This window comes from Schistocerca gregaria, chromosome 2 (genome assembly GCF_023897955.1).
Source record: "Schistocerca gregaria isolate iqSchGreg1 chromosome 2, iqSchGreg1.2, whole genome shotgun sequence".
Taxonomy (NCBI): Eukaryota; Metazoa; Arthropoda; class Insecta; order Orthoptera; family Acrididae; genus Schistocerca; species Schistocerca gregaria.
The window spans coordinates 742,441,413-742,729,770 of NC_064921.1; the positions used below are offsets into that span (position 1 = coordinate 742,441,413).

At 42.7% G+C, this 288,358-nt stretch overlaps 1 protein-coding gene across 3 annotated transcripts; it reads left to right on the forward strand.

The window, feature by feature from the left end:
* Positions 1-32,046: 32,046 nt before the first annotated feature.
* On the forward strand, positions 32,047-143,003 carry LOC126334920 (acyl-CoA Delta-9 desaturase-like). 3 transcript variants are annotated; one of them, XM_049997642.1, is made up of 6 exons: positions 32,047-32,111; positions 122,597-122,894; positions 128,912-129,042; positions 131,383-131,588; positions 137,173-137,358; positions 140,610-143,003. In XM_049997642.1, exons 2-6 carry the CDS (start codon positions 122,615-122,617, stop codon positions 140,962-140,964), a joined length of 1,158 nt encoding a protein of 385 aa, XP_049853599.1. In that variant the 5' UTR covers positions 32,047-32,111; positions 122,597-122,614; the 3' UTR covers positions 140,965-143,003. The 3 variants fall into 3 exon arrangements, with proteins under 3 accessions (XP_049853599.1, XP_049853598.1, XP_049853600.1); XM_049997641.1 differs by lacking the exon at positions 32,047-32,111 and adding an exon at positions 68,384-68,658; XM_049997643.1 differs by lacking the exon at positions 32,047-32,111 and adding an exon at positions 122,334-122,478.
* The last annotated feature ends 145,355 nt before the right edge of the window (positions 143,004-288,358 follow it).

Sequence of the window (288,358 nt, forward strand, 5' to 3'; positions counted from 1 at the left end):
CGAAGTAGACGACAGAGGGATAGAGAAACAATTAAAATCGCTCAAAAGAGGAAAGGCCGCTGGTCCTGATGGGATACCAGTTCGATTTTACACAGAGTACGCGAAGGAACTTGCCCCCCTTCTTGCAGCGGTGTACCGTAGGTCTCTAGAAGAGCGAAGCGTTCCAAAGGATTGGAAAAGGGCACAGGTCATTCCCGTTCTCAAGAAGGGACGTCGAACAGATGTGCAGAACTATAGACCTATATCTCTAACGTCGATCAGTTGTAGAATTTTGGAACACGTATTATGTTCGAGTATAATGTCTTTTCTGGAGACTAGAAATCTACTCTGTAGGAATCAGCATGGGTTTCGAAAAAGACGATCGTGTGAAACCCAGCTCGCGCTATTCGTCCACGAGACTCAGAGGGCCTTAGACACGGGTTCACAAGTGGATGCCGTGTTTCTTGACTTCCGCAAGGCGTTTGACACAGTTCCCCACAGTCGTTTAATGAACAAAGTAAGAGCATACGGACTATCAGATCAATTGTGTGATTGGATTGAGGAGTTCCTAGATAACAGAACGCAGCACGTCATTCTCAAAGGAGAGAAGTCTTCCGAAGTAAGAGTGATTTCAGGTATGCCGCAGGGGAGTGTCATAGGACCGTTGCTGTTCACAATATACATAAATGACCTGGTGGATGACATCGGAAGTTCACTGAGGCTTTTTGCAGATGATGCTGTGGTGTATCGAGAAGTTGCAACAATGGAAAATTGTACTGAAATGCAGGAGGATCTGCAGCGAATTGACGCATGGTGCACGGAATGGCAATTGAATCTCAATGTAGCGAAGTGTAATGTGATGCGAATACATAGAAAGATAGGTCCCTTATCATTTAGCTACAAAATAGCAGGTCAGCAACTGGAAGCAGTTAATTCCATAAATTATCTGGGAGTACGCATTAGGAGTGATTTAAAATGGAATGATCATATAAAGTTGATCGTCGGTAAAGCAGATGCCAGACTGAGATTCATTGGAAGAATCCTAAGGAAATGCAATCCGACAACAAAGGAAGTAGGTTACAGTACACTTGTTCGCCCAATGCTTGAATACTGCTCAGCAGTGTGGGATCCGCACCAGGTAGGGTTGATAGAAGAGATAGAGAAGATCCAACGGAGAGCAGCGCGCTTCGTTACAGGATCATTTAGTAATTGCGAAAGCGTTACGGAGATGATAGATAAACTCCAGTGGAAGACTCTGCAGGAGAGACGCTCAGTAGCTCGGTACGGGCTTTTGTTAAAGTTTCGAGAACATACCTTCACCGAAGAGTCAAGCAGTATATTGCTCCCTCCTACGTATATCTCGCGAAGAGACCATGAGGATAAAATCAGAGAGATTAGAGCCCACACAGAAGCATACCGACAATCCTTCTTTCCACGTACAATACGAGACTGGAATAGAAGGGAGAACCGATAGAGGTACTCAGGGTACCCTCCGCCACACACCGTCAGGTGGCTTGCGGAGTACGGATATAGATATAGATAGATAGATATAGACCTATATCTCTAACGTCGATCAGTTGTAGAATTTTGGAACACGTATTATGTTCGAGCATCATGACTTTTCTGGAGACTAGAAATCTACTCTGTAGGAATCAGCATGGGTTTCGAAAAAGACGATCGTGTGAAACCCAGCTCGCGCTATTCGCCCACGAGACTCAGAGGGCAATAGACACGGGTTCACAGGTAGATGCCGTGTTTCTTGACTTCCGCAAGGCGTTCGATACAGTTCCTCACAGTCGTTTAATGAACAAAGTAAGAGCATATGGACTATCAGACCAATTGTGTGATTGGATTGAGGAGTTCCTAGATAACAGAACGCACCAAGTCATTCTTAATGGAGAGAAGTCTTCCGAAGTAAGTGTGATTTCAGGTGTGCCGCAGGGGTGTGTCATAGGACCGTTGCTATTTATAATATACACAAATGACCTGGTGGATGACATCGGAAGTTCACTGAGGCTTTTTGCAGATGATGCTGTGGTGTATCGAGAAGTTGCAACAATGGAAAATTGTACTGAAATGCAGGAGGATCTGCAGCGCACTGACGCATGGTGCAGGCAATGGCAATTGAATCTCAATGTAGACAAGTGTAATGTGTTGCGAATACATAGAAAGATAGATCCCTCATCATTTAGCTACAAAATAGCAGGTCAGCAACTGGAAGCAGCTAATTCCATAAATTATCTAGGAGTACGCATTAGGAGTGATTTAAAATGGACTAATCATATAAAGTTGATCGTCGGTAAAGCAGATGCCAGACTGAGATTCATTGGAAGAATCCTAAGGAAATGCAATCCGAAAACAAAGGAAGTAGGTTACAGTATGATTGTTCGCCCACTGCTTGAATATGAATACTGCTCAGCAGTGTGGGATCCGTTCCAGATAGGGTTGATAGAAGAGAGAGAGAAGATCCAACGAAGAGCAGCGCGCTTCGTTACAGGATCATTTAGTAATCGCGAAAGCGTTACGGAGATGATAGACAAACTGCAGTGGAGAGACGCTCAGTAGATCGGTACGGGTTTTTGTTAAAGTTTCGAGAACATACCTTCACCGAAGAGTCAAGCAGTATATTGCTCCCTCCTACGTATATCTCGCGAAGAGACCATGAGGATAAAATCAGAGAGATTAGAGCCCACACGGAAGCATACCGACAATCCTTCTTTCCACGAACAATACGAGACTGGAATAGAAGGGAGAACCGATAGAGGTACTCAGGGTACCCTCCGCCACACACCGTCAGGTGGCTTGTGGAGTATGGATGTAGATGTAGATGTAAATGTAGAACACATTGGCCTCTTTGCATCCGAGCTTTGGATCATCACTACCTAGATTTTCGACGATTGAGTCATGAGTTCACAACGAGAGCTGCTTGGGAAACACGAAAAGATTAGTGCCTAGTTTATTTATTATTTCATCAAATGAGTTTATTAACTGTACTCTAATGGCACCTGCCACATAATATAACGTTGTTGTTGCCCGAAAATGCTATATTTAGTAGCTTGAGCAACACTACAATCTTAATTTATTTTTGACATTTGTTGTGGTAGGGTTGTTAGACAACATCGGCACAGGCGAAGAAACATCGGAAACAAAAAGAACATCCATGCAGATGCATAGCGCTACGTTCCCTCCGAAGGAAACGTTCAAGGCCGCATTTTCAGTCGTAAAAATCATGGCGAGGGTTTTCTGGGACTCTGAACGGGTTGTGCTGTTTGATATCATTCCCCATGGTGCAACAATAAAGGTCTGTTGCACTAACCTCAGTAAACTGAAGAAACGACTTCAGGATGTTCGTCGCGACTAAATTATTCTTCTCCATGACAACGCTAGGCCTCACGCAAGCCTGCGCACTTGATCTCACAAAACTTCATTGGACCGATCTTCTTCATCCACTCTACAGGCCAAATCTCGCACCTTCCGACATCCACCTGTATGGCCCAATGAAGGACGTCCCCCGCAGGCCGCAATACGGGGATAATTGGCACGTTATTCATGCAGAGAGACGTTGGCTCCGACGTCGACCAGTAAGGTGGCGTAAGGCCGTCGCACTGAATGGAAATTATATTGAAAAATATCCAAAAGAGTGGGGAATAATATGATGTATTGGAATCATGAATGAAGCCAACCTGTTTTCAGAAAAATATGTGTAGCATTACTTATTAATGGCTGCTCGTATTTGGAATATTGCACCTAGCTTCATGTTGTAGAGTTGATTATCTGATTATCATACTGATGGCCACCAAACGTTCAACACTGGGAACGAAAGCAATTAACGAAATTGTAATTACTGTGCATATTGTAAGATGGCAAGAACTATGCCCCTTACATGAAGTCATTATGGATCACCTAACTCACGTTGAGCGAACAGTAAGGCTGAATAAAAATGTCTGACAAGGCACAATGCATCTTGTAGAGTGTATAGTATCGACGTATTGGAATAATTAATGTCGGGTGATGTAAAGTAATTCACACAATAGGAAAATTTTGTGGAAACGCGTCGATTTAGTGGAGGCCAGTTTATCCCAGGGAAGTATTCAGAGTTGAACGTGGCCAGCTGGGGAGCGGCGAAGGGAAGCGACAACAGGCAGCTTAGGGCGGCTCAAGCTCTGAGAAAGAGGTAACGGGGTGCGGCCTCCAGCTGCCTTAAGTTGAGTGACAGTGAGTGCGTAGTTGACCCATGCAGGTGTACTGGGAAGCAGACGGAGAACTTGTACGCCTGTTGATAAATGTCCATCATCCCGTTTTCAGTGAAACGTGCGAGAAAGCCGTGCAAAGCTATGGTGGAGCGGTCAAAAGAGGCCAAAATATGCGTGTTCGTGACAATAGCAACGTCACGCTGAATTCACGGTCCGCAGAGTCTGAAGTAAATCAGGTGAAGAGCAACAGAATGAAATACGCCGGCCTCCGATGGGAACGTAGGACCAAGTAATTTGAAGTACTCCCTGGGAGTTAGAATTCCGGAAAAATTTGTGTTTTGTGCAGACGTTAACCTTGATGGGTGGCCTGGGAGGAGCTAAATAGCAGAAGTTGAGAGGAAGGCAAATTTCGTGAGAATTTGTTTACTTCCCAGAGCAGGCATTGTTCGGCGCTGGGAAGCGACACATAATTAACACGACTTGCGGTGCAATTGGCGTAAGTGATTTTGCTGGAGGGGAAACAAAGGTGAAGAGTGGACTGGCAGAAGTCTCTGTAGTGGTCTTACGTTCCCAGCTTGACTAGAGTGCGGACGTGGCATTCTTTACTCAGCTTGCCTGAGAAAGAGTGAGTATCTCTGCGGTTTAGGACTAAGCAAATGGAACGATTGAGCTTGGAGATAGGAAGTTTTGGTTCAGCTATGTACTGAGCAAGATAGCTAGGAGTGAACAGACGAGCGCAGCCTTGCAACACCACGAGGCCGGCCTACGTCCTCACAACGACTCCGCCCCGCCACGCTGAATTCGGTGATATTGCACCCACTCCGGCTGGAATTAGGCCACTGATTAATTTGTTGGATCACATCAGCAAAGTTTCCACGAGTTTCATGGGGAGTGTATTGGGGAATTCTTCTCATACTTCGCATTATGCCTGGGTCAGTTGAGAGGAATTAATTTTGATTTATCGCGCTTTACTCCACGTAAACGCAATTTATTACCACTCCCTGATAGGAGAGTCATGTAATGTGATGATTGAAGGTCGGGAGTTAAAATAAATTTGTGCTAATCGACTGCATCTGTTTTCAATCAAGTAGTTGAAATCCCAAGTCACTTTCTTAATTGATTTTATGTTCAACATTTGCATCTGGTGTTCAGTAGCTAAATAAAACATCAATGTGCACCCCTTTTTAATTAAAAGTGATCAATTCTGAATCAATTATTGTAAACACTGCCACCACAGTTCAATCAGGAGTCACAGGGCCTTATTACTTTCTTTGCGTAATCTGATATTGCGGAAATTTTGCACTCTCTGTTGATCTGTTAGCCAATTAGCTGGGGTGAACACACGCCAGAACCAGATAAGTGACGGGTGGGATGTTACAATATACATTATAGTAAGAAAAATAAATTATTAAATGTGTGGTTGATGTGGAGGTGTACAAGGTGAGAAATTTATAACACAGAGCTGTCACATCTGGCGACAACCATGGCACTAATCCAGACGAGCGTCGACTGGAACTGATGCTGAGATATCATTGAAAGCTGCCTCAACTTTCCTTCAGAGGTCATCAGTCACAATGGCTAGTGACTGGTGGCATACCAAAGTCTCAGCCGTACATGACCAGATATTTTCAGTGAGTGAGAGATACGGATGATGTGCTGACCAGGGTAATAGTTGAACATCCTCTGTATTGAGGTATCAAGGACAGCATAGCGGAAAGCAGTCTTGCATTATCTTGTTGAAAGATAATACACTCCTAGAAATGGAAAAAAGAACACATTGACACCGGTGTGTCAGACCCACCATACTTGCTCCGGACACTGCGAGAGGGCTGTACAAGCAATGATCACACGCACGGCACAGCGGACACACCACTAACCGCGGTGTTGGCCGTCGAATGGCGATAGCTGCGCAGCATTTGTGCACCGCCGCCGTCAGTGTCAGCCAGTTTGCCGTGGCATACGGAGCTCCATCGCAGTCTTTAACACTGGTAGTATGCCACGACAGCGTGGACGTGAACCGTATGTGCAGTTGACGGACTTTGAGCGAGGGCGTATAGTGGACATGCGGGAGGCCGGGTGGACGTACCGCCGAATTGCTCAACAAGTGGGGCGTGAGGTCTCCACAGTACATCGATGTTGTCGCCAGTGGTCGGCGGAAGGAGCACGTGCCCGTCGACCTGGGACCGGACCGGACCGCACGCCAAGACCGTAGGATCCTACGCAGTGCCGTAGGGGACCGCACCGCCACTTCCCAGCAAATTAGGGGCCATGTTGCTCCTGGGGTATCGGCGAGGACCATTCGCAACCGTCTCCATGAAGCTGGGCTACGGCCCCGCACACCGTTAGGCAGTCTTCCGCTCACGCCCTAACATCGTGCAGCCCGCCTCCAGTGGTGTCGCGACAGGCGTGAATGGAGGGACGAATGGAGACGTGTCGTCTTGAGCGATGAGAGTCGCTTCTGCCTTGGTGTCAATGATGGTCGTATGCGTGTTTGGCGCCGTGCAGGTGAGCGCTACAATCAGGACTGCATACGACCGAGGCACACAGGGCCAACACCCGGTATCATAGTCTGGGGAGCGATCTCTTACACTGGCCGTACACCTCTGGTGATCGTCGAGGGGACACTGAATAGTGCACGGTACATCCAAACCGTCATCGAACCCATCGTTCTACCATTCCTAGACCGGCAAGGGAACTTGCTGTTCCAACAGGACAATGGACGTCCGCATGTATCCCGTGCCACCCAACGTGCTCTAGAAGGTGTAAGTTAGCTACCCTGGCCAGCAAGATCTCCGGATCTGTTCCCCATTGAGCATGTTTGGGACTGGATGAAGCGTCGTCTCACGCGGTCTGCACGTCCAGCACGAACGCTGGTCCAACTGAGGCGCCAGGTGGAAATTGCATGGCAAGCCGTTCCACAGGACTACATCCAGCATCTCTACGATCGTCTCCATGGGAGAATAGCAGCCTGCATTCTGCGAAAGGTGGATATACACTGTACTAGTGCCGACATTGTGCATGCTCTGTTGCCTGTGTCTATGTGCCTGTGGTTCTGTCAGTGTGATCATGTGATGTATCTGACCCCAGGAATGTGTCAATAAAGTTTCCCCTTCCTGGGACAATGAATTCACGGTGTTCTTATTTCAATTTCCAGGAGTGTATTACTGGGACCTCAAGGACGGTCTGCACCACCAGCTACGAAATGTCATATGCGAACCAGGGGTGACCGTATTGTTTACCCTGTGGCACCCCATAGCATCACACCAGGCACTGGACCCATATGGCGATAAAAAATTAATATGCAAAGATCTGTTCTCCTCGAAGCCTCTGTACATAGATACAGCATTTGTGATGCTGAATGCATAACTGGAAATTCAATTTGTTGTCATGGCTGTGACCAGTGTTGTTGAACAAATAAATGTAATGTTTTTTATATTAAATTTATATCTAAAGAACTTCCGTTTGTTTTAGCCTTTTCCTACTCTCCCTCTGTAAACTACACTACTACACAAAGACAAGTCGTTGGTTATCAAAATCTCAAACAATTTACTTCAAATCTGTAGTCTAATAAATAGTTCAACAGACGAGAATCATTTAATTTTCATATATATATATATATATATATATATATATATATATATATATATATATATATGAATATTTAAATAATAATATATAAAGAGGAAAATTTGTTAGCAAAAATCTCGTAAAGTTCTTAACTGACTTACTTCAAATTTTTGGGTGATACATAGGCTATATATTTTATTAAACAGTTTGTACACCTTTTCTGTTAAAACTACTGTTAGAAAGAAAATGCTGTGCTATACTGCACTATGACAATGTGCAGTTACGTTCACTTCCTCGTGGACTGTTTCAGCTACAACATCAGGGAATTTAAACCGTTAGACAAATTGCATCACCCACATAAATTCTTTCTGCCTCTGTATAATTTTAAATAAAAATGGTGTACATTACTTATTCTATTTTTTCTTCTTCCATGAGGTTTGGGATAAAGAGAGATCTTGCACACTATTGATATCAAATTGATATGGTAATTAATTAAACTGACCAATTAAATCGCTCCTACCTCTACTCTTCATAACCTATTGTTCTGCTAAGTGGTTAACGACCCTCACTAAGGGATGCCGGCCTCTGTCGTCGGGCATTTCTAGGCACTTCATTCCAGAACCACGCGGCTGCTATGGTCGCAGGTTCGAATTCTGCCTCGGGCTTGGATGTGTGTGAAGTCCTTAGGTTAGTTAGGTTTGAGTAGTTCTAAGTCCCATAGTGCTTAGAACCATTTCTTTTAGGGTTGATATATGACCCCCTGGGGATAATCCACCGCTCTTAGAAAGCGCCCACACCTCCCACTCCCGAATGCGAGTCCAGTGTGATAACCACTGCGCCACCTCGTTCTGTCGTCAACTATCGTAAAGAACCGAGGCTGGTATCAGAACTCAAACGGCATGTGTCGTTTGTGCCAACGTGAGCTACCATTTGCTGCAAGTTGTATCCAGTATTTCAATATCCGCCGACAGAGCTTCCTCCACAGCTCAGACGAGACCTCCCGTACTGTGTGCAGACTGACAATCTTGCCCAGACTGCCTCCTGTTTCCCCGAGGATTTCCATTACCAATGACTATCACCTACTACACTTGTACAGACTGGTCACGGGAATTACCGCTGGTCCAACAGGAGAGGCACTGCACTCAGACGCAACGCTGGGCAGGACCTCGTGCCTGTGGCTAAGGCGGCCACTTCCCAGATTTGCCCTCTGCCCAGAGATGGGCGAATGTGCAGTTGCCTCCAAACAGACGATTCACATGTTGCGCGTTGGAGGACTCAGTGACAACAGGGGATGAAGGAGATTCCAACCATACCACATGTGTCACAGCTTTCTCTACTTGTGTCCCATTGTCGTTGGAACTTTGAGCAGTAGCCTGAAATCTGTCGAATAGGCTCAACGCAGCTTACAACTGTTTATGCCCGCACACGACATGCACTGCCCTTTTCATTTCGTACTGTTGTTGTTGTGGTCTTCAGTCCTGAGACTGGTTTGATGCAGCTCTCCATGCTACTCTATCCTGTGCAAGCTTCTCCATTTCCCAGTACCTACTGCAGCCTGCACACTTCTGAACCTGCTTAGTGTATTCATCTCTTGGTCTCTCTCTATGATTTTTACCCTCCACGCTGCCCTGCAGTACTAAATTGGTGATCTCTTGATGCCTCAGAAGATATCCTACCAACAGATACCTTCGTCTGGTCAAGTTATGCCACAAACTCCTCTTCTCCCAAATTCTATTCAATACCTCCTCATTAGTTATGTGATCTACCTATCTAATCTTAAGCATTCTTCTGTAGCACCACATTTCGAAAGCTTCTATTCTCTTCTTGCCCAAACTATTTATCGTCCATGTTTCATTTCCATACATGGCTACACGCCATACAAATACTTTGAGAAACGACTTCCTGACACTTAAATCTATACTCGATGTTAACAAATTTCTCTTCTTCAGAAACGCTTTCCTTGCCATTGCCAGTCTCCATTTTATATCCTCTCTACTTCGACCATCATCAGTTATTTTGCTCCCCAAATAGCAAAACTCCTTTACTACTTTAAGCGTCTCATTTCATAATCTAATACCCTCAATATCACCCGATTTAATTCGACTAGATTCCATTATTCTCGTTTTGCTTTTGTTGATGTTCATCTTATATCCTCCTTTCAAGACACTATCCATTCCGTTCAACTTCTCTTCCAAGGCCTTTGCTGTCTCTGACAGAATTACAATGTCATCGGCGGACCTGAAAGTTTTTATTTCTTCTCCGTGGATTTTAATACCTACTCCGACTTTTCTTTTGTTTCCGTTACTGCTTGCTCAATATACAGATTGAATAACATCGGGGAGAGGCTACAACCCTGTCTCACTCCCTTCCCAACCACTGATTCCCTTTCATGTCCCTCGACTCTTATAACTGCCATCTGCTTTCTGTACAAATTGTAAATAGGCTTTCTCTCCCTGTATTTTGCCCCTGCCACCTTCAGAATTTGAAAGAGAGTATTCCAGTCAACATTGTCAAAAGCTTTCTCTAAGATCTACAAATGCTAGAAACGTAGGTTTGCCTTTCCTTAGTCTTTCTTCTAAGATAAGTCGTAGGGTCAGTATTGCCTCACGTGTTCCAACATTTCTACGGAATCCAAACTGATCTTCCCCAAGGTCGGCTTCTACCAGTTTTTCCATTCGTCTGTAAACTATTCGTGTTAGTATTTTGCAGCTGTGACTTCTTAAAGTGATAGTTCGGTAATTTTCACATCTGTCAACACCTGCTGAAAACAAATAAACCACCTGACAAAAAAATGAATCACACAGAAGACTTGGTTAGATGTCAATGGGAACGGCTAGCATAGTGCATTAACGTTAGTCATGTTTAGTTCTGTTAACGGGTATTGTAGAACATAAAAATGGCGTGAAGAGACTCAGATGTAGAATGACGACAGTGAATGACACGGAGGTGCTGCATAGCTGTGTGACACAGCGTTATCAGCACCTGAGAGTGTTTGAAAAAGGCTTCATTGTGGGACTCCATTTGGACTACTCGAATTGCAGTATCCAGATGTGCTGAGTATTAAGAGGTGAATGGTCTGATGATGGACAGAGTGGGATTGTGAAGTCAAAAATACTCCTTGTCATGGTAACGGTCGACTACGTCTGATCAACACAAGGGAGGATCGCCCCATTGTGCACCAAGTACATTATAACCCCTTCACATATGCGCCTACCTTTCACCTCTTGCATCATTCTGTGTCATTCGTCACTCTTGGCCAGAGACTAGGAGCAGCCAAACTTGGGAATTACAGTCCCATGCATGGTTTGCATTTAACATCACAACATTAAAGGTCGCGTCTGGAGCGGTGCCGTAATCGGGAAGCATGAACAATGACGTCACAGTGTTTTCAGCAATGAACCGTGGTTCTGCACAATCCTGCATATCCGGCGGCGGTGAGCACTGTGACGAGATTGGCTTGGAGGCTCATCACAGTGTGGGGAGCCCTAATCACATCCTGCTTCCTTAGACGTTTCCTCTCGTTATCTATCATGTGACAGTATCGCCGTGCCATTTTTTAACAGGACATTGCTTCTTCACACATGGCATATGTGTTCATTAAGTCTGCCTGGTATGAGGTACTTCTGTGGCCAGCAAGATCCCCGGAACTGTCCCCAAAAGAACATGTATTTGACCAGCTCAGATGTCAACACCTTTCCAGTGCCAGTATCCAGGATATCAAGGACCAGTTACAACAGTTGTGGACCAGTTTGCCTCAGCAGAGGATACAACGGGTTTATGAAACTCTTTCCTAAAGGATAAGAGCATGAATCGAGGCCAGAGAGGGTGAAACATAGTATTCAAGTGTGGGTTCATACCGTCAAGATTTTTGTAAATCTGACTCGAATTTGTAATCATTGGTACATCATACATCCTTTCAGCCAAGAACTTTCATTTCGTCTTCTTCTATACTCCTGATCCCTTCACTTTTTCTGCCAGTCAGTGTGTATAGACAGTTAATTTATAATCCAGGAACAGTGCACACAAAAAATAATATGCGAAAAAAACCGCAACCAGTTAGGCAATGTATTTAAATATTAGTCAACGCAGATAAACACACAGATCTTACTTTCTGACAGAAGCTCATGAGAAAACACTAATTTAATCTATCTGTAGAAGCATAAACAACCGCTACTGCTGCTTCTTCCTCGGTTTCTGGAACTCTTCTATAGCGTTCTGCTATCTCGTAATCACTGGTTTTTCTACGGCTGTTTGCTTTCGATAGCCAGTTACAACAGTAAGTGTGCGTTACATCCATCTCAATTTTTTTTCCAATTGACAGTATCATAAAAATTTTGTAGGCTGTATATCGCTGATGAAAAAAACAAATTACATATAACACCGTCCGTACTTATCCGTCTTCTATGCTTAAAGATAGCGTCGAATATATATATTTACGGTTACCTCTTCTATTACATTACCATACTGACGTTAAGAGTGAAGATTTTCGTCTTCTGATACATAATAAGGCATCATCATACAATCGGTCTCACACATTCACCTCCCATGCCAATGAACAATAGCCATACGATGCACACACTAACACTACTACACTTGTGTACACTGATCAAGCAACTGGAGCACCAAGCACAACAGATGTTGTACTGTAGACTACACATCACACCACTACAACCCATCAGAAGGGCGCATCACCACGCCTATCCTGCTGACTGCTGTCAGGCGCCAGAGCCATCAGCGTCGCGGGAGTTACGACAAGGTTCACTGCTTGCTAAGGGGAACACAGAATAGATTCTACGTGCCACCGTAGCACGACAACTTGCAGGTGATTGTCAGCACGCCCAACTAAAAAACATCGCCAAATACCACCTTCATCATGTTATGGCTGTCTGTCTAAGAAGATGGTGGACATGAACCACTGTTAAAAGGTTTTCTGGGATGCAGAAGGCAGGAAGACCGCATTTCGAAAATGGACGGTCGACATCCGCTGACTGCTGACGACAAACTCCACTCCCTTTTCTTTTACCCTCTGTGACAATGGTATGCCAAGTTGTCTGCCTCCAGTCTGTCTCTTGTGCCAGTGACAAATGACAAGCGGGAGTGCAACATACATGTTACGGTAGTCTATGCAAGCAGAAGGTATATGTGAGCTACTGTGAGGATGTTTTCTGGAACGTCGACTGCAGGAATGCTGCATTTCGCGAATGAACAGTCGACATCCGCTGACAGCTGCGACGATAAGCTTCACTGCCTTTTTTTACCCTCTTTGACAATGGTATACCAAGGTGTCTGTTCCAAGCTGCGTCTTGTGCCAGCGACAAGTGACAAGCTGAAAAGCGACGTATATATGATATTTGAGAGGGTCTTTCAACAGAACTGGATATTAATTTATTTCTTGTATTTATTGTTCCATTTCATTGTCTCATGTTCCTACAGAACTGTTACAGCAGATGAGTTCGTCTGATTTCTTTTTGTTTCAGGCAAATGTTCCAGGAATATTCATACTCTTAGAGGGATCCAAAGAAGTGACTTTTGCATACATCTCTCAAGATTTAAAATCAAGTTATAACTATTAGTCTGTACTGTTTTCTTATTGCTGTTCATTTGGTATCCTTGACTTGCAGGATGTATATAAAGTAATTATACAAAAGCAATCTTTAATTGTGAAAAGTGTAAATAACTTACAAAACTGTTTCATACAGCAATGAGTGAAATATATCTTAATTTTTTATTCGCGCCTAACACTGTTAGTTCCCGAGGAACGTGCGGGTGGGTTATTTCCACACTCATCATAGAGCCATTTAAGGGTGCAGAGCATACGCAGTGTTGTTTGTGGTTTCGTGAATCCAGTCTGCTACTAAAATCCATAATTAATCAACACAAGTCACCACCTCAAAGACAACAAGTTATTCATTGGTACAATCGTTTCACAGAAACTAGCTGGGTATCAAATTCGGCAGTCTTACATTCGTAGTCCGGATAAATCAACGAAATGTGTCAACTGAATACGTCTCTTACAGTGTGGAAGGTATTACGGAAACGCCTGTCATTCAAACCCTACAAATTGGAGCTGTTGCAAGCCTTAGGACAAAGTGACAAAGACAAACGAACTGAGTTTTGTGTAGAAATGTTTGTCAAAATTCAAGCCGAAGATGATTTTCTTACTAAAATCGGATTCAGTTCAAAAATGCTTCAAATGGCTCCAAACACTATGGGACTTAACATCAGAGGTCATCAGTCCCCTCGAACTTATAACTACTTAAACCTAACTAACCTAAGGACATCACACACATGCATGCCCGAGGCAGGATTCGAACCTGCGATCGTAGCAGCCGCGCGGTGCAAAACTGAAGCGCGTAGAACCACTCGACCACAGTGGCCGTCTTGGATTCAGTGGCGAAGCCATTTCCCACACCTGCGGTAAAGTGAATCGGCAGAGTGAGCAGAAACCGCGTCACGTAATCGAATATGTACTTGACTCTTCGAAGGTAAATGTTTTTTTTGCGCTGTAAGCAGTGACAGGATCTACGCTCCTTTTTTTGCCGACTCAACTGAACTGGTGTATCGTACCTGGGCATGCCCCTTTCCCTATGTTACCTAACGCCCCAATTACAACTGGGTATGGGCACAGAATTTATTTGCGACACGGCGGCGCTCCACCGCATTATCGTCGTGATGTTGTCGCGTTTCTCCGTAGGAATATGCCGACCCGGGTTGGACGTGGTGGAACAATATCATGGTCACAACGATCACCCGATTTAACACCAGTGGACTTCTGTGTATGGGGTTACATTAAACACAGAGTGTTCGTTCCCCCGCTTCCGGGAAAAGTCGACGAGCTGCGCCAGCGGATAACACAAGCAGTTGCCACCAGACATCAAGACTTGCTTTATAGCATTAGGTAGATGAGACATCTGTCGTGCTGCAAAAAGTAGACACACTGAACATTTGCAAATAAAACGTGAAGTTGTACTGCACTCAGTGCTGTAACAAACATTTTCGTATGTTATTTACACTTTTCACAACCAAATGTTTGTTTTAAGTAACTATTTAACGCTGTATTCCATTTATGACAACGTGCTTTAACAGTCACATCTTTTGAAGTCGGAGTGTTTGAAAGAAAAGATTCTTGAAAAAGACATTCGAAATTTAATATCCTATTCTTAATTATTTGTATATTTGATGTGATATTTTTTCAGTATATTTGTTCACTGACAACTCTGAGATATTCCTTTTCAAATAAAGTTTATTTTAATAGCTACGTCTTTATAAAAAAAATCAATATTTTTGTAAGAAAAGACTTTTTAAAGTGACATTCTCAAGATAGAAAATATTATTTGAATGTTGAATGTTCTTGTCTATATTCGTGAGAAAACACTGATTTACACGAGCTGTTGCAGCATAAGCAAGCGCTGCTGCTCCTTCCTTGGTGGATCTCAGCTGTACCATTTTGGAATCTCCTAGCCACTGATTGCTCTAGGACTGTTGGCTTTTTATAACCAGTTGTAACAGTGAGCGGAGATTGCCTCCACATCCTTCTTTCGCCTTTTCCAGTTGACAGTATCTACATCTACATCTACATACATACTCCGCAATCCACCATGCGGTGCGTGGCGGAGGGTACCTCGTACCACAACTAGCATCTTCTCTCCCTGTTCCACTCCCAAACAGAACGAGGGGAAATGACTGCCTATATGCCTCTGTACGAGCCCTAATCTCTCTTATCTTTGTGGTCTTTCCGCGAAATGTAAGTTGGCGGCAGTAAAATTGTACTGCAATCAGCCTCAAATACTGGTTCTCTAAATTTCCTCAGTAGCGACAGACGAAAAGAACGCCTCCTTTCCTCTAGAGACTCCCACCCAAGTTCCTGAAGCATTTCCGTAACACTCGCGTGATTATCAAACCTATCAGTAACAAATCTCTGAATTGCTTCTATGCCCTCTCTCAATCCGATCTGATAAGGATCCAAAACGTTCGAGCAGTACTCAAGAATAGGTCGTATTAGTGTTTTATAAGCGGTCTCATTTACAGATGAACCACATCTTCCCAAAATTCTACCAATGAACCGAAGACGACTATCCGCCTTCCCCACAACTGCCATTACATGCTTGTCCCACTTCATATCGCTCTTCAATGTTACGCCCAAATATTTAATCGACGTGACTGTGTCAAGCGCTACACTACTAATGGAGTATTCAGACATTACAGGATTCTTTTTCCTATTCGTCTACATTAATTTACATGTATCTATATTTAGAGTTAGCTGCCATTCTTTACACCAATCACAAATCCCGTCCAAGTCATCTTGTATCCTCCTATAGACACTCAACGACGACGCCTTACTTACACCACAGCATCATGAGCCAACAGCCGCACGTTGCTATCCACCCTATCCAAAAGATCATTTATGTAGATAGAAAACAACAGAGGACCTACCACACTTCCTTGAGGCACTCCAAATGATACTCTCACCTCCGATGAACATAGACATACTCTAGACCACATGTTATCAACGAAAAATGGAAATTACATACATGCGCGTCCATTTTTTATCCTTCCTTTATATTTGAAAGTAGCGTTAAACAAATTTATTTACTTTTACATCTTGTAATATAATGGCACATTCAGATTCCAAGAGAATTTTTTTCTAGTACACTGTAAGGCACCATCACATCACCATCTCATCCTTTTACCTCCGTTACCAATGAGCTGCGGTCATATGACGCACACACTAACATTACCACAGTTATATACACTGATCAAATTCGTGTACTTTTACAGATTGTAAGTAGGCTGTTTAGGTTTTTATATTGGTAACGCCGCCGCCACGTAGCACTCTGTATGAAAATCACTGGCTGTGCTGTGTGCAGTCTGTGGCTGGTTGGCATTGTTGTAATACTCGCAATTGTAGCGTTGGGCAGTTGGCTGTTAACAGCGCGCAGCGTTGCACAGTTGGAGGTGAGCCGCCAGCAGTGGTGGACGTGGGGAGAGAAATGGCGGAGTTTTGAAATTTGTAAGACTGAATGTCATGAACTGCTCTATATATTATGACTTTTGATGATATCAAGGTAAAGACATTGTTTTCTCTATTAAAATCTTTCATTTGCTAACCATCCCTATTAGTAGTTAGTGCCTTCCGTAGTTTGAATCTTTTATTTAGCTGGCAGCAGTGGCGCTCGCTGTATTGCAGTAGTTCGAGTATCCAAGATTTTTGTGAGGTAAGCGAGTCGTGAAACGTATAGGTTAATGTTAGTCAGGGCCATTTTTTTGTATGGATTTTTGAAAGTCAGATTGCGTTGCACTAAAAATATTGTGTGTCAGTTTAAGCACAGTCTTGTATAATTATTCTAAGGGGACGTTTCAAGATGTATGTAATTACTCGTATATTTGCTTAATTTTACTATAAATTTTTCTTCCATGGGTTTAATAAAATTGCATTAAAACTGTGAAAGTGGTCATTTACAACGTAACGATGAAAGTGTATGAAGCATGTTGAATTCGGAGCAAATTTCCTAGCGAAATATTGGTCGGCAGCCAATGAGGGTAAGGTTGAAAGGTAATGAAGAGATAATGGCATGGCGAAAAATTTCTTAGAAACTGGATGGGAGTGTTTAGTTTAGACATACAAAGAAGACCAACTTCAGTAAGAAAATTCCTGTGCGAAGTTGGACATTACTCAACTGGGAATTGTATGGTTCCAGCAGTAGTTTCCCGCAGACCATAATGATGATTCGGTAAAGCCAGAGTGCGGAAGTTTCAGTCCACGTGGAAAAAGACGAAACTCCATAGACTTAAACGGTCTCTGTATGGGTCATTTCATAATGTTTCACAGAAATTGTATTTAATCTCAGTTACCTTTAACACCTAATACTCTAAGTGAATTTAATAAATCATGCCTTAAGAAAGTGTCAGCAGTTGAGTACGGCCATACCAACCACACCTTCATACATTCTCTCAATTCACGTTTGTTCCGTATGCGTTGTACTACTGTGTATGCCAATTTATTAAGTATTTGTGCTCCCCCTACTTTCCCACACTTCGTCACGATATGCTGATGTTGAACTCCTATCCTAGTTTCTCATTCTTGCCCTCTATGAATGATAGATTAGTAAATGCATATGTGTATCGGGCTCCTACAGTGTTTGGTGGCTGGTAAACTTATCATCTGCTACTGTGGCAGTTTAGACATCTCATGTGTGGGATTAGAGCGAGGCAAAGAAATTTGTTTCTTTCTAGTCAAAACGCTATTCTGCTGAAGTCGACAGAGCGCAGAAAGGGGCTTATCTCACCACTTCCGCTACATCTATGGACCCTGAATTGGCTATTGTACTCTTCACTCGTTTCTGCGATTTTGATGAGTGCTATTGCTCGTTGGAGCTCGTCTGCAATAGTTGAGTATGGTAACTGAGTTTGTGTGAGTTTCAGTCTAGCTGAAGTCTTATTCCATAACATTTACAGCTTCAGATCTTGATAATCGTGCAGAAAATGTTATTCGGTATTGCAAGTGGTAGGGTTTGTGTAATTGTTCTATTTTATATGTAGTTACTTTGTGCCGGCCGCGGTGGTCTAACGGTTCAGGCGCTCAGTCCGGAACCGCGCGACTGCTACGACCGCAGGTTCGAATCCTGCCTCGGGCATGGATGTGTGTGATGTCCTTAGGTTCGTTAGGTTTAACTTGTTATAAGTCTTAGGGGACTGATGACCACAGATGTTAAGTCCCATAGTGCTCAGAGCCATTTGAACCATTTTTTTACTTTGTTCAGCAGGAACGTAGGAATATGGGAGCGTGGTGTACGAGCTCCACTTCTACATCTACATCTACATCCATACTCCGCAAGCCACCTGACGGTGTGTGGCGGAGGGTACCTTGAGAACTTCTATCGGTTCTCCCTTCTATTCCAGTCTCGTATTGTTCGTGGAAAGAAGGATTGTGGGTATGCTTCTGTGTGGGCTCTAATCTCTCTGATTTTATCCTCATGGTCTCTTCGCGAGATATACGTAGGAGGGAGCAATATACTGCTTGACTCTTCGGTGAAGGTATTTTCTCGAAACTTTAACAAAAGTCCGTACCGAGCTACTGAGTGTCTCTCCTGCCGAGTCTCCCACTGGAGTTTAACTATCATCTCCGTAACGCTTTCGCGATTACTAAATGATCCTGTAACGAAGCGCGCTGCTCTCCGTTGGATCTGCTCTATCTCTTCTATCAACCCTTTCTGGTACGGATCCCACACTGTTGAGCAGTATTCAAGCAGTGGGCCAACAAGCGTACAGTAACCTACTTCCTTTGTTTTCAGATTGCATTTCCTTAGGATTGTTCCAATGAATCTCAGTCTGGCATCTGCTTTACCGACGATCGACTTCATATTATCATTCAATTTTAAATCACCCCTAATGCGTACTCACAGATAATTTATGGAATTAACTGCTTCCAGTTGCTGACCTGCTATTTTGTAGCTAAACGATAAGGGAACTATCTTTCTATGTATTCGCAGCAAAATACATTTATCTACATTGAGAATGAATTGCCATTCCCTGCACCATGCCTCAATGCGCTGCAGATCCTCTTGCATTTCAGTACGATTTTCCATTGTTACAACCTCTCGATACACCACAGCATCATCTGCAAAAAGTCTCAGTGAACTTCCGATGTCATCCATCAGGTCATTTATGTATATTGTGAACAGCAACGGTCCTATGACACTCCCCTGCGGCACACCTGAAATCACTCTTACTTCGGAAGACTTCTCCCCATTGAGAATGACATGCTGCGTTCTGTTATCTAGGGAGTCTTCTATCCAATCACACAATTGGTCTGATAGTCCATATGCTCTTGCTTTGTTCATTAAACGACTGTGGGGGACTGTATCGAACGCCTTGCGGAAGTCAAGAAACACGGCATCTACGTGTGAACCTGTGTCTATGGCTCTCTGAGTCACTTGGACGAATAACGCGAACTTGGTTTCACACGACCGTCTTTTTTTAAACCCATGCTGATTCCTACAGAGTAGATTTCTAGTCTCCAGAAAAGTCATTATACTCGAGCATAATACTCCAAAATTCTACAATTCTACAATTCTGGACATCTGTTCGATGTCTCTTCTTGACCTGTGCCCTTTTCCAATCCTTTGGAACGCTACGCTCTTCTAGAGACCTACGGTACACCGCTGCAAGAAGGGGGGCAAGTTCCTTCGCGTACTCTGTTTTGATCCACCTACCGCTTTGACATAAGACCAAAATTTCGTAGGGTTTTCTGCCAAGTCAGTACATAGAACTTTACTTTCGACTTCATTGGACGCCTCTCGCATAGCCCTCCTCACACTACATTTCGCTTCGCGTAATTTTGCTTGTCTGCAAGGCTTTGGCTATGTTTATGTTTGCTGTGAAGTTCCCTTTGCTTCCGCAGCAGTTTTCTAACTCGGTTGTTGTACTACGGTGGCTCTTTTCCATCTCTTACGATCTTGCTTGGCACATACTCATCTAACGCATATTGTACAATGGATCTGAACTTTGTCCACTGATCCTCAACACTATCTGTACTTGAGACAAAACTTTTGTCTTGAGCCGTCAGGTACTCTAATCTGTTTTTTGTCACTTTTGCTAAACAGAAAAATCTTTCTACCTTTTTTAATGTTTCTATTTACAGCTGAAATCATCGATGCAGTAACCGCTTTATGATCGCTGATTCCCTGTTCTGCGTTAACTGTTTCAAATACTTCAGGTCTGTTTGTTACCAGAAGGTCTCATATGTCATCGCCACGAATCGGTTCTCTGTTGCGGTAGTTTTCAGACAAAGAACTTAAAAACATTTCATTGGATTCTTTGTCCCTGCCACACGTTATGAACGTTTGAGTCTCCCAGTCTATATCCGGCAATTTAAAATCTCCATCCAGAACTATAACATGGTGGGGAAATCTACTGGACATATTTTCCAAAGTATCCTTCAGGTGCTCAGCCACAACAGCTGCTGAGCCAGGTGGCGTATAGAGACATGCAATTTCCATGTCTGAGCCTGCTTTAACCGTGACCTTCACCCAAATTATTTCACATTTAGGATCTCCGTCAATTGCCTTCGATACTATTGCACTTCTTATCGCTATAAACACGCCTCCGCCTTCACTGTCCAGCCTGTCTCTGCGATATACATTCCAGTTTGAGTTTAGGATTTCATTACTGTTTATGTCTGGTTTCAGCCAACTTTCTGTCCCTAGTACTATATGAGCATTGTGACCGTTTATTAATGAGAGCAGTTCTGGGACCTTTCTATAGACGCTCCTGCAGTTTACTATTAGCACATTAATATTGTTATTCCCTGTTGCATTTTGCCAACTCCTACCTTGCCGCGTCTCAGGAGGCGTCTTGTCGGGCCTAGGGAGGGAATTCTCTAACCTAAAAAACCCACATGTGCACTCCACATGTACTCCGCTACACCTGTAGCCGCTTCTGGCGTGTAGTGCACGCCTGACCTATTCAGGGGGACCCTACATTTCTCCACCGGATAGCGGAGGTTGAGAAATTTGTTCCCCTGATCTCCGCAGAATCGTCAGAGCCTCTGGTTTAAGCCTTCCACTCGGCTCCAACCAGAGGACTGCGATCAGTTCTGGGAACGACACTAGAAATGGTTAGCTCAGGTTCCACATCTCGGATGAGACCCCCGGCAAGCAGACAGAGTGAACACTGGCCTTCTTCCCCGACCTTTCCGCTATTTCCCTAATGGGCTCCACCACCCGCCTAACGTTGGAGCTCGCAATAACTAATAAACCCCTCCCCATGTGTGCCTGCTCGGACCTTGCTGAAGGAGCGGCCACATGTCCACTCACAGGCAGAGCGGGCGATGCCACACGGCCAGCCTCCACATTGACCCTCCGCTGTGAACGCCGCTGAACCCGCCACTCCCCTTGGGGAGAGGGTGGCCCAACCGCGCCCGGTACCCGCGAAGATGTCTCGTCAGCAGAGACAGTGAGTGGGTGAAGGATGTAACACCTGGGGTGCAGCATGCAACGCACCAGACTCCCCACTGCCGCTACACTCCGAGGCAGCAGCCTGAAGACGGCTGACCGCGGCCATCAACACATTCAGCTGTTCGCGAACAGTGGCCAGCTCCTCCTGCATCCGTACACAGCAGTCACACATTCTATCCATCGTAACTCCGTAGCAGTTAGAATTAGTGATCCTCAGTGCGAAGTTGTGTGTTCTTGCCTTCCTTATATTCTTAATTCTTCTGTCTCATTAGTTCAAATTATACTCTGCAATTTCTCTCCGTTAGTAAGTGTCCCTTTATTTCTTCTATTCCAGATGATATTATATACGAAAATGTTTCATTAATGTGTGGTACAAACGTCAAGCTAAGTCGACATACTAGGCGCTCAGTCCGGAACCGCGCGACTGCTACGGTTGCAGGTTCGAATCCTGCCTCGGGCTTGGATGTGTGTGATGTCCTAAGGTTTGTTAGGTTTAAGTAGTTCTAAGTTCTAGGGGACTGATGACCACAGATGTTAAGTCCTATAGTGCTCAGAGCCATTTGAACCATTTTTTAAGTCGACATAAAAGTTTTATGGGTTTGGTACCGCGTCATAATGTAAAAACTACTGTTTCTATAGAAAAGCTTTTCTATAGCAGCAGTAGTTTTTACATTATGATGCGATACCAAACCCAGAAACCTTTTATGTCGACTGACTGATTTTGCCGCGGAAGGCTACGCAATTATATCAAGCTAAGGTCATCAACAAGTGCTGCTTAACCTGTAAGTTATATCAGTAGTATGTGAACCATACATAGTTTTTCACTACTTTAAAGCGATAAAATTACGACAGCTTTTAAGTGTTTGGGTGTGGGATAGACTCTGGCAGTGGTTCCACTTCTGATCTCTGCAATGATGCCTTGTTGTACTCCTGAGGCCCACATACACACAATATTCCAACTGAGCTAGCAGTTTTTGCAATAGAATAAGTCAGTTCCTCGAACGTTATTTCCATCTGTTATGTACATTTTAGTTCTATAGAATATATACGCACATAAAAAAAATGTTTCATCACCCTGGTTCCCAGAACTTCTGAAAATGGATGTTGACTGTGGATATTGTATCACAGACACAGCCCCTCTTTGACGGTTCAGTGATGTCTCTAAACCCACCCAAAGATATCAACAACCATGCATGGGCAGCGCCTATTAGATGGAGAGGTCCGACAGCCGACCAGTCATTCCACCAGGAAGGAGGTGCATGGCTGGTGTTGTCTGTCGTTCAACCGTGCCTAGATGGTCAGTACCGCTGTTCGACCGCGTCAGCATTGTTACTTTGAGTCAGGAGGAGCTCTCAACAAGGGAAGTGTCCAGGCATCTCGGAGTGAACCAAAGCGATGTTGTTCGGAGATAGATGAGATACAGAGAGGCCGACTACTGCAGTGGATGACTGCTACCTACGGATTATGGTTCGAAGGAACCCTGACAGTAACGCCACCATGTTGAATAATGCGTTTCGTGCAGCCGCAGAACGTCGTGTTACGAGTCAAACTGTGATCAATAGGCTGCATGATGCGCAACTTAACTCCCGACGTCCATGGCGAGGTACATCTTTGCAGCCACGACACCATGCTGCGCGGTGCAGATGGGCCCAACAACATGCCGAATGCACCACTCAGGATTGACATCACGTCCTCTTCACTGATGACTGTCGCATATGCCTTCAACCAGACTGTCGTCAGAGACGCGTTTGGAGGCAACCCAGTCAGGCTGAACGCCTTAGACACACTGTCCTGCGAGTGCAGCAAGGTGGAGGTTCTCTGATGTTTTGGGGTGGCATTATGTGGGGCCAATGTACGCCACTGGTGGTCATGGAAGGTGTCCTAATGGCTGTACCGTACGTGAATGCCATCCTCCAACCGATAGTGCTACCATATCGAAAGCACATTGGCGAGGCATTCGTGTTCATGGACGACAATTCGCGCTCCCATCGTCCTCATCTTGCGAATGACTTCCTTCAGCATAACGACATCGCTCGACTAAAGTGGCCAGCATGTTCTCCAGACATGAACCCTATCGAACATGCCTGGGATAGGTTGAAAAGGGCTGTTTATGGACGACGTGACCCACCAATAACTCTGAGGGATCTACTTCGAATCGCCGTTGAGGAGTGGGACAATCTGGACCAACAGTGCCTTGATGCACTTGTGGATGGTATTCCACCACGAATACAGACATGCATCAATGCAAGTGGACGTGCTGTTGGGTATTAGAGGTACCGGTGTGTACACCAATCTGGACCACTACCTTTGAAGGTCTCGCTGTATGGTGGTACGAAATGCAATGTGCGGTTTTCATGAGCAATAAAAATGGCGGAAATGATGTTTATGTTGATCTCTATTTCAATTTTCTGTACACGTTCTGGAACTCTCGGAACCGAGGTGATGCAAACCTTTTTTTGATGTATGTAGAAAGCGTCGACAGCTGCCTTTAATCAGTCACTCAGCGACGACAATCTCCTGTACACTACAACGTCATCAACAAACAGCTGCAGATTTCTGCTCATCCTGTGCGACAGATCATTAATCAACACAGAAAGTAACAGCGGTACTGTCACACTTCCTTCGGGCGCTGCTGACAATACCCGTCTCTGACAACGTCCTGGATTCTGTTATTTAAGAAATCTTCAAGACACTCCCATATCTGGGAATCTATCTCTTATTCTCGTATCCTTTTTAGCAGTCTGCACTGGGGTATGGTGTTACGTGCTTTTCGGAAATCTAGCAATAAGGAGTCTGCCTGCTGCTCTTCATCCATGGTTCGCAGGATATCATGTGAAAAAATGGCAAGCTGACTTTTGCACGTGAGATGTTGTCTAATATATGGCTGCCTCGTGGGCTGAAGATTTTCGTCTCAAGGACATTTATTACATTCTAACTGAGGTTATGTTCAAGAATTCTGCAACAAACCGATGTTAAGGATATTAGTTGGTAACTGTGTGGGCCTTTCTTTTACTCTTCTTACATATAGGAGTCACCTGCGCCTTTTTCCATTCGCTTGGGACCTTGCGGTGGGCTAGAGATTCACGATAAATGATAGCTAAATGTGGGACCAATACCGCAGAGTAATCTTTGTAAAACCGCACTAGGATACTTTTCACACGGTGACGTCTGGTTTCTTATGCTCGTCTATGAGCGATATGATTTTGTCATCCGTCTCTGTTGACCTTGGCGTCAACGAAATGTGAAACCCTATAATCTTCATTTGTTTCTTGGGAAACTCTCTATATTTCTGTATTTTTTAACGTTGCATTGAATAATAACGCAAACATGTTTTGAGTGGTTTGTCGACTGCACCACACAATCTATGTTTGCTTTATTTAAGGTTTAAACTTCTCTATAGAAAGAAAAAACATTTATGAAAAACAAGTTTATAAATATGTTTAGAATTTAGGATGTCTTTTCTGAAGGTATTTGTCCTCAATGTAGTCGTGTACAGTAGTGAAACATGAACAGAAAACAGTTCAGACAAGAAAAGGATAGATGCTTTAGCAATGTGGAGCTACGAAAGAATTCTGAAGATTATGTGAGTAGATCGGATAACTAATGACGAGGTATATAACAAAATCGTGACAAGATGAAATTTATGGCAGAGCCTGACTAAAAAAAAGGGATCGGTTAATGGGATTATACCTTTTGGCATCAAGAAATTGTCAGTTTGGTAATAGAGCGAAGTGTGGGTGGTAAAACCCGTAGAGGGAAGCTAAGTCTTGCCTATAGTCATCACATTCAAAGAGATGTAGGTTGCAGTAGTTATGCAGAGAAGAAGAGGCTTGAACGGTATAGACTAGCGTGGAAGGTGGCACCAGACCAGAATTCGGATTGAGGACCACAATAATATATAACTTTTTTTCTATTTACTCTTTGTCAAAGAAAAATGTCAAATTCTTCAAAACAAACATTAGGCTGTGAAGCTGAACAACCAAAAGTGTCTGAAACACAAGACAATGAAAGACGACCCAGTACAGTAGAGCGTCAATTATCGTAAGTAGCGTTGGGTCATTTGATTTTTTGCATGTCTGTACTCATAACTGTTCCTCTGCGGGATCCGATTGGGGAACTTACTCCGGATGCTAATTCCGCCATGAGCACAGCCATTATGGTTACTACGACATGCCATAATGCCTTTAATGTCATTGTCCATTCATATGCCGTTGACCGTCTTCATGGTTTCTCCACCTTTAGAGCCAGTTTCCCAGCTCTAGTGCAAAAGATAACCCTAACCTCAATCCGCTACTGGCAAGAGAAAGAAGGGACTCCTTATCCCGGAAGTCATTCGGTCGCCAGAGCCTCGTCAGTCTAAAGAAGGGTGCACCAGGTTCAGATGAGGATGGCATTTTAAGGTATCTACCCCTTACACCCCAGTCTACCCCTTAGACTCTAAGGACAAAAATCAGACTTTTGCACTGCTATGTATATTTTGTTCCCCTATATTGGGTAGAGACATGGACTTCAAATAAAAACACGGAGAAGAAGATGGAGGCCTTTGAATTGTGATTTTATAGACGGGTATTGAAAATACATTAGACCCATAGAGTGAAAAACGCAAAAGTTTTTAGAAAATGAACACAAAAACTGTAGTAATCAAGAAAGTGCCGAAAGTTGCAATATCTAGAGCATATCGTGCGTAATACAAATTGATATGATATGCTACAAAAACTCTTTTAAGAGAAAATAAGCAGCAAAAGAGGTCCTGGAAGAAGACCTTGAATCTTTGTTTGACAACTTTAGATGCTGGTTCATTATGTCTTCAACAGAACTGTTGCGTGTTGCTACCAAAACAAGAGATGAACAGTCATCGCGATCGCCAACATCCGAACCGGATAGACACCGAAAGAAGAAGAAGAAACTGTGGGACATGGGTGTTTGGAAAACCGGTTTATTCGGATAATCGAGTTGTATACTTTTATTTACCTATAAAGACTACATTTATTTATGATAATATAAATATCTTTTATAATATGCAAGTACAGTAGGAATGTATGCCCTACAGCTTAATAAACCAAAAACATGTAATACATGTGCATTTTGGATGAACAGTACATATGTGTCGAATTAAGGGTTAAAAGAAACTTAATTTTGGTCTGTCCTAGCAAGCCTACCCGCTTACGAGCATGTACGTCATTCCCTTACTTCGGAACAGGTAATGTGATAACAGTCGCTTTCATCCTGAACTTGAAACCGTCATAGGGCAGTAGCTAAACATGTAAATGCTTCATAAGCAGCAGTAGACCCAGAAGAAGGCCGCTGCAACGTTGGTTTTCTCCAGCAGTACTTTTGTACAATATGACGCAATACCATACCCAGAAGACTTTTATGTCGGCTTCCGAAGCAGCTGGTATATTTTTATCTTCATTTTCTGGAGCACTAGTTGATGAGCTGCTGGTGGCGTCAGCTTTATCAGTGACGAGGTATACAGTTTCACATTTGTGGTGTCAGTTCTTTCAGACATGTCTGAAAGAATAGACTCCATTTTGATCCTGTAACCACTGTGAATCAAAACACAAAGGAACCGGGCACATTGGCTGCCAGTGGCATCGATCGAAATCAATGAGGAAAGCTGAAAATTTGTTCCAGACCGAGATTCGACCCCGTGTCTCCCAGTTACTAAGCAGGTGCGCTGACCACTGCACCACTGGGCGCAGTGGTCATCGCAAGTGCGTGGACTGCCCTGGTACGCCTCCTGCAGACCCAAATTCTCAGTTTATCCGTACACTACCAATACAGTGGGTCTTGCCCATTACCCTCGTTACTCGCGCCATCTCGCTGATTTCCGTAAGAGTTCGAACTCGATGAGCATCCGTCGTGAAGGAATCATTGGCCGTCCTCGCCCGACTTACGTATGTGGGATCTGTTGTTTCGGACATGCGAGATGCTACGAGTAATGAGGCTAATGGGCAAGGGGCATTATATTAGTAGTGCCTGGGTAAGGTGAGAATTTGGACCTTTTGGGTAGAGCTCTAGTGTATTCCGTGCAGTTGTCATGCTCTCTGTGACCGAATGGCGCAGTGGTCAGTGCACCTGCCTAGTAAGTAGCAGACACAGGTTCGAATCCTGGTCTGGCACAAATTTTCAACTTTCCCCATTGACGGGCGAAATACCCTCAGACTTCAAGAAGAATATAATAATTCCAATCCCAAAGAAAGAAGGTGCTGACAGATGTGAAAATTACTGAACTATCAGTTAATAAGTCACGGCTGCAAAACACTAACGAGAATTCTTTACAGACGAATGTAAAAACTAGTAGAAGCCGACCTCGGGGAAGATAAGTTTGGATTCCGTAGAAATGTTGGAACACGTGAGGCAATACTGACCCCATGACTTATCTTGGAAGCTAGATTAAGGAAAGGCAAACCTACGTTTCTAGCATTTGTAGACTTAGAGAAAGCTTTTGACAATATTGACTGGAATACTCTCTTTCAGATTCTGAAGGTGGCAGGGGTAAAATACAGGGAGCGAAAGGCTATTTACAATTTGTACAGAAGCCAAATGGCAGTTATAAGAGTTGAAGGGAATGAAAGGGAAGCAGTGGTTAGGAAGGGAGTGAGACAGGGTTGTAGCCTCTCCCCGATGTCATTCAATCTGTATATTGAGCAAGCAGTGAAGGAAACAAAAGAAAAATTCGGAGTAGGTATTAAAATCCATGGAGAAGAAATAAAAAGTTTGAGGTTCGCCGATGACATTGTAATTCTGTCAGAGACAGCAAAGGACTTGGAAGAGAATTTGAACGGAATGGATAGCGTCTTGAAAGGAGGATATAATATGAACATCAACAAAAGCAAAACGCGAATAATGGAATGTAGACGGATTAAGTCGGGAGATACTGAGGGTATTAGATTAGGAAATAAGGCACTTAATGTAGTAAATGAGTTTTGCTATTTGGGGAGCAAAATAACTGATGATGGTCGAAGTAGAGAGGATATAAAACGTAGACTGGCAATGGCAAGGAAAGTGTTTCTGAAGAAGAGAAATTTGTTAACATCGAGTATAGATCTAAGTGTCAGGAAGTCATTTCTGAAAGTATTTGTATGGAGTGTAGCCATGTATGGAAGTGAAACATGGACGATAAATAGTTTGGACAAGAAGAGAATAGAAGCATTGGAAATGTAGTGCTACAGAAGAATGCTGAAGATTAGATGGGTAAATCACATAACTAATGAGGAGGTATTGAATAGGATTGGGGAGAAGAGAAGTTTGTGGCACAACTTGACTAGAAGAAGGGATCGATTGGTAGGACATGTTCTATCAAGGGATCACCAATTTAGCATTGGAGGGCAGCGTGGAGGGTAAAAGAGATGAATACACTAAGCAGATTCAGAAGTATGTAGGTTGCAGTAGCTACTGGGAGATGAAGAATATTGCACAGGATAGAGTGGCATGGAGAGCTGTATCAAACCAGTGTCAGGACTGAAGACAACAACAACAACCCCATTGATTTAAATCAATGCTCACTGGCATCTAATGTCTTTAATTCCTTTGAGACTAGGTCTACAGTTTCGCTACTCTGCATGATTGGATTCCTTGGATCTGCATCGTCGACACTCATTCATTCTTTAACGTGTTCTTCATCACATTCAAGGCAATTGAGTTTTTTCTGCATATTGAGCTTTTCGGACATTTCACTATGTGAACTTTCCACCATACCCACCATTTTATTCCATGTTTATTTATTTATTCTGTACCTTTACATTATCTCATGCTGCTCCGATTACGTAGGACGCTTCTATTAAATCAATATTTTTTTTATTTGTTAACAGACTTTTGCCACTTCTCTTTTGAACAATAAAGTATATAACAATTCTTTTCTGTAATACCTTGATCTGTGGGCTGTAATAAGGAGGTTACGGTAGGTGGGAGAACTCGTAATTTTCTTGTAGGGTATCACATGATAGTTGAGTTGTGCGTTGTCAAGGAACAATAACGTCTTTATCCCTTTTGCGATTTTTTAAGCGGTGAGCTTTTATAGAGCGTATGACAACATCCATAAAATATACCGTGAAAAGCACAGTATCCATTCAGACGAGCATAGGAAATTGGTGGCTATCAGTACCATCAACGCCAACTAAAGCAGTAATACGACTCTTACTTATTTAAGAACCATGTGCTTCTGATTCAGCACTTGAAACGGGAGTTTCTTGACAAAACGTTTCAACTGAGACCAGTTTCGTCAGCATTATAAACGTTTTCGAGAGTGTGATCTTTTTCCACGATAAGTCCCTTAGTTTTTTTCTCCTGCATTAGAAACTCACGAATGCAGTATTTTGACTTAAAACGCTGTAATCAGCCCGTGACTGCCTTAAAATTTGACGGGCCTCCAAGATTTTCATGAAATTTAACTGCCTTTTCACATAGAATAGGACAAGTGGTTGTGATCTTCTTTGTGTAGGCAACTTTTAAGCACCAGCACCTAGATCCTTGTTTGTGACAAGCTTCATAGTTTCACGAGTTTTCGAGTGATGCACATCTTTTATATACATTCACTTACTAACGTTGTACTCATTAGATAACTTGCACATTCACCTCTTGTATTTATCTCTCACAGATGGTATAGGCTGACCAGATTTCAAAGAGAAAAAACCGGAACACTTTTGTTAACACTTTGTACCTAACTTCATTACTACATTTACGGTTACATTCATTGTCAGTTACAGTGATATTTTGAAATCGTTAATAGGCCTATGACGATGCAGCCGCTGCAAAACCCATGGCAAGATGTGTCTTCAATTTGTGTATTGGAATGGAACATGCAGGTACATTACATACAAAAAAATTCTTTTCTTTAGAAATAAAAAAAGACTGATATATACTTTTAATTGTAATAGCGCAGATATATTTTCTGCCATGTTTATTCACTTGTTAGGTATTTAGGTACAATCTTTTAATCCTAAAAAGTGTACCACATTACTAATGAGTAGTTATATAGGAAATTTCAGATGTAGTTTGACTACCAACCAATATTCGGTAAGCACTGCTAACACACGCCGCATCACTCACATTCTTCACAAGATTAACTTCCATATGGCTGCAGTCCCGTTAGGAGAAATGGTCCTTTATATATCCTTTGGTTTTGCTTTTACTTGTCTCAAGACCATGAAGTGGAACGTAGGCAAGTTAGAGGCGTAGGTAGGTAATACCTGCTTTTCTTTTCAACATATCCCTAACTTTTTCTTTAGGCATGAGATGAGTTGAACCAAATGTGGCCAGCCTATAGTGGGTATTATCAAAATATATATTTCTATTACGTTTTACTTCTAGGATACTTGTTTTTCGCAAACATTTAATTAAATGTGGAGTATTATTACCCGCATTTTGATTGTCGTTTAGAAACTAGGACAATTATGTTGCCCGAATGATTTTCTCGGGACACCAGGACGAAAAATGGTTCAAATGTCTCTGAGCACTATGTGACTTAACTTCTGAGGTCATCAGTCCCCTAGAACTTAGAACTACGTAAACCTAACTAATCTACGGACATCAAACACATCCATGCCCGAGGCAGGATTCGAAACTGCGAACCATAGTGCACAAAGCTGTTTGAACCATTTTTTGTCGTGGTGTCCTGAGAAAATCATTCGGGCAACATAATTGACCTGGTTCAAGAATGAAGCGCCTAGAACCGCTCGGCCACTCCCGCCGGCACACCAGGACATTTGTGTGAAAAACTGGACTGCCCCGACAACACTGGGACGGGCCTTAGAAAGGAGAACACGTTTATGTTTATGCACTTTATATCACAAGTTTACTTTACGCAGAGAAGTTGGCACAATTGATCCTAACAGAGCTCAATCCGCTACTATTGTTGGCATTCCGCATTGGTGCGTAGGAGGGGGAATGGAGAAAGGGGTTAGAGGGAGCAAGGCGATAGTGTGGGGACGACGGTACGCATGTGTGGTTAACACTTCGGTTAAACGGTCATTCGGTTGACCAACATCGGATAATCAACAGTGCACTGCAATTTTATTTTTTTTCAAAGAGAAAATTGTATCAATGTGTAGAATCTCGATTCCATCATTAGCTTAATAGCGTATCGCCAGATGATAAAGCTGATACTCTTCTTTCCCACTGGAGTTCACCGGCAGGAGAAACATCTCCATGCAAACCGAGCTATGCATCGTTAGGTAACTCTGCCCCAGCTCTGACCGGAAGCGTTCTTGATGCGGCCGATAAGCGCGAAAGCGACGGCCTATTATTTGTGCTGGCCGCTGCAGAGGTGTCACTGTGGGAAAGAGGTCTCGCTACTTGCTGATAATCGGCGACCCGCGACGGAGCAGACGACCGCCGCATATAAGGGCGAACGAGCACCAGCCGCCGCCATTGGCTGCGGCATCGGCAACGAGAACGGACTTGGAGCCAGCTGCAGGTGGGTTCGCTCAAAACGCGATCTTTCCTTAAGGCTGGGTTGGCTCTCTCACAGGCGCATCGATACGGCGTTGGCCGCTTTTTTAGCCTGATCTACACGCAACGTTTTGTCGTCAGTTTTGCATTGTCAAGCCTGATTTCTCAAACAGAACGTTACGTGTGGACGGAAGTTTGACAGTTTCGCATTAAATTATTGAAGCTTGACAAAGTCGCAAAACACGCATGTGCTGGAGCTTTGTGCGTATGCAAGATTGCCAAGAAGTCGGTGCATTAAGACGCTCAAATTACAGCTCAGCTACCAGTCTACTCTCACTGACGCTAGAGTGTCCAATCATGAAATATTCATTTCCCTTGCCTCTGACATGTAAAACCTGAAGTTTACCATAACCGAATCACGAAAAGCACGTCATACGCCGCTTTTGTTAATAAATAAGAGGAAGTGGATCCTAAAGAACAAAAGAGGTAGTTACTAAAAAGATCATCTGGTACATTTTATTGCAAAGAGAGTACGAAAATAAAAGCGATCCTTCTTTGTGATAATTTTATTTGCTCTCCTACTTGATTGTCGAAGACCAGCATCAGAGAAAATCTCGGTCAAACATAGATCGCCGTTCGTTCTATTGATGAATTTGATGCTTGCGGGAAATATATAGTGCATAAATTAAGTGATCTTATGGGGAACCAACATATACAGGGTGTTTCAAAAATGACCGGTATATTTAAAACGGCAATAAAAACTAAACGAGCAGCGTTAGAAATACACCGTTTGTTGCAATATGCTTGGGACAACAGTACATTTTCAGGCGTACAAACTTTCGAAATTACAGTAGTTACAATTGTCAACAACAGATGGCGCTGCGGTCTGGGAAACTCTATAGTACGATATTTTCCACATATCCACCATGCGTAGCAATAATATGGAGTAATCTCTGAATGAAATTACCCGAAACCTTTGACAACGTGTCTGGCGGAATGGCTTCACATGCAGATGAGATGTACTGCTTCAGCTGTTCAATTGTTTCTGGATTCTGGCGGTACACCTGGTCTTTCAAGTGTCCCCACAGAAAGAAGTCACAGGGGTTCATGTCTGGCGAATAGGGAGGCCAATCCACGCCACCTCCTGTATGTTTCGGATAGCCCAAAGCAATCACACGATCATCGAAATATTCATTCAGGAAATTAAAGACGTCGGCCGTGCGATGTGGCCGGGCACCATCTTGCATAAACCACGAGGTGTTCGCAGTGTCGTCTAAGGCAGTTTGTACCGCCACAAATTCACGAAGAATGTCCAGATAGCGTGATGCAGTAATCGTTTCGGATCTGAAAAATGGGCCAATGATTCCTTTGGAAGAAATGGCGGCCCAGACCAGTACTTTTTGAGGATGCAGGGACGATGGGACTGCAACATGGGGCTTTTCGGTTCCCAATATGCGCCAGTTCTGTTTATTGACGAAGCCGTCCAGGTAAAAATAAGCTTCGTCAGTAAACCAAATGCTGCCCACATGCATATCGCCGTCATCAATCCTGTGCACTATATCGTTAGCGAATGTCTCTCGTGCAGCAATGGTAGCGGCGCTGAGGGGTTGCCGCGTTTGAATTTTGTATGGATAGAGGTGTAAACTCTGGCGCATGAGACGATACGTGGACGTTGGCGTAATTTGGACCGCAGCTGCAACACGGCGAACGGAAACCCGAGGACGCTGTTGGATCACCTGCTGCAATAGCTGCGCGGTGCCCTCTGTGGTTGCCGTACGCGGTCGCCCTTCCTTTCCAGCACGTTCATCCGTCACGTTCCCAGTCCGTTGAAATTTTTCAAACAGATCCTTTATTGTATCGCTTTTCGGTCCTTTGGTTACATTAAACCTCCGTTGAAAACTTGGTCTTGTTGCAACAACACTGTGTTCTAGGCGTTGGAATTCCACCACCAGAAAAATCCTCTGTTCTAAGGAATAAACCATGTTGCCCACAGCACACTTGCACGTTGTGAACAGCACACGCTTACAGCAGAAAGGCGACGTACAGAATGGCGCACCCACAGACTGCGTTGTCTTCTATATCTTTCACATCACTTGCAGCGCCATCTGTTGTTGAAAATTGTAACTACTGTAATTTCGAAAGTTTGTCCGCCTGAAAATGTACTGTTGTCGCAAGCATATTGCAACAAATGGTGTATTTCTATCGCTGCTCGTTTAGTTTTTATTGCCGTTTGAAATATACCGGTCATTTTTGAAACACCCTGTACTTGCACGAAAGTTCGTTAGTGATGTAATGTTTTTAAGCTGAACAACTGGAAGCATTAAGAAAAGATTGTGTTGGTTGTTCCGGAAGACAGAGTGTAATGCAACAGCTAACAACCAGCAGCGCCATTACAACACTCGGTATTTCCTTGCATGAACACATATCATGATTAATGACCATATTCTGATATCCCGTCTAAAGCCTATTGCTAACGGCTTATTTTTAAAACCGTTCAGTTTTCTTGTGGCACTAGTCTCGGCTGTAACATATCATACATTTGCTGAAGCAAGAGGATGAACGAGACGCTAACCTCTTGAGGTGCATCTTTTTGATTTGTCGCTCAGAATTTCTGTTTGATCTAAGCTATCTAATGGATCTTGTAGACCATGACTTGTCAGACGGTTGTACGTGTACCACTGGCGGTAGGCAGGGCCATTTCAGGTATTCCGTGTACAAGCAAACAAAATACTTACCAATATAATAAAATTGTTCTCTTGCGTTACTGTATTTTCAAACTAACTCAATAGTGCCAAAACCGATTGATAAAAGTAGCATTCGTATATTGTTGTTTATCGCAGAATGATTGGTTTGTACTGTACGGAGGTCATAAGAGGGTCGGATTATATCATCCCCGCCCCTGCCTTCATTAGTCGTCGCTGCAATGGCCGGGAACGATTGATCTCGTTTTGACGTTGGCGATATTTTGATCTAGTCCTGTCGCTGGTTATATAAAATGTTCGTGCTGCTTTGCAACTGGTGTCAACTTATTTGTTGTTCCAATCGGTGGCGATGCAGTAGTCATTCGCAGTGAACAGTTTATTGCTGTTACTGCTACTCTGTTTGGCGTTACATTAAATGGCGTCGTGAACCGAAGAAAGCTTGCTCCTGGAACCGGAGTGAGCGTAGTATAGCGAGATTATTCTTGGTTACAATAATGTGACGCGGAGTTTCACTTGATGCGTGACTTATACGTGATAGTGTTCTAAGTTAACCGTGAAGCGATATTTAAGCCTCATACTTCCAAGTATGCAGTTAAACAACCTAACCCAAAACCAAACCGCAAGTATGATGAAATCTACTACAATTTAGCTTTACAGTAAAGACCGGTACAGAAACCAGTGATACTCAGATCCCCAATGCACTGTATGCTTATAGACGCGCTGAAAGTTGTAACCAATCTGAGGTAGTGGCCTTTTTTCATACGAAATCTGCGTTTTGTAACAAATAATCCAAATGAGTGGTAAATTTTGTTAACGCTGCAATTAACTTGATGAAAATCTCATACGCATACATGGCTATTTTTAGAACTGCAAAGGAACGAAAAATTCACACCCACTCCTCGGGGTTCGTTCAAAATTGAACAAACTGTAGTGGTACGGCCAACTTTCCAAAAATTTCAAGTGGCACGCAGCAACAGAAAGTCGGGGAACCCCTGCTGTAGACCACTTCATTTTCCTTGCAATATAAATGGCACAGCTAGCAAGGTCATCTCGCTTAATTGTTCTTTTAATTGCAGCCAGACATTGTAGCTTCTTTATTTCCAGACACTGCAAGGTCGTCCACATATATCTTCCGAAATTATGTAAGATGTGTTGAAACATTCGGCCATGCTTCATTGTGGAATTCATACCGACGCAGCAGTTATCGTCAAACTCCGTAAAACAGAATTCAGTTATCACATCGTGAAAGCATAATTATATTGGGACAATCAGACAAACGTCTGGTTTCATTTGGAATAAAGTGCAACACAGTCCTGAAAAGTTGGCAATTCGTAATTTTTCCGCTGAGCTTCAACAATCAGTAGTCCGTACTGGAGCCAAATGTCACATTTAAGGACGTGCGTAGCGTATCATGAACAACGCGCCAGACCCATGCGTATTACTCATAAACCAGGGATTAAAAACAATAATTACACTCCTGAACGACAATAACTTCTCTGTGTGTGACCTGTCACACCAATATATTTAGCAGTGAAGTTCTCAAACATCCCCGATCCACGACGTAGTGAACAGCGTACAAACTCTTTTATGATGTTTGAACTTTACTCAGCTTCTTTTACGAGGCGCTGGAAACGTAACAAAACGTTATTTACTACGGAAAGGCCTGCTCGTGCACACACTCACACACGACGTATTGGCCACGTCACGGGCTATGCAAAGTGCTTTTTACTTCTTGGAAGCAAATGTAGACGTTTGGGAGTCGTAAAGCGTTACAATAGCGGACGGGATGTTTGCCTGTCGGAGCCGGTACAGACCGCAGTTTGAAATGTGGGAGGAACTGCGAAGCTCTTTCTGAGTCTTCGCGCGTTGGTTGTAGACAACTGGCAGCAGATATTTACAAAAATATTCTTCGGTAACGAGCCCTTATTGAAATATGCGTCTCTGGTAAATAGGTTTTAAATGCGATGTGGTGCACTAGTGCTCGACAGTGGTAAGATAGCGGATTCTCTGAAGTGAGGACGCTGAGTCTAACATCTTGCCCGCCATCCAAATTTACGTTGTCCGTAAGTTCTCTAAATAACGTAATAGCTTTGTCAATGAAGGCCAGAGAAGTTCGATTAGGAGAAAGAAGTCGTATAGTCGCAAATTTTTGCACATTGATAGGGCGTAGTGCCATGAGTAACATGCTAAAAGTCCTCACCAGTCGGGTGTGAGCGTTGGAGTGGGAAGGGGCCAAGGCGTTTAAAGGTCACAGTGTCATGTTTCTCTTGAATAACTCGATCAACGCGGCTTCTAGTGAAATTGTTTCCTAGCATAAAATTTAACTACATTAAGTACCCTACAGAAACACTCTATTCATTTTTTCTCGAGGAATCAGACAGTGAAGTGCCATAGAAGCTGTTACAGGCAAACGCATCCAAATACGCAGATGTGTAAACAGGCCGAATACGGCGCTGCGGTCGGCAACGCCTATATAAGACAACAAGTATCTGGAGCAGTTGGTAGGTACGTTACTGCTGCTACAATGGGAGCGTATCAAGATTTAAGTGAGTTTGAACGTGGTGTTATAGTCGGCTCACGAGCGGTGGGACACAGCATCTGCTAGGCAGCGATGGAGTGGGGATTTTCTCGTACGACCATTTCACGAGCGTACAGTGAATATCAGGAATCCGGTAAAACATCAAATCTCCAACACCTCTGCGGCAGGAAAAATATCCTGCAAGAACGGAACCAACGACTGCTGAAGAGAATCGTTCTACGTAACAGATGTGCAACCCTTCCCCAAAATTGCTGCAGACTTCAATGCTGGTCCACCAACAAGTGGCAGCGTTCAAACCATTCAACGAAACATCATCGACATGGGCTTTCGGAGCCGAATTCCCAATCGTGTACCATTGATGACTGCACAACACAACGCTTTACGCCTCGCCTGGGCCCGACTACACCGACATGGGACTGTTGGTGACGGGAAACATGTTACCTTGTCAGACGAGTATCGCTCCAAATCCTGTCGAGCAGGTGGAAGTGCACGGGTATGGAGACAACCTCGTGAATACATGGACCCTGTATGTCAGCAGGGAACTGTTGAAGCTCGTGGAAGCTCTGTAATAGCGTGGGACGCGTGCAGTTGGAGTGATGTGGGAGCACTGATGCATCTACATACGACTCTGACAGGTGACACGTACGTAAGTATCCTGTCTGACCATCTGCATCAATTCATGTCCATCGCATTCCGACGGACTTTGGCAATTCCAGCAGGACAATGCGACACTCCACACGTCCAGAGTTGCTACAGAGTGGCTCCAGGAAAATTCTTCTGAGTTTAAACTCTTCCGCTGGCCGCCAGACTCCCCAGACATGTACATTATTTAGCATATCTGGGATGCCTTGCAACGTGCTGTTCAGAAGAGATCTCTGCCCCTCGTACTCTTACGGATTTATGAACAGCCCTGTAGGATTCATGGTTTCAGTTCCCCCCAGGACTATGCAGACATTAGTCGAGTTCATTCCATGTCATTTTGCGTCACTTCTGCGTGGTCGCGTGGGCCCTACGCGTTATTAGGCCGGTGTAATAATTTCTTTGGTTCTTCAGTGTAGTTTCCGCATTGCAAGGGATGGAAAAATCACGGATTATTGAAAGCATTGTTTCAACGTTATTAAATCAATATTTATTTTTAATGAAGTTGATTAAAGAGCCATATTAAAGGCTATGTTGTGTTGTTCCTGTTGTGCAACTGAGTACAGGTTTGTGGGGCGCAGGGCAGTGGATGGTGGAGGAGCGTGGAAATGTAGGTCACAGAACTACGGTCAGCGCTTTTCTCCTCCATACGTGAACATACATACCCCTTCGTCTCATGCGGTCTGCACGTCCAGCACGAACGCTGGTCCAATTGAGGCGCCAGGTGGAAATGGCATGGCAAGCCGTTCCACAGGACTACATCCAGCATCTCTACGATCGTCTCCATGGGAGAATAGCAGCCTGCATTGCTGCGAAAGGTGGATATACACTGTACTAGTGCAGACATTGTGCATGCTCTGCTGCCTGTGTCTATGTGCCTGTGGTTTTACTTTTTTTGTTACGCTGTGTATTTGCCACTTCGTGGCATAGACGGTAACTGACTATAAAAGGAGGGGATCTGTGGTTGATATCTTGCCCCTACTGGGATTTTTTTCCTCTCAGCATTTGCGCCTCTGGGTTAAATTGTAGCTTCATCTCCATTAGGTCCCTTGAGCAGGTTCAGAAATTGGAGGAAGGTTCCAGGTACACCTAATATCATCATTATCATCAAGCATCGTGAAACCATATGATGTTCAAAGCAACCATTGAGTCAATGGTAACATTTTTTCGGTAAAATGTAAGTCGACAAATATTAATTATTACTAGGTGTCGTTGTAATTTATTCCAAAAACATTAAGCTCCAGCGTAAAATTGTTGGGCATCCAACTTACAAAATTAGGCCTTGGAAACAAGAGTAAGTTAGTATAGATTATGAATGCTTGTGCCTAGAGTAAAGATCGTTGGTTTTTAGCAAGTGAGGAAGCCGCACATTCAATCCTAGTTTTCCCATATTCAGGGAAATGGCTTCGCTGAGCAGAGAATTACGTACATTGCCGGCAGCAACTCGTGCAACTGTACCGTTAACCTATTTCTGGCAAGCTGAATGATACATCCGCTACACGCGCTTCCACGTGACGTAGAGCGCGTCATACTAGAGTGGCAATACGCCGAAAGCTGCAACACCGTGGTATCGATATGTTTAAGAAGGATATGAACGCCATTGTTGATCTCCCCGAGGTTATTCTGGAACATTACTTGCCTACTTTTATATAAGGACCCTTGTCTCGTTAAATCGGAGTTTGGTGTTGACGTGTTAAGCACGTAACGTCGCTGAGGCCATGAGAGACGTGTTTGTCCATGAAAAAATGTCAGTCAACGATTCAATTTGTTCTTACAATTTTAATGTCATTTCTATACAAACAGGTGACCAATACTTGCAAAACATATGAGCAATGAAGGATCCCCATTAAAAACCGTTACATTTTTGTTGCGGTACTGTTCAAGATATGTTCTGATACAATTTTGGTTATTCAAAATAGCTGTTCGACATATGGAATAGGTATTCATACGACCTCACCAGACGCAGAATCGTTACAGTAAAATCTGTGCTAGTATCAAATGGAATCTGACATCGACCCACAAGATTAAAAAGTTGTTGTTGAGGCCTTCAGTCAGAAGACTGGTTTTATCTAGCTCTCCACGCTAGACTACCTTATACAAGTCTCCTCATGTTTTCGTAACTACTTTTGGCTACATACTTTTGAACCTGCGTACAGATTCATTCCTTGGAATCCCTTTTCAATTTTAATTCCCCCCCCCCCCCCAACACACACTTTCCTCCATCATCAAATTAACTATTCGTTGAAAAATTACAGTTGGTAGAGAATAAGACTGGATAATAACACAATAAATCGGGGTGGACATGCAGACGATTTAATTATAATACCTCATAGCACAGAGGATTTGTCAGTTTATGATAAGTTTTTATAGAAATATTTCAAGGAAATCAGGATTACAAATTAATGAAGAGAAAACAGTACATGGGTAGTGAGCAACGCACCCTATGGTAGTACCCCACTGACAGCTGATGAAGTCACTTTTAAAAGAATAGACATATATAAATAATAGGGAAGCATTTTTAGCGAACATAATTGAACAGAAATTGAGACTAAGACAAGGATCGCAACGGCAAATATAGCATATTTTGACTTACGGGACGTGCAGCGGAGTGAAGCAGTTTCGCGAAGTTTTAAAATCCGACTGTATCAGAGTAATTCTCCCGATTGCTCCACACGGGACAGGAACATTTACATTGAGGAAAACAGATCAGAAACATGTTACTCTATGAGAGAAAGAAATGTCCGCCCCCGTAGCTGAACCGATCAACGACAAACTTAAACGGGTGTCCTACGACGTCCGCTCCGAGCAGATGCAACGAACGAAAAGCGAACAAAATGAAATTTAAGAAAAAAGAAAGAAAGTGGTCAGCGGGACAGGATGGCAATCCTAAAGGTCCGGGCTCGATTCCTGGCTGGGTCGGAGATTTTCTCCGCTTTGGGACCGGGTATTGTGTTTTCCTAATAATCATCATTTCATCCTCATCGCCGAAGTGGCGTCAAATCGAAAGACTTGCACCCGGCGAACGGTCTACCCGACGAGAGGCCCTAGTCACATGACATTTACATTTAAGAGAAAGAAATTAAGGAAAATATTTGGCCCCAAGAGGAACAACCATAGGAACGGAGAACTGGCAGACTTATTCTTACAAGCTGGTCAAAGGATGAAGAAGAGAACACTGATGTGGGTAAGACATCTAATTAGTATGGGAGAGGAAAGCTTTTTTGAAGTAAACGCATACCATGTGAATGTCAACGTTATGTTGCCATGCTTTCTCAGTTATCTGTTGGAGTGTAAAGAGGTGATCACTAGTTGACCTGTCTCTCCTAAAACCACACTGATAGTCACCTATAATTTATGCATCTAGTGTGGTATCATTCTCTTGACCAGACACTGTGGTTGGATTTTGAAGGTTGCATTAAGGAGTGAAATTCCTACATAATTATGACAATCCAGAGGGTCATTTATCTTTAAAATGGGGCACATTATGGCCGCTTTCCAATCTTCAGGCATTTTCTCATATTCACACACCTTCCTTATCAATTTCGCAATCCCTTTTACCAATTCCGACCCTCCATTCTTAATTAGTTTACCCATAATTTTATCTTCACCTGAAGCGTTATTCTTTTTAAAATTTTTAATTATTCCATGTGTTTCTTCCTCACTGGATGGCTCTACTTTGATGTCTACAGTGTCTGGCATGTCACATACAAGAAGTCCAGTGGGGTCTTCGCAGTTTAGTAAATTAGCGACGTATTCTGTCCAACGCTGTTCTACTTCAGCATCACTTGTGACCATTTTTGCTTGAGGCCTTTAATATATGTTTCTCTCTTTTTATATTTTTGTGTTACTTTCTTTACTTTTTGGTACATCTGTCTTGTCCTGTGATGAATACAATCCTCATCTGCCTGTTTTATTAGTTCCTTGTGATACTTCCGTTTCTCCTTCCTTAGTAGAGTAGCCGTTCCCTTTCTTATTTTGGTGTACGTGTCTCTGAGATTGCGGTCTCTCAGATTTTCTAACAACGCCTTCCTAGCCAACCTTCTTTATTCAAATTTTTGCTGGCGCAGTTGGTTGAACCACACTTTATCGGACATTTTCCGTTTACCCAGTATCTTAGAGGCTGCACTGTTAACTGTCTCCTTGATCTGAGAGCAGTCATTGTTCACATCACTGGCACTTTCCAGCTCATCACAACTCATCAGGCTTTCTGCTGCTATTGACTCATACTTTCTTCTTGCCTCTGTTTCTTTTAACCTATTTGTGTTATAAGGTGCAGTCTTCTTAGATATTCTGCACAATTTCTTATATTTAATGTTCATTTTACTTATCACCAGGAAGTGATCAGAGTCACAGTCTGCTCCTCTGTAGGTTCGAGTATCTTTGATGCTCTTCGCATAACGCTTCTGAATGCATACATGGTCTATCTGGTTTACCGTATGCCCGTCTGGTGCCATCCACGTTCCCTTATGAATGCCCTTACAATGGAACCTTGTACTCACGATGCAGAGACTGTTGCCAATCGCGAAACTGATCAAATGACTGCCATTGTCACTGGTCTCTTGATGCAGGCTTGCATTACAAAATGGTTCAAATGGCTCTGAGCACCATGGGATTTAACTCCTGAGGTCATCAGTCCCCCAGAACGTAGAACTACTTAAACCTAACTAACCTGAGGACATCACACACATCCATACCTGAGGCAGTATTCGAACCTGCGACTGTAGAGATCGCGCGGTTCCAGACTGAATCATGGTGCACGTGCATTAATAAAGGATATGTCACTACTTTGCCCTGCGATGGTGATGTAGGAGATTCTGTTGTTAATAGATTTAAATTCATTCTCTGCTTTCATTATTGAGTCAAGTACATAGAAACCAGTACCTAATTCATGGCGCTCACCATAGTCTCCATACAGTATACTTCCTTCGTTCATCTTGATTGATCCTTTAGCCTTCCATCTAATCTCCTGGGGGGCTACTACTTTCAGCTGATACTTCTCTAATTGTTTGGTCAAATTCTGCAGGCTTCCTGGTCTATATAGGCTCGTGACATTCTATGTTCCAAAAGAGAAATCCATTGTCCGTTGCCGTTTCCGACTCCACTTGAGACATTCCTGATTCAGAGGTTTATGTAGAGTCTCCTGACACAGATAATTTTTTATGTGAGTGGGGAGGTAACTTTCTGCACAACCTCCAATCTGGAAGACCAGTGCATTTTTTTCGGATGTCACTTCTAGAGGCGTTGCCTTCTCTACGGCTCTTGACCTGCCCCTGGCCAGCAAGGAACTAGTTTTGGTCCTTCCCGAGTACTTTATTTCCTAGTTACCTACTATATCTAGTGAGCCGCCACCTGAGGAGGTGCCCGATGGGGTACCAGCAACCCCACACGGGCTGCAGATCAATATATATTTCTGAAATTAAAAGTTAATAGTCTGTGTGTATTAGAGGTTTTTACTTATGGCACTGAGATATGGTCTTTAAATTCGAAGACAGCAACAAAGTACTATCGAGAGAGCAATGGAGAGGCGCATGGTAGAAACTACTTTCAGAGAACAGACTGAAAAGGGAGCAGACTGAAGTGGAAGCTCTATTTACAACCAATAAAAACGAACTGGAGAGGGAACCAAGTGCTTAAGGTAGAATTATGTATTAGTACCTTCAGCTGCTGACGGGCGTCGATATACATCAACGGGAACAGGTGAAAATGTGTGCCCGGACCGGGAATCGAACCCGGGATTTCCTGCTTACATGGCAGACGCTCTATCAATCTGAGCCACCGAGGGCGCAGGGGCTATCTCTCGCACGCTTCTCGCGAAATCCATGTTTTCACCTTATTTGTCCACACACTATATTCGTAGTGTCCCTACCCAAAACACTCATTACTCGTGGAAGACATTCTTACCTCCCGTAAGAGTTCAGGTAATATGTGTGCATCCGCACACAGGAGGAAGGTCATGGGCGGTATCGCCAGAACTGTATGTTTATATGGATATGGTGTCTAGTCTTTCGGACATGTCTGAACGAACAGAAACCATATCCATATAAATATAAGTGCATAAATGGTAGATGAAGCAAGGAACTTCTTTGATGAACCCAACAGATATGACAAACCAAACCACCGAGCTAGATGGGTTGGTGAATTTGGAAAACATACAAGAACAAGTTGGAATCATACAGATGAAGAGCCTAACACGTGGTAGCGTCTAGAGGAGCCGCTTATCCAGCTTTTGGCCCAAAACGTCTGATGATGATGATGTGCTATAGCGAAAGTTTAAATTCCATCGAGCTTCAACACGACTAACACATTTGTTAACAACCACTGGAGACTACTCTTAATGACCCATATCGGAGAAGCAAATGTTGAAGTAGATAGTACAGTCGTATTACAGAACAACTGCTTAAGCAAGTACTTGTGTTTTATTGTGTTCATATTGTTTCTAACACTTTCTTTTACTTTTTCCGGGTGTAGGCTCTTCATTTGAGTGTTTTTGCAAGGACAGGTGCAAGTAACCCGTGCGTGATATTCGGCGAATTCTATTCTGGACGGGCTGTAAAGTTCAGATCACGCACCGTTCTATAGCATTGAATGGTCAGCCTTCCGAGCGGCCAGCCATGTGACATTTAGAGAAATATACAAAACTGTACAAAACACAATCAACAAATGCTGAACTTTTCTTTACGAACTCGCATAGGACAATGAGCTGTGCAACATGCCAGTAACATTATGTCACTGCTTTCATGAACTCTGCTCCTTGGCACAATTCCATTCTCTTACAAGGGAACACGATATATAATTTCGTAGGTTGTTAAACGGTTGCTCTACACTTACCTGATACATATTATAATCGATATGCCGTAAGTATGTCAGTTTACTGTCGGCACAGGTTGCAACAGACTTACCTAGTTCTGCCTGTCGACAGCCGTATCGCTAAATGTCAATGAAAAGGTAACGTATGTAAACAGTTATGAATTCAGACCTGTTCGTTCTGGACATGTTGTGCCAGAAATGTAATTGGTATGAAGAATGTGGACCTGATGGCTTCCATGTCAGTGTTTTCATGATACTGATGTCCCATGACATGACCACCTTCACACAAAGCATCACAGCCTTCTCAGGCTGTCACTATAGCATAATACTGGGAAGACATTACCTTTGGGAAGATAGGCGGACACTCATCTACAAATTAATGTCGTGATTGTAAAGTAGAGGTGAGGCAGTGATTAAGACATTGGGTTTGTAATTGGAGAGAGCAGATTTCAAATACCACTCCGTCACTCAGGTTTAACGTGGTTATCCCAAATGAGACGTATAGAATAACCCCGACCAGAATCCATTTTGAGAAAAATATCATTTGTTTTTGTTCCTCAAAATTCATGAAGTTATTGTAGTTAATGATTTTTAAAGTTATGTCCTGATTATCCTGTAAAAAATACACGTAAGTGAAAAAAATGAGTTATCCTTTGCTAAACATATTACAAAACTAATCCAGAGTCAGAACCAAGGAAGTTAGAGATGTTCGCTATCGTTCATGGATTTATTTATAGGTTTACTGAAGTTTATTGTTACATATTATTTTCAGTGCAACTTCCGTTTGTGTGTTATACATTTAGTTAATTTTTTTACATATTTGTGAGGTTCTATAGTAACGGAAAACTAAGGCGTGTTTCCGTTCCATTGCGAAAAATACAAAAACACGAAGTATTGGAATACGAGGATTTTTCATTGAAAATATTTTCGTAATCACCACAGACGAATTTTTAACGTTGAAAATGAGAAGTTGGCATATCAAAATTTGCCTGATACTTCAGAGTAAGAATGGTAGCTAACGTCATTCTTGAATCTCTGTTTTGAGGTCGGTTGGCATCCGTAGTTTCTATTCTGAGCACCTCAAACCATTTCAGACCATTATCAGGATTTCCACAAGGAAAGGTGAGAAGGATTTCCTGCTCCATCATTATCATGTCCGAGTTAGAGCGTTAACGATTTCTACATCCACAGAGTCTTGGGCCCTTCCTCCTAGCATGAAGGTACTATATAATATATCATTATTATGTAATTGCAAAACTGAATTACTTTTCATAACTACTTTTCCGAGCTGCTTATGAGCGTTAGATGGAGAATGAAGCAGAGGTACCTACAGTCTGGCATACAATCGGAAGGAACAGTCTGAAATATTTCATGTAGAAAAGTAACAACAGAGAGATGGTTTAGCCAACAGAAAATAGTTTAAGAAGAAGCAAACATCGACAGGTAACAAGATATTTAGGTCCATACAAACCGTTTGTCCCAACAAACCTTATATTTTATAAGGGTCAGAAGCAAGGAAGTTAAAGATCTTCGCTAACTGCCCACTGACTTATTTATAGACCTGCTGAAAATTACTGTTACATATTATTTTCAGTTCAACTTCCGCTTGTGTATTACATATTTACTTAATGAAAATGAGACACGATCTATTGATACGTAATCAGCATGGCTTCAGAAAACATCGCTCTTGTGCAACGCAGTTACCTCTTTATTCGCACGAAGTAATGGCCGCTATCGACAGGGGATCTCAAGTTGATTCCGTATTTCTAGATTTCCGGAAAGCTTTTGACACCGTTCCTCACAAGCGACTTCTAATCAAGCTGCGGAGCTATGGGGTATCGTCTCAGTTGTGCGACTGGATTCGTGATTTCCTGTCAGGAAGGTCGCAGTTCGTAGTAATAGACGGCAAATCATCGAGTAAAACTGAAGTGATATCAGGTGTTCCCCAGGGAAGCGTCTTGGGACCTCTACTGTTCCTGATCTATATAAATGACCTGGGTGATAATCTGAGCAGTTCTCTTAGACTGTTCGCAGATGATGCTGTAATTTACCGTCTAGTAAGGTCATCCGAAGACCAGTATCAGCTGCAAAGCGATTTAGAAAAGATTGCTGTATGGTGTGTCAGGTGGCAGTTGACGCTAAATAACGAAAAGTGTGAGATGATCCACATGAATTCCAAAAGAAATCCGTTGGAATTCGATTACTCGATAAATAGTACAATTCTCAAGGCTGTCAATTCAACTAAATACCTGGGTGTTAAAATTACGAACAACTTCAGTTGGAAGGACCACATAGATAATATTGTCGGGAAGGCGAGCCAAAGGTTGCGTTTCATTGGCAGGACACTTAGCAGATGCAACAAGTCCACTAAAGAGACAGCTTACACTACACTCGTTCGTCCTCTGTTAGAATATTGCTGCGCGGTGTGGGATCCTTACCAGGTGGGATTGACGGAGGACATCGAAAGGGTGCAAAAAAGGGCAGCTCGTTTTGTATTATCGCGTTATAGGGGAGAGAGTGTGGCAGATATGATACACGAGTTGGGATGGAAGTCATTACAGCATAGACGTTTTTCGTCGCGGCGAGACCTTTTTACGAAATTTCAGTCACCAACTTTCTCTTCCGAATGCGAAAATATTTTGTTGAGCCAAACCTACATAGGTAGGAATGATCATCAAAATAAAATAAGAGAAATCAGAGCTCGAACAGAAAGGTTTAGGTGTTCGTTTTTTCCCGCTCGCTGTTCGGGAGTGGAATAGTAGAGAGATAGTATGATTGTGGTTCGATGAACCCTCTGCCAAGCACTTAAATGTGAATTGCAGAGTAGTCATGTAGATGTAGATGTAGATGTAGACACATGGGAAGAGGTAAGTGAACTGGTACTTATATCAACAGTAATCGCCATAACTGTTATTACTTTTGTCCCTCTGTGAGACGAGACGGTCAACGCTTCTCATGTATCCGGGAGGGAATCTCTTAATCCGAAGCAAATCAACGGCCCGGAATGCCTTTCTTTAGGGCTCCAGAAGTATGGAAATTGCATGGGGAGAAATTGGGACCGTATGGAGGATGTGTAAGGGATTTCCCGCGAAACTTCCGCTCCGTAGTAGAAACATGTCGCTGGGCGCATTCCTTGCAAGGCTCTCTCGACTACGCTGCACAGGTTTCGCTGGAAAACCCTTACACAGTTCCCATCTTTTCCCAGGCTATTTCTGTATTTTCGCAGTTCTGAAGAAAGGCATTCGAGCAGGCGATTTGCTTCGGACGAAGAGGTGCATGCATAAGTACAATCGTGGTTCAACAGACGACCGCTAAAATTCTGCCATGGAGGCATCGACAGTTTTGTCTCCTGCCTTGTTCTCATTTGATTTCCCTTATAATACCGTGCAGGAATGTTAAAGGTCGCTGGTGGGTACAGATAAACTAGCGTATTCGTACCTACTGTCCATCCATCGTTCTACTAGATGCCTCGAGGAAGTAGTGTCACTCCGGTCCTGTCTGTTACACGCTGCCACTGTGTGCAGAATTGTAACAGTTTATCCCTTTTTCTAGCTTGGTTGCGCCAAAACCTTATCGAGCCGGCGCAGTCCAATGGTATGCGGACGGTGAGCTTCGGAGGAGCTATAGCTACGTGTACTGTCCACCAGATTTCTCACCTGACACCAAATCTGGATATTTGAAAGTAACTACATCTGGAGGGCTCCACTCCAGCCGACAACATGGTCACTCCAGTTTCAAAGAACTAAGACGCCTACCGTTTTATGCAATCGATTCCCAATTTCCAAATTTTGTAATCATCATTGAGAACGACTGCCATAGATTGCGTCTTTGGTGACATTCATGGAATTCGTATTCAGGCAGAGCAGAGTTCAAATACCAATCCGACCAGCCTGAGCCGGCCGCTGTGACCGAGCAGTTCTAGGCGGTTCAGTACGGAACGCGTTGCTACTGCGGTCGTGGGTTCGAATCCTGCCTCGGGCATGGGTGTGTGTGATGTCCTTAGGTTAGTTAGGTTTAAGTAGTTCTGAATGAGTGTAGGGGACTGATGACCTCAGATGTTAAGTCCCATAGTGCTTAGAACCATTTGCACCATTTTGAACCAGCCTGATTCAGTTTGTCTGGATATTTCCTAAGACGTTTAAAGAAAGTTCCGGGAGATTCCTTCCACTTCCATGTCCATTTCGACAATAGAGAACTGGTGATAGAGAGAGAGAGAGAGAGAGAGAGAGAGAGAGAGAGAGAGAGAGAGAGAGAGAGAGATACAGAACACTTGTGCTTCCTTTCAGTTCTGTGTTGGACTGCGATGCAGTCTCTAATCCCTTGGCAAATTACATGCGTGCATTAACGACCACGACGAAAAGGGGCGAATTCAAATCTCGCCTCATGACGGAAATAAAACGCAGTGTAAGACTCTCCACGAAATATTTGTGAAAGAAATTTCCTGTCCCAAGTATAACAGAGATACCATCATGAGAAGCATTCAATAAGTAATGGAACTCATTCCTCGGCCAATTTTGGCTGAAAAAAATGGGGAATCTGTTGCTGCGAGACTTCGTGAAATATTCCCGCTTCAGACCCTGTAGTTTCATTAAGTTCAGATTGGTGGCGATGCTATATGTAGCCCTGAAAATGGCGTCTGTAACGGAGGTGCGTTACAAGCAGAGATCTGTCAGTAAGTTTCTTTTAGCGGAAGAGCAGAGCACCGCAGACATTCATAGGCGCGCAAACGTGTCCGATCTTCCGCGTGCAGGCCAGCCGTACACATCTGTGACTCCTGCAGTGTTGGAACGAGCGGATTCTGACATTTGAGGCGATCGACGAATCAGAATCAGAAAGAATTTAAAGCCATTATGACTATATTTCGACCGTGACTGTATCAAAAATTATGAAAAAGTTTATTTAAATAACCGCTACCAGACACAAAATTTGTTACTACTGTATTATTTATTGAGCAACATGTTTCGGGGAATACCCCATCTTCAGGCTCAAAGGCCTTACAAAAACATATTTTAACATTAAAGTCATATTTGAGCAACATGTTTCGGGGAATACCCCATCTTCAGGCTCAAAGGCCTTACAAAAACATGACTTTAATGTTAAAATATGTTTTTGTAAGGCCTTTGAGCCTGAAGATGGGGTATTCCCCGAAACATGTTGCTCAATAAATAATACAGTAGTAACAAATTTTGTGACTGGTAGCGGTTATTTAAATAAACTTTTTCAGAATCAGAAAGATCCCGCTGCTCAGCTAGAAGTATCTGTTGGCAGTGCTGACATACTCATCCACCACGTGGAGTACTCATAGATGTGTGTCCAATGTGTTCCTCGCCACCTAACAGAAGACCATAAAGGGCAACGTAGGACCATCTGTGCGAAATCACTTGCGCGTTTCGAGACTGTTCGTGACAAGTTTTCGTCGAACGTCGTTACAGTCGACGGAACATGGTGTTATCCCTCTGAACCGGAAACGAAACAGCATTCCATGGGAATTGCATCACAGCACCTATAGTACAAAGAAAAGATCGTTGCTGCACTCTCATCTGCTGAAGTCATGGTAACAGACTTCTGGGACTCTTAAGGACTTATTCTGTTTGAAATATTCCCTCATGGTGCAATGATCAACTCTGAAATATATTGTGCTACCCTCAGAAAATTAAAGAAACTACATCAGCGTGTTCATCGCCACAAAAATGCAAACCAGCTTCTCCTTCTCCAGGACAACGCAAGGCTTCACACAAGTCTACTCACGAGAGAGTAGCTCACTAAACTTCACTGGACCGTTCTTCCTCGTCCCGGATCTCGCGCCTTCGGATTTCCATCTATTTGGCCCAATGAAGGATGCACTTCGCCGTAAGCAGTGCATGGATGACAGGGAGGTTACTGATGCAGCAAGACGTTGGCTCCGACGTCGAGCAGTAGGGTGGCACTGCGCTGGCATACTGGCCGTCTTAGTGAGGTAGCATTGGCTGTCGCATTGGAGGGAGATTATGTTGAAAAATAGAGTGAGGAATGATATGGTGCCAGAATGATATTTTCACTCTGCAGCGGAGTGTGCACTGATATGAAACTTCCTGGCAGATTAAAACCGTGTGCCGGACCGAGATTCGAACTCGCGACCTTTGCCTTTCGCGGGCAAGTCCTCTACCATCTGAGCTACCCAATCACGACTCACGCCCCGTCCTCACAGCTTCATTTCTGCCAGTACCTAGTGTCCTACTTTCCAAACCTTACAGAAGCATTTGCCCGCGAAAGGCAAAGGCTCCGAGTTTGAGTCTCGGTCCACCACACAGTTTTAATCTCCCAGGAAGTTTAATAACATGGTGTATTGGAGTCTTGAAAAAAACAAACTAGCTCTCAGAAAAAAATATGTTTCATTTCTTATTGGACACCTCTCGTATATTTGTAAACACAGTATGTGAATTCTGAAACTATTGTAAAGGCAAGGCACACTGGCAGCCTTGTTACCAGCCGCAAATCACCTACGACTTTTCTACGCAAGTAGATGGCTTCTGGAACGCGCAGCTGTGGCGCACAGACTCCCGTCGAAGTATTACTTTAAGCTTTATAGTGGCTATTTTGGCGAAACAAAGACAGTAAAAGAAATGGAAAACTTAAAAAATATAATCTGTCTTTGCCTTTTCATAGCACTTCTATTACGTCAGCGTACATTTCGAAGCCACAGGGTCTTTATGAAATGATTTTTCTTTACTAGAAATTAGGCAAGAAATGCGTTATTGTGCACACTGAATTGCAGTTTACCAAATTGTGGTGGATTATACAAGCATTTACAAAAAGTATCTATATATTTTGTTAAAATTCGCGAGAATACTATAAATTATTACAACAGTCGACATATATTCTTGTGCAATTCTGCTTATATTCCACCACATTGAAATTCCGCTTAACTGCCACAGATACTGGTTTGTGGCAGGTTGATATCGCAGTGAAGATCCTTACGTAACTGCTAAAGTCCTGATCATGAAGCTGTGACTTCAGAGACGCCCATAGTCATAGTAAAAGCGCTATGAAAAGACAATAAATGAATTCGCAAATAAATTTTCAACTGGTATTCTAATATTTCCCGTTTACCACAACTTACTGTTGCGCAAAACGAATGCTGAAAAAGAACAGAATTCCTATCGGCAAATTACTTTCCGTTCTGGGGACAGAGTGATGTGAGGAGCGCTAAGCGCGACGACAGCTTCCTCAATGGCTCTGCCTTGAAGTCTCGGGGCAGTACAGGAGCAGCTCATTTAGCGCTACTCTCTCCACTAATGTAGCAAACAGTGCCTGTAATTCCCGTTGCGAGCTAATGAGTTTTCCCCTGTGACCCTTCCTCTGTCGCCGCTTGAAATTAACAAAGCAATGTTACATGTATGATTTCTGATTTTTTCCTGGTGTGAATTGTAGACGATATGTTTCCGGTTGTCCATTCGCTGGGTGATGTCATTTTTATACGTAGTATTTCGATGAGCTTTCCAGTCTCTCAGGTAAAAGTTTGCAATAACAGAACTAAATGTGTTTTTTTTTCTTTCCACTATACTAAACATCACCCCAACCACTGTATACGATTGTCAAACAACAATTGCACGTCGTGTACATTTGCAACTTTCATCAAAAAAGTTCCAAATTTCACAATTGCTAACACCGTTAATCACATCTGCGCTTTCAAAGAATTATACATTAATTATCAATATCATGTCGTGTAGAAGGACAACTGTAAACAGAAATACCGGGAGAATCAGCGTGCTATCTAAATATCAAGATCACCGAGTTATAACTCGTTCTTACTTGTAGGTTGCAAGTGTCAATGTTGAGATTTGAGATCACTCCTCACATTCGCGAAATGCAGACGATCGCATTACATGGAAGAGAAGTTGTGAATTGAAAACTCTCAAAATCACGAAGAATAGATGGAGGTAACATAAACTGTAGGGTAGCACTTGACACAGTAGTTTTTATTAGAATAATACTGAGATACGGTGGGTCACCAATAATTATGTAGGTGACAATGGGGTAAGTGGATTAATATCTTCATATTTGTGACTGCCATTGAAACGCACGTGGAGGGCTGCACAGCTGTAACTTAGCTAAATCATTGAATAAAATGTTCTCGGGTTTACAACCGCGTCAATTGCTTAAAACTACACGAGCTTTCGGCCAAGCACTCCTTGGCCATTGTCAAGTGTCATAACACTTGAAGGTTTTATTCATTGTTATCGCTGAGAGAATCTGCGTTCATACATAGCTAAATCATATTCCGAGTGATCCAAAGCTAGTGCATATTTCTTTTGGTTGTAGATTTCTGTGTGTTTCACGCTTGCTCTACCCAAATATCCTTCCTGCAGGGCCCTGTTGGCTTTTATACATCAGACAGTAGGCATTCACCTATTGGATAAAACCTTTTCCTCTATGTTCCTTGTCTTCTTCTTTATTCATATTTTTTTAAGAGCTGCTGAGGCAACCTAAGACTATTAGTTATATTAACGACGTGTTTAGTCCTTTGTCTTTCCTAAGCTAGGTATGCTCAGTTCGTTCCTTATACACTGCTAGCCACCCAAAATGCAACACCCTAAAGGAAGTATACAAATCAGATGAAATTTTTAGCATGCATTTTCGGCAACGAGAGATGTATATGATTAGCATTTCAGTGCATCACGAGTGCCAGGAGCACCACCTGCAAGCGCTATATAAAGGAGAAACAGTAATCTGGAACCATACAACAAGCTCCTAAGTGTCGCTCCCACAGGCACCGTCAAGACCAGGTTACACTAATAACAAAAAAAAAAAAAAGTTCACATGGCTCTGAGCACTATGGGACTTGACATCTGAGGTCATCAGTCCCCTAGAACTTAGAATTACTTAAGACTAACTGACCTAAGGACATCACACACATCCATGCCCGAGGCAGGATTCGAACCTGCGACCGTAGTGGTCGCGCGGTTCCAAACTGCAGTGCCTAGAACCCTCGGCCACCTCGGCCGGCTACACTAATTACAAGCCGCAGGGCACGCACAGAGATATTTAGCTGTCATGACCATACGCAAATGAAAGGAGAAGAAATGTAATAATTAATATGGAAAGTACCTTTTTGTTTGCACTCCCCAGTGAACATTAGGGTATGAATGAACCTGTAGAAACCAAAGTATCATTGGGTGTGTCTCGAAGAAGTATATTAGAAGGACTTGCTTAGTTAACATACATAAACGACTCATTATATAGGGTCAGCAGCACTATATGCGCGTTTCAACAATATGTAAGTATTTCTGCTTGCTTATTGAGTGGCAATGGTCTTCAATAGTGGTTAAGTGGAAAATAATTTCGGTAACTAGATGTCTGTGCGGATGTGGATATCTGCAAATATATCCGCATGAACCATGGACCTTGCCGTTGGTGGGGAGGCTTACGTGCCTCAGCGATACAGATGGCCGTACCGTAGGTGCAACCACAACGGAGGGGTATCTGTTGAGAGGCCAGACAAACGTGTGGTTCCTGAATAGGGGCAGCAGCCCCTTCAGTAGTTGCAGGGGCAACAGTGTGAATGATTGACTGATCTGGCCTTGCAACATTAACCAAAACGGCCTTGCTGTGCTGGTACTGCGAACGGCTGAAAGCAAGGGGAAACTACGGCCGTAATTTTTCCCAAGGGCATGCAGCTTTACTGTATGAATAAATGATGATGGCCTCCTCTCGGGTAAAATATTCCGGAGGTAAAATAGTCCCCCATCCGGATCTCCGGGCGGGGACTACTCAAGAGGACGTCGTTATCAGGAGAAAGAAAACTGACGTTCTACGGATCGGAGCGTGGAATGTCAGATCCCTTAACCGGGCAGGTGGATTAGAAAATTTAAGAAGGGATATGGATAGGTTAAAGTTAGATATAGTGGGAATTAGCGAAGTTCGGAGGCAGGAGGAACAAGACTTTTGGTCAGGTGAATACAGGGTTATAAACACAAAATCAAGTAGGGGTAATGCAGGAGTAGGTTTAATAATGAATAGGAAAATAGGAATGCGGGTAAGCTACTACAAACAACATAACAACATAGTGAACGCATTATTTTGGCCAAGATAGACACGAAGCCCTCACCTACTACAGTAGTACAAGTTTATATGCCAACTAGCTCTGCAGATGACGAACAAATTGAAGAAATGTATGATGAGATAAAAGAAGTTATTCGGGTAGTGAAGGGAGATGAAAATTTAATAGTCATGGGTGATTGGAATTCGAGAGTAGGAAAAAGGAGAGAAGGAAACGTAGTAGGTGAATATGGATTGGGGCTAAGAAATGAAAGAGGATGCCGCCTGGTAAAGTCTTGCACAGAACATAACATCATCATAGCTAACACTTGGTTCAAGAATCATAAAGAAGATTGTATACTTGAAAGAATCCTGGAGATACTAGAAGGTATCAGATAGATTATATAATGGTAAGAAAGAGATTTAGGAACCAGGTTTTAAATTGTAAGACATTTCCAGGGGTATATATTGGTTATGAACTGTAGATTAAAACTGAAGAAACTGCAAATAGGTGGGAATTTAAGGAGATGGGACCTGGATAAACTGGCTAAACCAGAGGTTGTACAGAGTTTCAGGGAGAGCATAAGGGAACAATTGACAGGAATGGGGGAAAGAAGTACAGTAGAAGAAGAATGGGTAGCTCTGAGGGATGAATTAGTGAAGGCAGCAGAGGATCAAGTAGGTAAAAAGACGAGAGCTAGTAGAACTCCTTGGGTAACAGAAGAAATATTGAACTTAATTGATGAAAGGAGAAAATATAAAAATGCAGTAATTGAAGCAGACAAAAAGGAATACAGGCGTCTCAAAAACGAGATCGATATGAAGTGCAAAATGGCTAAGCAGGGATGGCTAGAGGACAAATGTAATGATGTAGAGGCTTATCTCACTAGGGGTTAGATAGATACTGCCTACAGGAAAATTAAAGACACCTTTGGAGAAAAGAGAACCACTTCTATGAATATCAAGAGCTCAGATGGAAACCCAGTTCTAAGCAAAGAAGGGAAAGCAGAAAGGTGGAAGGAGTATATAGAAGGTCTATACAAGGGCGATGTACTTGAGGACAATATTATGGAAATGGAAGAGGATGTAGATAGAGATGAAATGGGAGATACGATAGTGCGTGAAGAGTTTGACTGAGCACTGAAAGATCTGCGTCGAAACAAGGCCCCGTGAGTACATAACATTCCATTAGAACTGCTGACGGCCTTGGGAGAGCCAGTCCTGACAAAACTCTACCATCTGGTGAGCAAGATGTATGAGGCAGGCTAAATACCCTCAGACTTCAAGAAGAATATAATAATTCCAATTCCAAAGGAAGCAGGTGTTGACAGATGTGAAAATTACCGAACTATCAGTTTAATAAGTCACAGCTGCAAAATACTAACGCGATTTCTTTACAGACGAATGAAAAAACTGGTAGAAGCCGATCTCGGGGAAGATCAGTTTGGATTCCGTAGAAATGTTGGAACACCTGAGGCAATACTGACCTTACGACTTATCTTAGAAGAAAGATCAAGGAAAGGCAAACCTACGTTTCTAGCATTTCTAGACTTAGAGAAAGCTTTTGACAATGTTGACTCGAATGCTGTCTTTCAAATTCTGAAGGTGGTAGGGGTAAAATACAGAGAGCGAACGGCTATTTACAATTTGTACAGAAACCAGATGGCAGTTATAATAGTCGAGGGGCATGAAAGAGAAGGGAGGCAATGGTTGGGAAGGTAGTGAGACTGGGTTGTAGCCTGTCCCCGATGTTATTCAATCTGTATATTGAGCAAGCAGTAAAGGAAAGAAAAGAAAAATTCGGAGTAGGTATTAAAATCCATGGAGAAGAAATAAAAACTTTGAGGTTCGCCGATGACATTGTAATTCTGTCAGAGACAGCAAAGGTCTTGGAAGAGCAGTTGAACGGAATGGACAGTGTCTTGAAAGGAGGATATAAGATGAACATTAACAAAAGGAAAACGAGGATAACGGAATGTGGTCGAATTAAGTCGGGTGATGCTGAAGGAATTAGATTAGGAAATGAGACACTTAAAGTAGCAAGGGAGTTTTGCTATTTGGGGAGCAAAATAACTGATGATGGTCGAAGTAGAGAAGATATAAAATGTAAACTGGCAATGGCAAGGAAAGTGTTTCTGAAGAAGAGAAATTCGTTAACATCGAGTATAGATTTAAGTGTCAGGAAGTCGTTTCTGAAAGTATTTGTATGGAGTGTAGCCATGTATGGAAGTGAAACATGGACGATAACTAGTTTGGACAAGAAGAGAATAGAAGCTTTCGAAATGTGGTGCTACAGACGGATGCTGAAGATTAGATGGGTAGATCACATAACTAATAAGGAAGTATTGAATAGAATTGGGGAGAAGAGGAGAATGTGGCACGACGTGACAAGAAGAAGGGACCGGTTAGTAGGATATGTTCTGAGGCATCAAGGGATCACAAATTTAGCATTGGAGGACAGCGTGGAGGGTAAAAATCGTAGAGGGAGACCAAGAGATGAATACACTAAGCAGATTAAGAAGGATTTGGGTTGCAGTAAGTACTGGGAGATGAAGAAGCTTGCACACAATAAGGTAGCATGGAAAGCTGCATCAAACTAGTCTCAGGACTGAAGACCACAACAACAACATCCGCAGTGATACGGATAAAATCCTTCAACGACGTCGACATCTGCAGGTATATGTGCGGACTTCAGGGATAATAACTCTTAATGTGTAACTAAATGTTTGAGAACAGGGCAGCATGTGATTTTCGTCCATTTGGGTTACATGTAATCGATAATAATAATAATAATTACTTCGTTTTAAGTCACTATTATTACACATATGCAGAGTGTACCCCAATGCCATCGACAGAGTTTCTGTGATTGTCCGGGATATTTTTTACGCATTTCTGAATAAGGGCCCGTGGTCTTCGGTGGTCGTTTTATAACCATGATGGGGTACTGATATACTCGTTTGGATAGCCGAGTTACCTTTGTTTCGGTGAAAATGCTTTCATAACAAGTGGGTGTTAATACTGGCGTGTGACGAGGGCCTCTCGTCGGGTAGACCGTTCGCCTGGTGCAAGTCTTTCGATTTGACGCACTTCGGCGGCTTGCGCGTCGATGGGGTTGAAATAATGATGATTAGGACAACACAACACCCAGTCCCTGAGCGGAGAAAATCTCCGACCCAGCTAGGATCGAACCCAGGCCCTGAGGATTGACATTCTGTCGCGCTGACCACTCAGCTACCGGGGGCGGACGTGTTTATAAGTAGTGTGCAGACCAGCTGCTGTGTGATATTAATTTTTATTTCTTTGGCCTTCGCTACAGACCTATTTCGGCTAAATTAGCGTTATCGAATGACGTGTATATTGTTTAGTTGGATTGATATACATATAACATCGTTGTCACCTGTATTTTGACTGTCTTGCCATATTTATTCAATTAAGGTTATAACTTATTTGTTATGACCGTAATTTGAAATAGTAGCTCCAAAACTGTTGAATTACTGTCACAACAAATTAATTAATACCTTAATAGAACAAATACTGAACGACAGTCAAAATACAGTTAGCAACTATGTTAAATGTGTGCCAATCCATGTAGGAAATATATACGGCACCTGATAATGGCAGTTTAGCTGAAACAGATCTGTATTGAAGTGAAAGAAACGGCACAGAATCTGGACGCTTCTTACAAACATGTCACTTGCTGACATCCTACGTTGCAGGCCCTGTGGAGCATAAACTTTCACTGCAGTTAAAAGCCTGTAATATGCTATCACCAAAACGTATAACTCTGTGTTTTACAGAGTTAAGCGGAAACCCCCATATGAATGCAAAAGCAGTGTAACACCTTTTGCACCGCTTATGAAGGCTCCTTTGAAAAAAAAATTGTTTACTACTACTACTACTAGGCTAATTATGTTTAGCTCTACAGGACCTTTATACTGAATTGTTTCCCACACCACCTTGTATTGTCTTTCTATGTGTGTAAGTAACTGTATATTCATTGTTGTGGGTAAATATATACATCGTACACAGGGCGATGTGTGAAACATAGCGATTATACGCTTCCGCTGTTGTAGAAATCTGCTCCAGCTGCTTCAGATACCGTGTTGAACTGAAAGTGGTAACCAAAGTACGGAGAAATATTCTTCGGGGCTCTGTTGCATAGCAATCAGATAGCTTTCAGTTCTGAGAAACGTCTAGGTACAATTGTGGATTTGAATGGTCCATGAAGTGACTTCTTTTCCGAAGAAAACATCGAACTATTTCACTAGAACTGAACGCTCCCGTTCTCAGGCTGGTATTTATTATTAAATCACAATAGAAGTATACGCTGGTTGTAGAATAACACGTACCTTCTTGAAGTGAACAATATTTTATTGTTCTATTAAATGGTTTTCTTCCATATACACATATATTTTACAATGTGGATCAAAATCTCGCAATGGCGTCGATTTTTACATCACAAGAATGGCTCTCTTCTTGTAAAATTACTCTTAACAAGAACAAAAGCTCAAAAGAATAATTATGTGAGCGCTGACCGCCACAGAGTAATAAACAATATCTTTGTCTCTGTCTCTCTCTCTCTCTCTCGCACTGTCACAGCAAGTTGCGCTGCATGATACATCGTACGCTGCGGGAACAGCTGAACATAGGGCTACTGTGCCACTCTGCCATCGCATTCAGTGAATTCCTCACACGAGATGCAAATCGGCCAACTCTTCAGACCTCTTCATACTGCTGTGTATCAATACTGTATCGTAGAACTATTACTGCCAGGAAAACTATCCCGAGGCAGAACGCCACAATACTGAATGCAAGCTTGAGGGCAAAGAGAAAAGTGAGCAAATTTATTTCCAAACAAGATACACAGCGTAGACCAGAGACATTTACAGCGATACATTGATCATTTCAGTGCAATACAGATATAAAGTTGAACGGGGTAAGAAATCAAGCAAAATCTAATGATTCTGCAACGAGACAGCAGAGACCATTCTTCCCGTAGACTCAGAAAATTTCCCTGAAAAACGTCGAAATTTTGTCGGTGGTGTTCAGTTTCTGCTTTCATATTGGCGTCAGTGCAGTGTCCTGGAAAGAGTAGATGCGTTGTTGACATCTGCAGTGACTAAAGTTGATACCATGTTTTTATTCCTGATTTACCGCACTGTATATGGACATCCAGTTTCCGTTCTACCAGGAGCTGCCTTGCGGCTCCGTCATCACTGTTTCGTTTGCGATATCAGAGCTCACTCATGAATTAACCGCAAGCTTTCACAAAGGTACCTGAATGTTTCTCATGAATACTCCAGTCACTCGAACCTTCGCTTCGTGGTTTGTGCCATTCACGACGCAAATGATGTTCGGTATGGAATCAGTGAATATAGCAACGTTCCTCTTAAATATACACTGAAGCGCCAAAGAGACTCCTGTAGGCACGTGTATTCAAATACAGAGATACGTAAACAGGCAGACTAAGGCACTGCGGTCTGCAACAGCTATGTAAGACAACAAATGTCTGGCGCAGTTAGATCGGTTACTGCTGCTCCAATGGCAGTTTATCAAGATTCAAGAGAGTTTGAACGTGGTGTTATAGTCGGCGAACGAGCGATGAGACGCAGCATCTTCGAGGTAGCGATGAAGTGGGGATTTTCCCGTACGATAAGTTCACGAGTTTAATGTGAATATCAGGAATCTGGTAGAATATCAAATCTCTGACATCGCTGCGGCCGGAAAAAGATCGTGCGAGAACGCGACCAACGACGACTGAAGAGAATCATTCAACGTGACAGAAGTGCAAGAAGTAAATCACGAGCTCCGACTTCAGTACACAAAAATTTAGGTCAAGGGCAAAGCTATCGCCATAGCTTTAGTGTAGTGAATAGGTTGAGATGATTCACAAAATTTAAATAGCCGCCGATTCGGATGTGAATCAGTGTTTTGAGGATGCCGAAGCGGGTAAGGGACTCGTGGATTCGGACCTCATTTATCTTAGCTGCGCAGATTTCTTATAATAGGAAGAAACTCAGGCGTAATATTACGAAACGATATGAAGTGGCGCTAGTAATTGAAATCACAACCAGTCAATGCAAGGCTTAAGATTTACTGAGAAGGTTCTGGGAAAACGCGCTCCTTCTCTGGTAGCCTCATAGAGGCAGCGAGTGTGACCTTTTGCGGAGTGTTGCTCCAAAGTGTGTACTCCTCATCGTTTTTACTCGATCACAGGTACGTTCCTAATTCAGAGAAGTGTTGCTAGAACCACAATAGGTTCGTACATTTCATAGGAATGTCTAACATTGAGACTCAAAAAGAAGACTGTGGGCAACGTTGTTCCCACGCTATCCTGTTGCGTAAATTTCTAGAAATTAGGAAGAATACAAGAATTTTATTGCCTCTGTCATATCTATGTAGGGTAGAAATTGCGAAGCTAATATGACAGAGTACCAACGTCGTAACTGACTCTGACTGGTAGGACCTGTGTTCTCTTTTATTATAATAAATAAACAAAAACCGTCTGAATCACTTCTTTTATTTCCGACTACCGATTTCAGTCTACGCTACACAACATCTTCAGGACTATTACTAAATTGACTATTCCTTGAGGCTCCAGTGTGTGTCCGATCAACCTATCCCTTAATTAATCGAGCAATGCTATGCTTTTGTGTTTTCCCCGATTCAGGTCAGTACCTCTCCATAAGTTTTCCGATCTGTCCACTATTTTTCAGTATTCTTCTGATGCATTAACTTTTGAAAACTTCTGTTCTCCTCTCGATAGTGCTGTTCACCATTTCACTTCCGCATAAGGCTACATTCTAGACAAATATATCCTATTATTTAAATTTATATTAGATGTTAACGTATATCCTTTTTCAGTACAAGCCCTACCGGTCTGAATTTTAAATCCTCTTTGCTTCTGGCATCTTCAGTTATTTTGTGTGCATATAGTTAACAACTCTCGTTTTCTACTTTTCATGTCTCACTTCATAATACAATTCCCTACGTATCATCTGGTTGAATTCGAGTACATTCAACTACTGATGCTGCTCAACTGAATTTCCAGGTCCTTCGGCACGTCTGGCAGGATTACACTATCACGATAAATCTTTCATATTCTTCATTCCTTTTCCAATTTCATTAATTAGTCATGGTTTGAAAAGTGTAATCTTCTTACTAGAAAAAAATTTACTTGCACAGACCGCAATAGACACATGTATACACAACTAGCTTCGACAATTTAAATTTTCGTCTTTAGATAGTCCACATACATAAACCATTGTTTACCTCTAGTAAGAAGATTACGTTTTTCATACTCAGAGCCCGCTCTACTGCTGACAATATCAGGAAACAATGGCAGGTTTTCTTAAACTTAACACATGCGAAGAAGCTGTAGCACCCTCCGACAATGTTTCATATCTTGGTGTTTCCCAAATTGGAAACATGTTCCCCACAACCTTCTTGAAACTCACCAAGATGTTCTTAAGTATTCGTTTCTGAAACTCTTTGAAGAAGATCTTGTATGGAGTTTGCAGTAGTGATATGCCTCTATAGTTATCGATATTTTTGTTTTTTGTGTAGTGGGAGATCAGTTATTGTATTTAACCAGTTCTCCAAATTCATGAGGTATTACTGCTTTGGGATGTTTATTTATAGTTCTTCATTAGGGGTAGATAAGCTCATTGAATAATTTAGAGAGTTTAAAAATTCATGCTATGCCCTTCTAGAGGTTGTAGAGGGGACCGAGAAGATCAGGTTTTACATAGGAATCAGTGTCTGTAAACGTCATCCAATAACGCTACAGAGTGTCAAATTTATAGGCGCCGGCGCCTGTAAATGTATGTATATACAGAGTTATTCGGTGGTGATTTTACAAACTTTCTAGGATGATGGAGAAGGATAAATGCATCAATTTGAGGTAAAGGTCTCTGTGCCGGAAACAAACGAGTCTAAAGTTGCAAGCGAAAACCGTTTTGATACCTCTGACAATTGAATATAAGTACCATGGTTGCCATGACTGTAGGGTGGGCAACTTGCAGAGGTAGTACTACGGATCAAAACAAGTAAATATTAAACATGGGTCCCAGCGAACATGAAAAAGTGCTCCTAGCTCCTCATGTATGCATTTTGGCGCCCATGTTTACTGGATATTTTTTCTTGTTTTGGTCCATACCACCACCTATAAACGTTGGCTACCCTACAGTATTAACAACAACAGTACCGGTACGTGTATTCCGCTGTCGGAGGTATCAGAACGATTATTTTTGCTTACAACTTTAGACTCGTTCGTTTCCGGTACAGAGACCTTTACCTCAAGTTGATAAATCATCCATCTCTATCATCCTAGAAAGTTAGTAACATCGTCACGGAATCATATATAAATACACTTACAGGCACCGGCGCCTGTAACTTGGACGCTCTGTAGCGTTGTTGGATGACGTTTCAGCACATGGGTTCCTGTGTAAAACTTGATCTACTAGTTCCCCTCTACAACATGTGGAAATGAGTAACATGAATTGTGAAACACCCTATATATTGGTCAATCCTCTAAAACAGCAGACTAGTCGCTTTGGAGAGCTCTATATGGTTCATAGCTGGTACTAGGTGGTCAGGATACCATGCACCACTGATGTAAGTCTGGGCAGTGAAGTGGTGAGTGCCCAGAGATCGAGGTGCCATACAAGTCAGTACCCGGCCGCTATGACCGAGCGGTTCTAGGCGCTTCAGGCCGGACCCGCGCTGCTACTACGGTCGCAGGTTCGAATCCTTCCTCGGGCATGGATGTGTGTGATGTCCTTAGGTTAGTCAGGTTTAAGTAGTTCTAAGTCTAGGGGGCTGATGACCTCAGATGTTAAGTCACATAGTGCTCAGAGCCAGTTGAACCATTTTGCGCAAGTCGGCAACGCGAACCGATACCACAGACATTAGCGATCCGCAACAACCAATGAGAGGCACTTCAGAAGACCACGCCTGCCTCTGAGCACGGCAGCGCCCTCGCATTGAGGTCAATATAGAGTCGAGCATAGAAGAGCTCTGCCCCAGTTCGAGACCTCACCTGAGGGAGTCAACATAATAGTGTACGGCCAGCGAGTAGTTAAAGTTTCTGATGAACTTCTACTTCAGAAAATGTTGAACATTGCTCCTCAAGAGAACAGTTTGTTAATTAGTGCATCAAGTGAGGATTTGCTGGTAAATTATAAAGTGCTCATGTGGCAAAAAGGTGTGCCAAAGTTAATCAGATCTTTTATTCTTTAAAGCAATAAAGTGAACTAATATTTCATGTCTTCAAGATTGATGAGCCTTCTTCCCGAGAAATCAAAGACTCCACAGTTATGCCCGGATGAAAGTAGTTTCGTCTGGTCACAACAGTGTGTATGGGCCATCCATTTGTGTGAAATCACAGTAAGACGGGTCGACGTGGAGATGCGACGGAATGTTAGAAACGAGCTGTCGCGTAGAGAATAGCAAGTAAGGAACATGTGGCATCGGGTACCTAGCAAAGGCTGTCGCTCACAGCCGCATACAAAGTTGCAAGTCTTCAAGGGGCCAGATGCCACAGTAACTGGACATTAGCTGACTGCTGTAATCTAGTGTATTAAGCCGTGTCGCAGTTGTGCCTCTTATGAAATGACCCAAGTCATCGAAAGCGCTGACAGCCCAGTGAGGGTGTAGATCAGGAAAGAGGTGGTTCTGTGATGTTTTAGCGTTGGTTTTCGTACCAAGTACTGGGCCCGCGAACAAGAGTAAGGATGTTTATATTTACATTTCCGGTGGTCAGATGTTTCCTTGAATGTAGTTTCACTCTGCAACAAAGTGTGCGCTAATATGAAATTACCTGGCAGATTAAAACTGTGTGCCTGACCGAGAATCGAACTCGAGACCTTGGCCTTCCATGGGCAAGTGCTCTATCAGCTGAACTATCCAAGAGCGACTCACAACCCGTCGTCACAGCTTTGCTTCCACCAGTACCTCGAGCCGGCCGCGGTGGTCTCGCGGTTCTAGGCGCGCAGTCCGGCACCGTGGGACTGCTACGGTCGCAGGTTCGAATCCTGCCTCGGGCATGGATGTGTGTGATGTCCTTAGGTTAGTTAGGTTTAAGTAGTTCTAAGTTCTAGGGGACTAATGACCACAGCAGTTGAGTCCCATAGTGCTCAGAGCCATTTGAACCATTTTGAACCAGTACCTCGTCTCCTACTATCTAAACTTCACAGAAGTTCTCCAGCGAAAATAGCTGGACTAGCACTCCTAGAAGATCTCTGCAATATCCTTTCTTGCAGAAGTGCTTATCCTACAAGTTTCGCAAGAGAACATCTGTGAAGTCTGGAAGGTAGGAGACGAGGCACTGGCGGAAGTAAAGCTGTGAGGAGGGGTCGTGCTTGGGTAGCACCTGTCCACGAAAGGCAAAGACCACGAGTTCGAGTCTCGGTCTGGCACACAGTTTTAATCTGCCAGGAAGTTTCAAGTGTTTCCTTTCTTCCACATCTTCTTCATAAGTACGCTGAGGATACTTCTATCTTCGAAGAAAACATTTGTGTTTGTAGGATTACTGGCAAACACCCAATCACCGCGTAACATCTTGTAAATAGTGTGGGGCTATTAGTAACAGTGGATAAAACGCAGCAATAAACATCTCTCCAGTTGGCGTGTATACAGGACCTGGTATTCAGAAAGTGGATTCTGGTGAATATGATATCTCCGAAGAAACCTATAAACCTTCTTCCTCACGGAACTGATACCACTTTTAAGTATATAGGCCGTGTTAGACGGTGTTAGCGTGTTGTCTCTTACGAGCGATTAGTTTTTGTGGGGTTTGCTTGTACAAGTTGTTTCCTAAGAGCGTGTACAACAGGATAGAGAGGCTGCTGCACTGAAAAGTGTGAGGTAGGGAACTTGGGGTCGGAGAAGCCAGCATAAGGAGACATGGAAGTAAACCTGTCTGCCCCTTTATCTACCATTCTTGTTTCCCAGCTTATATGCAGCTAACATTCGTAAAACTTTACACTTACTGTGCTACAATTGAAAGAAAATCAGCCCTCAGTCACTATTTTTAACAAATTAGCCTGGTTTCGACACTGCTAGGAGTGTCTTCCTCAGAATTTAAAACAAAGAATGGTCTATATTCTATAACAAGTCACAGAATTATGACTAAAAATGTATGATAGAGTGTAAGTATGGAATCGTCATGAAAGACTGGAATTCCTTATATGTCATTTATAAAATAATAAATAAGCCAAAATGGTATTAGTCACAAAGATATTTAAGATAAAGAAAACTGTGATGGCGAGCCATTAAGGGCTGCTCGCAACCTGCACCACGCAAGTAACGAGCAGCCCTTAGTGACTTGGCATCACAGTTTTCTTTATCTTAAATATCTTTGTGACTAATACCATTTTGGCTTATTTATTATTTTATAAATGACATATAAGTACTGCCAGACTTTCACGACGATTCCGTACTTACACTCTATGATACATTTTTAGTCATAATTCTGTGACCATGTTATAGAATATAGGCCATTCTTTGTTTTAAATTCTGAGGAAGACACTCCTAGCAGTGTCGAAAGAAGGTTATTTTGTTAAAAATAGTGACCGAGGGCTAATTTTCTTTCAGTTGTAACTATTCACGGTCTCTGAACGTGCAGCCATGTACAAGATTTTGCTTACTGTGCTGTTTATTTACATGTGCGTTCTTTATTTTATGCAAGGAGGACGAGCCTCATTACCAGGAAGTCATGATGCAGGGTTTCTTTACTTTATTTGTCCATAAAGTGGCTCTGTTGTATCGTATTTACATTGTTTCATGACAGAACGTGCTATAATTCAACGACAGACCCAGTCATTACTCAGTGTTATTCAGAGACGTACAGTACTATACGATGGAGCAGTGCCGGTACAGTATTTCCTGGTCGCTAGATTGAAAGGGGAGGTCCTATTCCAAGGCCTGCGAGGTCATCTGACCTTAACCCCCTTGATTATTTCCTATGGGTATAGCTAAAGCCATTTGTGTACGAGGCCCCAGTGGATACAGAGATGGAATTAGTTTTCAGAATTGCAGCTGCCTGTGATGTACACTACTGGCCATTAAAATTGCTACACCGCGAAGATGACGTGCCACAGATGTGAAATTTAACCGACAGGAAGAAAATGCTGTGATATGCAAATGATTAGCTTTTCAGAGCATTCACACAAGGTTGGCGCCGGTGGCGACACCTACAACGTGCTGACATGAGGAAAGTTTCCAACCGATTTCTCACAGACAAACAGCAGTTGACCGGCGTTGCCTGGTGAAACGTTGTTGTGATGCTTCGTGTAAGGAGGAGAAATGCGTACCATCATGATTCCGACTTTGATAAAGGTCGGATTGTAGCGTATCGCGATTGCGGTTTATCGTATCGCGACATTGCTGCTCGCGTTGGTCGAGATCCAATGACTGTTAACAGAATATGGAATCGGTGGGTTCAGGAGGGTAATACGGAAGGCCGTGCTGGATCCCAACGGCCTCGTATCACTAGCAGTCGAGATGACCAGCATCTTATCAGCATGGCTGTAACCGATCGTGCAGCCACGTCTCGATCCCTGAGTCAACAAATGGGGACAACCATCTGCACGAACAGTTCGACGACGTTTGCAGCAGTATGGACTATCAGGTCGGAGACCATGGCTGTGGTTACCCTTGACGCCGCACTACAGACAGAAGCGCCTGCGATGGCGTACTTAGCGACGAACCTGGTTGCACGAATGGCAAAACGTCATTTTTTGGGATGAATCCAGGTTCGGTCTACAGCCTCATGATGGTCGCATCCCTGTTTGGCGACATCGTGATGAACACACGTTGGAACCGTGTATTCGTCATCGCCATACTGGCGTATCACCGGGCATGATGGTATGGGGTGCCATTGGTTACACGTCTCGGTCACCTCTTGTTCGCATTGACGGCACTTTGAACAGTGGACGTTACATTTCAGATGTGTTACGACCCGTGGCTCTACCCTTCATTCGATCCCTGCGAAGCCCTATATTTCAGCAGGATAATGCACGACCGCATTTTGCAGGTCCTGTACGGGCCTTTCTGGATACAGAAAATGTTCAACTGCTGCCCTGGCCAGCACATTCTCCAGATCTCTCACCAACTGAAAACGTCTGGTCAACGGTGGCCGAGCAACTGGCTCGTCACAATACGCCAGTCACTACTCATGATGAACTGTGGCATCGTGTTGAAGCTGCATGGGCAGCTGTACCTGTACACGCCATCCAAGCTCTGTTTGACTCAATGGCCGGGCGTATCAAGGCAGTTATTACGGCCAGAGGTGGTTGTTCTGAGTACTGATTTCTCAGAATCTATACACCCAAACTGCGTGCAAATGTAATCACATGTCAGTTCTAGTATAACATATTTGTCCAATGAATACCCGTTTATCATCTGCATTTCTTCTTGGTGTAGCAATTTTAATGGCCAATAGTGTATTTGAAACACACCAGGGATTTTTTTCATGGTGCGTCAGAATCTTGTTCGCCGATGTCATGCTTGCATTGAGGTCAGTTTCAGCACATTTTGTAAGAGGCAGTACAAATAATTTTATTCCTATTATCATGTTAAGGTTCCCTATCTCAAATTGTTCAGTGGAGCAGCCTCTACGCCGTGTTAAATTTTTGCACGCTCTAACGGAAACAGCCTGTATAAGGCCGGCGGCTCTCCTCCCCGTGAGAGGATGCAACTGTAGGGGCGGCTTCCTGCGGTCAGCTGTAGCGGCCCTGGTGGGGAGTGGAGGTGGAGGGGGCCGCGGCTGCACCTACTGGCCACCCGGCTCGCCGACGGCGCCTGCACTGTCTCTTGCAACTTCCCCGCAAGAGGACGGCTGTCACACCGCAGCTACCCCCGCCAAGGTAAGCAGGACACGCCGAGCCTCGTCTACAGCTGCAATTTGGCATCCATTCATTTGCTCAACAGTTCTAGAGTTCTACTAGGATGGTTTCGTGGACTTTTGCCCAGGCACCCTAAGTAAATTGTTTCTGACTGTTCACGTCGACATGTCATTGCTACTACTGGTACTTAGTGTGTGTTCTTCGTAGCTTTACGATATACTGATGTTGGATTGAACAGTTTTCTTAATAACTAACGTCAGTTGGAACTGTCACATAGATAACTGGAGGGAAAAGCAAAGGAAAAAACTACGTTTCATTGCGAGAACATTTAGACGCAACAGTTCTACTAAAGAGTCTGCCTACACTACGCTTGTTCGTTCTCTGCTAGAATGTTGCTGTGCTGTATGGGATCCTTACCAGACAGGATTGAGAGAAGAAGTCGAAGAAGTTCAAAGAAAGGCAATTCGTTTTGTATTAGTGCGAAATAGGGAAAACAGTGTCACAGACATGATAAGCAAGTTGGCATGCTAATGATTAACACAGTCGTTTCTCGTTGCGACGAGAACTTTTCAATAAATTTGAACCACAAACTCTATTTTCTGAATGTGAAAATGTTTTATCGTTGCCAATCTACATAAGGAGAAATGATCATAATAATAAAATAAGAGAAATCACAGCTCGCACGGAAAGATTTAAGAGCTCATTTTTCCCACGGGCTATTGTGGAGTGAATAGGCAGAGAAATAGTCTGAAGGTGGTTCGAAGAACCTTCTACCAGGCACTTACGTGTGAATTGCAGAATAGTCATCTAGATGCAGATGGATAGAAACAATCTGCTTAAATTGCTAACAATTAATGAAGGACATTTTATTAATTAAAGGACCTTATTGTGCTTCCTGGTGTTCAGAAGACGGGTCGATTTCATTTTTTTGCACGGTACTTCGAAGATCGACCCGACTTGTTCAGGTGCTTGGAGAAGTCCAAACTGTGAAATATTGTTGGTGTCGCACCAGTATCAACAATACTTTACTGTCTGTTTGGAGTGCAGGCAGCGAATGCGTACAGTAACCCAGTTCGCAGCGCATGAAGAAGGCGACTGGATCGGTCATCGAAGAATCGTGCAGAAAAATGCAGTCAACGGCTTGGCCGAACACCCGAAATCTCGTATATTTCTGACGTGGCCAGATCAAGGCCGATTTGCAATGCATGGTAAATGGAGAAATCTCCACAAGCCAAGATCGCTAAAAAAGCATTTCATTGGATGGCTGGTTTCGACAGCGCTATGTTGTCGCCATCATATCTTCTGCTTTTGAATGTTTACAACATATTACCCAACAGTTTTACAATTCGCTTCAGACTGCATCTGTGCACCTCATTACCATGGAGATCGCTATACGTCTGCATGTCAAATGTAGCTATGTTTATGTTTGCACATGCCGATGTGGAATGATCTTCATCGTAGTGACGTGTGTGGATGCAATGTGTAGCGACTTTAGCACTGATGGATAATATATTATGAAAATTCAAGAACACAAGATCTGATTATGACAGCAGTGATTTTGTATCTAGCTTGGCTTGTTAAATTTTCTTCAGTTACCCGAAGTCTCCTCGTTAACTGATCACGCTAGGGGAACTTGCCTGATCGTACAAATGATTACATGTTGAGAGCAGTTCGTAGTCATGTGATAACGTTGTTGACTCTAGGTCACGGGGCCCCGAGATCGTTTCCCGGCAGAGCTGGGGATTTTCTCCGCTCGAGACTGTGTGGGTTGTCCTCATCATTATTTCATTATCATCGACGCGTAAGTCGCCGAAGTGGCGTCAAACAAAAAGACTTACAGCAAGTGGCCGAATCACAGAAGGAGACTCCTGACTTACGCACGTTTGAGGCCGAGCGAGGTGGCGCAGTGGTTAGCACACTGGACTTGCATTCGGGAGGATGACGGATCAAACCCGTCTCCGGCCGTCCCGATTTATGATTTCCGTGATTTCTCTAAACAGCTTCAGGCAAATGCCGCGACGTTTCCTTTGAAAGGATTTCCTTCTCAATACTTTCCTAATCCGGTCTTGTGCTCCGTCTCTAATGACCTCGTTGTCGACGGGACGTTAAACACTAATCTCCTCCTCACCGCAAGTTTCATTTCTGAATTTACATTTTGGGGAAATGTGTGAAGATATCTGTCTTCTAACCCCTGTTCCGCAATCTTGTGTTATACTGCAGGCGAAAATAACTGTTTTAACAAAATTAGATGGACGATAAATAGCATTAAGAAACTACCTTTTACAAAGGCGGTAGAGATAAAAAAGAGCCAGTACCTTTTCTTTATGGTACCTAAACGTGTTGTCGAAAAGTTCTTGTAGAGTGTAAATACTTTAGGGTTAAAGGAGACCACTCACCGAAAAGCACAAACGTTGAACTGTCGATAGACCCACACACAAGAAGGAAACGTTGTTAGCTTTCACAGTTATCATTTGACGACCTAGAGTAAAATACACAAACACACTCGGTGTTGGGGCATAGGCGTCTGTCTGCGTGTGTGTGAGCGTGTATGTGTATGTTTGTGTATTTTACTCTAGGTCGTGAAAGGATAACTCCGAAAGCTAGCAAGTTGTCCTTTTGTGTGTGCCTATCGACAACTCCACACCTCTGCTAGACATCGAAGTCATAGAAATGACAAGGCGATATATTTCGTATGCTTTTTTTCCCTCACACAGTTCACCATCTGCTGACAAGGAAATGTATGACATTCGGTCCATAAAATTTTAAATGTCAGCATTCCAGAACTTCAGCTGCCTTTAAGACACCTGACAGCCATGAGGGCGACGTGTAGGTCACACGTGTAAGCATCTAATCCTCCTCTGAAGAGTGGCGAGGGGATGTCTTGAGGAGGGTCCGTTCCAAATAAGTACTTCGCGTTAATTCAGACACCAAAGAAGAGTTCAAACAATCTGGCGCTCAAACTTAGCACAGGCGTTTGTTGTGTGACTCAACGATTTGTAAGCCTGTTTCATGCGTTAGCGCTTACGTGAAACTTGAAGACAACTTAATAGCCGTTCACATCCAGCTCTCTGGTATTTGCACTCTGTCCGTAGAGTGCTAGGTGTTAGCATACCAGAACTTCAGAACATAAGTACAGTGCATGTCTGCAGTTCAAGTGTCATGTACTGGATAGAAGAAATGAATAATAGTAAAAAAAGGGGTGTGAAATTCTGTTTAGCGGTTCAAGCTGTTTAGCATTTGTAACCAAAAAAATGTGTGCTAACGAGAGCTACTTCAAGAAATTGTTAATGGAAAGGCGTAGGCGACAAAGCACCAGGTCATCTGGACCCAATCATGACAAGAAATCGAACATCGGTTTACTTACGGAATCATTTCAATGTCCATATAACAAGGCTTATGGAAACAATAGAATATCTAAATCAGTGCGACCAGACGGGAATTGAAGATCGCTTCTCCATGTTATATGCACTATGTATAGTCATATACAATATTTCAGTCTATAGTATTTTTATTTACTGAAAGCCTAAAGTCAATTATTGCTTTGGTTTCTTCTTCTTCTTCTTCAGAATGGGTAATGTGAGGCGTTACAACCTACAACTTCTTTGGTTAGAATGACTATGAAATTCGCCCAGTAGTTGCTCACTCTGTGCCACTGTTGTCCGTTTCCTACATGCCACTAGACAGAGTCTAGCTATTTACCAGCATACTTATCGTGGATCACTTACCCCTTATGTCATCCAGTACAATTTTGAGTTGATGTATTTTTGGTACGTGTATTAGGCACAGTTTCAAGAGCCTCGTGCTCTCCCAATAAGTGAGAAGTTATATTTTAAATAATGCGGCATTGTCGTTGAGGTATATACATAAGACATGAAAAATATCGTCCTGATCACGTTTGTTTGTTTTTGCAAATGCAACATGATCTTCTAGCTCGACCATCTCTGAATTTTATTGTATGTAGAAATTTTATTTGGTAAATAACTGCTCGAATTATAAACGCACAGTGAGATGCATGTTCTGCTCGTAGGCGATTTACTGTTGAGGTTAAATTACGTATCATTCCCGCTAGACAGTGTTTGAAAGTTTGTTTCGAGCCACTTCAGCTTTCAGCTGCATGTTTGCACCAATTTTAATTTAAAGACATTTTCGCGTAAGTACGATGACCGTGGAAATAATCTGCAAGGAATCTGAGTATGGATTCCGATACATTCAAGGTCATTCGAAAATTTAACGGGCTGCTTTCTCGCTGTCTATTGGTGAGAAAATACATCAAGGAAAACACTATCTCTTCCAAGTAACGCCAGTTCTAATAAATAAATATATATATATATATATATATATATATATATATATATATATATATATATATACAAACGACGAATGAAAATTTGTACCAAGATCGGGATTCGAACCCGGGTCATTTGCTCAGTAGGTACATGCGCTAATCATACGCCATGTTGGTACAGGGGCTTCTTCACGGACTACCCTAGCATGACTCCCTTCTCATTCCAAATCCCTGTTCATTCCTCAGCCCACTCGAACAGAATTGCAAAGGCTCCCCAACTGTATTGGAATAACACCTCAGCATCGAGCGAAGCGGAGATCTTGCCTGAAAGTTAGGATTAGATATCTGATAAATGAGAAGGTCTCTGGAACCATGTATTTTCATTTGAACAACTCCGAGACTTCATTATCGACAGTTCCAATTTCGTATTTAAAACATTCTAGTATTCTCAACGTTACATTCACTAATATTCTTTCAAATGCGAAACGAGTTAAATGTCAGAACTCCTTAACGCGCAATAATACTTGCAATAGACCCAGGACCTCGTAAGCTAAGACACCAGTTTCAAGAACTATGTCTGTTACTGTAACACGCAATCGGAGTGTAAATAAGAACACAGAACAACTATCTGACTTGGAAAACACGGTCACCTTTCGCTGCTTCATGCGATATGCAGTATTTCGGTCGAGGCAGTCTTGTGATGTAAGACTAATGTCAGGCCTGTCTGCCGTTAAACACAACAGCTTCAAGGGTGTCGGCAGCGGAGTCTTATCTTCGGCAAACTAATCTTTAATTATGCAGCAGACAGTGAAGCACCTACTGACAATTTTGTCCGAAATGACATTGTGACTAGAAGAATACAGCAATGAACTTTGTTTAAACAGCATATTTGTTATCCCTCAGTACCAGAAGTACAGATCTTTACGACGATTTCTGGTTGCAGATTATCTTTAAAAAAATCTTCAGGTCCGCTCTGTATGGACATAGTGGGCCATTGAATCTTGCTCTATTACTGAGCCTTCTAGGTCAGAAAAATAATAAATACCACATGGGCATTCAAACAAAACGTTTCTCACACTTGGCCAATTTATGCGCACCATTGACATGGCGTAGTCTTCTCGTTACGCAGAACGGGAAATCGTGTATGTAAATTACTGATTGAGTCATGTGTGTGTTGTACATGAATAAAAATAGTTGCTGTTTTAACACTTAAACACCTTAATGTAAATCACTACGTTACACGTGTATGACCTGTAAGTTTACCCATTTCGTCTATCGTCTACACGTGGGCTTTGGAGCCCTTGTCCAGCTGAGTTCCACAGAAGAATTGAAGGGAGAGGCAACAAGTAAGAATATTTTTCTTTCCGAGGAATACATACAGTATCCTTTATAGATTACAGAATAAATAGGAAATATTGTAGTCTGTAAAAGCAATGCACTATGCTGGGTACTGTTTAGTAATAACGGAATTTCAAAGTTGTATAATCCAATTTACGAACGCTACATAAATAACATTTTATTTAAAAAACGTTTCTCTGAATGACTGCAAAAGCAACAAAGCAATCGCAGTCACTCTGTAGCAAAAAAAATGTGAAGGAAGTGAGATATGTTCCCATACAACGTCTCGTTGACCTAGAAATCTTGGAGAGTACACCGATCGATCGTGCTTGGTTTCCCCTCGACTTGGTTGGAGATGACGAAGGAAACGCCCATGGATTTGGTGAAGGAACTATCCCGGTGTTTATAAGATACGTAAATCGGGATAATGGATCTGGGATGGATAACTGGATTAGGTCCAGAGGGCTACCATCCGAGAAAACTAATCAAGCGCCATAATAAAGGTTATCATCCTGGACGGAAGTATACACACTGCTACGGTTCTGCATGCTGATAACAGCAGACTGAATACATTCGCTTGATATTTGTGGATATTATCTTCGGAGCGCACTTAACAACAACGAAAGCGTTGGTGATCGGAGCAAACAAGTGACGAGACGATGACAATATTACATTATCTCCTCAGTAAAAAAATGTCCAGGTATCAACTTTCAGTGTCTTGAGTTCCTTAAATACTAGCCCACTACGTGTGCTGTGTGTTCACACACTGAAGATGTAGAAAGGTTTCTCCTCGCTCAAATTACCGCGAAAGTGCAAGGCAAAAGTAATTTTTCTCAATACATAGTTGAAATGCTTTCTCGTCCAGCCTCAGATGAAACGTAAAAAGAATACTTCGTGGTTCATTTCTAGGCTGTAATTAAGTTTCCTTTCGATTGTTACGTAACCAATATTCGAGGCGTCGTAACACACTTCCAACTCCTGCATGAAAACCAGGTGCAACTACCTCTTGAAATGACGAGGTAGCTGACACAAGTCTCTGCCACTGACGCACGACGGACGTGAGAAAACCAGTGTACGAGAGAAGAGATAAGGGCAATTTTTGTAACTGTAGAGACGGCTAGCGTTACGGAACGTTGAACGAGATAGCTAGGAGCACGAGGGAGCATGGGAGACAACTTGTTTTCGTCTTAGACTTCCTTAATTTAGTTTCACTTAATGTTTCAGAATCACTTTGTTAACAGCTGTAAACAAATACAGGGTATAAGAAAACACATGAAATTGTCTCCTTGTAATGGACTCTCAGAGATAAGCACAGAACACGTTACCAGGACGGAGAAGAGCAATAAAATTGAAGGTCGAAATTTACCTTATTAAAAGTCGACTCTACAGAAAAGAATATCAGTAGAGCCCTTCGCAGATAAGACAAATTAGACTTGTGTCTGCAAGTCGTTTATTCGAATCCATATGTCTTTTATCCACATCCTTATCAGAAGGTATCAGAATTGTGTAAACCAGTTAAAACTGTTCAGAGCTCTGATGGTAAGTTTGTGTCTGGCCGGAATTGTTGTCTGCTGAAGTCGGACTTGTAATTTATATCCCATCCACTAAAAACATAAGTGGCAGATAATAACAATATACCAATACAACATAGCGTGTTATATGTTTGATACGCTCCGGTAAGTCGCAGTTTTCTGTCGTGATAAATGAAATGAATTTTGGGAAATATTTTGTGGAACACGCAGGAAACACAGAACTCAAATTACGGCATGTTACCAGTTATCGTCACATATTATATATGTTTCAAAGTTAGTCATATAGTTAATTTATCAACCGCATGTTATGTTTATGTACGACGCTTCTCAGTGTATTAAGCTTTACAGTGAGTACTTTGTAACTGTATTAGACAAGAACGTTGGGCCAGAATGGAATGCACAGGACAAATGAGAAACCGTTATCGTTAGATTGGAAGGGGAAGGCATATCCCATGGCCAGCGTGATCGCCCGATCACACGCCCTGAGACTTTTTCCTCGGGGTTTCGTCAAGACGTTGGTGTGTAAAAGCCTGTAGAAGCGGATGTAGAACTGCTTGCGAGGGTCCAAGCTGCCAGTCTTCTGATACAGCAGACACCAGTGATCTCTGAGAGAGTGCGGCAGACATCATGCGCCGTTGCCACGCATGCATTGAGACTGGCGGTCGTCACTTCCAACAATTACTATGAGGTGCGTTGTTTCGCTGTGTGTGCTGAGCATGCCCACAACTCAATAAATATGCCCATTGGTTCCCTGCCTCAATACAATTTGTTGTCCACCCACTATAGCCTGTTTCAATTAGACCCAAAAGGTTTGAAAGACCTTGTAGAGGTGGCTTCTATCTCGCTAACGAAATTGAGTAAGCCGTTGGCAGCAGGGTGGATGACAACTGGCATTCTCCATATACATATCCTTTGGCGTTTTCTACGGAGCATTGGAAGCAGATTACTTATCGAAACGTTTTTTATTTTTTTCCCTTTATTTCCATTTTGGAAGGCGCTCATATGTTGTTAACGCGCCAGTTGTCCTCACCAATTTGAAGGACATGATGCGATATGTTATTTTAATAACGTCTGTGTTACTGTTGCCGACCGGAAGACATGTCTCATATTTAGTAATCGTACTACCCTGTATTTCACATTATTGTAAGCAACTGAAATACAGCACTGGATTCATTATAAAATTTCCTTTGCCTGTTTGAAAATACGATATTGCATGTAATCAACAAGTCTTTTGCGATGAATTTATTGCATAATACGTTGTCAGTGCACTTGTCACGTAAAGTATCTATGAAAATTCGAGCTCTCGGCAATACCCACTGTTGTCGTCATAAGAAAAGTCACTGACTGTTTAAGAAGTCATACAGATATTACAGAAGTACCAATGTCCACTACTTTCAGAGATTACATTGGCGCCAAGAATGAAACGTCACTCACAGTCTATTTGTATAATACAGTACGTAGCATTATTCAGTCACTCCATGTGAGGTTGCAGAGGTGTATTCCACACTTTTAAAGGGAATACTGGGATCATAATTTCCCCTCAAAAATAAATGGTGTCAAAATAAAACAACTAAATCTGCTGCTATGATTCTCCCTCTTTTGTGGAGTGGAAAAAAGGGCTTGACTTTCTAGCATCCAGGCTCTGCACAGTTACTGATAAACATTCAAATGCTTGAGTCCCTGTTGGTTAAAGTGTGGGCCACACCACATCTGCATGACTCATTTACTTCATCGGCAGTTGCGTTCCTGAGGAAGACAATGTGACTGTTCCCGAAAGCTCGCGTTTTCATACAGAATTAACGCGGCAAGTGCACCGAGAATGGTCTATGCATGTAATACCGCATAACTACTTGCGATAAGGAGATCTGGAGCCACGAATAAATGCCCTCGGATCGCTCTCTGAGCAGTACGGTGCTGAGGCTTTTGTAATAGGTGACGCCGTGGGTTGTGGCTGAGTGTGTTTGCTGACAGTCTGCTTCCAGTGCTCCGTCAGCAACGTGTGACGTACGTTTCAGGGACTCAAGACAGCGGCGCAGTTCCAGCAGGCTTACTCTCCCTCGACACCCGCCACACACGTCGATACTGGAAGTATAGCTTCAGAGCGGAAATTGTTAATTTTATTGCAACAGTCGTCATTCCAGCTTATCTTCTTATTGCACTTCTCCTATTGCTCCCTTCAAGGATGCATGCATGACTTCAGTAGTGATTTCGTTCCCTGTCGGAGGAAACGTTTTCGAAACGTCTAATTAGCTCTATTAAATTCCATTTAATGATGTATTAAAATACATCGCTTAAAATTTTTCTGTATCTGCTTTCTAAGTGTTTTTTTTCTGTAGTCAGCTCTATATATGTCAAATATCTTTTTCTTACATACACTGTTTCATTTAATATCAGTTTTAACTATGTTATGCGTAATAGTGAGTTGTACACTCATGATGCACTACACTTTATGTTCGCAATAGATGGTCCACCATGTTTTGCGTCCAAATAATATGGGACTAGGAATCCAGCACTGACGCTAAATCCACTTGAAAATTTAAGATTTACATGTAGAGTAATTAAGATTTGGTGTGAACAATAAAACAAACACGTAAGTTACCGACGATGTGGTAAAAAGGCTTCGGACACTCATTGTTCATCGTTCTCAGAACGCTAGAAACGCAAATAACACACCACCTTTCAGTACTATTACGGGTTTAAGTTTTAAAGATGTCTGCAACACCGCGCATAGATCATTTTCCCAACATATCCTGACACCTGATGGAAAGTAACACAACAAAAGTTGTACGAATTTGTATGGCATGTTAGCAAAGCTTTATCGTACCAAGAGACTTCGACAGGTTTAGACGGGAGCTTTGTAAAGACCAGTCTACAAAATCCACTTTTTATTATAATACTGAGAAAACGTCTCTCACTTATGTCAGTACCTGATCTCAAACGGAAGTCCCCTACAACATTTCATAACGGCAACTTTCGACTGTTTGGTATATTGTGCCTTGGGGTTTAGGCACTCTCCAAAAGTTCGAAGACTATCAGAACGATATCTAGGCTTAGTATCTCTTTGACGTTCTTCCTTCACAGTTTCATTGTGAACATTGCACCAAGGCACAGTACACTTCTATAAAGTGTCAGCGACGTAATGACCGAACCTACGGTCTCTTCAAACGTTCTATTTCAGTTCACTCATTTCTCTCCTAACAGATAATATAATTATGGTGCTGACTCATTGCGTTAGAGCGTCAGATATAAAGATTGACAAAAACGTGTGTGAGTGAATTTCTTAAGGGACCAACCTGCTGAGGTCATCGGTCCCTAGACTTAAACAATACTTAAACTAACGTAAACTAACTTAATTTAAGAACAACACACACACACACACACACACACACACACACACACACACACATGCCAGAGGGAGGACTCGAACCGCCGGCGAGAGGAGCCTGGCAATCCGTGACATGGCGCCTCAAACATCGCGGGCACTCCGCGCGGCCAAGGATTGGCGTCACCCATTGTACGTCTATTGCTTTATCCGAAAAACGTTTATATACATTCCACCCGTCAAATCATATCTTACTTTCTTATTTATGACTGATCGACAGAAACTAATAGAAAAAAGTTACATACTCTGTGATGATTAATGAAACCTGACTTAAACATTTTAAATGTTCAGATAAGTAAGACATTTAACAATATCGTACATTTTCCGTAATGCTGTTGACATATCACCATTGGGTTCATGTCAAAATGTTACTGTTCAGGTTCACCTGATGTCGCAGAAGCGGGCGTGTAGCTATGTATCGCTTGTGAAGTCAGGAAAAACCGCAGTCAACGTCGTGTTTTCCCCTGCGTTCAACACAACAGCGCCTGCTTCAGCAGAGGGCTACGGAAGAGTAACACATGCACTCGAAGCATTCTCAGAAGCGCCGCTGGCCGTGAAACAGCGCGAGGTGGAAAGCAACCTAAAGGCTGACGCACTCACCACATGTGTCAAGTGTCTCGTAGGTCTAGGAACTAAAGCAAGTGGTAGCGTTGGCAACTATTCCTTCGTAATGTCAGTACTCAATTTTTGGAGCCTGTATTCACCAACACGATGTTGCCAGTATCTACTGACAAGACTCAGTATCTACTGAGAAGACTCAGTATCTACTGACAAGACTCAAGCATCTAACGATGAAAGTCATGCCAGTATTGGAAGATTGAAAAGAAGAAAGTTTAGAGTTTGAAGTTGTTGCATTAGAACAACTGATGGCAAACTATAAACCGTGTTGGCAGAAACTGAGCGTTGCTGATCCTGTCATTATTGTATGGATTGTGCCAATATGACACATTGCAGTTTACAACGGAATGTGAAGTTATTCGAATAATAGAATAAGTAAACACATATTAGTTACTTGTTACACGGGCTGTACAAAGACGATACAGCACTAGAGAGTGGATAGATATGTGGCACGTCTCTATGGATGAACGGTATACGTGCAGTTTAGAAGAACTGACAGTAAAATAACGGAGTAGTCATATAGTAAGCATCACTTTCAGTTTTAAACAGCTCCCTAAGAAAATGTTTCCCTTTTAAAGCAAACTCTGAAAGTGTGTGTTTCTGTTCGCCCCTCGCGAGGAAAAACTGTGGAGCTGTTTGTGGAAGAAAGTTTAACACAGACGCTACGTTAAATTCTATGAGATCGTTCGTACTTGTGTCTTCGCGGTCACTGGTAAACTTAAAGGAGACTACGAAAGTTTGCTAATTAAGGTGGGAGAAAATGGACACTGGCTTTGTTTTAGGAACTATACAGAGATTCGATTCAAATGATAATAGGGAAACCAACCAAAACTTAGCCACTTTAACCATGTCATGCCCTAGTACGAGCCCAGTGGCTCGCTCAAAGCGAAGCTTCGCTTGGCAGGTGGTTGACGACGCTGTTGAAGAAAGAATCGGAATGACGGGCTGATTGGGAGGTGTGTCATTTGGAGGTTCGCAGAGTTTATACAACAGGAGGATTTTAGAGGTCTTTCTTGGTTGAAGCAGTAGGCAGCATATATAATGCTTCTATACTGTGTGACAAGGACTCCTGAGAAGGTCGTGGAACGTTTTTTAGATGGCAGAAAGTGACGTAAGCGAGCTGGATTACGCTCTCCAGAGGGTCTCCTTTCAGCAGGCACGCTTAAATTCAGCTGTTATGCGATGTGCGAGGATCGCGAAAATACATATTCGGTCACATAGAAATGTCGGTAACAGACACGATATCATCAGGCCAGGGTGTGAATATCTTGGGCTTAGATAATAGGGATATAGTTAGTCGGTGAGACGAAGCTGGGCTGGAACTGAACTTTTCCCCTTTTAGGTGGGTTTCAGTAATCCTCTCACGCCTCCACCACTCATCTTCCTCCTGCAACTGGATGAGCCCGTGCATTACAGTACACACCGAGTAAAATTCAAAGCAAACCTGTTTTTACCTTATGGAAATGCTTTTGAGAGACATTTTTATATTTTTGAAAGAGTCACGGTCCATTAACTGCAACATGACTAAATCATCTTTCAATTTACATGTGAACAAAAGGAATGTTCTCATCAAGTTACCTGCTAGTTTTAACTAATGGGGACGAATGTAAAACGTGATCTGAATTTTTGTGTTGTAGCAGGATTGTGACCATCATTTGATTAGGAGGAGATTTTAATGTGTACCTGAATGACTGGCTCGACCTGTGAATTAGTTAGCTACTTAGCTGCATGCTCCACGGATCATTGCGCGACACATCTTAGTGATATGGCACGAGTCATTTTACATTCACATCACAAATTAATCTGTAAATATGGCTACATACCGAAGATTTAAAAGTTTTTAAATTATTGTCATTAAATATGGAGACGTGAGTTGGTAATTCCTGCCCACCACCCTTTAAGACACAACAATTTTTTTTCAAATAAAACAGTCACGCGTGGTACTCGATTGATGTAAACATCTGTCCGCAACCTTGCTCTTAAATGTTTGTAAACAATTTAGACCGTGGTGCCTTTTAGTGCATTGTACATGAGAGGAGAATGTGCGACATGCTTGGATGTGCGAATGGAATCCATTAAAAACAGTGCTAATGTACTGATTGCATACAAGTTATTTTAACCAGACCGATGATACCATTATTGAGCCGGCCGCGGTGGCCGTGCGGTTCTGGCGCTGCAGTCCGGAACCGCGGGGCTGCTACGGTCGCAGGTTCGAATCCTGCCTCGGGCATGGGTGTGTGTGATGTCCTTAGGTTAGTTAGGTTTAAGTAGTTCTAAGTTCTAGGGGACTTCTGACCTAAGATGTTGAGTCCCATAGTGCTCAGAGCCATTTGAACCATTTTGATACCATTATTGAGTCTAGAGATTCGAAACCACTGTCACAATGAGCCAGATATTTATTTCGTTGGATGGAATAATGTGGTGCATGAGTGATTCGGAAATTGTGAACAACATGATACACACGGTCCGCTTTGTCCACTAATGCTATCAACAAGGCGGTTATTCGTTAGCTCTACGTAAACATAATGGCGAATAAGAGTTATTGCTTTTTTTTTCTTTCACTGTCTACTTCAAGGAGTAGAGTGGGCTGTTCGACATCCGGCCCACTTGGGAGAACCAGTTGTTTTCAGCCGACACCCCAGAGGGCTCGGGGTGGGGTTCAGCGATCCATATCAGCAATATTAATGAGTTCCGGTTTCGGCATTCGCTGACAACGAAGGGAAACCTCCGAAAAACCGTTGTCGGAATGGAGGGTTGGATCTATTTTATCTCTGGGAGAATGTTAACCATCGTTACAGACAAAAATGAAAATTAGTTGTATATAAGCGTGTGTGTGTGTGTGTGTGTGTGTGTGTGTGTGTGTGTGTGTGTGACTAAGACATATACAGTCACGCGTATTACATGAATATGAAAATATTGAAGAGCCTGAGAGAATCTGGAGGCTGTGCACGGTGATGTTCTTGTTATTGACACCTTTAAACATATTCAAACTGGAAAATATCGTGTAAAAGTAAGAAAACAAGAATTTTCAGCGGAGACGTATGTATAACAAGGGAATGCGTGATGTACAAAAGAAGTTATTCTTGTGACACATTTGTTGGCTTCGCCAGCTCACAACCAAACCATCACATTTTATAAGCTAGTGATCTCGCAACGTTACAGCCCATCATCACCTCAACCACAGTTTTTGAACCTTTAATGTCGAAACACGTTGTTTGTCCTCGGCAACTCACAGCCAAACCGTCAGCTTCCAATATAACCTCTGTACCATCCGAGCCGTCATTTGTCAAAGCCGAAAGGCAATGTAGCGAACTTCATTTTACCACTTGGTCTTGAAAGATATAAGACTTTATTACATTTTTTTAAGGTCAAATCTTATTGAGATGCACGGAAGTTCATAGCCACTACTGCAGAGAGAGGTAGTGCACGGGTTAACACATTAACTCACATTCAAAATAACAGTGGTTCCAGTCGCATCCAGTTGCACAGATTTTAGTTTTTCATTCTTCACCAAAATACTTTAAGCCCAGTACCAGGATGGTTTCTCGAAAGCTGACGAACTATTTTCTCACCCACACTTCCCTTATCGGAGTTTGCGTTTCATCTTTAATGGCATCAATGTCGACGGGACGTTAACCCGCAGCCTCCCCTTCTTTCTTTCTTTAATACTGATATCTTTCGCGTGTAACGAATTTCTTCTATAGTCTTCGTCGACGGTACACTGTCATTTCGTCGAGATCACTGCTGTCGAAAATACCACCGAGATCCCCTTAATACGAACGAACATTATCCCTCCTGCGGCCGGACAGACGTGGGAGTAAACAACAGCTCGGTAAGTGCCGTCGGGCAGCGCCGCGTTATGTGGGACGCAGCGCGCTCAGCAGTTTGTTCACCGAGACAGCACGTGACAGCTGGCTGTCAGCTGGCGGCGCGGCTGCCGCTGCTGCTGCGGCTGCACGTGGGTGCTTTGGCCTACCCTTCACGCATGCAGGCAGTAGCAAACGAATAGAAATACCTATGAAACCAGAATTCGGGTGTGCAAACAGAATTTTCATTATCGTGTACTGCCGTACTACGGTACGGCGTATGATTGCCCATAAGCACGTTAGAGATTTAGAATCTCATTACGTCGCTACTACAAACCTACCGTTATCAAAGTTCTCATGAATTTTATACTCCCGTTTCATGGGTATAGTAATAATCATCATTTGATATCTCAAATGAATCACGTTTAAGTCTTTGAAGTGATAATCTAAGGCCACATCGCTTGTTTGGGGAAAGGGTCACGGCTCAGATTTCGCTATTTCTTTGTTTAGGTGGAGAAAAGGATATAGCCGCTGCTACGTTTTCAATTTTGTACTTCTTTTGATAGATTTTCCAAGAGTGTGTTAATCCTAGCAATACCGTGGGAGGAGGGGGGGGGGGGCAGGGAGGAAGGGGGATGCGCACACAAAAAATTTAAAAAACTATAAAATTCGTTAGTTGTTATTCATTATATTAACAATATACTTTTTAAAGAGGTACTGATGTGTAAGTAGGGCCCAGAATATGAAAATACCTTTTAGCACACTCTTAGCAATATCACCACACTTTCAATGACGTCCATTACTGACTTTATGAACACCACAAAAAAAAAAAGAATTTGAAATATGCAAATTTCGTTCATTGTCGTTGACTTTTACTCTCAACATGCTTTTAAAGAGATGCTGATGGGTAAGTATGGCTCTGAACCTGGAAATTTTGAATACGATATTCATTGGGAACTTGACAGCTTCTATTGTGACGTAAATACATTGGGTTAAGTTTAAGTGAAAAATTTAAAACGAATGTAAAATGCATTAGAAAATTCATTAAAAACAATAAATATTTTTGAAAAATTTTTAAATATGAAGTAACTAGATAACAATATTATCAAAACGTAAGCATCAGTTACCTGCAACCCTCCCCCCCCCCACTTTCCTTGATATTGCGAGGGTTAATAAATTACTCTGCTGCAGCATTATGATATGGATTCCTAGAGCGTCAGAGCTACAGTGTTCTGAAAAACGTCGAATTTTGTGCTGTTCATGCAGAAAATTACCGATTTATAACACACTTTGAAGTATTTTAGGGACGAAATTCTTTCGTCTTTACTTTTGATACCATATATTCAAGCGCACATACTCATTATCCTGGTCATAAGTGCTAGAGCCATACTTTCGTATTGTAACTACTTTAATTTACGCACATCTGTGTAACTAGGAGCTAATGGCCCATATATATACATTTTATCTGCAGGTGAAAATTACTCGACAGTGTATATACTCAACGGACTAACGTGCAGAATACTCCTACACTACCGAATTAATGTAGCAATCACGTCTTAAATATTTACAGTCAAATAAATTAGCTCTACGATATTAAGTCTTTATTAAACTGTGTCCAGATCATTTTCATCATATAAAATAGCTGTTACTACTATGGTAACTACCTTCGTCTACTTATGAAACCTATACTTTCCTTCTTTTATTACAATCTGCATCCCTAACAGCACCATTGCTGTTACTAGTAACTAAATGTGTTAGAACAGGACAAAAAATTGAACACTAATGTTTGGCTCGTGGTGCAAAATGTAAACAAACAGTGTTATACCGAAGTCGTTTGACAATTGCGGTTTGTTGTTGGCGCATGCACAGTACGGTATGCTTACCATAGGGATATTCGTACTCTGTGGATAGCTGCAGTGTTTCTCGTTACGACAACTTATCTGCTCCATGTCTCGTTTCGTCTTCTTTGGGCTTAAGTTTTCTATGTTATTTACCTCTCGTGTTACTAACGATACTCTCTATTATCAGCAGTGGTTTGTTGATATGCATCTTATAGTTACTAGTTCTGACACATAGCTGAAACATGCTTCATCACGAGCTGTTCAAAATCATCACTCTAACATCCAAATATGGGCTTTCTCTAATATTGAATTCATTCATTCAACAAGCCTAAGCAGTTGAGATGAGATGAAAGAGTGCTAATTTTTAGCTCATCTCAGTGTCATACACTACGGAACAAAAATCACATCCACACTGAAACTTCCTGCCAGATTAAAACTGTGTGTCGGACCCAGACTCGAACTCGGGACCTTTGGCTTTCGCGGGCAAGTCCTCCACCGACTTTTTTCTTTTTTTGTTTTGTTTTTTGACGCTACCCCTTTTTTGTTTTTTATTTATTTTTACTTTTTACCCCTTTTTATGTTTTTTAGAAATCGTAACGCCTTAACCACTTTTTTTTAATTTCCCTTATAAACCCCCTTAGGAAAATGGAACTAAAAAAAACCCTAAGTGCCACCGCCACTTTTCATTCTATAACAAAAAATCTGATCCACTTCAGGCGTTGGCTCCTGAGTAAACCCACCCCAGAGAGATGCCTATATATCAGGGGAAATATGGGAAATCAAGGTTAGGGCTATCCTTCGCCACTTTTTTCTTTTGTTACATGATTACATTTAGGGAACGTGTACAAATGAGAATTCTAGTAACTAAGTGTTACAAGTAAGCATTACAACAACAAAGGTGGCATAAAAGAGTAATCCAGAAATAAAAACATAAATCACTGATGTAAATCCAACTAAAAGGTTCTTCAATAATGTAACTGGTTCCACTTGGAGCCTCGTCATCGTTATCTGATATCTCCAATTGCGCCTTTGAAGGGTATCTGCAACGGAGGCATTCAGCTTCGCTAGTGCCTCAAGGAAAACAGAATCCTTGCAGCAGCTTGTCTCTTCCTTCGCTCATGGCTGACAAGGCAGAACGTTCAGCCGTTTGTGTGATGCGGCACAGAACATTAACCGCAGCTCGGCACTCCCCAGCTGAGTGGGGGGTTAACGAAAACGCTGCGTAAATAATTTGCGAAGAGCGTACGGTATTTCGGTGTGCGTTCGAGGCCATTGTGAGCATTTTGCAGGAACCACCAGTAATCAAGCTGCTCTTTCTCTCCGTCGCTAAAGATGTAGGCGTCGGTAAGTCCTTTGAACCATGTAAGCGCATGATATTTTGCAGTCGGAAAGTAAGTTCCATCGGGACAGAGTAGGGTCTGAGGGTCAATCATATAAGGTGTGACCCGGAGGTAACAATCCAATATCCTCTGTGTTAGTCGCCAAACTCCGGACGATGATGCGCAAGTAAAACGATGTTCATCAGTATCCAAAAGATGACAATCTGGGCAATAAGGGGAGTCTGCCAGTCCAATAGTGTGAAGTCGCTTTAGTGTGGCATATTTTTTTTTGGCGATCTGATACCACATCGAACGCACCGTGGAAGACGGAAAGTTGTGGTGTATCGTTTTCCACACTCTTGGTCAGTGAACCGTAGGGTACTTGTTTTCCACCACGTTATGGGAACAGCACGCAGAAGGTTGGTATAAAAATCTTTCGCCTTTGGTGGACGCGTGGCGGAGAGGTTCGAGCTGACATAGCTGTAATCAAGAATGAAGGTCGACACATGGGAGAGCTGTGGTGCGACCTGCGCAACCGACACCGGCGGGACGTTAGAGACTGGCATCAGAACCTGTAGTAAACGACCCATGAGAGAGGTATATTGACTTTTCCATCGTTTCCTCATGTTGCTCATGTAAAGGCTAGCTGCTCTCGCCCTGACGTTGACCAATCCCAGCCCTCCTTTGTGCATTGGGAGGGTAAGAGTGTCGTATCGTACTTTAAAGATATGACCTGCGGAAACGTAGTAACTGAAGGCCGCCTGAAGCCGGCGACCTATCTGCATCGGTAGTGGGAGGACTTGTGCCATGTGGTTGAGTTTCGATGCCACGTAGAGGTTCAGGTATTCAACACGTTGTAGCTGATTCAAGTCCCGGAGCAGGTTCTGTCGCACCATTGCGCGTATGATCTGTAATAACCGTCGGTAGTTTGCTGCAGCTGTTTTACGTACATCTTTCTTGAACGTGATTCCCAAATATCGCAGACCAGAAACTGGTGGGAGGGGAGCGAGGGCTTCCGGTCCGAGACCACGCCCAATATCCAACGCCGCCGACTTGTTGATGTTCAGAAGACTGCCTGCGGCCTGTCCGTATCGCTCAATCCAGGTTAGTACGCTTTGAACTTCGTCACTGGAACGAACCAGCAGTAGCAGGTCGTCAGCGTATGGCATATAGCGAAATGTGACGTCCCGCAGCGTGATGCCAGATGGGCGGTGGTTAAGGCCCCCTAGGAGTGGCTCGAGTGCGATGGCATAAAGGTAGGTAGAAAGGGGACAACCCTGTCATAAGACCTCTTAATGGGTACTGGTCCTCCCGACCTTCCATTGACCTGGACGTGTGAGCTGGCTGCGGTCCAAAGACGCCGTAGGATGTCGATGAGGACCGGGGGAAATCCCATACAGTGCATCACTCGTAGGAGGAAGTTGTGGTGCACTCTATCAAAGGCGCGGTTGAAATCTATGGAGACGATCGCCGCTCTCATACGGCACGCAGAAGCGATCGCTATTAAGTCCCTGCAGTCACCGGTGGCCATGTGTATGCTGGCTTCTCCCCCCTGCGACGTCTGTTCTGGAGCGAGGATCATCGGCAAAGTCGTCTTAATACGGCTCGCCATAATCCTGGTGAAAATCTTGTAATCGGCGTTCACCATTGTAAGCGGCCGTTAGTCGTTAATCGATAGCCCTCCACCTGGCTTGTATACTGGTATGAGAAGACCTTCTACAAACGCTGGCGGCACAACACAGTCTGGAGACATAAGTTCGCGGAACATTATAACCCAGCGAGGCATCATGATGTCACGGAAGGTCCGGTAGAATTCTATGGGCAATCCATCAGGTCCAGGAGACTTATTGGCCGCACCTTTGTCCACGGCGTCTTCGACTTCTTCGAGTCAGATTTCCTCTGTTAGTGCATTTACGGTAGCCTCGTCGATAAAACGTGTTACCTGCGGTAACACTTCAGTAGCGACCTCGTCATCGACAATTCTTTCCTTGTAAAGATGACGAAAATGATCCTCCACCGCCTTTACTATGGTTGCTTGGGTCGTACATAAGCGACCGTCGTGTGTCCTGAGTTGTGTGATTAAATGTTGGCGTTGTCGGCGCTTATCCGCCACAACGTGGTGCATAGTGGGTTCCTCTGCAAACGTTCGGTCGTGCCGTCGCGAGCGGACGACTGCACCTTCTAGTCGGCGCTTCGTCAATGATAGTATGTGAGCCTTGATTCTGCTTTGATCATGTTGTCTCTCCGGGGAAGGGGTAAGGCGTCGAGGTCCCAGAGTGCCGAGTAGTAAAAATCGAGGGTCTGTCTATGCCACGCAGTCACGTCCTTGCCATATTGCATAAGTGTCCTACGGATTGCTGGTTTGGCACAGAGGAGCCACCACTACAGGGTCGAGGTGTATCGAGGGTGGCGGCGTTCACAGTCAGTCCACGTTGCTGCAACTTGCCGACGGCAATCCAGGTCCTGGAGATGAGTTATGTTGAGCTTCCAAAAGCCATTGCTGCGGCAGACTTGTTGGGGGCGTAGGTGTATAGTGCAGATATAGGCACTGTGATCAGAATAGGCTTGAGGCCATAGTTCGGCGTCCACCACACCTTGTGTGAGATCTTGTGACACATATATGCGGTCGAGTCGGCTGGCCGAATGACTGGTAAGATGAGTGTGGCCAGAGCGGTTACCGTGTCACGAAACTCACCTGGACAATGCGGCGCGACTGTGCTGATGGGGTGAATGAAGTTATCTCTCAACTTTTCCATAGTAAACAATGAGTTATTGGTGATCAATGAAGCATGAGTGTAGTTTACTTAGAGTATATTTCACCGTGAAGTGTAAAATCGTAAAAATGGCTCTGAGCACTATGCGACTCAACTTCTGAGGTCATCAGTCGCCTAGAACTAAGAACTAATTAAACCTAACTAACCTAAGGACATCACACACATCCATGCCTGAGGCAAGATTCGAACCTGCGACCGTAGCTGTCGCTCGGCTCCAGACTGTAGCGCCTAGAACCGCACGGCCACTCCGGCCGGCGTAAAATCGTAGCGAAAAGAGTCGAGAAAATGAGCAATATTCGAATGATGTAAACTGAAAATGAAACTGAGGGAATAGAAAAACGGCATTTGAAGATGTCTTCAGAACAATTCTACTGCTGTCAAGTTACATTTCGCGTAAGGACCACTAAGCTAAGATAAGAGAAATTAGGGCTTGTACGGAGGCACAGATTCAGTCAGGAAAGAAAGTGACTGGTAGTGGTACAAGGTACCCGCCACTACGCACTTCATAGTGGCTTGCGGCGTATGAATTAAAATGCTCTACCTACATCTACATCTACGTGATTCTTCTGCTATTCTCAAGTGCCTGGCAGACGGTTGAATTAACCACCTTCAAGCTGTCTCTCTGCATTTCCACTCTAGAATGGTGCGCGGGGAAAACGAGCACTTATGTGCGAACCCTGATTTCTCTTATTTTATAGTGATGATCATTTCTCCCTATGTAGGTGGGTGTCAACAGAATGTTTTCGCAATTTGAGGAGAAAACTTTTGCTTGAAATTTCATGAGAAAACCCCGTCGCAACGAGGAACTGCTTTGTTTTAATGATTGTCACTCCAATTCTACCCAAAACGTTATCTATGTGATCGTGGCAATTTAGGTTATTTGTAATTGTGATCCCTAAGTGTTTAGTTGAATTTACAGCCTTCAGATTTGTGTGACTTATCGCGTAATCGAAATTTAGCGGATATCATTTAGTACTCATGGGAATAACTTCACTCTTTCCTTTATTCAGGGTCAATTGCCACTTTTCGCACCATTAAGTTATCTTATCTAAATCACTTTGCAATTAGTTTTGATTATCTGTTGACTTTACACGACGGTAAATGACAGTATCATCTGCAAACAATCTAAGACGGCTACTCAGATTGTCTGCTATTCTTTAATATAGACCAGGAACAATAGAGGGCTTATAACACTTTCTTGGTGAACGCCGGATGTTACTTCTGTTTTACTCGATGACTTTCCGTCTGTTTCTATTAACTGTGACCTTTCTGTCAGAAAATCACAAATCCAGTCGCACAACTGAGGCGATATTCCATAGGCATGCAGTTTAGTTAGAAGCTTGTGAGGAACGGCGTCGAAAGCCTTCTGGAAATCTGAAAATATGGAATATGCAATGATAAATCCAGACTCAAATACCTATATTAAAAATTCCAGTAGTTGTACTGATAGTGAAAATGGATCTAGCCGGTAACTGCAGTGGCTTCAGCTGCGTTGACGAAATGGATCGTAGTCTCCTGGCAAGTATTTTCGACGTCGAAAATTAAGTTGAAGGAAGTTAGATCGACTATTCCCTGAAGTAATGCATTATTGAATCCATATCAACCAGGCGAATATTAGTTTCAATAGGGACATTGATGGCATAAAGACATATTTTTATTGGATTGGCTGTGGTTGTAACCATGGCCGGTTAATTTACAGCAGTTAAAGGCGCGCTTTGTAGGTTCTGTGTGGTTTTCTGGCCACGCATAAAGCACAGCAGGGATGGCACATTCATGAGCCGCCTATTCATCTGTTTCAAAAAAAGTCCCAAGATAAGAGGACATGAAAAGTCCCCAAAAAATCATTGTTCACCGAGTCTATAAGTTGTCCTCAATTTCAGAATAATAAAGAGAACTGTTCAATGATCTGAAGATGGTGATTTAATTTCGCTGAAACTAGTAATCATTATGTATTCTTATGCGATCTGGACGAATAAACTTCTGTTGACAGATGTGAAAATTACCGAACTATCAGTTTAATAAGTCACAGCTGCAAAATACTAACGCGAATTCTTTACAGACGAATGGAAAAACTGGTAGATGCGGACCTCGGGGAGGATCAGTTTGGATTCCGTCGAAATGTTGGAACACGTGAGGCAATACTGAACTTATGACTTATCTTAGAAGAAAGATTAAGAAAAGGCAAACCTACGTTTCTAGCATTTGTAAACTTAGAGAAAGCTTTTGACAATGTTGACTGGAATACTCTTTTTCAAATAATAAAGGTGGCAGGGGTAAAATACAGGGAGCGAAAGGCTATTTACAATTTGTACAGAAACCAGATGGCAGTCATAAGAGTCGAGGGGCATGAAAGGGAAGCAGTGGTTGGGAAAGGAGTGAGACAGGGTTGTAGCCTCTCCCCGATGTTATTCAATCTGTATATTGAGCAAGCAGTAAAGGAAACAAAAGAAAAATTTGGAGTAGGTATTAAAATTCATGGAGACGAAGTAAAAACTTTGAGGTTCGCCGATGACATTGTAATTCTGTCAGAGACGGCAAAGGACTTGGAAGAGCAGTTGAACGGAATGGACAGTGTCTTGAAAGGAGGATATAAGATGAACATTAACAAAAGCAAAACGAGGATAATGGAATGTAGTCAAATTAAATCGGGTGATGCTGAGGGAATTAGATTAGGAAATAAGACACTTAAAGTAGGAAAGGAGTTTTGTTATTTAGGAAGTAAAATAACTGATGATGGTCGAAGTAGAGAGGATATAAAATGTAGACTGGCAATGGCAAGGAAAGCGTTTCTGAAGAAGAGAAATTTGTTAACATCGAATATAGATTTAAGTGTCAGGAAGGCATTTCTGAAAATATTTGTTTGGAGTGTAGCCATGTATGGAAGTGAAACATGGACGATAACTAGTTTGGACAAGAAGAGAATAGAAGCTTTCGAAATGTGGTGCTACAGACGGATGCTGAAGATTACATGGGTAGATCACATAACTAATAAGGAAGTATTGAATTGAATTGGGGAGAAGAGGAGAATGTGGCACGACGTGACAAGAAGAAGGGACCGGTTAGTAGGATATGTTCTGAGGCATCAAGGGATCACAAATTTAGCATTGGAGGGCAGTGTGGAGGGTAAAAATCGTAGAGGGAGACCGAGAGATGAGTACACTAAGCAGATTCAGAAGGATGTAGGTTGTAGTAGGTACTGGGAGATGAAGCAGCTTGCACAGGATAGAGTAGCATGGAGAGCTGCATCAAACCAGTCTCAGGACTGAAGACAACAACAACAATAAGAAGAATAACCGCGGTAAGATATTTTTAGCTTCATATGCGTTTTCATACTACGATGCTCAAGTAGCTCAAACAAATCGCGTGAGGGAGAGGGTGGAGTTACACTATGTCATGAGGTAAGAAAGCACGTATGTAGTTTGACAAAACGAATGAGCAGCGATGGTGATAATATATTCTAAACATAATTAAAATATTCATGATACAAAAATATTGTAATTCAGTAGCATTTTCTCTGCCTAATATCTTTAGTTTGTGGGCAACTATGGTGCTGACTTGTGGTAGTATGTAATTACCTTCCCACGGGCTATGTGTTATCTTGTTCTTTTAGGTAAAAAAAGATTTAAAATTAATGAGCCATAGTAACCTCAGAACGAGTTGGGGTTCTATGCTACACAAATATGGCTGCATGACATCGCCCCACAGCACTTTGTCAAGAGCTCACCCTAGCACTGGTTAGGAAGGGGGAAGCGCACAGAGCTACAGACGATTCATAATTTTGCCCTTCAAACGCAGAGAAGACGAAAGACAAAAATGTGTGTCGATGGTGCGCAGCAAGCTGATGTCCAACGTGGGAGCTTGAAAATATCTTGAGGCAATTATTCTCTTTCGGGTCAAATGAATCAGGTGGTGTAACGTGTAGAAGGACCCACATCCGGGAAACCCGAGGGTACCTAAGCTCCTCTCTCAACAGGCCGTTACAGATGAAGCAACTATTTCAATAGTTTACAAACAACGGGTGATCCAGTGTAGCATCTCCTGGCAACACCAGAGAATCTGGTACATCTAAATCTACATCTGCATCCATACTCCGCAAGCCACCTGACGGTGTGTGGCAGAGGGTACCCTGAGTACCTCTATCGGTTCTCCGTTCTATTCCAGTCTCGTATTGTACGTGGAAAGAAGGATTGTCGGTATGCTTCTGTGTGGGCTCTAATCTCTCTGATTTTATCCTCATGGTCTCTTCGCGAGATATACGTAGGAGGGAGCAATATACTGCTTGACCCTTCGGTGAAGGTATGTTCTCGAAACTTCAACAAAAGCCAGTACCGATCTACTGATCGTCTCTCCTGCAGAGTCTTTCACTGGAGTTTGTCTACCATCTCCGTAACGCTTTCGCGATTACTAAATGATCCTGTAACGAAGCGCGCTGCTCTCCGTTGGATCTTCTCTATCTCTTCTATCAACCCTATCTGGTGCGGATCCCACACTGCTGAGCAGTATTCAAGCAGTCGGCGAACAAGCGTACTGTAACCTACTTCCTTTGTTGTCAGATTGCATTTCCTTAGGATTCTTCCAATGAATCTCAGTCTGGCATCTGCTTTACCGACGATCAACTTTATATGATCATTCCATTTTAAATCACTCCTAATGCGTACTGCCAGATAATTTATGGAATTAACTGCTTCCAGTTGCTGACCTGCTATTTTGTAGCAAAATGATAAGGGATCTATCTTTCTATGTATTCGCATCACATTACACTTGTCTACATTGAGATTCAATTGCCATTCCGTGCACCATTGTATATTTGCGCAATAAGACTCTGTCCCACTGAGTATGAGAGAAAGATTAAAAATAATTTTTTTTCCTTTACATATGACATCACACTCGTTATAATTGGCAATGGTTTGTCCCGTGCACAGCTGTGGAGAATAATAAGACCACCACCTAGAAGACACAAACGGCATGTAGCTTGAACAAAAACTGTTTGAATGTCTCAAATATGCAGTAGCTGCCTAAGTGGACAGACATAATCTGACCTGAAGGGAAAAATTATATTCTTACATCTGCAAGAGAAGTGGAATTTTATTTTGTTCAATGTCTTCTTAATACTGCACTGTTATTAGACACTAGCCATTCTCAAGTGACCAAAAATTACTTAAAACAACAAGTTTCTTAGAACGATTCTGTGGGAGCTCGGGATTCACAAAGCTTTGCAACAAGACACCAGTTGTGTTAAGTAATTGGAAATGGCATAGGTTTCGAAACTGGTGATGAGATAAATTGCCTTTAATGCAACTGAAGCTTTGTTTTTCTAAAGTAGTAAAGAAACTGAGTAACTTTTTTCAGCGTCTCATAGAGTAGATAGGAAAAGTATAACTTACGAGATAAGAAGACCTGAAATGTCTCAATTGGAAAAAAAATGCTTCCAAGTAGAGGCTTTGCTTAATGTCTTACAGTGACTAAATGTGCTAGTTTTGGCGTCAGGTGATTGTAGGACGGAAAGAGATAGGTTACAGTTTGTCTCGCCGACACCAGATGTGCAGCGATATTTCATTGTTGAAAGACAGGCAATAAATTTTTTGTGGTGTTTTGAAGGACGTACCGAAGCATTCGTGTGATGTGATTTAGGGAACCCGACGAAAACCAAACTCTCGATTGGTTTGTGTCAATTTTAGCTTATTTCCTCCCGGAGTGAGGTCCACTGCCGTAATTACACGTTCAGCATTTTCGGTCGTGGTACTGTAAGTTACTTTTAAATTTTGCTGACATTGATGAGACTTGTAATTTAACTGATAAAAAGATATAAATCTGTTATCAGTGCTCCGCCTTGGTAACAAAATTGGTAACCGACACCCTAACCGATCATAGGGGCAGGCGTAGCTTAACTAGTGTAAATGACGCCAGGGCAATCTTCAATCCATTTTTCGATTAATTTTTTTGCAGCTTAAGGTGTTTATTCCTTACTGAGATCAATACAGCTTTACGAAGAAATAAAAGGTAAATACTTCAATAATTTTTATTTATAGGATAGAATTCGAAACATGGAACGACACTGTCCAAAGCCGTATTGCTTGTAACAGTTATACTATTTTTGTTTTATTTTTCCCTTACCGGTCAATGCAAAAGTTTAACAAACAGAAACAAAAAAGTATGGTGCAATTTACCGTATCATTGCGTTAGTTCGAGTGGTCTCAACACAAACTAGATAACGAACTGCAGCTGCCTTATCGTGCCGACCCAAGTGTTTCATTTGTTGACTGACTGCTCCATGGCAGTCCCATTCATTAGAAGGCAAAATAAAATACTGTTCTCATCTAAGGACCCTGTTTCAAATAGTGTTACACTTGATGACATAAGGTTCATAATCAGAAATAAGTATTCAAAGGCCTCCAAAGACGATCAAATAATTTGTCAGACTTTATATGTAAGCTCCAAAGACGATCAAACAATTTGTTAGTCTTGACGTGTAAGAATATTATTTGACAGTGTGCAGCTTATGGGGTGCGCAGACCCCTAAGCAGTCAGTTCTTCAGCGCCGCGTTGGAGGCCCTTGCTCAGAGTTCTACATCCAGGTAGGATAGAGATAACTGGTCAACTCGCTCTGCAGAGCTCCAGCGACTCAATCTAGCAAACGAAAGCAAGAAACAACAGTCTCTGTAGTTGGGTCTTATGGAGCTGTTACTCGTCATAGCCCAGTCCGAATGTCCTTATGACTTCCATTCATGCCGGCCGCTGGTGGCCGAGCGGTTCTAGGTGCTTCAGTCTGGAACCGCGCGACCGCTACGGTCGCAGGTTCTAATCCTGCCTCGGGTATGGATGTGTGTGATGTCCTTAGGTTAGTTAGGTTTAAGTAGTTCTAAGTTCTGGGGGACTGATGACCTGAGATGTTAAGTCCCATAGTGCTCAGACCCATTTGAACCATTTTTGAACTTCCGTTCATACATCTCCACACCATTCCCATTCCATTTTAATGCCCTTCATTCTGTCCCTTCTATCGCTCCACCTCCTCCTCCTCCATGTTCTTCTTTTAATTCCTCCTTCACCCCCCCCCCCTTTATAGTTTTTCTAGGCTTATTCTTTTTTGTTCATTTTTTCTTCATCCTTCCTTTCCCTCCTCCTTATTTTTTCTCCCATAGTGAAACAGCTCCCTCTCGAAAACGGCACCCAGAGCACACACCCCAGTGTGTAGTTACGCCATTGGGCTTATGAAACTAATTAATCTGAAGCACAAATTGTAAACGTAATAATATTACACTTTATACGCTAATAACTGTAGTGTTGCGTAGAGAAACACGCAAGTTTTCAAATTAATCATGATATTCTAAGTTATACACACTAATATAACGAACAGCAGCGTCATCTACTCGTCACTTAAAAATAAACAGCTTGCAGGAATACAGTGGCACGAACATTGGATTTGAATTCGAGAGAAAGGATTAAAGTTATTTTTCTGGTATTCTGGGGTTTCATTAGTTTTCTGTAAGTGCACAACTGAACTTTTCGTTAAAGCAAGCTTCGAATATTCGCTTGTTACATTCTTCTCCAGCTGGACTGGTGTTGCGTCTCTTGACGTCTACGAGACGTTAACCATCCTTCATTCAAACGATTCGATATTGCAGTGCCTATGTTATTGCGAATCACGATGCAATATTCCTTTGGACATGCACACATGCCGACACCGGGCCTGCGACTTTCAAGTAAAACGCCTCTACTGTACAGGAATATACACAATGGATGTGCAAGTACAGTATGCCGACACATGGTTGACACCATATGGAATTTTTGGTCTGGCAAAGAGTCATGATAGGATAACGTAATGCTAAGGCGACCGCTTGCGATACTGAGTTAGAGTCCTGTTGTGCTACAAATTTTCATTGTCGTCATTACTTATGCAGCTGATGGCTGTCCATATTCGAAACTGTGAATACATTTCACGTATTCCTTCATTCAGTCCAAAACAAAACCCAACAACGTCAGGTTTATGTGCCAATTTCCTAAACGTAAGCCACAGTAGTGACCAGAGCAGCCCAATGCAGTTCAGGCTTCACGTGATACCAGAGTCCAGTGAAGTCACCCTCTACCGACTGTGGTGCGCGTCGTCTGTGTGGACAGCACGGCGGGCTGTTCTTGTCCCGCGGGAAGCGTACAGCACATTCCTGGCCTGCTGACGCCGCCGCGGGCAATGCAGGACTCACGCAGACCGCTGCCCACGCGTTTCGCGGCCCTTTCGCAACAACACTCCAGGTGTCTCGGCGTGGGCCACTACTGCTGCAACCTTTCGAAGTGTGGCTTTGTTTGGAAAGTACTTATGTCGATGCGAAGCTTAACTTTGCTGCGTCGAACACTCTTTTCAGTACCTGAAATTTGATACAGCAGATAATAATGTGATTAAATGTTTCAAGTGAACTGAGAATGTCAGCCTTTGTCTCACGCAGTTCACAACGAGTACTCTTGTTTTAACGAACCCATAATCGTGTCACATGGCACGAAAGAATAGTGACAAAATATACTTCCTGACAAACGAAGTGGAGCATCCAGCAGACAAGATTAGATCCAATGTAAATGCGTACACGTACACAATCACTGGCAGGTATGTAAGTCATTTGAGGAACAATTCTCTGCGACAGGCAGAGTGGCTACAAGACTGCTTTGGTTCAAATGGCTCTGAGCACTATGGGACTTACCACCTGGGGTCATCAGTCCCCTGGAACTTAGAACTATTTAAACCTAACTAACCTGAGGACGTCACACACATCCATGCCCGAGGCAGGATTCAAACCTGCGACCGTAGCAGTCGCGCAGTTACGGACTGAAGTGCCTAGAACCGGTCGGCCACCGCGGCCGGTCCAGACTGCTTTAGTTTTGTTTATATGTTGTACCCAGGCCTTTCATTGTGTATAAGGGGCATGAACAGCATCTGGCGTTGAGAGATCGCAGTGAAACAGACGGAGATGCCACTTAATTGTATGAGACAGCTTTATCAGCATCTGATAGTCCTTGAAGGGGCGTCGTTGTAGTCTCTATTTGGCCAGCTGGACGAACTGTTTGGTATCCAGATTTGTCGGCCATTCACACGTGACAGTGGCACAACATCATGGGAACGCAAGGGCAGACGTACTCGTTATCAAGGTTATGGTGGATCACGGCTGACCACTGTAACGAGGTTTGCTGTACTGCACTGAGCACATCGTAATCCCTTCACATCTACTCCTGCCATCCGAGAACAAGTAATGGACCCCCGCCAACATTCTGTGTCATCCCGCACCATTGGCCGGAGATTAGCTGCAGCGGGCTGGGGTCTTACCCTCCCATGCGTGTACTGTCAACACCGCAACACATATAGCTTCGTTTGGAGTTGTGCCGCCCCCGTGTAGCAGGGACTGCTGGTGAATTACCTCGCATTGTGTTGAGTTACGAATCACGGTTCTGCACTTTTCCGGACGACCATTTTCGGCGAGAGGGAGAGGTCCTAATCTTCCAATCTTAGCGCGCTAGACTCGAATTTGGATGGACGACGGTTCAAATATCCGTCCATCCGTCCATTTTAGGTAACCGTCCTTCGTTATCAGAGAATGAGGTCCATCTATAACACCGCGCTGCCGGCGGGACGTTAAACTGTAACCTTACCTCTTTCCTTCATTCTTCCATCCTGCCCCCTCATGCATTGCCTCTCATGTGAAAATATCGTGGTACTTTTTGTCAACAGGACAATGCTCGTGTCTCTATAGACTGTCAACGTGATGCTAAGATACTCCAGTGGGCAGCACAGCCTCTGATGTGTCCCCTGTAAAAAGTGTGTGGGACCAATTTGGAGCCGGCCATACAAGTCAGTACCCGGCCGCTATGACCGAGCGGTTCTAGGCGCTTCAGACCGGAACCGCGCTGCTGCTACGGTCGCAGGTTCGAATCGTGCCTCGGGCATGGATGAGTGTGATGTCCTTAGGTTAGTTAGCTTTAAGTAGTTCTAAGTTCTAGGGGACTGATGACCTCAGATTTTAGCATAAATCCCATAGTGCTCAGAGCCACCAATTCGGACGTCAGCTTCCTTCCAGTGCCAGTATCCTCGCTATCAAAGAGTAGTTTGCTTAAGGGAAGAATACAACGTCAAGGAAGAATACAACGTCATTAAAATGGTTCAAATGGCTCTGTGCACTATGGGACTTAACATCTATGGTCATCAGTCCCCTAGAACTTAGAACTACTTAAACCTAACTAACCTAAGGACATCACACACATCCATGCCCGAGGCAGGATTCGAATCTGCGACCGTAGCGGTCACGCGGTTCCAGACTGAAGCACCTAGAACCACACGGCCACACCGGCTGGCCAACGTCATTACGGCATCCTTCCCCACCAAAGCAGTGGACGCATCCAGGGCAGAGGGGGTGCAAAGTCCTACCGATAGGTGGGCTCGCAGTGCCAAGTTCTTTGCAAATTTTAGTCAGTTTTGTAACCACTGAATTATCATTGCATGTCCTCTCAATCGGTGAAGTTTCATGTTGTTCCTGTTTTCCTCTGTGTGCGTCACTTATTCTGTCAGACGGTATATTAGTCACCCGCTTAAAAGAGCCCAATTGCCGCTTTAGAGCGCTGTTCATGGTATATAACTGATACCAGACGGTCACGCGAACCTCCACCTCTGACCTAACGCATAGCAGTGATATGGTAAGTATGTGCTAGGCAGTTTTACGGTATCAGTGCAGCAAGATGGATCGTGATTATGTGAGAGATTGGCAGAAAGAATGATATTGCCCGATTCGTTAGTACATCAACGCGAACTTTCCAATGTGTCTGCAAAGAATACTGTACCATTTGAAGCCATGCAACACGGCGTAAGTACAGTGGGTGCAAAAAAATACAAACCGACAGGCGCCTTGTCAGCAACGATCATTTTCACATACTGCAGGAAATGGTTGCTGCCAGTGAATGCAGGACCACCTGCACCACTTTCTCAGTGAACATCACGAAGACTACCGCACAGAGTGAATATTTAGAGTCGGTCATCTCGGGGAATGCCCTTTCTCACAGAAACGTATAAAGCTGTAAGTCCTCAATGCGGTCCGATGAGTTGCTATTTTGTCTCTTTTCATATCATTCAAGGTTAGAGTGCGCCAACTGCCTACTGGAGCAGACTTCAAATATGAAGCTGCAATTGCTTTGCTAGGTCGTGATGAAGAGCCTGAAGTTAAAAATCCTGATGATGGGGATTCAGCATCCGGAACACGTATCGGAAACAAAAACCTATAAGACCGAAATACAGACAGTATATTCCTATGCTTCCAGTTAATTTACTCTATATATTTATGCCTATTGTTTCGCTACTGACAACAATGAACTTAAAGTTGCACTTTACGCGTTCTACTCTCAGTAGATAAGCGTCTTTAGTGATTTGGTCGAACGGATTTGTTGCTATAAAGCCAATGTTTTGTCTCCGTCTGCAGAGGACGTCTTCAGGCCCCGCGTAGTCTCATTCCTCTGCGCACCGTAGTTCGCTGATGACGAAAATCTGTTAGACTATAGCATAACAGCGAGGAAGATTTCAGTAATTGAATCAGCTTCGAACCTCTGTGGGTAGTGAATCGAAGCAACGACCCACCATGAAGATGTCCTCCGCAGACGAGGAGAAAACACAGTGTATCCAGTTGACCCCAGCATAAACGTCAGGAAAATATTAATATCCGTTACATTTCTGCCAGTGAAAGCTTATACAATTTGTGACGTATGTAAAGCACCTAGTTGTACTGCGACACTTTCAGGTGTATTTTAACAACTCAGACGTTAAACTTAAATTGTAAATGCACCTAAAATGAAAAATTATTCCATTTGTAACTGTTTTCCAGACCAAACGTCTTGATCTGGAATGTGCAACATCACAGACGGAACCACCAGCTGGAGATAGTGCCAAGGAGTGGTAGGAATCTTAATTAATTCCCTGTAATGCCTTGATTTCTGCAGTCACGACGCTGCCAGCGTATCGTGTAGGTACGGGAAATGCACTCCAATACTCTGGGTGGCTTTCCCGCGAGGAGAAAGTACAACTATTTTTGGAAACCAGGAGGCGCACTCTTTCCTCAGGCCTGCAGAAAGTGCGATGTTCAGTTCACCTGCTGCTGCCCTCAGCGCGTCATCCACCGCTAGATTGCCACGAACGTGCCTAATTCTTAATACGCACTTGAGTTTATAGTCGCAAAGGGATACTGGAGGTAACTGCAGGAGGTCATAGACAGCATTTTCTCTGTGTCGGTAGTCTCAGTACTTCGTGAATGAGAACAAAAGATGAAGACGACTGTGTTTTGGTGACGACTCAAGGATAATATTCTGCACTGATTTCCTTAACTGGTCTGTTGATATAATGTTTAGTTGTACGGGAAGTTTCGTTCTTTCGTGGTCATGATCAAATCTCGTCGCTGTTGCCGTTCGATATGTAGTCGTCATAATTTTATCATTGTGCATTTCCAGCGAGATTGTCAGTACTTGCGCTATTCTGAGAAAATTGCCTCCCTTGCTTTTGACTGTTCATTGAGTTTCACATTACTTGCATTTTTTCTACCTTCATTACATTCCATTGGTATGTTGAAACGCCTGATCTGCAATGGGCAGAGTTTCACTCTGCAGTGTCGTCATGACAAAAGAGGACCTCTTCCTTAAACAACTTGCATCAGTGTTTTTTTTTTCTTTCAAAGATTCAGTGTAACCACTGTACACAGTGACCTCAAACGGTAAATAAAATTAAATTTTGAAACTACTTGGTTTCAGAATGTGAGGTGACCTCATCTTTCAATTTAGAAGTTATTAGCTTTGTCGCTACTGCAGACCAATTATACAGATTTTCATTTACGCAGGACAGAGCGAAGTGATGTAGTGGTTATTTGGAAACAGCAAGATTTAAATCCTCGGTCATTATATTATTGAGTCCTTATTTTCGTTTATCTTATTCGGAGAAGAGAATTAATTTTGTGCGATAGGCTGTTTTTGAACTTTGTGTATTATAAGTTCGTTGGATGTATGATATCAGCGTGCAAATTAAATAAGTAAATGAAAATTAGAATAATTCCAGAAGGTCACGACGTATTTCCTTCCCTAATTGCTCTTCAGCTCAACTACGGCTCGGTCCCCAGTGACTTCAATGTCCTGTAGATTATAGTGTATCTTTCCTTCCACTTCTCAGAACTTTGCCTTGTAACTTCTTTTCCTCAAAGAAAGTTTGCCCTTGAGATTTTGAAGAACCTCCAGTGTTCGTTTGCCCCACTCTCTAAAAGCACAGACAGATCCGTAACTGATGGTTTCTCATTTGAAACGAATGAATCGCTGCACTGGCATCCTATTGTGGCTCCGTCTCACATGAATAGAGGGCCATGTCCATTGCAGGCGATCGAACAATCCATTGGTGTAGGCAGCATGAGTTTGCTGTTACGATCTTCGTTATATATATGTCGTAATATTCTCAGGGGGAAACGAGGCCAGACAATTTCAACGGACCTGTTAAATGTACACTTCATATGCATTTCCACTTTCATCGTTGGATTTAAATTACGGTTCATAAATATAGTTTCGATTGCCAGCTGTTTGTGTTATCTGGAATAAATTTTATAATTAACTTACTCTGTTTAGGTAATAACATGGAAAAAAAGTTACGAAAATCTCACTCATGCGAACAACTTCACACTTTGTGGATGTGCAGTGCTTTGCGCACTTCTCTGAAGTTTAAAGTAGGTTACCCCAAATCATGGCTTCCATAACTTGGTTAGATAAATGTGGGAATAGTTCCCTTAAAAAGGACTTGGTGGATTTACCTCTCCTTCCTTCCAGAATATGTGCTTGTACCCGCCTGTAAAGATTTCGTCATCGACGAGACCTTATATCCATTTTCTCATTTCTTTTGTATCAGAGTCAAAGAGGAGTTGGGTTGGGTTGTTTGGGGGAAGAGACCAAACGGCGAGGTTATCGGTCTCGGGAAGAACGGGGAAGGATGCCGGCCGTGCCCTTTCATAGGAACAGTCCCGGCATTTGCCTGGAGCGATTTAGGGAAATCACGGAAAACCTAAAGCAGGAGTAAGAGTAAAAGAATTTGTTACTATCGGAGAAGGTAACAACTCTTTGAAGAGGTGTTTCGTACCAACACAACTTTACTTTCAAGGTCGTTTCTGGCCCGGGAATGTGTTATCATGATGACAGTCAGTTGCAGTATTTACAAACATCCAACGAGTCGCCGAACAAACACTGAGGCGATTAGAGCCAAGGGATGCCATGCTTCTAGCTCCAACTACCATCCCGTATTAGAAGTCTGTTAAAAGAATCACTTGAGCGTACATGACAGCTCCGCCAACGTATTGCCCTTTTATACCGTGTGTTCGCGAAACTATCGCCATTTGTATTTGTGCAATCGCTATCCCGTGACCTCTCTCATCTCAGTGTAAAATTTCTGTATCGCAGTCTCTATGCTTAGAGGATTCTCCATTCCATGTGTATACTCAAACGCATTATTAATGGATAATTAGTTGGCGATTTGGAACACATTTCTTTGGGATACAATCTATGTTAATTCGAATCTGTTATCGCAGTTCTGTGTTTTTCCCACAAATTCTCACGCCTACTTCAGGTAGAAAATTTCTTTCAATTCAGGATAATACAGCACTTTTTTCAAAAAATAAATATACCAAATCAGAAATTGTGCTTTTATAACAGTATCATGGAAATCGTGTGATAGGGTCAACGACTCTGCGCTATTTCGCTTATTCTCTGTACGACTAGGCTTCTAGATTGTTTATGCAAGTATGTTAACTAACTTAGTTGTTCACACCTTGCTCGAATCGGTAATGAGCTCAGTCTATACAGAGAGGATCAAAATATCATGGAATAAATACAAAAGTGGCCAAAAATACACATTAGAGGAAAAATATTATTCCATTTATTATAACTTCCAGTACTCATTTGACACTTCCTTTGGCTTCATTTTTTTAGGGCCTGTTGGTTAGACAACGATGACCATTATTATTACTTCTGACAGTCGTTTATAGATACAACTAGCGATCCCAGAAGTGCTTGCAGAACTATTTTCGTCTACCTCCTCCACCTCCTTGTGTTTATCTACACCTTCTCCTACCCCTCTCTATTGTTCATCTTGTCCTTACACCTCTCTATGTCTATTTGCTCCCCCACCTCTCCCTCTCTGCCCATCTTCTCTTTTCTTCCCTCTGACCTTGGCCTTTTATGATTTACATAGCAAACAACAGACTGTTTGGGAACTGAAGCCGCTTAAAATGTGTAGGTAAAACAGTTGAACCTCTCCAGCAGCTGGGTCTGTGAAGGTAGGAGCTTCAATCACAGTATTTTGCATAGTTTTAACGGGTAGGATTACAAATTATTGGACGCTTCAGATTTTGTTGTAGGGTTCTAATCATTAGCCGATAAACCATAATTATAACTTTCCTGTGTTCTATTAAAACCACCTGCGACGAAGAAAACAAGTCAGCACATTGTTGTGTATACCATTTATGTTTTACATTATATGTAAGTAGAAAGAATATATATCGAGAAACAATTTATTTGCTGGTTTAAATGTCCTCCTATCTTAGCGCAAACAGGCAGCGAGTAACAAAACTTTAAATGCACATATTCACAGCACATCACAGCACTTTCCTTTTCGCAGTCGGTTTTAACAGAATGTTTATTAAAGTATTGCGTAGAAATTTGAAGTAAATCGGCATGCAGTTTGTGTCCGTGGGAACGTTTATTAGAGTATCGTATATAAATCAGAAGTATCTCGAGTAAGAACATTTCCAGACTTTTGCTAACAACGTTTCCCCTTTATATATTTTGTATAAATTTATACAACATATTTACTTGTATTTAAAATACACATAGCTTATGTTTACTAGAACGTTGGGTAAGGGTTTGATGCAAATCAGTCACGATGTTTTCGAGATTTTTGTTAGCGACACTTCCCCTTTATATATATATATATATATATATATATATATATATATATATATATATATATATATATATATATATATTATATGTATTTATATATCATTAGCACTAAAGAATATGTAGCGTATATCCGTCCGAACTATTATTGGAGTGTAGTGCAAAAATCTGAAATAAATCGGTCAAAAACTTATCGAGATTTTTGCAAACGTTTTATCTTTATATATACGGTATACATGTCTGTATTAAAAATATAAAATGTAGCCTATACGCTAGTGTTTATAAAACAACACATAAAAATTTCAAGTAAATCGGTCCAGAACTTTTCGAGATTTTGGTAACAATTGTCGTTGTATGGTAGTATAGTAGTACAGATAAAGCTATTTCCAAAAGCTGTATTTGTTACGAAATCCCATGAAATGGTGTGTTCTGGTGTTCAGAATGCGTACTGTCAACACGGATAAAAAAGAAGGATACTCAGAAATAGTATATTTAAAAAGTGTCATGAACAAATACATACATGTTCGTGAGTGAAGAGCAGGAAACCGACCAGTAAATCACCCAATATTTGACCTTCCACATGCTCCCGCTCCCGCTATTGCTTGCTCACTAGAGTAGAAGAACATTAATATCCATTCAGAATCCATATTATCGATTTCTAACTTCTAGAGCAGTAACTGTCCAAGGTCACCGTCGATAAGCCCTCTATAATCGAAAAGCCACGTGAGAAGGAAGTTCGATAGGATTAGCATCTCTCAACAATGAGATTCTTTCATAGACCACTCTGATTAGTCTGCAGCTGTGACTAATGACTTTCTGATGTACCCGGATCTCTTCTCCTACTGAGACGTTTTTGTTGTCAGACCTTGTTTTTATCTCTCCTCAAACATCCTGCTGCTGTACTCTTCCACCGATGTACAACTATCAAACAAGCTTTTCCTTCTACCTAAAGGAAAAACAGCCTGATAAGATCGAGATCGTCGTCTTTTAGAATTGTAGCAGAGTATGCACGCGTTGCAATATTTGAATAGTTAAATGATGGCAAAGGAGTCATAAGACCGAAACTCGACAGTATAAGATAATAAGCAATGGTTACTCTTAGGTAACAGATAGAGGACTTTGTATGAGAAACGGGTGAGGAAAATAGTTTCTAATTATGTAACGCTTAAAATACCTCAGTCAATGCGCTTGGTTAATAAGGATATTAAAAAATTAGACGTCTAATGGATCGAAGGATCCGCATACAAGTATTACTTCATAAACTCGAAGGTTCATCGTTCAATTCCCGATTCGTTTAAGGACTTTTAATGACTTAAATCGAAATTCCTCCTAATATACTTTGAGGCTGCAGTTTTCAAGACGATTTGGGATCTTCGTTAGACTGTAAGTTACGCTGACTGATTGGGTGTGTCGATTCTCAACTCGGAATAAGAGATCGGTGCATAACTTTCTAGTAGCGCTATTAGGCGAGCATCGTCATTTGTGTAGATATATGTTAATACGTTAGGTTACGCTAATATGTAAACCTGCGTTTAGGCTAACCTGTAAGTTTACCGATTAGGTGATGATATTAATGACAGATAAACTGTTTTACTCTTGTGCGTTGGGATTGGAGCTAGATACCATAAAACGTTTCGCTATGATTATTTGTCGAATATGTATCATTCGTATGGAAGAGCCATGTTAGTTCATTCTCAGCCGTAGCATCTTGCGTCGACAGTGCAGTCATTACAGAATGAATACATTCGGAAACGTATTGCAATAAGAAAGTGGACACTGCCTCGTTGACGAAAGCACCTCAACAATTCGCTTGAAGATGTCTAATATTTTCACAATGTGCCACTTCTTTCTGTTAATTGACTTTGTCTGTAGTACAGGAAAGCTCGCAAAATATGTTACACATATAGTAAATATTTCATGGCCCGCACTTTTTTAATTATAAGATGTATAGTTTTATTCTTTAACGTGTTAGTTGTTACAGTCATTCTGCGTCTGAATTAAATAATCATAAGTTCCTTTCAAGAGGTGCGAAATTCTTAAACCGATTTCCGTCTTATTTCGTAGTTTATTTTACATTATCTGCTAAAGAAGAGCAAAGGTATTCCTTTCACAACATGACATGCGTAAGTGTCGTTAATTGATTTTGTATGTTTTAGACATAACTTTATTAAACACGATAGAGTATTAGAGACGCGGTATGAAGAATTTTGTCACAGGATGACGATGTAAAAACATGGAAACCACCGGTAAGTGAAAAATTAAGGCTCAATATATCAAAGCTTTCGCGTCCACACTGATGAGCATCTACCTTCCGAAGTTACAACCTCTGTCCAGAAAGTTCAATGAATGAGTCTATATATTCCAAAATGGATTGTTGACATACCTGGAACAGCGGCTACTGTCCCTAGACGTAATCCCCGTCGATGGCAATACACTGCTTGGAACGACTGTACAAGTCCTGGAAACTCTTGGCGTAGTCGTGTTTAGGTATAGCCTTCATTTGGGTCGTAACATTACGATGGAAGATCAAAATGTCCGAAAACCTCTGTCTCTTCAGGGCTGTTTTCAATTTGGAGACTAAGAAAAAGTACGGAAGAGACGCACCCGGGGAGTAGGAAGGGAGACTGAGTGGCATAACCCCCCTTTTGACCAGGAACTACTGTACCAGAAAGGTATTGTCGTGGAGTAGGTCCAGTCGCCTTGTTTGGGTTATTGAGGACATACACGGATGATACGTTGCAACAGACATTTCAGCATTTCCAAGTCCATCGCGGCATTTAACGCGATGTCTTCAGGGAAGAATTCTTTAGGGATGACCTTCAGAGTCGAAGAATGCCACGAGCATTGTCTTGATGCGGGATCTCTCTCTGGGCAACTGTCTTGCTTTTCCGTGACCCTTGACCCCGGATCCCGCCACTCCGTACTTCGACGCTTGCTTTCGGGGTCGTACCTCAGGTAGCAGGTCGCACTGCAATTTTTGCGTTTGTCCCGTGTCAAAGTACGAGTCTGAAGAAAAACCTGCGTTTTCCAAAATCCTGAGTCACAATGAGGTGGGCCGTATCACGACCAATTCCCAATTCTTCCCCACATTCGACTGTCACATGACGATCCTGGAACAGAGGTTCTTTCTTCTGTAGGTTGTCAGGGGTGCGGTCCAGTTTGGGGCTAGGCGTCTTCCGTAGTGCCCCGTCCTTCTCGGAAGCGTTTAAGCCACTCATAAACAGACATAAAAGTGAGAGCACGTTCTTCGTAAACTGTTGTCAGCATTTCATGAGTTTCTTTCGCTGCTTTTTCAGGTTTAAGCAGAACGGCATATTCGTTTGTTGATCCAATATACGTTTTGCCCGAGTGTACTACACATTCGCTCTACAGTGTGCTGTTTACTCGGCGACAAGCACACTCCCAGCACTGCCGCTTGTCCATAAACCAGCACAGATTTAGGAAACATCGCTTGCGCGAGACTCAGCTTGCTCTTTTGTCGTAAGATGGCCCACAAACCTTGGGTGTGGGTGGAGGACAAGAGGCACACTCCTTATCCATAGACTTCCGGAGATAGTTCATGTTACTTCAGTGCAGACTGTTGAAGAGGGTTCGAGCATACGGATTAGGTTCCCAGGTATGACCTTTTAAGTAATAGAACCCATTGCGTTGTCCTCGACGGCGATTGTTCATCACAGACAAGTTACAGTCGGTAGTGCCCCAGCGAAGTGTGATAAGAACGTGTTTATTGTTTACTCGAACACATACATGAGCTGACGGACAGTATGAGCAACAATTTACAGTTGTTTGCTGATGACGCTGTGGTTACCGACCGCGAAAACCGAGAGTGACTTCGAATCTTTTCTAACTTTGTCTCTTATTCAGCTGTTCGGTAAAGGAAGATCAGACTGGAGTTAAACGTGCCGCCTATATCGAGCTCATTACAGATGCACTGACAGCTCTTTTGGACAAAAATAGGAAAGCAGTCTTTTCAAGGAGCCACCCCGAGATTCGCTCTATATGATTCACGGAAACTACGGTAGAAATAAATATCAGAAGTGTTGGACGGGAAGTAGAGACTTGTTCCCCGATAACAAATCTTGAGCTCACAGCCACAGTACCAATACTCTGTCAATCGTTAGGTCTTCTTCAGTTTCAGGTAATAATAAGTATAAGAAGACTGCAGGAAAATTAAAACTACTGTTCTCTTGGAACAGTACATGTACTCTACAAGACTCTCAAGCTAATTTCTCTATTGCTTACTTCCTCCTTGCAGTAGCGATTGCAACATCAAGTAGGTAAACCATGAAAATGGTATTCCAACAACATTTATTTTTATAGCTTTCAGTTAGGCTAACAGTTTGGACTCATCAGTACAGTCATTTTGCCTTTTGAGGCCTTGTAGTATGGACCACAAGAAACATCCAGTCGTAAAGGTATAAAACAAGGAAGTAATATTTGCGCCTAGTTTCCATTGAAGATTTGACGAGCAATGTGTGCTCTTCACATACGTAACAACAAGTGTCAAACGAAATGCCCCCAAACATCCAAACGGTTGTTGTTACGTATACGAAGAGCATACATTGCTCTTGAAGTCTTCTGCGGAAACAAGACGTAAATATTGGTCCCCTGTTATATACTTGTACTACTGGATGCTTTCCGTCGTCAGTGCTACAGGACCTAAAAATCACTCTATTGAGGAGACGAAACAGGTAGCTTAAATATAGTAAACAACTATAAAGTCAACAGCTCTTGAATACAATTTTTACAATTCACCGGTCAGCCGCTGTCTCACACTCCACAATCGAGAGATGGAGCTATGTTTGCCAAGTACGTAGATACGCTGACAGCGTAGTGTTGCAATAAGAAGACAGAAGAAATGTTTGAGTGAGCTGAGTGGAGGGATAAGAGGGAGAGGGAGAGAGAGAGAGAGAGAGAGAAAGGTTCGAACAGCGAACCGCGATGTTCTAATTAAATCGTTAACGAGCAAACTACCGCAATAATAATACGCAAAACTTTAGACGTCTACATCCACATCTGCGTGATTACTCTGCTATTCACAATAAAGTGCCTGGCAGAGGTTTCAATGAACCACCTTCAAGCTGTCTCTCTACCGTTCCACTCTCGAAAGGCTCGCGGAAAAAACGAGCACTTAAATTTTTCTGTCCGAGCCTTGATTTCTCTTATTTTATCGTGATGATCATTTCTCCCTATGTAGGTGGGTGCCAACAGAATCGGAGGAGAAAACTGGTGACTGAAATTTCATGAGAAGATCCCGTCGCAAAGGAAAAACGCCTTTGTTTTAATGATTGCCACCCCAGCTCATGTATCAAGTCTGTGGCACTATCTCCTCTATTTCGCGATAGTACAAAACGAGCCGCCCTTACAGTCTTTTGTAGACAAATAAATTTAATAAACGTAATAGCACCCTCAGTGACGCACATACCACGAAGTATCAGTACCGTTCCCAGTATTTATTTTCCACTGTCAGATGAGGAAGGAATGAATGGTTTAAGTTTCCTCATGGATCCTAACCTGCCTACTTACATTACTGTGATACCAACGCCACTTTAAGGCAGCCGAAAGCAGCATATCCCTCGCTTTCACCAAGCGTTGACATCTAGGAAATACTAAATTACTTTCGAATGGAAAGTGCGTCTCCTTTTTTGAATGCTTCCCATCTCTTCGAATGGATACCCTCGTGATTCCGGTGTATGGGTGCCTCAACCTCTTCCGTTATTCTCATTTAGCAGACAACCCGTAGATTCAGAAATGTTTGCAACGTTGAATTTTAACGCAACTTGTCCTATCAGCCGAATCACTTTTCTTTCCATCTAATATTGCTTACTACACTCAGCTGAGAAACTGACAGATAATGTAAGTCAAGATTGCAGACGAAGATTCGAAAGACACCGTCCTTATGAAACAAATTTAGCAGTGATGAGCAAGTATTGTTAGCAGATTTATCAGAGTTACAAGCACTCATATGTGGAGAAACGCTTAGAACAAAAGATAATGAAGCTGAAAATAGTGAGATAATTGAGTGCAATAGGCACTATCGTCTGTAAGAAAGGACCAGACCATCGGAGATGAAATTACACCCGTCGGAAAAAATCGCAACATTAAGAGTCAGTTGTGCAACATAAAAGAAAGTAGGTAGGCGTGTTCCTATAAATGAAAGATGGTATTTATTTAAAATATCATACTGTTCGCATACGTTTGCCGCTAGTAGCGCCGTTAACACACGCTGTAACGGTCGTGAGCGCTAGTTGCCTTTGGGATTGGACGTGGTGAGTTGATATGAGTCAAGAATGCCTTTAAGGCAACAAAGAAGGCATTATCAATACCTTAATGAGTTTGAACTTGGTCGTTTAATAGGGCTATGAGAAGCTGGATGTTCCTTCTGCGATTCTGCAGAAAGATATGGCAGGAACGTAGCCATTGTACATTATTGCTGGCAGCGGTGTTCACGAGAATGGACAGTCGCAAGAAGACCGGGCTACAGACGGCCGTGTGGCACTACCGAGACGTAAGACAATCGTGTTCGGTGTACGGATCTGGCATGTCGTACTGCATCTGCAGCAGTTATCTGCAGCTGACACGACGGACTGTTACAAACTGGTTACTTCAAGGAAATTTCTGAGCCAGACGTCTATTAGTGTGCATTCCACTGACCCCAAAACAACGTCATTTGCGACTTCAGCCGTGTCAAGCCAGAGATCATTGGGGGACGGGGTGGAGGTTTGTTGTATTTTTTGATAAAAGCTGGTTCTGTCTCGGTGCCAGTGACGGTCATGTGTTTGTTAGAAGGAGGCATGTGGACGGTCTGCAGCTAACCTGTCTGCTAGCTAAACGCACTGGACATGCATCAGGAGTTATAGACTGGGGTGTGACTTTGGCAGCAGGAGCACTTTCGTGGTTATCCCACGCATCCTTATTCGACCTGTTGTGCTGCCATTCATGAAGAGCATTCCAGGGGGCGTTTTCCAACAGGATAACGCTCGCCCACATACCGCTGTTTTAACCCAATATCCTCTACAGAGTGTTAACTCGTTGGCTTGACCTGCCCAATCAACGGATCAGTCTCTAGTCGAGCACATATGGGACATCATCGCACGACAACTCCAGGACATCCACAAATAGAATCAACCGTTACTGTATTGACCGTCCCCATGTTGTAGGCATGAAACTGTATCTTACAAATTGACGTCCGGTACCTGTACAACAGAATACATTCACTCACATTTGCAATGGGTTACGTCGTGCTTAAATACTGAAGAAACAAAGTAACTGGTGCACTTGCCTTCTATCGTGTATGGCCCCCGCTAGCACGCAGAAGTGCCGCAGCACGACGTAGCATGGAATCGACTAATGTCTGAAGTAATGCTGGAGGGAACTGACACCATGAATCTTGCAGGGCTGTCAATAAATCCGTAAGAGTACGAGGGGGTGGAGATTTCTTCTGAACAGCACGTTGCAAGGCATCACAGATATGCTAAGTACTGTTCACATTTGGAGAGTTTGGTGGCCAGCGGAAGTGTTTACACTCAGAAGAGTGTTACTGGAGCCACTCTGGACGTGCGTGGTGTTGTCCTGCTGCAATTGTCAAGTCCGTCAGATTGCACAATGGACATGAATGGACGCAGGTGATCAGACAGGACGCTTACGTAAGTGTCAAAGTCGTATCTAGACGTATCAGGGGTCGCATATCACACCAATAACGCATACCTCACACCATTACAGAGACTTCACCAGCTTGAACAGATTCTTGCTGACATGCAGGGTCCATGGATTCATGAGGTTGTCTCCATACCCGTACACGTCCACCGACTCGATACAATCTGAAACGAGATTTGTCCGACCAAGCAACATGTTTCCAGTCATAAAACAATCCAATGCCGATGTTGACGGGCTCAGGCGAGACGTAAAGTTTTGTGTTGTGCTGTCATCAAGAGTACAAGAGTGGGCCTTGTGCTCCGAAAGCCCATATCGATGATTTTTCGTTGAGCGGTTCGCACGCTGGCATTTGTTAATGGCCCATCACTGAAATCTTCATCAGTTTTGGGAAGGGTTGCACTTCTGTCACGTTGAACGATTCTCTTCAGTCGTCCTTGGCCCTGTTCTTGCAGGATCTTTTTCCGGCAGCAGCGATGTCGGAGATTTGATGTTTTATCAATTTCCTGATATCCACAGTAAACTCGTAAAATGGTCGTACGGCTTCATAGCTACCTCGCAGATGCTGTGTTCCATCGCTCTTGTGCCGACTATAGCACGACGTTCATACTCACTTAAATCTTGATAACCTGCTATTGTAGCAGCAGTAACCGATCTAACAACTGCGCCAGACACTTGTGTTGTACTGGCGTTTCAGGCCTCAGCGCCGTGTTCTGCCTGTTTACATATCTTTGTATTAGCATATGTATGCCTATACGAGTTTCTTTGGAGCTTCAATGTATTAACCTATGATCTTGTAATGCTAATCACTAGACAAATGTATTCCCGAATTTTCATTACTCTACATTGATTATTTTTTGATGTTGCGGTTCCGTCAATGTATTTCGCCTGTTTTGCGTGTATGTACTGTTTTTAAATGCTGAAAAACTGTGCTTATTACTGAGCTCCAGCGGTCTTTCATGAGTTTCACCCTAGCGACTAGCACGCCGTCAACCCCTTTCTGAAGGTGCAACTGTTGAGACAGCTAAACGGAAGCCTCTAACGGCAGCCGGCACGGTAGCTCAGCGTGTTCGGTCAGAGGGCTGTGTGCTCTCTGTAATAAAAAAACTGAGTCAAGGATTCAACGATCAACTTGAATAGATGTCTTGTCACGTCCGCCCAGACCACACGCAACGAACTATATCGAGGGGAAAAAAAAAAAACGGCTTGTCTGTACTCGCGGTGGCGAATTTCTCAGTAGTGTACAGCGCGCCGGGTCTTGCTCCTGAGGCATGCACGAAACGGCTCACATATTTTCTCATCTTTCACAGATTTGTAGCAGATACTTCATGTAACAAACGCAGCTCCAGTACGACGCGCTTCGAGGTTCAACATACCGTACGAGAGCGCTAGTCGAGCAGCATCGTTTGCGCATTCGGTTAAGATGCTAGAGTGGGAGTGTTCCGCTACAAAGAAGCGTGTTTCTTCAGAAAGGAGCAATAATAATAACGATATTCGTAGTGGTACCTATAGGGGAGAGTTGGGGAATTTGGCGAGGCGGGTAAAATGAGGCAAGTCAGTGAGTGAGAGCTGGACTTATGTGATCAGTGCTGTCATCTGGTACTCAGTTATGCAAATAAGGTTTACAGAACGCGGGACCTGTTACTTGCCAGATTTCGGCGCAAGAAGCAGGTGTGTGTTTTGTGCCTATTTCTTCTAATAAGTGGTCTCTAGTCACTGAGAGGTAAGCCATTTCCCGTTGTGTTAAACTACAAGTTTTTGTTGTTATGCCTATCTCTGCACGATTGTATAAGTATTATTTATGTAACTATACTTTCGTGTAAGCCATTCGTGTTGGGGTATTTTGACGCACAGGGCCTAGTTTGTCATTTAACCTCACATCAGATTCAGACTAATGAAAGCAGGTAGCTAAATGAGATACGATAACGTATATTTAATCAAAGCAGAAATAACATTGTGCATCATTTATACACGAATGGGCTCGTCTGTTCAGATACCGAGAACATACACTCGTTAAACAGAGAGAGCTTCTTGGACAGCGTTTAAAAAAAAAGTCGTCAGTGCTTTTCATAATGGAACAGCACGGCATAGTAGTGAAACATGCAGCTAAATTTAAAAAACTGAAACATGGACGCCGGTCGCGGTGGCCGAGCGGTTCTAGGCGCTACAGTCTGAAACCGCGTGGCTGCTACGGTCGCAGGTTCGAATCCTGCGTCGGGCACGGATGTTTGTGATGTCCTTAGGTTAGTTAGGTTTAAGTAGTTCTAAGTTCTAGGGGACTGATGACCTCATAAGTTAAGTACCATAGTGCTCAGAGCCATTTTTTTGAAACATGGACCCGAAAATAACAAATGTGCAACTGAGTTTTGTTTAATAAACACAAAATTCAATAAATATATTTGTATTATAAGATGTTCATAATGGAATGTATCATTCCTTACGTTAATTTACCAAAGTTACCCAATATGTCGGTAACGGAGGTAAGCGAACTTACGTGTAAAAGTTTTAAAAAAAATTGTATAAATCTTCTTATTATCTTTATCGCGTTAATACATTACTTTGCAACTTATTAATAGTTTCGGTTGCTAAACAGTCATCTTTAGATCTATAATAGTAACAAAACACAGAAAATTGCCTTTCGGTTGAAATGACTTCTAAAATTTTCAAGAACAACATTATTTCATAAGAAATGAACGTTAAGCAGCGAAAATGTATCACTCCTGTGAAGAATCCGTGTCTACGAGAACAATGTAGGCTAGAATGCCAACGTCTGATAGTGTATCTTGAAACCGTCTAAATAACTGGAAAACTTCTGTCAGATTAATGTAAACAATTATCAGTTTTTAAGACATATTATTTAAATAGGAGTTAGAACATAAATTGAACTGATAAACACATAGCATGCTCCCTAATGAGCCACGTTTTCAATAAACTGTGAGATACGGCAGTGAATTTACAGAGTACAATTCTTATTCTTTATTATTAGGGTTAGTAGTTGAGCCACTCTCTCACACTGTTGTTCCTGAAATTTCGTGCAGAAAGTGCTAACAAGTCAAGAAGGACACCGAGGTAAAGTTTAAATTAGAAACTCGACGAGGAAATCTCATATCTTACATCAACGTTTTCCTTGGTGGAAAACCGCCGTTTCTGGACGACGATGTGAGAAAAAACCTGTATTTCTTTAAGCATTTAGTACATCAGCACATATTTAAATTCGTGACGTAAATTAGTTGCCATTGTTCAGAGAAGGTTAGGTCAACAATTTTAGCGGAAGTCATTTCAAATTCAGCATCGACGTAGAGCTCACCTGAGGAGACGCGTTAGTAATTATGTATAGTTCATTTACATATTTCTTTGATAATATCACCAAATAAAAAGCTACATGTTATCGACAGACTGGTTGAAGTCCAAAGAGTATACAAAGAAGTTTGCTCTCAACATCCGACGAAGACAGCCAGGAAAGATGTCGAAATATCGTGAAAGAGGAAATGATATTTTAGATGCAATCCCCAAAAGCATGTCAACTTAAAAGTGACGTGTTTTACTGATACGTGGTAACGATGGCATTACAGTTGGATTGTCATACCCTATAAGTAGGAGAATTGCGTTCGCGCGAGAGTCGATTTGGTAACTTGCGTACCTACTGTGAACAAAACGAGGAATAAAAGTTTCTGTAATATTGTTTCGTGTCCAGCTTTCTACATCGGGAAACAATGAGAGTTACAGGAGCGTGGGAACTTCTTTACAATAGACGGAATATTATTCTAGGATCGTGTGCTTATCTGATGGAAAAGTGCTGTGCCTGATAATACAGTTTGGGTGCAGCTGTTTATTTCACTGCATACGATTAAAATACAACGCCTTAAAGACTCGATTGTTCTCAACCTTTCAACTTTTTATTCTGTTTCTCCGTAACAGTATTACCAGTAGGCTCTTTCCTGTGACTACAGTGCAGAAGCCATTTGAACATACATGATGTAGAACATTACAAGATTTTAGGTGCACGAATAGACCTCACATAGTCCTGGCAATATTTAATATGTTAAAGGGAGAAAGGAAGAGTAGAGTCTACCGTCTCGCTCATTATATGAGGGAGAGTCAAATGAAAACGCGACAGATGGAAATAAAATTTATTATTTCAAAAGCAATCTCCGTAACTGTTAATACCTTTATTCCGCTGTAAGAAAAGGCGGTCGATGCTTTCATTGGAAAGTGTTTACAGTTGCATACAGAACAATGCTTGTATCCAGGCATGCATATTTACCTCCGAAGCAAATGTCTTTCTTCAGGACTCAAAAACTATGGAAATCGCTTGGGGAGAGATCGAAACTGTATAGAGGATGTATAAGAGCGTCCCAGTGAAACTTCTGCAGCGTACTCGAAACAACCTTGGCAAGTTGTGGGCGGTCAATTATTTCGGACGAAGAGGTGCACGCCTGTCTTTTCTTCCAGTGAGACAGGTGTATTAAAGTTACAGAGACTACTTTAAAAAAAATAAAAAGCTTACTTAATTTTTTGCCATCTGTCTAGGTTGCCCCTAATAGATGGAGCACAAGTTACGATTGCGGAAGAATGAGGAAGGAAATTGGCCGTATTAGTTTTAAGTAGGTGATCCTCCCACATCCCTTAAGCTACTTGGTGAAACTGCAAAGTAAAGTCTGTATGGCAGGACGACGATTCAGACGACAGTCCTTTCCCATGCGAGGCTCGTGTTTCAATCACTGCACCATATTGATCAGTACATACGTCGAAATGCAAGCAAATTATTAATATGAATTTTATGTCAAACTTAACAACAATATCAGCATGTTTTTCGGTAGTGAACGCTCGTATGGCATTATTGGCCGCGAGGTCAGATGATCTTCGGTCTCCAGGTGCAACTCTCTCTCTATTGGACGCCACCTCGGCGACTTACGCGTCCGATGAAAATGATATTGAGGCAGCACAAACACTCAGCTCCCTAGCAGAGAAAATCTTCTCCCTGGCCGAGAATCGAACCCGGGGCCCCATTATCTACAGGCAGCGACGCTAATCACCTTTTCTTCCATTTTTCCTTTATTATTATCGGCATTTTACCTGGGCGGATGTCACATGATTATCCCTTCAAGTTCATCGTTGAATATTTCACTCAGTTTTTTGTTAGAGGGGGCAACCAGCTCTCTGACCACACGCAGTGAGCTATCGTATCAGCACCACTACACACCGCGTTGCTGACTTTTTTATATACGGAAAGCAGTTTAACGGCAAGTTGCTAGGCTGTGCATAAAACTTTTGGCCATAAGTTAGCATACAATTCTTTCTGTCTATCACCTAACGAATATTTATTACTGTGATGCACTACAGGGCACGCATGAAGATCAGCGTAACTCCACACAATGCAGTGCTTATACAAAGTAGTAAAAATGTTACATTAGATAATGGACAGTACGTCTAAAACTAGTAGAATTCACTTTAGTTTGTCCAACGAACTGTGCGATTTTAAGCGTCGCATAAATTATAAAATAATGGAAAATATTCGATCTCGTGAGTTCACGCTTCTTGCGTAATACGCCTACTGCCGAGTTACATGCTTTCTAAAGTTACTTCCAAATTATACAGAATCAAAAAGTCAAAACAAAGGAAGGACAACCGCTCCAAAATAGGGGTGCTCTACGCCCTATGTAGCCGATTATCGACTGGAACAGCTGCGGACACCAGTTACCAGTATAACAAGTTTAAAATCGAGGTCGCGGTATTTCTCTTTTCCGAGTTAGGTACCCAACACTCATATATTTCCTTCTCAAAGCTGATTCTGAAAAAGAGCTGTCAGTTGTTGTACGGTTCGAATCAACAAATTGTGTGTCTCTACTGATTAAACGAAAAGTAGAATAAGATATCCAATCTGCAGCGGAGTATGAGCTGATATGAAACTTCCTGACAGATTAAAACTGTGTGCCGGACCGAGACTTGAACTCGGGTCCTTTGCCCTTCGGGGTGGGGGGGGGGGGGGGGGGGGGGCACGGTGGCCGAGCGGTTCTAGGCGCTCAGTCCGGATCCGCGCGACTGCTACGGGCATGAATGTGTGTGATGTCCTTAGGGTAGTTAGGTTTAAGTAGTTCTAAGTTCTATGTTAAGTCCTCAGATGTTAAGTCCGATAGTGCTCAGAGCCATTTGAACCATTTTTGAACCTTTTGGGGGGCAAGTGCTCTACCGTCTGAGCTACCCAAGCACGACTCCCGACCCGTCCACACAGCTTCACTTCTGCAAGTACCTCGTCTCCTACCTTCCAAACTTCACAGAAGCTCCTTTGCGAAACTTGCAGAACTAGCACTCCTGGTAGAAAGAATATTTCGAAGACATGGCTTAGCCACAGACTGGGGACGTTTCTAGAATGAGATTTTCACTCTGCAGCGGAGTGTGCGCTGATATGAAACTTCCTGGTATATTAAAACTGTGTGCCGGACCGAGACTCGAACTCGGGACCTTTGCCTTTCGCGGGCAATCTGCGATTTAATCTGCCAGGAAGTTTCATATCAGCGCACACTCCGCTGCAGAGTGAAAATCTCATTCTGGAACTTCTGACACTTGACCTACAAATGGATTAACCACTTTTGGAATAACGTCAATTTGGCCACACTTTACGAAAATAATTGATATATCGCCAGTTCGGGAACTGAATGAAAAAAAATGAAATAATGTATTAATGTATTGGTGGGAGTCCATTTCTAATTCCCAGTTTACCGACTCTCTCTTTCCTAGCTTTTATTCCGTTCTTCTTTGTAAATCTTCAACAGAAGGAAGTCCTATAGTGTAAGACTCTCACACATTTAAGTGTTATTCTAAGATGGGACGTGTAAGCGCTTTGCAAACAGTCTCCTTTGTGGACTGACTGCATTTGCCCGCATCCTCGAAATGACACTAAGTCTGCTGCATATATTATCTGTGACTGAGGTTTATGTGATCATTTCATGTCCCCACAAATTATTACACTCAGATTGTTGCATGAGACGACTGATTCATGTCGTAGTCAGAGGATAATACTTTTCTGTCTTTTGTGAAGTGAACAATTTTATATTTCCATACATTTAAAGCAAGCTGCCAATCTTTGCATTATTTTTTTGTGATCATGGTTTCTGGTTTTGGTCGTTAACATTACATATGACAACCAAAGCATTTATGCCATGACTTTAGCACTACTCGGCAAGCTGAAGATGTTCCAAGAACCGGTCATAGCACAGTAAAAGGGTAATAACACAAATCAGTGTCAGCTGTGGTGTTCGAAATGATTAAGATTACTTTGAAGTCTTATCAAGATCTAACTGGATATTTGAGCAGCTTTTCTTTGGATAGAAACTCATTACAGACAACAAAGTCATCCACAAAGTGGCCACTTACTGACGTACCGTACTACCGTTCGCCATGACGAGTGCCTGGTACTAGCAAATACTCACCCTCCAGTGCCAGCCATCGGTGATGGTGAAAGTCATGAAAAACAATTATCATACGTCGGCCGAAGATCCAGAGGTGGAAATCAGCACGAATTTTATCTAAATGTGAATAACTAGTCGGGAGTTTAAACCTCGGTGCTTCTGAAAGCGTGTCACCTGTGCCTCCGCGCTGAGTTGCAAACGGAATGCTTCCTCGTTTCTCCAGCGGGTTTCCCGTATGCCGCAAAACGACGTATTCATATCGGGACGCGCGAGTCACTGGGATGTTACCATTTTGTTGACAGTATCTAAACGTAATAAATGCAAACATATGCTTACACTTTGTTTATACGTGAAACCCGTCCCAATGCTCCACGGGCTAGTAGAAAACCTGGAGAAGGGAAACTTAAACAAAAATACCCGTATGGTTTCGAAACGTGCTGTCAGGAAATAAATCCTTCGACAGTGAGTGAACTGCGAATGCTTTAGTAGCCATCAACAACTGCTGAAGTCATCTGACCTCTGGTAAGGTAATATTTGAAATAGTTCACGAGTGCGTATGCCATGAGATGGCTTGCTGTACCGTTTAGTCTGATTTCCTAGGTGAGTGTTGCAGTTTTATTTATTTATTTATTTATTTATTGCTTATTTAGCCTGACCTCTCTTACATCTCACCAGGAACAACATGCACAAAAAATATTTTATAACAGTCACAGTAATTAATAAATATAATAGTTGGTAGTATAATAACAATAATAATAGTAACAATAATAATGGTGATAAAATAATGGAGGAATTCAGAATGGTATATACTACATATTATATTACAAACTCAGTAATTTGCATTATTAATAAAAAGTAATAATGGCCAATAATAATAATAGAAACTGCAATAATAATAATAGAGGCCAAATTCCAACACTATAGTACACTCGTCAAACCTGAATGTTTATATGCATCTGAGACAATAGCCAAGAAGGGACTTTCAGACTTGGAAAAGAAAGAAAGGAAATTCCTTACAAAGATTCTTGGACCCAGAAAAATATCTAATGAATTTAGGTTCCGCCTAAGTTCAAATCAACAACTTTACCAACGATTTTAAAATATCACCACCACAACAAAGAACAGAAGACTGTCTTTCTATGGACATATTAAAAGAATGGAATCAGAGAGGCTCGCCAACAAGATTCTTCTCTTCCAGGAGAACAGGAAGACACAAGTTCCACGGGTGAAAGAAGTGCACTGGGCTCTAGAAAAATGCGGGATCACGGCAGAAGAAATTGTGAACAGGCAGATCTTTACGAAAAAGGTTGCGGAGGTGAAGGATTTCTTCGAGGAGAAAACGAGGAAGAACAGAGTATTCTCGGCAGAAGAACGTGCACGAGTGAGCCAACGAATGAAGGAGTACTGGCGAAAGAGGAAGGAAGAGTACTTTAGAAAGTGAGGGACTTTGTCATTCGTAGCCCATAGATTGTTGTAACGAAAATAAATAAGTAATAAAGTAGTGTATGCATTAAGATTAATTTTGATAAGTTCAGCACTTTTGAAACCTTTTTTTATTATTAGAAAAAGTGGAAAGGATAAAAAAGAGTAGAAGATTGTAATGAAAGCGACAATGGATGCTCGGAAAGAAAAGAATTTCAATACAGAACTCTGTAGACAAGAGGAGGAAAAGCGTTGGGGGAGGGGGGTGGAAGGGGGGGGGGGGGAAGTTAATGGGAGCGAGCTGCTGAGGAGAAAGCTACTGTGACAGCAGAAGGTCTCTGCCACTTAGCGTCGGACCTCATTTTGCTCGGCGCAGTGCAACAACTCGATATGACATGGACTTCTGAAGTTTGCAAGGATATTCTCAAATATTTTGAGGAATATTATTCCACAGTCAGGTTCCTGATACAGAAAATGATTTAGAGAACGTGACACTGTTGTGCGGCGGTACCCAGCTGTATTCGAACAGGTAAAATTTCGTTCCCTTTCCTATCCTTCCTGGACCTGATACTTTAATGACTAGCAGTTTATTGTTAAGGTTGTTGGGATAGCCAGGTTCGTGACCGGCCGCACTTTGTTGTTGACAGAAAAGCGCTCGCTTCGCGATGGCGCCGAACGTGACGACTCTGACGCTGCTGGGCATGACGGAGACAGATAGTCGGCCGGGACTGCGTACGCTGGAGAAGCGCTCGCCTCCAGAGGCCGAGCCGGAGAAGCTGCCGCCTCCAGAACCAGAGCCGGAGGAGCTGGAGCTGGATCCTGCACCGAGCTACGAGTGGCGCATTGTCTGGCGCAACGTCATCGCCTTCGTCTACCTGCACACCGCATCGCTGTACGGGATCTATCTTGCCATCACCACAGCCAAGCTGCTCACTGTTTTCTGGGGTAAGTGGCGATGCGAGGCGTTACGTTACTTTTGCCCGGATACCTCATCAGCAGCCTACGCGAATGTATACCGTCGCTGACTCAGTGCCAGTCAGAGCGAATATTGTATACCATCACTCGCACAATCTGAAAAAGACTTACGTAGTTGTGGAAATATGGGTTATCAGTAAAACAGGATGCCAAATCTATAAACTATACCAAAACACAAATTGTCGATGGATTTCACACTCTGTATCGTTTGTGTATGTTCATAACAGTTTGTTTCATTGGAGCAAATCTGTTCGCACATCGTCCGTGTATAATGTCCCGAAACTGATTTTATTCCTGGCATATAAGCGACGTCAGCGCTGTAACTACTGTGGCATCTTGAATTAACAATTGTAAACAACGGACGTGCATTGAACCAGTCAGTTATCAGCAGGCAGCGGTAAGCAGTGGACGTTCTGCCGCAGTGTGTCACATTGCAATGGAGCAACATGTCTAACTCAAATAATCAAGATAGTCTTTTGAATAATTGGAAGAAGAGAAAGTGTCTCGCAAACCTTGACTACAGAACAAAACGAGTGGATGCCTGCCGGAACTTGATTGAAATGCAAAACATAGGCAGTTCTTTTCTGGAAAAATCAGCACTGGTGAAGATAATTGGTGTTATCTATAAGAATCTACCATAAAACGACACAAGTGTGTAACACGCCCGGGCGTACTAATGGGTGGGGTACCTTAAACTGTTTCTCGTTTCGACCGTGCGCCCCGTCCACACCACGTACCTGATAATCCCGCGGCGGTCGTACAGTTCTGCTCCACACTGCTGCTGGCTTGCCTGAAATTATCTATCTAAATATGCAAGCGGGTTTAGGGGAGCCACTCAACGTTAAAACAGAACACTGCTGGACCTCTGGTATAAACAACTATATTCTGAGACGATTAAAGAAAATCGCAGGTTGCACTGTTTACATTCTAATCCGTAAGTGTTTATCCCAATTAATGGATGATTCCGCGCGACTGCTACGGTCGCAGGTTCGAATCCTGCCTCGGGCATGGATGTGTGTGATGCCCTTAGGTTAGTTAGGTTTAAGTAGTTCTAAGTTCTAGTGGACTGATGATCACAGATGTTAAGTCCCATAGTGCTCAGAGCTATTTGAACCATTTTTAATGGATGATTAACAGTCCACAAAATCACTCAGAGGAGCATACGCGTAACCGACACGACGTGGGTGATTGTTGATGATGCGGAAGCCGAAAGATCGAACGAAAGTTTTTACGCTCGTCATGCATACACAAATTTCTTTTGGTGCGGTCCTCCTTGACACTAGTAACGATATAACACCGATTATAGAGTTAATTATTCAGTTCTCAGTTCTCAATTGTACGAGCGTGCGCGTAACCGTCGCAAAGCGGCTGATTGTTGATGATGCGGAACGCGATGACCGAACCCACGTTCTCACGCTCGTTACAAGACACTGGCACTTGACTGCACTCTTTTATCGTAACTAATTTCTACTGATTCACATCAGTTCATTCTGGGAGACAGACACGGCGCGGATGATTGATACTGTACGGTACGACACGCAACGAAAGGGTACACAAATACGTTATCAGCAGCACTGCTCATTTTTAAATTACTTCTTGATGCACTTTCCTCTGAATCATTTCCTTATTTTATCATTTTACTGTAATAGCACTCGTAGCAACACTTCAACTTCCATGCTAACAATGCCTCTCGCATGCAGAGTGCCGGCCGGAGTGGCCGACAGGTTCTAGGCGCTACAGTCTGGAACCGCGCGACCGCTATGGTTGCAGGTTCGAATCCTGCCTCGGGCATGGACGTGTGTGATGTCCTTAGGTTAGTTCGGTTTAAGTAGTTCTAAGTTCTAGGAGACTGATAACCTCAGAAGATAAGTCCCATAGTGCTCAGAGCCATTTCTGAGAATGCAGAGCTACACACAACGCAACATAACAGTTCCGTGTCCCGCGCACGTCTCTGCAGACGCGGCTGCCCGCAAAGATACTCCGCAACTAAGCCAGCGATATGACAGTACGCTTACAAGAGCAGATATTAACATTCCAGCCAGTGTAGAACGCTAGTTGAGCAACATTCACCTCTCTGACATCGTCGTATGAACGTTCTTTGCGTTGTACTCAAGTGGGGAAACAGCTGAGGCGTTAAAACTACTGTATTAACTTTTCTCTTATGTTTTTATTAATCCAGTGTCTAAACTTTTGGACTCGCGGAGTATGTCTCCTGAATCGTTGAATGTAAACGAGAATAGCCGATTCAGTCTTACAGATTTTATGTGCAGTCCATCACACAAACGCTAGTCTTATTTAAGTGCAGTCATCATAGGTGGACAAGCAACAGACGGCTACTTCCGGCAGTGAGTCGCCGGTGGGGCGCCGTCGTAAACACGACCCTTGCACAACCAGCTGGGCTGCGCGACGCGTCCGCTCACAGCGATAGCTGGCCGGCCTCGTACGAGCTTTCAGCTGCTGCGCCTTCACGACCAGCCTGCATTCATGAACTGTTGCAAAGAATATCGTCAAGTGGAATGTGACCCTCAACGAGTGAAAGAAAGGATGAATACATTCAGCGTTACTGACAACACTGCTGTAAATTAAAATAGCAACACCAGGATGGACGGCAACTAATAAAATTTTACTTACAGTGCGTACAAAGCATAACAGAAAGAATATTTGTTGAAATTATCTAGTTAATGTGCTGGCAACTGTGTGGTGGCAGCAAGGGTTCTAACCTGGCTGGCCATCGAATCGAAACCGACAAGGGGACTTAGCCTACTCGTCACCACCTGTTTCGTCCTAATTTATGGTATTCACTGAGGTGCCAAAAGTCATGGGATAGCGGTATGTACATATACAGATGGCGGTAGTATCGCGTGCAAAACGTATAAAAGGACAGTGCATTGGTGGAGCTGTCATCTGTGCTGAGGTGATTCACGTGAAAAGGTTTCAAGAAAATGGCTCAAATGGCTCTGAGCACAATGCGACTTAACTTCTGAGGTCATCAGTCCCCTAGAACTTAGAACTACTTAAACCTAACTAACCTAAGACCATCACATAGCCGGCCGGGGTGGCCGAGCGGTTCTAGGCGCTACAGTCTGGAACCGCGCGACCGCTACGGTCGCAGGTTCGAATCCTGCCTCGGGCATGGATGTGTGTGATGTCCATAGGTTAGTTAGGATTAAGTAGTTCTAAGTTCTAGGGGACTGATGACCTTAGAAGTTAAGTCCCATAGTGCTCATTGAACCATTTGACATCACATACATCCATGCCCGAGGCAGGATTTGAACCTGCAACAAACGGAAATTGGTACTCTTGCCACTGTGGTTCGAGATCCTTATGTTAATGTTTCAAATGCCTCTAAGCTCTATGGGACTTAACATCTGAGGTCATCAGTCCTCTAGAACTTAGAACTACTTAAACCTAACTAACCTACGGACACCACACATATCCATGCCCAAGGCAGGATTCCAACCTGCGACCGTAGCAGCAGCGCGGTTCCTGACTGAAGCGCCTAGAACCGCTCGGCCACAGTGGCCGGCTTCCTTGAGTTAGTTCGCGTCAAAACGCAAGGGAATCTGGCATGAGCCAGAGTAGTGTTGTTCGTGTTCTGCATTACCATAAAGATCATCCTTACCATATCAGTCTCCACCAAGAATTAATTGGTACGGGTTGTATACGTCGCATTGAGTTCTGCCGATGGGCTCAACTTCAGATTCAGAGGGATGACACATTTATCAATTTGATTTTATTTACTGACGAGGCTACATTCACGAACCATGGAAGTGTTAATTTGAATAACATGTATTACTGGGCAACTGAACATCCGTGTTGGCTGCGGCAAGTTGAACACCAAAACCCGTGATAGTTGAATCTATGGTGTGGGATTCTGGAGGACAGAATTATAGGCCCCTATTTCATCGAAGGAAATCTTAACGATAGGAAGTACACCACATTCGAGCAAGGAACATTAGGTCTTTTCCTTTAGGAACAAGTAACAGGATGTGGTATCAACACGATGTGTGTCCGGCATTTTTTTCGCTATGGCTAGAAATGAGTTGCAGAGACAATTCCCAAATCGTTGGATTGGACGCGGAGGAGACGTGTCGTGGCCGGCTCGTTCGCCAGACTTGACGCTTCCGGATTTTTCTCTAGTGCGGATTCGTAAAAGACATTGTTTATAAATACGATCCAACCACACCTAAAGATATGCAAGAGAGAATTGTCAGAGCATGTGCTCCGATAAGTGCCGAAGTGATAAGGAATACAACTCAATCCATGATAAGACGATTGTAGCACTGCATTGATACCGATGGTCAACACTTCTGACACCTTCTGTAAATGGACGTTCATACCTTCTTTGTGACCTACGTTGACCTTAAAAGGCCTTACCGTTACACATAATTGGATTCGTCTCGACAGCCAGCCGGTGTGGCCGAGCGGTTCTAGGCAATTCAGTCTGTAACCGCGCAACCGCTACGGTCGCAGGTTCGAATCCTGCCTCGGGCATGGATGTGCGTGCTGTCCTTAGGTTAGTTAGGTTTAACAAACTTTTCAGCTATTGTCATGCTTTCTGAGCTATTCTAAGTGGCAATAGTTAGTGACTCATCCTGTATAAAGATTTTTATTTATGCTTCTCTTCTGAAATACCTTCCCAACGTCTCACTTATGCCACATGGCAAAACTTATCTTCAATGGCTAGGTCATACTATATGTCGTATTTTGATCAGACAGAATGGGCATATTACAAGCCAGACGGAACAGTTAAAGTTCCTAGGCGTTCGGGTAGATAGTAAGCTGTTGTGGAAAGTCCATGTCCAGGATCTTGTTCAGAAACTAAATGCTACTTTATTTACCATTAGAACAGTATCTGAAATAAGTGACACTTCAACACGAAAAGTAGTCTAATTCGCATATTTTCACACTCTTATGTCGTATGGTACTATTTTTTGGGGTAATTCTTCTGATTCAAAACGGGTAGTTTTGGCTCAAAAACGGGCTGTTCGAGCTATATGTGGTGTAAGTTCGAGAACCTCTTGCCGACCCCTATTCAATAGTCTGGAAATTATGACATTGCCTCACAGTATATATTTTCTTTAATGTCATTTGTTGTTAGCAATGTTAGCCTATTCCCAAGAGTTAGCAGCCTTCACTCAGTTAGTACTAGGCAGAAATCCAATCTGCATGTGGATTGCACTTCGTTGACTCTTGTGCAGAAAGAAGTGCAGTATTCTGCTGCATTCATCTTCAATAAGCTACCACAAGAACTCAAAAATCTTGGCAGTAGCCCAAACTCTTTTAAGTCTAAACTGAAGAGTTTCCTCATGGCTCACTCCTTCTATTCTGTCGAGGAGCTCCTGGAAGAGCTAAAAAATTAAGCAAATTCCAGTGTTACATTGTTGATTTTCTTTATTTAATTTTACGACTTGTCACATGAATATGTTTTTTTATATTTCATTTTATCTGTTTCTAATATCGTGTTATAATTTCATGTATTTACTCGTTCCATGACCATGGTGACTTCTCCTTAAAATTGGTCCCACGGAACAATAAATAAATAAATAAAAATAAATAAAGCTGTACCGACCCAGGTGGCCGAGCGGTTCTAGGCACCACAGTCTGGAACCGCGCGACCGCTACGGTCGCAGGTTCGAATCCTGCCTCGGGTATGGATGTGTGTGATGTTCTTAGGTTAGTTAGGTTTAAGTAGTTCTAACTTCTAGGAGACGCAGAGTCATTTGAACCATTTTGAACCCAAGCTATCTGAAGTCTACGACTTAGTCTAGTAATCCATAATCGACATTTGTTTTTGATGTAATGGATTCTTCCCCTCTCAGTGTCAATCTTAAATTTTCACGTGGATACTATGCCATTGAATCACTCAAAAAAGTCGTTTAGCAAGTGAGACGATCGCTGCAGGTCATCGTTTTACTTCATCTGACGATAGAAATAAGTGGCTAAAGGGAGTGACGCAGTGTGCTTACTGACTTGGCTGTTTTCAGTGTACTTCCTGGGCGGGCTGGGGGGCATGGGTGTGACGGCAGGGGCTCACCGGCTGTGGGCCCACCGCTCCTACAAGGCTAAGTGGCCGCTCCGCCTGCTGCTCGTCATCTGCAACACCATCGCCTTCCAGGTACGTCCCTCCCACAGCTCATCTCTTCTCCTACAAATTGGTGTGCCGAATACACTAAGCAGATTCAGAAGGATGTAGGTTGCAGTGGGTACTGGGAGATGAAGAAGCTTGCACAGGACAGAGTAGCATGGAGAGCTGCATCAAACCAGTATCAGGACTGAAGACCACAACAATAACAACAACAAAAACAACAACAACAAGTTCCTATGGGAACAAACTGCTAAGGTCATCGCTCCCTTGGCTTAGACACTACTTAATCTAACTTACGCCAACGATACCACATACACCCATGTCAGAGGGGTGACAAGGGGCCTCACACCACACGGCTACGCCACGCGGCTGTTCTCTTACAGGGTGTTCGGAAAGTTGATACGCAGTCGCAACATGTGTTGGAAACGACGTCCACTGACGGCTATACGAGTCTCGACGCGCTTGATTTTATTGGGAAACAGCTTCTGAAGATCTTGTTGTGATATACTTATTTCACTTTTTAAGTCATGAAGCGTTCGTAGGAATTACGATACACTACTGGTTTTGCTGCTCCCGAAAGAAACGTCTGGTGGAGTAAGATCCATTGACGGGGGCCACAGTTTTTTTTGAGATGACACGACCCCTAGAAATCTATTCCAGAAGACCCATAGTATTGTTAACTGTGTACGCAGTACCGTTATGTTGTTGAAATCTGGAGTAGTTTCTTCCTTTAGGTAGCTGATGAAATCGTGGATCATTGAAAAATACCGTCCACTGTTCACGGTTTATTCAAAAAATTAAGTTCCAATATTGCGCCATCTTGATATTGCTTACCAGCCGGCCGCGGTGGCAGAGCAGTTCTAGGCGCTTCAGTCCGGGACCGCGCAACTGCTACGGTCGCAGGTTCGAATCCTGCCTCGGGCATGGGTGTGTGTGATGTCCTTAGGTTAGTTACATTTAAGTAGTTCTAAGTCTACGGGACTGATGACCTCAGATGTTAAGTCCCATAGTGCTTGGAGCCATTTGAACCATTTTTGAACAAAATTGTACGGTGACAGGGACTAAAAATCTGGGAACTTCGCCAAAATTCCCAAGTTGGAGTCAGATCTGGCACACGTTTTAACTTGTCAGGAAGTTTGAAATTATTCACTAACTGTTCCTGAAAACCGGTGGAACCACCAACAACGAGAAGTTAAAAATTATAGTAGCTAAGTTCTCCCTTAATAAACAAAAGTGTTTCACGTTGATTCAACGGCTTGTAGCAAAAAATAGATGGAAACTACTCACATATTACACGAATCACCATTTACGGCTAAGCAAAATATTCACTATGCAATCTATCTTAATCAATATAGGTCGAATGCTGTAATAAAGACACTATAAATGTGCCAAACGGATTTTCGTAGCAAAAATGAAAGAAAACGAACATTAATTAATATCACGCGAGAATTGTCGTTTGTATAAGCTGATTAGATCTATCGGATTGTGCGTTGTCGTCTGAATGCTGTATCGTCCTCTGACTACGACTGCAGGCGAAATGTAACGGTATTAATTATGGTCAATTTCTCGCACTCCCGATCGTTAATGACAAGATTCGCACACAAGCATTACTTCTTCTTCAATTAGCAATTTATCGGTCTTCACGAAGCAATATGCCCCCTGTTTCTGTAATCCAATCAAGTCAAATTCGTTGTCAATAAACAAAATTGAACCCGCAACCTCTACTTCGCGGTCGCACGTGCTGCCTACCCCTTAGAAAAATTAAGAACGACAATGCTGGTAAACCTCTTACGTTATCTGATTTTCAAACAGCTGAGCAAAACTGAACGTACTCAGACATTTCTCTCTTTACTTATTCTGATAAACAGTAAACTGACACACACGTCCAGATCGTCCGTTCGCAGAACGCTGCCATCTCTCTCCCCACATCCACCACTGCTAGCAGCTCACATCCAACTGCGCAACGCTACGCGCTGTTCACATTCAACTGACCAACACTACAATAGCGAATATTCCAACAATACCAACCAGTCACAGACTGCACACAGGACAGCCAGTGATTTTCATACAGAGCGCTACGTGGCGTTACCAACACAAAAACCTAAACAGCCTACTTACAATGTATGCTCTACGTTATCGAAATTTCAAAATTTATCATATTTAAGTACGTTATTCTTTGCTGTAGGATTAGAAATTATCATTGTACACACAGTAACGTTTTGCATTCAGACGTATTGTTTTGAAAATGTCTTAGAAGGTACTTGCTTTTATTTCCTTTGGGACTACGTTTTTGACTGGGCTGTTTAACTTGGCGTCGATCCCAACTATCTGCATTAGAGCAACATAAGACGCAGCTGCCACCTGTTTCAGAACCACATCTACGAGTGGGTGCGCGACCACCGGGTGCACCACAAGTTCACGGACACGGACGCTGACCCGCACAACTCGAGCCGCGGCTTCTTCTTCTCTCACATCGGCTGGCTGATGGTGCGGAAGCATCCTGACGTGAGCGAGAAGGGCAAAAAAGTGGATATGTCGGACCTGGAACGGGATCCCCTCGTCATGTGGCAGAAGAGGTACGTAACCCCTGAAGAATCCTTACCTACAAGACTGGTGGCCAAACTACAGCGTTTTACCGGTGTAAGTGCAGATATTTCTATTGATGACCGAGGACAGTGTACTGAACAACGTTACACCAGTATTTACCTCATCTGCAGTCTAATTATTTTAGCTAATACCGATAGTTTGTTTTGGGGTTGACGTAAGTACGCAGGGCACATACCAGCCATTAATGTTTATTTCAACCTTGGCAACAAATCAGGTATTGACGTGTGGGCGTGCGGACGCAAAATGGATAGTCTATACTAAAAGGCATAGTCAACTTCTTTGTGCAGTTACGACTGTGCAGAAAACAAAGGTGGTGAATTATTTGACGTGTTTACGGGAAGACTGTTCACGCAGCGAAAAATCAAACAACACACTGAAGTGGGTTCATATTAAGGTGTAACATCTGCACATATGCTCGTAACAGCCTGCATTTCATTAAGAGGAAACGAGCACTTAATGCAGAAAAACCAAACACATTAGCACTATTTGTGGCATTACACTTCTAAGAATTTTTGAACATGGAGTATTGTGCCCTCTGTAGATCGTATCATCAATCAGTGTGGGTGGACGTGATAACAGTGAACCGTATGTCGGTCAAGAGGTAGGCTTCATGCTCAAGAATATAGCGAATACGCGCAGACGTCGCCAGAAGGCAGTGTGTGGCAAAAATAATATCGTCAGTCTTTGACTTCGATGTCAAACCGTCTGAGAGGTCCGAAGTGTTTGAGGCGATTATGATAAGGTTTATAGTAGCATTAAGCTCACGTGTTTCAAGAGAAACACATCGGACAGAAAAATTATTCATCCTCGGGAGACATAGTGCTATTACCAGAAAGAGATTTTCACTCTGCAGCGGAGCGTTCGCTGATAAGAAACCTTCTGCAGATTAAAACTGTGTGCCGGACCGAGACTCGAACTTGGGACCTTTGCCTTTTGCCGGCAAGAGGTCTACCAACTGAGCTACCCAAGCACGACTCACGACCCCTCCTCACAGCTTCAGTTAGAGGTAAGAGACGAGGTACTGGCAGAGCTGAAGCTGTGAGAAAGGGTCGTTAATCGTGTTTGGGTAGCTCAGTTGGTAGAGCACTTGCCCACGAAAGGCAAAGGTCCCGAGTTCGAGTCTCGGTCCGGTACACAGTTTTAATCTGTTGGGAAGTTTCAAGTATCATGCTATTATCTTGTAACACAGCTTCTAACTTTAATAATGGCTTCAGCTAGGTGAGGAAGAAAGTCCACTTTCTTTCAGGTATGCCATATACATCTGAAAACACTCATTGATGATAAGGTACCGTTATGCTGCCAAATTGCAGTTACGTTTATTCACCTGCTCTTCCAAAAAATCGCAGACATTTTCTATGGGATTAAGATTGGAATTTTAGCGTGCCAATCATGTTACGGTAGAGTGTCAGAATGTCCGTCAAGTACATTAACACAGCTGTTATTTTGGAAGACAGAGTGCCCAAAGGGTACTCATCACAGAGGTATAGAGGGAACGGCAGCACTTGGTCACAGAGGCTGCTGAAAGAAACCCCTGTTCAATTTAATCCTTACCCAAAGAAGCCAAAGCCATGGCGCGAGAAACACATCACACAACTACACTCGGCCTCTGATATACCCACCACACATTGCGTTTTGAACACTTCACTGGCATCTTTGCGCGCAGTCCCTTACACCCTTTGAAAAGAGCCGAAAGCGGGGCTTGTCGGACCAAACTACACCCCCCAGTCAGATAAGGTGCAGTTTCTGTGTTGTTTGGCCCATTGAAGTCGTGCAGCTCTATCTCTCGTCATAAGGAATACCATTTACCGTGGTACTCGACTCCAAACGTCCACTCCATGCTGTTCACTTCGAAACATTCGTTCGTAAACTGGCTGAGATTAAGCTGAATTCGCTGACAGCAGCAACTCCTGTCGAGTTTGAAACAGAGTGTCGTTGATAAGGAGTGAAACTCTTCTCCAGTTCCTGTGGGCTGGATTTTTTTACGGCGATTGTTGCTACGCAGTATTACAGGAAGGTTAATTATTTTATTTTAATTATAACCTTCGTTACTTGAGAGGGCCTCCATGAGAAAGGAGTGTTGGTAGGACAACGAAACTTTGTGGAAACATTTGTAAGAACATGTTGGAGAGAAATAATGAATTTATCTCAGCACTTTTCGAACGTTGGGCCACGGAACAGTCAGGTGTCGTGACACAGCTCGTAGAATAGTCTGCTGTCCCGATACAGCTCGTGTACTGCTTGTAGGTTGTACACTGCGTCCAGCATACTCAGCCATGGCAACAGAAACTTCTTCAATAATTTGTGACGCACTTGGCCATCGGCCTCTCCCCAGAGCAATTCCCAAATCCCCAGTAAATTCGATATTCCGAATCATATTCTTCAACCCCACCTTCAACCCTCTCTCTGTTGCTTTAACGCGTAGTTTCTCGCGAAGAGGAGCAGCACTGTTGCTTTTGTTGTGAGAAAACAGCTTTGCAGGTGAAAGCACTGCTCATCTTGTCTCGGCACATGTTGACTGTTGGTAGCTGTGATGCGCCCTGATACTTGTGTTTCAGGCCTACGTCGCCACACCAGTACTGTCGGATAAAGGCAAGTCATGATACTGGCGCTGCTAACAACGCAAGTCCTGCAGCACACAGTCCGAACATCACTGCTGTAACGTTGGGTACTCATGCAGTAAGCAGTTTTCCGTTTGCACTGGCTCAAGTAGCGGAAGTTTAGTTGCGAGTGGTTTAGTATTCCTTGTAGACAGTTTGGGCTGTACCCGTCGACACAGCAACAGATCGAGCAATTTCATTCACTGGATGACCGTAGGCGCGTCGGAACGCTATTTTGATTTTCTGTTATTCTTTGACCTACCTTACTGGGCTGATACCATACAACTGCCTCACACATACACACCACTTCACTAACACAACGTTCGTTATCAGTGGAACGTCGCTTGAACACTTGTTGCCAATTTTACACCACTTACACCGCCCCATAGCGACCATTGCTGTGTTTCAGGGTGGTAACCAATATTCTGTCCGTCGAGATTACGGTGTCTATCGGGAGCTGCACACAGTTGATCTCTTTACGTTCGTAGTACCGTATATCTCCCACTCCCAACGATATGATAGGCGCCATTAAATGGACCAGTGGTGACATTCATCCTTCTTTTCGTCCAGTTTACGAACCAATTCGAGGTATGCATCGACGAGGAGACAATAGAGTTCTTTTTTATATGTATAATATCACGGAATGATAACAATGGTATCAGCGTAATGTTCTGAGCGGGCATAAGCATAGTCATTGGAAGAATACTGTGCCATGTTAAGACCAGTTTAGCCGCTAGCGGGCATCGCGCGCCATACAGATGGTTACCATGTAGAACACGTGTACATATTTATCTGGTTTTCCAAGTTTCGAACACCTTTAGTGATGTCAAGAACGTTTCGTATCTCAAACTGTTATATTTCACCCATAATAACGAACGTGTAGTATCCGTTGACAGATCTTCTCGGGTTGACGGAGACAGAAAGAAGAAAGAAAAGTTACAATTCAGCCTTTCGTCGGCGACGAGTACGTTGGAGAAGGAAATTTGGCGTGTCTTCTTCAAAGGAACCATTACACCCTTTTTCTTAGAGAAAGCACGCCTCAAACCCAGAAACGTCGTCGTCCAGAAGAGAAGTTTCGACAGTTTTTCTCCTTGTGCCGCGCGGGATTAGCCGAGCGGTCTTATGCGCTGCAGTCATGGACTGTGTGGCTGGTCTCGGCGGAGGTTCGAGTCCTGCCTCGGGCATGGGTGTGTGTGTTTGTTCTTAGGATAATTTAGGTTAAGTTGTGTGTAAACTTAGGGACTGATGACCTTAGCGGTTAAGTCCCATAAGATTTCACACACATTTGAACTTTTTTTCTGCTTGTCAGCTACAGGCAAAATGTACATATGATATTACACAGATTGATCAGGACTAATCTGGAAAGCTTGTAACGGTGTTGCAGGGTAGGTTGTGCTATGAAGTAATCGTTAAGAAAAAGTTCTATACATGGCGCCTTGAAGTTAGCAAATCAGGCCGTCACGCGTGCAGATTCAAGCACCCCACCAGAGAAGATGTCACAGAACGTGTTCTTCCTCTGGTTTCTTATAACAAAACAGGAGAACGATACAAAAATTGAACATGGGACTGTAGTAGGGGCCGAAACCAAACCAAAGACCAAGCAATCACGAGCGCCGTGATCTACTCTATGGAAACAACTGAGACTAATTGAATCTGTCAGCAGAGAAATTTACGCTCACAACGTCCTGATTAGCTAACTTCAATAACTAACTCGGAAACGGCGCAACGAAACGAATTTTTTTCTTAACAATTATTTCTCAGCACAACTGACCCTTCAGCACCCTAACAAGCTTTTCAGACTGTTTCTGATCACACTGTATATCACTAAGAGGAAAGTTTTGTTGCCGTCAAATCTAAATCTACATCTACGTCTACATCCATACTCCGCAAGCCACCTGACAGTGTGTGGCGTAGGGTACCTTGGGTACCTCTATCGGTTCTCCCTTCTATTCCAGTCTCATATTGTTCGTGGAAAGAGGGATTGTCGGTATGCCTCTGTGTGGGCTCTAATCTCTCTGATTTTATCCTCATCCTCATGGTCTCTTCGCGTCATATACGTAGGAGGGAGCAATATACTGCTTGACTCTTCGGTGAAGGTATGTTCTCGAAACTTCAACAAAAGCCCGTACCGAACTACTGAGCGTCTCTCCTGCAGAGTCTTCCACTGGAGTTTATCTATAATCTCCGTAACGCTTGCGCGATTACTAAATGATACTGTAACGAAGCGCGCTGCTCTTCGTTGGATCTTCTCTAGCTCTTCAATCAACCCTATCTGGTACGGACCCCACACTGCTGAGCAGTATTCTAGCAGTGGGCGAACAAGTGTACTGTAACCTACTTCCTTTGTTTTCGGATTGCATTTCCTTAGGATTCTTCCAATGAATCTCAGTCTGGCATCTGCTTTACCGACGATCAACTTTATATAATCATCCCATTTTAAATCACTCCTAATGCGTACTCCCAGATAATTTATGGAATTAACTGCTTCCAGTTGCTGACCTGCTATATTCTAGCTAAATGATAAGGGACCGTAGCGGTCGCGCGGTTCCAGACTGTAGCGCCTAGATCCGCTCGGCCAACCCGGCCGGCCCGGAAGACAAGTTTTGACAGTTTTTCTCCTTGTCAACTACAGGCAATATGTAGATCTTGCGTTTCGCCTCATTAATGTAACTATAGAGATCGTTTCTGATAAGAAGTTGTATTCCACAGTGCTTTATGCCAATTTTGAAAACTGTTTATGTATTTCCTTAAGCCACGACCGAAATGCGGCTTTCGTTAAAGATATTCTGAAGATATTTTATTCGCACAGAATCAAACCAAAATCTTTTGCTCCTAAACTTAGCTGTGTACGCAACCTGCACTTGAAATATTAAATATTTTACTGCCTAAGATTTTCCCTAATGAAATTGACTTTTTGTGGTGATGTAATATACGACTGTATATATTGGTGCTGCAGGTGGTACCTCTTCATCATGCCGCTGTTCTGCTTCGTGCTGCCCGCCTGGATCCCGGTGCGTGTGTGGGGGGAGGACCCCTGGGTGTCGTGGCATGTGGCTGCTATCTTTCGCTACACGCTGTCCCTCAACTGCACGTGGCTCGTCAACAGCGCCGCACACATCTGGGGAGTCAAGCCATACGACAGGTAAGGCGGAACAACACTCTAGCTGTTGCGACTGCCCAAATACTTCGCAGTGTCTAGTTCTGTGATATCAGCATGATACACTGTTGCAATACAAATCTGAAGTGGGTACCTTTGTAATGTACATTTCATTTCCACCTAAGATTTTAACTTGGATCTCACATCTTCCTGGATCACAAGCCCCGATCTCCGCATGTATAAAACTTCCAAACCCCTCAAGCTTCCAGATAGATTAAAACTTTCCACCGGAGCTGGAATTCAGCCCCAAACCTAGCCTTTCGCGAGATGTATTCTTATTGAGTGAACTACTAATGCACAACTCCCGACCTATCGTAGCAATTTTACAGTGAAATAGTGAGAGGGCACAAACTGCTTTATGGTGAGAGGCTTACCCCACAAATTTAGTACACCTGCCCACCTATTTAACGTAAAGTATCGCTGAAACATATAACCGACCTATTACAAGACTCATTTTTCCAAGGGCTGTCATATAAACAGCATTTTCTTCAGTTCAGTAAGCCAGGTGCTTGTACTTTTACGGCAGTTGTTTGTTTATCTGATAGTAATTGCTACATCAAATGCTCTGATCCGTCAGGATATGCTTCTACATCTACATCTACATACATACTCCACAATCCACCATACGGTGCGTGGCGGTGGGTACTTCGTACCACAACTAGCATCTTCTCTCCCTGTTCCAGTCCCAAACAGAACGAGGGAAAAATGACTGCCTATATGCCTCTGTACGAGCCCTAATCTCTCTTATCTCATCTTTGTGGTCTTTCCGCTTACTAAATACGCAGTTATTGGATCTGAGCTGCCTCTTTTATCTTAGAATTAAGGCGCAAAAAGAGCAATAATTTCGGGAACAGGTGTACACTATTAGTATGGCATTCGGGCGAACTTTGGACACGCAGCCGACATTTACATCCGAAATCTATAGGATAACATCACTCATTACACAAAGAAGTAATGGAGACACTTGGATAAGTATGGTAGAAGTAAGGTATATCTTGGTCCAAAAATGCCATGGTACTCGTAGCCTATCCTCACTCGTATTTTTTGCAGTGTGATTCCGTTAGCTAACAGTCGCCCAGAGCTCTGAGAGGGAACTTATATCGATGATGTGGCTACCGCCTGTCTGGATACTGTTGCTGATACAAACATAGTGAAGGCTGCATAAAAATAATCGTTAGGAGCAGCTCAATCAGCCGTATACACTGAGGAGCCGAAGAAACTGGTACACCTGCCTAATATCGTCTAGGGCCACCGCGAGCACGCAGAAGTGCCGCAACACGACGTGGCATGGACTCGACTAATGTCTAAAGTAGTGCTGGAGGGAATTGACACCATGAATTCTGCAGGGCAGTCCATAACTCCGTAAGAGTACGAGGGGGTGAAGATCTCTTCTGAACAGCACATTGTAAAGCATCCCAGATATGCTCGATAATTTTCATGTCTGGCGAGTTTGGTGGCCAGCGGAAGTGTTTAAACTCACAAGAGTGTTCCTCGAGCCACTCTGTAGCAATTCTGGACGTGTGCGGTTACGAATGTTCCTGCTGAAATTGTCCAAGTCCGTCAGAATGTACAATGGACGCAGGTGATCAGACAGGATGCTTACGTACGTATCACCTGTTATAGTCGTATTTAGACACATCAGTGGTCTCATATCACTCCAAGTGAACACGCCTCACATCACTATAAAGCCTCCGAATGGTTCAAATGGGACTTAACATCTGAGGTCATCAGTGCCCTAGTGTCAGAACTACTTAATGACCTAAGGACATCAAACACATCCATGCCCGAGGCAGGATTCGAACCTGCGCCCGTCGCAGCAGCGCGGTTCCGGACTGAAGTGCCTAGAACCGCTCGACCACAGCGGCCGGCACAAAAAGTCCCCTGCTGGTATGCAGGGTCTATGGACTCACGACGGTGTCTCCATACCTGTACAGTCCATCCGTTCTATACAATTTGAAACGAGAGTCGTAAGGAACCAGGCAACGTATTTCCAGTCATCAACACTCCATTGACGGGCACAGGCGAGGCGTAAAGCTTTGTGTCGTGCAGTCATCGATGGTTCATGATTGGGCCTTGTGCTCCAAAAGCCCATATCTATGATGTTTCGTTGAACGGTTCGCACGCTGACATTTGTTGATGGCCCAACATTGAAATCTGCAGTAATTTGTGGAAAGCTTCACTTAAAGCTTCACTTGTGTCACAGTGAACGATTCTCTTCAGTCATCGTTGGTCCCGTTCTTCCAGGATCTTTCTCCGGCCGCAGCGATGTCGGAGATTTGATATTTTACCGGATTCCTGATGTTCACGGTACACTCGTGAAACGGTCGTACTGGAAAATCGCTACCTTGGAGATGCCGTGTCCCATCGCTCGTGCACGGACTACAACACCACGTTCAAACTCACTTACATCTTGATCACCTTCCATTGTAGCAGCAGTAACCGATCTAACAATTGCGCCAGACACTTGTTGTCTTACACAGGCGTTGCCATCCACAACGCCTTATTCTGCCTGTTTACATATCTCTGTTTTTGAATACTTATGGTTATACCAGTTCCTTTGGCGCTTCAGTGTATCTGGCGAACACGCTGCCTAAACCAAAAATCAGAATTTTTAGCTGCCGAAGACGATAGCAGTGATAGCTGACGAAGGCTTGGGAAGTTTATCTCAGTAGATGTGTTTTTAAAACTATATATTTTATGAAACTTCCTGGGAGCCAGGAAGTTTCATATGAGCGCACACTCCGCTGCAGAGTGAAAATCTCATTGTGGAAACATCCCCCAAGCTGTAGCTAAGCCATATCTCCGCAATATCCTTTCTTTCAGGAGTGCTAGTTGTGCAAGGTTCTCAGGAGAGCTTCTGTAAAGTTTGGAAGGTAGGAGGCGAGGTACTGGGAGGAGTAAAGCTGTGAGGAGAGGACGTGATTCGTGCTTGGGTAGCTCAGTGGGTAGAGCACTTCCCCGCGAAAGGCAAAAGTCCTGGGTTCGAGTCTCGGTCTGGCACACAGTTTTAATTTGCCAGGAAGTTTCATATCAGAGCACACTCCGCTGCAGGGTGAAAGTCACTTTTTTTTCTGACAGACCGTCACTCAGTAAAACTGCTTCTATTAATTTCTGTCATTAAGGGAACGGGCCAGTGTTGTGATTAATTTAGCTACTGCGTGTGTGGAAACGCGCACCAAGGTAGGACGGCTCATCGTGGTGTCGCAGACGTGCTAACAGTGGCTGCTCTCCCACAGGAACATGAGCCCAGTAGAGAGCGTCCCGGTGGCAGTGGCGGCGTTCGGCGAGGGCTGGCACAACTACCACCACGTCTTCCCGTGGGACTACAAGGCGGCCGAGCTGGGCAACTACCGGCTCAACTTCACGACGGCGTTCATCGACTTCTTCGCGTGGCTCGGCTGGGCGTACGACCTGAAGACGGTGCCGGAGCGCATGGCCCTGAGCCGCGCGGCGCGCTGCGGCGACGGCAGCCACCCGCGGCTGCGGCGCCGGAAGTCGCACGGCGGGCGGCCCGCCGTCTGGGGCTGGGGGGACCCCGACATGCCGGCCGAAGAGGTGCGCGGCGCCGACGTCGCCCGGCAAGCGCTCTGAGCCCGGCGCCCGGCCGTCTCCAGAACGCACCGCGACCGCTACGCCGACGTCCCTGCATCGTCGCATCGCGTGGTGGGCGAAGATAGTGTTCGACACGCTTCCCCACTCTCAAACCAGCTCCCACATTTTATGGTGTTTTGTTTTGGTGTCAGCTGTCATACGAACGAGTTTATTCTGTGATGCCCACGCTCACGTATTACGCTTCCCCCTTTCTTGCATCTTCCCCTGCTTAAGTAAGAAAATTCGTGATAGGTTATTGGGTTTATGTTGACTTCAATTTTAGTGTGACACTGCACGAATTAGGAATAGCATTTCACCTTTCTATGTGATTTTCGCTTTTGTTAGCCCCAAGCAAACATTATAGTCACTCCGTTTGTGGCCTGTCTTGTAAACGGCAGATGACTGGATTTACACACGGTGGATCCGGGGTCCTAGAGACTTTTTCCGTGTCCCTCATTCGGTTCTCGGTTTTAGACGTTTTTAGTTTTCGTAGCCTTTTTTTCTTTACAAAATTAATACTCCTCGCTACAAAAAGTGCAGTCAGTAACTGAATTACTAAATTAGCTCGAGCGGCATCTCTTTTTTCCCTGTTCAATAGTTCGTTTTTTAATTTGCTTTCGGTTTGCGCCCATTCAGCCATCTCAGTAATTGAAAGACAATACAACAGCTAATCGAGGTCGATTTTCTTGTCAGTTACGATGCTATGAATGTAAGTACAACAAGCTTTCGAGCGGAGAAATTCTTCAAACCGGCTAGGAATCGAACCCAGTTCCGTCGGTTCACAATCTGCCGCGATGACGGCGCAGCTACCGACGCGATGTGTTCAAAAGTTCGTTTTGTATTTTTCTCACGAATTAGCTTCTTCACGGCGCTCATTATCGTGTCAGATAGACTACTGTTTTAAAAAAAAGAAAGTTTATTGGATAACCTTCGCAACGATGATAACCGACAACCAGAGCGTTCACCGCTTGTGCACAAATTTATGGAAAACACAGCTATACAAACCGACCACCAAAGCAATGAAAATTAGTCGATACGACGCACAACTATATAGCAACGGCCGCCAGCGCCATTAACATTCACCCTGCAACATAACTATAAAGATACCAATAATCTAGCCGCAGTGGTGTCTAACGATAGTAAAAACATGAGTCGAGGTCTGTCAGCGTCCCCCTTCCTGCGACCTACACTTGGTACTGCCTGGCCATAACGTAAATCTGGCCCTGTGCGTGGACTTGCTGAGAGCAATCCTACAAATTCAGACTATCGTGGTGCAGTTGGTAAAGTCACCGACACGCTGTTTGACAGTATGTCGTACTCCCAAAAATGCTGTTATGAATCAAAATAGGTGGGCATTCATAACGTGTGTATAAAACGGTTTCTGTTTTTACTTTGCTAATTGATATTTCTACAAATTTCCAGCGTTCTGCACAAAGTATGAAGTATTTCATTGTTGTGTTGCAACATTCACAGATCACCTTTTGATTTAAGTGTGTGTTGCTCTTCTGCACTCTTAATAATCTTTATACAAACTGCAGCTAGTCACCATTATTCTCTCTGTTTCCTCAAAAAAAAAAAAAAAAAAAGAGTTCCATCAACGATTATCAACAACTCAATTAAATATAACCATTACAATGACGTTTCTTATGTCTCCTTGACAGGATACTGATTCAGTGCGTCCCAAAACTCGTACTTATGAGTTAGAGATATTTCAGGGGAATAACTGTGACTGGTGACTTAACGCGAGCAGTATTAAGCGTATAAATCAATTCCCTTAATTCATAAATTAACTTCAAAATTTTCGCCAAGTAATACAGAACATCAGTGGCATTAAGTGCATGACCTTGTCTCTCACTTCATGTAAACAATAACACATAAAATGTGGTTTGGTTGCTGAGCCTTTCTCAGTCAGGAGTGACACTGTGTCATTCCAAAATTTCGTTAATGCTAAGGACAATCATTTCTTAAAAAAGCTTTAACTAGTGTCAGACTCTTAGAGAATTATGTGTATTTGTCATGAAATATAGTCGTTGATATAGAACATCTTAGTTTGTAGGTCAAGACTTTGACTTAAAGTCTTTCATTCATTGTAGCATCGAGTTCTGAAACAACTCGAGTTATTTAGATTTTTAATGATTAATTTTCTCATCTTCGTATGACAGCTGTTGTACCAAATATCTTCGCCCATAGTGCCACGTTAACAAAATCTTTTTGAAATTTTCCAGTTGAAGTGAAAGAATGTTTAAAATATGATCTGAAGGCACAGTTGTGGATTCAAAAGCAATTTACAACCTGTTCACGGTGTAACCGAGATCTTACAATAACATTTCGTCCACACATGTAAACTGAAACCCAGTCACAGAAATAGTACCTTAATTAGTAAATAGTAACTTAAAGTTATTACATATCCATTTCGTTCCATGAGTGCTGAATGTTTATCTCCGCATCCTTTTGATAATTTCAGATGTCTGAAATGCTTTGTTACTCCGCTGAAAATATGTCATGTAGCTACAGTTCTGCACCCTTCTTCAGCTGATTAACGCTTCGCCAGACATATATGTAGCTGGCGACTTCCGATAACTACATCGGAGCCAGATTAGTGCGATACGCACATCGTAGTAAGACGCCGTAGTAGACAGCTTTGTTCCCCAGTGGTGGTGGACACACTCTTTAACAATGGAGTAACGGCCCCCGAGACGGCCGCACTAATTTTATTTATTGTTAGTTGTAGTGAGCACTAATATTGTACCTAGAGCCGCGAAACGCTGGCTTGAGGCTCAATTCTATGAATATATTTTTGTATATAAAATGTGTTGTGTGTGTATTAACTTTATTGCCAAATAAAGTTTCCATGTTTTAAGATGTTACGTGGTTTGAATGCTCATCTGTGCAAATTGCCTTATCTTGTTGGACATTAATTTGAATCTACATATGAGAGGCAGTCAAATGAAAACGAGACAGATGGAAAAATAAGTAAAATATTCATTATTTCAAAAGTAATTGTTAATAAATTTATCCTACTGTGAGATAAGATGGTTAACGTCTTAATGAGAAACTGTTTTCGGTTGCCTACGGTCCCATGTTGGTCCCCCCCCACACACACACACACATGTTGCCAAGGGTGTTTGACTGCGCTGCAGGAATTTCGCTAGGAAGCCCTCACACATCCTCCAATACCAATACGATCCCTCCCGATGCGATTTCCCTGTTTTTGCAGCCCTGAAAAAGGCATTCATGGCTTTCGATTTGCTTCGGACGAAGAGGTGCACGCCTTGGTACAACCGAAAACATTTTTCCATGAAGGCATTCACCGTCTTGCCTCACAGTGGGATAAATGCATTAACAGTTACGGCGATCACTTTTGAAATAATATGCGGTTTACTTATTTTTTTCCCCATTTGTTCCGTTTTCATTTGACTGCCCATTATCTTCTCTCATGTGCAAATTTCCACTCTTTTACTGTGTATACTGTCACTGGCAGTACCATCTCACTCAAAAGATTATAACACTGTGTAAGTTCACCGTCGAGTGACTTAACGCAAGGAAAATAAAATTTAGTCTACAGACGCAGAACGGACGTAGAGAGAAGGAAATCTCGCAAATTCCAGTTTCGGAATACAAGTCGATACGCTATTTCTGGTTCGACAAAACCTTTTTAATCAATTCAGCATACCAAAGTTAAACTGAAAACGTCGACTGTGCTGAATATGCACCCAGATATGCTCGTGATTTCGATTTATTGCTATTATAGCCATTATTAGAGTTTCAAATATTATTTGATGCCCAATGAGGTAGTATCATAGAACAGAGGTAGGAATCAGCACTTTCGTACTATGTAACAAGTCTGCAGGTTTCACTAACTAAACCTTCAAACAAGTAGGAACGAGCATGTGGCAATTTGATAAGGAGACAGTTGGTAACTGAACTGAATATTATCGAAACACCGGTTTGTGAAGACTTGGTTTCAGAATACCAATATGTATTATTTACAGGAGAATGGACAAATTGATAAAAGCCGACCTCGACGAATATTGACCACTACTTCTCTTCGTAGATAGACTGAACAAAGGAAAACCTACACTTGAAGCGTTTATAGACTTAGAAAAAGTTTTTAACAATGTTGACTGGAATACACTCTTTGAAATTTTGAAGATAGCAAGGAAAAAATGACGACGTGTACAATACCAGACTAAAGTTACAAGAGGCGAAGAATATCAAAACGAAGAAACAGTTGAGAAAGAAGAGAGGCAGGCTGTTGGCGAATCCGCTGTTATTCAGTCCGTACCCTGAGCACGCTGTGAAGGAAACCAAGGAGAAATTGGGAAAGGGAGTAATAGTTTAGCGAGGTGAAATAGAAACTATGAGATCTGGCGATGACCATATTATTCTGTCAGGGACGGCAAAGGACTTGGAAGAGCAGATTAACGGAATAAATAGTGTCTCTAAAAGAGGTTGTAATATGATCATCAATAACATTAAAGCAAGGGTAATGGCATGCAATCAAATTAAATCAGGTGATACCCAGGGAATTAGATTAGGAAAGTAGTATTGCTACCTATTTAGGCAGCAAATAAGTGATTGTGGCCGAAGTAGAGAGCGTATAAAATGCAGACAAGTAATAAAAAGAAATGATCTGTTGTTAAAGAGACAGCTGTTTGCATCTGATTTGCATTTAAATATTAGGAAGTATTTGCTGACGATATTTGTAAGTATACGACAAACTGTTCAGACAAGAATGGAATAGATGAAGATTAAATGGGAAGATCGAATAAATAATTAGAGGTACTGAATAAAATGGCGGAAAAAAATTATAACACAATCTTACGGAAAGAAGGGATCAGTTGACTGGACTGAGGCTTCAGTGGATTGTCCGTGTGGTAATGGAGGCAAGTGAGGAGGGGGAGAGTGTGAAAAATCATAGAGGGAGACCAAGGATTGACTGCATTAAGCAGGCTGAAATGGATGTTAGTTGCAGTAAGTATGCAGAGATTTGCACAGCATCGACTAGTCTGGAGGGCTGCATCTAACCAGTATTCAGACTGAAAACCAAACCACACACCTTTAGTAGTTAACATTCCCCTAACGATTATAGCACAAGACATACAGAAAATTCACGCAGACAATGGCATCAAGAGACAGTAATAATTACAAGTAAAACAAAAAGTAGAAGACCTCACGTATAGCCGTATATATACTATTTAACGTATGAAATTCATAATATCAATAAGTTTGTACTCTTAAACAAAATGAGTGTGCTCAGCCTGGGACTGGTGTATTCCCTGTAAAATTCGTTTATTTCGGAAGTAAGCAATCTGACTGAAGGGCTAGATGACTTTCTGCAACATCGAAAATATTATTATTTTCAACAGCGACGCTGATCAGCTTTTATTATGACATGTCCTGTTACAAGAGCACATACTTCTGAAACTGTAAAACTAGACGAGGACTATATAGTTATTAATTTCACTAGTTATAAGGTACTGATTGGTATCCAATTTTAGGGCGCTGCAAAACATTTTGATAGTAATGCTCGAAGTACACGTTCTTAATATAGTGCGTTATCCCGTAAGCAGCAGCTCACAATTCATTCCGCTGCTCGGACGCAGCATCGCTGCACAGCTCTGAAGAAACGTTACAGCACGTCTCATCTGTAGCGAACAAGACAATCCAGCTAAGACATACTTGAATCATTCTCTGCTTATACCCATTAAGCAGTGCTCAAACCGATAAGAGTAAACATTACAGCACGACCAGAACAAAGAAAACAGAGATCAAATGAAAAGTACGTCTCATCCCGACCAGTCACACATTACCACACCTTTTGTTGGTACACAGCAACCCCGTTGATTACAAGTTACCATCACGATCGTAAGTATAGAGTCTCTTATTACAAATTACCTAAATATCAAAACATGAGTAAGTCTGTAGGCTTTCGTGACAACCATTTGCCTTCAATGTCCTCTTCAAAAAATTCAAAGAAGACATTGAAGGCAAATGGGTATGATAGTTATTCAATCGACAGGGTTTTTAGGCGGAATATTTATATCGCTAATAAGAATTACCGTTCGTTTCTGGGGTCACTGACTGCATCAGCAGAAATTTAAAGAAAAATGGTATTCAGACATCTTTCTTTAGTCAAAAAGAAAATAAAAGACTTTTTCCGACGGAAAACGGATGCACCTGATTACCTCTACAATGCAGGCGTCTATCGAGTGTCATGTGGCAGCGGCAAAGTTTATATAGGGGAAACGGAAATAACTGTTAAAGAACGCATTAAGGAACACGAATGGCACATGCGGCTAAACCAAAGTGCAAAATCGACAGTAGCGGAACATTACGAGATCTGTGGCTCTGACATCGATTTTAATAACGTACGTGTAGTGGCTAAAGAAATAAACATTTGTAGAAGAAAGGTCCGAGAAGTTGGTGAAATTTCTAAGAAAGCATCTAATTTCAATAGAGAGGACGGCTATAGGCTTCTGGCTTCGTGGCTCCCCGCCATGAAGGAAGTAAATACGCGGCCGCGGTGTGTGAGTGGCATAAACAACGCGCTGCAAGTCACCTCGGAGGACAATAATATTTTGGGTAAACATTCCCCCTCTCTTGCTCTGTCCGTTTCGAAGCTAGCCACTGATGACGACCAACCAACAGCGGTAGCAGGCATTTCAACCAATAACCGTTCTCCAGCATAAGTGTGGAATAGTGCCTTTCTATGCAATGACGACGACCGCCAATGGTATCCACAGGAGATGAGCTACCATCGCCCGTTCTTCTATGACTATGGCCCACCAATGGTAGCCATATGAATTTTAACAAATACTATCACTTCTCCAGCACGAACGCCAGAAAACTCCCCCTTTATAAGTGGACGCGACACTCGTCTCTGACAGTGTTCTAGTAGTAGTGGACACCAAAAGATCCTGAGGAAGATCCCAGCAGAGGGGTCGAATCGTCGAACATTTTAGAAGAAACATGACACGGCCTAATAACCCAGAAGATTTTAACTTCAATGAAAACGTGATTTACGTAATAAACATCTCGTATACAATTCTGAGAAAATTTTACGCTTATAAATAGTTAACATAAGTACTATTTCTAATTTAAACTATTAATTTTTTCGTAACGCATCACTAGACTAAATATACAAACTAGTGGTCGGCCTGGCTTCACACAGATAGCACAAAGTATCTTCGACTAGATGACTTGTTTGTAATAAATACATGATATACACAAATGCTAGTGAAAATCGTATCAGAATGCCAACAGTAGTTTCTAAGATTAACCTTCTCACACAGAAAAAAAACTTTATAATATGTGTTGGGGAAGAAGATATGTACAGATGTATAGATTCAGGTAATAATAATTTCATGTGGCTCAATGGCCTGGTGTAAATCTTTCTATTGGGCTCCCTTTCGATGACTTGTGTGTCCCTAACCTACACCAATTATCCAACTAGGGAAAGCGGACCCACAACAGCGTAATGTGGAATCCGTACCATATGCTGTTTCTGGCAAATTTCCACATCATTGAACATGAATGTCAGATTAAAAGGCTGGATGAAAAATAATTGATTCAAGCGGGGATCGATTCCACGACGTTCTCGGTCGCTATTTAGTGCTAGAACATCAAGCCCAACAATTGCAAATCTTTCAGGAAGCCGGTGGTAGCTCTTGACAGCCTCCCGGCAGTGGTAGCTCACGCCGGCCTGGCAGGGCAATATGGCGGCGTTGCACGATTCCAGTGAGTTTTCCCATTCACTCTCAGATGGTAACAGCATCGTTTCGCAGCGGCGGAGGGCATTAATTCACTACAGTTCAGCCAATTTGAACGAAATATTTGTAACCTATATACACAAGTATTCCTCACGAACCAGTCAATCTACATTGCGACACACACCCCGAGAGTCAATTTTTCGAAACCCCGTAATTGATTACATTTGCGACATAAAAGTATGAAATGTATCTCAAATATGTCTGCAGTCTTCTTCTGTAATGGTACAAAAGCATGGCGCCCTACGACGTCCCGCTCGAGCTTGGCCACGCTTCAGACAGCAAGTTGTCGGTCGACACATGCGAAAAAGAGGCCACAGCTCGGAAGTTCATGTGCTCTGTAAGGTGGGTTCATGATTTCACATCGGCACCAAATTTCCCCACAGTTCTGCTCAATGCCACTGTGAATGTGTTACAGGATGGGAAGGTCGTGGCACCCCGTATCGCACATATTTCACACCTTCTCTTGACGTCCTCGTGATGGGGAACAGTCCCGCGACGCCCAATGTTGAAATAACGCGGTTTTCTTAAAGGTATCCAAGAATCGATATGGAAAGTTCTCAAGGGGTAATATAAAGAGCATCAATGTAACCACACCTGGCCTTGGTGCGCGGATTCCAACACACCGCGGAGTGCGATGACCGAGGTTCAACCCTTCTTTATTTAAAGACATCAAGAACAAGCAAGCTCGCTGAACGTGGTCGTACCCCTTTGAAGGGCAGTTCAACCATAATTTTTGCTCTGGTGTACGGGGTGGAACCACTTGGGACCTCTAGAAAGCATTAAACGGAAGTTGAACGTGATCCGAAGAGGTAAAGGATGCTTCTTCTTTCTCATGCCTCCTTTGAAAGGATCATGAAGGGGTGTGACATTGGCACATGCGTGAATAAAATGGCAAAGGATCCCTCTAAGACCCCGCAGTTTCGCAAAGTACTCTGAGCCATCTGTCCGCATGTTTTGTCAATTTTTAAAATGTTCCTATACAGAGACAGCCTATGAAGGAGGGCTAGGCACTTGAAGATATGCAGTCCCTTGACACCCCTCCGATTCCCCACGCCTGCTAACAGCCGCAAGAGCAGCAGACAGCTTACCTGCAGTCACGTAAGTCGATTGTCAAGGGCTGTCTCCACACAGGTACATTTTCAAAGTGCTTATAAAATGCGGGAGCGTGGGTGCGAGGGCTCTTAGAGGGACCCTTTGTCGTTTTATTCATATGTCAGTGCCACATACATCTGTAATCGGACCAAAGGCGTGAAACAGGGGGGCTGCAAAAGGATAAGCACCGTTTGCTGCTTCGGATCACGTTCAAATTCCGACGAATGGTTCTGAATAGTGTTTACAGGTATCATCTTGTACAGCAGAGCAAAAACTGCTGTCGCGTTGCACTCCAGCGAGGGCAATCACATCCAATGAGTTTGCTGGCCCATGATGTTTTTAAACAGAGATGGGCTGAATCGTCCGCTTGGTGTTATCAGTATCAAAGGTTGTCAAAAACGTTATCTTGTTGCTCACTTCGCTGGGACTGTATGCACTAAGGGGAGAAGTGGTTTCATTGATACTCTTTATATCACCCCCTAAGGTCTTTTCGTGTAGATTACGAACAGCGGTGTGTTTGAAATGTTTTCCTTGACAACCTACAAGAAAACCGCGTGGTTTCAACGCTGGGCGTCGCTATTCTGGTCTCCATCGCGAAGGCATTGAAAGAAGGGGTGAAATGTGGGCCATACGGGGTGAGACGGCCTTCCCATCGCGTGATAGATCTACAGCGGCGTTGAACAGAATTGTGGTTAATGAAAATTGGTCCCAATGTGACATCATTAACCCACCTTACAGCTCACATGAACTTCTGAGCTCTTGCCTTTTTTTCCCTTATGTCGACCGACGCCTTTCTGTCTGAAGCGTGGCCAAGGTACGCTCTTGTAACATTACAGAGGAAGGCAGTAGGCATCACCGAGACAAATTTCAACCGTATGTCTCGCAACTGTAAATAACTACGGGGTTTCGAAAAATTTATAGTTCAATAGTTTTGTGCAGTGTGCTAGTGAAAACCGTATCAAAATCTCTACAGTAATTCCTCAGATTAGCCCCAACATACGGACAGAACTTGTTGTAACGAACTTTAATTTATATGTGTATAGACACAAGGAAGGTACAAGGTAGATTCATATAAAAACAATGGACAGCCCGAAAATAGGTCACGATTACGTTGTCAATGATAGTTGCAATTTTCTGTTCTATATTACTGTGCTATAATGTACACCAACACAGATCGAGGTGCCGCAGAGTGGTTAGCACCCTAGACTCATATTCGGGAGGACGACGGTTCAAACCTGATTTAGGTTTTCCGTGATTTCCCTAAATCGCTTCAGGCAGATGTCGGGATGGTTCCTTTGAGTGGGCGCGGCCAACTTCCTTCCCCATCCTTCCCTAATCCGATGAGGCCGATAACCTTGCTGTTGGGTTCCCTCCCCCAAGTCAACCAACCAAACAACCAACCAAAGTTCATAAAATGTAGATATGTCAACCGGCACAATTCGCACGGAGTACACAAAATCTACTGCAGGAAAAAAGAGTTTAATTTTGTAGATAACAAGAGATTTTCAAAGACTCAATTTAACAGCGTAGACAACATAAAAGAAGTAATCTGAAACTTCCTGGCAGATTAAAACTGCGTGCCGGACCGAGACTCGAACTCAGGACCCTCGCGGGCAAGTGCTCTACCATCTGAGCTACCCAGTCGCGACTCACGCCCCGTCCTCACAGCATTACTTCTGTCAGTACCTCGTCTCCTACCTTCCAAACTTTACAGAAGCTCACCTGCGAACTTTGCAGAACTAGCACTTGCCCGTGAGGGGCAAGGGTCCCGAGTTCGAGTCTCGGTCCGGCACACAGTTTTAATCTGCCAGGAAGTTTCATATCAGCGCACACTCCGCACCAGAGTGAAAACCTCATTCAAGAAGTAATCTATTTGTTAGCAGGTAAAATTACAGAACACAGGTCTTGTACACGAGTTTCGGGTTGTTCAGTTTGGAAAAAAAGAATTTCAGTTAAAGCAAAGTACCTTCAATCGGCATTGCACTGTTTTTAGTGCAGCAAAACTTCAATGCCTAAATGAAAACTAAAAAAAGTTCGCAAGCCGTCCTGAAAATCATTAACATCAAATAAAGAATATTCTACAATCAACATTTCGGAAAGAAGACAGTACAAAAGATGAAGTCATAGAAACTGTTATTAAGAGTTCGTATTTTAGGAACAATTGAAAGCTTGATTGGACAGACAACAAAGTAAATAAACAGGAAAGTAAAAATTGGCAAGAGTGCGTCTAGTAAAATTAAACAGGATATCCAAAACTAAGCTTCCTACGCGTCTCAAACAAAAACTTTACTTTTACTGTATGTTACCGGTTGAGACTTGGAGCAGTACAGCATGTGGAAATCATTCACAGACTGGGGTGACTGGGGATGCCCGGTGAGAAATGGAACTTTTAGGAATTACTGGGGGGAAAAGGAAAACAAATGTACTGTCATTCAAAATGTGTAGGACGAAAAGAAATATTCCTCTGACAATAGCAATGACTTTCACAAACTGAAAGGTAAACTATCATGTTTTAGGTTGGCAACAATGGAACATGGAAAGTCACAATTGTCCACTGCTGGCGTTAGAATTCAAAATAGTGGCGTCCGCGATGGGAAAGGCGTATTATGTCATAGAATACGCAAAAAACATCATCACTAATCATTGTTCAAAGACATTTTCAGACCAAGTTTGGTAAAGTGGCACTACTCTGTCCAACGTGAGGGCTGGAAAAAGCAACTGGACGAGATAGGATGCATATGCGCTGGAAAAGAAAACGCAGGGTAGCTATCCATCGAGAATGATATGGTGGAATACATTTGTGCGATCTATCAAAAAAAGTCCAGAAAATCCACACATCGCACCAGCAGAGAAGTAAATGTGTCGCACTCAACAGTGGGATGCATGTTGCACAATCATCTGCAGTTAAAGACTTCCAGATTTCAGATGTTGCAAGTGCTGAACCCAGCTGGTAACCGACACGGAGACAATACTATGCATTGAATTTCAGGGGCGGATGGAGATGGATTGTTTCACAGATATAGTTGTGTTCTCTGACGAAGACATATTTCTGTTAAGTGTGGAAGTGAGCAAGCATAATTTGCGAATATGAAGTACACAAAACCTGCATGCCGCTCTGGAACACGAACGTGATTCTCCGACTGTTTTCTGCGCCATAACCGACCACATGGTCATTGGCTCTTTCTTCTTCGTGAGGTTTACCGTTACAAACGTAACCTCTCTCGATATTCTTTCGTTCTAGCTTTTACCTCAGATGACCGAAGAGGTACTCAACTTCATTTTGCTGGAGGACAGAGCCCCGCGACACTGGCATAACCTCGTAAGTAGGCACCTCACCGAACATGTTCCACAGCGCTGGATTTGTTGTCGTCCGTGGAATGGTGTGCCGTTCATAGTGTGGCCTCCTCTGACCAGTCCCAGGAAGCCTGACTTTACACCAACGGAATTTTTCTTTTGAGAAAGTGTGAAGACACCGTTTACGTATCCGTATTTCCACGGGACTTACATGTCTTATATACCGGTACATATTCTACAAGCGACCGTACGGTGCGTGGCGTAGCGTACTCCGTACCACTACTAGCCATTTTCTTTCCTGTTTCACTCGCAAACAGAGCTAGGGAAAAATGACTATCTAAATGCCTCCACATGAATCTCAATCTCTCATATCTTATCTTCGTGACACTTACGCGAAATGTATGTTGGCCGCAGTAGGATCGTTCTGCTGTTAGCTTCCAATGCTGGTTCTCTAAATTTTCTCAACAATGTTCCTCGAAAGGAACGTCGCCTTCCCTTCAGAGGTTCCCATTTGAGTTCCCGAAGCATGTCCGTAATACTTGCGTGTTGTTCTAACCTACTGCTAACAAATTTAGCAGCCCACCTCAGAATTGCTTCAATGTCTTCTTTCAATCCGACCTGGCAAGGACCCCAAACACACGTGCAGTACTCAAGAATACGTCTCACGATCGTCCTATATGCGACTTCTTTTACACGTGAAGCATCCTCTCCTAAATTCTCCCAATAAACCGAAGTCGACAATTGGACTTCGGCACCACAATTCTCACATGCTCGTTCCATTTCATATAGCTCTGCAACGTTACACCCAGATATTTAAACGGCTTGACTGTGTAAAGCAGGACATTAGTAATACTGTATCCCACCATTACAGGTTTGCTCTTTCTGCTCATCCACATTAAATTACACTTTTCCACATTTAAAGCTAGCTGCCACAGCGGCTCTATTACACTTTCCTAGGGCACTCTTGGTAACACCCCTGTCTCTAACAAACGCTCGCCGTCGAGGACGACGTACTGGCTTCTATTACTTTAGAAATCTTCGAGCCACTCACATATCTGGGAACCTATTCCATACACTCGTACCTTCGTTAACAAACTTCAGTGGGGCATCATGTTAAACCCTTTTCGGAAGTCTAGAAACACGAAATCTGTCTGTTTACGTTCTTGCATAGTTTTCAGTGCATCAAGTGCTAGAGGGCAATCTGAGTTCGAGCGAGCGATTTTTTCTAAAACCGTGCTGATTCTTGGACAGAGGCTTTTTGTTCCCAATAAAATTTATTACATTCGAATTGAGAATATGTTCAAGTTATACAACGAAGGCGTTCACGACCAGATGCCATAGTTCCTGATGTATCTTTAGGGTTGTATGGTCGTGTTTGAAGAAACTTTTAGGCTCCAGACGTTTCCTCCAGAGCTGCGCTGGACATCTTCGAAGGTGCACCTAGCGACGCTGAGTCTTGTCAAATTATGGGTCGGATATCGGAGAGCAACATAAAAACTGTGTAAAGTGGGCGTGGTCGAGTTTACAAGTGATCAGCAGAGATAATCTTAGTCAGACATACCACATAACTACCGATTGTCGCTTGTCAAGGATAAAAGCTTATCTATTGATTTGCAGAGCCACTGTCCACATATCACTGAATTTTATGGCTGGTTCTTTTCTATTAAAATTATCACTATGCTTACATATTTCGACAGCTTCCCTATATAGTCATGGAGCAGTTTGTCATAATAGATAAAATTTCTGTTTCAGAAGACTTCACTTCATGATTTCCTGAACCTACACCGAAATTGTATCTACCGGACAAACTATTATCCACGACTGTACAGAGAAGTCATCGAAATATATATACACAGTGATAATTTTAACAGAAAATAAGAAGTCACCAAATTGACTGAAATATGGAGAGTTGGTCTGCATAACTGATATGTAAGTTTTTATCCTTGACAGGAGAAAATCGATAGTTAAGTTATCTCTGCTGATCACTTGTAAATACGACCACGCCCTCTTCACACAGTATCTATGTCATTCTCCGACGTCCGACTCGTCAGTCGGCATGACAGCGTCGCCTGGAGCTCCTCTGAAGATGTTCAGCCTGATGTTAAGGATATTGATCTGCAATTCTGCGGGCCTGTTCTTATACACAGGAGCTACCTGCGCTTTTCTTCAGTCACTTAGGTAGACAGATTCACGATAATCGCAAGCTAAATAAAGGACCAGTGTGATAGAATAGTGTTTGTAAAACATAACTGGAATTTCTTCTGGACCTGGTGACTTATTTGTTTTAATTGTTTTAGTTTTTTCTCTACGCCAGAGCTGATTATTATTATGTCATCCACACGGGAGTCTTGCGACGGTCAAATGACGGCACGTTTGCACGATTCTCCCGCGTGTACAATTTTTTAAACGCAAAATTGAAAACTTCGGCTTTCGTTTTGCTGTCTTCTACTGCCACATCAGGATGGTCAGTGAATGACTGGATGGGAAGTCTTAGATCGGCTTAGAGATTTCACAGAGAACCAAAGTTTTCTCGGGTTCTCGGCCAGATCGATTACTAACGTTTGACAGTGATCATTGCTGTATGCTTCGAACATAGATCTTTTCACAGATGCAGGAATCTCTACTATCCTTTGCCTGTTTTCATTTGCGATTTCTCTTTTGGACCGAGAGTGCAACAGCCTTTGGTTCCTCTGCATTTTCCGAATTTAATTGTTAAACCATGGTAGTCTTTTCCGTTCTTAGCCCACTTACAAGGCACACAGCTCTCCAAACACAATTTACTTTGAGTTTAAACTTCGACGATATATCATAGAGGAGCTAAATGACATCAACTCATTGTCCAAGTGAGATGTTAACAGCTAATTCACTGCACTCTCCAGAAGAAACACTCTCCTAGCCTTGCAACAGCTTAGGCACTGAATAGTCTTCGCGGTTAACTCCATTGACTGGCCTACAATGGAACAGATCTGGCAGGAAATGCAGCACCTGATAGACACCTGCCGTGTCCCAAATGGAGCCCACATGGAACATGCGTATGTGAATATCCATAAGTAATGTGAGAGTTAAGCTTTCAGTCTGTATAAGTATTTATGAAGTAAAGTCATTGCTGTAGGCACAGGTATACCTTTTTGTCCAGTTCATTCTGAATCACCCTGCATACGGATGAGGAAGAGATAAAGTGAAAAATGTAAGTTAAACTGTAATGTACATAAACTGTGATATACACAGTTAAGCCAAAACGTTGTGACTACCTGCTTAATAGCGAGTCGCTCAACCTTTGAAACGCAATACACCAGCGATTCCGCTTGATATGGATTTGATAAGTCCTTGGTAGGTTTCCGGAGCTATGTGGCAGCGAATGTCTACGCACAGATCACTCAATTTCCGGAAAAGTGAGTCAATGGTTTCTGGGCGCGGAACTGGCCCCCGATACCGCGCCTTATGAATTCCATCCCGTTCATATCAGACGAACATCTGTTCAAGACATCAATGTGAGTTCACTATCACGTAGCCCGCATCTCGTGGTCGTGTGGTAGCGTTCTCGCTTTCCACGCCCGGGTTCCCGGGTTCGATTCCCGGCGGGGTCAGGGATTTTCTCTGCCTCGTGATGGCTGGGTGTTGTGTGCTGTCCTTAGGTTAGTTAGGTTTAAGTAGTTCTAAGTTCTAGGGGACTGATGACCATAGATGTTAAGTCCCATAGTGCTCAGAGTCATTTGAACCACTATCACGCTCCTCAAACCACTGTAGCACTACTCTGGTCTTGTGAGATAGCCAGTTATCACTATGTAGGCCGTCATAACCGATTGGGAAGACATCAAGCATGAATGGATGCACATGGTCCGTAATAATTTTCAAGTAGTCCGCAGCTATCATATGCGATTACTATAATCGGTGACAGCGGTAATGGCATCTGGCCGCACAGCTCATAGGGAATGCTGCATCGTCAGCTCGACTGTAAGTGCGTAGATAACAGCTATGTTACTTCCCTACTAACTGGCAACGTCGCAGACCAGGTGGCCTGAATCTGCCTCATGTTTGAAGAACGAGTACACTTCAAAATACGGTCCCTTGCCTGCTTCTGAAACACGTAGCGGCTTATAGATGTTTCAGCCATCACAGAATACAACAAAAATTCGTCAGTCCTAGTTTCACGCAAGTAAAACATGATAGAACGCTAGAATATGACGGAAGTTTACACAGTACAGAACGCAGAAACAGACTGAGTGCTGATTGGTTAGCTGCGCAGCTGTCTACTGCGCATCCCCATCCAAAAAGCCATTAAAGCTGTCGCGGGCTGAAACACAGGTCACATGGAAGCTCAAGTTAATGCCTTCCATAGCATAATACTGGCTCCACGAGACTGCGTCCATGGCGTGGTTGACGTTCGGCTGGGTGACTGCGTATCCAGCCAGACACGGCCATCGATCTGGTGTTACAAGGAACGTGATCCATCCCATGGGGCGAACGTTTCCACTGGTCCACAGTCCAGTCTCAATGCCCCTGTGTCCATTGTAGTTGTGATATCTTCGAGTCAACATGGGAACAAGCAAGGATCGTCTGATGCAGAGGCCCCCTTTCAGTATTGTGCCTTGAGCTCTGGGATCCTAAAAGCTTGTCCCTGCCACAGCCCTTTAGTCTATCATGAGCTCTGCCACAGATAGTCGTGTATCTTACTTTACATAACAGGAAAACCTTCTATCTCCACGTTCTGAGATCGGGAGTGGACGTCGACCAGCTTGTCGCCTGCTCGTTGTTTCATCTTCCTTCAACCAGTTTCCATACATGCTGACGACGTTAGAACACGGATAACTGACCAGCTTTCCCGGTTCCGAGGTGCTTGTTTCCACACACCATGCCATAACAATCTCCCCTTTGTCAAAGTCGCTTATGTCAGTGGATTTCCCAATTTGCGACCCAAATGTTTTTACTTATTATTGTATAGGAAATAGAGATAAGTGGAAGGTGTAGATTAAGAATAGATTAAATTAGCAAACCTGCAGGGACATCATGGATGCGAACAGCTGAAGAAAGTGAACCATGGAAGAATCTGGAGAAAGCCTTTATCAGGCAGTGGATTGTAAATGACTGGCGATGGTCATGATGTCTGAGTTCCAACAGGAAGTTTTCTTTGTACTTCCTCTTCTAACGGTATGGGGATAATTAATAGAGGGACAAGAAGCAAAGAGCATAACTGAGTGAATACTGCTGAAGTAATGACGAGAGGATGTGTGAGTCAGTCACTTTTAAAAATGAGATTCATTTAAACATCACGTCCAAAGTAGAGAAACAGATTTAACACATAGTATTGACTGTTCAGTATCGTTATCGATATTGTCGTTATGTCAACACTCAAAAAATTCTTCAAGACTCGTTCCAGTACATAAAAGAGTAAAATATGACGACGTCTCAAGTTAACTGCACTCGGTTGACACAAACCTTAACCATAGATAGAATACACCACGCATTATATCTGCTGACTGATAGTGGTCTCCATTTAGAGGCGGCTCCTGGAATAGTGTTAAATTTATAATTTTTTTGATATTTTTTATCGCAATGATTAAGTCTTGTGCTGCATTTGGAAGCACCGAAAAATGTGTGAAACAATATAATGTTCATTTCTACAGGTAAAGTTGTTTTAAAAAACAAAAAAATTGCAAACGCATTTGACATGATTAATTCAACGAATTACAAGTTAAAATTGAGTGTTATAGTTACCAAGCTGCTGCGAACTGTCTTCTATTTGAGAGAATTTACGTATTGAATGATAATACTGATTACAGTGTTGCTACTGAAACACGATTTTTGCCTTGAAATATGGAGAATTTTAAGCCAAACGACTGCACAGAGGTATGCAGTATCAGTAAGATGATCACTGAAGACAGATGTGCCATCAACTTTTGATTTTCCTAAGCAATTAATACCTACAAGTACATTATCTACTGCGGAAAATAAAGTATAAAATGCATTTTATTTTTATCGATGTAACTGTAAAGAAAGCTCTGTATAAGCTGCAGTCGCTTAAACTTATAGTTTTATTCTATCTTCGTATACATTGAGCTCTTGTTTGATTTAGTTTGTGTTAAAATCTATGGAGAAGTACCGTGACTAGCGTTGTTCAATAAGAGCTGTTGTTATGAGATCGTTGATAAAATGCTGAGATCAAAATGTAGCAGAATGTGGTGTAGCCTGTGTATTTTAGTTGCTAGTAGTTAAATGCTGTCAGACTGTGTTCAGAAAATGTTGTTACTATATTACTTTTCTTAATCCTATCACGTATAACTAGTGACTAATGGGCCAACATCAGTCAGAACGTCGTATGCAGGTGATTATAACGAGAAACAGCAACTATCTCCCAATAAAGCAATCTTCAGGGTGTCCCATTTTAATCTATACTGGCCGATATCTCTGGAGCGACACAATTCTGAAAAAAAAAAGTCTAGTAAAAGTTGTAAGGTTTGAAGGGGGTCATGGAACGGTTACCTCGAAATGGCCTTGAACCCTGTTATCAAGGTCAAAACAAGTCAAGTTCATTTTTGCAAGTGGCAACCCTTATTTTTTATTCCATATTTGTATTTTACGTGAAAAAATACGCATTGTTTGTAGGAAACAAATATTACGTAAAACGAATGCTTTGTCGACAGGGGGCACTTCATTTAACTTTCCCAGGTTACTAGTATCTCGAGAATGAAGCGAGATCGGGAAAATCTTGTATGGTTTCTGAACTCTGTCCACTAATGAAATTTTCGTTAACTTGAAATGGCCTTGAAATTCTTCTGAAAGACAGTATCGTCGGCATTAGCGGAACGCAATGTGCACCACGTGGAGGTTGCCCAGCGAACTTCGCACATCGTTAGTCCTGAAAAGGGCTGATTAACATGGTTCTCACTGGAAATTTAGGATCTCAGATGCTCAATCAATTGCCCTTTTGCCTAACGAAGATTTGCACTCTCTGTCGGAAACTGGCCTCGACATCATTCAACGTCTGATGGATGATTGCCTGAAAAGCCGCCAGAATCCTCTATCTCGCATCTCGTGACGCCGTCGGGGCGTGGACTACATCTTCTGCTTCACAGTTCGTGGTAGGAAGGAGTCCAATGGTGTTAAGTCTGGCGATCTTGGCGCGAATTCACGAATTTCAATACCAATACCGATCCATCGATTTGGGTAAGTTGCATTAAGTTACCTTCTTGACAGGTAAGGCCTGATGTGCAGGGACGCCGAAATGTCGATACCACGTATGTTAAAAAATGGTTCAAATGGCTCTGAGCACTATGGGACTTAACATCTATGGTCATCAGTCCCCTAGAACTTAGAACTACTTAAACATGACTAACCTAAGGATACGAAGAAAAAGGGATAACGACGTATTTGCGTATCGTCCCATCGACAAAATGCTAAGCGTCTCTCAGGATCCCCAGGCTCAATTGCTTGGGTGATATGTAAGCGATATGGGTGGAATTTAAAGTATGTTGAAACCCGAGATACCGTTGATCGAGGCAGAAACGTTCTGAGTCGAAAGGTGTGGACGGTAGCACGATAGCACTAACTCCCACCTCAGTCGCCTCTCTCGGGACCGTCTTCATTCTCTGTCTTTTCAAGGTCCCTCTTTCAGCTCGTCTTACCAGAGACCTAATTGTAATCTTCGTGGGATGACGGGCGTCGGGATTCCTTTGGCATATAATCTTTGCGCGGCTGCACAATTATCGGGACACATCTCTTGAGTCAATACATCTGCACGTATTCTGTGGAGGAAACGCGTAACTACTGTAAAATTTAAGAATGTGCCTTAGTGAAAAAACCAACTTTCTGTTACTGTGACCCTACTGTCTAGCAACGCGGATAAAAACTCTGTTGTTACACATCCTGTTCAGATTGCCGATTCCGAAGAACATCTATCTCTTCAACGTTTTAAAGAGGCACAAATGATCATTAATCAACAACACAAGCCTGATGGAAAGAAACTGGATGACCGATTGTCGCTCATTGAACGGAAAATCAGTTAAGGGCGTGATGATAATGATGACCATACTTTGCTATTTAATACTCCTGTCGAACTTTCTGATTTGTGCCGTGTACGTAAAATGATACTTGAACGCAGTGCGTCAAGCAAATAGGATAGCGCGGAGCCTGACAGAGCGCCAAAAATAATTTTTGCTCTCACCCGGATGATTCATTCGATTACAAACATTTTCTTACAGTTCCAAAATTTGAGGTGTTTCGAAATTCTGCCAGTGACAGAGAGTGGCTACAGCAATTCCAATACTGTCTCTCATACTCATGACCAATTGATCACCAGCAACTAGAATGAGGGCAATGGCACAACAATGCCAAACTGAAGGTGATTTTATCACGCATTTTTGTCTGCATACTGATCTGAAGCAAACAAAAGGCAGAGTAAAAAACAGTAGCTATATGCTAAAGAATTTTGAACAATCAGACTTTTCTAGCCTGGCAGTCAATTTCAGCACATGATATGCAAGAATCGCTTCTTATCGATTCTGTACAGTCCCTCTAAATTTATAAGCATTTGTTCGAATAAATCACTTACATGCTTAGGACACATTATTTTGTCAGGACGCTGTAAAGTTGACATTGAAGCTTTTCTAAATTTATAGCAAGAACTCGGACAGTGAAGAATTTTACTCACGAAATAAATACAAAGACAGCAGCAGACAAAATTTCCATTCACAATGAAACAGATCAAACGGTGGGTTTTCTGCAAATTGCAACAACAATTATGGACAGAATATTCAATTTTCTACTAGCCGTGATCACAATTATTCATACAATTGACATCAGAGAGAACATTCTAACAATCGCGGAAATTTCAGAGGTAAGAACAGAGATCATGGTCGTAGGAACCAAAGATGTTACGGCAATAATGGTGTGCAGACTTCAATATAATGAAAGAAATAGCAGTAATTGGCACCTAAGACGAAACTTTGTATCATATCGAGAAACCGATAACAATAATTTCAGATCACATGGCCATCATTACAATCCAGTATCAGATGGTTCGAGTGATCGTAAAAGCTTTCCCGAAAGAAATAATAATAAGAGAGACGACCGCCGAAATTTTAGTCCTGAAAGACGTGGTGAAGTAGTTGAGATTAGACCATCTAATCCTCATGATAATGTTAGACGTGACGAGTTATCTCATGGCACATGGCACTTACGGCAAATGTCTCGTTTGTTGATGCAGAGAATTCCTCCATTCATACCAAGAAATCTTACGTTGTGATCCCATTAGTGAAGAAAATGAACAGCGTGAGTCTATTAGTAATCAAATTTAGGAACAGATGTCAGGTGAAACTGACCAGAGTCCTGTTAACGTACGGAGTGTTGAGGACCAAGGACTAAACATAAGGGAAATAAGTGTTTTTGACTGGGTGACAAATGACATGCCTTCTTCAGATGATGACAGTGAATGTGAAACAGATGTATATCCACAAGCGGTAGGGAACATAACTAATGGTAAAGTAGTGGGTTTTGGTGACACTTTCTTAGGGAAAACGTTTTGTGACATGGATCGAGAGGAGAGACGAATAAATTCTGTCCAGTCTGATGACGTTAGAGACACCTCGTTGGAAGAGAATAGGCAGAGCATGTTAATTCATCCTATAGTGTAGTGTCAGTCTGTGTTGGAAAAGTTCCTTTATCAGCGGTACTAGACTTGGGTAGTACTTTTTCGGTTATCGATGTAGCAGCTTTCAGTAAATGTCAGGAATTAACTGTTCGCTCAGCATTTCCATTGAAATGATCCAATATTAAGGGTGTAATTACTGGAAAAACTGTAGAGTCTAAGAAACAGACACGCTTAGATGTCATTTTCCATGGTCATCAGTTCTCTGACAACTTCTTAACTGGGCCCCTTCTTACTTAAAAAATGATATTAGGTGTTTATTGCTTGACAGAATACAAGGTTATTCTAAACTTTAATGATGCTAAGGTGGGAAGTTACTCTGTTTGCAATTCGATGGTTGGGTTTCAAAGGAGGATTCGATATCTTACACTCACATTCCGAAGTCTTTATCAATAGGCCTGGCACCATATGCAATTTTCTGTATGAATATAAAGTCAAGGAACATATGAAGTTTTTTGTTCCACCATATATTTTTCCATTGATATACAGGGAATGAGTAAAGAATGAGATTCACTCCATATTAGCTCAAGGTGTCATGGAATCTGCCTTGTGTTCTTACAACAGTCAACTTCTTGCTAATGAAAAAAGAGATGGATCAATACGTTTTATGTTAGGTTCCCGACAAGTAAATACCATTATTCTTCCTGAAACAGATTGTCCTCAGACACTAGAGGAACTGTTACAGAAATTTCATGGTGTAAAGATGTTATTTACTTTAGATCTCAGTTCCAGCCTTTGCCAAATACAACTGCACCTTGATTTTAGGTGCAACTTTTTTTTCGTTTGGTAGCTGTTACCAGTTTTGTAAATCACCCTTTGGACTTATCATTTCATCATCTACATTTATTCGTGGATTAAACTCTAGTCGTCCTGAACATTTGAAGGAAAGGCTTACCATCTCCGTTGATGATATTCTCGTTGTGGAAAAGTCACACAATCTGCTTCATTCACTGCTACAAGTATTTGATGAGCTTGGCATCACAGTTCATTTGGACAGTCACAGTTTGGCAAATCTCAAATTAAATTTCTTGGTCATATCATATGTCATGAAGGAAATCAATTTGATCCAGAAAAGTTGGAAAGTATTGCAAAAATGCCTGTGCATACAACTGAACGTTAACTCAAAGGGTTCTTAGGACTCATTAATTTATATCACGTTTCATTAATTTGAAGTACCTGACCACTCTCAGGTTGTATGAGCTGACTGATAAGAACATTGTGTGACATTGGGACGAAGTAGCTCAGGATGAATTTCAAAAAGTGAAGGATGCTTTTATCGCTGCACCTACATTATATCATCCTGATCTATCATGTGACTCTTGTTTTTCGAGTGACAGCTCCAAATTTGGACTTTATGTGCACGTTTTTCAAGAATTTGAGCAAAATGATGCCATTACGCAAAGGACTATTGCATTTGCCAATCACATTTTATCTAAATCAGAATGTAATTACTCTATGACCAAAAGGGAGGCACTGTTTGTGGTTTGGACTTCTGATAAACTCCACTATATCAAGGTATATACTGATCACCGTGTCCTTCAGTTTCGGACAACTTTTAAGTCCTGACTGCCTTGAGTGTTGGGATTTAACTTTGCAGGAGTTTACCTTTATTTATGTTCCAGTAACACAAAACATGGTAACTGACACTTTGTCTCATTCACCTGTTGGGCTTGTCAAGGCAACTAAAGAAGACTATCAGCAAAATAACTTCAGTGCCTTATACATTCAGAAGGTTGCACTTCAGAATTACATTTCATTAAATATTCCTGGCATCGCTAAGGAACAAGAGCAGAATCCTCTATGGTAAATATAGGAGTCCAAATAGTGAACTATGAGAGGTTTGTATTCTTGATGCGTTAGTAAAGAAACTTGTGTGGTATATACACCTCAGTGACGTCCATTTTGGAGCCTGGAAATGTTTTTACAAGTTATGTGGCACATGTTATTTTCACAATATGCAGAAAAGAATTCACACAGTGCTTTCAAAGCGTAAACTATTTCAAAAGACAAAACCTCTTACGATATCCCACTCTACCTCATCGTTTCCCACAATCCCTACAAAATTAAGACAGCTCGCAGCTGTCAGTGTATCTGACCTCCTTCCAAGAATGAACAACAGTTACTCTTTTGTTTTTGTGGCAATAGAACTTGCGTCCCAATTTGTGTCATTTACCCCACTGCATAGAGCAACAGCAATATCTGTATGTGCAGCACTTATTAAACACATTTTGAAGGAAGTTGGTCAAAGATAAAGTAATATCTGACAATGGGCCTCAGTTCCGATCCCAGTACTGGTTGCATATATTACACCACAGGAAAATTAAACCTATCTTTACCGTCTTGTATTATGCACCTTCAAACCCCTGTGAACGCCTAATGAAAGAGCTTGGGAAACTCCGTAGACTGTATGTCACAGCTTACATAACACTTGGAACAGATACTTTCATTTGTTTCAGAACGTATTGAATGAGTTACCAAATGATTCTACATCTTTGTTCTCCGCTTCTGGTGTTAAAGGATAAGCTACCACCTGACTGAGTCAAAGAAATTGTGCCATTTGGCAGACAGAGGCGCCTATGTGATCATGAAGTATTGATTTAGCCTTAGCCAACATTAAGAGAGCAGCTGAAAACAGAAAGAAGTTGCTACTACATGTAAATGTCAAACAGTTATATGTAGGCCATAAAGCTCTGATGAAATCTCACCATCTTTCTTCTATGCAATGGACCATTTCGTATGCATCGCGCTGTTCAGGAATATGCTGCAGAAGTGGAAACATATAGGACATGTAAATCATGAGGTTTTCATCATGTATCTAATGTCAAGATATTTAATGGGTAAAGTAGGTAGATGATCCATCCCTGTATGGTGGGTAAATTAGCTGGCGACTGATGCCTCCTCAAGCTGAGTGTTACTATTCCTTCATTTAATTCATGCTACACTTCTTCCACTATTCCACTTAGATAACAAGTGTAAATGACTCTCTCATACTATCCTAGTGTTAGTATAGTGAACTAAGTTGAAGACTGCTTGACGTTTACCTAACTGGTGGTGAATGAAATTTGCTATGAGCTTTTGGTAATTTGTCAATGACGTTTTAGAAATCTACTATACTGATGTCATTTTGACATGTTTGAAAGCAGTTATTTGATACTAATAACCCTCACCTACTGACTAATAGTAATACAGAGATATTAATAGACAATTCCAGCTGAATATATATATTGTGAGAAATCGGACACAGTGTAAAAAGTGATAGAGAGAGAGAGAGAGAGAGAGAGAGAGAGAGAGAGAGAGAGTATAGTTTGACATCTATGTGAAAAATACTGAGACAAAAAGGTAAGAAATCATGTGCTTATGATGTAGCTGGGTTTGTACCATGAATTAAGGTGTTGTTATTATGCAATGATGTAAATGGTGCTTAAGCTGAACAGTAATGAAGGAATAATATTTATTGAATTATGATGCATATCCAAGTGAAGAGATTGTTCTAAGAATATATATTTAAGGAAGACAATAAGGAGTATACGATGTTGTTATTTCAGAAGTGCTGGTGTATGTGGATGTTTTATGGATTATCATTTCAGGTAGCCAAGGAGTGGTAGGGGAAGAGTTTCGTCTGAGATGTGATGCTGGCTGGCCGGAGTGGCCGAGCGGTTCTAGGAGCTACAGTCTGGAGCCGCGGCCGCTACGGTCGCAGGTTCGAATCCTGCCTCACGCATGGACGTGTGTGTTGTTCTTAGGTTAGTTAGGTTTAAGTAGTTCTAAGTTCTAGGGACTGATGACCTCAGCAGTTAAGTCCCATAGTGCTCAGAGCCATTTGAGCCAGTGATGTTGAATATGGTTTGATGTTAACTTTACAGGCTCACTGTGTAGCAGTGGAAAAAGAGCCAAAATAAATTTAACACATACATTTTTTTGCTCAGAAATATGCTCTGTATGTATGTCTTTATGAAGAATGGAGCAAATTTCTGGTTGACACCTGATCTTTGAATTTTCAGGAACTAGCAGATTCATAAGGAAAATGTAATAACAACAGTTTCCTAGTCGTAATGATACCAATTAATTTGACAAATGCTAGGATGATATTACTCCTAAGATTTTGATGCAGTAGTATAAAATGTTGACTGACATTAATTATACTCTAATAAAATTTTCTATTCCAAGATCGTGTTCACAACAGCGCCTATTTATGGAGGCCACCGTAGCTATTCCGAAAGTCGTAATGTATGGTACATGCGGTAGTTAGCAGAGTAGCCAGTTGTGTAACTGGATGTAATGAGAAAAATTGGATCAAAATCCTTTCGTTTATGTTATGTACTTTAGGAGCAGAGATGAATGCTTAACGTTGCCTGTTAATACCAAAATAATGATTAACTGTGTACCTGTTTAAGCTATGTGGTTAAAATGAGTACTTAACATTGACAAGTGATACCAAAATTATAACCAACTATGCACTTTCTTACGCAATGCGGTTAAAATGACATCAGAATTTTACTGACTGCCTTATATACGATTCATATGATACCCAGGTTGTAAGATAATCGTTTGTATTGTATGTATTAGATAAGGGTTTTGAATAAGATACATGTGCATGAAATTATATGCCTTTCATGACAATTAATTTTACTACATAAATGTGTGTAATCATTTATCTAATTCCTAATGTAATCTGTACATGCATCAGAGATTACCTTGGTTAACACCCATACACAAAGCTTAATAGAAATAATGATACTGGATGATATTTTACAATTAGCTATTTCTCAAATTATGAAAGGTGGACCAATGGAAACACCATTTATTGTGGTAAGTCTGCAGCAATGACCACAGCTCTTGAAATTCTGGGTTTACAGTGGAGGTTATGGCAAGACAATTCATCCTTCCTGAATCTGCCTGGATAACATATTTGTTTTGAGCCCTGTGGTTTGTCAGTGGAGAAATTGAAGGCAAAGTACTACATTCCCTGAGTCTGCCTCAGGAACGTGTTCATACTACTGTGTTGGTGCAACTGTGGTAAGTTTGTGTGTGTGACAAAAAAGTGATGCAGGTGACATTCTGCTGTGATATTTTTTGCTCCCACTGAATGACATTGTCCTTCTAGGATTCCCAGTAATTTTGAACAGACATTTCTAAGAATTTTTGTACCATACTGTAAATGGGTGTATCTTTCTTGCTTAATTTGAACTGACAGGAATATTCACTTGTCTTCATAAGATTTTCCTAAACATTTGAAGAGACAATTGTAACTGCCTTGTAACATTTAGAGGAATTAAGTAACTGCCTTGTAACATTTAGAGGAATTAAGTTTAAAGTAATGAAACTGAATATGAAAACAGGTTTTCACAAACAGTGTTTACCTAATTGTATGATCCCAAAATACGCTAGGGTTAGTATCAAATCAAATTCACATAATATTATAATTCTTCAACAAAAGAGCAACATTCTACAGATGAAGTCCCAAATTAGGAATTCCTTTAAACAAAAAGACTATCTAAATTATGAAATGTATATGTTTCATTTCATTTTAAGTATTCAGATGCCTCCTTTGGTCTTCTCTGTACTGCTCAATGTCACTGACGAGAAACTCTTGAGGGAAGCAGTTATGAATAAGTTCAGAAGAAAATAGATGTTCTGAAAATTTACTGTTATACATAAAGTCGTGTTTGTATGTCTCAAGCTGGTATCTGAAAAACTTTTAAAACTTATTTTGAAACCGAAATATGCAGGGCAACAAAACTATGTAAAATTTAATGTTGAATGGAAATATGTGGAACTCACACTACACAATGCGAAATCCACACTAGCCAATACATGAAACAATTTGTCTGTAAGAAAGCAATCCATTTTGAATTAAAGTTACATATTCCATCAGACTGCAAACCAAAATATGGCCGTGAATATTGCTAATCTTTGTCTTTAGTCTCAGAAACAATCACATCACCAGAACTGTCATTGTAGTTACACAGAAAATCAACATGGAATTAACGCATCTGACTTTCTGATTAAACTGCTTGAAGTTCACAAGATAGCACATTACTGTGCAATGTAAGACAGTACCTTATTCGTTTTCTCAAAATGCGTCTCAGAACACAGCTCGTGATGTGCAATATGAGTATGCAAACACAGCCATGGAAGTGAATGAAAATGCGGAACTAACCTTCATGACTGATAAATGAGAACAAGACACCAAGATTAACTATCATTCGTTGAGTCGTTACAACAATACACCTTTTCATAAAGTTCTCATTCTTAGAAAAATTAACAAAATATTTCGTAATAACACTCTTCTGAGTACTTAGCTTCCTTGACATTTGTTTCAACGATCAGACAAGTCTGCGTACCTCACTATAAAATTTCTACAGCAAAATTTTAACCATACACAATGTTCTAACAATAAGAAACTACTAAACATTATTGTACCACACTGTAAATGTGTGTATCTTTCTTGCTTTAACTGAACTGAGTAGAATACGCAATCGTCTTCATACCATTTTCTTAAACTTTTTAATAGACAATTATAACTGCTTTGTAAAGATTTTTACCATGTTTTACGAAATTTGTGCATTTTTCTTACTTCATCTGATTTGTTGGATTCTTACTTGTGCTTACAGGTATCTTTTAAACATTTGTACAGCTAAATGTGAAACGTCCCATTAGAAAAATAATACATGACTGTGCTTAAACTGACACACAATACTTTTTTTTTTAGCGCAACGCAATCTGAGTTTCAGAAATCCCTACAAAAAAATGTCCCTGACTAACATTAACCTATACGTTTCACAAATCGCTTACCTCACAAAAATCTTGGTTACTCCAAATACTGTAATACAGTGAGCGCCACTACTGCCAGCTAAATAAAAGATTCAAACTAAGGAAGGCACTAACTACTGATGGGCATAGTTAGCAAATGAAAGATTTTGATAGAGAACAAACAATGTATTTACCTTAATAGTCATAATATATATAGCAGTTCATGACATCCATTCTTACAAATTTCAAAACTCCACCACCTCTCTCCCCACATCCACCACTGCTGGCGGCTAACCTCCAACTGCGCAACGCTACGCGCTTTTAACATCCAGCTGCCCAACACTACAATGGCGAGTGTTACAACAACGCCAACTAGCCACTGACTGCACATAGCACAGCCAGTGATTTTTCATACAGAGCGCTATGTGGCGTTACCAATAAAAAAACCTTAACAGCCTACTTACATAGCCCCCATGCTCCCCATAAAAAAATTTACAAATTGTTTTGGGCAGTGGCCAATACAGATTTGAAAGATTTTTTCATAATTACAATAACAAAGAAATAAAATGCACACACTTATCGATACAGTGTTGGTCAAAAGCTAAAATTTTCTCACAGTCCATAAAGAGAGTCCTGATCGTTCATCACAGTAAAATAGCATTGTTTTTGCTCAATGTCTGAGCAGTAAAAGAAAATGCACACTAAAGTAGTGGATTTCCATGCACTCTTGAAGAAATAGTGGTGTCCTTCCAATGGAAAGACAGTGCTGACTCTTGACATGCTGAGAGGTAATGGGCCACAACAGAACAAACCCACAGCAGAGTCAGTCGAAGTTTTGAAGAATATTGGTAGGTTGGTCATCACAGAGCAGACCCACTGTAGTCCCAGTAGAGATTATGGTATTAGTGGGCCACCAGAGTTGCAGACTCACTGCAGTCCTTGTAGAAATAATGGTATTGGTGCGCCATCAAAGGTGTAGACCCACTGTAGTCCTTGTAGAGATGGGCAGCAGCCATCTGTTGCGACTGTGCAGGTGCACAATCACCATCGAAGAGTCTTGCAGAGAATACAGCAAGTCCATAAACCACCACTTGTGCACTCACAAAGTTTTTTTAAAATTATCCTTAGAACCAGCAATGCTGTTATCCAGTCCCTTGCTGAATTATTAACACACATGCAAACACTAACAGTCCCTACTTCTCACATATTGTCCATATACTATGACCAACAGAAACGTGTGCAGTGAAATGTAACTTACAAGTTACTTAATTTGATGAACTGGTGTTAATTACAATTTTATAACATAAGAATACAATAACAAAGGTACAAATACATCATTAAAACAGTAATATAGATAACATTTCTAGTAATAGGGGCTTTACAAAAGAATAGAACTAAACATATACATCAGTGTTACAGGAATTATGACATAAGTAAATACATAAAAGATCAGAATAACTTTTGAAACATCAACTTCACACGTGAGCATTACAAAAAACAGAAAAAATAATGGCTAAACATCTTTACAAAGTAAATAACATATTATTAATGCAAATTATATTTGAGGATAACAGTATTCCTCATCATAGTGAATGTAGCTTAGTATTAGAAGAGAAAAAATTCTATGAAACAGTACATAGAGACAGGAAGAAAACAAATACACAAGGGTACACAAACACATAGTGGGATAACACAAAAGGAAAGGACAGGGTTTGTTTTCAGGGTAACATTTGGTACTGCAGTCCAACCCAAACCTTCATTTCATAGATCGTCCCTCTTATTTCAACATTTGCCCCAGCAAAAAAAAAAAAAAAAAAAAAAAAAAAAAAAAAAAAAAAAAAAAAAAAAAAAAACTATCCAAGCATGCTTTCTGTATTCTATTCACATCCTCTGTCAAAAAATGGTTTTTCTCCACTGTACACTACTTTTTTGGCCAAACCATTCTCTTATAGCTTCTCAATGCTTTTCTTCCAATTCATCATAGTTAGTTTCTTATATGGCCTACCCCTTCTTAAGCAACTTAAATCTACTGAGCTCAGATGCTAAACTAAGGGACGAGGCAATGCAGCAGCACAAAATAATTAACACAAACAGCAGTAACAAAAATTCAAATTGGTAAAGCAAGCAGCAATATTACAACTAATATAAGGCAATGAGCACAAACAAGAAAAATAAATCCGTAGTAAAACTGGCTTAACAGAGTAATACAAAGTGAAATTTAGTAGCACTATGCCTGGCACACAGCAGCAGCAATTGCAATAACTTATAACTAAACATGACAAAGCTCAAGCAGAAAAAATATTGCAGTAAAGACAACAATTCAGAAAAGGGAAAATGTCTATTCACATATTAATATCTATGTCATTAAAGTGGTGCACCACAAAACTAATTCTACAAAAGATATTACCAAGTAGTTGAAAAGAAAATTAAGTATGCAGTAACTGCTATTAATCCCTTCCTATTGTTCTTTCCCTTCCAAGTGCTCCTTTTTCGAAGAACGTGGATCATAAAATGATTATTTAACACATCTGTTGACAGAAATTGTTCACATTAGCAAATGCAATTAATTTTATTTTATAACACCCATGCTGCAACATAGCTGGAAACCAGATATCAAATGAAATAAGCAACTATGAAAGGCAAAGCATAAAAATATCATTCAATAGTCATGTGACATTTCATAAGTTACTACAAATTCTCTCAACTCTCTTAGAAAGATGCTTGTCATTACCAGATGTGCAAATGTAAGAAAGTATCTTTCCAAGTAATGAGCGTGTCGTTTTTGTGATGCTTTCTACAAAGGAATGTCAATAGCGAGGATAATGGCCTTTTTTTGTTCATCTAAAGCCTTTCTTTTGTCAGGTGGCTGTCGCGCAGCTGGGTGCCCCTGCATTACGTGCAGGTGGTCACTTACCTGTCTTATCGAAATATTTACGACACCAGTTTCCGCTACAGTGGCAGTCTCATATAAAAAATTTCACAGGTCAAGAATTTGCGTTACAAATCCGTAGAAACAAAATCCTATTGATATAAAAGTGTCAAAAAAATTTTCGTTGGCATTGTAATACATTCACGCATCTACATACATTTCATAATTCTTAAAGTACGATTCTTAGTTTCCAACAACCTTTTTCACAAACCAGAGTCCCTAACCACTACTCCTTATTCCTTACCTTATTTGTCGACACTTCTTCAATATTTCATCATAACAGATACGTAGCATAATCAAATAACTCATATAGCATCAGCTTATTGATCATAAACATACCGCAACAGCATAATACACATAGTCATCGTAATAATAACATCATAACACCTGAGTCAACTCTAAAAATCGTCGTAGCTTCCTCCAATAATTTCAAAACCTAAAAAAATTCTCTGCTCATGTCGAAAGTGTCATCTGCCTCAAACGTACTTTAAAAATCATGATTCCATACCAAATACATCATTCAAAGCTCTCATAGTATCACAATGGTTCCGAAAAAATATGAACATTTCACTAAGTACAGGCCAAATACAATTTCATAAGTGTGAAGTTATCCAACCATTTAATTACGTAAACATCTGTCACTGATGTAGTAAAATAAATATTTGTCTCTCTCAGTTAAATGATCAGATAGCTGTGTAATTCTGTGTTAGAGAAATATGGTACCGATGTGTAAAGTTGTATAAGCAAATATCATATTAGCTAGGGCTCCTTGTGCTTGCCATACACATGGTACACAAAGTAAGCGTGTACCCCCCTGAGGATTAATGTAATTATACCCTTACGTGTTACAGATTACAGCAATGGAATGAAATGTATCACGGAAAACTTTCTTTGTAATTGAAAAATCTTGAAAAGTAAATGGTTTAAGTACAAAATTAAACACTCAAATGCGTGTCCTGTAGCGCTAAACTGTGCATCTTGTTGTAACATAATCTCTGTGGAAGTGTCATGGTTATCGTCCTCTGTAAGCAAAGTTCTGCTGAAGTCAATATACTTACCTCATCATAAACGAAAGTGAAATGCTTTGCGTATAGATATCGTAGTCATTACGTACCGTACCGTGATCAAGAAAGTACTGTGCTGTAAAGTATTGTTGTACTACAGAAAAGGCTGTCCCATTGTAGCTATACCACAAAGTTACTACTAAAACATGTTTTCCTTTCCAGAAGAATTCAGAAAAACTGTGCAGATATAAAACAGAAACATCTCAAAAGCAACATTGTAAATTGTCACTCATTAGTAGCGTCGTGATATAATCGTGTAGCTGCCACATAAACTAACCACTGTATCATCTGGTATCTCGCAGAAAGTACTTTAAATCCAGAATGTATTCTCAAGTAAACCAAAATGTTGCATTAAAATCTCATTAGCAGTACTAGCATATGTTCTAATTATGTGAGTCTTATAGTCGTTAGGTAATCGTGAAACTAACAAGCAAGAATGTACACACACAATAGCACTGTGTCGTCTGTTCACAATAACAATGCATTCGTAATTTCTGTTTAGATAAGTTCTCTTGGTTCTTGACTGGATATTTAACTTCAAACATTGTTGCATGTTAACAGTTTGTAAGTCTGACAAAGCATACTAGTAATGTAAAGTGAAAAGTTATATGGCAAAGACAAAGTTAAAAAGCAGATTATCTTTCAAGAAACGGTTTTACATGTGAAATGTGGTGTAAACCTTTACTCTTCCTAGTGCTCAGAGTTAACTTCAAAGCAATTATCATGTTGTATACATCGGTGAGGAATGCTAAAAGTTTTCTCAAGGTTAGCGTCTATGTTATTTTTCGCTGAGCCAGCCGGCGCACGTGGCTGCCTGCTGTGCGAGTCATTGCCTGTTTCTTTGTTGGCGCTCGTCGTTATTGGGATTAGGAGACCGAACTTCAAAAAATTCACCTTGTCCAGAGTGCCCTGCTCTGTTTGAATCTCGCCAGTTCTGATGAAATTCAAGTCTGTCGTTACGATAATATCGTCTGTCGTCATGTCGGTACTTCCTGTAGTTTCTTTCTTGTCGGTTAAATGGTGGAGAATTTCTCCCTGAATTGTCACTGCAGGGTGGACCGTTGCGTCTGAAGTTATTCTGCCTCCCTTGATAATAATTGTTTTGGTTCTCATATTGTCTGATTCTAAGGTTGTCTCTGTCATATTCATTACTACGGAAAGGTGATCTTTCCCTGTAATTATTACTACTCTGCCAACGTTTGTCATATGGGTGGTGTCTGTTTTGGTCACGATTTGTGTTGTGAGAATAGCCTTGTCATGTAAGGTTATTATTTCTTTCATCGTGGAATTGTGACAGATGTGACCTGTAATTGTTGTGTTCCTGTTTTCGCATTCCGCGATTGTCAGTGTCAATTTCTAATTCTTGTAAGAGTCCCTGAAAAGCTTCAATGTCGTCTTTGCAACGTCCTGCCAAAATAATACGTCGTAAATGTTCAGGTAATTTGATTAAGCAAATGCGGATGAGTTCTGAGGGGCTGTATGGGTTTTACAGGTACTGATTCTTGTGCAACATGCCTTCAAAATATTTCACAAGACTGGAAAATTCAGATTGTTCGAAATGTTTCATCATTATGACGCTATGTTTTACTCGGTCCTGTGTATCTTGAGACCAATATGCAGAGAGGAAGCATGATAAAATTCTCCTTCACTGTCACAATCGTGAATGACCGATCGCATTCTTACAGCTGGTTCATTCTCCAAGTAGCCACACAAAAAATCTAATCTGTGCTCCAATGATCAGTTAGGAGGAAAACAATGAGAGCCACGCTTGTGGCTGAATGTCGTTGCAGAATACTTAAATGTTTTGAATTTACGTGTAGTAATGAACAGCTTATAGTCAAAATCATCATGTCGGCGAGTCGCATATCGCTCATTGTTACTTTGTTTCGGCGGTTCCATCTCAAAATTCAATGCGCCTTGGCAATTTCTTTCATAATTTCCGAAGTGTCCTGTGTTATTATTTTGTGGTTGTTCCGTATTTCTATGTCCCTCTTCGTGTACTGGAGCGCGAGTGTCCTCTGAAATATGTAATTCTTGTATTACTTGAGCCAACTGATCTTGTACTTCCGCATTTCTCTTTTATACTGTGTGTTGATTTGATTTTGATTCTGTTTGAATTTCCTAATTTGTTCATACTCTTCAGTGTCAGTGAAGGCTACAGGTTTTGTGTCATTCAGATCATCATCTACCTTTGTAGATAAGTTAGTGAACTGATCTGAAAGTTCGGCTACTTTATCCGATAGTGAAATTATTTCCTGTGTGTGTTTTTCTGAACCAAGTTTCAGAGTGTCCATTTGTGTTGAAATCGTGTCTACTGTGTCCTTTAAGTTTTCCTGAGTTTTTTCAAGTTGCGTAACGGAATCGGTAGATGCAACTGAGTCAATTTTAGCTTGCAAGCTCTCATGATTTTCATGAACAATAGTTTGCAGTTCTTTTATGGCTGCTTGGTGATTCTGTAATGCATTTTCATGCCGCGAAAAAATAGGTTGAAAATGCTCACAAATTTGTGTTTTTACGTCATTACAGACTTTTTGACATTTCGATTCAATGTTATGTAACTCATTAGTTAAATCTTCATGTGTTTGTTCAAGTGTGGTGTCTAACTTTTGAAGCTTTTGCTGTGTTTGTCTCCGATTTTGTTCCATTGTGTCTAACTATTGCTGAGTTTGTCTCTGGTGTTGTTCCATTGTGTCTAACTTTGAAAGATTTTGTTCCATTGTGTCTAACTTTTGAAGCTTTTGTTGTGTTTGTCTCTGATTTTGTTCCATTGTGTCTAACTTTTGAAGCTTTTGCTGTGTTTGTCTCTGATTTTGTTCCATTGTGTCTAACTGTTGCTGTGTTTGTCTCTGATTTTGTTTCATTTGTTGCATTAATTGCAATAATAATGTATTAGTGTCTGGAATCTGTTCCTATATGCTTTTCGGCAGTGAATTTCTACCGGCAACATTCACATTTTGACAAGAAGAAAATGTGTCTTGACTTATTTGAGAAAACGGTGAGGACGCAAAACCTGAATGTACAGTATTTGCAGGATTGTGTCCCGTCATTCGGATTCCTGACGCGAGCTGTTGCCGACGGATCGATCGATAATGCTTCCCTGTTCACTAATTGTTTCACTGTCTACACGATTATTTGCAACCCGCTCCATTTCCCTATGCACTATTACCAAATTACTACTTTGAATATTAGTTAATTCATTACATGGTGGCGCTAACACACTGCTTTCGTCTTCACTGTCATTTCTCAGTTTACTTTGGAGACTAGTATTACGTTTTTCACACGCCATTATTGTCACAACACTTCACACGATAACACAGAAAAGCACAATTTGAAGAGCAAAAATAAGAGAACACATTAACGTAGCACTGAAAATAATATCTAGTTAATTGCAAGCGCAGCTGCGAAATACTTGGTGCAAAGCTACATGCATGCCACAACTGTTTTACTGTACAACAATGAAAAACTGCAACTGCAGAGGAAATTCTCTCTACAATTACGCGCTAGAAATAAACAAAGGCTACACTAACTACACAAACTACAAGAGAAAATCAAAAGATTCCAGTGAGGTATCCTCGGCTAAGGGTCGACATATGAAACGTCCCCTTAGAACAATTATACATAACTGTGCTTAAACTGACACACAATATTTTTTTTTTAGCGCAACGCAATCTGACTTTCAGAAATCCCTACAAAAAAATGTCCCTGACTAACATTAACCTATACGTTTTACAAATCGCTTACCTCACAAAAATCTTGGTTACTCGAACTACTGCAACACAGCGAGCGCCACTACTGCCAGCTAAATAAAAGATTCAAACTAAGGAAGACACTAACTACTGATAGGCATAGTTTGCAAATGAAAGATTTTGATAGAGAACAACAATGTATTTACCCTACTAGTGTTCAAAAGTCATAATATATATAGCAGTTCATGACATCCAATCTTACAAATTTTAAAACTCCGCCATTTCTCTCCCCACATCCACCACTGCTGACAGCTTACCTCCAACTGTGCAACGCTACGCGCTTTTAACATCCAGCTGCCCAATACTACAATGGCGAGTGTTACAACAATGCCAACCAGCCACTGACTGCACACAGCACAGCCAGTGATTTTTCATACAGAGCGCTATGTGGCGTTACCAATAAAAAAAAAACTAAACAGCCTACTTACATATGGAATGACTTTGTTATGCTTTGAACCTTATTGTAGCAACGCATGTATTTATGCCAATGTATTTCACTGAACTGATTTACCGTCTTATTATCCCATGTCCTCTGTACCATGACAAATACGTGTAATGTCTTTTTACTGAAGCATGCCTATATCAGTTTCTTTGACGCTTCAGTATGTACACTATGTGATCAAAAGTATCCGGACACATATTAGGTTCATTGTGCTGCCACGTACTGTAAGGTACTCCATATCAGCGACCTCAGTAGTGATCAGACATCGTGAGAGAGCAGTATGGGTCGCTCCACGGAACTCACGGACTTTGAACGTGGACAGGTGATGAGGTATACTTGTTTCATACGTCTGCACTGGAGATTTTCACACTCCTAAACATCCGTAGGTCCACTGCTTCAAATGTGATGGTGAAGTGGAAACGTGAAGGGACACGTACAACACAAGAGTGTACAGGCCGTTGTCGTCTGTTGACTGACAGAGACCGCTGACAGTTGAAGAGGCTCGTAATGTCTAATAAGCAGACATCTGTGCAGACCATGACATAGGAACTCCAAGCTGCATCAGGATACACTGCAAGTACTATGACAGTTAGGCTGGAGGTGAGAAAACTTGGACTTCACGGTCGGGTGGCTTCTCATAAACCACACATCACGCCCGTAAATGCCAAACGACGCCACACTTCATGTGAGGAGCGTCATCATTGGACGATTGAACAGTGGAAAAACATATTGGAGTGACGAATCACGGTGCACAATGCTGCGATCCGATGACAGGGTACGGGTATGGCGAATGCCCATTGAACGTCGTCTGCCAGCGTGTGTAGTGCCAACAGTAAAATTCGGACGCGGTGGTGTTATCGTGTGGTCACGTTTTTCACGGAGGGGGCTTGCACCCCTTCCTGTTTTGCATGGAACTATCACAGCACAGGCCTACATTGATGTTTTAAGCACCTTCTTAATTCCCACTGTTGAAGAGTAATTCGGGGATGGCGACTGCATCTTTCAACACGATCGAGCACCTGTTCACAATGCACGGCCTGTGGTGGAGTGGTTGCACGACAATAACATCCCTACACAGAGTACTGAACTTAATCCTATAGAATACCTTTGAGATACTTTGGAACGCCGAGTTCGCGCCAGGCCTCACCGACCGTCATCGAGGCCTCTTCTCAGTGTAGCACTCCGTGAAGAATGGGCTGCCATTCCCCAAGAAACCTTCCAGCACCTGACTCGACGTAGGCCTGCGCGGAGGGGGGGGGGGGGGGGGGGGGGGAAGCTGTCATCGAGGATGGGTGGGCCAGCACCATATTGAATTAACATCTCATTGTTGGAACACTGAGTATGGTTCAAAAATGGTTCAAATGGCCCTGAGCACTATGGGACTTAACATCTGAGGTCTCCTAGAACTTAGTACTACTTAAACCTAAATAACATAAGGACATCACACACATTCAAGCCCGAGGCAGGATTCGAACCTGCGACCGTAGCAGTCGCGCGGTTCCTGACTGAAGCGTCTAGAACCGCTCGGCCACAACGGCCGGCTTGAGTATGGATGAAGCATACTGTAGAAGTATTATAATGAGTCACGTAGTTTTGTCTTATAATTGAATCAAATATCAAGGAAAGTAACTGTACGCAGGAAATTTATTAAGAAATATTTCGGCAACTTGTCTAGCTGTGAGAACTTAATGAAAGGCTGTCTTGTTGATATGGCTAAATGAAGCCTGGAGTCCTTGTTCTCATTTATCAGTCGTTATGTCTTGTTTCTCATTTTTCATTCGGTACCTTTATGAAGGTGTTTGTATACTGCCTTGCCATATCGCGAGTTCTGTGGTGCAGACGAATTCTGTGAAAATTGGTGAGATACCGTCTTGCATTGTACATCGCAATTACGGCAAATGAAATTTGGTTTGGACAGCCATATTAGTATTCCTAATAGCAACACGTTACAGGACAGACGAGCGTTCGCCGCGCAGAGTGGCCGCTCGGTTTCAGGCGCCATGTCACGGACTGCGCGGCCCCTCCCACCGGAGGTTCGAGTCCTTCCTCAGGCATGGAGATGTGTGTTGTACTTAGCATAAGTTAGTTTAAGTAGTGTGTAATTCTAGTGTCCGATGACCCCATCAGTTTGGTCCCTTAGGACTTAACACACATTTGAACATTTTTTTAGACGAGCGTTCAGTGCCACAGGTTGGCCGATGTATTTACATATCATGAAAGATTGCGACTGAGAAAAGCAATCGTGCATTTCCTGGGCCTCAAGAAATCACGGCTGATCGTTTCACATCAGAAACATCTACATGAAAGCACTTTTTATGGCCACAACTAAGCATTATCTCAATCAACATAGAAGGAACATCATCAGTCAAATAAGAACTGCTACAAGAACTTTGCAGACAGTACCAGTGTCATGTACTGTGCATATAGGAAACACACCGGAGCTGTTGATCGACGATAAACGGAATGCGCCTTGCCATCGAAAGACCAGATTCGTTCCGCAGCACTCACAGAGGAAATCTTACTATAGAAGCAGCTAATTGCACCATTTCATCTCTCTACAAACCATCTGGTGAAGAATTCAAAGTTAATAAACCAACAAATTACCAAAACAAACACGTGCTCATTGTGACTGGCGATTTCAACAGCCATAGCAATATTTGTGGCTATGACAATCAAGATGAAAATGTAGCAGCAGGACTAGAGTGGGCAGAAATGAATCACCTTACCCTTATCGACGATGCAAAACTACCTGCATCATTTAACAGCGGAAGATAGAGGCGAGGGTAGAATTCCGATCTCATATTCACCACCAACAGCATTAGCCGATAATTTATGAAGTCAGCCTCTTCTCCAATACCAAATTCACATCACAGACCATTAATCTGCCATATATTTGTTGTGGTCAGACTTCAAAAATGCAATGTCATAGGAGGCTTAACTTTAGAAAGACTGACTGGACGAGATTTGCAGATTTATTGGACGCTGAAGAGTCTTCTATAGAACCAACACAAGAACAGTACGACACATTCACCACGGTCGTAAAGAGATGTTCTAAAATATCTATCCCCCGTGGCTGTTGAACACCTTATATCCCTCGGTGCACACCAGATCAGGCAGCCATATTTACGGAATATAGCAACTTATTTTGAGAAAACCATTTCAGTGAAACAACTATAGAAACAGGAAACAAACTCATTTCCTCTATTAGAGAGTCAAAAACTGGAAAGTGGATTAAAACAATAGAAAACCTGGATCAGAAAAGAGACGGTCATAAAGCTTGGAGACTACTGCGATGCCTGTGCAGTGATCCAACTACGGGAACTACACATTAGAATATCGACGGCAACGAAATACCACACCAGCTACCGCCAAATGGGAAGCCCAGCCATAAATCCAAAAAACCAAAACTACGAAGCACTGAACAAGAGGAGAATAAATACTTTCCACTCCCCTTCACTATGGGTGAATTACAGGAAGCTAGTAAACGGAGTGGAACATGTAAGTCACCTGGATTGGACGATGTACGCACTGAGAAAAAGTTAATCACTTTGGATTAGCAACAAAGAATAGATTCTCTAACTCCTTAATAAATGTATTGATAGATGTCAAATTCCAAAGATATGGCAGAAGAGCCGAGTAATTGCGTTTCTGAAACCTGGTAAAGTTGGAAATAGTCCAAGGAATGTTAGACCAATCGCACTACTGTGTCACCTTTACAAACTGCCAGAGAGACTGATTTTAAACGGTCTCTCACATATTGTTGATTCTTTGCAAGTTGGAGTCCGCCCTGGTAAAAGCGGCAAAGTCTTCCATGGTTCATAGAAGATGCCATTCGTGTACATTGCAGCAGCGGTCGACAGCGTTAACCACCAGTTACTATTAAACAAGGTCTAGAACTTAACCAAGGATTTCAGCCTCACCAGGCTCATCGCCTATCTTCTGCAGATCCGAACACTCTTTGTTGATCTCCAAGGACAGCGCAGCCATTGGAAGTTTCAGAGAAATGGCCTTCCTCAGGGAAGAGTGTTGGCACCAGTTCTGTTCAATATATATACTAAAGACCATCTCATAATCTGTATGCTGACGATCTCGCTCTGGCAACCCAAAGCACAAACTTCGATTCAATAGAAATCACCCTAAAGAATGCTCTTGAATATCTATCAAAAGTCTACAAAATAAACCTGGTTAAATCAAACCCATCAATGAGACAGGTGTGTGCTTTCCATCTGAGAAATAGGGAAATTACACGATAGTTAAAGACAGAATTGTCAGAGGTTAAACTGGAACACTGTGACACTCCAAAATGCGTAGGAGTAACACTTGACAGATCTATAACGTTCAAGAAACACTGCATGAATTTCAAATAAAAAGTCTCCATCAGGGACAACCTAACGGGAAAGCTGGCCGGATCACAGAGGGACAGTCCAGCTGAAACGATCCGAACTCCTGCAATGGCATTATGCTACTCTGCTGCAGAGTATGTCTATCCCATGTGGTATAAGTCAACACATGCCAAACAAATGGATACTGTCTTAAACGACACTTGCAGGATTAAAGCAGGCTGCTTGAAGTGAATTCCAGTCGAATGATCTGGCACCTTGTAACAATTGCATCACTTCATGTACGAAGAGAAATAGTAGCAAACAGGCAAAGAACGAAACTGGAGCAGGAAAGAAACGCATCCCATACACTAGCAGCATCCCTACTCAGAACGACTAAGGTCAAGGAAAAGTTTTTCGGAACATTGAAGAAAGTAACAACCATTGATGAAGAAGCCAGGCTGCAACTGTCAAGGGCTGAGACGTCCCACCCACCAGGTTGGAGAAGATTTTCAGAATCTTTATCACTGCTCGCGATGACAAATGATCAGTGGGGAAGTCCTTGAATAGTCTGAAGTCAGGAGTGAGCAGATCACGGGTTAACAAGCCAAAATGGGAATACATGGAAGAAAACATATCCAACATGACTGCGGGGAAGGACAGACTATTCAACATATGCTTCAGTGTCGACTGTGTGCAACAACCTGCACAGCAGATGACGTTCACCAGGCTATGGAAAATGCACTGTAAGTGGCCAGATTTTGGGCAATGATTGTATAAACTATGTTGATCTATCATCAATTGTATAAACTGTGTTTTTTGTGTATTTTTGACACGAGAATAATAATAATGTCCACTGTAAGGTACAGCGATTGTCGGAATGCATTTGTGAAAAGAGAATTTCAGTTCTCAGCCTTAGTACCAGTAAAATGCTATTTTGAGTGTTTTGAAGCAGTTTCGTCAGATTCTGTAAATCTTATGTTCATTTGCTATGTAGTTAGAATAACAGTTCTGGTGGAGTGATTGTTTGCAAGGCTAAAGGTAAAGATTAACAATTAAATAAATGGAAATGGCGTGTGGCTAGGGCCTCCCGTCGCGTAGATCGTTCACCTGGTGCAAGCCTTTCGAGTTGACGCCACTTCGGTGAGTTGCCTGTCGATGGGGAGAAAATGATCACGGTTAGGACAACACAACACCCAGTCCCTGAACGGAGAAAATCTCCGACCCCGCCGGGAGTCGAATCCCGGCCGTTAAGTATGATATTCCGTCGCGCTGACCACTCCGTTACCAGGGGAGAAAAGATTAACAATATTCACGGCTAAAATTTTAATTTGAGTCAATTGTTTTGCAATCAAACAGCATATGAAAATTTAATTGAAAACGGACTGCTTTCTCGCAGGCGAATTGTTTGATGTACAGGCTAGTCTGGATTTCGCACCGTGTAGCGCGAATTTCATATGCTTCCGTTCGAAATTTAATTTTAATACAATTCTGTTGCCCTGCACTGAGATTTACGTATTTCGATATCAAAATTTTAATACGTTTGTCAGAGACCAACCAGACACTTATTACAAACGTAAGTTTAGTAGTATTACAGTAAACTTTCAAATTTTACTCTTCTACAAGGGGGAGGGGAATGGGGTCCTCTCAAGTACCGAAAGCATGATTATAACCACACTGTATTTTGCTTCTTATCTTGATATTCTTTCAATATGTCATTCTCAACGGAGAGAAGCCTTCCGAAGTAAGAGTGATTTCAGGTGTGCCGCAGGGTAGTGTCGTAGGACCTTTGCTATTCACAATATATATAAATGGGTCGATAACGTCGAAAGTTCACCGAGGCTTTTTGCGGATGATGCTGTACTACATCGAGGATTGTAACAATGGAAAATTGTACTGAAATGCAGGAGGATCTGCAACGTTTTGACGCATGGTTCAGGGAGTGGCAATTGAATCTTAATGTAGACAAGTGTAATGTGCTGCGAATACATAGAAGGAAAGATCCTTTATCATTTAGCTACAATATAGCAGGTCAGCAACTGGAAACAGTTAATTTCACAAATTATCTGGGAGTACGCATTACGAGTGATTTAAAGTGATGATAAAATCAGAGAGATTAGAGCCCACACAGAGGCATACCGACAATCTTTCTTTCCACGAACAATACGAGACTGGAATAGAAGGGAGAACCGATAGAGGTACTCAGTGTACCCTCCGCCACACACCGTCAGGTGGCTTGCGGAGTATGGATGTAGATGTAGATGTAGATCTCCACTGGATTAAACAAACTTCGTGGAATTCCAACGCTTATTTCCCGTAAAAAATCCGACATTACGGATAGAATCAGACATAATGTCTTATAAATGGGTAATGAAACATTTCTTACCCATTATTGAGGAATTGTTAGGAAATTGAATGCATGTGGCTAAACTGATATTTTGTCTTATGCTTCTAACGAAGAGCTAAACACAATGACTCACAGTGCAGCAAAAATTGGAATTCACTTAGGAAATGTAAAACTATGCCCGGTAAAAAGAAATACCTTCAAATAAAATGTTTCAAACATTTTTTGTTACCCTTTCGCCTGGCCAAATATAGAAAAGACAACCACTGGAATAATGTAGATAATTTTGGAAAAATTACTTTAAATTTACTATAATATGTGTAATACTAATAGAAAGAGTCTTTCAGTTGTTATAATTAATGCCTGATTTCAGCTACAAGTGAGTAAAACTGCAGCCGTCAGCTCCACTTCACATAACGCGCAAGACAGAAACTCGGCTGTTTGCCATTGGCTTGTGACGTCGACAAGGCTGGGGCATGCGCTATGTAAAGAGATAGGTGTTGGAAAAGATTCATCCTTGCTTTTCTTTCAAGGAAAATTACCAGCTTTTGCCTTGCAGACGTGTAAGTCAAGGAACATTAAAATTGTAGTAGCTATCAAGAAATAACGTTTACTTGGTGCTGTCAACAAAACAGGAGTATTTTCAAAAACTCTCTAGTTGCTACGAGTAGATTAACTTCAAAAGAAATACGGTATATTACAGATTTCTAACAACCCCTCATCCACAAGTGTTCAGTGACAAACCAAATAAAAGAGAAAATGCTCATTTCTGAGCTTTCCTAATGTCATATGTTTTCTAAAACCTAATTTCATTTGTTTCCTGAGCTATTGGCAGGAAAGTTATCACTACATAAATTTTTGTTGTTAAGTACTTATTTACAAGACTAGTGAAAATTGAAAATCTACAGTGTCGAGATGTACTCAGGAACACGATGTGAGAAAAATCAGTTATGGTTTCTTGATACGGACTACAAAAGGTCCATAACTGTACGGCAGATCCTTCTTAGAAAGATTTCCTAAAATTATGCCAATACGAACTCGTATATTGCTGCGAGGAATAGTCGCATGAGTGTAGTGTGAATCTGAAGAAAGGCTAAAAATATAATGGATACCTTCTGTACGCAGAACCATTAGTCGTGAAATCCCAAAAGTATTCCGCTGTTCTCTGCAAGATTGATATGAGTTGTCCCCCACACCGTAGTTCAGATCCTAGGCACGCTCTTGGCGACTTTATACATTTTTGGTGGCGAAAAATCAGAAAAAGTCTCTCAAAAACACCAGGCAGGTACAAAGAAGAAACAGAGTTTCGTGCACGGACTTAACATTCCAGACAACATGAGACCAAAGCACAAAATCTCTTTTGTTCTAGACTTAAAAATACACATAAATACAACACTCCAGTGCTAAGAATTACAGTGAATGAACTACGTCAATAATTTCATGCCTGCATTTCGAAGAAAAAAAACTTTCTTACTTATGTTGAAACGAAGGTTACGGTTTTCTGACAAGTCATTGTTACATGTCTAGCTAGAATAGAATGCTGGATGACGCATTCATTGAGCACAGCTTTTCTGAGTGAGTCGACGCATTCATTGAGCACAGCTTTTCTGAGTGAGTCATGCAGTACTCCAATAAGTTCCATTTAAAATTATGTCACTTTATTCTTCTTTCAACTACTCCAAGGCAAAAGTCGCTATACCAGTGTAATATAATATACGAAGTATGGTAACGTTATTTGTTTATGAAGGTGAAGATTTAAGCTTTCGAGAAGTATCACACGTTGTACAATGAGTTAGATATTAAGTACAATTTGCATATTAATCGTAACTCTTCAAAAGAATATACAGTTTTTCTCTGTCAGTTTTCTGTACCAAGGTCTCAGAATGGGCGTACGCGCCTCTGCGAACTGATAATAGCTAAATGGAAAAAGAAACCGGACAGGTAGGCTTGTTCAGTGAACTTTACACGAACAGAAACACCGAAGTACGACGTACGCCCTCAGATACAGCATGTAGGTTTATGCACAACTCGATCCATGTTCCTCGTTTTTATAGAGAAAACTACTCTGTAGTGTCAAACAAATTTAGAGGCCTTATTAGATAGCAATTTGCAACAGAAAGTACACCTAGCTCATGAGAAAGGACTGTTATCTCAATTTAAAAATTAAATTACAAGGCTCACTAATTACAATGTAATGTTTTCCTTACCTCAAGTAGCATACAGTAGAGACGACTCTGTACTCAAGAATTTTTTAATTTTTCTACCTTTCGCCAAATTTTTCTCGGATTGATATTTATCGGCTACAAGGAACACAGCGGAATTTTCGGGCTGCTCAACGTCTCGGTCACGTTGTGGAAATTTGGATGTAAGAACGTAATTAGTTACCAGATTATTTAACAGTTTGACCTAAGTAGGCGATGTACTACGCTAACTTCGACTCTCTAATGTCTTTTATTTCTTCAAAGATATTACTGTCTCAATACTGCTCGCACGCTGTCGTAACAGAGATGTTATACACACGCCTACCATTAGGCGTACAACGCTTGCGATACATAGTTTCATACAGCACTTATTTTATGTAAATTTGATCAAAGTGTGATGCTGGAAAACAATGATAATCTTCCGCGCAAAAGATTAATGGCAGTTGAAAAGTTAACTGATAAAGTGTCTTCCTTTTGCGATCTTACAACTTAATAATGCATGAGGATGAAGTCACTTAGTATACGCGTACAAAAAAATTTCACATGCTCTATATGCCTACTTATAATAATGCTGATGGAAAGCTACACACTACAAACGATGTATTAATAGTGAAAAGTGACGCGAGTAAAATTATACGATAGCAGAAGCAAGAAAGTTCCATTGTATATCGGACCGCAAATAGGATGTTGCGAATGTATTGTAACGTGCCCTCAGTGACTTTAAAGCGAAATGTTGCTTTCTTTAGTACAAATACAGTGTGGCCCACAAAGGGGTTTCACTCTGTTTGAACTTTAATAACTTGAAATAAAAAAGAGAAACTATGAATTTTTAAGTTACATAGATGGTCACAGAGTTGCAGAAGGCGTTTTACTGTTGAAGATTTTCAAAATATACTTCATCGACAGCAATACAGCGACTGCAACGCTGCGGAACAGTTCGGCACACATGCGTTAAGGTTGTCATTGGAATGGAATCACAGGCGGTCAGAATTGCATTTCTCGTGCCATCCAGCGTACGTGGTTTGTTGCGCTGACGGTGTCCTTCGCAGTTCCGCCAGAAAGAAGTCTAACGGAGTCAGATCGGCAGGTTTCTGTGGAAAATCAACACTTTCTCATCGGCCTATCCACCTTTCAACAAATGTTTCATCCAATAACTGCTGCACGTCGCGATGGTAATGTGACGGTGCACCGTCTTGTTCAAGAAAACAACCCAGACCTCAGTAGAAGAGTTGGTGAACAGCTGATACAGTTCGTTCCTGCAACATGGTAAGATACTTCACATCTGTCACAGTTCCTGAAAAAAAAATCTTGACAGCTTTGTAAGTTATACTACACGAGAAACAGCTAAATGGACTGATGCTTCTGAATGTAGAAAGCATAGTGCGTAACACCGCCGCTAAGGCGGTGCATTGAGAACTCGTAGATCTGTGTTGTTTTGTCCTGTAGTGATTGGTAACCAGAAGTACATTAGATGGTAAACGTGTTGTAAACTCTTATTGTCTGTTAAATGTGGTGTGAGTTGCGATTGGTAACGAGAAGCTCATTAGCTGTTCAACTTTGTGTAAATTCTTATTGTCTGTTAAATATAGTGTGAGTTGTTATGTTGGAGTAGTTCTCGTCGACTAGAATAAATGGAATGCTGTTGGAATTTACTTGAGTATTTTAACATGTAAACCTGTAAAAGAAAGTCAAATATTGATGTAGATCATTTAAATTAAGCTTTTATTGTTACATGATGAAAGTTAACTTTTAAAGCAATGGTAGAAATTGGAGTCATTTGTTCATTTTTTTTTCACATGAGAATCTATCGAGTTTAGAGAGTTCTTTTCTTGAAAAAGTCTATATAAATTCGCTGATTCTGCATTTATGGAGCCGGCCGTGGTGGCCGAGCGGTTCTAGGTGCTCCAGTCCGACTCCACGCGCCTGCTACGGTCACATGTTCGAATCCTACATCGGGCATGGATGCATTGACTCCTTTAGGTATCTATATGTTGCCCAACAAGACAGTCGGGTCTTTAGAGATGTACTACATTTCTTTGCATTCCCATGGTTACTGTCGGGAAGACAACGATTATTTCTAGAGCTTGCCCTAGCAAAGAAACCCGCTGAGGAAGTGGTACTTTTGTCGGCTACAGTAAGCGCAAATAGCCATTCGTTATCCGTCCGCTGTGACCGAGCGGTTCTAAGCGCTTCAGTCCGAAACAGAGAGACTGCTACGGTCGCAGATTCGAATCCTGCCTCGGGCATGAATGTGTGTGATGTGCTTAGGTTAGTTAGGTTTACCTAGTTCTAAAGTCTAGGGGACTGATGACCTCAGATGTTAAGTCCCATCGTCCTTAGAGCCATTTGAACCATTTTTCATTTATGGAAGTTGTAGGTGGGCTCAAGGTGTCCGTCCAAAAAACATAGCCCAAACCGAGGAAAACGACGATTCCTGTTGCGTTGTCATCTCGGCACAGTTCGCCTAGCTCATGGTTGTGTCTTATCCTCCGTCACCGGTGTTTGAGTTCAACACCAGGACAATGATCTTCCGAAGCACTCTCAAATACGAGAAGTTTATGAAAGTCCTGCTTTTGGATACTTCAAGTCTCACAGACTTTAGGATCCACGGTCTGGATGTTTTATACAGCCGAATCTTGAACTCTCTCGAGGGACACCTGGACCGAAACAGTGATGTTAGACTGTAGAAAGATCGGTTTCCTGCCTGTTCCCTGGTACTGAAGTCTACTTCGTATGACGAGTTCTCCGTGAAAAGTGCTTCTAGGTATTTACATTCGCGATCTCACTTGTAGGATAGGTCTCCCATCCTCACTTACAGTAGTATTTTGGTATCCTGAACTTGTCGACGAGTCATAACCAGGTAATCCGTCTTCGTTTCGTTTATAATTGGCCCAGATTTGCTGACGGCTATTTCCAGTGTCCATGTCAAATGTAACTGATTAGGCTAAACAGATAAGATCTGCGTAGGTTAGATATGCCAGATTCTTCCCTTCGACTTGGATCGCTTAAAAATCACACGTGTGATCGTCACAAAGAAAAATGGACTAGTTTAGAAGATAAGTAAGGAGACAAACTATCTCCTTGCCTGAGAAGCGTCACAGATTGAGTCCCCTGTCAGTCGGTTTTCCATCTCCACCTTACGGTGTATTTCAAAAAAATGGTTCAAATGGCTCTGAGCATTGTGGGACTTAACATCTCAGCTCATCAGTCCCCTAGAACTTAGAACTACTTAAACCTAACTAACCTAAGGACATCACACACATCCATGCCAGAGTCAGGATTCTAACCTGCGACCATAGCAGTCGCGCTGTTCCAGACTGAAGCGCCTAGAACCGCTCGGTTACCAGGTGCAACTTTACCATATTGGTGAGCTTCTGTAGCATCCCGAACTCATTTAGACAACGGAACAGTATCTTGTAGCGTATTCAGTCATAGGCTTTTCGAAATCTACAAACAAAATAGGCAATTATTTACCGTGTTCTCTCAGTTTTTCAGTGAGCTATTGGAGGACGGAGATGTGATCTACTGTACACCACCGTGACCGAAAATCTCCCTGGTATTCATAAATCGCTGATTCTACCAGGGGTTGAGTTCTATGTACGAGGATTTTAGACATGATCTTGTAGCATACATTACGCAGGGTGATTTCTCGATAGTTTTCACATTTCAGTTTGTCATACTTCTTATGAATTGGACGGATCACATCCGTTTTCATTCTGATGGTATTTCTTCTTTGGTCGAGACTTTATTTCTGTTGGTGCAGTCTTCCTGCAACTTTCCGCCTCCTGCCTGAATCATCTCGGCAAGTATTCCATCTTCGCTACGGTTCTTATTCTTCTTAAGCCATCTGATTTGATTTTTGATCTCATCCAGTATGCGTGGGTAGCAGTCTTTCAGCTGTGATTAGAGACTGGAAATCGAAGCGTACTTTGAGTTCACCACAGTGGAGAAGCTGGCTGAAGTACTGCTTCTATCTTTTGGTGATTTCACTATCGTTGGTCCTGATTTTATCATCAGAGTCTTTGACACACTTTTGTCTGGCCTGGTACCCTTTACCAAAACGCTTAACCTTCGGCCAAATTCGCACCACTTGTAACATTCACACCTCTTGTACATCCAGCATTTAGTGAAGTCAGCGTACTACATACTTTATGGGTACATGTTGTCTGTTATGTGTTCTGTGTGTTAGCGAACAGATCGATTGAAGACAACATTGTTGCCAGCCGAGATGGCCGAGCTTCTAGGTTTCCGACATTCTACAGGTAAAATCGAAAACAGTTGCCCTTTTAATCACCCCTAAACATGCATTTAGCACTATTAATGCAATACGCAATTCTCGTAAGTAATATAGAGAATTTTATAAAACGTTCTTTATCCTGAATAATTGTGGTTGTTGTTGTGGTCTCCAGACCTGAGACTGGTTTGATGCAGCTCTCCATGCTACTCTATCCTGTACAAGCTTCTTCGTCTCCCAGTACCTACTGCAGCCTACATCCTTCTGAATCTGCTTAGTGTATTCGTCTCTTGGTCTCCCTCTACGATTTTTACCCTCCACGCTGCCCTCCAGTACTGAATTGGTGATCCCTTGATGCCTCATAACATGTCCTACCAACCGATCCCTTCTTCTAGTCAAGTTGTGCCACAAAATCCTCTTCTCCCAATTCTATTCAGTACCTCCTTATTAGTTATGTGATCTACCCATCTAATCTTCAGCATTCTTCTGTAGCACCACATTTCGAAAGATTCTATTCTCTTCTTGTCTAAAATATTTATCGACCATGTTTCACTTCCATACATGGCCACACTCCATACAAATACTTTCAGAAACGACTTCCTGACACTTAAACTCGATGTTAACAAATTTCTCATCTTCAGTAACGCTTTGCTTGCCATTGCCAGTCTACATTTTATATCCTCTCTACTTCGACCATTATCAGTTATTTTCCTCCCCAAATAGCAAAACTTCGTAACTACTTTAAGTGTCTCATTTCCTAATCTAATTCCCTCAGTATCACCCGACTTAATTTGACTACATTCCTTGATCCTTGTGCTTTTGTTGATGTTCATCTTATACCCTCCTTTCAAGACACTGTCCATTCCGTTCAACTGTTCTTCCAAGTCCTTTGCTGTCTCTGACAGAATTACATTGTCATCGGCGAACCTCAAAGTTTTTATTTCTTCTCCATGGATTTGAATACCTACTCTGAACTTTTCTTTTATTTCCTTTACTGCTTGCTCAATACACAGATAGAATAGCGTCGGGGAGAGGTTACAACCCTGTCTCACTCCCTTCCCAACCACTGGTTCCCTTTCATGTTCCTCGACTCTTATAACTGCCATCTGGTTTCTGTACAAATAGTAAATGGCCTTTCGCTCCCTGTATTTTACCCCTGCCACCTTCAGAATTTGAAAGAGAGTATTCCAGTCAACATTTTCAAAAGCTTTCTCTAAGTCTACAAATGCTAGAAACGTAGGTTTGCCTTTCTTTAATCCTTCTTCTAAGATAAGTCGTAGGGTCAGTATTGCCTCACGTGTTTCAACATTTCTACGGAATCCAAACTGATCTTCCCCGAGGTCGGCTTCTACCAGTTTTCCATTCGTCTGTAAAGAATTCGAGTTAGTATTTTGAAGCTGTGACTTATTAAACTGATAGTTCGGTAATTTTCACATCTGTCAGCACCTGTCAACATCTTGCTCACCAGATGGTAGAGTTTTGTCAGGACTGACTCTCCCAAGGCCGTGAGTAGTTCTAATGGGATGTTGTCTACTCCCGGGGCATTGTTTCGACTTAGGTCTTTCAGTGCTCTGTCAAACTCTTCACGCAGTATCATATCTCCCACTTCATCTTCATCTACATCCTCTTCCATTTCCATAATATTGTCCTCAAGAACATCGCCCCTGTATAAACCCTCTATATACTCCTTCCACCTTTCTGCCTTCCCTTCTTTGCTTAGAACTGGGTTTCCATCGGAGCTCTTGATATTCATGCTGGTGGTTCTCTTTTCTCCAAAGGTATTTTTAATTTTCCTGTAGGCAGTATCTATCTTACCCCTCGTGAGGTAAGCCTCTACATCCTTACATTTGTCCTCTAGCCATCCCTGCCTTCGGTAGTTGCATGGGCAACAGTCTGGATGATTGACTGATCTGGCCTTGTAACATCAACCAAAACGGCCTTGCTGTGCTAGTACTGCGAACGGATGAAAGCAAGGGGAAACTACGGCCGTAATTTTTCCCGAGGGCATGCAGTTTTACTGTATTGTTAAATGATGATGGCGTCGTCTTGGGTAAAATCTTCCGGAGGTAAAATAGTCCCCCATTCGGATCTCCGGACTTTGAATACTCAGGAGGACGTCGTTATCAGGAGAAACAAAACTAGCGTTCTACGGATCGGAGCGTGGAATGTCAGATTCCTTAATCGGGCAGTTAGGTCAGAAAATTTAAAAAGGAAAATGGATATGTAAAGTTAGATAAAGTGGGAATTAGTGACGTTCGGTGGCAGCAGGAACAAGACTTCTGGTCAGGAAAATACCGGATTATAAATACCAAATCAAGTAACGATAATGCAGGATAAAAAACATGGCGCTGATAAGCTACTACGAGCAGCATAGTGAACGCATTATTGTAGTCAGACACGATTCCCAAGCCTACCACAGTAGTACAAGTTTATACGCCAACTTTCTCTGCAGATTGAAGAAATGTTTAATGCGATAAAAGAAATTATTCAGATACTTAAAGAGACGAAAATGGGGGACTGCAATGCGTTTGTAGGAAAATGAAGGGAAGGAAAAGCAGCAGGTGAATATGGACTGAGGGTAAGGAATGATAGGGGTAACCACCTGGTAGATTTCACACATAGATAACACTTGGTTTAACAATTATGAAATAAGGTTGTATACATGTAAGAGGCCTGGAGACAATTTAAGGTTTCAGGTAGATTGTATAATGGTAAGACAGAGTTTTAGGAACCAGGTTTTAAATTAAAAGACATTTCCAGGGGTAGATGTGGACTCTGACCACAATTTATTGGTTGTGAACTGTAGATTAAAAATGAAGAAAGAGCAAAAAGGTAGAAATTTAAGGAGATAGGATCTGGATAATCTGAAAGAACCACAAGTTGTAGAGATTTTCATGGGAAGTATTAGGCAACGATTGACAAGAACAGGGGAAAGAAATACAGTACAAGAAGAATGGGTAGCTTTGAGAGATGAAATAGTGAAGGCACCAAAGAATCAAGTAGATAAAAAAACGAGGGATAGTAGAAATCTTTGGGTAATAGAAGAGATATTGACTTCTGTAAGTTGAACATCACCAAAAGCAAAACGAGGATAATGAAATGCAGTCGAATAAAACCATGTGATGCTGAGGGTATTAGATTAGGAAATGAAACACTTGAAGTCGTAGATGCGTTTTGCTATTTGGGCAGTAAAATAACTGATAATAGTCGAAGTAGAGAGGACATAAAATGTAGAGTGGTAATGGCAAGGAAATCGTCTCTGAAGAAGTGAAAGTTGTTAACCACGAATATAGATTTAATGGGTTACGAATTCTTTTCTGAAAGTATTTGTATGGAATGTTGCCATGTGTGGAAGTGAAACATGGACGATAAACAGTTTAGAGAAGAAGAGAGTAGAATCTTTAGAAATGTAGAGCTACAGGAGAATGGTGAAGATTATATGGATAGATCAAGTAACTAATGAATAGAATTGGGGAGAAGAGGAATTTGTGACACATCTTGACTAGAAGAACGGACTGGTTGGCAGGACACGTTCTGAGGCATCAAGGGATCACCAATGTAGTGCTGGAGGGAAGCGTGGAGGGTAAAAGTCCTACAGTGAGACCAATAGATAAATACGCTAAGAAGATTCAAAAGGATGTAGGTTGCAGTAGTTATTCGAAGATGCAGAGGCTTGTACAGGGTAGAGTAGCATGGAGAGCTGCATGAAACCAGTCTCTGGACTGAAGACCACAACAACAACATTATTTCTTATTTCAGTGTAACAACAGAAAGATGTTAAGGAAAGTAGAGCACATGAATGCTATTTAGGTATAATAATAGTCTAGTAAAATAGGGATGGTGGATTAAATGAATGTAGACATTATAAAATGTGCCAAAGCCAACAACTAAGAGACATTTAGAAAATAAAAACACAGATGAAAACAGTGATATAAATAGTTATGACCATAGCGCAGTATTTTCCAGCGCAGTTGCAAATGAGATGGAAGAGCATATTCTTCAGTTTGAAGAGAAGGTGTTCGTTTTAAGTATATTGGAGCTCCCAAAACTTTGATATTGCAGAAGGAAATGGATTGCCCCATAATTTCAATTCAAAAGAAGCCATAATAGGCAAGTGGCGGTGCTCGTCCAAAAGATATCGGCAAATTCGAGGGAAATCACGAAAATTACAAGCACGAAGACAGGGCACCAGTTCATACAGCTCGCATCGTCCGGGACAGGTTCTGTGTGCACGAGAACGAGTTATCGCATCTTCCCTGGCCACCAGTCACCAGATCTCAGTATTACTGAGGCTTTGTGGGCTACTTTAGAGAGAAGAGTCCGCGATCGCTATCCACTTCCATCACCGTAGCCTGAGCTTGCCACTATTTTCCAGAAATAATGGAATAAGATTCCGTTTAGAGCAACACAGGACTTGTAGTTATCCATTCCTAGACGACTGGAACGGATTTCTTACATTGCATTGGACATGATAATGTGCTGTGACTATAGTGTTATCCTATTTTTGTGCAATCTCTGCACCACAGCCACGGAAACCGATGCCTGGATATCTCGACGCGAGTTTTAACCTAGGGCTTTTCGACGAGACGGCCGTGGTGGCCGAGCGGTTCTAGGCTCTACAGTCTGGAACCGCGCGACCGCTACGGTCGCAGGTTCGAATCCAGCCTCGGGCATGGATGTGTGTGATGTCTTTAGGTTATTTAGGTTTAAGTAGTTCTAAGTTCGAGGGGACTGATGCCCTAAGATGTTAAATCCCATAGTGCTCAAAGTCATTTGAACCATAGCATGGATATCGTAGAAATATGTCGTCATTTCCGTAATATTATCTTATCTCTGTAGAGAACATACACTGTAGGCACACATTTAAAAGCCATACCTATGCCTGGACCGCTACTCGAGCTGTCGACTACCACTCTAAGAAACTGAGACACTACAGGACAACAAGCGTCTCCAGCTTATACTTTAACGCTCACTACTACCGTCTGGCACTTCCAAACTGCTTGTCGTTGTAGTGTGGTCTTCAGTTAACATCAGGTATGATTTCAAGCTTGCATTTCACGGTGTAGTACGTTCTCTTAACTAGGTGAATAATAAAAATTTATTTGCTTAAAATAATCACAAAACATGAAAATGTATAGAATAACCTTGGCCCGCTGCTGTATACAGTGGAGCGCAATCTACATCTACATCTACATCTACATCTACATCGATATTCTGAAAATCACATTTAATGCGTGGCAGAGGGTTCATCGAACCACCTGTACTATAATTCTCTATTATTCCAGTCTTGTTCAGTGCATGGAAGCTCTGATTTCCCTTATTTTATTATGGCGGTCGTTTCTCCCTACTTAGGTCGGCGTAAAAAAAAAAAGGAGATAGTTGGTGAATGAAATTACGTGAGAAGATTCCTCCGCAACAAAAAACGCCTTCGTTTTAATGATGTCCACCCCAAATTCTGTATCACTTCAGTGACACTCTCTCCCCTGTTTCGCGTTAATACGAAACGGTCGCCCTTTTTTTGGACTTTCTCGATGTACTTCGTCATGCCTATCTGGTAAGGATCCCACACCGTGCTGCAGTAGTCTAAAAGAGGACGGACAAGCGTAGTGTAGGTAATCTCTTTAGTAGATCTGTTACATTTTCTAAGTGTCCTACCAATAAAATGCAGTCTTTGGTTAGCCTTCACTACAACATTTCCTGTATGTTCCTTCCTACATAAGGTGTTTGTAATTGTAATTCCTAGATATTTAGTCGAATTAACGACCTTTAGATTTCACTGATTTATCGTTTAACAGAAGTTTGACGGATTCCTCTTAGCAGGTGGGTGATCTCACACTTTTCGTTATTTAGGGTCAAGTGCCAATTTTCGCATCATACATATATCTCTTCTAAATCATTTTGCAGTTTGCTTTGATCTTCTGATGACTTTACTAGTCGTCAAATGACAGCGTCATCTGCAAACAAAGTAAGACGGCTGCTCATACTGTCTCCCAAATCGTTTATATAGATAAGGAACAGCAAAGGGCCCATAACACTAACTTGGGGAACTCCAGAAATCACTTCTGTTTCACTCGAAGACCTTCCGTCAATTGCTATAAACTGTGCCCCTCTGACAGGAATTCACGAATCCGGTCACATAACTGAAACGATATTCGATTACCACGCAATTTCACTACTGTGTGGTACAGTATAAAAAGCCTTTTGGAAACCTAGAAATAGGAAATCAATTCGACATCCCTCGTCAATAGCACTCAACACTTCTTGGGAGTGAAGAGCAAGTTGTGTTTCACAAGAACGATGTTTTTTAAATTCGTATTGACTGTGTGTCAATAGACAGCTTAATTGCTTACTGTAGTCAAGCTGGGTCCCCTTCTAAAATTTTTATTACTCACACTTCCCTCCATCACCAAACTGAATATTCCTGTATGTCTCAGGATGTAGAACATCAACAGATTCCTTTTCTTTTTCTCCACGATTCGATTCAGCAGCTCTGTTCGCCTCCGTATCTCAGTGGTCAGAGAGTCTGGGTTCAATTCCTGTAATTACCAAGGATTTTTCTTTGCTGGCAGGACCGGAACGGGTTGCCCTTAGCCTCGTGCTGTCAGTTAAGGTATTACGTGAGTGAGAAGTAGCGACTCCAAGGTCGAGAAAACCGACAACGGCCGGGAGAGCGGTGTGCTGACCTCAAGCCCCTCCACACCGCATCCAATGATGCCATTAGCACGGTCGGCACCAACTAGTCTATCAGGGTCAGAACGCGGAGCATGTTTCAGTACCTGTATATCAGAAATGTGAACTACTCATCAAATCTTTAACATATTTCTGTAGCACCACATTTCTAAAGGTTCTACTCCCTTCTTGTCTGAACTGTCTATCTTACTAGTTTCACTTCCGTAGAAGGCTACACTCCAGGTAAGTAATTTTACGAAAGACCTCCTAGCGCTTAACTTTACTTTAAATGTTAACATAATCCCCTTTGCCATTGGAGTTCTACTTTTTATGTTTTATCTACTCCTGCTACAGTCAGTTCGTGCGCTCCCCTAACGGTAACTACCATCTACTGCTTCCATTTCCTAATGTATTTCCCTCACATTCTTCTGATTTAATTCGGTTACATCCAGTTAATATTCTTTCGCTTTTGTTAATGTTCATCTTCTCACCCATTTTCCACACATTATCAAACCTGTCTCTATCTGCAAACCTAAAAAATTTTACTTCTTCTTTCAGTGCAATAATTCCTTTTCCTAATTTTCTCTTGGTTTCCTTTACTGCTTTCTCGATGAACAGTCTGAATAATTTGGGCGATAGGTTGTAGCCCTGTCTCACTACTTGTGAACTACTACCCCTCCTCATCTTGTAATTGTGGTCTGGCTTCTATACAACTTGTAGATGAACTGTCGCTTCTTGTATATTATCTACGCTACCTACATAATTTCAAAGATTGCATTCCATTCCAAATTGCCAAAAGCTATAAATCCTATTCACATAAGCATTCTTGTTTTGAATCTATCTTCCAGAGTAAGCCATAGAATTATTACTGCCTCGCGTGTTCCTACATTTCCTCGGAATTCACAATGGCTTTACTTGATATTGGCCTCTTTAAATATTTACAACTTTATTAAAAAGTACTAAATTACTTATAGTGCATTACACAGTTATATGCTCCAGGGTCTAGGGGCAGAGTCTTTGATCAACGATGAAACAACTCCTCCGTCCCGGATTCGAACCCCACCACTGCTTAAATTTTGAATAAAACTCATCATAATTGGCAGCCGAAGACTTTCGGCTTAAGGAGTGACACACATTCCGCCGTAGCCTTTTCTAAGATGTTGGAGGAGCGTACAAATCTATTGGAGTGAGAAACTGATGCCAAAGACGGAAGAATCAGCAATGATCGGTGGCATAAGGATGCAGAAGACACTGCGTTAAAGCCACATGAAGCACATGCACAGGACATATGGCTTGCGACTGAAGAGGAAATAAAAGAAGAGGCAAGAGTGGATTTAAAATTTAATGTTGTAAGTAGGCTGTTTAGGTTTTTATGTTGGTAACACCACGCAGCGCTCTGTATGAAAATCACTGACTGTGCTATGTGCAGTCTGTGGATGGTTAGCATTGTTGTAATATTCGCCATTGTAGTGTTGGGCGGTTGGATGTGAACAGCACGTAGCGTTGCGCAATTGGAGGTGAGCCGCCAGCAGTGGTGGTGGATGTGGGGAGTGAAATGGCGGAGTTTTGAGAGCGGATATTTAGCTGGCAGTATTAGCGCTCGATGTACTGGAGTAGTTCGAGTAACGAAGATTTTTGTGAGGTAAGTGATTCATGAAAGGTATAGGTTATTGTCAGTCAGGGCCATTCTTTTGTAGGGATTTTTGAAAGTCAGATTGCGTTGCGCTAAAAATGTTGTGGGTCAGTTTAGTGTTGATCAGAATAAGTAAAGAGAGAAATGTCTGGGTACGTTCAGTTCTGTTCAGCTGTTTGAAAATCAAATAACGTAAGGAGTTTATCAGCACAGTAATTCATAAATTTTTCTAAGGGGACGTTTCAATGTGAAAGGATATCAGTGATACGATGCGCTGATGAGATTCCTATCCTCTGTGAATGAGAAGAAGAATTACAGGATGCCGAATGAAATGAACAGTCTAATGAGTACAGAACATGGACTAAGAGTAAGTCGAAGAAAGATGACAGGAGTCAGAAATAGCGGAAATGAGAACAGCGGGAAACTTAACATTAGGATTCGTGATCAAGACATAGCTGAAGTTATGGAATTCTGCTCCCTAGGCGGCAAAATAACCCAAGACAGACGGAGCAAGGAAGTAATGAAAAACAGACTAGTACTGGAAAAATGGGCATTCCAGGCCAAGAGAAGTGTACTGGTGTCAAACATAGTCCTTAATTCAGGGAAGAAATTCCTGAGAATGTACTTTTGGAGCAGATCAGTGTATGGTTCAATTGGCTCTACGCACTATGGGACTTAACATATAAGGTCAGCAGTCCGCTAGACTTGAACTACTTAAATCTAACTAACCTAAGGATATGCCACATCTCCATGCCCGAGGCAGGATTCGAACCTGCGACCGTAGCAGCAACGCGGTTCCTGATTGAAGCGCCTAGAACCGCTCGGCCACAGCGGCCGGCGGAGCAGTGCACGGGTGTACGTTAATGAAACATGGAGAGTAGGAAAACCGGAAAGCAGAGAATTCAAGTATTTGAGATATGATGCTACAGAAGAATGTTGAAAATTAGGCGGACAAAGAAGGTAAGGAATGAGGACGTTCTCCGGAGAATCGGCCAGGAAAGGAATTGTAAGTAGTCTGTTTGTATTTTGGCACCGCTATAGAATGTGTTAATATCGCTGTCAGCGCTCTGCGTTCTCGGCAAGAGATTCCGTGGTTGGACGGACTAGCAGTTAGGGAGTGGATAGAACATGTTTTTCTTAGTGGAGACTCAGTGGTGGTAGGAGACGCAATGTAAAGTGAGATGAAATTTCTTATAAGAAAATATGCAAGGAAAAGTATGATAATGGATGTATGTTTGATAATGTTTGGGTAGTGAAATTATTGACAGCTAAATAATTTTGGGAACTGGATGTCACATGAATAAGGTAAAATTTTCTAATTACATTGTTTGCTCTTCAACAAAATCTTTCTTTTGCTAACGATATGCCTACTGGTAGTTAGAGTCTATAGTAGTTAGAATCCTTTTTTTTAGTTGGTGGTTGTTGCTGCTTGCTGTAATTACTGTAGTTCGTGTTATGAAGATTTTCTGTGAGGTAAGTGACTTATGAAAAAGAATGGGGTTTCCGCTATCTCTGAAATGAGTTTACGCAATTAACAGAGTTGGAGGTAGTTTCATACTTCATTAATTTCATATTTTTTGGATTTGTATTATTGTTAGGATTTCTTGCAAATCAAGGCCATTATTTCTGGAAATTATTGGAAGTCATGTCGTCGATGTATAGCAGTCAGATTACGTTGGACTTGTATATTGTGGGTAATAAATGAATAGGTTAAGTTTGAGTTGTCTTTTTCAGCGAAAATTTTGTTGGCCAGTGCTTAATAAAAAAAAGTAATTAAACAGTTAGTATCAGGATATATGGAAAACACTGAGAAGAAGAAGGGACTAGATGATAGGACATGGCTAAGACATCACAGAATAGTTTCCATAGTATTAGAGGGGGCTGTAGAGGGTGAAAACGGTAGAGGCAAACAGAGGTTGGAATACATGCTACTCTGAGGTGAAGAGGTTGGCACAGAAATGAATCCGTGGAGGGCCGCGTTCATTATTATCATTTCACTGTGTAGCGACAACATAGAGAGTCCTGTAGGTACAAAAAGCTGAACAAAGACATAACATGTCAGAAATTCATGCACAGCATTGTTTAAGGATGTCTTAGTAATTTATAAGTTGAAATTTATAAGGAGTCTATTTTTCTAAGCCCAATGATTGCAGTTATTGAGACATCTATCGATTTAAAAATACAACAAATAACATTACATTAATTTATTATATAACTGAGTAAAAAATGGTTCAAATGGCTCTGAGCACTATGGGACTCAACTTCTGAGGTAATCAGTCCCCTAGAACTTAGAACTACTTAAACCTACCTAACCTAAGGACATCACACACATCCGTGACCGAGGCAGGATTCGAACCTGCGACCATAGCAGCCACGCGCTTCCAGAATGTAACGCCTAGAACCGCTCGGCCACCCTGGCCGGCTATAACTGAGTAACTCTTCATTGTCATTGGCAAGTGAAATACAGGAAACTACTTATGGTGTAATTTTATAATTAAGTTTTATTGTTTCAGTGTCATAAATGTCTGTGAGAAGATCTTCCCCATACGAATGGTAAAGAAATTTTATCTCTTTTTGGTGTTATTAAATTGAAGAGACTGCATGTGGATTTGCTTAACGGGAGAAATGTCGCCTGTTCGTGCTATCCGTAGCGCACTACTGTCTGTTGGGTTGCCTAATGCGAAGGCGCTTGCTACTTTCACCGGGTGTTTGAGACAGATGCTCTTAAAGGGGTATCCTACCCGATGAGCCAGAATTGTTGCCTTACATATTTTTACTAACCCTCAATTTCTGACCAATTGCTAGCGGAAGGTCTGTCTATTCATATAATTTCTATCACCTAGTCTTTTCCTTCATGTATATGTGATGCTTGGCATTTCCAAATGGGTTTCACTTGTCGACAGTAAATGCCTCACTTTAATGGATGGTTATTGCTATGTTGTTGTTTAACGTACAAGAATTATCTACAGTGTGCTGCTCAGTTGACCGAGAATGAACCGTTGGCTTTGTTGAACAAATTGTCTAGGAATGGGGTTCGAATGCTGTAATTACAACGATTATCCACAACATTATGATCACCTGACTAATAGCGTTTTCGTCAGTCATAGGAAAGAAATACAGCAGTCCAGAATGAGATTTTCACTCTGCATCGGAGTGTGCGCTGATATGAAACTGCCTGGCAGATTAAATACAGCAGTGATTCTGCGTGGTATGGATTGTGCTAAATATTGGTAGGTTTCTGGAGATTTGTGCCACCAGATGCCTATGTAACTTACGGGCCGGTAATTATAGGCATGGAGATGGCGCCCTATAGCATCCCAGATGTGTCCATCGCCTTCAGATCAGGTGGAGTATGTGGCCACTTAATAAAAAAGAGTACACTATCATGCTCCATAAACCAACATAGCACGGTTCTGTCTTGGGAAAGCGGCATCACCGTCAGGGAAGACACGTATAATGAGGGCACTCAGCTGCTCCGTAATAATGTCCATGTAGAACACGGCTGCCATGGTGTCTTTGACTAAACCACAGGTGTGATGGAAGCCCACTGAATATCACCATAATATAATAAAACCTCCATGAGACTGAGACTGTGGCTTGCAGCAATATTTCGAGCAGACGTTGCGTATTCGGACTGACCATCTACAATATGCTAGGTGTAATACGAAACGTTATTCATCAGATAATACGACACGTTTTCATTGATCCACTGTCCAATCTTTTTGATACCATGTCCTCTCCAGTCGTAACTGAAGATGTCCTTGGTAACGTCTGCTGCGGAGCCCAATGTTCAACAATGTGTGCTAAGGTCCGATAAACTTGTTCCTACAAGAGCACTGCACTCTTTCGTCCTATTAAAACGAATCGCCACCTATCCCACTTTATAGAGCGGGCAAGTCTCCGACCTCCATGTTGTTTGATGAATTGCTGATGTCCAACACATTGTTGCCTACTTATGGTTTCATCATCCATCAAACAGTTTCCATAGATGCTCACAACAATAGCGAACAGCCGAACAGCCGACCAGATTCGCCGTTTCCCATCCGCCTGGCCAATACAATCTGCCCCCTGTCAAAGTAGTTTGCACCAGTGGATTTCCTCATTTTCAGTTCGTAACGTCACTAGAGAGATTCCTTATAGGTCTCCGCTCAGCTTATATACTCTTAAAAATTTTCAGTCACATTAACCGCATATGGGAGTTGAAATTAATCATTCGCTACAGGTGAAAATCTGTGTCGGAAAAGGACTCGAATCCGGATGTCCTGTATAACACGAGCGGTCACCATAACCTCCATATTAGTACGCCTCACATCTGAGCCATATTCCCAAAGCCGGCCGGAGTGCCCAAGCGGTTCTAGGCGTTACAGTATGGAACCGTGCGACCGCTACGGTCGTAGGTTCGAATCCTGCCTCGGGAATGGATGTGTGTGATGTCCTTAGGTTAGTTAGGTTTAAGTAGTTCTCAGTTCTCGGGGGCTGATGACCTCAGAAGTTAAGTCCCATAGCGCTCAGAGCCATTTGAACCATATTCCCAAATTGTTATTCACTATTTGTGTAGCGTCACCTAACCATCAACCCCTCACTTGCCATGTCAGATTCTCGCAAGAAATCGGTCTTGATGTGCATCCTCAATGGAAAAATGGACATGTCCTAAAGTACAGAGACCACATATATTTAAACTCTTTTCTTACCGCGTTGCGAGCCCGCATCGTCACCAAACGGTGTTCAGTCGCGCGGTGGACCATGGTCATAATATTTTGCCTTTTAGGTATGAATCATCAATTTGCAAGGAGCTCGCTCGTACAGTAGCATGCCCATTCACTCCTAAACACTCCCAAGTACGCGTACGTGTACCATTTCGTGTGTGTGTGTGTGTGTGTGTGTGTGTGTGTGTGTGTATGTCTGTTTGTTTTGAGAAAAACTCAGATGTACGTAGATTGTAAACAGATACTTCCGATTTCTGCACTTCACAGGGGCGATAAGCCAAAAGATTTTTCAAAATAAGTCGCGCAATTTAATATCTTCTTAACTGTGGAAATGTAGCTAAAAGGTATGTAATTACTAGAAGAACTGACGTCAAATATGTTGCCCTAATAGCATTCCACAATTGAAGAGAGAATGACCAATAAATTTGGAGTCGCTGGTGTTTCTTTTTAATCTGAGTTCTCTATTTGTATTCTGTAGTTTACTAAATCACTCAAATACTGATTTCTTTCCTTAGAATTAGTAGTTTTCTGAAATAGGTGTTACCTCTAATTACTTCAAGTTTGACGTTGTGCAAATCTTGTAAAATAACACCAAAAAAGGTTAACTCAAGACACAGGCGTCACCGGATGCGGATATGGAGGGGAATGTGGTCAGCACATCGTTCTCCCGGTCGTATGTCTGTTTCCGAGATCAGAGTCGCTACTTCTCAATGAAGTAGCTCCTCAGTTTGCCTCAGAAGGGCTTGCCAACAGCGCTCGGCAGATCATATGGTCACCCATCCCAGCACTTAACTTCAGTGATCTGACGGGAACCGGTGCTACCACTGCGGCAAGGCCGTTGGCTGTAAAACAACACAACTTCCTGTAAAATATCTGACTTCAAGCTTTAGTTGAGAATCAGACTGAACGACGTCCATCCTCAGGCCATGGTGTGTTGAGCTGTTCCTTTTCCTCCGCTCATTGGCCTTACGAACCAAAATTCATCTCTTCAGTAATTTTGGCGTGAAAATGTCCAACACTCCTCGACAACGTTTAATGCTTATATTACTTCACTAGATACTGAGTTCATATTACTGGATTCTCAGCTGTACCAAAGTTATTCATTTATTTATTAGTAACAATGTTTCCTGGCATTGTAGGATTACTGAAAGATAGTCTTTATAACCTGTAGACTCCTCATAATGTCTGAGTGGCAAAAGAAAACTTTCGTTAGCAAATACTTACTAATAACAATTACTTGTTTCGCACTAGAATAAATGTACTTTACCTACGCATCACTTTGTTGAGGCCACGAGTAATTTCTGCATCGACACCTCATCCCACCGACTAGCCAGCAAGGAAAGCTACCGCTCACTCATTACTCCGTACGTACTAAATCACTGATACATTTACGTAGGTGAAATAGCAAACCCGGAAAAAAAAGTAAACTGCGCTCTTATCTGCAAATAAATTGTATCTTAAAACCTACAAACAAGTAGTGTACCACTGTCAGCCATGTAACTTGAACAATAGTCGTACGAATATGCTTTGAACCAGGCCACCACGAACATTAAATGGTTCAAATGACTCTAAGCGCTATGGGACTGAACGTCTGAGGTCATCAGTCCGTTAGGCTTAGAACCACTTAAACCTAACTAACCTAAGGACATCACACACATCAATGCCCGAGGCAGTATTCGAAGTTGCGACCGTAGCAGCCACGCGGTTCCAGAGTGTAACGCCTAGAACCGCTCGGCCACTCCGGCCGGCTATAACTGAGTAACTCTTCATTGTCACTGGCAAGTGAAATACAGGAAACTACTTATGGTGTAATTTTATAATTAAGTTTTATTGTTTCAGTGTCATAAGTGTCTGTGAGAAGATCTTCCCCATACGAATGGTAAAGAAATTTTATCTCTTTTTGTTGTTATTAAATTGAAGAGACTGCATGTGGATTTGCTTTAACGGGAGAAATAACGCCTGTTCGTGCTATCCGTAGCGCACTCCTGTCTGTTGGGTTGCCTAATGCGAAGGCGCTTGCTACTTTAACCGGTTGTTTGAGACAGATGCTCTTAAAGCGGTATCCTACCCGATGAGCCAGAATTGTTGCCTTACATATTTTCACTAACCCTAAATTTCTGACCAATTGCTAGCGGAAGGTCTGTCTATTCATATAATTTCTATCACCTAGTCTTTTCCTTCATGTATATGTGATGCTTGGCATTTCCAAATGGGTTTCACTTGTCGACAGTAAATGCCTCACTTTAATGGATGGTTATTGCTATGTTGTTGTTTAACGTACAAGAATTATCTGCAGTGTGCTGCTCAGTTGACCGAGAATGAACCGTTGGCTTTGTTAAACAAATTGTCTAGGAATGGTGTTCGAATGCTGTAATTACAATGATGAATGCTTTCATAGCCGCTTTTAAGACTTGTTTTATTTCGGACTATCCAGTCTCATTATCAGTTATAACTTTGACCATACATATATGATGGCCGAAAATTTGACAAAGTGCGACAGAGCTCATTTGCGACATAAAATAAAGTGGCTCCATCTAATTCTTCTTTCATGGCTATAGCCACGAACATTGACATTAACAGTATCTCCCTGAACCTATTAGTCCAGAACGGCACTATTTCCGCAGTCTCGAAATGTCTTTAACATGTAAGATGGAACTCTCTTCCCTTTCTAATAAATTTATGTGTACCTGAAGCCAGCCCAAGCAAATACTACTCTATGCCTTTCACGCGACGCCAACTATCAACGGGAAGCGTCGGTGTGTTTCCCGTTAGAAACAAAATTATACTGAAAGAGTCGTCCCAAATTATTCTAGTACCACATTTGCTTCATCGACATGCATTAACAAGCACGATTCACCGAGGTGACAAAAGCCATGGGATACCTCCTAATATCGTGTCGGACTTCCTTTTGCCCGGCGTAGTCCAGTAACTGGACGTGGCGTGGACTCAGCAAGTCCTTGGAAGTCCCCACGCTGTTTCTAAAACGGTCATAATTACGAAACTGTTGCCGGTGCAGGATTTTGTGTACGAATTGACATCACGAATATGTCCCATAAACGTTCGATGGGACTCATGTCGGGCCATCTGGGTGGCCGAATCATTCGCTCGAGTTGCTCAGAATATTCTTCGAACCAATCGGGAGCAGTTTTGCCTGTTGACATAGGGCATTGTCATACATGAAATGAAGGGCTAAAAATGACCTCTTAGTAGCCGAATGTAACTATTTTCTGTAAATGAACGGTTCAATTTGACCAGAGGGCCCTGTCCATTCCAGGTAAACACAGCCCACACCATTACGGAACCATCACCAGCTTGCACAATGCCTTGTTGACAAGGTGGGTCCCCGATTTAGTGAGATCCGCGCCACACTCGAATCCTACCATCAGCTCTTAGCAACTAAAATCGGGACTCATCTGGCAGTGCCACGGTTTTGCAGTTGTGTAGGGTCCGACCGATATGGTCACATCCAGGAAAGGCGCTGCAGGCGATGTCTAGCTATGAGCAAAGGCACTCGCATCCATTGCCTGCACCTACAGCCCATTAATGTCCAAGTTCGCCGAAGTATCCTGACGATTGTTGTGCACTCCTGGAAATTGAAATAAGAACACCGTGAATTCATTGTCCCAGGAAGGGGAAACTTTATTGACACATTCCTGGGGTCAGATACATCAAATGATCACACTGACAGAACCACAGGCACATAGACACAGGCATCAGAGCATGCACATTGTTGGCACTAGTACAGTGTATATCCACCTTTCGCAGCAATGCAGGCTGCTATTCTCCCATGGAGACGATCGTAGAGATGCTGGATGTAGTCCTGTGGAACGGCTTGCCATGCCATTTCCACCTGGCGCCTCAGTTGGACCAGCGTTCGTGCTGGACGTGCAGACCGCGTGAGACGACGCTTCATCCAGTCCCAAACATGCTCAATGGGGGACAGATCCGGAGATCTTACTGGCCAGGGTAGTTCACTTACACCTTCTAGAGCACGTTGGGTGGCACGGGATACATGCGGACGTGCATTGTCCTGTTGGAACAGCAAGTTCCCTTGCCGGTCTAGGAATGGTAGAACGATGGGTTCGATGACGGTTTGGATGTACCGTGCACTATTCAGTGTCCCCTCGACGATCACCAGAGGTGTACGGCCAGTGTAGGAGATCGCTCCCCACACCATGATGCCGGGTGTTGGCCCTGTGTGCCACGGTCGTATGCAGTCCTGATTGTGGCGCTCACCTGCACGGCGCCAAACACGCATACGACCATCATTGCCACGAAGGCAGAAGCGACTCTCATCGCTGAAGACGACACGTCTCCATTCGTCCCTCCATTCACGCCTGTCGCGACACCACTTGAGGCGGGCTGCACGATGTTGGGGCGTGAGCGGAAGACGGCCTAACGGTGTGCGGGACCGTAGCCCAGCTTCATGGAGACGGTTGCGAATGGTCCTCGCCGATACCCCAGGAGCAACAGTGTCCCTAATTTGCTGGGAAGTGGCGGTGCGGTCCCCTACGGCACTGCGTAGGATCCTACGGTCTTGGCGTGCATCCGTGCGTCGCTGCGGTCCGGTCCCAGGTCGACGGGCACGTGCACCTTCCGCCGACCATTGGCGACAACATCGATGTACTGTGGAGACGTCACGCCCCACGTGTTGAGCAATTCGGCGGTACGTCCACCTGGCCTCCCGCATGGCCACTATACGCCCTCGCTCAAAGTCCGTCAACTGCACATACGGTTCACGTCCACGCTGTCGCGGCATGCTACCAGTGTTAAAGACTGCGATGGAGCTCCGTATGCCTCGGCAAACTGGCTGACACTGACGGCGGCGGTGCACAAATGCTGCGCAGCTAGCGCCATTAGACGGCCAACAGCGCGGTTCCTGGTGTGTCCGCTGTGCCGTGCGTGTGATCATTGCTTGTACAGCCCTCTCGCAGTGTCCGGAGCAAGTATGGTGGGTCTGACACACCGGTGTCAATGTGTTCTTTTTTCCATTTCCAGGAGTGTACGTCCCACTTTGATTTCTGTGGTCATTTCACACAATGTTACTTTTTCTGTTAGGGCTGACAGTACGCAATCGCCGCTGCTCTCGGTAGTTAAAATTGTCCGTGGTGAGAGGTAACAGTTGAAATTTGGTATTCACGGCACACTCTTCACCCTGTGGATCCCGGAGTTTTGAATTCCCTAGGTATTTGCGGAATGAAATGTCCCATGCTTCTAACTACAACTACCATTCCGCATTCAAAGTCTGTTAATTCCCGTCGTGCGGCCGTAGTCACGTCGGAAACCTTTTCAAATGAGTCATCCGAGTACAAAGGGCAGCTCCTTCAATGCACTGCCCTTTCATTGCTTGTGTAAGCGATACTACCGCCATCTGCGTATCTGCCTATCGCTATCCCATGACCTTTGTCATCTCAGTGTGGTTTCCCTTTCATTCCACCCACTGATCATCTGGCAGAAGAAGTATTGTTTTTAAAACTTTATCTAAATTTGTAACCTCTGCCTGTAGGAAGCAAGTGCGAAGTGATGACGATTATCTTCATATTACACCTCGCCTGACTATCCTCTCTCGTTTTTTTCCAACCAGTTTTCACGAGACATTAATCGCCTCGCTTCGAATTATTGAAGATGTTAGTTACAAATTTTACCGTTAAAACAAACTGTGACCATGCTCTATATCACAGAAATTGACTCTACGAACTTGTGCAGTATCATTTTAGGCCGTACGGGTCTTTTTCCCCTTGCATAGGCGTATCAAGGTTCCCAATTTTACTTCAGTAAATCAAGGCCTATACTATTCGCACAAACTAATTCTTCCAGATATATGTATGACATGGTTGAATCCAGTGGTGAGTGATTAACTGTTTGTTGTAACGCTGTTATGCTTTTATGTTTTTTAAAGCAGAGAATTTCAAGCGTTCTACCTCTGAGGAGTGGTTGTCAGTATTTTCACGAATATTCATATTTAGTCATCGTCTGAGTAGGTACTACAACCACTTCCAATAGATTATTGCAATCAATACCGACCACTACATACTTTGATATTTATATTCACGTGTTTTCCCTGTTCTCCTTTTCGTAGCATCAATCAAACTGACCAAAAACACTAATTTCATTTTTCAAGTAAGTTAATTTTCTATTTGTTGGCAAGTTCGGTGAGAGACCTGTACTGCGCTACGTATAGAATCATGCCAAAGATTTTCAGTTCGCATCTTTTATACTTCATGGTTTTTTTAGTAAATAAACCCGTTCTATTCATCTCTTTACTATAAATTGTGACGAATAAAAAACCTGGAATGATTCACATACTGACTATTGAGAAATATCACTGACTCGTCATCTTCGTTAGTTTGTTGGTTCTGGTTTAGTCCAGCGAATAATAAGTACTGAATTCTTAAAGAAACCATCACCAAGTCGGGCAGCTCGTCTCGGCTTGACGGATAAGTGAGTTTCTTAGCTTCGTTGATACTGTTCTGTTAAATGAATTATCTTACTGGAATTCGCGCGAGGAATAACTGCATGGGCTCCACAGAAACAAAACCAGTCTTATGGATTACTGCAAGTATAGCATGGTATAGAAATACCAGTCTTACGGATTATTACATTACAGCACGGCACAGAAATTATTGTCATTCAGAAAAGCATAGAGTTATAATGATACCTCAACTTCAGCTGTGATATTGCTTATAGAACCGTGTAGAGTTGATGTCACAGTATCATTTTAAGGCGTTTAACAGCAGTGGAGAGTGGGGGAAATATGTATATCGTCTGTTAACAATATTTTAGGCCCGTTGTCTGTTGCGTTTATCTCTGAACGTGTGTTACCTAAATTTAAGCTTATGTTCCATTTTCTGTGAACCAATATAGCATCACAGATAGCGTACCGGTAACGCTCGTCGTAAGTTTACTACCAGAGCTACCACATAGTTCCGGAAAGGTCCGCGAGAGGTCACCAGCAACAACGGGAGCTCGGAAACAGTTCCCGCTGCTGCCGCTAGGTGCCGCACCCGACTCAATTATACGATGCGATGCGAACCGCATACTGGCAAATGTAACGTTTTGTTACACACTTATTCAGCACTGCATTTAAACACTCACAGGCTCAAAACAGCTCCCCAATCAGTAACATGTACGGCGGAACTGAATTTTTTCGTGTACTCGCAGTATCATCCTTTCCATGAATGCCAATATTTAACTGATTAAGCGGTTTTGGTTAACGAAATGCAGTTCTTAGTTTGTTAACATATCACCATGACAATTTAAAAAAAGGATGTAAACAAAAGAGATCTTCGATGCAATTTAGCTTACACAGACATCATATTGTGTGAGGTCAAACTCAAGGCCATGAAACACTACGTAGCGATTAGCTTTAAAATACCTTTTAGGGTCGACAGAATCATAAATAATGTGTTTAAAGACCTTTTCTAAAAATAAATATCATAATTTTTATGTAATCTTTGTTACATTTTAGCCTGCAGTAATCTAAATCAACAGCTTGAAATAAATTTGAGGATAAACACAAAACATCTATAGTAAGAAACTATTTGATTATATTAAACTTTAATTATATTACCGTAAAGTTGTTCTCATGTCGAAGGTCGGTTCAAGCTTTACTATTACTAGACATGCGCCACTGCCCCTGTCATGTCTATTAACTGATGAAACTGCCAGGTTCCGGAGGGGCATACAGTTTAACTCAGACTTCGGAGGATGGCACAACTTGACCATTACCGCAGGCGATAAGGGTGATAAGAGACAACTTAAATCCTAGGACTTACTGTCGGATGTAGCCTAGTATAGTTTTCCGTGGATATGAAGAAACTTCAAATTCGTTTTGGTCACGGCGATTTCGTTTTGCTAGGTACTGGTGGAGACAGCCAAAGAAAAAAGGAAAAACTGGAAAAACCGCTCACTGCGTCATTCTTGCGACGTCCAGTATCTACGGAAAACATAGGTGTGTTTCCCGCTACAAGGAAAATTATTTTGGAAGCTGAATTCTTCGTCCCCGTTGTACACAGCGCTTTCAGATATGTCTAATGCGATATTCTTTTTTTTATCGATATGTCTTAACAGCGATATTAAAACGAGGGGAACAAGCAGTAATCCAGCAGCGACAGAATCGCTCTCGCCAAAGCTGTCTGTTACCGCCTTGCGGCAGCACTTCTCGGTCGCTACTAGAGTACTCTATATTCTTCATGTTTTGCACTGAGGTGACAAACGTCGTGGGATAGCATGCACATACACGGATGGTCTAGTACTGCCCACACGAGGCATAAGAGGGGCAGTGCATTGGGCGGAGCTGTCATTTGTACTCAGGTGATTCATAAAAACAGATTTCCGATGTGATTATGGCCACTCGACGGGAATTAGCAAACTTTGACCGCAGAATGGTCGTTGAAGCTAGAGGCATAAGACATTCCATTTCGGAAATAGTGAAGGAATTTAATATTCCGCTATCCACAGTGTCGGGAGTGTGCCGAGAATACCGGATTCAGACATTATCTCTCACAACGGACAATGCAGAGCCTGACGGCCGACACTTAAAGACCAAGAGGAGCGACGTCAGAGCTAACAGATACACAACGCTGGTGAAAGAATCACAGAAAGCAATGTGGGAGATACGACGATGGTGTCCGTTAAGACAGCGAGGCGAAATCTGGCGTTAATAGGCTGCTGCAGCAAACGACCAACGCGAATGTATTTGCTAACATCACGATATCAGAAACTATGCGAAATGAAAGCAGCTGTCAAGACGTCAATGAGATATTCTTTTAACCAAATTGAAAGCAATATTTTATCTGCAGATTCTAAAAATAACCCCGAAAAATTTTGGTCGTACGTAAAATCTATGAACGCTACAAATAATTCAGTACCTTCTCTTGCTGACAGTACGGGTAATGTAACGGTTGATGATAAACAGAAGGCCGAAATTCTAAACCAAGCTTTCAAAAACTCGTTTACGGTAGAGGTCTGCAGCACCATTTCCCCTTTCAATTATCGAACAAACGCAAGGATGGTTGATGTAGTCGTTAGTGTATCTGGCATTACAAAACAGATGAGATCCTTAGACTCCAGGAAGGCATCTGGCCCAGACGGTATCCTCATAAGATAATATGTACCTCCCCCCATGAACCATGGACCTTGCCGTTGGTGGGGAGGGTTGCGTGCCTCAGCGATACAGATGGCCGTACCATAGGTGCAACCACAACGGAGGGGTATCTGTTGAGAGGCCAGACAAACGTGTGGTTCCTGAAGAGGGGCAGCAGCCTTTTCAGTAGTTGCAGGGGCAACAGTCTGGATGATTGACTGATCTGGCCTTGCAACATTAACCAAAACGGCCTTGCTGTGCTGGTACTGCGAACGGCTGAAAGCAAGGGGAAACTACAGCCGTAATTTTTCCCGAGGACATGCAGCTTTATTGTATGATTAAATGATGATGGCATCCTCTTGGGTAAAATATTCCGGAGGTAAAATAGTCCCCCATTCGGATCTCCGGGCGGGGACTACTCAGGAGGATGTCGTTATCAGGAGAAAGAAAACTGGCGTTCTACGGATCGGAGGGTGGAATGTCAGATCCCTTAATCGGGCAGGTAGGTTAGAAAATTTAAAAAGGGAAATGGATAGGTTAAAGTTAGATATAGTGGGAATTAGTGAAGTTCGGTGGCAGGAGGAACAAGACTTCTGGTCAGGTGACTACAGGGTTATAAACACAAAATCAAATAGGGGTAATGCAGGAGTAGGTTTAATAATGAATAGGAAAATAGGAATGCGGGTAAGCTACTACAAACAGCATAGTGAACGCATTATTGTGGCCAAGATAGATACGAAGCCCACACCTACTACAGTAGTACAAGTTTATATGCCAACTAGCTCTGCAGATGATGAAGAAATTGAAGAAATGTATGATGAAATAAAAGAAATTATTCAGATAGTGAAGGGAGACGAAAATTTAATAGTAATGGGTGACTGGAATTCGAGTGTAGGAAAATGGAGAGAAGGAAACATAGTAGGTGAATATGGATTGGGGCTAAGAAATGAAAGAGGAAGCCGCCTAGTAGAATTTTGCACAGAGCACAACTTAATCATAGCTAACACTTGGTTTAAGAATCATGAAAGAAGGTTGTATACGTGGAAGAACCCTGGAGATACCAAAAGGTATCAGATAGATTATATAATGGTAAGACAGAGATTTAGGAACCAGGTTTTAAGTTGTAAGACATTTCCAGGGGCAGATGTGGACTCCGACCACAATCTATTGGTTATGACCTGTAGATTAAAACTGAAGAAACTGCAAAAATGTGGTAATTTAAGGAGATGGGACCTGGATAAACTGAAAGAACCAGAGGTTGTACAGAGTTTCAGGGAGAGCATAAGGGAACAATTGACAGGAATAGGGGAAAGAAATACAGTAGAAGAAGAATGGGTAGCTCTGAGGGATGTAGTAGTGAAGGCAGCAGAGGATAAAGTAGGTACAAAGACGAGGGCTGCTAGAAATCCTTGGGTAACAGAAGAAATATTGAATTTAATTGATGAAAGGAGAAAATATAAAAATGCAGTAAATGAAGCAGGCAAAAAGGAATACAAACGTCTCAAAAATGAGATCGACAGGAAGTGCAAAATGGCTAAACAGGGATGGCTAGAGGACAAATGTAAGGATGTAGAAGCTTATCTCACTAGGGGTAAGATAGATACTGCCTACAGGAAAATTAAAGAGACCTTTGGAGAGAAGAGAACCACGTGTATGAATATTAAGAGCACAGATGTCAGCCCAGTTCTAAGCAAAGAAGGGAAGGCAGAAAGGTGGAAGGAGTATATAGAAGGTTTATACAAGGGCGATGTACTTGAGGACAATATTATGGAAATGGAAGAGGATGTAGATGAAGACGAAATGGGAGATACGATACTGCGTGAAGAGTTTGACAGAGCACTGAAAGACCTGAGTCGAAACAAGGGCCCCGGAGTAGACAACATTCCATTAGAACTACTGACAGCCTTGGGACAACCAGTCCTGACAAAACTCTACCAGCTGGTGAGCAAGATGTATGAGACAGGCGAAATACCCTCAGACTTCAAGAAGAATATAATAATTCCAATCCCAAAGAAAGGAGGTGCTGACAGAGTGAAAATTACCGAACTATCAGTTTAATAAGCCACGGCTGCAAAATACTAACGCGAATTCTTTACAGACGAATGGAAAAACTGGTAGATGCAGACCTTGGGGAGGATCAGTTTGGATTCCGTCGAAATGTTGGAACACGTGAGGCAATACTGACCTTACGACTTATCTTAGAAGAAAGATTAGGAAAAGGCAAACCTACGTTTCTAGCATTTGTAGACTTAGAGAAAGCTTTTGACAATGTTGACTGGAATACTCTTTTTCAAATTCTGAAGGTGGCAGGGGTAAGATACAGGGAGCGAAAGGCTATTTATAATTTGTACAGAAACCAGATGGCAGTCATAAGAGTCGAGGGGCATGAAAGGGAAGCAGTGGTTGGGAAAGGAGTGAGACAGGGTTGTAGCCTCTCCCCGATGTTATTCAATCTGTATATTGAGCAAGCAGTAAAGGAAACAAAAGAAAAATTTGGAGTAGGTATTAAAATTCATGGAGACGAAGTAAAAACTTTGAGGTTCGCCGATGACATTGTAATTCTGTCAGAGACGGCAAAGGACTTGGAAGTGCAGTTGAACGGAATGGACAGTGTCTTGAAAGGAGGATATAAGATGAACATTAACAAAAGCAAAACGAGGATAATGGAATGTAGTCAAATTAAATCGGGTGATGCTGAGGGAATTAGATTAGGAAATGAGACACTTAAAGTAGTAAAGGAGTTTTGCTATTTAGGAAGTAAAATAACTGATGATGGTCGAAGTAGAGAGGATATAAAATGTAGACTGGCAATGGCAAGGAAAGCGTTTCTGAAGAAGAGAAATTTGTTAACATCGAATCGTTTCTGAAAGTATTTGTTTGGAGTGTAGCCATGTATGGAAGTGAAACATGGACGATAACTAGTTTCGTCAAGAAGAGAATAGAAGCTTTCGAAATGTGGTGCTACAGAAGAATACTGAAGATAAGGTGGATAGAGCACGTAACTAATGAGGAGGTATTGAATAGGATTGGGGAGCAGAGAAGTTTGTGGCACAACTTGACTAGAAGAAGGGATCGGTTGGTAGGACATGTTTTGAGGCATCAAGGGATCACAAATTTAGCATTGGAGGGCAGCGTGGAGGGTAAAAATCGTAGATGGAGACCGAGAGATGAGTACACTAAGCAGATTCAGAAGGAAGTAGGTTGCAGTAGGTACTGGGAGATGAAGCAGCTTGCACAGGATAGAGTAGCATGGAGAGCTGCATCAAACCAGTCTCAGGACTGAAGACAACAACAACAACATGTTACAAAGAAGCACAATTCTTGGCCATTATCTATCAGAGATCGTTGGAACAGCGGAAAGTTCCACGGGACAGGAAGAATGCCCAGGTCATCGCAATCTATAAAGAGGGTAGAAAATCTTATGCATATAATTACCGGCCAATTTCACTGACGTCTGTTGTAGAATCGCGGCAACGTATTTTGTGTTCAGACATAGTGACCTCTCTAGACTCTGAGAAGCTCATCTGCAGAAACTAGCACTGTTTAAGGAAACAGTGGTCATGCGAGACACAGGTGGCCCTCTCTGTGCATGATATACAAGAGGTTCTAGATACCGGCTCCCAGGTTGATGCCATATTTCTCGACTTTCGAAATGCGTTCGGCTCAGTTCCGCACTGTCGCTTGCTCCAAAGAGTGCGCGCTTACGGTCTATCTGATGACATATGCGGTTGGATAGAAAGTTTTCTAACAGACAGACAGCAGTATGTCGTCCTGAATGGGGTGACTTCAACAGAAACAAGCGTAACATAAGGCGTGCCCCAGGGCAGCGTAATAGGTCCTTTGCTTTTTACGATTTACATAAACGATTTGGTTTATGGTACTGACAGCGACATTAGACTGTTTGCCGTTGATGCTGTAGTCTACAGGAAAATAGTATCACGCGAAAGTTGTGAACAAATCAATGAGGATTTGCAGAAAATAAATGTGTGGTGTAATGACTGGCAGTTATCTATGAATATTAGTAAGTGTAACCTACTGCGTATAGCAAGGCGAAAATCCCCATTAATGTGCGAGTACAAAATAAATGCCCAGTCTTTGGAAGCGGTAACATCCGTCAAGTATCTGGGTGTGACTATTCGAAATGATCTCAAATAAAATGATCAGATTACACAAGTAACGTGCAAGGCGAACCCTAGATTGCAGTTTATTGGTAGAATCCTGAAGCGATGCAGTTCTTCAACAAAGGTAATAGCTTACAATACGTTAGTTCGTCCGGTCTTGGACTATTGTTGGTCTGTATGGGACCCTTACCAGTTGGGTCTGATTCAAAAGATTGAGAAGGTCCAAAGAAGAGCGGCAATATTTGTGACTGGTACATTTGGCCATCGCGAAAGCGTTAAAAATCTCATAGAAAGTTTGAAGTGGGACACACTTGCAGATAGACGGGGCTCTCAACGGAAGGGGCTGCTCACTAAATTCCGATATCCGATCTTCCCCTAGAATGTAGAGCATATACACTCCTGGAAATGGAAAAAAGAACACATTGACACCGGTGTATCAGACCCACCATACTTGCTCCGGACACTGCGAGACCGCTGTACAAGCAATGATCACACGCACGGCACAACGGACACACCAGGAACCGCGGTGTTGGCCGTCGAATGGCGCTAGCTGCGCAGCATTTGTGCACCGCCGCCGTCAGTGTCAGCCAGTTTGCCGTGGCATACGGAGCTCCATCGCAGTCTTTAACACTGGTAGCATGCCGCGACAGCGTGGACGTGAACCGTATGTGCAGTTGACGGACTTTGAGCGAGGGCGTATAGTGGGCATGCGGGAGGCCGGGTGGACGTACCGCCGAATTGCTCAACACGTGGGGCGTGAGGTCTCCACAGTACATCGATGTTGTCGCCAGTGGTCGGCGGAAGGTGCACGTGCCCGTCGACCTGGGACCGGACCGCAGCGACGCACGGATGCACGCCAAGACCGTAGGATCCTACGCAGTGCCGTAGGGGACCGCACCGCCACTTCCCAGCAAATTAGGGACACTGTTGCTCCTGGGATATCGGCGAGGACCATTCGCAACCGTCTCCATGAAGCTGGGCTACGGTCCCGCACACCGTTAGGCCGTCTTCCGCTCACGCCCCAACATCGTGCAGCCCGCCTCCAGTGGTGTCGCGACAGGCGTGAATGGAGGGACGAATGGAGACGTGTCGTCTTCAGCGATGAGAGTCGCTTCTGCCTTGGTGCCAATGATGGTCGTATGCGTGTTTGGCGCCGTGCAGGTGAGCGCCACAATCAGGACTGCATACGACCGAGGCACACAGGGCCAACACCCGGCATCATGGTGTGGGGAGCGATCTCCTACACTGGCCGTACACCTCTGGTGATCGTCGAGGGGACACTGAATAGTGCACGGTACATCCAAACCGTCATCGAACCCATCGTTCTACCATTCCTAGACCGGCAAGGGAACTTGCTGTTCCAACAGGACAATGCACGTCCGCATGTATCCCGTGCCACCCAACGTGCTCTAGAAGGTGTAAGTTAACTACCCTGGCCAGCAAGATCTCCGGATCTGTCCCCCATTGAGCATGTTTGGGACTGGATGAAGCTTCGTCTCACGCGGTCTGCACGTCCAGCACGAACGCTGGTCCAACTGAGGCGCCAGGTGGAAATGGCATAGCAAGCCGTTCCACAGGACTACATCCAGCATCTCTACGATCGTCTCCATGGGAGAATAGCAGCCTGCATTGCTGCGAAAGGTGGATATACACTGTACTAGTGCCGACATTGTGCATGCTCTGTTGCCTGTGTCTATGTGCCTGTGGTTCTGTCAGTGTGATCATGTGATGTATCTGACCCCAGGAATGTGTCAATAAAGTTTCCCCTTCCTGGGACAATGAATTCACGGTGTTCTTATTTCAATTTCCAGGAGTGTATTATTACCACGAACTTTCAAATCGCGCAGTGATCACCATTCAAAGATAAAGGAAATTAGAGCTCGTACTGAGAGGGAGGGGGGGGGGGGATGTGACTTTGGCGCTAATTGTGTCCTCGGCCACACGCCGCTTGGTGGCTAGCGGAGTATATATATAGATGTAGTGTAGATGTGGCGTGCAGCGCCTCTTCTGGGCTCGTGGCCATATCGGCTGAATCCTAGACGACTGGTCGGATGAGTCCAGATTTCATTTGCTAAGAGCCGCTGGTAGGGTTCGAGTGTGGCGCAGGTCCCATGAAGCAGTGTATTCAAATTGTCAACAAGGCACCGCTGGTTGCTCCGTAATGGTGTGGACTGCGTTCTCAAAGAACTGAACCTATCATTGACAGCAAATCGGCTATTTGGAGACCATGTGTAGCCATTCACGGATCAAATCCGCCGGAGAACGATGTATTTTTCACGGATGACAATGCGCCATCACACCAGTCCAGAAATTTTCAAGATTCGTTTGAAGAACATTCTGGACAGTCTAGCGGATGATTTGGCCATCCAGATCGCCCCACACGAATCCCATCGAACAGTTATGGGACACAGTAGAGAGATCAGTTCGTCCTCTAGAGGTAGAATAGCTCAATATTTTTGCGGGGAGCTTCCAACGACTTGTTGAGTTCATGCCACGCCGAACCGCTGCACTATTCCGGGCAAAAGGATGTCCGACACGACGTTAGGAGGCATCCCATGACTTTTGTCGTCTTCATGTTTTGTCCCTGCTAATATATATCGATGAAGAAAACGTGGTACTAGGATAATTTGGGACGGGCTCTGTCGAATGAGCACGTAACAATTAGCTTTGAATATAATTCCCTTTCCAAAGAGGAACTGCACTGACTCTTTCCGTCGACATTGGGCGTCGCTTGAGAGACGTGATGGCATTATTTGCTTGGCTTGACTCCAGCTACACGTTGCGAAAAAAGAAACTGCAGATACGTGCCGAAGCACCCGAGAAATTGCGCCTGACGGCTTTACGAGGGTCACGGTATATACACAGGATGAAGAAAAATTCGCACGCTCGGATTTCGCAGCGCGATTCCTAACATACTGGCAATACAAAAATGTCTGTCACAAAATTTCATCCTGCGCATATTTCAGGCAGTAAATAGACGTTAAAGATTGGTAATCTGGCAAAACTGTAACCATATTTACTTACAGTACTTCCGTGAAGTTCCAAAGGTAGCTCTGTACAGCTGTTGCACTAATTAGCGTTTTGGGTTAGCATGGAGGAGTCGAGGGTTCGATTCGAGGTAGTGGGTTATTTGTTTTTCTTTGCTAAATGTAGTCCTTCTTTATATAAAAGATTATTTATACAAAAGATTGAGGAGACAATCTGAGCAGGTTGTATGCAGCTGATGCTGTCTTTTGTCGACTAGTAAAGTCATCAGAAGATGAAAAGAAATTGCAAAACGATTTAGAAAAGATAACTGTATGATGCGAAAATTGACAATTGGCCCTAAATAACGAAAAGTGTGAAGTCATACCACATGAGTGCTAAAAGAAATCGGTTACACCAAAAATCAGTCAAATCCAAAGCCCGTAAATTCAACTAAACACCTAGAAATTACAATTACGAACAATTGAAAATGGGAAGAACACATTGGAAATTTTGTGGAGAAGATAAACCAAACACTGCGTATTATTGGCAGAACACTTAGAAAATTTCACAGATCTACTAAAGAAACTGTCTACACTATGCTTGTCCGCCCTCTTTTGGAGTACTGCTGCGCGATCTAGGAACCTTACCAGATAGGATTAAGGGAGTACATCGGGAAAGTCAAAGAAGAGCAGCACGTTTTATACTATCGCGAAATAGGGGAGAGAATGTCACGGACATGATACAGGATTTGGGGTGGACATCATTAAAACAAACACGATTTTCGTTGCGGCGGAATCTTCTCACGAGATTTCAATCACTAGCTTTCTCCTCCGAATGCGAAAATATTTTGTTGACGCCGACCTGCATAGGGAGAAACGATGATCACAGTAAAGTAATGGAAATCTTAGCTCGCACGGAAAAATATAGATATTCGTTTTTTCCGCGAGCTGTACGAGATTGGAAAAATAGGTAATTATTGTGAAGGTGGTCCGATGAACCTTCTGCCAGTCACGTAAGTGTGATTTTCAGAACGACATCTACATTTATTAATAGGGGTGTAAGATGGGATACTGGTGTTTACGAATATAGGAACAATCAAAACGCCTGCGTTATTTCCGACACGTCTTCTCTGTCCATGTGGCGTCCGAAAGTATGCCCCAAAAGAAGTAACTGATGCACGAAGCATTATCATTAATTACTGAGGTAGCTGGGATGCCAGGGTTCTGAACCACTGTGTGGCTTAGTATTAAAATTCCGAGAGGTCACGTACAACCAAGAGTCGAACAACGCATTACTTCCTCCTAGATACGTCTCGCAAAATGACCACTACGAGGAAGTCAGAGGTATTAGAGCAGATATACAGCTTTTTTCGCACACCTTTCGGGAATGGAAGAAGGAATGAAGTAAATGATGTTATTCCCAGACTCACGCACCGTCACACACCGTAAATTGGCTTGTGGAATGTAGACGTAGATGTGACTGCTTAAAATTAGCTTCTGGATCTGTTTACTGACTCACAGTTCTTACGATATAGGTGTCACTTGTTTCTCCGACTTATTTCATATTAATGCTTGGATGGTTCTTCAGTGTTTGTCGCTAATGAAATGAATGTTGAGCTCGAAAAGACGTCAAACTGTGGCCAAGCGGTTCTAGGCGATTCAGCCCGGAACTGCACTGCTGCTACGGTCGCAGGGTCCAATCCTGCATCGGGCATGGATGTGTGTGATGTCTTTAGGTTACTTAGGTTTAAGTAGTTCTAAGTCTAAGGGACTGATGACCTCAGATGTTAAGTTCCATAGTACTTAGACCCATTTCTGAACACCAAACTGTCTTCTTGATGTCTTCCTTTTTAACGAGCTTATTTATCACACTGCAGAAGTCAGCAACATTGAGACCAAAGCATTAAATTGTGGATTCATTTATGCACTCTTATGTAAGTAATTGAAAGAAACTACTGACATGTATCACTATGCCTAAAGAAATACGAGTAAGCACTGTTCATCACCACAAAAAGGATTTAGACCTTCTTCAGATGTGGCGGAATGCGCATCAGGTTCCCATTGTAAGGCGTTATTCTCAAGTGGAAAGCAGACATCACCCTGGACACTGGCTAGTGCACCAAAACATCACATTAATTTTGGTTTCTGAAAACGAATGCATCCCCTCTTCCGCCAAGCTTTTGAATCTGTTTAGCGAATCACTTATTGGAGCCCTAGAGCTAAATATTCTGTCAAAGACTTGACACAGTTCAATTTTCCCCCTATATTCTGAGATTTTCATTCCTCCTCAAGCGACAAAAGTTCATGACGATAACTTCTCTCTTCTTATAATCGAACAGGGGTGTCAGTACGCTAAGTGTCATATATTTTCCATCTCTTAGGTGAGGATGAAAGACCTTAGTCGAAATGAGGTCCCGGGAGTAGACAACAGTCCATTAGAACTACTGACGGCCTTGGGAGAGCCAGCCCTGACCATACTCTACCATCTGGTGAGCAAAATGTATGAGACAGACGAAATACCCTCAGACTTCAAGAAGAATATAATAATTCCAATCCCAAAGAAAGCAGGTGTTGACAGATGTGAAAATTACCGAACTATCAGTTTAATAAGTCACAGCTGCAAAATACTAACACGAATTCTTTACAGACGAATGGAAAAACTGGTAGAAGCCGTCCTCGGGGAAGATCAGTTTGGATTCCGTAGAAATGTTGGAACACGTGAGGGAATACTGACCCTACGTCTTATCTTAGAAGATAGATAAAGGAAAGGCAAACCTGTTTCCAGCATTTGTAGACTTAGAGAAAGATTTTGACAAAGTTGACTGGAATACTCTCTTTCAAATTCTGAAGGTGGCAGGGGTAAAATACAGGCAGCGAAAGGCTATTTATAATCTGTACAGAAACAAAATTACAGTTATAAGAGTCGAGGGGCATGAAAGGGAAACAGTGGTTGGGAAGGGAGTGAGACAGGGATGTAGCCTCTTACGTTATTTGGTTTTCAAACAGCTGAGCAAAACTGAACGTACTCAGTTCTCTCTTTACTTATTCTCATCATTACTAAGCTGACACACAATATTTTTAGGGCAACGCAATCTGACTTTCCATAACCCCTACAATAGAATGGCCCTGACTAACAATAACCTAACCTTTGGCAACGCAATCTGACTTTCCATAACCCCTACAATAGAATGGCCCTGACTAACAATAACCTAACCTTTCATGAATCACTTACCTCACAAAAATCTTCGTTACTCGAACTACTGCAATACAGCTAGCGCCAATACTGCCACCTATATGAAAGATTTTCGTAGAGACCAAAGAATGTATTTACCTTAATAATGTTCAATATATATGTCAATTCACGACATCCATCTCTACAAATTTCCTTCTTCTGGCGGACAGACGTCCTGGTCGTCCGAAACTCTGGCATCTCTCTCCCCACGTCCACCACTGCTGGCGGCTCACCTCCAACTGCGCAACGTTAGACGCTGTTCACATCCAACTGCCTAAGACTACACAAGCGAATATTCTAACAATGAGTCCAACCAGCCACAGACTGCACACAGCACAGTCAGTAATTTCCATACAGAGCGCTATGTGGCGTTACCAACATATAAACCTAAACAGTCTACTTACAATCGTAACTGGTGTGGTAGTGCGTAGATGCAGCGATCAAAATTAATTTAACATACTGCTTTACCGTCAGTGCGGGACATAATTTTATAAATTACTGAAAGAAGTGACATTCCTCTGCGAAGCCCTAGTGTGTAAGAGTGAAAATTTACTAAATCTGAATTACTCACGAATCAGACACACCCTTGAGACTCAATGCTCTATTTTAATCCCGAATATCTGACAAAGCACTGACGAATATGAGAGAGTGAAAGCTATCTTGAAACTGAATTATAGTACTCGAACTCTCGCTTTCTCTAACATGCTGGAGTTGCAAGATATACTCACCCTAATCTTAAATGTAAAGTGAGCAGAGTGGAGACATCACAACTCTGCGACTTGAGAGCAAAGACACAACTTAGTGTCCATCTCCTATCTCTGACTTCTGCATCTGCTTCTGTGCGCATCTGCTCAAAATTCTTCCTTTGAACTTTGGCTTAACGCTACTATGATATTTTTCAACACCCTAACAGCTTACTCCTGTCTTGCAACCAACACAATACGCCCACCAGTCATCTCAAAACTTACTACTGCCCGACAATGGTGCAATTGTTACTTTTACAATACATCACACGAAGAAATAACGAAACGTGAACAAGCCAATGAATTGAATTTCTTGCCTTCTTTTCCAAAAAGCTTCCCACCAAGTGTTACGTCTTCTTGACTTTATCTCTAAGACATCAATCGGTGCTGACTCAGCAGCCAGATAGCCTCACATTACACTTCCCGTGAAAATGTTAAATAAACCTTCTAGGAGGCTAGCTGCCGACTTTGCTCCCATGTCCGACTGTTAAGTAGGTCAGAGCTGTTTTATCAAGTTTTTAGGAAAGCCAGGAAATTCTTATCTGCTCAAGTATATCTCTTAACAAGCTCCTGGCACCTACCATCCGCAGAAAGAGTTCCGACCGCTGGAATGAAGGCTTTTTTTTTTTTTATCTCAGCCGAGGTTTTGAGAAGTTCCGGTCCTTCTCTGTATTGCATGTCTGGTACCCCAGAATCTCATAACCGGAATGGGAATCCAGTTTGTTGACTGGGAACTGGGATAGGGGATTCTTTCATGTTGTTCCGCCACGGTTGTTTCAAGTTGAAGATTGGGTTTGGTATTCTCTGATGGAGACCAAGAGCTGCTGGATTCCAGATCTACATCTACATGATTGCTCAGCAACTCACACTCACCACCTCAGATTATTTCTCTACAGGTCCACTCTCGGAGACCTTGGGGGAAAATGAATACTTCAATCTTTCTATACAACCTCTGGTTTGTCTTATTTTATTATGGTGATAATTTCTTTCTATGTAGGTTAGCGTCAATAAAACATTCAGAGGAGAAAATTGGCAGCTGGAATTTTCTGAAAAAATGTTGCTGAGACGACAAACTCATATTAATAATAGTCACCTCAACTCACTCTCTTCTCACTCTCTTCTATCCCGTGATAATACATAGCAAGCTCCGCTCCTTTGGAATTGTTCGATGTCCTTTGTCAGTCCTATTTGGAAAGGGACCTTACTGCATGGCGGTACTCTAGCACAGGATAGACAAGAATACTGTAGGCAATCTCTTTACTAGACCTGTTACAACTTCTTGGTGTTCTGCCAAAAAAAGACAGTTGTAGTTTTGCTTTTCTCACAGTACTATCTAAATGATCGTTGCAGTTAAAGCTAGGTATTTCATTGAATGTACAGCCTTTAGATTTGCGTGATGTATCATGTGGATGAACTCGCACTTATCTTTATACGGAATCAACGGCCACTTTTCAAACCATACAGGTATTTATTCTAAATTATTTTGGTACTGGTTTCGATCTTGTGAAGACTTTACTAGTCAACAAATGACAGCACACCAGATCAAAAAGGAAGCACTGTACCTCAGGCCTTGGTTACTAAGTTTGACGTACCAGTAACTATAGTCACAGATGAAGGTACTAATACTATGATTGATCCGAGGAGACAGCTATATCCTCATCACCAAGTCGTATTCTCCGAGAAAATCTTTCTGTGACTTATCCATCAGTAGCTCTCCTACCTCAGGAAATGAAATACCCATATCTGTGAGGCTTTCCCCTATATTCCCAGGTATACGAGCTTATAGGTAACGCACTTTCACAGTGGTCTCACTAGTTCCGGTCAGGTCACCGAATTAAAAGCTGTCGGATTTGGCTAGAACTTTGATGGGTAACCTTCGGGTCTGCCGAGCGCCGTTGACAAGCGGGGTACACTTAGGCCTTGTGAAGGCAATGAGGAGCTACTTGATTAAGAAGTAGGGGCTCCGGTCATGAAAACTGACAATGGGCAGGAGAGTGGTGTGCTGACCGTGTGTACCCTCTCCATATCTGACTATGGGCTGGGGATGACGCAGCAGCGGCTGTTTCATATTCGGCATATATATATGTAATGTACAGCAGGTGTCAACCCAAACAAGTACTGCTCTTGCCACTCCCAGCGTCAACAAAGAGCGTTGGTCTATTTCCCATTACAAATGAAAGCGGAATTTTACGTGCCCATTCGATAGAGAAATCCCAAATTTGTGCGTTTTGATATTCGTTTTATCGATATGTTTTAACAGTAACATTAAAATACGATGAATAACCAGTACGCCAGCAACGAATGAGCAGCACTGCTACATGGCGGTAGCATTCAGTACGGGCTAGGGTGGCACACTAAGTCGCTGCTAGACTATCGATTTTCTGTGTATTTTACTGCCCCTGTTAATACATGTCTATGAAACGAATATCGCACCACACGAATTTCGGATAACTCTGTCAAAAGGGCATGTTAAATTCCGTTTTAAAAATCATTTTATTTGTAATGGGAAACGAACCGGTGCTTTCCATCGATACTGGACGTCACATGAAATACGTGATGAACAGTATTTACTTTTGCTGACTCCAGCTGCATATCGCAAAAACTAAATTGCAAAAATCTACCGAAGCTCGTAACAGGAGAAATTGTAGCCGAAGATACATGCTTGTGTGCGCCAAGGGGTGGAGGATTCATTAAGGCAGTGGGCCCGTATGGAATGCGCTAAAGTACTCGCCCGACAATTACGACATAACGGAGCTGGATGTCAGAAAGGTTGTCTGAACAACGCCACGGCTGTTTCCTTCCCAACCAATGTCAGTACTCGATTCCAGTCAGAACTAATAATACGTTTCTTATGTCCTCGACATTATCCTACACTTACATTCTGATCTTTCTAACAAACATTGTCGTTCGGCTTTGGTCAGTAGAATATAACTGAAACAGAAAGAAGAATTCATTATATGAGGGTCACTCCAAAAGAAATGCACACTATTTTTGTAAAAATACAGTTTTCATTGTACACGTGTGAAAATTATACAGTGTGTAGATACATCCTTCCCGCTTGTTTTCAAACTTAGTTCAACCTGTTCCCGTCAGTGGCGCCGTCACAGCATGTCTTCAAGATGGCTACTACACTTGACGTTGGTCAGAAACAACGCGCTGTCATAGAATTCCTGTGCTATGAAAACGAGACAGTGGGAAACATCCACAAGAGGTTGAAAAAGGTGTATGGAGATGCTGTCGATCGCAGTACAGTAAGTCGGTGGGCAAAGAGGTTACGTGATGAAAGCGGGCACGGCAATATTGAGGATTGTCCTCGCAGCGGCAGGCTTCGTACTTCACACACTCCAGACAATGTGCAGAGAGTTAACGAATTGGTGACTGCTGACAGACGCTTCACAGTGAACGAATTGTCACGCTACGTTGGGGTAAGGGAAGGAAGTGTTTGCAGAATACTGAAAGTGTTGGCGTTAAAAAAGGTTTGTGCCAGGTGTGTCCCCAGGTTGTTGACAGTGGCTCACAAAGAAACAAGAAAAACGGTATGCAGCGAACTTTTGGAGCAGTACGAGAATGGTGGAGATGAATTTCTTGGAAGAATTGTGACAGGCGATGAAACAGGGCTCCATCATTTTTCACCAGTGACGAATAGGCAATCAATGGAGTGGTATCATGCAAATTCACCCAAGAAAACAATTCAAAGCCACACCTTCTGCTTGAAAATTTATGGCTACGGTGTTTTTCGATTCCGAAGGACTCTTGCTTGTGGACATCATGCCAAGTGGAACCACCATAATTTCTGATGCATATGTGACGACTCTGAAGAAACTTCTAGCTCGACTGAGTCGTGTTCGACCACATCGGCCAAAGCAGGATGTTTTGCTGTTGCACGACAATGCACGGCCACATGTCAGTCAAAAAACCATGGAAGCGATCACAAAACTCGGATGGACAACACTGAAACACCCGCCTTACAGTCCTGACCTGGCTCCATGTGACTATCATCTCTTTGGGAAACTCGAAGATTCTCTTCGTCGAGAAAGGTTTGAAGATGATGACTCCCTTGTGCACGCTGCCAAACAGTGGCTCCAACAGGTTGGTCCAGAATTTTATCGTGCGGTTATACAGGTCCTGGTTTCAAGATGGCGTAAGGCAGTTGAGAGCGATGGAAATTATGTGGAGAAATGAAAATATTGTTCCTAAAGGACGTATCTACACACTGTAAAACTTTCAAACATGTAGAATAAAAGATGGATTAAAAAATAGTGTGCATTTTTTTGGAGTGACTCTCGTACATTTACATGAATACTTTACAATTGATAATTAAGTGCCTGGAAAGGATCGTTGACCCACATGCACCAGTTTCTCTACTGTTCCACTCTCTAACAGCGCACGACGAAAACGAACACTTAAATCTTTCCGTATTACTCTGATTTCTCTTACTTTATTATAATGACAGTGTCTCTCTATATAGGTGTATGTCAACAAAGCATTTTATAATTCATTGGGAATTTTGGAGATTGAAATTTCGTGAAAAGAGTTCTCTGCAACGAAAAATACCTCTGTTTTAATGATTGATACCGGAAGTCGCGTATCACATCCGTGACCCATTCTTCCTTATTTCGCGATAATACAAAACGAACTTCCCTTCTTCGAATTTTTTCCATATCCTCCACCAATCCTATTTGGTAATGATTCAGTACTACACAGCAGTACTCTAGCAGAGGATGGGCGTATTTTGAGCAGTATCTTTAGTAGGCCTGTTGTAACCTCTAAGTTTTCTACCAATAAAACGCAGTCTTTGATTTGCTTTCCCCACAACATTTCCTTTGAGACTGGTTCAATTAAAATTGTTGGTAATTGCAACTTCCACATACTTTGTTAAATTCACAGCCTTTAGATTTCCGGTGTAACCGAAATTTAACGGATTCCATTTAGTATCTATTTGAATGGTTTTACAATTTTCTTTATTTAGATTCAAGTATCACTTTTCACATCACACATATACCTTGTCTAAATCATTTTGCAATTGATTTTGATCTTCTGTTGATTTTACTAGGCGGCAAATGACAGCATCATTTGAAAATAATCTAATTTGGATGCTCAGATTGTCATCTAAATCCTTTCTATTGATTAGGAACAGCAGAGAGCCCATACCCCTTCCTTGGGGAACGCCATACATCACTTCTACTCAATGATTTTCCATCAGTTATTATGACCTGTGACCGTTCTGTCAGGAAATCACGAATCCAGTCTCGCAACTGAGGAGACACTTCGTAAGCACACAATTTGATTAGAAGTCGCTTCTGAGAAACTCTATCAAAAACCTTTTGCAACCTTTTGTATCCATGTTGTACCTTGGAATATATTTTCATATTTTGAAAAAAAAAAAACTTCATTCTTCATAGAAATTTTTATAATTTCAGAAAAAGATTGCAGCACAAAAAAGTGAATGCAATCATTAAAAAAATTAGAAAAATTATTTTAAACTTCCATTACAGAGCTGGTAGAAGCGACCGTCTGTAAATCTAGTAAGAAAATAAAAGAAAGAAAGAAACGTCAGGTTGTGGATCTAAAATAATAGGCTGCAAGCGTTAAGATGGAGACGTGGCGACAAGAAAGGGGAAATCGATGTCCAGATGGAGAGAATATTTTTAAAAAATGTTGGAGTGTGATCACAGCCACGGAGAGCAAAAGGTATGTCATACAGTAGAACCACAAATAGAAGAGCCTAATCTTTTGCACGTCCAGAAGGTGGTGAATTGTCAGAAAGTCAGGAATCTCTGAGAATGATTTAATAATAGCCGAGTTGATAATGAGAACGGTACATAAACTTGCCCGTTCGTTCTGGAATCAAGAAAGAATTCGAGAAGAAGGACCACAGGTGTAATCCAGCCCATACGTAAGAAAGGCGACAGGACATGTTGCTCTAACTGTAGGGGGGAGTCACTCTGCTGAACGTGGCATATAAGGTTTTATCGCTGGCAGAGGTGGTCTCGCGGTTCTAGGCGCGCAGTCCGGAACCGTGCGACTGCTACGGTCGCAGGTTCGAATCCTGCCTCGGGCATGGATGTGTGTGATGTCCTTAGGTTAGTTAGGTTTAAGTAGTTCTAAGTTCTAGGGGACTAATGACCACAGCAGTTGAGTCCCATAGTGCTCAGAGCCATTTGAACCATTTTTTAAGGTTTTATCCGGAATTCTATGCTATGGACTAGACCAATATATGTTGAAGATATACTGGATGATTGCCAGTGTGACGTTATGCCTAATTGATTATCAGTGGACCAGACAATCGTTCTGAGACAAATACAAAAAAAAGCATATGAACATAATATAGCACTCAACAGTATCTACGTGGTCTTCGAGCAGTCCTTCGACAGTCTAAATAGGTTAGAAGACACAAAATTGCTTGATTGCTTGTCATATCATCCAAATATATTTCGGTTGGTAAGGCAACCTTGGCAGGTTCCAAGGCAATGGTGAGAGTCGGTGGGGAGTTAATCGACTGTTTCAGTATCAACAAGGTGACGATCCTTCCGCAGTGCTCTTCATTTTGATCTTAGAAGCAATTATACGAAAACTATACATATCAGAGAACTTAGGTATAAGGACCAAGCAGTTGGCTGCATATGCTGATGACTTCTCAATTATTAGTAGACGAAGAACGTAATGGTAGAGAGTAGTGGTGGAACTGCAATATGCCTCACAGCATAGGAGACCAGAAACTGACGAATCAAAAAGTAAATATATGTATCTCCATAGCAAAGACGACAAAATCTGGATAACAGGAGGTTTTAATTTTAAACACGTTGGGTGTTTTGTACGCCTAGGGGCTAATGTTAATAACGTAAATTCCTTGTCCATTGAAATAAGCGGCCGCATTTCATGTGGTTGACGGTGTTATCACACATTAAAACGCAAATGGCATCTAGGATGATAAATCGCTCTTTTTAACAACACAGGCCCTACATGTCGTATTTATCCTCCGGTACCAGGCAGCGACTTTTAATTGAAATGTCCCCCCCCCCCCCTGTACGAGAATATGCGCAACGTAAAAGTGCAGGCTGTGACGCATGAGTGATGAGTTTGGGTCTGACCGTGGGTCGTGCGTGGATAGCCAGAGCGATTGAGGCGACCGCTCGCGTAATGCGGTAAGTCCGGTTTCCAGTTCCGGGCCTGCACAAATTTTCGTTGTTGTCATTCCGTTTTAGGGCCGATGGTTGCCCGTATTCGCAACTGCGAATGCATTTCATGTGTTCTGTTACAGAGCTGATTGGAAGCGAAAGAGGGAAAAGTGTCCTATGGTGCAACACTCTCCCTCATTACTGAAAAAAAATCTACGTGAGAACCCAGTCAGATCTTGATCAGATGTCAACGTTGTGCAAAAATTGACAACTTGTTTAGTAAAAGTTCTTAAACTTAGATATCGCAAACGCAAAATCGTAGTATAATATGATTACAATATCAGTGAGTCACAACTAGAATTAATCAATTCATACAAATTCTTGGGTGTAACAGTTTGTGGGACTGTGAAATGGAATGATCATTATGGCACAATCGCAGGTAAGGCCAGTGGCAGACTTCGCTTGATAGGTCGGATGGTAGACTTCGGTTGATAGGTCGGATACCGGGAGAATGCTGTCAGTCTGCAAAGAAGATTACTTACAAAACACTCTTGTGACCCATGGTAAGATATTGGTCAAGTATGTGGGAGCCACATACCGAACAGAATTGACGGGAGATACTGAAAGGCAAAGTTTCAAAAACGGATATGAAGTTACTGTTTACGATTTATATAAATGACCGAGTAGAAAGCATCGGATGCTCTTTAAGACTGTTCGCAGATGACGCGGTTGTCTGTAGCAAAGTAGCGGAATGACCTGCAGACGATTGACGAATAGTGCAGGGTCTGGTGGTCGACACAGAGCGTAAATAAATGTAACGTATGGCTCATACGTAGGAAAAAAATCCACTGCTGTAGAACTGCACTATTGATGAGCTACTTCTGGAACAGCATCTACCGTAAAATATCTACTAGTAATTATCCAGAGCTACCTGAAGTGGAATGACCACATAGGAAGAATCTGAAGGAAGTGTAACTCATCCACAGAGGAACTAGCTTACAGTGTGCTTGTTCGACCGATTCTTGAGTACTGTTCATCAATATGGGATCCTCACCAGTTAGGGGAGATTCAAGGAAGAGCGGGGATCGTTTAGTGGGCGCGACAGCGTTAAGAAATCTTCAAAAAATTCCATTGGCAGACGCTACAAGAGAGGCGTTGTGCATCGTGGAGAGGTGTACTATTAGAAATTTCGAGAGAAAGTACGCTCCAGGAAGAATCAGACAACATATTACTTCCGTCCATATACATCTCGTGTAGAGACACCGTCGAGAAAATTGGAGATATTAAAACCAGTACTGAGGCTTACCGACGATTACTCCGTTCACGCTCAGTTCACAAGTGGGACAAAGAAGGCGGGAACCAGTTTGTGCTACCAGAAGCATCGTTGGCCACACATCATTAGGTGACTTGTTGCAGAATGTGATGCAGATGCAGACGCAGAAGCGAGTCGTCTATGTATGTACCACCTGCAGAGATCGTGAAGACAGGATGATAGTAATTGCAGCGTGCAATGAGGCATGTAAGCAGTCATCCTTCCCGCGCTCCATGCGTGAATGGTATGGGACAAACCTTAATAGCGGCAGCTTGAGAAACTCCGTCTAGCGTACTCTTGACGGTGGCAAAGTGTTAAGAGCAGATGTACCTTTAGTTCTTAGCTCTGGTATTCTTTTCTGAGGATCAAATGCACTATGTGCGAATACACTTTTCAGAAATGGGAAATGACGATAATGACAAAAAAATGGTAATCTCCATCCGTTCACAAGCCCTGACGTGCCCATTGGTGCCGACTAACTCCCGTCTAATTCTCAGGCAATGGCATTATTGGATTCGGTATGGAAGGGCGTGGGTCGATGCACCAGTCTCGCACCTGTTGTCTGTTTTCGTGACTTGTAAAAGCCACTATTCGGTCGGATGGCTCCTCAGTATGCACCACGAGACTGAGCGCACCGTGTTCCAGTCCTCCAACCAGGGAAAAATTCGTGGCAGCACGGGGAACGGAACCCTTATTATCCACATGGCAGTGAGACGAGATCGCCGTTGATCTTTAAAGGCAGATTAAAATAGTAGTCGTGCTCATTGTAAAGGTCTGTTGAAAACATTGGGGATTTAACTACACAACGTGAATTCATTTACCAATCAGTTATACACCTAAAAATAATACTGATAATTACTTCGCAAACAGCACTGTCCACGACCATTGAAAAAAGGTGTAGACTGAACTTACACTTACCAAGAAAGAACAAGCATAAAACCCAAAATAACATTTTCTGCCACGTAATAAAACTGTGTAATGGTTTAACCAAGGAAGTTAAGGAGATAAGTGAAACAAGCTTATTTTTAAAGGCAGTTCTACTGTAGTTTTTAAGGAATAGATTTTACAGAGCGAAGGACTGCTAGGGCAACATAAACTTACGGTTTGATGCAAAAATTATCAAAATATATAATAATAATAAAATAAATGTTTGTCATTTTACACGATACTTTCGCACTATCATGTCTTTTTCTTTTCTTTTCTCGAGATCCTTACTCCTAATATCCTGCAATGTATAATATTTTATCCTCTTTCTGAGTTCGACGACTCGTTACAGTGGGACGGTGGCTCAGTTTTTCAGGCAGGCGAATGGGAATCTTCGGTACACAAAATGGAAAACAAACACCATCACTATGTTCTTTATGTTAGCTGATAATGTGCATTGTGTTACATTATGAATTATTGTGTGTATAACGTGTGTAGTGAAAAATGAATGGACAGGGAAAGTCAATAACTTCTTTCAAAACAGTATTGTGTTCCAGGGATAACTCGAACGAGGTTGTGCTGTTTAAACCTTTCGTATCGCAACAATATAAAAAGAATATTTAAAAATTTTTCACAAGGTTGACCTTTATCATCGTAGGTAAATAATATAAGAAGATGTGAGTAAAATTAAACACTCATCTGTTTTAAGGAGATGGTTTCACTATGGAATATAATTCTAAATTTTTTTCAAAATTGATCTCTATTATCATAGTGAACAACGAATACAATAAGAAATTGTCAAAAACTAAGCAATCAATTCTTTTACGGAAGTGGTTTCCCTTTGTAGTCACTGGGGCATACAGCTTTCAATCAACCATTTTTTTTTATCAGATACGTTTCAAAGGAATTTTGCATTTTTTCCTGGACACAGTCCTACATCTCGAAAGTTCCAGGAACACATAATGCTTAAAACAAGTTATGGTCCTCAATAACAAGCAAAAGTAGGCCTGAAATTTAATAAATTTGTGTGAAAAGTACACATTGTACCAGGGGTTGTATTTCGAAACCACTCATAAAAGCAGTAGTACAAACACAATTTTGAGTTACAATAATGTTAGATAGACCTACTTTTACTGTCAACGATCTCAAAATGATCATTACAAAAAAACAGACACGTCACAATCTCTTACAATCACATAGCAAAATCTCCACGCCCACTGTTGTTTTTAGCGCTGTAAGTGACTGCTACCACGCATTTACATTCGTAGAGGTACCCGAGTGTACCACTAGATACAGTGTGCCCGAGAAAGGCGTGTATGACATCAAAATTAAATATCTAGAAAACAAAGATGGAAAGACGAATACGAACTTTATTCAGAAGTTAAACAGAAGTTTCGAAGTAGCTCGAAAAACTGCTAACAGATGGCACTGCCAGCTGTTCAGTTTGTACAGTATCAGCTAGCGTGATTAAACTCATCCTCTGCAAGCAATATTTGCAATCACATCACAAGGTTTTCGACATGTCCACCACTCAAAGTACCGGTGTGGAGCAAATGAAGAACGAAATTTTTCATCACATCTTATAGTGTCCCAACGAAAATGAATTATGATGCTCCTCCAGCGTGGTGGGACAGTTTCGGTAGACAGTGTCTTTCAGTGTGTCCCAGACAAAGCAATTACAAGGTGTCAGACCGGGCGAATAAGATAGCCAGTTCACCCTTGAGTCACCAAATTTCCAATAATCCAACGCAGTGTCTCTATTTCTGAAATTTTCATCAAAGCAGCAAAACACCGGTCTGTTGGGATGTATTGCGTTTTGCATCGAACACTTGGTGTCTGGTCGATAATGCGTGGCGAAAAATTGCTCCAAAAATTGCAACGTTTCTCTCGTGGAAAAAGGGCCACTAATGCCTCTGTTACATACCGCAGCCCAAACAGTAACTTTGGGAGAAAACGGTAGTTATGCTTCACACAAATGGGTATTTTCGTAACCCCAAAATTGTCAATTTTGTTTGCTCATGACTCCAGTCAGGTGGAAGTGAGCTTCATCTGTGAATCAAATGTAGACAACATCAAATCCTTCATTATCGATCATTATAAGAATTTGGTTCGCAAAGTCAGTCTCAAATCGCGCAGCTCCTACAGGTATGACCCAGTGGATTTGGATTTTGAATGAAAACATGTGTAGGCTCTGTCTCAGTGTTTTCTACGCGCTAGAACGCTTCAAACCATTCTCTGCTGCAATTCTTCAGACAGATTTCCTTGGATTTTTCTGAATAATTCTAGAAACTGTGGCGACATTTTTAGGAATCATAACGGGTCGCCTGGAGCCAACATTCACGTCTAGAATTTCAGCCACGCTGTATGTCTTTTGGAATTTGGCGAAGACCTTGAGAATGGTTTTCGCATCGCATCCTTTTGGAAACATTAAACCACTTTTGAAAATAGCGTCTTGTTGCCTTGTTGTGTTTTAGCCTGTTGCATTCCAGCACCAGAAAAATACGTTGTTCAATGGAGTACAGGATGTCAACCTCTTCCTTCGGGACGCTAACCTTCTTCCACGTTTCGACGGCGGAACTGATCGCTCTGAGCCGCGGCCCACTACTTGTGGGCAATACGTATTGCGATTACAGCGCCATCTGTTACCAGATTTTCGAACTATTTCGAAACTTATGTTTACAATTCTTACCCAACCTTATCGTCAAACTGCCTCGCACTACCCCTATTGCAGTTTGCTACATTGAACTCATAGACAGCTTTTTGCTGGACAGGAAACTGTATGTCCGAGTCGATGATAACAACTCCGAAATGAAACTGATCTTCGCAGGAATTCCGCAGGGCTCTGTCCTTTCGCCTCTGCTTTTCAGCTTATATATAAATGACATCCCAACAGTCCCCCTTGTTCCTGATTCAGGATGGATCCCTGAAAGTGTGTGCGTTTCCAAGTCGTATCGTTGCAGTTTTTGCACCGCGTATCAGCGTTGGTGTACGTGCCATTTCGGCGTTGGTATCTTAGTAGTTATTGCCCCAGGATAGCAGGAAAGTTTTCGGTGTGCATAGTCCTCTCGCGCCGGGCCCCTGGCTACGTCAGGCGGACCCGTGTCCACTATGGAGAAGTTCGAGGAGCAGCCTTCGCGATCCTCCTACTCTTCCACCGCCACCCCTCGGGGAAAACCGCGTCGGAAACGCCGCTCATCCTGGCTTCCCGTCGCGCAAAATGCTCCGCCCAACTCGCAATGGGCGAAGGATCGCTTGAATCGTGGCAACCGCACATATCGCCGGTGGATACCACTGACACTGAAACCGATCATCATGAAGACTATCCACCGTCCCGTGTCAGGGTCCGTTCATCCGTGTCGTCATCGTAGTCCGATGATTCACCTTCCCGCCTACTAATTGATCATTCTCGTAGTGAGGCGGCGAACACATCGGCACTGTCTGACCACCACTCGGCCCTACCTGCACCTCTTCCTACGCCGTCACGCCACTGGGGTGACTCCTCTGGACACCCTGACCCAGTCGGAAAGCTCTCTGGCTAACCTAACCTAACCTAAGGACATCACACATTTCCACGCCCGAGGAAGGATTCGAACCTGCGACTGCAGCGGTCGCGCGGTCCCAGACTGTAGTGCCTAGAATCGCTCTGCCACTCCTGCCGAAGAAAGAGAAGATACGCCCCATTGTGGTATATAATGTCACTAATTATACAAAACTGAACACTGAGCTCCAGCGGCTCATTGTCGGCTAATTGAGAGCTGTTTACCAAAACGATCATGTGAAATACCTGCTTGACAGTAGGGACGACTATCTTACCATTCTAGACTTCGTAAAATCAAAGTTGATGCCTTACTTTACCCATAGACGTTGGGTAATCGCCGAACTAATATCGTCATCAAGGACTTGCCACCAGAAGTTACGGCAGAGGAGGTCAAGGAGGAACTGCTTCGGCTCCATTTCGAAGATCCTTTGATCCAGTGTAGCAAGAGGGATCCTGAGACCAGGGCATTGATCCTTGTCCTGCCCACGTCGTCTCTCTTTCCCGGAGGGAGGACATAGAGCGGATTTACCAAATCCGACATTTTCTGTACACGAAAGTCCAGATTGAATCGTACGAGGGCCGCAACAGGCCAACCATCTGTCGCAAATGCCAACGTTTACGACATACTGGGAATTACTGTTCCCTGCCGTTGCGGTGTGTTAAGTGTGCTGGCCCAAATTTAGTGGAGAACTGCCCGCTCCCTGGTTTGGACAAACCTACCTGTCGCAAGTGTATGGGAACGACTCATGATCCCTATCACATGGCATCCTGGAAGAGGTGCCCTGTTTACCAGAAGGCACTGGTCTTCTCGTCCTCCCAAAATGAAACGAAGAGCAAACGGACCTCCCTCACTACAATGGGACACGACCAACTATCCTGTTTTGCGGGGTCCGCCTGGTACACTGCCCTCACCAGTCACTCAAGTACCAGCCACTCAGGCTCCAGATGGTTCTGTGGCTCCTGTACACCTTCCTGCCCAGACTCCCGTGACATCCTTTGCTGTTGCAGCTCGGTCTCCTCCTCATTGTCTGTCTTCCATGATGGCTTCCATTGCTCACCGACTACAGGAGCCAGCTGCAGCTCCCTCCAGTCCATCTGTGGCTCAGTCCCAGCCCTCTGCCCCTACCTCCACTCTGCCTACGACTACGCCTGCACCTGCCCGCCGCAGGGGAAATCAGACCACTCGGGACCATCCGCCAGTGGTGGAGACTGAAGCGATCTTTAGGGGGAAAATGCGCGAAATCATCCAGGTCATCCCCTTTTTCATGAAACCCCATATTTGGGCTGTTATTCATGACACTGCACAAAAAATCCGTCGGTCGGAGGACGGGCTCTCCAAGGTCATCACCCTTGTGGAAGGGCTTAGTCAAATATTGTTGTAATGGCGAATCGACCTCCACACCATCACCAGCCCCCTCGGGATCTTGTCATCTGCATTTTTAATGCTAATGGCATAAAACGAATGAAGACAGAATTGAACGCCTTCCTGCATGACTACCGTGTGGATATTTTACTGGTCACACAAACACACCTCTAACTGGCAGACCATTTCCGCCTTAGCAACATGGTGTGTTACCACTGTAACCAACTCAACTGCCATGGTGGAGGCACTGCTGTGTTCCTCAACAAAGCTCTAGTCCATACCCAAGAGACTCTCCAGCCAATGGAACACATAGAGGCCACAGTGGTTACCATCTCCACATGCCTTAGTGCCAGAAATGTATTTGAACCCAAACAAGCCACTGCTGGAAGCAGATCTCCGCACATTGTCATCCTTTGATAGGCTCATTGTTGGGGCAGATCTCAATGCCAAGCACCCAGCTTGGCATTCTCGGATCTCTAACCCCAAAGGCCGGCTCCTCCTTGATTTGGAGGGTACTTTAGCACTATCAGTCTATGGCCCCCACGAACCTACCCATATCCCATTTCCGTACTAAATGCCTGCCAGACGTTCTGGATGTGGCCATCTTCAAAAACATCAGTCTTCACTGGATGTTCTCCACGAACTGGCCTTTGAACATGAGCCAGTACTCTTGCACCTCACCAATGCTGCCCTTTCATTTGATGTTCATTCCACTGTGACCCCTCACCAATTGGGACAAATTTGCCAGGGTACTTAATAACACCACTCGACACGTCCTCGATTTGAGAACACCGGCCAATATAGTCCGTGCTGTGGATTACCTTACCACCAAAATACAGAAAGCACCTCCACTGCACCCTCGGAATTTGACCCCCCTGGACGACTTGCCCATTCTGTTACGAGAGCTGAAGGTGCGAAAGAACCACTACTGCCGGCGGTGGAAGCAGTTTCGTGACCCTCAGGGCAAACGTCAAATGAGACGCCTCCAGCGCGAATTCTGCCACCGGCTGGCCGACTGGAGGTCCAGACAATGGGAGGACAGGGTGTCCGCTTTCCTACACCACCAAAGATCTGACTAGGCTGTCATTCGCACCCTGCGGCGTTCTATGCCAGCGACTGCCTATCCCATTCGCATGGCAGCGGGCTTTTCGTATGATGCCTTCCAAATTGTGGAAACGCTGGCGGATGCGTTCGAGGCCCAAAACTGCCCTCTTGTCCAGGACCTTTCTCCAAACGAACTACAGGAAGAACATGAAGTCCTGACAGCTGTTGCTGCTTTCCGCAGCCGCTCACCCCAGTTTGCTCCCCTTCTTACGTCCATGGCAGAAATTCAGCGCATCCTTCGACGGAAACGTGGCCGGTCGGTTCCTGGATTGGACAGAATTTTAAATGAACATCTTTGCCTCCTTCCCCGCACACCACTCATCTTGTTCACCAAGATTTTAAACTGTTGTCTCACGTCTGGCCTTTTCCCCCCTCAGTGGAAACAAGCCAAGCTGATTGCGATCCCCAAGAGGTTGAAGGACTCTACGATACCAGCCAACAACAGGCCCATCTGCGTCCTAAATACTACGGCAAAAGTCATTGAGTCTGTGATCCTTCACCGACTTTCCCAACCTCTTGCGGCAGCTTGGACGATCCGTCCTGAACAGTTTGGATTCACTTCGCACCTCTCTGCCGAACTTCAGGTCCTATGGAGCACCGAACACATCAGCAAAGGCTTCAACTCCGCCAAGTCGACAGCTGCCGTTTTTCTGGACTTGCAAAGCGCCTACGACAAGATCTGGCAAGACAACCTCGTACACAAGATGCTGACACAAACCCCTATACTGGATATTTAGGTCAAGATCGTGGATGACTTCCTCTGTGGTAGAACTTTCCTAGCGGCTCAACCGGGAATGCGTTCTGGCATTCGCCAATTGTCGGCAGGCACTCCGCAAGGATAGGTGTTATCTCCCATCCTTTTTAATATCTATGTAAAAAATATTCCGGTCATCCCCGAGTGCCACCTAGCACAATATGCTGACGACACAGCACTATATACCACTGGCCGCATTACTGACGCCGTCGTCGCCCGCCTCAAGCGACAGGTGGACGCCACCATCACCTGGTGCCGGACAAACAAAGTAGCTCTCAATGCCGGCAAAACTATGGCAGTCTACTTCAAGAAACGGCGCTCAGTCCTCCGCCGCAATATTTCGATTGCAGGCTTGCAGGTGCCGTGGTCCCCGACAACCACTTCTCTCGGGGTCCAGATGGAGCACAAGTTGCTCTTCCACTGTCATGCGGAGTATGTCGCCGACAAGAGGCAAAAGCTGACCAGCGCTTTGTACCTACTCTTCGCAGTAGGGAACTTAACCTGCATACCAAGCTCCGAATTTACTGAACAGTTATTCTGCCTGTCCGCACGTATGGATCTGCTACATGGGCCACGATTAGTGTCACCAGGATGCGGACGTTGCAGCGCCTGCAGAACAAGGTGGTCAGGTGGAGCCTGCACGCCCCGCCACTCACGAGAATTGTCACTCTCCACGAGGAAGCGGATATCGCCTCCCTAAAGACGATCATACGCAACAAAGCGCGGCGGCTCTGTGAGAAAGTGGATGACTTGCGGGACACTGTCCATGGGTTACGCCACGTTGGGACCACACTTCCACGCCGCTGGCATCGACATCCGGTTCCCCTAACCATCCTAGAGGAATCGGATTCCGACAATGGCTATCGACAGGCCTGACACGCCCACCACGGATCCATCCTTTGGCGGGGCTAGTCCCCATTCTACGACCAATACTTTCCCACCCTACATGCCCACGTTAGACTAATTTTTCTGCCTATTTAGTACTGTCACCGTCGGAGGGTGGTACGGGACTACAAGTCTCTACGCCACACCTACAAAGTGTATTGCAGTGACGCAGTGTCACTGCCCTGTGGATAGATTTACTGCCTCAACAACACACTTAGACCGCAAAAGACCGCTGATGCTGTATTGTTACGTACCACAAAAAAGTCCCCCTTGTTACGGTGAGTTTTTATGTGGACGATATGGGCTTTCTGACAGCTGGACGACACTTGGACCAGCTGTTCTCTAGGATGCAACGGCTACTTGATGTAATGGATCGCTGGGAGCTGCAAAATTAGATAACGATCAACCAGACGAAGGCGGCAGCCCTTATGTTCACACGGAGGAAACCAGTTCTGAACGACAGATTCCAAATAGCTGATCAGTTTATCCCATGGTCGCCAGGAGTGAAGTACCTCGGTGTCTACCTTGACAAAAAGTTACTCTTTACGCATCATATTGACGACAATAAGACGGCAGCCCAGAAGATGGCCAGGTCATTGATTCCGTTCCTGAAGAGTTGGGATCTCAACCCTAAGACCAAACTCCAATTGTATAAGACAACGGTGGAACCCACAATGTGATATGGCTCCACATCGTGGGGAACTACGTGCATCGCCAACTACAACAAACTACAAACGCTGCAAAACATTTGCTATCGATGGATCACAGGAGCTCCATGGTGGACAAGAAACGTCGACATCCGCACCGCACTCCACGAAACCACTATATAAGAGAAGGTCCATTACAGGGCTCTATGAGTTTTTGACAAAATCGATCCCCTTAGGGACGAAGTTCGACAATTAGGATCGGTAGGAACGGTAAACCCTGCAAGATGGCACAAGTATCGAGTACCGAGGTCAATAATGTTTCACCCCCCATACACAATCTGTCATAACACGAGGAAGCAGTCACACATAACAGGCTAGACACATCTCACCCACCACAGCAGATAGACACCACCAAAGACAGCAGGCTAAAGGACCAATTGAGTGCCCTAGCTTAACTGAATGTGTAATAAATAAAGTGTTTTCCTTTTATCCTTACATTCCATCCTAGAAGAATAAGTCATCAGAGATGATCTCTTCAGCCCATACTATACAGTAGATAATTAAAAAAAATTCTTACAGCTTTCACAATAAAAATACCGTTTGTTGGACTCATCTATCGATTTTAGTTTTCGAGACATTTAATTCTGAAATACCGAGTGGGGTGTAGGGTAGGGCAGCGGTTATCACGCTGGACTCGCATCCGGCAGAACGACGTTTGAAACCCTCGTCCAGCCGTCATATTTTTAAGTTTCCGTGATTTCTCTAAATCGCTTAAGGTGAACGCTAGAATGGTTCCTTCGACAGGGCATACCCGCTTTCCTTCTCCATCCTACCCTAACATGAGGTTTTACTCTATCTAATCACCTCGTTGTTGATGAGATGTTAAAGACTAACGTGCTCCTCCTAATTCTGAAATCATGGAATCGGCTGGAACTTTGTATCTGTGTCTTGCACTAGCATTGGTAGTTTCGTACGAAAGGCATTGATACTTAAAAACTAAAAAAACAAAAAAAATAATAAAATTATAGTTTAAGGCGGAAATTATTAATAAACAGGCTGGCCTTCTATTCAGAAAGATGGAAGTTCCAGTCGATTTAGGTTTTCCGTGGTTTCCTTAACTTATTCTTTCTTGTTCTTAAATTGTAATACTATGACCAATATCCGAGCCGCGCGGGGTAGGCGCGCATTCTAGGGCGCCTTGTCACGGCCCGCGTTGCTCGACCCGTCAGAGGTTCGAGTCCTCCGTCGGGCATGGGTGTGTGTGTTGCCCTTAGCGTAAGTTAGTTTGTGTTAAATCAAGTAGCACGTAAGCTTGGGGCCGATGACCTCAAAAGTTTGTCCCCATAAGACGTTGCCACAAATTTCCAAAAAATTACCTATATTCTCGCAAAAGTGTTCCGCACTGCTACTACTACTATTGCATGGATACAGGTGTACAATGCCTCGAAGAAACATAATCAGTCCAATTGGTTGGGCATGAGTCGTTGCTCAAAACTGTACTGGGAAGGGTGGTAGAAGAAAAGAGTAGCGTAGCAAGTTATAGTTCATAACTATACAAGGATAGGGCAGATCGTGGCTGATGTAGACTGCAGCACTGATATTGAAATGCAATGGATAGCTTGCAGGTGACAGACATGGAGAGGTCAGGGCTGGTGACCGGAACAACTGCAGCAGCTGGCCTCCAGAGCGTGGTGTTACGTCAGGACGGGTGGCCCAGTACAGCGCGTTGGGACACGGAGCAGCTCGGTGGCCGCTGTCTCCGCGGCGCCGCGGCAGCGCGCCCTCTGACCCGGCCTGCCATTGGCTGCCGCGCAGGCGCCATCTTGACGGCTGCTGTGACGTCTCGCGGCCGTGCACCGCAGACGCACGGCACCGCTTCCGAAATGTGGCCCGGAACCTCTGCCCATCGCCCACCGCCCGAAAACTGAAACTCCCTGATCTTCAAGGTCTAACTCCCCGTAGAGTTAAATGAATATCCAGATACACGTAATTTTCCAATAAAATTGCAAAATGAACGAACGGGGCACGAACATCTCCTTTCTGTGATCTCCTGCTCATGTAGGATTTGCTCATAATAACGTGATCGACTGATTGCAGAGGGAGGAAAATGTTTCAGGCCTCATAAAGTACAACAGTCGACCAGCCTGTTACGATTTCAGACTGGCCGAGGAAGAATGGGCAGAGGATAGGTGCCTCCAAGGTGCCGTAAATGTCACTACTACACTGCAATCCAACCTCTTATTAGAAGCTCTCCCTCGTTGCGAACATATCAGTCTAACAGGGCGCTGATAAATATAATGCGTACCTACTACGTTTCAACTAATTCTCACTTACATCGGATAGGAGTCGAGGATAGCCGTTTCTGCGGCAGACAAAAGAAAGAACAAGTCCCTTAAGCCATTTGCTGTATTCCTGCAACATCTTCGAAGCACGGCAGAAATGCTTGCTGGAAAACAAGGTACTCCAACAGGTACTCCAGTTTTATTGTGTCATGAAGATACCCATGTGCACGACAAACTTTTTTTAAGTTACACAAAGTAGTACCACTTGTGTTTGAAATATGTTGTGCTACCTGCGACAGGATAAACGATGTTCAAAATGGTTCAAATGGCTCTGAGCACTATGGGACTTAACATCTGAGGTCATAAGTCCCCTAGAACATAGAACTACGTAACTAACCTAAGGACTTCACACACATCCATGCCCGAGGCAGGACTCGAATCTGCGACCGTAGCGATCGCGCAGTTCCAGACTGAAGCGGCTAGAACCGCTCGGCCACACAGGCCGGCGATAAACACTCCAGGAGTACGCTCCTCGGTGTCTTCAGAGTTTTTTATGTTCTTTTTTTGTCTACAGTTCATATAAGGTAAATATTCTTTAGCTGCAATAGGTTTTATGACAATTTAGATACGGTTAGTTGAAAAAGAGCCGGAGAGAAAACGGGTGATATATACCTGCATATTATAAACCCTTTCTCTCTAAAATTTGTCTCCTGCATACCTCTTCTGTGTTACTTTGGACGAGGTGTCTCTGATCTCATTAGTATTAATGTTGCATTACACGCAGGGTTTCTATTTGTTTCCGCCGCCCTGAGTGGAACGCATAAGATCTAACAAATGTTCACCAACCGGCAGTCTTCTACAGTTGCCCCCTGTGCAGGAAACAGGATGTAGGTCGTGAATCCGCTATCTTGAGGCTGTAAGAAACTCTTAGCGAGGAACTGATATCATTCGAATAATTAAATTTTCAATTATTTTGTTTATACGAGATGCCACTCGCTTTTATTAGCAGAACACGACTAACGGCACACTTAATTGCACTTCAGATTCACAAGTAATTTTCATTCTTCAGCAAAATAATGAAATGCATATTACCGTCATTACTATCACATTTTTCTTAACTACATGTCCAAATAACCAGAGTTTGCCAATAAAGTCTTAACACCGACTGCGGCCGTCATCGTGTTTGTCGTCCGAGGCTACCCAATCAACTCTGAACCACTTCGCCCTTCATCCATGTTAGGCGCGATCCGAAGATCTCCGAAGTGCTTCGTCTGCCTTTTCGTTTAGTAGTTGTTTATTATGCTGCTGGTTATTAATACTTGTGAAACAATAGAATGACAGCATGCTGTTGAGAGATGCTTTAATTTGAAATGCAAGTGAATACGCGGTTTAGTTTGTGTAATATTCATAACAGAAGACTGTCATTTTGGCGTGCAACTTCCGAGCGCAGTAGAGATTCCTAGAGAAGTACCACAATTTAGGCGGTGTGTCATCGGTATCTCACAACGCATTACATCGTCTTGCCACTGCTGCCTTCTCAACCGTTCTAAGAAGAGGTTCTTGTAGCCGAATATAGCGGCTGTAAAGCCAGAACATGGAAACTGTAAAATATTCTTAAAACATTATTTAGAATTATTTATTCTGAGATCCTCTGTATTTGCGATTTTATATTTGTTTCATGCTCTTGGCTATATGGTTCAATAAACCCAAGTCAAATAAAATTAGTAACAATAAAAAGTCCCCCACACCATTTGGACATACGAGCTGTGTCAGGCGTACTCGAGCGGGTATGTGGTTACATCATGGACGTATCACATTATTCCCTTTTTTCTCAAAACGAATTGGGTAGACTTAAGGGACACATTATTACCGATAGGTTCTGAAACAATTCTGCTGTTGACGTAAGAATCGTAAGTGGAAGCTACAGAAATTAAGGCCTGTGGGCCTACAACTACACGATACTCTCTTGAAGTTTGGTAGACTAACTTGTGGTATGCGTCAGGAAGTGGTATATTATTGACTACTCTGATAACCAAACTCGTGGTAGGTATGTTCTGATATCGAAGGGTATCGAGAAAAAGCTAATATAATCTGATGTTTTCATGTATGTCACTTCGGTAGTTCACCAGTTAATCTACAAGGTGTAATATTTCTGGCTTATTCAGCCATCATATTAAGCTCCAGGAAGCTATTCCCAGGGCAGTGGAGATGCAAGAAGCGTAGAGATGACGCAATGTGGTATGAGGTACGGGTGACAGATGTTTGATTCGGTACCATTCCCGTGAGAAAGACCGCCTGCATGATGCTGTTGCTCTGTGATTGGCTGCTGTGTCCGGCGGTAGGGCGCCAAAACGTTAAACTTTAGTTGCTATTATTAATTAAACCTGTCATCCAAATTACTTCATTTTTTAAATAAACATCTCTCAACAGCCAGCTATCAATCAGTCATTTCAAAATTATTAAAATCAAAGTGTTACTAAAACAAAAGACTGACAATATTACTGCCGATGCACTTCGGTGGCGTTCAGGTCACGCCTTGGTGGCTTGGCGCGCGAAGTGTCTCGGGCAGTCCGGCTCTCCAGTTCTGACCGTTCGAGTAGACAGACATGTTGTCTGTTACAGCAGTATTTGTTTCATGCAATTTTACTTACTACAGTTCCGACCGTCGCTAGGTACAGACATGTTGTCTGTAGTAGTAGTATTTGACTCACGTAATTTTATTCTCCAATACTGACGGTCCCAGTAGACAGCCATTTTGTCTGTGGCAGGGTGTATTTCATGTTATTTTAGCCAGATATAACGACTGTGGAAAGATATGTTTAATACGTTGTGATCAAGAATAGTTTCTCGTGTCTATATCAATAAAAACGCAAGTGGCATCCAAACAGAGTTACAGTTTATTAGTAGCAGCAATTCCTTGCGAAGTTAATTTCAGCCTCAAGAAAAGAATCCTCGACGTGCGTGCTGTTCTCTGCGCTGGTGACATCATAATCATGAAGACGACAGGTTAGTGAAGTGTACAAGAACTTATGTATTCCACACAGGGCAGTGGAAACAACTAGGCACCTCACGTGTACTGCATGCACAGTATAAATGTGCTCAGTGACACGTAATCTGCAGTAATGGAGAGGAGGTAAAGAAGGATGAAAGTATTAACACTATCTCACTTTTATTCCTTTTTTCTTGCCGTAATGGTGACCCAAAAGTCCGTTAACATTTGAAAATACACTAATTCATTGACTGATTTAGGTATATAGGTAAAAATTGATACACATGAGTGAAGTGACATGGGGCTTTATTGACACCGAAAACGAATGCAAAAATTGGCCTACAGATGGCGCTGAAAAGTAAAACGTCACCGACGCCGCAGGAAAATCGTGTATAAAATGAGCTGTAGTCAGATGCGCCATCAGTCGCGGAGTGCTGACGTCATTGTTAATGAAGCTTTACTATCAGAATGGAAAATCCACCAGTGCAGCTTCCTGATCCTATTGCCATAAGAAATGTTTTCGAACAAGTAAAGGTCTTGTGGCAAGTGTCGCTGAGAAGAAAATGATTACGAAGTTTGGAGCAATGGGTTGTGTAGACGACCGACCCTGTAGTAGGTGACCAGATACAAGTCGACCAGTTCAGGAACAAATTGAGACTTCAGCGGCTCTATCACCGCGGGGTAAAATCAGCGCTCGTGAAGTCGCACCTCGCATCGGCATATCAGACACTACTGCTCGGAGAGCACTAAGAAGTAACTGACAATGATATCCGGACAAACTCTTGCGTCATTATGAACTGTTTTCTGACGCGGAGAGAACATCTGCGGTGTGGACACTTGAAAAAATGGTGAAGACGACGATTCGTTGTCTAACATGATGCGTACCGACGAAGCCCATTTCACATTCCGAAGTTCTGTCAATACCCACAACTGCGGAATCTGGGCAACCGAAACTCCTAGAACTGTCGTGGAAACCCAACTGCATGACGAGAGAGTCATGGTGTGGGTGGTGTGGATTTGCCACATCAGTCAAAATCGGACCATTTTTCTTTGAGAAAATGCAGGGTGCTGTTTTCCAAATTGTCACCGTAATTGGTGCAACCCCCCATGAACCATGGACCTTGCCGTTGGTGGGGAGGCTTGCGTGCCTCATCGACACAGATAGCCGTACCGTAGGTGCAACCACAACGGAGAGGTATCTGTTGAGAGGCCAGACAAACTTGTGGTTCCTGAAGAGTAGCTGCAATTTGATTATAACCATTCGACATATTGCCTTACGTTAGCAACTGTTCTCTCTTATGCGGTCAGGACTTAATCAATAATATTCCTACATTAGGAGGTCAGATGTTTGTTTTTTGTTCTAGTTCTCAGTCCTTACTCTTATTCTCTATTACTATACTTCCATTATGTATTGCGTTTTATAACTGACCGTATTTGCGCGCCACCTGTCGGACATCTGGCAACTCTTGATCGGACTTCAGCCGTCCGTTGCAGCCGTGCGGTTCTAGGCGCTTCAGACTGGAACCGCGTGACCGCTAAGGTCGCAGGTTCGAATCCTGCCTCGGGCATGGATATGTGTGATGTCCTTAGGTTAGTTAGGTTTAAGTGGTTCTAAGTTCCAGGGGACTGATGACCTCAGATATTAAGTCCTATAGTGTTCAGAGCCATTTTTGATCGGCCTTCCCAAGCACACACAGCCGCTGATTGTGTAAACTACTGAAAATAGCTATTAAATTTAACGCTCTATGTTGGTTGCTGTCTAGTAAATTAAAAAAGTTTGTTTACTGTTTATTAAAATGTTTCTGAAAATGCTGTATTTCGTTTCAAATAGGTGTGTGTCTTGACAACCATTGATAATCACGATTTAACGTATTTCCATTCTCTCCTCGAGAGGAAAGAAGGAATATTAATGTTTAACAACCCGTCGAAAATGATGCGGAGCACAAGGTCGGTTCGGAGAAATATGTGCCCTTTCAAAGGAACCACCCCGGCATTCGCCTTTACCGATTTAGGGAAACCATGGAAAACCTAAGTCTATATGGAGGAACGGGATTTGAACCGTTGTCTTTCAGATAAGATCGGTGGGCTGCCTCTGCCCGAACTCACTCTATGTTTCCTCCTAGAGCAATCTTTATACAGGGTGCTCTATGTTATGTCAATACTGTTTCGTTAATGATTTAAGGTATCGAAACAAGGTTTTCAGTGACCGATAGTTCGTACAGGGCAATGAATGTATCCAATGAGACAGTGGAGATACGACTTTGTTTTCAGATGGAACGGTGTAAGATTATCTCCGTTCCATGGCACCTGCAAACGGACTACATTGATAAGGTTCTCGGTAACTACACTGGAGTCCAAAATTGAAGCAACAAATGAAAATTTTTCAAGGTTGCTTTTATTTGGCCACAAAACAGTACACCCAGTAGATAGTAAAGTAGAGACGATGTGAAGAATACAAAACCTAAACTTTATTGTTCATGCATTCAATTTCCCACGAGTTCCCGCAGTGATATCTTTCTGTAACGATACCTGCTCTATTTCTTCCCGCATCTACTCATAGAGGTCTGTTAGTATTAACTTGACTGTCTCCAGATCACTGTTTTCAACACCGAGCGGGGATCTCTTGATTTCTGTAGTCATTGTATTAATAAGTAACTGAATCGACTTGCCACTACAGTATAGGTGGTCGAGATGAGGATTCCGCTATGGAATCTTTTGAAATACACGTAATAGATTTGAAAATGTGTGGCTTTCACCAACGGTATTTTTATGATGTTTATATGTACCCAATTTTTTCAGCAGTGGATTAGTATAGCTTCATGATATCTGATTCAAATTCGGTGAATGTTGTACGGAGTCTTGTTAGTGGTAATACTTTCGCAATTGCATTTCTGCCCATTTAAACTGCGCAGTCGACGTTTTGATACGCAAGTCTCCACCTGCATCTTCTCAGTGAAATGAAACGCTTGTCATCGATGAACACATAGACTGATGTCGCACGCAATTCTCTCACACTGGCCATATTTTGCATTGACACGTATGTGACACTAGGATGGAAATTTTCACAACTGGCTATTGGCTCTTCGCCAGCTCTCTGCTAGGAACACTAATGGCGCTGTTACTTCCTGTCACTCAGCTCCCTCCTCAACAACTCAACACCGTGTTTGAGAAAAACAAACTTATCTGTTTCTGTGAATTAAACTGGTGTAGTAATTTCACATTCTGTTTCCTTTTTAAGAGCCAGCACTCATCAAGATATCGAATAGTTAGCTTCATCAGGAGTCAGTATCCTAAGAGGAAGCGAGGTGTTTGTCTCCTCAAATTTCTTCAGATCTGACTCAGCCTGGGCCAGCAAGGTGAGCCTGATTTTCACTATTTCTGTAATCTTGTCCAGATGTTTGTCCACCGACTTAAACCACGAATCGTGTGTCCTGTCTAGCTCTGCCAATTTTTTCAGAACTTTTTTCCTGTCTGCATCTGCTTTTCCATCTCTAACCTGTAACCACTCTTATACGGCCCTAAGTTGTAACTTAAGATTTTTTAATAATAAAAATAATTAGTTCATATACTTTAACAAATATTTAACACACAATATTAATATTGGAATAATTAGCTTACTAAGAACTTATAGACTACGGAAGATAAAGGTGGGACTTTTTTATTTTCCTTTTCTTATAAATAGCGATGTAATCCAATCAGTCTCTCTCTTTACCTATTCTTGTTCCTTGTGTGCTTGTGTATCGCTCTGGGGAGCAATAATGTATATTATTATACAGCAAAAATTGTGATATGTGGAAATGTATTGAAAAGGGAGAAAATATTGGATTTTATTTGACAAAGCTTCAACCTTCGTAAACCTGTGAATATAATTGGACAGATAATTAATATTTTCAACTCTTAATGGGAGTGATTTAGTTAAAAAGGAGAAGTAATTAATTTGAAACAGTTTTGTGGAATTTTATCGGTACTAACCTTATTAACTGAAAGTTCAATACTAGTAACTGGTAAATTTACGATACGCAGTGGAGGCGCAGTGCACTTGTCTTATTAGATAGCCGATTCTCGCGTTCTTGTCATATCTCTGGCCAGCATTGTTTCCGTTGATACTTTAACTTGATAAACGAACTAAAACTCTTTTTAAATTCGCTCAATAGCTAGCAGTGACTGTATTTAACAGATATCAGAGACTTTATCATGTCATGAGCCTCAAACATCGGTACGGATAAAATATAAGTTAGTTATTGTGTCGTCTCCTGTGTAAAGATTGTCCACAAATTTACACGTCCGTGAGAAATTAAGGTCAAGAACTGACAAAATCTGAGGGACCTCGCGCAAGCAGTACTGGAGGAGATGCCACGCAACGCAGCTTCCCTGTCTCTCTATTGCGGGTCTTTTCTGTGTGATTCTGCTTTCATCCTATCATCTTTGGCCCGTTTCCTGTCTGCTCCGGCCTTCTGTGGCATTTCTTTTGCCCAGAATGTAATGGTTCAAATGGCTCTGAGCACTATGGGACTTAACAGCGGAGGTCATCAGTCCCCTAGAACTTAGAACTACTTAAACCCAACTAACCTAAGGACATCACACACGTCCAAGCCCGAGGCAGGATTCGGACGTGTAGCGCCTAGAACCGCTCCCAGAATGGAGTATCTTCCATGTCCCCGAGATTCAGGCCACTTTGTGCAATGGTTGACTCTGTTTCGCAAGCTTCGCTAGATTCACACTGTTCTACTGTTGATGTAGTTGCTGTCGGTGTAGTTTCCTGGGTTACAGACAACGCAAATTCTGTTGACGCTCCCCTGTAGAAATTGGCGGCGTGACTTCAATCAATTCCATTATATCCTGCTGACAAGGAATTTTTATTGCCTCTTTAAATCATGCTCGGATAGCCCTAGCCATGTGCAAAAGAAATGAAATTATAATCTGGTAGACAACAAACTACCGTTGTCACAAACTTGAGATGACTGAATAAATCTAAACACAAAAGTCTTCACTTGTAATAACAAAGAAAACCTTAACCCGAAGCACAAGAAATCTTCAGATCTTCACATGCAGTATAAACTTTCCCACTAAAAATCCCACAAGCTATATATATCGTTTGTGTGCGCCACACTAGAATTTTCTGCAGCTGCAGAGTACTGTGCAAGCTACAGAACGGGACAATAATGGTTACTGCAACTTGTTGTAGCTCCAAGATGTGTCTCACCGTGCCGTCATAACTGCAGGCTATAAGAAGAAAATAGAGGTAAGATTCTGGATAAGAATCGATCTGAAAGTTGAGTGTGTGTCTCAAATCTGACTCGAGGAGTGTAAGTACAACGCTCATTATGGAAAAAATCTTTGACCGTACAAAACGAGCGAGTACGACGCTCATTCCTCATTCTTTTATCTGAATTCTTAATATAACTTATCACTGAGTATCGCCCCTGTATGCAGTGAAAACACCGCCATAGTGAGAAGAGCAAATTGGCTATACGAGTTGTTGTATTCATTATATGTGGCTCGTCTAAGAATGGGGAGTTCGTAGGACAGTGAGAGATCTTGAAATCTAAGTCAGGACTGCGATTAACAGTTATTTATTTGATCTAATAACACAGGTCTGTGACATAAATAGTTTCAAGTTTATTAAGTGATTTTTATAGTGTTTTCAACGATGATTTCGGGATAAATAGTGAAAAAATTCCATCACGAACAGTTATTTCAGAAACTGCTTGTCTAGTTTTAGCTTTTTTTTTCAGATAGTTTAGCACTCTAGTGAGTTTGAATTTTGGTTTTTAGGATCTCCATAAACTGTTATTTATCCGTTGTTATACTAGATATAGGTCAAATAAAGAGTAATTAGGAGAAACCAGCAGTATTTTCACGTCAGTGCCTGTCTGTCGCGCTTCCCCTTCAACCGCCATCACCAAGAAGTGAGCTTCTGCTATTGTCCTTCAGTTCACAGTATCTCTTCACTCTCTGCTGCTCACGTGTTGTTGTTACTAGAAGTAGTGACTGTTTTCTTGTGTTGTGAAGTTGTTCTATGGACAATGGACAATGGCTACCAGAGGATGTATAAACATTACAGGTAGGTGTTAAAAATTTTGAGAGCAAAGCCTTGTGGATCCCGAAAAGGTGTAACTTCCACCACTTCACATTAAGTTGGGGCTGATGAAACAATTTGTTAAGGCATTTCCAAAAGAAGGGGGGTGTTTCAGATATTTTTGTGGACAGTTTCCTGGTTTATCCGAGGCAAAGCTTGAAACGTCCGCTTAGAAAAATTATACACGACTGTGCTTAAACCGACACACAATATTTTCTTCAGCGCAAGACAATCTGACTTCCAAAAATCCCTACGAAAGAATGGCCCTGACTAACATTAACCTATACGTTTCACAAATCACTTACCTCACAAAAATCTTCGTTACTCAAGCTACTGCAATACAGCGAGCGCCACTACTGCAAGCTAAATAAAAGATTCAAACTACTGAAGGCGCTAACTACTGATAGGCATTGTTAGCAAATGAAAGATTGTAATACAGAACAAACAATGTATTTACCTTAATAGTCATAATATATATATATCAGTTCATGACATCCATTCTTACAAATTTCAAAACTCCGCCATCTCTCTCCCCACATGCACCACTGCTGGCGGCTTACCTCCAACTGCACAACGCTACTCGCTGTTAGCATCCAGCTGCCGTTGCCCAGCGCTACAATGGCGAGTATTACAACAATGCCAACCAGCCACAGACTGCACACAGCACAGCCAGTGATTTTTCATACAGAGCGCTACGTGGCGGCGGCGTTACCAATACAAAAACTTGAACAGCCTACTTACAAGCTAAAGGAAGGAATCTTTGTCGGACCAGACATTAGAAAACTAATGACAGATCTCAAGTTGGTGGACAAAATGGAAACAAAAAAAAAGGCAGCATGGATATCTTTTAAATTAGTTGTTACCGGTTTCCTAGGAAACAAAAGAGATGCAAACTACAAGACAATCGTTGCAGACATGCTCGGCAACGTTAAGAAGCTGGGCTGTAACATGAGCATTACAGTTCATTTCCTCCACTCGCGTCGTGGTTGCTTTCCTGCAAACCTTGGTGATGTAAGTGAAGAGCAGGGCGAAAGATTCCACCAAGACGTCAAAGAAATGGAAAGAAGATATCAAGGAAGATGGAAATTCAATATGATAGCGGACTACTGGGGGACGAATAAAAGAGATGATCCTCAACGAGTCCACAGCCGGAAAAGTAATAAAAGAAGCTTCGACAGAAAGCGAAATCGTCATTATAAGGGTTATGAGCTTAAAGATGAGGTATACTGGAAATGTAGTTACAGCTTGATTTATAAATAAAATAAAATTTTATAACGTTGGAAAAATTATGATAAATTGCTTACATTTTGTTATTATACCCAATAACTCTCCCTTTTTTGTGAGAAAACCTAGCTTGATAGAAAAAAATGGACTGAATTTTTAAAATCTGCACTGAAAAGTACATAACAGTTAGTTATCAAATTTCAAACAACTTTCTAAAAATATTTTTTGGAGACCTGTGTAATTAGCATACAGCACAGTAATATTAACAGAGAGCTAAATTCTCTGAAACTCAAATCAAATTACAAAATGACCAACACTGTGGAGAGGTACTAAAATGTGTGGAAGACTGTATGGAGAAAGCGCAAAAAGATCTTCTGATCTCGGCATCACGGGAAATCAAAGGTAACCATACAAAAAGACTTCACAGATTATACCTAAAGTTGCAATCTAAGTAGCGTAGCAAAGTAAGCAAATAATGAGCTGCTCATAATGTAGATCACACTACAGAAATTTTTTCCACTAACTTTTCTCAAAATCAAATGTCGTGCAACAGTCATCACCAGATAGCCACCAGAAACAATGCTCTCTAAACAACGGTCTGGAGACGTATGCCCAGAATCAAAGTCCTCAGCGCTTCATTCAAAAAGTCTCCATGGAGGGAATGGCTCAATGCTGATGCCAATGTGACAGATGATCAACAAGGCAGAAACTTGCCATCTTCCCGTTGTTGGTGTACAAACTGAATATCAACAAACACGAGGCTGATACCAGCCTAGAGCAGTGTTTTCTCGATTGGCCGGCCCCTTTGCATCAAACATGTTGGTGGGGCGATTGAGTTCGATTTTATAAGCAAAATTTTGGACTGAGAGCAACAGTAATTGTCAGTCTGGCTGTGTAGAGCCACGTTGTCTCGGTGTTTCACGCCTACGCAGGAAATTTCAAACTGAATTCTCCACCATCCTAGGAGATAACCTTCTTGATCTACCCGAGTATGTTACATCATAAGCCACTTATTTGCTCATGATATTGAAATGTGTTGTGCTGGCCTAAATGTCTTAACACTAAAAAAATGCTGATGGGTGCTGTTTTTTTAACCTTGTGGGAAAACTGTCCACGTGTCTTAAACGCCTATGAGCAGCGGTTGTTCTGCTGCGCTACCTTTACTGGCATCACCTGTCTGAGAATTCTAGGAGTCTCCTACGTTTTGGCAGTAAATTCTTGGTTCAAACCCTTTAAGGCGTTGTTGTAGAATACTATAAACTTTCGAAATTGCAACTGAGTCTCTGTATGTTGCCTGAAAACTACGCAGCAATGGTAAGTGCACGACTAAAAAAATATACACCAGCGTTGCCTCATTTCTGAAGAAAAGAGGAGCCATTACTCCATTACTGCTTCTTATAAGCAAACGAATTAGTAGCAGGATGGTAATGCTCCTTAAACAATAAAATGCGCTCGATATTATTTTTTTACAATTGTGTGGGAATTTTACAGTGCGCGTTTTCCATGTGCTACATGGTCCTGAACACGAGTCTGTGACCCGAAATTCCATATAGCATGTGATTTCCGTATGGAAGGCATCCTTTCTAAAACGTGTTTTTTAGGTATAGGTTTTGTACAATGAATGTTTTGTAATGAAACCTGTTTTTTTTACGCATAATCCATCGCTCTAGGGGTATAAGCGTTCGTTTGGCGTCTCTTTTTTGGAGCTGTGATAGGGAATCTCATGGGGCTGTGAATTTTGTATGTACTTTTTGCGACATGAAATGAAATGAAATGATCGTATGGCATTGTTGGCCGGGAGGCCCATGCGGGGAAGTTTGGCCGCCGTATTGCAACTCCTTTATTTAGTTGATGCCACTTCGGCGACTCTGCGCGTCAGTGATGATGAAATGATGATGAAGAACACACAACACCCAGTCATCACTAGGTAGAGAAAATCCTTGACCCCACCGGGAATCGAACCCGGGACTCCGTGCGCAGGAAGCGAGAACTCTACTGCAAGACCACGAGTTGCCGACTTTTGCGACATATTTTCACGTGATAGCGCTCTGCATAGTCCGTGACGGGCTGGAGTCGAGACGGCTTTCCATCCAATGGAATCGTACTGTTGCATCGTGATAGGATTCCAAGAAAGTCACCAAGAATATTACGCAACATTTCCTTCAAAACGAAATGCTTAAGACCTCCTTAGCTCTTTCATAACCCAGAGGCAAGAATCCAGCCAGGAATTGCGTATACGGATGTCAGTTGCAAATCCGTTGCCCGTGTTTAGATTTGTTATTCTCCTTTCAGCAAGGCACCGGACGATGGTGTAATCTGACATTGGCTGCATCCTAGAGGCTGTAATCTGCAGCTCGTTGGCCAGCGAGAATTTGTCTCGTCTTCGGAACGAAACGTAAGAAATGTGTTTGTTTATTAAATAACTACTACTGTCAGGCACAAAGTTCTTTCAAATGTAGGGTGCGTTTCGATGGATATACACACATCAGATTGATATCCACTAATATGTGTCCAGATACTCTTAATCAGACAGGGTGTATTCGCTGACAAGAAAAAAATACCCGGACATTTTCCGGATTTCCCGGTTAAAAATACATTTTTTTCTGGGTAAGAATGCTCCTTTTTCAAAGTAAAAATGCGCTTTACCCCGAGTGAAAGTACATTTTTCGGTGTTAATTGATAATATTATTTCCCTCCGAACTGTAAAACGCATCAGTCCTTTGAATGGCAAAGGTTTTATACACCGGCGTAGAATTTCCCGGCACTCCCAGCAAAAAACAACACATTTTGGAAGGCTGTTCCATGCACGGGAACATGTACACAGAACATATCGGTATTACGAAAGTGTAAAAACGACTTCACCAAATACAGCACGATAGTTTCCAAACACAGAACACCAACATATAAGAAATCCGAGGCCCATTCTACGATACGGAAACAGAGGCTGTAGTCTGCGCTGCAAGTGGCTGGCAGGGAACTTCGAATTCGGAAAAATATGGTGCAATAATGTGTACTCTTGCTTCGCGAAATACGACTACTGCATGATGTTTTCCATCAAGAAAAGCTAAACTTTCACGTACAGTACTGGTCCTCAAACAAGTTTTGCTGTTTTTTCCGAGAGTGTGGTTAGGCCGAACCTTGAGAGTACAGCTTAAACCGCAGCAGCTGAATATTTCTGACAAGGACGATTGTAAATTTCACTGCTGTCCACCGAATATTTCGTGGGTTAACCATTCCGTCGAGCAATTTGCCTTTCCTGTAGAAAAACCGATTACGTGTGAAATTGCTCAATAATCCTCATTGCAGTTTTTTTGAAGGATAATTATACTTTCTTACATGTTTATTGCATAATTTTAATCTATGAAAAAACTACCATAAATACGAAAACTTAACCTTGAAGATCGGTCTCTTTTAGAGTGTGTTCCCCTTAAGATAAATTAAACACAAATGTGTCAGGAAAATTGTAAATGGTGGCACAAATGGCTCATTTCCCGCTCCTGAAACTTTTCTAACTGGCTGTATGCCTGTATGTGAACCGACTTTTATTGTTGTAGATAGTGCATTTCTTTTGCAACTAGTTTTATTTTGGTGTTATTCTCTCGTTTATGTTTTATTGCTGCACTGTACGTATCGAAAACAGAACGTGGAAATGTGAACCAATGTAACACCGTAAAACGATGAAAAACTGTAATTTTGCTTTGTAGACCTTGGTTTACACCTTGCGTAAAGCATGTATGTGACTGATCTCTGGTTAAATTTCTTAAAAGAAAGTGACATTATATCCTAAGGTGATTATTTTCATGTATATCCTTGTTTGCGGTCCTTTCAGAGGAGATGGTTCAAATGGCTCTGAGCACTATGAGTCTCAACTGCTGTGGTCACCAGTCCCCTATAACCTAGAACTACTTAAACCTAACTAACCTAAGGACATCACAAATATTCATGCCCGAGGCAGGATTCGAACCTGCGACCGTAGCGGTCGTGCGGTTCCAGACTGTAGCGCCTAGAACCACGCGGCCACTCTGGCCGGCTTCAGAGGAGGTGATTCTTGTATTTCTGCTATCACTTAACCAGTGGCCGAATACGAGCAGTGCTCTCTATATGCTCGGCCAGATTACAAGTTAAGCAACAAATTCATCGAGATCAGGATAGTAAGACAGAACATCATTAGTGTGTTATTCACGTAGTATCTGACAGTGTGAGAAAGTAAAGACCTTCTAATGGCCTAAAGAAGCCTATGAAGTCCGAATACATGGACCAAAACATCAAATGTTTGTGTGTTTGGAACTAGTGCAATATATGCAGCTTAAAATTTGTGATGAGCACATTGGGCACTAACGTTAGGTTTAAGTAGCAAGCTTCTTCACAGCGCCTCTTGGAGTGAGAAAATTGTCCGCTTGGATGGTGGTCAGTCTCGGACTAGCAGTCTGATTCTACTCCCTCTCCTTTTCTTGTTATCACAATAACACAAAAAATACACTACTTTTAGACGGCCGCATCACTGTCAAACGCCTGACAACTCGAACACAAAAGGTGCCAAAATAAGCTAAACACAAAAGCCTTGTCTTGAGCGTAACGTACAGTATTGCAAACGTCAATGTGATCTCTGTCAGCACAGGTTCACTGACACTACGATATTTAATGCTATGTCCCTGTGACACGATTAAAAAAATGAAATTCTGAAAGTTAGATAGTGTCACAATCTGTTATATTAATCGCACTGACGATTGCACCACCGAGGGACAGCAAATTAAAAGAATCAAGAGCTATATAAACACGGATGACGTTGGCTGTTTTAGTCTTCTTTTAAATTCTTATTTTCTTTTAATTTTTAGGGTTGTGACCTGAGAGTCTTTACAACCAACTACATAAACATTTTGTGTTACTAAAATGACATCATAATAACCAAGTCAAATATTTATAATTACTTGGTAATTGACGATATGCTTACAAGGATTCTTATATATGTGTTGGACGACAGATATCATTATTATAAAAAATAGAAAACATTATTTACAATTTACAATGTTACAAAACCATATTTGAAATGATAATTCCCCTGTAACGTACATGAACTTGTAATTTGTACACTGTATATCAGTTTCAGTTAATGTTACTGACGTGGTAATGGCATCAGCTTTGGACGTTTATGTACGTACTGCTCACTTAAATCATACATGAATGATTAACGAACTGGTATGTTTATTGAGTAAGAATTTTTGGTGTAAAAAGTTTCAGAAATGGAGTGGATCTTATCTGAAACAGTTTTATTTTTTAAGTCATTGTGCACTGTTAAGTTTCTAATAAACCATGGAGCATTTAATATTATTATTAATGTCTTACTTGCGACAACATGATGTTTATGGATTTCGAGTGTGCTGGGTTAACAACGGAACAGCAATTTTTTCCAAAATTCATTTTCTTTATTTAATTGACGACTAATTTCAGTTTATATGAACGCATTTCTAAATGATCCAGACAGACAAAACAGTGTTTTCCGTTATATCATGTAATCCTTGTTCAGAGTGTATAAGTACGTATATCAAAGTCAAGTTTTTCTGTGAACAGTGAGTTGTATGAAACTTCCTGGCAGATTAAAACTGTGTGCCCGACCGAGACTCGAACTCGGGACCTTTGCCTTTCGCGGGCAAGTGCTCTACCAACTGAGCTACCGAAGCACGACTCACGTCCGGTACTCACAGCTTTACTTCTGCCAGTATCCGTCTCCTACCTTCCAAACTTTACAGAAGCTCTTCTGCGAACCTTGCAGAACTAGCACTCCTGAAAGAAAGGATAATTGCGGAGACATGGCTTAGCCACAGCCTGGGGGATGTTTCCAGAATGAGATTTTCACTCTGCAGCGGAGTGTGCGCTGATATGAAACTTCCTGGCAGATTAAAACTGTGTGCCCGACCGAGACTCGAACTCGGGACCTTTGCCTTTCGCGGGCAAGTGCTCTACCAACTGAGCTACCGAAGCACGACTCACGTCCGGTACTCACAGCTTTACTTCTGCCAGTATCCGTCTCCTACCTTCCAAACTTTACAGAAGCTCTTCTGCGAACCTTGCAGAACTAGCACTCCTGAAAGAAAGGATAATTGCGGAGACATGGCTTAGCCACAGCCTGGGGGATGTTTCCAGAATGAGATTTTCACTCTGCAGCGGAGTGTGCGCTGATATGAAACTTCCTGGCAGATTAAAACTGTGTGCCCGACCGAGACTCGAACTCGGGACCTTTGCCTTTCGCGGGCATGTGCTCTACCAACTGAGCTACCGAAGCACGACTCACGTCCGGTACTCACAGCTTTACTTCTGCCAGTATCCGTCTCCTACCTTCCAAACTTTACAGAAGCTCTTCTGCGAACCTTGCAGAACTAGCACTCCTGAAAGAAAGGATAATTGCGGAGACATGGCTTAGCCACAGCCTGGGGGATGTTTCCAGAATGAGATTTTCACTCTGCAGCGGAGTGTGCGCTGATATGAAACTTCCTGGCAGATTAAAACTGTGTGCCCGATCGAGACTCGAACTCGGGACCTTTGCCTTTCGCGGGCAAGTGCTCTACCAACTGAGCTACCGAAGCACGACTCACGTCCGGTACTCACAGCTTTACTTCTGCCAGTATCCGTCTCCTACCTTCCAAACTTTGCAGAAGCTCTTCTGCGAACCTTGCAGAACTAGCACTCCTGAAAGAAAGGATAATTGCGGAGACATGGCTTAGCCACAGCCTGGGGGATGTTTCCAGAATGAGATTTTCACTCTGCAGCGGAGTGTGCGCTGATATGAAACTTCCTGGCAGATTAAAACTGTGTGCCCGACCGAGACTCGAACTCGGGACCTTTGCCTTTCGCGGGCAAGTGCTCTACCAACTGAGCTACCGAAGCACGACTGACGTCCGGTACTCACAGCTTTACTTCTGCCAGTATCCGTCTCCTACCTTCCAAACTTTACAGAAGCTCTTCTGCGAACCTTGCAGAACTAGCACTCCTGAAAGAAAGGATAATTGCGGAGACATGGCTTAGCCACAGCCTGGGGGATGTTTCCAGAATGAGATTTTCACTCTGCAGCGGAGTGTGCGCTGATATGAAACTTCCTGGCAGATTAAAACTGTGTGCCCGATCGAGACTCGAACTCGGGACCTTTGCCTTTCGCGGGCAAGTGCTCTACCAACTGAGCTACCGAAGCACGACTCACGTCCGGTACTCACAGCTTTACTTCTGCCAGTATCCGTCTCCTACCTTCCAAACTTTACAGAAGCTCTTCTGCGAACCTTGCAGAACTAGCACTCCTGAAAGAAAGGATAATTGCGGACTACTGACCCTGATCCGAGACAGGCTCAACTAGTTGATAAAGCGAATAACTTAAGTAGTGCAAGAGATGATGATCAGATAACTGTAGTACCTGACTGAATAACTCATTTCTGTAAATTCTTTTTGCAGGCACTTCATGTGTATTTCTCATTTGTGGAATCACCAGTATTTTTCAAGTGTTCTTGGTTAAACCAGAGCTCTAAATTTCATTTATATATCCGTCTCCTACCTTCCAAACTTTACAGAAGCTCTTCTGCGAACCTTGCTGAACTAGCACTCCTGAAAGAAAGGATAATTGAGGAGACATGGCTTAGCCACAGCCTGGGGGATGTTTCCAGAATGAGATTTTCACTCTGCAGCGGAGTGTGCGCTGATATGAAACTTCCTGGCAGATTAAAACTGTGTGCCCGACCGAGACTCGAACTCGGGACCTTTGCCTTTCGCGGGCAAGTGCTCTACCAACTGAGCTACCGAAGCACGACTCACGTCCGGTACTCACAGCTTTACTTCTGCCAGTATCCGTCTCCTACCTTCCAAACTTTACAGAAGCTCTTCTGCGAACCTTGCAGAACTAGCACTCCTGAAAGAAAGGATAATTGCGGAGACATGGCTTAGCCACAGCCTGGGGGATGTTTCCAGAATGAGATTTTCACTCTGCAGCGGAGTGTGCGCTGATATGAAACTTCCTGGCAGATTAAAACTGTGTGCCCGACCGAGACTCGAACTCGGGACCTTTGCCTTTCGCGGGCAAGTGCTCTACCAACTGAGCTACCGAAGCACGACTCACGTCCGGTACTCACAGCTTTACTTCTGCCAGTATCCGTCTCCTACCTTCCAAACTTTACAGAAGCTCTTCTGCGAACCTTGCAGAACTAGCACTCCTGAAAGAAAGGATAATTGCGGAGACATGGCTTAGCCACAGCCTGGGGGATGTTTCCAGAATGAGATTTTCACTCTGCAGCGGAGTGTGCGCTGATATGAAACTTCCTGGCAGATTAAAACTGTGTGCCCGACCGAGACTCGAACTCGGGACCTTTGCCTTTCGCGGGCAAGTGCTCTACCAACTGAGCTACCGAAGCACGACTCACGTCCGGTACTCACAGCTTTACTTCTGCCAGTATCCGTCTCCTACCTTCCAAACTTTACAGAAGCTCTTCTGCGAACCTTGCAGAACTAGCACTCCTGAAAGAAAGGATAATTGCGGAGACATGGCTTAGCCACAGCCTGGGGGATGTTTCCAGAATGAGATTTTCACTCTGCAGCGGAGTGTGCGCTGATATGAAACTTCCTGGCAGATTAAAACTGTGTGCCCGACCGAGACTCGAACTCGGGACCTTTGCCTTTCGCGGGCAAGTGCTCTACCAACTGAGCTACCGAAGCACGACTCACGTCCGGTACTCACAGCTTTACTTCTGCCAGTATCCGTCTCCTACCTTCCAAACTTTACAGAAGCTCTTCTGCGAACCTTGCAGAACTAGCACTCCTGAAAGAAAGGATAATTGCGGAGACATGGCTTAGCCACAGCCTGGGGGATGTTTCCAGAATGAGATTTTCACTCTGCAGCGGAGTGTGCGCTGATATGAAACTTCCTGGCAGATTAAAACTGTGTGCCCGACCGAGACTCGAACTCGGGACCTTTGCCTTTCGCGGGCAAGTGCTCTACCAACTGAGCTACCGAAGCACGACTCACGTCCGGTACTCACAGCTTTACTTCTGCCAGTATCCGTCTCCTACCTTCCAAACTTTACAGAAGCTCTTCTGCGAACCTTGCAGAACTAGCACTCCTGAAAGAAAGGATAATTGCGGAGACATGGCTTAGCCACAGCCTGGGGGATGTTTCCAGAATGAGATTTTCACTCTGCAGCGGAGTGTGCGCTGATATGAAACTTCCTGGCAGATTAAAACTGTGTGCCCGACCGAGACTCGAACTCGGGACCTTTGCCTTTCGCGGGCAAGTGCTCTACCAACTGAGCTACCGAAGCACGACTCACGTCCGGTACTCACAGCTTTACTTCTGCCAGTATCCGTCTCCTACCTTCCAAACTTTACAGAAGCTCTTCTGCGAACCTTGCAGAACTAGCACTCCTGAAAGAAAGGATAATTGCGGAGACATGGCTTAGCCACAGCCTGGGGGATGTTTCCAGAATGAGATTTTCACTCTGCAGCGGAGTGTGCGCTGATATGAAACTTCCTGGCAGATTAAAACTGTGTGCCCGACCGAGACTCGAACTCGGGACCTTTGCCTTTCGCGGGCAAGTGCTCTACCAACTGAGCTACCGAAGCACGACTCACGTCCGGTACTCACAGCTTTACTTCTGCCAGTATCCGTCTCCTACCTTCCAAACTTTACAGAAGCTCTTCTGCGAACCTTGCAGAACTAGCACTCCTGAAAGAAAGGATAATTGCGGAGACATGGCTTAGCCACAGCCTGGGGGATGTTTCCAGAATGAGATTTTCACTCTGCAGCGGAGTGTGCGCTGATATGAAACTTCCTGGCAGATTAAAACTGTGTGCCCGACCGAGACTCGAACTCGGGACCTTTGCCTTTCGCGGGCAAGTGCTCTACCAACTGAGCTACCGAAGCACGACTCACGTCCGGTACTCACAGCTTTACTTCTGCCAGTATCCGTCTCCTACCTTCCAAACTTTACAGAAGCTCTTCTGCGAACCTTGCAGAACTAGCACTCCTGAAAGAAAGGATAATTGCGGAGACATGGCTTAGCCACAGCCTGGGGGATGTTTCCAGAATGAGATTTTCACTCTGCAGCGGAGTGTGCGCTGATATGAAACTTCCTGGCAGATTAAAACTGTGTGCCCGACCGAGACTCGAACTCGGGACCTTTGCCTTTCGCGGGCAAGTGCTCTACCAACTGAGCTACCGAAGCACAACTCACGTCCGGTACTCACAGCTTTACTTCTGCCAGTATCCGTCTCCTACCTTCCAAACTTTACAGAAGCTCTTCTGCGAACCTTGCAGAACTAGCACTCCTGAAAGAAAGGATAATTGCGGAGACATGGCTTAGCCACAGCCTGGGGGATGTTTCCAGAATGAGATTTTCACTCTGCAGCGGAGTGTGCGCTGATATGAAACTTCCTGGCAGATTAAAACTGTGTGCCCGACCGAGACTCGAACTCGGGACCTTTGCCTTTCGCGGGCAAGTGCTCTACCAACTGAGCTACCGAAGCACGACTCACGTCCGGTACTCACAGCTTTACTTCTGCCAGTATCCGTCTCCTACCTTCCAAACTTTACAGAAGCTCTTCTGCGAACCTTGCAGAACTAGCACTCCTGAAAGAAAGGATAATTGCGGAGACATGGCTTAGCCACAGCCTGGGGGATGTTTCCAGAATGAGATTTTCACTCTGCAGCGGAGTGTGCGCTGATATGAAACTTCCTGGCAGATTAAAACTGTGTGCCCGACCGAGACTCGAACTCGGGACCTTTGCCTTTCGCGGGCAAGTGCTCTACCAACTGAGCTACCGAAGCACGACTCACGTCCGGTACTCACAGCTTTACTTCTGCCAGTATCCGTCTCCTACCTTCCAAACTTTACAGAAGCTCTTCTGCGAACCTTGCAGAACTAGCACTCCTGAAAGAAAGGATAATTGCGGAGACATGGCTTAGCCACAGCCTGGGGGATGTTTCCAGAATGAGATATTCACTCTGCAGCGGAGTGTGCGCTGATATGAAACTTCCTGGCAGATTAAAACTGTGTGCCCGACCGAGACTCGAACTCGGGACCTTTGCCTTTCGCGGGCATGTGCTCTACCAACTGAGCTACCGAAGCACGACTCACGTCCGGTACTCACAGCTTTACTTCTGCCAGTATCCGTCTCCTACCTTCCAAACTTTACAGAAGCTCTTCTGCGAACCTTGCAGAACTAGCACTCCTGAAAGAAAGGATAATTGCGGAGACATGGCTTAGCCACAGCCTGGGGGATGTTTCCAGAATGAGATTTTCACTCTGCAGCGGAGTGTGCGCTGATATGAAACTTCCTGGCAGATTAAAACTGTGTGCCCGATCGAGACTCGAACTCGGGACCTTTGCCTTTCGCGGGCAAGTGCTCTACCAACTGAGCTACCGAAGCACGACTCACGTCCGGTACTCACAGCTTTACTTCTGCCAGTATCCGTCTCCTACCTTCCAAACTTTACAGAAGCTCTTCTGCGAACCTTGCAGAACTAGCACTCCTGAAAGAAAGGATAATTGCGGAGACATGGCTTAGCCACAGCCTGGGGGATGTTTCCAGAATGAGATTTTCACTCTGCAGCGGAGTGTGCGCTGATATGAAACTTCCTGGCAGATTAAAACTGTGTGCCCGACCGAGACTCGAACTCGGGACCTTTGCCTTTCGCGGGCAAGTGCTCTACCAACTGAGCTACCGAAGCACGACTCACGTCCGGTACTCACAGCTTTACTTCTGCCAGTATCCGTCTCCTACCTTCCAAACTTTACAGAAGCTCTTCTGCGAACCTTGCAGAACTAGCACTCCTGAAAGAAAGGATAATTGCGGAGACATGGCTTAGCCACAGCCTGGGGGATGTTTCCAGAATGAGATTTTCACTCTGCAGCGGAGTGTGCGCTGATATGAAACTTCCTGGCAGATTAAAACTGTGTGCCCGATCGAGACTCGAACTCGGGACCTTTGCCTTTCGCGGGCAAGTGCTCTACCAACTGAGCTACCGAAGCACGACTCACGTCCGGTACTCACAGCTTTACTTCTGCCAGTATCCGTCTCCTACCTTCCAAACTTTACAGAAGCTCTTCTGCGAACCTTGCAGAACTAGCACTCCTGAAAGAAAGGATAATTGCGGAGACATGGCTTAGCCACAGCCTGGGGGATGTTTCCAGAATGAGATTTTCACTCTGCAGCGGAGTGTGCGCTGATATGAAACTTCCTGGCAGATTAAAACTGTGTGCCCGACCGAGACTCGAACTCGGGACCTTTACCTTTCGCGGGCAAGTGCTCTACCAACTGAGCTATCGAAGCACGACTCACGTCCGGTACTCACAGCTTTACTTCTGCCAGTATCCGTCTCCTACCTTCCAAACTTTACAGAAGCTCTTCTGCGAACCTTGCAGAACTAGCACTCCTGAAAGAAAGGATAATTGCGGAGACATGGCTTAGCCACAGCCTGGGGGATGTTTCCAGAATGAGATTTTCACTCTGCAGCGGAGTGTGCGCTGATATGAAACTTCCTGGCAGATTAAAACTGTGTGCCCGACCGAGACTCGAACTCGGGACCTTTGCCTTTCGCGGGCAAGTGCTCTACCAACTGAGCTACCGAAGCACGACTCACGTCCGGTACTCACAGCTTTACTTCTGCCAGTATCCGTCTCCTACCTTCCAAACTTTACAGAAGCTCTTCTGCGAACCTTGCAGAACTAGCACTCCTGAAAGAAAGGATAATTGCGGAGACATGGCTTAGCCACAGCCTGGGGGATGTTTCCAGAATGAGATTTTCACTCTGCAGCGGAGTGTGCGCTGATATGAAACTTCCTGGCAGATTAAAACTGTGTGCCCGACCGAGACTCGAACTCGGGACCTTTGCCTTTCGCGGGCAAGTGCTCTACCAACTGAGCTACCGAAGCACGACTCACGTCCGGTACTCACAGCTTTACTTCTGCCAGTATCCGTCTCCTACCTTCCAAACTTTACAGAAGCTCTTCTGCGAACCTTGCAGAACTAGCACTCCTGAAAGAAAGGATAATTGCGGAGACATGGCTTAGCCACAGCCTGGGGGATGTTTCCAGAATGAGATTTTCACTCTGCAGCGGAGTGTGCGCTGATATGAAACTTCCTGGCAGATTAAAACTGTGTGCCCGACCGAGACTCGAACTCGGGACCTTTGCCTTTCGCAGGCAAGTGCTCTACCAACTTTTTTTTTTTTTTTTTTTTTTTTTTATTTTTTTTTTCTTTTTATGCACTGACCACAAAACATGGAGGCACCAGAGCTTCAACCCGGGACATCTCACATGAAACGCGAACGCTCTACCACTTTTTTTTTTTTTTTTTTTTTTTTTTTTTTTTAAGGAACTTGGCAGCATGAGGCAGGCGGAAGCAAAGCGGGCAGGGGTCAAAATCTCGAGGCCTGGCCGCGATGTCTCCACCCAGTCCTGTTGCTGAGGCGTGTCTTTATCATAGTTTTCAATAAGAAATTTTACAACTTGTGTATACGTAGATATATGCTGTTTTGCCTTCGAAATCCTGAACCAAAAGATGCTTCATTTGAAACAAAAATTTATGTCATGCCGAGGCAATAGAGATTGAAGGTTATAGCTTTAGTGCTTTTTTTTTTTTTTTTTTTTTTTTTTTTTCTCATCCACTGCTTCTCGGCAACCTAGCATACTTCTTTGTAATATATAATAAAGTTGTAGGAAGTAGTGGACCCTGAACCTGTATATTATTTTTTTTAATTTCTGTTTAGTTTTTTTATTGTTATTATTATTATTTTCATTGTTTGTTATTTTTTTATTGTAAAAGAAAAATCTTCATGGAATGTGAAGAAGGAATTTTATGTTAAGGCACTAATTCCATAGCCTCCTTTCCTTCTTGAGATTAATAATAATAATAAAAAAGTATGTTCCCTTCCATGGAAACAAATGAGACTTCCTTCTCAGTCATAAAATGAATGTATAAGAAAACAATTTATCTTTAACCCTGCGATACTGGCTTTCGGCTTCGGCTTCTTCTGTGCAATAAACAAAATAGCCTTCTTTGCCAGCAGAGGATAAGTGATTGTAATATGAAACTGTAAAATTGTACTTCTCCCCAATTGTTTTTGTTTAAGCGTCGTTTCGCTTAAATAAACGATTTTTGTTTATCTCGTTGGCTTGTCAACCAATGCCCAGTCGCTCGAATACAATTTTAAGCATATTGCCGTAGTTTTTCTTGTGGTCTTTATATTTCAGGGCGTTATAAAAAGCACACTTCAAGTACATGTAAAAATCAGTGGAATTGTCATTTCCCAGGTGATTAATTACGTAATTCACATAGTGTCCCATTAACCAATGGACCGAGTTGTTTTTTGCTGCTGGAAAATAGCAAGTCTGAGGCCTGAGGAATGTAACAGGGGGAAAATTTTCCACCGAAGATCTCGTAAGAAAAGCCAGTTGTTCCCTAATCCAATTACAGAGTTGTAGATTGCCACCGCACGTGAATCTGTGCACTAACGTGTCGATCAATTTACATTTGAGACATAGGTTCGTGTCGCTAACGCCGATTGCGTGTAACCTTTCATTGGTGCTTACGGTCTCATTCACTGTTTTATACCACGCTGACTTGACGTCCGATGGTAGACCACGCATATTAATATTTTTCCATATGGCGTCCCAATCAGTGTGTGGGTATTTACTTTCCAATTTATTTCTCCCCTCCATTTTCTTTCGATGGCACAGAATATCGCGGGCCGTGATCCGTCGTGAGTTGATGATGACACCGCCGAGATAGCTGAATTCCACAAAATATACACGAACGTACTGGAGCCGGTTATTTATTTTTTGCACATTCACCGGCGCCTGTAAACTGGCAGGCCTGACAACTTCAAATAATTTAGTTGTAATGCTATCAGCGTGGTCGCTAAGGATAGTGGCGGTCCTTTTTATAAAAAGCGCAGACGCCTTATTTCTGATGTCAACTAACCCCAAACCTCCATTCCTGGGATCTAAGGTCGCAGTTTTTGCGTCGACTCTGAATATATCCCCTCTCCAAAGATAGCTGGCAATGGTAGACATTATCTTTTTTCCAATCATTTTCGGTAGTGGGAAGATCTGTGCTATAAAGTAACTCCTGGAGAGAATGCAGTGGTTAATGAAAATCACCCTCTGAACTTGGTTCATGTTACGGTGGAGGTTTTCTCTTGTTGTTCCAAGAAGTTGTCCCGACGTATTTCTCCAATTGATAGCTGCCATTTTTAACGGACAAGGTGTCAGTGTTATTCCTAGTGCTTTGCATTGGGTGACCATTGTGGCCCAGGTTAAGGTGGTATGTTGAAAACCCCGCAGGTTTAGGAGTTTGCTTTTGTTTGCGTTGACACCTGCTCCGGAGACTCTACAGTACTTTTTAATTAGCGTTTCCAATTTCAAAATGTCGTCGGGATTTCGCAGGACGACTCCGACATCATCGGCATAGGCGTTTATGACTGTTCGGTGACCAGATAATGTGATGCCAGTTAGAGTGGCATGAACACTGAAGCAACTGAGCTACCGAAGCACGACTCACGTCCGGTACTCACAGCTTTACTTCTGCCAGTATCCGTCTCCTACCTTCCAAACTTTACAGAAGCTCTTCTGCGAACCTTGCAGAACTAGCACTCCTGAAAGAAAGGATAATTGCGGAGACATGGCTTAGCCACAGCCTGGGGGATGTTTCCAGAATGAGATTTTCACTCTGCAGCGGAGTGTGCGCTGATATGAAACTTCCTGGCAGATTAAAACTGTGTGCCCGACCGAGACTCGAACTCGGGACCTTTGCCTTTCGCGGGCAAGTGCTCTACCAACTGAGCTACCGAAGCACGACTCACGTCCGGTACTCACAGCTTTACTTCTGCCAGTATCCGTCTCCTACCTTCCAAACTTTACAGAAGCTCTTCTGCGAACCTTGCAGAACTAGCACTCCTGAAAGAAAGGATAATTGCGGAGACATGGCTTAGCCACAGCCTGGGGGATGTTTCCAGAATGAGATATTCACTCTGCAGCGGAGTGTGCGCTGATATGAAACTTCCTGGCAGATTAAAACTGTGTGCCCGACCGAGACTCGAACTCGGGACCTTTGCCTTTCGCGGGCATGTGCTCTACCAACTGAGCTACCGAAGCACGACTCACGTCCGGTACTCACAGCTTTACTTCTGCCAGTATCCGTCTCCTACCTTCCAAACTTTACAGAAGCTCTTCTGCGAACCTTGCAGAACTAGCACTCCTGAAAGAAAGGATAATTGCGGAGACATGGCTTAGCCACAGCCTGGGGGATGTTTCCAGAATGAGATTTTCACTCTGCAGCGGAGTGTGCGCTGATATGAAACTTCCTGGCAGATTAAAACTGTGTGCCCGACCGAGACTCGAACTCGGGACCTTTGCCTTTCGCGGGCAAGTGCTCTACCAACTGAGCTACCGAAGCACGACTCACGTCCGGTACTCACAGCTTTACTTCTGCCAGTATCCGTCTCCTACCTTCCAAACTTTACAGAAGCTCTTCTGCGAACCTTGCAGAACTAGCACTCCTGAAAGAAAGGATAATTGCGGAGACATGGCTTAGCCACAGCCTGGGGGATGTTTCCAGAATGAGATTTTCACTCTGCAGCGGAGTGTGCGCTGATATGAAACTTCCTGGCAGATTAAAACTGTGTGCCCGACCGAGACTCGAACTCGGGACCTTTGCCTTTCGCGGGCAAGTGCTCTACCAACTGAGCTACCGAAGCACGACTCACGTCCGGTACTCACAGCTTTACTTCTGCCAGTATCCGTCTCCTACCTTCCAAACTTTACAGAAGCTCTTCTGCGAACCTTGCAGAACTAGCACTCCTGAAAGAAAGGATAATTGCGGAGACATGGCTTAGCCACAGCCTGGGGGATGTTTCCAGAATGAGATTTTCACTCTGCAGCGGAGTGTGCGCTGATATGAAACTTCCTGGCAGATTAAAACTGTGTGCCCGACCGAGACTCGAACTCGGGACCTTTGCCTTTCGCGGGCAAGTGCTCTACCAACTGAGCTACCGAAGCACGACTCACGTCCGGTACTCACAGCTTTACTTCTGCCAGTATCCGTCTCCTACCTTCCAAACTTTACAGAAGCTCTTCTGCGAACCTTGCAGAACTAGCACTCCTGAAAGAAAGGATAATTGCGGAGACATGGCTTAGCCACAGCCTGGGGGATGTTTCCAGAATGAGATTTTCACTCTGCAGCGGAGTGTGCGCTGATATGAAACTTCCTGGCAGATTAAAACTGTGTGCCCGACCGAGACTCGAACTCGGGACCTTTGCCTTTCGCGGGCAAGTGCTCTACCAACTGAGCTACCGAAGCACGACTCACGTCCGGTACTCACAGCTTTACTTCTGCCAGTATCCGTCTCCTACCTTCCAAACTTTACAGAAGCTCTTCTGCGAACCTTGCAGAACTAGCACTCCTGAAAGAAAGGATAATTGCGGAGACATGGCTTAGCCACAGCCTGGGGGATGTTTCCAGAATGAGATTTTCACTCTGCAGCGGAGTGTGCGCTGATATGAAACTGTGAGTACCGGACGTGAGTCGTGCTTCGGTAGCTCAGTTGGTAGAGCACTTGCCCGCGAAAGGCAAAGGTCCCGAGTTTGAGTCTCGGTCGGGCACACAGTTTTAATCTGCCAGGAAGTTTCATATCAGCGCACACTCCGCTGCAGAGTGAAAATCTCATTCTGGAAACATCCCCCAGGCTGTGGCTAAGCCATGTCTCCGCAATTATCCTTTCTTTCAGGAGTGCTAGTTCTGCAAGGTTCGCAGAAGAGCTTCTGTAAAGTTTGGAAGGTAGGAGACGGATACTGGCAGAAGTAAAGCTGTGAGTACCGGACGTGAGTCGTGCTTCGGTAGCTCAGTTGGTAGAGCACTTGCCCGCGAAAGGCAAAGGTCCCGAGTTCGAGTCTCGGTCGGGCACACAGTTTTAATCTGCCAGGAAGTTTCATATCAGCGCACACTCCGCTGCAGAGTGAAAATCTCATTCCAGTGAGTTGTATGTTTGTCCTGTTAGTGTTCATAGAAAAATTTGACTCTTATTTTTCGTGTATGCGCAGTATTAACGTGGTTTGCATGATACTACGGAAAATGCATTTTGTCTGTCTGGAGGATTTGAAAATAGCTTGAGCTAACCCGAAACTAATCATAAGTAAACTGGATGTTGCAACATCCTGGCAGATTAAAACTATGTGCCGGACCGATACTTGAACTCCTGACCTTTGCCTTTCGCGGGTAAGTCCTCTACCATCTGAGCTACCCAAGCACGACTCACGCCCCGTCTTCACAGCTTTACTTCTGCCAGTACCTCGTCTCCTACCATCCAAACTTTACAGAAGCTCTCCCGAGTTCGAGTCTCGGTTCGGCACATAGTTTCAATCTGCCAGGAAGTTTGATATCAGTGCACATTCCACTGCAGATTGAAAATCTCATTCTGGATTTTGCAACTTTGGCTGTTTCTATATCAAGAATCTGAATTTTGTTAGTATTAATTGAGGCAGCATGTCCCTATAGGCCAAGCATTCAACAGTATCGGTTGTATTATCGACTAATGAAGCAGGAATCTGTTTTTCCTATTTGGTGACGACGGATACAGGGAAGCTGAAACACCCTTTGCTTTATTCAGTACTTCTGATACATGGTTCTTGAAGGTAGGGCTTTTGTCCAAATGGACACCAAGATATTTGGCAGAGTCACATAAGCGAATGTTTTCACTGAATAAGTGGGTTTTGTAAACCCTGTCATTTTCTTGTATAATTTCTGAACTGTCTCTAAACTTGTCGGTACAAGTTAGTAACATCGTCACACTTTTCTGTTCTCTAATACAGTATTCAACATTTACAGCGTATTGGCATAACGAAAGAAACCACCGATGTCAGTGGTGCAAACACTGTGACATTCCGAGCTATCTTGTAGCTGTACTTCGTTCACATTCTTCAGTGTAGATAAAACAAACTATAGGCTTCCATTTATTGACAGACTGAGAAATTTCGGCTTGTCTACAAAGAAGGTAGCTTACAAAATAATAATGACATAGAACCCAATTCACGTCATAATGGCAGGGAACACCACACGATGTGAAGAAGAGCAATGGAAATTGTTCAGTTCACGATCAGGCACTCAGTTTTAATCTGCCAGGAAGCGCCATAAAATTAATTGTTATTATATTCAGGTTAATGTAATGGAAGAGAGAAATGAATGAAATAATCATCCCCAGATTGAATACTCTGATACTGTGTTTCACTAAACTATACATAAGCTGAAGTTCCTCGAATACAGCAGTTCCAAAAGTACTTCCTCTAATATAGTCCCTATAATTCTGGTTGAGAAATGTCCGAAACAACTTTCTGAAATCAGTTTTCAGTAAATACGTTAAATGTTCACTACTGGCCATTAAAATTGCTACACCACGAAGATGACGTCCTACAGACGCGAAATTTAACCTACAGGAAGAAGATTCTGTGATATGCAAATGATTAACTTTTCAGAGCATTCACACAAGTTTGGAGCCGGTGGCGACACCTACAATGTGCTGACATCAGGAAAGTTTCCAACCGATTTCTCATACACAAACAAAGTTGACAGACGTTGCCTGGTGAAACGTTGTTATGATGCCTCGTGTAAGGAGGAGAAATGCGCACCATCACGTTTCCGACTTTGATAAAGGTCGGATTCTAGCCTATCGCGATTGCGGTTTATCGTATCGCGACACTGATGCTCGCGTTGGTCGAGATCCAAAGACTGTTAGCAGAATATGGAATCGGTGGGTTCAGGAGGGTAATACGGAACGCCGTGCTGGATCCCAACGGCCTCGTATCACTAGCAGTCGAGATGACCGGCATATTATCCGCATGGCTATAACGGATCGTGCAGCCTCGTCTAGATCCCTGAGTCAACAGACTGGGACCTTTGCAAGACAACGACCATCTGAACGAACAGTTCGATGACGTTTGCAGCAGCATGGACCATCAGCTCGGAAACCATGGCTGCGGTTAAACTTGACTCTGAAATCACAGACAGAAGCGCCTACGATGGTCTACTCAACGACGGACCTGGGTGCACGAACGGCAAAACGTCATTTTTTCGAATGAATCCAGTTTACAGCATCATGATGGTCGCATCCGTGTTTGGTGACATCGCGGTGAACAAACACTGGAAGCGTGTATTCGTCATCGCCATACTGGCGTATTACCCGGCGTGGTGGTATGGCGTGCCATTAGTTACACGTCTCGGTCACCTCTTGTTAGCATTGACGGCACTTTGAACAGTGGACGTTACATTTCAGATGTGTTACGACCCGTAGCTCTACCCTTCATTCGATCCCTGCGAAACCCTACGTTTCAGCAGGATAATGCACGACCGCATGTTGCAGGTTCTGTACGGTCCTTTCTGGATACAGAATGTTCGACTGCTGCCCTGGCCAGCACATTCTCCAGATCTCTCACCAATTGAAAACATCTGGTCAATGGTGGCCGAGCAAGTGGCTCGTCACAATACGCCAGTCACTACTCTTGATGAACTCTGGTATCGTGTTGAAGCTGCATGGGCAGCTGTACCTGTACACGCCATCCAAGCTCTGTTTGACTCAATGGCCGGGCGTATCAAGGCCGTTATTACGGCCAGAGGTGGTTGTTCTGGGTACTGATTTCTCAAGATCTATGCTCCAAAATTGCGTGAAAATATAATCACATGTGAGTTCTAGTATAATATATTTGTCCAATGAATACCCGTTTATCATCTGCATTTCTTCTTGGTGTAGCAATTTTAATGGCCAGTGGTGTAGAAATAATAATAATAACAATAACAATATCCAGAGCGAATATCACCTACCAGATGGGTCGCAGGTGGCGGGTAGAGGGAGGCACTCAGATATGGGGTTAGCTACAAATATGGGTATCCATTTACAGCCTGACTAGACGGCGATCCGCTCGCCACACTTTGCCGCGACCAATTCGACTGAGTGTGGGCCTTGCGGCCACTACTTGCCTTTAGTGCCACAGTGTGGGCTGGCAGGTACCAGAGTGGTAACCAAACATAAGCTCGTTGGTGGTGGCGACGAAACCGAACCACGGTTATTACCTGTAATTTGATATGAGTAACAAGAATAACTAAGCTTAACTACGTTTTCGTTCAATAATAACATTATTACGTCCATTTACTAATAATATTTGAAGATTTTATCTTTGTGTCGGCGAGCTAAGTAATCTGGAAGTGGTTGGTTTGGTGATGCAACGATAACGCGCCATCAGCGTTTTCATTTCCGCAAGTCGAGTCCATCGCCCACACGCAGGCGAGCGGCTCGCGACTGACCCACTCGGCGAGTGGGTCGGCGGACCAATCAGCCTGTGTGTGGAGGTCTTAAGGGGAGGCCCGAATAAGTGGTCCCGGAATGAGGCTGCAGGATTATGTGGCGCGGGAGCGTGGCTCACGGTGTAACTAGGTTCAGTATACATCACTTATGCTCTCTGCTGATCCTGTGTCGTATCGAGAAAGCTCCGCTAAGAGTGGTGCTCCCGCGGTTTTGTGGGCAAATATTAGCCTTAAGACAAAGGAAAGGATCACCCTAACAGAAAAACAAAGGGCAGAAAGACCTCTGCAGGCGTGGAAAAGCCACTTCAATGCGGGAGAACTGAAAAGTCTTTCCAGGTTGGGGGTTGGCGAAGGGCTACAAACAAAAAAGAATTATTGAGGTGAATGTCACACAGAGGTCTCGGAAAGGACCGATCTTGCAAAACGACCTATGCGAGAACGTGGACTAGGAAACCAAGTCAAGTAGGAAGCTGCAATATGAGAAGCCTATACAAGCGTGGTGCAGCAAAATGTGTTGTGAACGAAGCGGATAAATATGAAACATACTTCACAGCTCTTCACGAGAAAAGTTGTACAGGATCAGATCTACAGAAATGGAAAACTATGTCGTGATTCATGGAGCCTATGAAGTAAACCATTCCCTAGGTACTGGTTTTGTGGTGAATAAATCTGTGTACCAGACTTGAATATTTTAGACCAGACAGTCCTAGAATATCATTTGTAAGTACAGACACCAAGAAACACGAAGTCAGGTGTATAAACTGTCATACCACCACAGAGTGATGATATCAAATACGACATATCATACGAGGACAGTATTGAACGATGTACCAAGCGAGCCCTATAAAATCTTCTTGTGAAATCTTAACGCAAAAGTAGGGAAAGAGGGAATCTTCATAGGTGTCACTGAAAATCAAAGCTTACATAATGTCAGCAACAATAACGGCAACAGATTAGCTAATTTCGTCACTGCGAAATGCACGTTCTCAAGGAATACTGACTTGAACAGGAAAAGAATATCTCCGGATGGGAAGAGAGTAAACCAAACTGACTACATGTTGGTAGAGACAAGAATAAAGAAGTGGATACAGAGTGTCAAGATGGTAAGAGGTGCTGAATATGGATAGGACCACTTCCTTGTCAGAGTGGTGATGAAGCCAATATGCAGACCTAGAGAGCCGAAAGGAGTGCAAAAATAGAAAATATCGCTCGATACTATCAGAAAAGTCTGAAAAAAGATAATATAAGAGGTACTTGCAAAATCAAACTGACCAATAATTTTGAAGTATTGCAGAAGAAGAGCACGGAATACCGAGATAAAGCGGAAGTTGAAGGTAATCTCTTATCCAGTTAAAAAAACAGACCAAGAAGGAACTCCAAAGCGAATTAAGGGAAGGCGAGGATAGAGGGGAAGCTATCCGAGAGAGACAGCGGGTCAAATTATTATGGGTTCATAGCTGTATCAAAGAAGAAGGAAAATCAGAGATAGAAGAACTTCGGCGCGAACACAGGCCACACTAAGGAAAGTGAAAGGAGAAGATATATATGAAACATCGTGGAGGAAGATCAGCAGTACTTTCATAGAAACAGATGTAAAGAGTTATATTGGAAAATGAAGGAGTTTGAAGGAGAGTCAAACTACCAACATAACTTCTTAAAAGACGATAATGGAAGGATGTCAAAGGAAGATCAAAGGATTTGGCAAAGATGAGTGGAATACTTCAGGGATCTACGCAAATGGCGAAGAGCCAAGCATACTCCTCGTGTTTATTAACCCAGAAACGGTGGATCTAGAAAATCCTCCATCCACCATCGAGGAGATCAGGGAGCAGTTTAAAAACTATGAACACGTTAAGAGTCGAGGACAGGACTGAATTTCCGCCGAAGGTCTGAAGACTGGAGACGAAGTCTTATGTTACAAAATCCACAAGCAAATTGAGTTAATCTGAACAAAACAGGCAATACGATAGTAATGGAAGATAACAGTGACATGCGCCATACGTATCAAGAAAGACAAATCAGTAGGTAACAAATATGGGGACATAGTGCTACTCAAAATCTGCTACAAGATCTTCTCCAATCGTCTTCTAGAGCAAATCAAACAACTGACAAAAAGTAATTGCAGAGCAGCAAGAAGAATTCCAAACAAGGCGATCCATTTTTTTCCCTAAATCAGGCCTGTGAGAAACTGTACGAGTACGGCCGATAATTACGCCTTATGACATTACATGTATACCAAGTCCGATTAAAACAGTGATCGAATTTGTATAACAAAGAAATAGATGATACTCGTAGAGATAAGCTTAAATTACACAGAAACTAAGGTTACCATAGGCAGTAAAATGACATAGACTTTCCAAATGGATACAGGCCTTAGGCAAGGAGAAAGATTGTTGCTTGTCTTTTCAAAACAGCAGCTCCGAGGGTGTTCGAATCAACCATGTAAATATTACATATCTGGCCTATGGCGATGACACAGCCGTAATAGCAGGCACATAAGAGAACTGATAAGAATTATTCAGACCGTGGAATCAGTAGAACCAAGGTTTGGGCTACAAATTAGTTTCGAAACAACTGGGTACATGAGCATCGGAAGGAAGTGCCAAAATCCCAAGGTCTAACAGTGACCTGTACCAGGAATAAACATGTGAAAGAATTCAATCTTGAATCAATTTTTACGGATGCTACGTCAACTGAAGCAGAGATCAGGGAAAGGCTGCTGGGGGAAACAAATACTATTACTCGCTAAACGCGGCGTTGACATGTGGACACCTATCACAGGCACTAAAACCAAGACTATACAAAACATTACTGCTACCAGTAGGCCGAGCACTATATGGTTGTCAAGCCCGGAGCAGAAGAAAACAAGACCTTAACGGGCTGATTATCTTTGACAGAAAGGTCTTAAGGAAAGTACATGGACCAGTCGGGGATGTCACTTCTAGCGAATGGCGAAGGCGCCACAATACAGAATTAGGAGAACTATGCGAGGAACCTAACATCGTTGGATTGATGAAAAGTTAAGCACTACAATGGAGTGAATAATAAGTGAGTACAGGAAAAACGAGATTGCAGTGGACTTGATCCCATCAGGCAGCATACCAGTGGAAAGAGCCAGAAAGAGATGCATATACAGGGAGAGACAGTACTTGCTGCAGTCAGGGAACTTGGAGAACTGGAGACAGATAGCAGAAGACAGAAGCAGATGAAGAGTCATCGGGCGGTACTCTGGGCCTGATCGCTTAAGTGATAAATGGTAGAAACAGTAATAAAAATAAACGCAATGCAAAATATTGGTACAAGACATGCGTAATGTTTTGGTGAAATATTTCTTTTAAAAGCAATGGTTGAAGGATTTTTTAACAGTGGTTACAGTCTTTGCCCTTTTAACACCTTGGTTGCAACAAACAGTCATTTAATCTTTATCACTGTTCATTCGTCGCAATGGACATAAATAAATACAGGAACCACATTTACATTAAGTACATCGTTCGCTGTCACACATAACTAATCGGCAGTCAGAAACTTACGCTGTAACTTCACTTATAGCAATGATGTTATTCAATTAACTTGTTAAAATTAGTTGTAATTAATTCTGACAATGAATTAGTGATTAAAACCGATTTTATGTTTGTAGTTAATATGCAGGTACTTTATTTGCATTTCTTATTGTAATTTTCCTCACATTGTAAATTATGCGTTTCCTAATACAAATTCGTATGAGCTACATGAAAGGTATTCGTAGTTGCGAATATGGACAATCCTCAGCTCTATAACTGATTGAAGAGAATGAAAATTTATGCCGCACGGGTGCCCGCTTGTCGCGATGGGTCACCTTAGCAGTTGGCTACCCAAGCAAGAGTGACGGGCACACCCAAACTTCCATACATCGTCAAACAGGTGTCTGCAACGTGCACTCGAACATCCACTACGTATATTCCCGTACAGGTGAGACATTTTACTTAAAAGTCACTACTTCATTATCGACAGAAACATGAGGTACTGCAGTGCCTGGGAGGGGCACTGCAATGTACGAGGGTAACCCCAAAAGTAAGGTCTCCTATTTTTTTATACGTACATAGAACTGTTTATTTCTACCATGGATTACATCAGTTTACAGCTTGAACATTTAGCTATTTATCGGCATAATCACCATTTCTGTCGTTGCATTTTTGTAGACGCTGTGGCAGTTTTTGAATGTCCATGTCATATCAGCTCACCGCCATGCTGTTCAGAAAGTTACGAACCTCATCTTTCACCTCGTCGTCGTAGCTGAATCGCTTTTCGGTCAAATGTTCTTTTAACCTAGGGAACAGGTGACAGTCACTGGGCGCCAAGTCAGGACTACATCTACATCTACATCTACATGACTACTCTGCAATTCACATTTAAGTGCTTGGCAGAGGGTTCATCGAACCACAATCATACTATCTCTCTACTATTCCACTCCCGAACAGCGAGCGGGAAAAACGAACACCTAAACCTTTCTGTTCGAGCTCTGATTTCTCTTATTTTATTTTGATGATCATTCCTACCTATGTAGGTTGGGGTCAACAAAATATTTTCGCATTCGGAAGAGAAAGTTGGTGACTGAAATTTCGTAAAAAGGTCTCGCCGCGACGAAAAACGTCTATGCTGTAATGACTTCCATCCCAACTCGTGTATCATATCTGCCACACTCTCTCCCCTATAACGCGATAATACAAAACGAGCTGCCCTTTTTTGCACCCTTTCGATGTCCTCCGTCAATCCCACCTGGTAAGGATCCCACACCGCGCAGCAATATTCTAACAGAGGACGAACGAGTGTAGTGTAAGCTGTCTCTTTAGTGGACTTATTGCATCTTCTAAGTGTCCAGCCAATGAAACGCAACCTTTGGCTCGCCTTCCCGACAATATTATCTATGTGGTCCTTCCAACTGAAGTTGTTCGTAATTTTAACACCCAGGTACTTAGTTGAATTGACAGCCTTGAGAATTGCACTATTTATCGAGTAATCGAATTCCAACGGATTTCTTTTGGAACTCATGTGGATCATCTCACACTTTTCGTTATTTAGCGTCAACTGCCACCTGACACACCATACAGCAATCTTTTCTAAATCGCTTTGCAGCTGATACTGGTCTTCGGATGACCTTACTAGACGGTAAATTACAGCATCATCTGCGAACAGTCTAAGAGAACTGCTCAGATTGTCACCCAGGTCATTTATATAGATCAGGAACAGTAGAGGTCCCAGGACGCTTCCCTGGGGAACACCTGATATCACTTCAGTTTTACTCGATGATTTGCCGTCTATTACTACGAACTGCGACCTTCCTGACAGGAAATCACGAATCCAGTCGCACAACTGAGACGATACCCCATAGGCCCGCAGCTTGATTAGAAGTCGCTTGTGAGGAACGGTGTCGAAAGCTTTCTGGAAATCTAGAAATACGGAATCAACTTGAGATCCCCTGTCGATAGCGGCCATTACTTCGTGCGAATAAAGAGCTAGCAGCGTTGCACAAGAGCGATGTTTTCTGAAGCCATGCTGATTATGTGTCAATAGATCGTTCCCTTCGATGTGATTCATAATGTTTGAATACAGTATATGCTCCAAAACCCTACTGCAAACCGACGTCAATGATATAGGTCTGTAGTTAAATGGATTACTCCTACTACCCTTCTTGAACACTGGTGCGACCTGCGCAATTTTCCAATCTGTAGGTACAGATCTATCGGTGAGCGAGCGGTTGTATATGAGTGCTAAGTAGGAAGCTATAGTATCAGCGTAATCTGAAAGGAACCTAATCGGTATACAATCTGGACCTGAGGACTTGCCCGTATCAAGCGATTTGAGTTGCTTCGCAACCCCTAAGGTATCTACTTCTAAGAAACTCATGCTAGCAGATGTTCGTGTTTCAAATTCTGGAATATTCCATTCGTCTTCCCTGGTGAAGGAATTTCGGAAAACTGCGTTCAATAACTCCGCTTTAGCGGCACAGTCGTCGATAACAGTACCATCGGCACTGCGCAGCGAAGGTATTGACTGCGTCTTGCCGCTTGTGTACTTTACATACGACCAGAATTTCTTCGGATTTTCTACCAAATTTCGAGACAATGTTTCGTTGTGGAACCTATTAAAGGCATCTCGCATCGAAGTACGTGCCAAATTTCGCGCGTCTGTAAATTTTAGCCCATCTTCGGGATTTCGCGTTCTTCTGAACTTCGCATGCTTTTTCCGTTGCCTCTGCAACAGCGTTCGGACCTTTTTTGTGTACCACGGGGGATCCGTTCCATCTCTTACCAATTTATGAGGTATGAATATCTCAATTGCTGTTGCTACTATATCTTTGAATTTGAGCCACATCTCGTCTACATTCGCATTGTCAGTTCGGAAGGAATGGAAATTGTCTTTTAGGAAGGCTTCTAGTGGCACTTTATCCGCTTTTTTAAATAAAATTATTTTGCGTTTGTTTCTGATGGATTTGGAAGAAATGGTATTGAGCCTAGCTAGAATGACCTTGTGATCACTAATCCCTGTATCAGTCATGATGCTCTCTATCAGCTCTGGATTGTTTGTGGCCAAGAGGTCAAGTGTGTTTTCGCAACCATTTACAATTCGCGTGGGTTCGTGGACTAACTGCTCGAAATAATTTTCGGAGAATGCATTTAGGACAATCTCGGAAGACGTTTTCTGCCTACCACCGGTTTTGAACAAGTATTTTTGCCAACATACCGAGGATAGGTTGAAGTCCCCACCAACTATAACCGTATGAGTGGGGTATTTATTTGTTACGAGACTCAAACTTTCTCTGAACTGTTCCGCAACTGTATCATCGGAGTCTGGGGGCCGGTAGAAGGAGCCAATTATTAACTTAATTCGGCTGTTAAGTATAACCTCAACCCACACCAATTCGCACGGAGTATCTACTGCGACTTCACTACAAGATAAACCACTACTGACAGACACAAACACTCCACCACCAATTCTGCCTAATCTATCTTTCCTGAACACTTTCTGAGACTTCGTAAAAATTTCTGCAGAACTTATTTCAGGCTTTAGCCAGCTTTCTGTACCTATAACGATATCAGCTTCTGTGCTTTCTATTAGCGCTTGAAGCTCAGGGACTTTTCCAGCGCAACTACAACAATTTACAACTATAATTCCGACTGTTCCTTGATCCAAGCACGTCCTGTAATTGCCAAGCACCCTTTGACATTGCAGCCCATCCCGCACTTTCCCGAGGCCTTCTAACCTAAAAAACCGCCCAGTCCACGCCACACAGCCTCCGCTACCCGTGTAGCCGCCAGCTGAGTGTAGTGAACTCCTGACCTATTCAGCGGAACCCGAAACCCCACCACCCTATGGCGCAAGTCAAGGAATCTGCAGCCAATAGGGTCGCAAAACCGTCTGAGCCTCTGATTCAGACCCTCCACCCGGCTCTGCACCAAAGGTCCGCAGTCGGTTCTGTCAACGATGCTGCAGATGGTGAGCTCTGCCTCCATCTCGTAAGCAAGACCGGCAGCCTTCACCAAATCAGATAGCCGCTGGAATCCAGAGAGAATTTCCTCAGATCCAAAGCGACACACGTCATTAGTGCCGACTTGTGCCACCACTATAGGGTGGGTGGGTGATTATGTTCCACTGAAACTGTTGCAGGAAAGTAACGGTTTGCCGAGCGATGTGCGGGCGAGCGTTGTCATGGAGAATTGTACGCCTTTGCTCAACCTTCCTCTTCTCCGGTTCTGAATTACCCGTTAGAGTATTTTCACAGTACCTGTCAGCGTTAATTGTGGTCCCAACGATTCAGCTCCGACGACGAGGTTGTAGACACGTGTTTGATGACATATACAAGTTTTGCGGTGCTCGTGAATTGTGTTCGGATAGTGAAGTTGCGCCGGCACGAAAGCTCAGCGTGTTCGGTCGGAGGGTGAGCTGCTCTCTGTAATAAAAACATTGAGTAAATGGATCAACGACATAGGACATCCGCCCCGAAAATATGCGACGAACAATTAAGAACAAAATGAGATTTAAAAAAATGATAAGGTGACCGCTTGCCGTAAGCGAGATACCCGGGTTCGAATAACAGTCCGGCACAAATTTTCATTGTCGTCAAACATATTCGCAACAGCGAATAAATTCCATATATTTCTTAACAGCTACAATCGCCACAATGCCTGTTGTTTCGGAGACGCACGCATCTGTTTTCTAATACATGTCCGAAGGAGCTTTGCACTGTAATTCAAAATAAAACAGCCATTGAAATATCGCACTCCGTATGAATTACTACAACGTTTTTTTTGCAAATTTTATTTATTTACTGGCTGAAAAAGACCCTATTCGCATGGATCTTCAAGAAACTTTCTGACACATTCTCGAATATTCTCGAATCTTCTGCAAATTTCTGTGAAGTTTTGAACCAGTCTACAACATTATACACGATTCTACTCAAAAGATTCCGGCCAGTGTCGGCCACTTCGGCCCTCTTTACCATTGGTGTGATGACCCAAACCCTGAAGCTTCAAATGGAAACCTTTTTTCACTGATGGGTGCTGTCATACCAAATAACCCCCATGGGGCTGCGGAGATGGGTTGTGAAGTTACAGCGGCACATACGGACAAACCACGCTTACATTAATTATAGACTGCCAAACGTGCCAATTCTTCGTAATTGTTAAATATGTAAGGGAATTGAATATATCAGAACTTTCTGTATACTGTGAAAATCGACAGCAAGGAAGAAAAAAAACCAGTACTTTTTTGTGTATTCAATATATATATATATATATATATATATATATATATATATATATATATATATATAATGAGACAGATATAATGTGAGAAACGATCTGTCTAGCCCTTTAAATGCTCCGCTGTCACAGTTAAGACAGACTGCGAGAAGGGAAACGAAACAGCACATTTTCACAGCAGAGAACAGCATTTCCTTTCTCATAACCGGTTTCAATAGAAAACCTGTATGTTGTCGTTTAAAAAATACATACCATATGTTTGCCTCTGTGTCTGAGTATTGTACAGAAGTGTGAACCACTCTGGTCAAGAAGCTTCAGAGAATTTTGCTAGCAAGCAAACGTTTGTTAGTGTAACATGTAAACATTTAAAGTAATATTACCACATGTTTTTCTAGATCTCTGGTAATAACATTTTCCTTTATATATATATATATATATATATATATATATATATATATATATATATATATATATATATATATATGTGTGTGTGTGTGTGTGTGTGTGTGTGTGTTTTAAAGTAGTATATGTTCTATCTCCATCCGATTGTTCATTAGAGTACTGTGCAAAAATTTGAAGCAAAACGGTCATGAGCATTTCAGGATATTTTCTAACAACGTTTCACCATTATATTCCACATATTGATTTACATTTTATGTATATTAAAAAACTATATAATATATTTCCGTCTACTTGTTCATCAGACTACCATGAAAAAAATTGACGCAGCGCGGTCAAGAACTTATCAGGCTTTCTAGTAAAAACTTTTCCCCTTTATATATTATGTATTTACTTATATCTTATATATATTAAAAAACTGTATAGCCCATCTTCGTGGAACTATTCATTACAGTACCATGTAAAAAATTTGAAGTAAATCAATCAAGAATTATTCGATATTTTTGATTACAACATTTCCCCTTTACAAATATTAAATATATATGAAACACATGAAAAATATACAACCTATGTCTGTCCAAATGTTCATTAGAGAATCATGCAGAAATTTTAAGTAAATCAGTGGAGAATTTTTCAAGGCTGTTGGTGACAATGTATTCCCTTTATATATTAAATAATATTTACATATGATACATATTAAAAATATATATAGCCTATGACCGTCGGAATGCTCATCATAATATCGTGTAAAAATCTGGTGCAAATCAGTCAATACCTTTTATACACTTTTGGTAACAGCTTTTCCTATTCTGTGTCTGTCCAAATGTTCCTTAGAACATCATGTAAAAACCTGAAGTAAATTGGTCACGAATTCTTCAACATTTCTGGTAAACGCTTTACCCCTTTGTAATATTACATATATTTTTATACATTATATATTTCAAAGAAATGTATCTATGTCCGTCCGAATGTTACAGTATCGTGTAAAAGTTTGAGCTAAATCAAACAAGTACTTTTCGAGATTTTTGGTAACAAACTTAACCAATGATTTGTTTTTATATTCAATAGTAGAAATGACGTATCTTGGATTAACAGTTTCTGTTCCGTAATAGCTGTTACACTCATATAGCCTCTTACTGTTTGCTTTCAGAAATCGTGTTTCCTCTCTCATTTCCTTGCTAGAAGACTTCACCAGGCAAAGGAATTTGTTGTTCTAGGTAATAAGTGAAATTAGAAATGTTACAAAAATCTGATATGAGCATTAGTAGCACATTGAATGCTTAGCTTGTATAGAGAGAGGCTGACAGTTTATTGAATTTTTCTGTTTCCTTCCGAAAGAGCAGATACGTTTCAGTTTAAGTTTTTATAATGTAAATGTAGAACTTCGATGTATTTTAAACACTTTCACCTCTACTTACTTTTTATGGACCTTGATATCCACAGCATTCACTGCTCGAATACAAAGTCATTTCTCGTTTCAGGAAACGAAAAAAAAAATGGCAATATCTGTGACCATAGAGAAATCGCATACAAACTAACTGTAAAATAAATTCAAGCAATAAGGGGTTTATCTGGGAGCTGTCCTTGTAGGTGCCTGTCGGTAAGTGGTCTGAATTACGTGAGTACAAAAGTTCACCTGCAGTGGACCGGATTAGGGTGTGTATGAGCGAAAGCAGATACAATACCTGTCAAGACAATAGTGGGCAGGACAAAGGACATTATTAAGCCGTCAGCACGCCTGCCTCGTTTGCACTGGTTGTGAGATGTCATGTCACAAGTTGTCAGGTTCTCATTAATCTCGACACAATGGGACCAGCTACGAGAACAAGCGCTGTGCAAATGGAAGTACGCCAGCCGACGTCCTCGGCACAGACAGCTCAACTCCTACAAACAGCTACTGCTATTTTTTCTGCTGCATACACTGCAGACGGGTCAGGCTTACTGCTCTTTGTAAACTACTGTTTCTACTAAGAGGAATTAATTCATTAACGAAGGTTGTCAATTTAACGACTTCTTGTCGTATTAATTGCTAAAAATTCGAGGAAACCAATTGTACACACATTTTGTTTTTAGTTTCTTCAGCGATTGGTGACCCGAGACGTGACTGGAATGACGCCAAGGGTGCCATGGAGTTACGAAGCACAACCTCTAGTTGGTCAGTGAATGACGGCAGTACATGATTTGTAACTGTTCATATGTTCCAGATAGGCAATACGTTTCGTTCTACGATAGAGAGACTGTTATTTCATTCAGTGTTACTATATCATATATCGTTTTATGATTAAAAAGGACCTGGGCAGAAATATGCTAAAAGTCAATGTGTTTATTTTTGTGTGTGATTTTGTGGTGAATCGACAAAAGAAACATTGTGTGATGGACAAGGTGAAATCGAGTAAAAGGAATTAAGTAGAACAAAGGATTAGCAGCCTCAAAATTCCAAATTGTCTGAGTCGTACGGTTTATTGATTAGAACTGCCTTTACGCGTTTCTATTATGCATCATTTTCGAGCCTTCATATTAAAACACTACATATACTGAACGTATGCTCACACGCAAAGGTACAAAGCTCCCATACTTTCAGTATATACAATGTTTCTGATATGACGGTTGTTATATGTACTTTGGAAAATCTATATGATCGAAACGCGTAAGTCAGTTCCAGTCAATAAACACTATGGATAAGACAATTTGAAATTTTGAGTGCAACATGACCGTTACGGGTCATGCTGGATTTTTGCAGATCATTAATTAATAACCTAAAGAAGGAGTATCATCTTCCAAACACTGTGTCACAAAAACAACTAAACTGTAGAGGAAAACAGAGAATGGAATACATGCAGCAAATAATTGAGGACTTAGATTGCAATTGTTACTCTGGGATGAAAAAGAATGGCACGGGAGAGAAATTCGTAGTAGGCCGCATCAAGCCAGTCAGAAGGCTAACGACTCAAAATTAAAAATAAATCAATAAAGTAAAAAATATAAAATGACAACTATCCATACAACTTACGAATACAGAAAAATGGCTTTCCAATGGCACACATGAGCAAAGTGACACCTTATTTTTTCAATAAAGACTAATTTTGTGATTAAAAAAAGAATAAAAAAGAAGATAAAAAATAAATACTGCAGTGGTAGAAGCTTCAGTTTCCATGACATTACGGTTTAATTTCTTATTCATAGCCTCCATACGTTATTTTTTCGAATTTCGAGATAACTTTTTAAAGTGCTGCGGCGTTTTCAAGCGACTAGATGCAACCAGCAGACTTTCGCTGACTTCGCTATGTGAGCGTCAGTATCATGATACCTACTTCAAGAGAGCAGTCTATCGTAAGTGAGAAAGTAATATGATGTTTCTTCTGTAAATAAGTACCAAATTACAAGTGTAGTATTCACATGAACATTAAGTAGATCGATAAATAGTTTCATCACGACGATAACATAGCATAATACTCGCACATGAATGCTCTTATTTATGACAAGTAAACAGAAAGAAAAATGTTTTTTTATTGACTAGCGTATTTCTGTATATCGTACGACGTGGTGTGTGTTAACTATTGCTACAACCCTACGGCACTCCACTGATGCAAGGGAAAGAGACAACGTGGTTCGTAGACGTGATTGTTTTGGAAACATCGTTGACGTTGACGCCTCAGTCACAACGGTAATTAATAATTGCTATCACTGACGTTAAGTCATGGAAGATTCATATTTAGAGATAGATGATTCTAG

Excerpts from the sequence above, each read along its gene's own strand:
- LOC126334920 (XM_049997642.1), top strand. The coding sequence starts at position 122,615 with ATGGCGCCGAACGTGACGACTCTGACGCTGCTGGGCATGACGGAGACA. Across the intron at positions 122,895-128,911 it reads GCTGCTCACTGTTTTCTGGG|TGTACTTCCTGGGCGGGCTG; the intron begins GTAAGTGGCGAT and ends GGCTGTTTTCAG. Across the intron at positions 131,589-137,172 it reads CTCGTCATGTGGCAGAAGAG|GTGGTACCTCTTCATCATGC; the intron begins GTACGTAACCCC and ends TTGGTGCTGCAG.